The sequence below is a fragment of the Drosophila simulans genome, chromosome X, assembly GCF_016746395.2.
Source record: "Drosophila simulans strain w501 chromosome X, Prin_Dsim_3.1, whole genome shotgun sequence".
Lineage (NCBI taxonomy): Eukaryota > Metazoa > Arthropoda > Insecta > Diptera > Drosophilidae > Drosophila > Drosophila simulans.
This window is the reverse complement of record NC_052525.2, coordinates 4,433,486-4,699,559: the sequence shown is the minus strand read 5'-3', so window position 1 is coordinate 4,699,559 and position 266,074 is coordinate 4,433,486. Positions and strand designations below refer to the sequence as shown.

At 42.6% G+C, this 266,074-nt stretch overlaps 17 protein-coding genes and 4 long non-coding RNA genes across 64 annotated transcripts; 9 read left to right on the top strand and 12 right to left on the bottom strand.

Moving 5' to 3' along the window:
- Positions 1-37,504: 37,504 nt before the first annotated feature.
- Positions 37,505-38,507, bottom strand: LOC6725141. Its single transcript, XM_002106131.4, has one exon. It carries the CDS (start codon positions 38,357-38,359, stop codon positions 37,712-37,714), a length of 648 nt encoding a protein of 215 aa, XP_002106167.2. The 5' UTR covers positions 38,360-38,507; the 3' UTR covers positions 37,505-37,711.
- An 8,001-nt stretch (positions 38,508-46,508) lies between these two features.
- LOC123327371 lies at positions 46,509-47,980 on the bottom strand. 4 transcript variants are annotated; one of them, XR_006542108.1, is made up of 5 exons: positions 47,525-47,980; positions 47,307-47,462; positions 47,158-47,235; positions 46,851-47,106; positions 46,509-46,647 (listed from the first exon to the last, which is right to left on the bottom strand). It is a non-coding gene; the product is annotated as an uncharacterized LOC123327371 (long non-coding RNA). The 4 variants fall into 4 exon arrangements; XR_006542106.1 differs by having other exon boundaries at positions 47,158-47,260; positions 47,307-47,980; XR_006542105.1 differs by having other exon boundaries at positions 47,307-47,980.
- A 15,296-nt stretch (positions 47,981-63,276) lies between these two features.
- LOC123327372 lies at positions 63,277-66,541 on the top strand. Its single transcript, XR_006542109.1, has 3 exons — positions 63,277-63,435; positions 63,689-63,768; positions 63,820-66,541. It is a non-coding gene; the product is annotated as an uncharacterized LOC123327372 (long non-coding RNA).
- A 342-nt stretch (positions 66,542-66,883) lies between these two features.
- Positions 66,884-68,088, top strand: LOC27207079. Its single transcript, XM_016182832.3, has one exon. The coding sequence runs from the start codon at positions 66,969-66,971 to the stop codon at positions 67,989-67,991; it is 1,023 nt and encodes a 340-aa protein (XP_016038124.1). The 5' UTR covers positions 66,884-66,968; the 3' UTR covers positions 67,992-68,088.
- Positions 68,089-72,590: 4,502 nt separating this feature from the next.
- On the bottom strand, positions 72,591-89,145 carry LOC6725140 (tyrosine-protein phosphatase 10D). Of its 6 annotated transcripts, none has more exons than XM_016173433.3 (12): positions 89,015-89,145; positions 87,303-87,743; positions 80,066-80,312; positions 79,716-79,994; positions 78,263-78,941; positions 77,745-78,193; positions 76,985-77,413; positions 74,777-76,920; positions 74,463-74,721; positions 74,273-74,401; positions 73,301-73,787; positions 72,591-72,955 (listed from the first exon to the last, which is right to left on the bottom strand). In XM_016173433.3, the coding sequence occupies exons 2-11, from the start codon at positions 87,516-87,518 to the stop codon at positions 73,321-73,323; spliced, it is 5,298 nt and encodes a 1,765-aa protein (XP_016038114.1). In that variant the 5' UTR covers positions 87,519-87,743; positions 89,015-89,145; the 3' UTR covers positions 72,591-72,955; positions 73,301-73,320. The 6 variants fall into 6 exon arrangements, with proteins under 6 accessions (XP_016038114.1, XP_016038113.1, XP_016038111.1 ...); XM_016173432.3 differs by having other exon boundaries at positions 73,301-73,769; XM_016173430.3 differs by having other exon boundaries at positions 88,935-89,140.
- A 968-nt stretch (positions 89,146-90,113) lies between these two features.
- Positions 90,114-105,261, top strand: LOC27208067. Of its 6 annotated transcripts, none has more exons than XM_002106129.4 (4): positions 90,114-90,285; positions 99,902-100,590; positions 100,661-101,779; positions 101,860-105,261. In XM_002106129.4, the coding sequence occupies exons 2-4, from the start codon at positions 100,363-100,365 to the stop codon at positions 102,397-102,399; spliced, it is 1,887 nt and encodes a 628-aa protein (XP_002106165.1). In that variant the 5' UTR covers positions 90,114-90,285; positions 99,902-100,362; the 3' UTR covers positions 102,400-105,261. The 6 variants fall into 6 exon arrangements, with proteins under 6 accessions (XP_002106165.1, XP_039153320.1, XP_039153323.1 ...); XM_039297386.2 differs by having other exon boundaries at positions 101,857-105,261; XM_039297389.2 differs by lacking the exon at positions 90,114-90,285 and adding an exon at positions 92,237-92,325 and having other exon boundaries at positions 101,857-105,261.
- LOC27207727 lies at positions 91,687-98,798 on the bottom strand. 2 transcript variants are annotated; one of them, XR_006542088.1, is made up of 13 exons: positions 98,663-98,798; positions 98,057-98,238; positions 97,450-97,631; positions 96,839-97,020; positions 96,236-96,417; positions 95,629-95,810; positions 95,016-95,197; positions 94,413-94,594; positions 93,879-94,060; positions 93,272-93,453; positions 92,665-92,846; positions 92,065-92,243; positions 91,687-91,988 (listed from the first exon to the last, which is right to left on the bottom strand). It is a non-coding gene; the product is annotated as an uncharacterized LOC27207727 (long non-coding RNA). The 2 variants fall into 2 exon arrangements; XR_006542089.1 differs by lacking the exons at positions 92,065-92,243; positions 92,665-92,846.
- Positions 105,262-105,367: 106 nt separating the features above from the next.
- On the bottom strand, positions 105,368-108,154 carry LOC6725138 (heparan-alpha-glucosaminide N-acetyltransferase). The gene is made up of 6 exons (XM_016173429.2): positions 107,695-108,154; positions 107,446-107,585; positions 107,019-107,140; positions 106,771-106,945; positions 106,022-106,683; positions 105,368-105,964 (listed from the first exon to the last, which is right to left on the bottom strand). The coding sequence occupies exons 1-6, from the start codon at positions 107,836-107,838 to the stop codon at positions 105,477-105,479; spliced, it is 1,731 nt and encodes a 576-aa protein (XP_016038109.1). The 5' UTR covers positions 107,839-108,154; the 3' UTR covers positions 105,368-105,476.
- A 309-nt stretch (positions 108,155-108,463) lies between these two features.
- LOC6725137 (TBC domain-containing protein kinase-like protein) lies at positions 108,464-111,729 on the top strand. Its single transcript, XM_002106127.4, has 6 exons — positions 108,464-108,883; positions 109,081-110,457; positions 110,511-110,717; positions 110,784-111,055; positions 111,118-111,414; positions 111,479-111,729. Exons 1-6 carry the CDS (start codon positions 108,682-108,684, stop codon positions 111,581-111,583), a joined length of 2,460 nt encoding a protein of 819 aa, XP_002106163.1. The 5' UTR covers positions 108,464-108,681; the 3' UTR covers positions 111,584-111,729.
- A 99-nt stretch (positions 111,730-111,828) lies between these two features.
- LOC6725136 (gastrula zinc finger protein XlCGF8.2DB) lies at positions 111,829-117,867 on the bottom strand. 2 transcript variants are annotated; one of them, XM_016173427.3, is made up of 6 exons: positions 117,117-117,867; positions 115,739-116,068; positions 114,053-114,185; positions 113,785-113,969; positions 113,139-113,718; positions 111,829-113,076 (listed from the first exon to the last, which is right to left on the bottom strand). In XM_016173427.3, the coding sequence occupies exons 1-6, from the start codon at positions 117,153-117,155 to the stop codon at positions 112,775-112,777; spliced, it is 1,569 nt and encodes a 522-aa protein (XP_016038107.1). In that variant the 5' UTR covers positions 117,156-117,867; the 3' UTR covers positions 111,829-112,774. The 2 variants fall into 2 exon arrangements, with proteins under 2 accessions (XP_016038107.1, XP_016038108.1); XM_016173428.3 differs by lacking the exons at positions 115,739-116,068; positions 117,117-117,867 and adding an exon at positions 114,420-114,591.
- Positions 117,868-118,091: 224 nt separating this feature from the next.
- On the bottom strand, positions 118,092-120,037 carry LOC6725135 (pH-sensitive chloride channel 2). The gene is made up of 2 exons (XM_002106125.4): positions 119,520-120,037; positions 118,092-119,464 (listed from the first exon to the last, which is right to left on the bottom strand). Exons 1-2 carry the CDS (start codon positions 119,944-119,946, stop codon positions 118,317-118,319), a joined length of 1,575 nt encoding a protein of 524 aa, XP_002106161.1. The 5' UTR covers positions 119,947-120,037; the 3' UTR covers positions 118,092-118,316.
- A 1,785-nt stretch (positions 120,038-121,822) lies between these two features.
- Positions 121,823-185,163, bottom strand: LOC6725133. Its single transcript, XM_039297385.1, has 8 exons — positions 184,570-185,163; positions 157,204-157,262; positions 131,700-132,142; positions 130,958-131,576; positions 127,922-128,399; positions 127,388-127,704; positions 122,116-123,045; positions 121,823-121,964 (listed from the first exon to the last, which is right to left on the bottom strand). The coding sequence occupies exons 3-7, from the start codon at positions 132,069-132,071 to the stop codon at positions 122,177-122,179; spliced, it is 2,655 nt and encodes an 884-aa protein (XP_039153319.1). The 5' UTR covers positions 132,072-132,142; positions 157,204-157,262; positions 184,570-185,163; the 3' UTR covers positions 121,823-121,964; positions 122,116-122,176.
- Positions 149,316-151,262, bottom strand: LOC6725132. The gene has a single exon (XM_002106122.4). The coding sequence runs from the start codon at positions 151,114-151,116 to the stop codon at positions 149,515-149,517; it is 1,602 nt and encodes a 533-aa protein (XP_002106158.3). The 5' UTR covers positions 151,117-151,262; the 3' UTR covers positions 149,316-149,514.
- LOC27207514 (protein piccolo) lies at positions 173,158-222,598 on the top strand. 27 transcript variants are annotated; one of them, XM_044923664.1, is made up of 25 exons: positions 173,158-173,228; positions 173,308-173,474; positions 173,549-173,713; positions 211,767-212,644; positions 212,699-212,762; positions 212,812-213,107; positions 213,971-214,087; positions 214,163-214,354; positions 214,428-215,466; positions 215,752-217,139; positions 217,366-217,890; positions 217,948-218,067; positions 218,125-218,244; positions 218,301-218,420; positions 218,477-218,596; positions 218,654-218,773; positions 218,834-218,950; positions 219,008-219,127; positions 219,185-219,304; positions 219,361-219,480; positions 219,541-219,657; positions 219,713-221,311; positions 221,371-221,934; positions 222,007-222,246; positions 222,309-222,597. In XM_044923664.1, exons 6-25 carry the CDS (start codon positions 213,015-213,017, stop codon positions 222,528-222,530), a joined length of 7,173 nt encoding a protein of 2,390 aa, XP_044779599.1. In that variant the 5' UTR covers positions 173,158-173,228; positions 173,308-173,474; positions 173,549-173,713; positions 211,767-212,644; positions 212,699-212,762; positions 212,812-213,014; the 3' UTR covers positions 222,531-222,597. The 27 variants fall into 27 exon arrangements, with proteins under 27 accessions (XP_044779599.1, XP_039153304.1, XP_044779594.1 ...); XM_039297370.2 differs by lacking the exons at positions 173,158-173,228; positions 173,308-173,474; positions 173,549-173,713; ... (4 more) ...; positions 214,163-214,354; positions 214,428-215,466 and having other exon boundaries at positions 215,597-217,139; positions 219,713-220,514; positions 220,578-221,311; XM_044923659.1 differs by lacking the exons at positions 173,158-173,228; positions 173,308-173,474; positions 173,549-173,713; ... (4 more) ...; positions 214,163-214,354; positions 214,428-215,466 and having other exon boundaries at positions 215,597-217,139; positions 217,951-218,067; positions 218,128-218,244; positions 222,309-222,598.
- Positions 191,867-192,738, bottom strand: LOC6725131. Its single transcript, XM_002106121.4, has one exon. The coding sequence runs from the start codon at positions 192,670-192,672 to the stop codon at positions 191,983-191,985; it is 690 nt and encodes a 229-aa protein (XP_002106157.1). The 5' UTR covers positions 192,673-192,738; the 3' UTR covers positions 191,867-191,982.
- On the bottom strand, positions 211,012-211,810 carry LOC27208630. The gene is made up of 3 exons (XR_001600970.3): positions 211,517-211,810; positions 211,233-211,441; positions 211,012-211,174 (listed from the first exon to the last, which is right to left on the bottom strand). It is a non-coding gene; the product is annotated as an uncharacterized LOC27208630 (long non-coding RNA).
- Positions 222,599-233,654: 11,056 nt separating the features above from the next.
- On the bottom strand, positions 233,655-235,401 carry LOC6725130 (putative inorganic phosphate cotransporter). Its single transcript, XM_002106120.4, has one exon. The coding sequence runs from the start codon at positions 235,279-235,281 to the stop codon at positions 233,842-233,844; it is 1,440 nt and encodes a 479-aa protein (XP_002106156.2). The 5' UTR covers positions 235,282-235,401; the 3' UTR covers positions 233,655-233,841.
- A 1,215-nt stretch (positions 235,402-236,616) lies between these two features.
- On the top strand, positions 236,617-237,183 carry LOC6725129 (lysM and putative peptidoglycan-binding domain-containing protein 1). Its single transcript, XM_016172977.3, has 2 exons — positions 236,617-236,648; positions 236,712-237,183. The coding sequence occupies exon 2, from the start codon at positions 236,723-236,725 to the stop codon at positions 237,122-237,124; it is 402 nt and encodes a 133-aa protein (XP_016038103.1). The 5' UTR covers positions 236,617-236,648; positions 236,712-236,722; the 3' UTR covers positions 237,125-237,183.
- Positions 237,184-243,121: 5,938 nt separating this feature from the next.
- LOC27206363 lies at positions 243,122-245,172 on the top strand. 3 transcript variants are annotated; one of them, XM_039297215.2, is made up of 2 exons: positions 243,122-244,177; positions 244,673-245,172. In XM_039297215.2, exons 1-2 carry the CDS (start codon positions 243,270-243,272, stop codon positions 245,007-245,009), a joined length of 1,245 nt encoding a protein of 414 aa, XP_039153149.1. In that variant the 5' UTR covers positions 243,122-243,269; the 3' UTR covers positions 245,010-245,172. The 3 variants fall into 3 exon arrangements, with proteins under 3 accessions (XP_039153149.1, XP_044779586.1, XP_039153146.1); XM_044923651.1 differs by having other exon boundaries at positions 243,122-244,531; positions 244,667-245,172; XM_039297212.2 differs by having other exon boundaries at positions 243,122-245,171.
- A 4,439-nt stretch (positions 245,173-249,611) lies between these two features.
- On the top strand, positions 249,612-250,717 carry LOC6725127 (Krueppel-like factor 6). Its single transcript, XM_002106117.4, has one exon. It carries the CDS (start codon positions 249,669-249,671, stop codon positions 250,602-250,604), a length of 936 nt encoding a protein of 311 aa, XP_002106153.1. The 5' UTR covers positions 249,612-249,668; the 3' UTR covers positions 250,605-250,717.
- Positions 250,718-250,997: 280 nt separating this feature from the next.
- On the top strand, positions 250,998-252,366 carry LOC6725126. Its single transcript, XM_002106116.4, has one exon. It carries the CDS (start codon positions 251,094-251,096, stop codon positions 251,916-251,918), a length of 825 nt encoding a protein of 274 aa, XP_002106152.2. The 5' UTR covers positions 250,998-251,093; the 3' UTR covers positions 251,919-252,366.
- The last annotated feature ends 13,708 nt before the right edge of the window (positions 252,367-266,074 follow it).

Here is a 266,074-nt window from a genome sequence, read left to right as displayed (position 1 = left end):
TGTTTCTGATAAGACGGCGGATAGCCAATGCATCGTTGCTTTTGTGTTCGTTGCCCGGTATGGTTGGCTTATTGCTGTTCTGATTGTTGTATAATTCTCTTTATACAGTCCAGCGGACTGTCCATCAAACGGCACCGTCACCGGCAATTAGATGAATTGCTACCATTGCAGAAAGTGGTCAAAGTCAGAGTCGAAGAGTCGAAGAGTCCAAGTCGCAGACTGAAACGCGAGTGTGGAATCAGTATTATTGCTTTGGCTTACATAAAAGGCCATAAATTAGTCACTTAACCGCTCCAACTGATGCGGCTGCTGCTCCTGTTTGATATAAGTATGGCCAGAAATGGCATATGGCCGAATGCCAATACAGTTCTTCTATTCTGGCAAGCCAATCTCGCAATTCTTTAACAATTCAACAATCTATCACTGCCACTCAAAATGCTTTCTATCCTTTTTGTTGTCTCTAATGATCTCTCTAGCGCTTTTGCTCTAATTGACTGACAGTTCGAGAGAGATGGCTACACTGCGCTCGAAAGAGATGGCGCGGTGGGCGGCTGAGTGAGAGGGTGAGATCTCTGGATCGTTCGCAATTTCTGCAACAATTAGTCCAAAGATCGTTTTTGGCTTCGACAGCAATTAGCTCGTTATGTTTGGCCCGCCTCCTCCCACTCTCTCTCTCTACATTAACTAAAAATGTAGCGATGAGTTCGTGATTTTATCGAATAATCGAATAACAACAACAATCGAAAATATACTCAACTCAGCGGAAATTTCGCTTTTTTCAATGCGATTGTGTGGGTAACTGTAATTTTGCCATAGAAATATCACAATTTTATCTCGAACAAAAACAATTTGTTAATCAACATTTGTGTTTATTGCAATTATAAAACATTCTAACCTTCGAAAGGAGATAAATCCATTTGAAATGTTCGGCTAAAATGAACTTTTAAATCACTAGAAAGAGAGAGAGAGAGTGTATGTTAGTTTTAACACCTCTTCACCCACTTAATTTTCTTTCTAGACGGTTTTATTCCACCTGAGTGGATGATTTACTTTCTTGATTTATTTATAGACGAACACTTCAACCCATTCGATTGATCTATTTATAGTGCACCTTTCTTTTGCGCGAAAACGAGGAGAACTGTTATTAGTGGCGAACATTTGTACAAATTCCTATGCGTTGCGTATTTATAAATATACCCGTATAATTTTGAGCGTTTTATTTTTTGCGCAAATTATTGTTATTTCGATGTCTGCATTCATTCACAAAAATCGGTTAGGAGCCACGCAACAAATGATTAAGTCGAAAGATTTTTCGACGGTTGCTTGTGGATCGATCTTAAGCAGCTTAAATTCGGGGATCGCCCCGAGCTGGCCGTTTAAATTATATTGATGAGCTACAGCCCGAAAATGTTGGTTGGCTGATCTAAAAACACGATATAAATGCAGCCATTAATATATATATTTTTGTGCATTTAACATATTTATTCGCCCAGAATCGTTCAGCTCGTGTGTAAATGATTTGGATTTTTATTTGATTTGGTTTATGACAGCGCAGGTTGTCTTTGTTTTTAGAAATTTAGAAATGACAGCAGGAATATTTAAACATCTAATCAGAAATTGTATCTTTTGAATCAAGCTCATTATGTTTACGACGGTAGTTTATGTGTCTAAAAACTATTCAGAACTTTAGAAATGGCATTTAGAAATGTTTGAAAGACACGTAAATGTTGGCCAACAAACAACATTTTTAAAATTAAGTTTAAGAACCTATAGCTCATTTACTCAGTCCATCTCACCGAAGTTTTTTGCACAGATTATTTGTATTTATCTTGTTTTTTTTTTGCTTTTGGCTGGCCTGCAGATTTTTGCAGTTCATTGGACTGAGTCAAAAACCAAGTCGCCAGTGTCTGCTGACTAAGTGAATGAGTCGCCATTGTTGTTGTTATTATTATTATTATTATTATTATTATTTTTCTTCTCGACGTTGTTGTTTCTGCGGCGCATCAGCCGCGAGAAGAAAGAAATGTGGCCCAACAGAGCAAAAATACAAATAAAATACAGGAAAAAAAGCGAGACAAGACGAAAGGCTTTACTTATAAGAGATAAATTAGCGCGATTTCCGAGATGCTTGGCTTGGCTCACACGCAACAAGTCGAAAGTCATAATGACTAATGATTTCAATGTGGCCAGAAATTGTTTAGCTCACTGATTAAAAAATAAACCACATTTTGGCATCTCCATGCCGCCTATGTATCAATTTAAAAACTAACATTTATTTTAATTCCACTTTGATTGCTAAATTCCGCCTCAATTATATGGCATTAATCAAAATGTGAAGCATATTTTATGGCAAGCGTTAAACAGTTAACTAGCCAAAGTATGCAAATCATTTGATTGCAATTCAAATCGCCTGTTAATTAAATATTTGCGATTTCCTTGACGCAGGCTGGGCTATTTTAGTTGATTTGATCGATGGTGATTAGTTTTAGCATTAATTGAATTGGTTAACTTGGTTAGAAAAATATGTAATGTAACTAAACAACAAGCACAATACTTCTATTTCTTTGTCTGCATCGTTCTCTGCATAAGTTGTGAATTTATGTTTGCTTACAGATATTTTCCATCCGGAATCTCTGTTTTTGGATCAAATTTGATTTGTGGTTGAATTGATTGAGAATGAAACCTTCCTGTGTTGTTCATTTCCGATGGCATTCGAATACCGCTGAACTCTTTAGTATCTCGAGCGGCAATTAGCATCCAAAAGATTGCTCTGCGCTGATCTCGTTAGATGATATTCAAGTTTAATTTCAGTTTCGGTTTCGTGCGGGACGTGAGGCACGCACAAAACGGCAACTCCAAAACAAATTGTAGGCTCAACTACACTTATTTTCCTCACTTTTTGTGTTTGGTATACATATTTTTTTTTTTTGGTAGTTGGAGCGGCTTAGAAAATAACGAAGCAAACGATTGTCTGTCGACCGGCCTTTTTGGCCTTGGCCTTGACGTCGGTTATTGGCAGCCATAAACTAAAATTAAGCGAAACGTTTTCAACAAAAAATGCCTCACATACAACTAAGAAAAAAACAGAAAAAAAACACATCTCTGCAAATTGCGTAAAGAGTTTTTTAATTGCCCCCCGCACTGAAAAGCTCAGATCTCGAAATTAAACAAAGCCCAAAACGAACAAACTATATGTATACACACATATATAAAAAAAGTGTGAGACCCCCTGTGCATATATGAATATAGATTTATAGACAGCCAAAAATGTTTTCCCCGGATGTACCTGTTGCTGCAGGAAATTCACACGTGAAATGTTTAATTAATGAACAAGAAAATGAACAAAAATCCGAAATCGAAATCTCGATGACAAAATTCAAAGGAAATCATTTCGGGGGGCTAAGATACTTTTCTAACGGTAACTGGTTGTTCGCCACTTTATTGTTCAATTGGCTATCAAACTGTATTTGAAGCAGATACTTTAAGATGCTTTCTTATTTAATGAAGATATTTGCGCAAAAACATGAAGAGATGACAATAAATAGCTAGCGGTATAGTTAAGATACTTAACGGTTGAAATGGCAATGTCAAGGCAATTAAAATCATTCGATTGGTAAAACTTATGAAATTCCACAAACGATCAGTAAATAAAGCTGTGAGGGAGCAATGGACACCAGTTGTCAGCAATTCATCGTCATCGCGAAATGATGAAATTAATTGTAGAGCATAGGGATTATTTATTTATTTATTTTTTTTTTGAAGGCAACTATCTGTAGGGTATAATGAATGAGAGAAAATAAGAGCTAATCTAGAAAGAACCGACTTAAGATTCGCAATTCTCGAAAATATACAACGGAAACGACGGCGCCCAATCGAAAATAAACATTAATTATTGCCATCAAAAACCATTTCCCTTCGTTTTCAAACAACATACATACATATGTACAATATCTGAAACTCAAAGTAACCGCAAGAGAAGATTATGATTTGTGCGACTTGAAACAGAAAACTTTGCCAGATGGTCGGCGCTTTAATTAGATGGTGTAAGAATAAGCATACATCAAATATGTATGTGTGGGTCTTTTCATATGTACTGTGTGTTATATAAACTACCGCACAACATGCGAAATTCTCACGCAACAGAGCAAGACGCTGAAAAAAAAAATAAATAAAAAGCAGGAGGGAAATAGACAAATAATAAACGAGTTAAAAGAGCGCAGAGAAGCAGAAATTCTGGCCAATAAATTTCAATGTCACTTACACTTGATTTATAAACCAACAGCAAAGTGGATAAAGACGGCAGCAAAATGGAGGGGAATGGGAATGGGAATATCCAGAACTGTAAATGAAGAAAAGAAGAGTTAATCTAATTACTTCCTCATTGATTTCAAGTGCATTTGAGCGTGCTGAAATTAACTTCGTGGCCAGGAAAAAGTGCAATCAAAACAGAAAACACTCATTATGATGAATTCATTATGCGGCAAGCTGGAATTAACTAACTGCTTGCTAATGCTGCAATGAATATTAAATTAAATTCTCATAAATAACTTCAAATAAATAAATCTGATAATCCGATGAAAAGTAAGCAAAGTATTTGAAGAATCCCCTGGAGAATCGCTTTATGATCCTTTAATGGGCTAAATTAAAGTGCTGTTCTTTCTCTGTTTTTCGTTCTGGTAACGATGCACACAGCTACTAAAAAAAAAAAGTTAGGCATTGTAACATTTTAATGGAGCAACATTTTGTGGCCAAAAATGGACTGCAGTTGTTGTTTTTGAGGCTTGAGGCCAATGAAAAGCACTTGTTGCCAACTTGTGGTTCCTCTGATTCGAATTCAGATTCAGATTTAGATGCCTCTTTGCCACAATGAGCTTTCATTGTAATAACAAAACAGAAAAAAAGAGAGAAAAAAATTAAACAATGGGCAAAGATTCTCGATGTTCTTCTTGTTGTTGTTGTTTTTGTTGCCCCTGACTTTGTGGCATGGTAATGATGTTGTTGGTTACTGCAAAAAAAAGCAACAACAGAGCGATTCACACGAACTTCAACACTCGAGGCAGCAACAACAATCATGGCAGGCAAAGTGTTTGCCTTTGTTGTGATACTCTAACGCAAGGGTATTTGGATTTTGATGTCTTTTGATAATTCTCGGTAAATTGTGTTTTAATTTGGAATTAACCAATACGGAATTAGCATTAATAATATTATACATATGCATTTATTTTATGAAAATAAGGGGAATAGAATATTCGACTTACCGAACTGACTCTTATTTTTGTTGCAAATCACACAATGGACTTGACAGCAACAACAAGCCTACAAAGTAGCAGCAATGCTGCAAAAATCTATTTCCATTTCAATAAGAAACGAAAAATGTTGTATTTGGTTTTAATGTTTTTTTTTCGCAGTAGTTCTGTTGTGTTATTTTTATTGTAGCTGCTACTTTTGCTGCTGCTCATTGTTTGTTCTTGTCACGCTGCTCTGCACAAAACAGCACGGAAAGGGGGGAGCGCGGGGGGTGGGCGTTGGTAGGCGGCTTGCGGGGGGCGTGGCATTGTGTGTTTGTTAGAATTCGCAATCATAGAATTTGTGCTAAGTACACACAAACACACAATGAATTTGAGTTTGTTCTGGTCAGTTGATGTGTAATTTGGTATTTAAATTCTTTTGTGGGTTTCCCAAAAAGCAAAAAAAAGGCTGCCACTTTATCTACGCCCTTTTTTCTCGCACACCTCACTTTATGGTTTGTAAGTCGAGCAAAAAAGGTGAATTTTTTTATACTAAAAACTTGTACTCCCTGTTTATACTTATTTTATGAAATAAATCCCAGGCATTTAAGTTTGCTGTAGTGACAAATTTCAAGTTCGTTGCCTAAGTCTTTCGTTTTCGTGCCACAAAAAAAAAAAAAAAAACAAAGAAGCACGGTTCACTTCAGTTCATTTCATTTCATTTCATTTCGTTCGACTACAGTTAGCCAAGTCAAGTTCGCCCCTTTGCCCGGCTTCTGACCAAGTACAAGTTCTAATGAAATTTGTCAATATAAATTCGCAGAATTCCAACGAGCGAAACAAAAAAAAAAAAAAGAAGTGGCCAAAACAGGGATCATAAAAATAAAACGAGTCAACAAGCAAAAGCGTTTGGTGTTGTTACGTGCCAGTATGAATCAAATTTACTTTTTTACCGTTTTAAGCGAAAGGAGAAGATGGCAAATATATGTACGCTCAAATTTGTTAAGTCAACAAAAAAAAAAAAAAGAAAAAAACAACTGAACGCCGAAATACGAAGTATGTGACACTGAGAAAATATTTAATTTATATCGAGAAGATATAATAAGAAGAATACAATAAGTACAACGCGTAAATCCACATTTATTACGACCAAATGTATTTCTTTTTAAAAGCTAATTTTTTTTAATATTTAAACTGCGTTTTAAAGTTTGCAATTTTGTTCAATGTAAATGTGATGAATTGTACGTGAGTACATATGTATGTATGTACATAAGTGGAACAGTCGAGAGTCCAGTGGAGCTTGAGTTCGCTTCAGTCATTGTCATTCTCGAAGAATTTTGTGATTTTTTCGGGATGTATAGAGAGGAGCCACCTTAAAATACGGATTTTGCTGCGTATACGAAAAAAAAAAACAAAAAACTGGTCAGACATGCGAAACAAAGTGTGGGCGTGCTACATTTCGTCCGCTGATTTTTGGTGATTCTCGGCACAAGGTCGTCAGAGAAATTTCGGGAACGAGAAGGTTCTCTAGAAACTCTTTAATACATATACATATATTTACTTATGGCATTATTACCGAATATAATATTGTTCCCGCAAGCAAATTGTCAGCTTTTAATGAAATATATATTCTCTGTAACCAAACAAATTGCTCTCTTATCTTGCTGCATTCATCTGTACATTCTTGAGTGATTAGTGGTGCTGGAAAATTGAACTTACGAGACTGATGTGGAACAGCCTAGCCTATAAAGCGACTGCCTTAAATTAGATATGCACTTAACGCGATGAAAACATTAAAAATGCATCGCATCGCAGCCGACGTGGCTGCCGACTCAGCTCCTGAGCTCCTCAGCTCCCACGACATTGGCTCGGCAAAATATATACACATACTATATATATATAGTGTAGATGTTGTAGGGAGAGAATACCCCACTCGGAAGGTGCCACACCACCAGGCCACTGCAGCAAAATAATAATAAAAAAAACCGAGAGAAAAAACAATTGCTCACCCACCGACGCCACCGCAATGAACTCATGGAATAATTATCCTATGAATGAGCAGTTTGCATGATCATTGCCAAAGCTTCCGCTTTTGTTTTCTTCTCTTTCCATTTTTCCCTTTTGTTGTTCTTGGTGTTGTTTGTTTTTATTTTTAATGTTTTTTTTGTGTTGTTGTAGTTCTTTGCAATTACCGCATGAAAATGTTGCATTTAAGAGGCATTTTCGAGGCATTTTCCTATGTCATAGACACGAGAATTACTCACAGAATATATACGAACTAATTCAGCGCCTTTTTCCCATCAGTATACATACATACATCTTTTACCTATGTTTATATGTATATAGTGAGTAGAATTTGCCTTTTATGAATTCCGCTCATGGTAAAAGAAGTTCGACTAAGTGATGCGCATATAAATGTCGAGCACTCGACGCTGATCCACTCCGAAAGTCTTGAGTTCTTGAGTTCTGTTGGTGTTCGGGTAACGAGTGGTACATTCCACGTTCTGCAATAAAACTATGCAAAATTATGTGTAGCATTCGCTGATAGAATTCTCCCATGATGTTAGGCCACCGAAACTTGCACAAATTTTAAAAGCCAAAGACCTGCAATGATGAAATATGCCCAGACATTCCTTATGGCCATCTAAATATATTTATTCGAGCCGGTTGTATACATGGCCAATTATTATGCCCAGAATGCAATGTGCGCTATGCTGCAGTTCAATATGTTGCATCGCAAGCAACTGAAAGAAGTCGACAAAATATGAACCCAAGCTAATCATAAATGCCAAGCATTATCCTCTTTTTCGGCAGAGATCGTAAATAATTTATTTATTAACTTTGAAGTTCTTCTGTTCTTCTAGCGTTCGTTCTTGGGCTAAAAATACTTTTGTAACATTGGAGCTTCTAAGCTTTAATAAAGCTGTGTTGGAAAACACCGAAAATACGATCTCGGACTTCGAACCCTGCTTTTTTTTTTTAAATGTAAGAATCAGTTTTCAACCTTAATCCCCTTCAGTTTATTTTGCACATTGACTGTCATATATCAGAGCTCGATTTTAATTGGCTTCCTATGGTTTTTTTTCTTTTTGTGTGTGACTTACTTTTGCTGGGTTTTCGGTTTCCAAATGATTCAGTGGCTGCATTCTGCCACCCCACCCACTCTCCATTTCTCAATATCGGGCTGGATGTGGGTCTGTGTCTGGATTTCGGGACCGTTGTCAAATTCGACTCGCAATATGCATAAATTTTCGAAAAAAGAAAAACGAATTGCTGCGATGCGCGAAGCGAGTGAACAAAGAAAAACGTTTGTCATATGATTAATGAGCAACACCCCCTCGCTTTGTTGCTGTTTTTTTAAGCTTTTAACATATTGCCCATATAATATTGAGCACAGATGTTAAGCCGTTGCAAAAGTAGCATAATTATAAAGTATTTTGTTGGCCCGCTCGACACATTTTGTTGCAACAAGGTTAATGTATTCAATATGATTTTTAAACAATAAAGAGCTTTGCTGGTCATTGTCCTTATCCTCATAAGATCCTGGATCAAATTGATGGGTGTTACAAGGATTAAAAGTCGTACGCTTGCGAGCAAACCGCAAGAGGGGCGGCACCGCAATGGGCGTGTCCTTGTCTGCTCAATTGAACGTAATTAATTTGCGGTCACTGTGTGGAATGGAGAATGAATGCGAAAAAAAGGAAAACACCATCATAATTTAGCACAAAGCTCAAACAAGTGTTCTCATTAATAGAACAAATGTAATCAATTAATATACCATGCAGCGCTATTTTATAAAATATATTTTATGATACACTTTTAGCGCAGTCTTGAAATTTATCTGAATATTTACATTTTGTACTCAGGCATGACCACAAAGTATTTCTTTGTGTGCACTGATTATATTTTTTGGAGTGGCTTTTGTCGCATGGGCGTTGTCACAATTTGTCGAAAGTCGGTTCAACGAATTTCTTGGCCGGGCGCTTCAGCCTGACCTTGAAATGATTTCCTCCCCCCCTCCGCTCCATGATTTTGCACCAGATCCCAAATCGCAGCGGTTGCAGCTGTTGTTACTGACTTTCATTTGTCAGACCGTTTTCAATTTGTATTTGCCGCAATTTACTTTATTTGGCTTACGTGTGGTTTGTTAACAACAAAAACAACATCGCTGCATTTTGGCATCGTCTTCGTCATCGTCGTCGTCGGTCGAGTCAACGTCATCTTCTACCGGAACCCCATACCCCGACCCACCAATCCCCAATCTCGAATTCCCAATCCCAACTTATCATCCTCAAGCTGCTTCGCCATGTGGGTTGGATTCAGCTATCAGAGTTCGCTGGAGTTCGTGATACCCTTAATTACGCAAAATTTGAAACATTTTATAGTTTGAAATTCAGAAACTGGCTTTCTTTAGGTAAATACTTCAAGATATTTACCTAGATATAAGTACTATTTAGTCAAGCTGTGCACAGGAAAGAATATCCAAACGTCGATTTGCAGAAGCATAATCATCAACCCCATGAAAATACCCTCTATACTTCCAACTCACAAAGTGCCCGAAAAAATCCGGAAAAAAAAAGTACGAAGAAAAATGGCCAAAAATGTTCTGCGTTTTAATTTGAAAGCCGCGCACACACAAAAATTGTAACAATCAGCGCCGCACGAGCAAAAAATAAAAAAAAAAGCCAGAATAAAATAATGTACCGAATAAAAAAGCAGAGCCAAGTGCAGAAATAATGCCGAAAGAGGAGGAAAATGTGCGGACAACAATTTGTGGCGAGCGCACAGCTGCCTGCCTCCAGTGGCTCTCATGTTGCACCTTGCAACTGCAGTGGTGCAGTGGTGCGGTGGTGCAGTGGTGCAGGCCAACAACGCCCCACAAACAATCACTTACAAGCTGCTAAATTGCATAATCACCCAAAAAGGAATCAACGGCCGCAAGGAGTTGAAATCGTTTTGCACTGCAAGAAAAAATCGAGACAATTCTTTGATATACAATCGTGCGAACAATCATTATAGTTCTTTATTTTTAAGCAATATTTATTTATATTTATATGCCTTACAATTAGCTTTCATTAGAATTGTTTTTGAGGCTTCTCTTTTTAGAGAAGATAACTATTTGAATTGAAAGCGTTTTTGTGAGTGAAAAAAGAGGAGTCCCCGATATTCTGGGTTGGCTGCATTTGCCGGAATAATTGTTGCCATTATTTGCTCAAGGAATGACACACACAAACGCGCGCAGATGCAGATGCAGGAGCAGCTGCTCCGATTAACCACAGATAAGATATCATAAAGCAGCGATACTCCGCCGCCCCGTTCCCCTTGAGAGCACCCCCCTCCCCTTTTTGGCCAGAATTTGCACTGATTATCTCGCCGGCGCACTTGAGCGCAATTTGCAAAGCAAACAAAGGCCAAAACGAGTCAAAATCTCTTGGCCAAGTTATTCTTTCTTTTTTTGTTTCACTGCCACAAATGAAATGCAATCAAAATGCCGCCGCATCTTCGCCGTCTCTTTCGCCTTATCGTTTGCCGTCTCACTCGCGCGGTGATCAGTGCTTTTGTTTTGCGGCTGCTCTTTAATTTATTTACACTGGCCAAAATGCCACACCCCATTAACATTAGCTGCGGACGTAAGTGCATTTGGAGGAGCACCCTGGAAATGTGATTTGCCATTTGAGAGAGTATATTGGCTGGCTGAATTATAAGCTTAACTAGTTGAAAGGGCTAAATGAGCTCATAGAGGTAATATGTTTTCCTTAACACCTCAATACATTCTATAAATCAAAATCCTTGGAAAGGATATGCATGCAGTCGAGTTGAATTTCGCCGAGTGCAGCTGTTGCAGGTCCACATTAGGGCAAAAGCCTTTTATTAAATTTATGTTTGATCAACTTGCGGCGTAAAATCATTTTGTGAGATTTTTTTATATATTTTTTTTTTATATTTTTCTCCGTCCATTCGATCCTTGTGTTTGTTATTTTCTGGCCAAATGGCATGAAAGCGAAAATTTGATTGCAGACTTGGTAACAGATTGCAGGCACTAAAAGGCAGCTGGATGAGATAGTGGGCATCCTCCTGCGTGGATGGGGGGCACACCAGATTTAAGATGGGGTATGTGGTGTAGTGGGGGGCTGGAAGTCTGTCTTCTGTTAGCCATATTGACGATACTCCAAGTAACGGTGCCGCGCAGCCAAAGCCAAACTATAAAATCATTTAAAATGCATAAAAACTAATTTCGCTGATTAATTGCCACCTTGTGTGATGCTGGTGCTGATGCTGCTGTCGCTCGTGGCTTTTGATGGAACTGGTGTGTAAAAACGTCGATCGGGTGGATCGAACCCCCATCCAAAGTCATTGATTTTATTTTCTCCCATTCAATATCCTTAGTCCAGTGGCAGTCCATAAATTGTTCGGGTATCTTGGCTACGATCCAATGTTTAATGAGCTTTGGAACGAAACAGTTGGGGTTTTTTTCTCTTGGGGAAAATTAATTTTTCTGCCAAAGTGGCATTGTTTTTATTAGCTAACTAAAAATGTAATTAAGTAATACTACTGCTTTTCATGCATCATTTGTATGTTCTAGTCTTTAAAAATTATAAACAAATATGGAAATGTGGTAATAATATTTTTAAATTTGTCAAAATACGTCGCACAACTAAAAGAATGACTGTTTTGAGCAGCTAAGTACCAATGCTAATGAAACGCAATACTTTTTGTCCGAGTTTGAAAAATCCATTTTTTTAACGTTTTCAAATTTTTTAAAAAACTGTAAAAATTTCGAAAAAAATTAAAAATTTTTGTTTTTCAAAATTTAAATGCAAATTGATTAGGATTTCATTTACGAGCTGAACGAGGTATGACAATCCATATTTGGAGCATTATTTCAAATTTATGATGAGAAAAACTGATTTATTTCGGATGAAAATTCGGAAATGGGAGTTTTGGCGATTTAGCTTGGGTTTTTCTAATCATAACTTGCATTTATTTTTAAAGTTTTAAAGAGTATCTCAAGTAACTCAGGAAATTTGTTTGAGCTTTTCGCGCTATCTCGTGTTGCGGTATCATCGGCTTCTCCAGATCTGGTTGCCTCATATGTAATGCAAATCGAGTTGATTGAAAATTAATGTAAACACGTATGAGACACTCCACTTTGCTGTCGCTACTGGCGCAAACGTTTGATTTTCCATTAAAAACTAAATAAAGATGACGGGTAGGCGGGACGGGGGGTGGTGGCTTTGAATTTTCCTCAGTAGTCAACTTGATTTTTAAACATCATATCAGCCCTTTTGTTAAACGACGATGAGAAAAATACGCTTTTAAATACTTTCGATGTCTCGAATGTGTTGATAACACCTCCCGAAAATGTCGGCGCTTTGTCCACGCATATTAACCTATCACGAGAAACAAAGGAAAAGCTACCAACTAACTAACGGCTATTCTCTTGTCCACTGCACTAATCTAGCATTTTCATTTTTCTTTCGGCCTAATGAGTTTGAAGCGTTTAATTTTTCTGTGAGACCAGTTTAACATACTTAAATAATGGACTTAATTAATATTTATAAATGCAGCTGCAACGAAGTTGGTGGAATCCTTAAGTTGGACTAAACCAAATGGATTTTCATTGCCGATTTATTTAAATTATTTGCTAGTGCCTGTGATATTTTCTGATATATTAACAAATGATTAATTATTTTATGATTTCAAATAATACAGCATGATTTTTCTTTTTTGAAATAGCTAAGGCATTAGTTTTGGCTTGTTTTAAAATGGTTTCTTATTCACAAAGTGTGAACAAACTTGTATCTTGATTTGCATTAGCATAATACTATTAACCCCCCCACTCTACCTCCATCGCATTTTGGTGTAATTAAAGTATCATTCACACCGTGTGTTCGCACAATCTAACGGTATTTTGCTAAAATAATAATGAAAAAAAAAACATACAAAAAGGAAGAACAAAACACAGCACAAAACAATGCCAAAAAAAGAGTTGTCGTTCGTTGCTTCCGTTGAGTTCGTCCAACTGGAAGAAGAAGCAGTCACGGCTCCCCTTCAATGAGTCAACATAAACAAAAAAAAAAAATGAAGGAAAAACATTTATTAACAATTTCATATTAATAGTTCCTAACTTTATTTATAAAGAAGTCATATGCCAGCACAAAAATATAATTGTTTTATATTTTATTACAGCTTCTAAGCTTTTTAAAACAAATAATAAATAAGCTCTACGTAAAATTCAAAACTTAAATTTTTTAAATATTTTCCTGTTTTTTCTTTCTCTATGTGTCTTTTTCTGGTGGCCGCTGCTCATTCGCTCTGTCGACCTGTCCACGGTTGACAATTCTCTTAGTCTTTGACCTTTGGGGGTTCACAATTGTATGGCCCTGTCTCTTTCTGGCCCCCCATTTTCAGCGCTCTCTTTCCCTCTGGGACAATTAACATGAACTTTTAGCTTTGCTTAATTACTCGACGCTGACGTTGTCGTTGTTCTAAAAGTGACGCAAAAAAAAAAAAAAATGAAGAAAAAAATACACAAAACCAAAGAGCCGAAAAAATGCCAAGAAATAAGGAAACTTGAGGTTAATTACATTTTGAAGAGCACAGCAAAAACAAATTGAAATGTTGCCTGCTCTTTTTTTTGTTTTTTTTTTTAATGGCTCAGAAAAAACAACAATGCAAGAAGTACACAAAATCAGTGTGACAATTATGTAAATGGACGCACTTGGAGCTGTGTGAACTTCTTTTATTTTCTTGTTGTTGCTGCTAAAAGCTTTGCTAAGTGAATTTGTTGTTGTTGTTGTTGCTGAAGGTCACACGAATCACGTTGACGTAGAAGTTACCGTTAAGTGTTTCGGGTCAAATGCATCGCGTTTGTGTCGCAAGTCATTCGTTTGCCAGCAGGGCGGTTAGCAATACTATCTGAAAGGAAATGAATACACTTTAGTATTATTAGTGCTTTATATGTAACATTCTATTCTCGATGGTCTCATTTGCAATATTTCGTATATTGAGTAACTAAACGACATAACTAAGCACAAGTAACCTTTTAGACTTTAACAAGACTTGCCAATCTGTTGTTAAACTCTTTCTAAGAATCTTTCATTTAGCGCCCAGTCCAGTCACTTCCCTTCAATGGCCCATTGAAATGACCCTCACCCAAATGGCTATTCACTCAGCCCTGGGGCACGCAAACTATAATTATAAAATATATGTTACATAAAGCAAGAGCCGAAAGAAATTAAACCAAAGTTGAGAAGCACTTGAGCGCTCAGCTGTATTTTACACACATATATATATATATATATTTATAAATATGCGGTGAGCTGGTAAGCACGAGAATTTCGCATAAAATTATCCAACTGCGGAGGATGGGAAAGACGAGCGATCTGATCCGCTGACTTCAATATGAAGTTAATGCGCTCATAGGAAGATCACACAAAAAGTATATATAAGATGTATGAAAAAGCCACTTTGTGGGAATAACAGCAAACGTAGTAAGCTGCAAGAACTTGAAAGGCGGAAGAACGACGGAAGCAGGCGACAAAACATGAATAAATATGGATACACTTAGGCAAATATTTGGTTTTCTATGCTATATATAAATATAAATATAAATATAATAAAATAGTATATAACTATAGGAAGGCGTACTACGAACTTTACAACATAAGCTGCTGCTGCTTTATACGTTTACTTCGATCATAGTCGTATTTTCTCGCAGTGCACTGGGTAAGCCGCGAACAGCAGTAGGTAGTCCGCGTAATAAAGAAGAACAAACAAGCAGCTCAGGAATTATGAACTCCACCAACTTGGGCGGCCGTCCACTTTAAAAGCAATAAAAAAACCTCTCAATCGAACTTCCGAACTTTCGACAAGTTTTGATCGCCTTTTTTGTCAAAGTTTTGTCCAATGACCAAAAACTACAAATTATGTGCATGCCAGCGCGGCTTAAAGTCCCATTTTTATCGGGTCAACAAATCAGCAACTAAACGATCGCACCGGATGAAAAAAAAATAAAGAAAAAAAGAGATCGCATTGGGGAGCCCACACGTCTGGAAGTTCTTGTTTAGATGCGTAGGATAAAGATCGTCGATCGGAATGGAAGTTGCTTCTTTCACATCGTTTTGTTGTCTTGGGCTGAAAGAAGGATTTTCGGAACCAGATCTTTAGAACATTATTGGGAGATCAGCATAATTTGTCTTCGATCTGTTGTTTGTGCCTATGTGCTCCTACGTGGGGCCAACTTCCTGTGGGCAGTGAAAAAGCCTAAACTCAAAGGCTTAACATAGTTTTCAATATGCATTACCACATGGACCAAATCCGTTCAAGATCTGTGCCCGATTCGGGCTCCAAAATGTGTTGCAAATGAAAACGCCACCGCCCAAAGGCCATAAAGCGATTCAAAAGCGAAATAGTTCACATAATTCCATTTTATGGACCAAGAAACAAGACGTGCGGAGAGATCGTGTCTGGGGATTTCAGCGCAGGATGTTTAGCATTGGTAAATGTGCGTTTATAAATTTAAAAACCTATAATAAAGTCATTTGCTGCGGTCGGCCATTTGGCCACTTGGCCACTTGGCCAGCAGCAATGCGCTCGAAAAGTTGGCAGCAAGGGGAGTGAGTCTCGGACGACGCAGTCTTTTGGCCAAGATCGTTACGCATGCGTCGAAAGAGGGAGAAGGCAGCTAAAGCTCCGCCAGCGAACACGGCAGACAGAACAGACAGCAAAGTGAGTAAAACAGACACACGGACACAAAAACAGCAAACAGAAAACAGAAAAACCGTCGACAGGCGACAAGTGCCTTGGCAACAACAAATGGCCAAGCAAAAATAGTTCCTGGAGTCAAAATCAGCTCGAATGGACAAGAAGGACAAGTCGAATAGTCTGGTGATCTGGTGATATGCATCTAATCCAAAATGTAAATAATGATATATTAGTTGATTGAATATTTAAATATTATTAATATTTTTTTAAAATTTTTTTTTATATTTTTTTTTATTTCTTTTTTATAGAGTCATGCTTATATTCGAGTGGGGTATCTTCGTCGTCGGCTAGAATCGTGTGTTTGCAATGAAATCTCTTGCTTTACACTCCCTGCAGATATAGACAACGACGGCAACAACATGTCACACTGATTATTGTGTTCAATTTTAATTTGTGCAACATTTTGCGATGTTTGCAGCACGATGCCATTGCCATTGCCATGGCCATGGCCATTGCGATGTGGTTGTGTTGTCTGTCTTGCACTCGTTTCATTTGATGGCCCCAAATGTTTTGGGTTCGCAGCTGACGATTGCCAGAGGATATCGGCGATCGGAGGGGCAACCAGCTATAGCTATAGCTATCGAGTTTGGAGTTTCGGACCTGGACCGATGCAATCTACTCTGGCCAGTTATCGACTTTCTTTTAACCGTTCGAACAATGTCAAGAACTTTGCCACTTGTTTTGTTTGTTTCGGTTTCGCCTTTTGTTGTTAGCCCGCTCAATTGACGATTCGCAATTGATTATTTCAAGTTTTTAATCCCATGCGACACCCACCGATAAAGCAAAGTGAGTAAATGGATTCGAATCGAATCGAATCGATCAAATCGCAATGCAAATGACAAAAGACCCGTGTACTTAGACATTGTTTTGTGGTGTTTCTGCTTTTTGTTTGCCTTTTTCATTCCATTTGATCTGGCTTTGTTGTCCGGCTGCCGTTGATATATTTTCTCACAATTAAGCGGACAAACGAGCGCGCAGGCGAACCGGCCATCAGTAATCAGCATCAGTGGACAGTGGGGCAAATGCGAGATGTACAGTGGTAGCCGCCACACATTCGCACACCAGAATACAACATTTATCGAGAAGAAAATGCACAAATTCATAAATTAAATTCACATTTTACATTTCGAACTGTAACTTAATAGTACAAAACAAACTCGAGCAGTTCTCCCTTTTAGACCATTTATGTATTTAAGTAAGCCAGAAAATTGTTGTACACAAGGGCGTATCAAATACGTTTCGCATATGGCGCCTTAGATCGCCCATTGTTTGCGTTTTTTTTATTTATTTTTTTTATTGTTTTTATCGTTGGTGGTGCAGCTGCTGCCCAAGAAACTTGGAGAGCCACCAAAATGGCAATCGGCAGTCAAGTCAAGTTGAGTTTGAGTTGAGTCGGGCCGCAAGTCAAGTTGGCTGAAAGTCGCTAGAGGATAGAGGGGAGGGGGGCACAAAGCGAGAAGAATGACCAAAGTGATTTTTAATTGTCAGCCTCAAGTGCTGTTCGAATGTGTGAACTTAATAAATCTCTGCGAATACGAGTATCTCGCTTTGATTTCTCTTCACATACACACAGGAAAAGTCTATGCGATATTGCAGCCTCGTATGAGAAATTTTTAAAGTATTTTAAGTATTTCAGCTTAAAAGCAAAATTTATAATTTCATTTTGTTTTAAAAGTCATTGAATCAAGACTTTTTCATGGTGTAACAATTGACAATTGCTGGAGTTATTTTCATAATGCCTTAATTGAAACGCGACAAAAAAAAACCGAATAATGATTATGCATATCAATTATGCTCTCCAACATGCGGGGGCGTTACTTGGATGATGGATGGCTGATGGTTGGATTGTGGATAGTGGACTGGGTTGCGATGGTGGATCGGCGGATCGCCCTTGGCTATCAATTGGTTGAACAGGTGCTCGAGCTTCACTCAACTCCCGCTGAGATCTCAATTCAAATCCACTTGCGGCCCGATTGAAATGGTTCCTTTCCGTCCCGATTGGATTGCAAGTGGTTTCTTTTTTGGTTTCGTACAACAGTTGATTGACGGTCTGGCAATTAGCCATGATAAGTTTTAAATTGAGCAGAAAACAGAGTGACTTTTAAGGCGGAAGATAAAAAGTAAGCTTCTTTGTAGAGCTATGCACGTTTATTACCGAATAATGTTTGCAACATTCAATTACAGCTCCTGTCTCGTATATTTTGTAATTATTGCCCTAACTTATTGCATTTATGTGGTGTTTAAGTGCCTATGTACACCAATGCCAGTTGCCAGTTGTCCATTAAAGCACTGAAATCCGAAACAGAGAACATCTAAATCTGGCTAAGAATTACCGGGTTTACCTGTTAAAAAATTGGCTCGCGATTTATTCAAACTGCTGGCTGTGTTGTGGTAATTCCAATCCGCATTCTGGCGACAAAGTTGCCGCTAAAATGCGAATACTTGGCAAATTATAATTTGTGCAGCGATCGAACAGTTGGCCGTTAGCATCAGTTGGCCAATTGGAGCAGCAACCGGGCCATCGGGCATATAAACAATGGTTAATTGTGGCAGACTGTGGACATAAGTTGCTGAATTATTGGGCTTATCGATTGCCGCCTCTGCCTGTCAGCCGATATCAAGCCAATATGTTCAGGAATTTACTGCGTGCAAATGGATACTGGATACTGGTGGCTCTCAACCAGCCAACCTTCTTCTTTTTGGGCTCTTTTTTTCTTTTGAAATTTCGTTGGAGGTTCTGGCTGCTTGATTTCTTCAACTTTGTGCGTCTGGCTAATAGAATCATTTGGCAAAGTTGCCAGCCCGGTTGTGCAGCATTTTGACTAATTAACTGCAAAGTTTTATTGCAGCCAGCGAAGAAAAGATAGAAATGCTGCAGATGGAAGTTGCTCGCTTCGCAAGCGCAATTTGCACAGGAAGAAAAATGAATGCATTTTAGCAAGCTCGAAAAAGGAAATATACAAAATTCTTCTACCAAAAGCCACAATTTATGTTGGATTGCTTTAATCGATTTCACACGATAGCTAGTTATCGAACTGCAGTTCTTCTATCTGTTTTCATTAAATGTCATCTTTCTGACATTGCGAATAGCATTTTATGGAAATTTAATTGGATGAAATTCTTGTAAAGTGGTTGCATTTTTTCCGCGTGTTTTTGCTTCTGGCCCGGCCAGCATTTCCTGTCCATAATGTGGAGGCTCCTCTCGATGGGTTTTCCTCGTTTCTCATCCCCTCCAACCCCGGAAACCAAGCGTTCTGAGCGGGGCGACGACAATCATAATCGGCATTGACAAACGCACATTGCGTATACTTATCGAGTGTAGCGCGCATATGCATTTCTACGAGTATTTTCAACTGGTATTACATGGATTGGATGGTCTTTGCGACGAAGGAAGGTGGCGGACGGAGGGGGGATGGCTTTCAAAACATTCCCAAAGGTGTCAAGATTATGTGCATAAATAATGAGATTTTCAGACAGCACTGAGTGGGCTAATTAATTGATTTTGGCCAAAGGTTACCGCTGGACAAATACGACTAGGAAATGGAAAAGACCTCTTGTTCATTTCAAAATTTACTTAAAACTCCAAATGCGTGTAAATCACACATTCTGTTTGCTCATTAATGTTGTCCGATATTTAACTCTCTTTTTATTGATGCCAAAACTCCGAGTGTTTTGTATTTATTTATTTTTTTTTTTGATCCTGTTTTCAGCTCTCAGATCCACTTCAAGTGCGACTTTTAATTTACATGTTCGTGTCCGTAATGGAAAATCGCAATTTTTCAACAACTTCAAGGAGTTGCGAATGAACTGGAATGAAATGTTTATCAATTAGCGTGCAAAAATGGTAAATATTTGGATCGATTAGTGGAGCTCCAGTTTGCTCGATCGTTTTGACCATTACAAAAGTGGTAATCGAAACGAGTTCTGCCGTCTTGGCACGAAGAGTTTTCGTTTTAATATTAGTTTGGTCAATAAAGCATTAGTTCTCGGGGGAAATTAAATATTTCAAACCGCTTAGCGCTTAAATTCAATTTGATTTAATTACAGTATGCGATTATAAACAATTTATTTCGTTTGTCTCTTGTCAGATGTGTGAATAGATAGATATCTTAATTTAAGCTACAACTTTTTTATCTAGTGCTCCATTTTCGAATCCTACTTCTGCTCGTCTTTTTGCTGTTGGCAATTTCGTAGTGCAAATTTTAACATAAAATTGATAGCACAAACATGGACAAGCGACAAGGAAAATCCGCAGACAATAAGCTAGGCAGCAATTGCAATTGTCAGCGGCACGTTATCAGCCAGGGGAGAATCGGAATAGGAGGGGAAGACTCTTGGGGAAATGCTTCTTAACAAAAAAGAAGGGGAAATAAGGGGAGACTCTGCGACGATAAAGCCCAAGTGTTTACGAGCTGTTTAGTGTTTGATGATCGTCGCTACGCGGAGCGGGACGAAAAAAAAAGTAAAGAAAAATCTCTGTCCTGACTCCCCGGCCCGCCTTTTCCGCCGCCCATCCCTCCTTTCCATTTCCCCCGCTTATTTTTCCCGATCTGGAAAAACTTGTAACCTTGCAGCCTTGTCATTGTCATCATGCAGACAGCATAAAAGAGCTGGGAGCTGGGAGCTGGAGCTCTGGCCACTGCCAAAGCCAAGATCCCAAGCCAGAGGTTGGCAGGCGGATCGTGCAAATCTTGTTAGCATTTTTCAGCCATTTCCTTTTTACATACAAACCCCCCAGAAGAGTGGGGGCAATATATATATATATATATATATGTAAAATCTATAAGCTATAAGCTTGCAGGTAGAACAGCCACGAATAAAAGCGGTAATGCTGTCTTTTTAATATTTCGACTCGCTGGCTACCCGTTATGGTTAATAGAAGATTTGAAATTCGAAAATAATTCGAAACTGAGCTATTGGATAGAATTTTAGTGCAATACTTAAACTTATTGGATTAACTGCGATATCTTTTATGTTCAAATTTATTTGGAAATATATTTCATATACCCCACAGTCGAATGCGCGCCGTTTTGCGAGGTATAAAAAATATGTTTAAAAGAAAAACAAAAAATTATGTTCGATATCAATTTCGCGTGGACACATGCCAAGAGACACGCAACGCCACCAAACACGCGCACCACATTTTTCCCCTTTTTTTTCTCTTTGATCGGTGGTAATTGAAAATCCCCAAAGAGAGAGAGACCAACCAAAAAAAAAACCCGATGTTGTTTGCCTCTACTGCCCTCCATTGGAGAATGCAGATGCGAAGCAGGATGGAGGATGGGATTTGTGGATGGGTAGGAAGTAATTACGTCTGCCAGCGGATGGAATAGTTGTATACACCGGGGGAAAATAAACAATTAAACAGCTAATACTTCAATTGTCAAATAACAACGGCTGCTAAAGACAGTGTTTCATATTTCGAATGCTTAGCACATTTACTGCGAACTTGTGCATTTCAATTATATTGAAATAATACGTTTTCTTCTCTGTATAGTATGGGCGATCGAAGATCTTGAAAGTCGAGCAGGCAGCAGGCAGAAATTTGAATTAGCCGCCCGTCCGTGGGTAAATACATGCAAGATTTGTGCGTGTTATAGGCTGGAAAAACTGTTTTTCTCGCCCCCTTCCCAGCAAAAAAAAAAAAAAATAATAAAGTAAATAAAAAGCAAGAATTCACAAAAAATAAAAATAAATGAGCGCCAAGCTCAGCCCATCGTGGTTTTTATTTCGCTGGCCCGAGGATGTGGGCGTGTTGGATCGCTTGGCGAGTGGGCTTAGCCGCGCAGATTGTTGGCTCAAACATTGGCTGTCCAACAGTTGTTGCCTTCTTGTAAATGACCGTTTAATGGAATTGTCATAAAATTCGATTACTAAAACCGATGCCGGTGCGTAGTCTTTATGCTGCGACTCTGGGAGCAGCGCAATGATTTGCTGTGTGGGTCGTTTTGACTTTATCTGGATGCTTGGTTTTATTTGATGGCTTTGGATCACCTTAGAACCGGTGAAAAAAGAGATTATCCATTAATAGAGCCAGCTGAATGTGCAGTTGTATTGCTCTCTTTTTTTGTGCCCAGGGTGTTTAGTACGATTTTTATATGCACTTGCATGGGGGATTACACATTACCATCTTTCATAACACCTTTTATTGTTTCGAAAACATGCAGTTTTCTTTCTCTATATATTTTTGTATGATTAACTTAGTTTTTTGCGAACCTAAGCCAAAAAAAAAGAGAACATTGCTTGCAGTTGTTCTGCTTGGTAGGAGTGTTCCGTTAAAAGCTAGAAACTACTCATTATTCCAAAACATTTCACCCACTTTTGGTGTATTACGACGCCGCTACTCCTCCCACTGTTCTGTATGGACATGGACATTATGACCAAACGATTTTACATAATTCCCGCTTGGCAAAAAGTCTGCAAATGTGGACCACTCGTGCCACGCCCCCTTTTAGAGAAGGCAGGCGGCAAACAAAGGAATAATCAAGAGCGTTCCCATTTCGAAAGAAAAAAAAAAGAAGCATATGAGGCGTTGTTGTAAGCAGCTCGCCTAATAAAGTGATCGAAAAAAAAAAAACTTAAGCACTGGGATGAGCACAGATTTGATGGTGTCCAGGCTGAGCTGGCTGAGCGTGCGTGCAGCACATGCATAAAACATCATTCCATAAGTTGCAGACTCTAGAATCCACAATCCAGACTCCAGAATCGAGAGCCGAGAGCCGAGAGCCGAGAATGGGGAATCATCGGATCCGTGATGAGAGTGCGGCAATCCGGGCATTTTTGCTTTTATCTCGGGCTCTGATATCTGTGGCTAATGCATAAAATCTTATAATTTGCGCACGTGTTAATCAGACATTATGATGCACACACAACACACGGCGCACAGCACAGCTGCAAGACACAAACAGTTTGAAACTGTTGCCAGTCACACTGCGAGAAATGAGATATAGAAAGTTTTATTTGGGCGTTTTTGATTGCTCTTGGACGCACTAAACTCCATTAATTATGAAGAGTAGACCTACTTTTTTATTACAGCAATGTTTCGCAATATCCTTTCAGTTTTTAATTTACCTTCGTAGGAAACGTTTTTGTACCAGATTTATTCGTTTTTCTCCGTGCAGGCCCAGCTTAGAAGAAAATCCGTCGGGCAAGGCGTCTGCTGGCCATGACCAAGTCGGCAAACTAACAATTTTAGGCTAATGATGTGCTCATATTTAAGTTAGTTGAAACGCTTTTAGTGCAAGGCATAACTCAAGTTGAGACGGCGAATCTGGAAGTATCTCCTAAGCCAGGTGCCAGAAAAATGGAGAAGCTGAGCACGGGGGGATTGGAGACGGGGGGAACCAGTGGAGACACTGAGACTGGGGAATCGGGACCGCATGCTGTTGCATTTAATGATTGCACGCCTTGACTTTGGCAATAAAACAAATTTGTGGCCATAATTTTCGAAATTCAAATAACAAATGCTGAGGCGGCAGCCGCTGCCGGACTTGGTTTGCTTTTGGCCAGGATGGCCTGGCCGTCGCTTGGCCAAGTCGCCTCTCTTACCAACTTGTTTGCATTGAAAATTTATTGTTACGCAGCCACGAGCGGAACTTCTGGGGAAAACGAGGGGAATCGCGTCTTCGAATGCTTGTCCAACGATTTATGGCATTGCTGCAATTGTTGCCAACTGTAAATGCTGCGGCAAACAAGTCAATTGAATTTATTTCGTTTATAAATTGCCAACAGCAGCTGGCCGCGGGGCGGGGCCCAATCTCAAGTGTCAATTGGCCAGCGGGAAGGCAGGAGTGCGACTTCTTCCAATCCCAATCCGAGCGCGAATCCGAATCCGAATCCGCATCGCCATCGAGACTACCGATTGGAGACAAATCACTGCCCGATTTGACAACGCTGCAACGTTCACTCGCGATAAACAGCAATGCTCTAGAGATGCGTTCCTGCTTCCCGGGATTATGCAAGCACAATAATCGCAACTGGCAAATCCATAAAGAGTGCCAGGACCTAATGGTAGCAGACCGCCTAGCAATTTGACACGCGTCTACACTGAATTCCTTATAAAGCTGCTTGCCAGTCTATCGATACTTGTATATATGAATGCAAGTTAACAAAAAATTTAACTAAAATACAATTAAATATAAAAACCAAAACCGCTAGAAGGCTATTTGAATTAATTTTAAATTGAAAACTGATTACTTTAGAAGACTTGATGACTTGCTTAAGTAGAAAGGAGGCACTATATGCACTCCATTAAATCATCTCATCCTTTTTTAATCGATTCGCCTGAATTTCGTGTCACCACAATCACGCTGCCATCTCCGTAGAATTCAATGATTTGCAACGAATTCTAAGCGTGGCTTTTGAGAATGGTCGATGGGGTTGTGGCTCGGAAACGCGGGCCGAAACTCGCAGGATGGCGATGATGTTGCCAGTGTGGTGCAGCTGCACTTCTGTGATTTACAATTTTTTCCGTTTGCCCATTTTCTTTCCCGCCAGCCAACTGTCTCTTTGGCTATTTGCTTTTCTATCTTCTGTTTTTTTTTTCCTCTTGTGTTTAGAAGCAGCGAATTTGCATACGATCTACGGACTTCCTTTCACAACAACGACCAACAACTCATGGTCTAATATAAAGAGTCGAAAAATCTTTAAATACTTTCGAAATGCGAGCAGAGCACAACGAAATTATCAATATAAATACAAAGTGATTTATTGGCATATGGACAAGAAGAAGCAGAAGAAGAAGCAGAAGAAAAGGCCGTTTCCTTGCTGACCAAACAAAAGACTTAGGCAACGAACTTGCTTTCACAAGTTCGAAGCTAGCGCCTCTTAACAAATTATTGATTTATTGCCCTCAACACACACACACACACAACGCACGCATATTCGTATGCTTGCTGGCAATCGGCGCTTGACAAAGAATGGTAGATCATAAAATATATTTTTATATCGAGTTATAAATATCAGTATATATTTTACCCGATTGATGGCTCACTAAAATAGATTTTTGAGTGCCTCACAATTAGTCAGGTCTATTTGTCATAAAGCATAAAAACATCCGAAAGCCATACGAGAAATCATTATTATTTTTTGTTTGTTTTTGAACGGGAGAGTTAATAAAATTGCCTTCCCAATCATGGATCTTATGGGAGGGCTTTTTTTATCACTACTCGAAAAGTAGGCTATAAAAATTTACAGCTTTTGATTAATTATTTTATGTTCGTATGCGGTGGGTGGTCTTACCTTCAAATCCCAAAAATCAAAAATTAGTATTTAACAAGACTAAACGGTGATATTGGATTTCTAAATGCAAATTATAATGTCATGTGCACTGTGTTCATATTCAGCATTTCCGATATATCTTGAATATACATATGCTCCTTACTTTTATTGTGTATACTTTGTATTTTGGTTTTTGAGTTCCACGAGTTCTTTGACCTTCTTAATCTCAACCCAACCACTGAGTGCGACAAATAAATAATAGATGAAACAAGTCCGTTTGGGCGGCTGGAGATCGATCTATCTGAGAATGTGGTACTAGTTATGTAATGTCAACAGATCTTACAGCCGGCGAACTGGGAGCTGCGAACCAAAAGCACACTTTAAGCAGCTTTATGATGTGTTAAAACTGTTGCAGCAACAACCGCCGCCATGACAAGAAAAAAAAGATAAAAAAAAGGATGACGACCACGATGACTGGCCAACGTCATCGTCATTGTCGTTGTCGTTGTCATTGTCATTGTCGTCATCGTGGAAATGTTGAGCGGACGGAGCACGGACGGTTTCGCTTTGGCCGGGATCAAGTGTTCAAGTTCTCGGCCATTTGTGCACAGAAAATCGAATGCTTTTCAATGGGAGCAATCAATAAATTTCCGAAATAATAAAATTGAAGAAAATCAAAATGAATAAATGGCAAAGTAAACAAAAATGCAAGTAGTTAGTGTTGATTAAATAATTATTAAAGGAAATTCTGTGTTAGAGCACCAACTTTCTTGCGGTGCATTTTCAAATCAAGAGCAGGCCAGCTTCTTCACTCTAGTCTTCATCTTTCGCCGATAATTGATCATCATCAGTCGGTTTTAATTGATCGCTTTTGCCATGCCCCGCCGCTCCTTGCATTTCATTGTATTACATTTAGTTGGATCTGCGATCGCTGGATCGCTGCATCGATTGTAATCAATCACTTTCGTGGAATTGTGCCCGCTGAATGAAATGAACTGTGCTACAGCCGCCGTTCCGTCGGTGGCCCAATAATCCGACCCATAAGCTGCAGCTCCAGTTCTCCTTAGTACGAAGGCGTTGTCAACGGGCCACGGCTTTGACTTTGGCATTTTCCTTCCAATCATCAGCCACAATTGCGTACGTGAGCTGCACTCCAACTGGCGATCCCCATTCGATTCGATTCGATCGATTCGCCGATCGACGGTCCAAGATGCCCAGTTTCAGTTGCAGGTTGCCTTTGCCACATGCTGCGTCAATAAGTCACTCGTTGGCATTTGTGAAATGCATTAGATCAGAGCACATATCGGAATAAAGCGATCGATGAAAAACCAATCGCAGCAGCACAAATTCCTATGCAAATTGTTGTGAGAATTTTTTTTATTTGCTGTTAATGTGGACCTCCCAAGGTAATACATATGTATGCACAGATTAGGTGCAGGTCATTGCTTCCTTTCAACTTAGTATCATTGTATTATAGAATAAAGTATGAAATACTAATACATTTCTCTTATCACTGCAATTAGCCGTGGCATTTCCCTGAGAATTTTCGGCTTCAATTTGGAATTCGGCTTGGATTGGATTCTTCCATTAGAGCCGCTGTCAATTAGAGCGGGATGTCTGCGATGTCAGCCAGATATATGGGGCCCAAACGGAATGCACTCGATCTTTGGATATATGCAGCTCGCCTTCTCTTCGATTCCCCGAGATGTCTAATTAGCATTCGTTTTAGTGGAGCCCAAGGCCAGCTAGCGACCCCCTCCCACTTTTCGTCCAACTGAAAACTGCAAGCGCCGAAATGGGGAAATGGTGAAATAAAAGCAGAACCCACCCATTTGAACATTGAACCAAATCGAACCGAATCGAACAGGAACCGAAGCCAATAAACAAAGACATCAATGGCCCAGAGGCTATAGCTGCCCGATTCTTCAGCGATTGGTGCTTCTTCTGCGTCTTCTGAATTAGATGCAGTCCCATAAATAATAATTCGACAGCGAATGCAAAGTGGAAAAGCAAATACTTGCCATGGCGACAAATGCTTAGCGCAGCGGCAGTGGGCGAACGAAAGAGAGGGGTCTATTGGCGAAGAAAGAGAGAGAGAGAGGTAGGTAGAGCCACTGCTTGGCACACGTTTGCCCAGAGACCCAGAGCAATCAATAATCCGAAGCGTAGAGCCAGCGGGGAAACGCGGGGATCAAACTTAGATCGCAATGAATCCGCACTGGAAGAGTTCAGTGCGAAGAACCGCGGCGAAGAGAGGTCCGAAGACTGTTGAATAGAGCCACAGGAGGAAGGCGGCTGCAAGAGAGGTCCCAAGAATGGTGGGTTGCAGGGTTTAGAACCTGTTCAACCAACGGGCCGCACATTAGGAGGTAGTTGAGAAGTAAGGCAGATTCTTCTGTCTTTTTTTCCTGCTGGTATCCTTTTGGGTTCGGAAGCTGCAGATAATGCGCCAGAAAGGGGGGATTCAACATACAAACTACCCTGTATGCTGATTTCTTACTTATTTTTCACTCTAATATAATCAGTATTTTGTGCACAACGAAGAAAATAATTGTCCAAATATGGTGTCATACACCGTTAAATTTGTTATAAAATTTGCAATAAAGTGGCATTCCAGCCTAGAAATGTAAAATTTTGACAAATTTTCGCAAAAATGTATGATTACCAAAAATGAGAAAATTTTGGATTATTTTTTTTTTTTTTGGAATCAGTATAAAAGTGACACGGATAGTTAGAGTTGGTAATTAGCGACATAAAACAATTATTTGTTTAGTTCTGCTATCATTTTTAGACAAGCTATAACAAAAATCGGAAATAAAATATTCATAATTTTCCAATTTTCAACCCAAAAATAATCAGTCTTTTGATCACAACAATTAGAATAATTGTCCATATATAGAGTGTCATACATGCTTGAATTCGCTATAAAATTTCCAATAAAGTGTCATTTAAGCCTTGAAATTTTAAATTTTTTCAGTTAGTCGCAAAAGTCGATGTTAATTAGCTGCATATTCATGTTTTTAAAATACATATCATCAAGTTGTAATCTAATCATAATTTGATCAATCTAAGTGGAAAACCCGGAATTTCAAAAGAAAAAACAGAGTTGCTCATACCATTATCTTATTTGTATCCATATAATTCAGCTAATGTTTTGTTAGCCAGCCGTGCCGTGCCATAATCTCTTATCGCGCTAGTCATCGATCCCTGTTCGGCCCCCAATGAGTATACCCCATTATTGCCCAGTTATTTCGATCTTGCTGATTATAAAAATAGCAAACGAGTCACGGCCAGATCGACAAGCAGCGCCAGTTCAAGGAGACAACAAACAGCACACAGAAACTTAAAAAAAAAAAAGAAGAGAGTCGGGGAAGACCGGAGAATTGACCAATCGAGAATCGAGCAGGAGAAGAACCCAGAAGAACGTAGGTATATCGTATCGTATCGTCTTTAAATGTTCTTTCGGTCGCGGATTCCTGTTTGATATGCCCATCTCGTTTGCTCTCGGCTTTTTCGGCATTAGAAGAGCCTCACATCCTCCGAAGAATCTGCTGCAAAGAAGGAGAAAAATTATTATAATAAAAATAATAGCAAACCGGAATTTCCTGATCCTGTTTGTCTGCCTGCCTATCAACCGACCAACGAAACAACCGACCATCTAAGCAAACTACCAACTGTGATTCCTTTTTGCATGTAAAGTTCGCTTGCCGCAGATGTTTTTTTTGGATTTTTTTCTTCCTTTACATAGTTTGTCCCGCGAATCGCTTGGATTGCCTATGTAAGGCATTGGGTTTGTCCCGAGATTTCAAAAAAAAAATAAAAAAAAAAATGGGGGGATAACTGGCAGTCGGGATTACCCTTTGCCATCGTTTCGCTTTCGTTTGCAGTTGTGGGCTTAGACTAGATACTAGTATCTTAAAGTTGCTCCTTTGGCTTTGATTTGGTATCTAATAGTTTCCACACTCGACTATAGAATTAACTCTAGCTTATTCTCATCTAAAAGTGCCCAAATTAGTTGAGTTACCATGAAATGCCTTTAAATACTATTAATTCTACGTAATTTTATAGCCTTCACATCTCATCGTTATATTTATGATAATAGGTCTTCGAGCGAACATTGTTGTGTTTATTTACGCACACAGCCATTGAAATTTAATGCGATAGTAACAGCTGTTCATTTTTGCATTTTGATTGCTTTTTGCATTCTATTTGAAACCAGGTTTGGGAGAGGATCCCATTTTGCTATTGCATCTGCCACCTGATCAGCTGCATCTTCGGTGTTAGCTTTAGCTTTGGACACCGAATCCCCTCCACAACACAAAAAACTGGCCGAGAAGAAGTCAGACGGCTTTAAACTTGGCAGCAATATTTATGAGTGGCTCCACGGTGCCGGCAATTAATACGATTATCGGGCAGATTAATTGGCAGTACGAGTGCAATTAATACTTGGCTGGATCCGCACTTGTCCACCATAGGGTATAATATGTCCAAAAGACTTCATTCTTAATGCCAAAATCTTTACGAATTTTTCCGCCTTTCCAATCATCTTGGGTGTTCAAATTGTTAGTATTTAATCTGTACTCTCTTTATGACAAAGTGGGTTTGAACCATTTAATTTTCTTAAATATTTGACAACCAATATTATTCATTATTTGCACGCTTATCCGTGCAATATTCTTAATATTTATTCAACGGTTCTTCAAAACGAAAGCGAAGGCAAATATAAAGCGTAATTTTAAGAATATGTGAGCTAAATTCAATCGGGTTTCTTATTCCAATTTTGGATTTTTTTTTTCTTTCAGCCATCAAGTGCAATATGCTGATAAGGCTGGAGAATCCGAAGGAGGCAGGAGAACGAAGAGCCAGACGGATTTTATGGCCAAAATAAATGACGAACAGCGAAAACGGCAAATGGCATCGAAAGGAACTGGCTAATAAAAAGCCATTAAAGCCAAGTTCAGGCAGGTCATGTGAGTCAGTTCGTTTGTTTTGTTTTGGGGCCTTTCGGGAATTCGCAGATGCCGATATTTTTTATTTTTGGGTGGGTCCCCGTGTGTCTCTCACTGCCGTTTCCATAAATCAGAGGAATTAGAAAAAATTAAAAAACAAATAAAAATAAATTGCAAAAATAAGAGGAAAAGCAATGCGAGAAGCGTAAGACAAATGAGGGAAATACATTTTAAAAAGTCTTCGAAAAGAAGAAGGGCCTTTTTGGGGAACCAGCCTCCTCAGACTTCTTGGACTGCGCATTGGCCAGCCTTCTTCGGAGGCGTTCTTCCTTAACCCTTTCCCATCGGGTTTCTCTTCTTGAAAAGCAACTGTATTTGAAAAGGAAAAGGGAGAAACCAGTTTCAGTTTTCTTCTGCCTCGTTACTGACTTCCAATTTCCTTTTGCGGGGAAATTAGCGCTTAATAAATGTGTTCTTTTGCTAATCATTACGAGAAGAATGCGATTTTATTTTACAAATCTCCAAACAATAAGCAAATCTACGATTATTTAATGCTTTCCTAAAAAGAACAATCGTTTGCATTTGAAATGCAATTTTTGGGGATTTTTTTTTTTGTGAGTTCCTTGCGGCTTTATTTTTATTTCTGTTTTAATCACGATGACATCAGTGAATGCAAATTCCAGTCGAGACAATGCGCAGACGAACAAAAAAGACAGTCGAAGAACAATGAAATAACAATGAAAGCCACTGGACAAAAGTCTGGAAAATCGTATCTCTTTTTGCCGTGGCTGAAAATTCCTAAGATCTTCCAAGAGCGAGAATAAAACTCATAATATTTGCATAACAAATTGGGTCAAATGAGCGAGCAGCGCACACGTAATGCTAAACAAATCAAAACACAAATCAATATATGTATCTATCTATATATATATATACTTTGATATGTACAAAGATATAGATTTATATGCAGATGTACGACTCCTCCCTCCATGTGTATGCTAATCAAATGAGCGTGTCCATATGGAAATGAATGAACACCAAAAAAAAAAAAAAAAAAAAAAAAAAAAAACTGTAAACGTTGTACAATAATCTAAAGTCGGTGGTAATTCGAGGGGGCCTTAGTCTTTGGGGGGTGCTATACACATATATATAATTATATATACGCATAAGTATCTATCCAGAGAGGGAGAGACAATGCACAATTGAACATTAGCATAATGATGCCATAAAGTGCGATTGATTGGATGGCTTTTGGGCGGTAGTTGACCAAAAGAATGCGCTGAATGCCAAACGGAATGTGAACAGGCCAAAGGCAGTGCTTATCAACGGGCCCATAGACACCTCATCAATGTGTATATATTTGTTTAAATATGTATATGTTTATATAAATTCCTTCTTGTACATATACACATATGTGTGTATGCTTATTGCTCTACGCATCGTTTCGTTTTATGACAATTAACACCGCTCAAGAAGGCAAACAAACAGCGACATCGTCTGCTTGCCTCCGCTTTATGGACAGGTTAGCCGACTTGTGCCGAGTTGCCAAGTTGCAAGTGGCTTTCGGTAATGTTTGTTTGCAAATATGGCGCAATAAAGCGCAGTGTATGCAACCAAGAAGATACTTCCTAGTAATAGCAGACGCGGCTATTGGGGTTCTCGCCACTCACAGTACTGTTAAATTGGTTGTATATATGGTTCTCTGACTTTTTATCCATCGTCAATGATGTTTTACAACAGTCTGGTACTCAAATGCTTAATTAAGTTGCAGGCTAGTTGTAGTTCTAGTAATACCTATACTAGTTAACGAACATAATATATGTAATATATGTTACAATGTTCTTTGTCACTTTGGCACTATCTGCCCCACTAGCTTGTTGTATCTTACCGTCGGCTGTCTATCAATCAATTTTCCAGCTTCAATCTGTTAACATATCGCAGATATATCTGATGCTAATGCATCTGTGTGCGTGTCTGTTATCGCCGGCAACAAAGTGGCTGGCAACATGTTGCATATTGCATATTGCATGTTGCATGTTGCCGGGTGTCACAACTATAAGAAAGGAACGATCAGGAATAGAATATGGAGTATAGCGCGTGTCTTGGCCGGCCGGTTCGACTTGACTCAATTCGTCATTTAAATGATAGACCGCAGAGCCTCCCCCTCCCCGCAGAATCCGATGCCCCCTGCCACGCCCCTGGGGCAATGGCAGCACTTAGCGCAACATCAACTTAAATTGCAGAAGCTGAATAAAAAAAAAAAAAATGGGAAAAAGCACAACTGGAAGCAGACGAAACCGGAGCTACGATCCACGCCACTACCGGGGAACGTGCCAGGCAAAATTAATTGCTTCGTTAGATCGAAGAGGAGGATGGCTTATGGATGGGGCAAAACTTGGGGCACGGGGGGGTTGGATGTGGCTCGCTTCTGCCCCAGAAGAACCGCTTTGGCCAATTTTTTAGCTCTCCCACTTCCGCTGCAGCGGAAAAAGGGGGTAACACGAGTGCTACTGCTACCACTGCCCAACAACGATTGACAAATTTCCAAATGCCATTAAGCAGGCGTTGCATGCAACTAGCCCCAAACCCCAAGCGCCAAACGCCGAGCGGCAAGCCCCAACCTCCAAACCCCAGAGACAAAGAGGCGAACAAGAGGTTCGATGCAGAGGATGATGGCTAATGGATGACAAAACAGGTGGCCAACAACAGCGGTAGCCACGAATCTGGACCGAAGAGGTTGCCACTGCACTGGAAAAAAAAAACAGATCAAGCTGCAAAAATTTGAATATATCAGCTTACAACTTAGTTCAGTAAAGATACTTTCAAGCTGCTTGCACTTTTTATTATAATTATTATTACATTCCTATTTTTTTCTTTTTTCTTTTTTGAAGTGCACGTTGTTTTGCTGTTGCAAAACGCCCCGCTGGCGTTTGCAATTACCGTGTGGATGCCACCACACAACCATTAAATCACATTGCTGAAATATTTCATCTGTTTGCAAATTTTCGACAATCAACTTAATCGGAAATGCTCCGTTTTTTATAACTTTATCATCGGCCCGGATTGTGGATTCTCGGACAGGCCAGGCTCTAGATTTAGCCGCGATGCTATGTGTTGATGTTGCAGGCTGCAGGTGGCAGGCTCCTCCATCGCAGTTGCCGGTGATAAGAATCTTGTTGCGGCAATCTCTCCTGGGCATCTATGAATGTCTTTGCCCGCCCGGATTCCCGGATCCCCAGATCCCCGAGATTCACGCTTTCGTTCTATAGCTTCATTTTTTCCAACCATCTAGCGCGAGTCCATTTTGAGGCATGTTTGCTGCCATTTGTTGCTTAATTAATGCTGCAGGTGACGCTGCTAACGAGATGGAAGCCACGCCCAAATATAGATGTACACAAATGTAGGCTCGCATTCGAGGCAGGCAATTCAAATAAATCATATTCAGCCAGCAATTTCTGAATGCGCCGTTAAAATAAGGATGATGATAGGCATCTCAACGTTTTTCTAATTGGGTTGCTAAATTACAAATATTTAATAACTATATTACACATATATAGCTAATTTTGCCCAAAATGCTGGCCAATCAGACTGGCCAATCCCAAACCAAAAGGGCCAAGAAAGGGTGGTGAGGTGGTAAAGGGGCGGAGATAAGTAGATATATTTAGTATAGATAAACAAAAAAGAAAAAAAGACCAGAGTCCAGTCACCTTCACGCACTTTGCATAAGACGAAAGTCGCGGACAAAGGGGCCAAAAATAGATTGCAAAAAATAAGGAGACAACAAATACATGCAAATACATTGAAATCGTCAAAGAAAGGTTAAACCAATTTTCTATTAGTTAAATATACACTGGCTACGAAGGAAACAAAGCCACAGCCCTTTCAAGATGATATAATCCGAAGATGAAAAAAATAAAATACAAAATATTAACAAATAATCCGCAACACAATGCGTCTGCGAATGTGTCGATATTGTTAAAAATAAATAAACAGCACTTGTGCCATCGAAATAGAAAAGGGGGCGTTGCAATACCGATTGCGATGGACAGGCGGGGCTGTTAATCGCATCGAATCGATTTATTTGTTGTTTTTTTTTTTTTTTTTCTATATTCCCAACGATGGTGACAAAAGTCAACGAACAGCGAAACGAAGCGAACAAAAGGTTCGATCAAGATTTCAAATTGTCTATTGTTGCCACAAATCGTTGCGGTGACAATGGGCCCAGAAGAGTAGCACCCCAAAGTAGCCAAAAAAAGATCCGAAAAGCTGCTGAGGAAGATGCCTCCCCGCCCAACGGTACTTTCATCGAACCCGCCGTCCACATTTTTTTTTTTTTTTTTTCGGTGGCCATTCTTTTTACTCTCGCTCGTGTTCCATTAATAGTCAAAGTTCAGGTGTCAGGGACGTCGGAAAACGAAATCGATTGGCGGTCAAAGATCTTCATCGATCGACAGGGAAGCCAGCCTTTGTCCTACAATTCTTTTATATATTATTAAAATTTAAATATAGCTAGATATATGGAATATTATATATTATGATTTTGATTCAGTAGTGAACTCAAAATTTTTCCAAATAATTATTTATTTTATATTCAGACAATATATTGTAATGCTCTCATATAATTAGCACTTCTATATATGTTAATGGTTTTTCAGAATCATACCATTTTCAAGCGCTTCTAGCGAGGCTTGACTGTAAATTTGTCTATCTCAATATGAGAGCTCTTAGGGCTCTTTGACAAACTTTATTTATGTTTTTCTTCACGCTTGACCGTTAAGTTAACTGCATATTCGCTTTGTTTGGCTTATTGGTCGCTTATTGTTTTAACGCCACGATGTCCGATCTCTGGGCATGAATTGTTTTCCTTCGTCAGCATCAAAGAGAATGTTTTAATTATTTCCCAGACCAACAGACTGACTTATCAATTGATTAATGTTCCTTTTTAGTAGGCCTTCTCTAAATTTAGATATCATACCGGCCGCAGTCTTCTTAGCCGATTTGCCACGCCCATCGATCTCGCTCGTTGACGTCCAAATGAATAACTATAGGATTCCACTTAATAGCCGTCTAGCTAATTGCTGTCACTAAGTAGGCGTGTCCGAATCGCCAAAGAATACCACTTTGATTGCCGCCGCCGCGAAGTTTGAGCGGCACGTGTGGGAAGATACTGAATATTGAATAATGTAGAATATTATTCAAATAAGTAGTAAACCATTGAATTAAAACCAAATGCAAGGGGCCAAGTCGAATGGTATATGGTATACAATTTTCGCTTACGTAAAGCATTAGGGAAATCAAATAGCTAAATACATTTAATGAGCGACAGCAACATTCCGCGAAACTTGGAAACGAATCGAAACGAAACTCATTTGTGGGGAATCTGTTCGGTAGCCGGTCACAATGTTCCCAAAGCCCCCGGAGATGTCCGTCTTTGGTGACTACTGTTTCTGCTGCCTGATTTGTTCTGAAAAACTCCGTCTATGGTAGATTCTCTCCATCGTGCTCCCATCCTGTCCGTTCGCCCCTCACAGGTGTGCTGCTCAAATAGTTGACTAATTAATTTATAATGCAATTTCACTGCCATTGCAGCCAGAGGAGGATGTGGTTGTGGTGCAGGAGGGAGGCGGATGATCGCTACCATTTGCAACATGGAAACCGTTTTAATACACACCACGACTAGCACCACTAGCACCACCAGAACCACCAGCAGCCGCCTAATCATTGTTTATGACATGGTTAGCCACTGGCCAACCATTCGGCTGCACAGAGAGAAGAGGTGTGTTTAGCATATTTTACTTTGCCAAAAATTATCTTTTTATTCCTACGAATTTATTTTAAAAAATCCTCAACTTTTCACTTCACTAAATTCCATTGTAAGGCAAGTACAAAAACAGAAAGCCATGTTTCAAGTGAAACAAAAATATGTAAAGATTCTTTCTCGTGTGGAGGATGAAGTCAGGTCTCTGTGTTCTCTCCCCTAGGAGTCCCAGTTTGTGTGGTCGCTCCCCTGCTCGCAAAGTCTTCGGCTTCGCAAGGGAAATTTATGCAAATGGCCGGACAGATCTTTCCAAAGCCTTTTGCGCAATTATCCCCGTAAAGCACAAAGTGCGAGGAGGAGTCGGGGAAAGACCCCACCTGCTGCAGCATTTGGCATTTGATTGAACTCAAGTGTGCCAGATGCGTAATGAGTTGATGGGGCAAGGGATCCTGCTGTGGACCGCATGGGGGCTGTGCGGAGAAGGGGGCGTGGACAAATGCAACGAGGGAGGGAGGTGGCTGGCCAACACGTGACAACGCGCGGTGCGGTGCGGTGCGGTCAATAGAAACTGAAAATCAATTGGAAATTCCTATGAATACCAGAAGAAAATTCAAAACAACCGAAACCACGGCAAGTAGAAGAAAAACCACTTGCATGTGGGTGCTTTTCTTGTGGCACAGTGGATGGTGTGTGGTAAATATCTATTCTAAAGTAAAGCTTCAGAAGACTACCATTTTTGCATAATATTTCAAGTCAAGATGTTGCATACATTCAGACACTTTGTTTAATAATTTCCCATTTGTTTCTTGAATACTTTCATTGCCAATTGCGACCACTGTGCGGACAACGGCATTTGTGCAACAAAACACAACTGTTGCTAAAACCCATGATTCTCCTTAACCCGGGCCAATGCCCAAAATGCAAATCGCTTCAGTGCGATCGAACTGGAGTAATCGATATATACATACGTATATATATATATATATCTGATGCCGATGTTGATGTTCTGCATTCAGATCGCCGCATTGACAATTTGGTCGATGGTCGCGCCAAGGCTTTTCCTTGCAGTCGGGGGAAACCGCTAGACGCGACTACAAACGACCGGATGAATGGGGATTAGAGGACCGAGACTTGGAGATTTGGATATGTGAATACGGACCGGCGGACCGGCGGCGATCGCGAATTAGGTTTTGCAATGTGGATGGAAATTTGGCGAGTACGCACGCCAGGCAGCCGCAGGTGACCGATCTCTTTGGATCACGAACTGCAACGTGACGTGGCCAGATATCGAAGTTATCCATACATGTGCAATCAACCAGAAGGGTGGAAGGGAAAATGTATTTTCCTAATTAGACAGCATCTACAGACATGGTTAGCACTTAATTTGCTCATCATGTTTAAGAACTATTAAAAGGAAAATCAGAAAACTAATCAGCAAGCGTTATGAAGACATAACGAGATCGTTTGCTCTCGAATTCCCGAGAAGCGGAAGAGGTTAACGCTTGCCTGCTGAGGCTTCTAGCCATGGGAACCCAGAAGTCTGCTCCGCTCTGCCCGCTCCGCCATCCAATGAAAACAAACAATGCGTTAATATAGTTTCATTCGTTTTGCCATAAAATAAAAAATACACAACAAGGGCCGGTGGCGCGAAGGAGATGGTTAGGAGCAAGGCCACCGATAAGACTGGCAATTCATATACATATATATTTACTCAGCTTTAGCGTTTTTTGTTTTTGTTTTTAAGCAATTTTTACTTAATGCCATCCTCTTTTGGCTTAACCGATCAATCTTTATGGCAGCTCGCATAAAAATTTACGACTCATCATCGATGGCAGGAGATGGGGCACGAGGAGCAGGAGATTCGGCCACAAATATCCACAATCGAGCCGATGGCCGCGACTAGAGCCAAAGGTATAGTGGATGATGCCGCGTCGTGTGCGGAGGATATCGTTCAGAAAGCCATCGGTCATCTGATTCTCCATGAGGCACTCCTGCATCAGATCATCCGGCAGCTGGATGTGAAATGGGAAGCAATACATGTGGGCCACGTCCAGTTTGATCGTCTCATTGCTGCTATCGTCCAGGCAAAAGAACGTGTTCGTATCGCCCACTTGAATACGCGCACAGCTCTGCAATGCCGAGTCCTTCATCAGCAGCATCACATAATCCAAGGAGCTCGGCATGTACAGGGCATACGGCTCGCCTGTCTTTACGAATGTATCCCGATATTTGGTGAAGGCCATTAGTGGATAGGTGCCGCCACATTTTCGCTCGAACACCTGAGCATCCTCCAACAAATACTTGCATCTCTCCGGCAGTTTGTACTTGAACTGTTCGCATTCCTTGCATTTTGTGTGATCGATGTTGGCCAGGATACAGCTGAAATGGAGCAGGAGGAGCCACAAGCTGGTCCCGAACCTAATCCCTGCCAGCTCCATCCACGAACCGCTTGTCCTTTTCGATTCGCCAATACAATCTGCTCGTGTCTATCGCTGTGCGTCAGTGTGTGTCTCGAAATCGATTCATTTCGAAATGCGGCAAATACAAAAAATAATTACAGACTAATGTAGACAGATGGCCAGCAGTTTGCTGGGGTCGAATGACTCACTCATCTGGGTCGTGACTGGAATTCGAAGCGATCTGAATGTGTGGATTCCATTAGCTCCCTAATAGGATTGGGGAATTTATGTATTTGGGATTTAACAAATGTAATCGTTAATTGATATGAAATAATTTTGTAAACTTATATTATCTCTAATCTATACAAGTTTTCCAACTCCTATATCCAATATTTTGCGCTGAGCGCAAGAAGATTCAAGCATTCTGATAACAGAGAATACCGAAAGATGCTTTTGTTAACTAATTTTTTAATTTAAAATATTAATATTATATTAATATAACTCGTTGTATTGTGCTTACTTTATAAAGACGCCACTCATAGCTCCCCTTCAGTGGTATTATTCATTCGCTGGCGTTGATTTGATCTGCCGATTTAATTGATTCAATTACGGGCGGCATTATTTCAATTAGGCAATACAAAGAGGGGCGATCGCAGATCGGGGGGCTTGACATGACACGTTGGAGTCGAGTTGAGTTGAGTTGAGTTGAGTCCGAGCAGCTATCATCGATAATTATGACGAGTGCGATGGATCGGTTCTGATTTGCCTGCATTGCATTGGGTGATTAATGCAACGGCAGTCTGCAGACTCTGCCAACTGTTTGGCTTCCTTCAATCGTCGATTGAGTGATGGACTGATTGACTTTTCCGGAAGAAAACGCTCGGCAGATTGTGTGATTGCGTAATCCGTTCGAATGCAGCAGCAGTGGTTTTTATTTAATTGATTTTTAGCCAGAGTCAAATGTAATTAATTGAAAGAAGCCAGATGGATGAAAGGATTCAATGAAGTGGTAAAGTTCTTTTTCACATTTTTCATTTTTAGATGGGGAAATGGGGTTACCATTTATTCAATCGCAGAAGATTAAACACCAACTTCTCTTCAATATTGTATTTTGATCTCAAGTCTTTAATCTTCTCAGTCCTTTCAATCGCCGAACAAAGTTGTTGAATTGCATTGTCCAAGCTTTGGTTTCTGTTGTTTGGATCACTATTTGATTTATCTGACAAATCAATTTCATTCTCGATCGCCTCCTCTCCCGTTGAGTTTCCATTTAATTATTTGGTTTTCTGTCCCCTGGACAAGTTAGTGGAGAATTTGGAGGGTCTTTAATTTAATATTGTATTTAAAGCGCTGATTTAACGGCATTCTGTCTGGCTGTATATCTTCTCGATTTGTTGATTTTACATTTGTGATGTCTGCCTTCGATGGAATTATGAATTTATTGATTTTGTCATTAATGGGATTTCCTTTCGGCGCAGCAGGTGGCAATTGTCATGCTGCCAGTGTTGTCAACATACGCTCATGTGATTTATGGTTTGGGCTCTTCTTCTCGCCGGCTTTTTCGAATTGTTCATATGGACGTACTTGTGATCGGAAGTTGGCACACCATTTGCGGCAAGTGCTGTCGTTCTCCATATTAATCGGCGGGCCACGAAGTCTGATACTTCCGTCGCCCCTCGCTCCTTTGATACGAAATTGTGTCACGGAGAATCGGAGAACTGGAGAATCCGACATGTAGAATCGGAAGCAAAAAGAGAGGCGTTCAATATGCGAAGACTGTGCCAGATTCTATGACTGCACAGTAGTAGAGGGTGCGAATCAGTGCTATATTCCTGGAAATTCTCTATGATAACAATTTAGGCTTAAGTTTGTTCTAATCTGAAATATCTCCTTGTGGAGAGCCAACTAGTAAGTGGAATCTTAGAAAATCTTTAAAAATTTACAGGGTATTTCGGAAGTAGATACAACATCTTCAACGAGTATTTCGTGTCCAGCCTGAACATGTATTGTTTTTTTTTTTTTTGCATTTTTCTTCGATAGTTATATTCAATTTGGGATTCCATCAGTTTATGGTTTATTGCACTTGATATTGCTCTTTGTTTTAGCTTTATTTTTGTACCCATATATTGGAAGTATAGGATATATATGTGTATGTATAAATTTTCATGACGACGGCGACCTTCCGATTGCCAATGGATTGGAGTTCGTTGGCCATTTGGCTGCCGGCGATTTTCGTGTTAATTTTGTTGTAAGCTTTTTGGATTGTTTCGTTTTTCATTTGGTTTTGTTTTTTATTTCTTGGCTTTTGTTGCTGTTGGGTTTCTTGCGTTGATTGGTGGCTGGGAGAACCGTTAAACTTTTGCCCCTTGCCCTGACACCTGACACTTGACACATGACACCTGACACAGGCGACGACAGCAGAGCGGCTACACTAGAAAAAAAAGAAGCCGATTGCCCTGGGCGCCTCCAAACTGGGCATTGGATTTGGGGGGAACGGATGATCGGGGGATTGGGGATTCTTGCTTCATTAATCGCTCGCAATTAAGCGCCACTTTATATCCAACTTCACACTCTGTTGTGTTTATTTTCTTATTTATTTACTTTCGCAGATAGATTCCCCTTTCTTAAGTTTCGTTTGGGTTTCGGTTTCGGCTGCATTCAATCAGCGCAATTGATTGATGTCTCTCGCCGGCTTATGTGGCTCACTTGGCACGTGTCGCGATATTTTGGCTCTTTTTTTGTTCAGGGTTTCACATTCCAAGCTGCTAACGGATATGGAAAACGTATTCAGAGGCATCTTCGTGTTGGCCAAGATTGATTGGCTTTGGCCCTTAAGCTAGAGAGGCGAGAAGAGGCCAACAAAAGGCCTACAAAATTGGTTCAATTCAGCTGGATTAAATATTGGATTAATCAAATGGGAGAAGGGATTAAAATTGGTCAATAAATGTAATGTTATTCTGCCAATTTAAGCCTTTAAAATTCAACCTATTGCACCTTTGAATAAATCATAAAACCCATTAATTCCGGGAAAAGTAACATTAAAAGTAAAACCCACTCAGCTTGGCGCATTTTTTAATTGAAAGAATCATTTTCAATTGCCGGAAGACGGATCCGATCTTTCACCACAGATGACTGACTTAACAACAGCAAGTAGCTATGGAATAAATAGATATATATATACGTATATATCTGTATATATGTGTGCACTTTAATCTGGTTCTGCGCACTGAGCGCATTAATTATGCGTTCCAAAGCGATGTCTGGAATATATATACGACCATACGGCTACATAGATATATATATGTATGTTCTTTTTTGGTTTGCTGCTCATCTCCTTCGGTATGAAATTCTTGGCACGAGTTGGTTAATTAATTTAATTAATGTTTTACCAAAGAGACGCCGGCGCTGGCGAAGCGTTGACTTTGACGCCGCCCCCTTTTTCCCCTTCCACCCCCTTTCCACGAATTTTCCACAGCACTCTGCGCTGTTGATTCTAACGGTAGCACGAATATTAAAACAACCGACAAAAAATCAACTTTTATACCACACACATGCACACTCACACACACTCAGGGAGCGAAAGAGAGGCCAGTAAAAAGTCATGCACTGAGGCAAAAATCTTGTTTATATATAGCTTTAGTAAACTCTTAAAGTGGTTAAAAAAATAAAACACAACAATAGTTTGTTGTATTTAAAAATACATACCAATTAATACAATATATTCAGCGCAATGTTTCTTAATATCTTAAACCAAATTTCTTTAAGTGTACTTGTAGCGAAGAAGATGCATTAATTTAACAGATGTAGATATAGTCTTCTTTACGGTGATACCCTTTGTTTGCCTCTTTTTCCACGCCACTTCGATGCTCCATAAGAAAGAAGAAGAAAAAACAGTGTTTCATCAAAAATTATTTAAATTTCATTTCAATAATTCCAGCTCTTTGGGGTTTTTATTTTCAATTAAAGCCAGATTTTATATCAACGAGGGTCATAAAGTCTCTTATCATTTAGCTGCTGCCGCGTGCATTTCTAATGAAAATTTATGGAACCCACCTCCACCGATCAACCTGTGTGCATTTTTTTGATTTTTGGTTTTGGAATTCTTCTATTTTGCCCTGCGATGGCATTTTAAACTTGTTCACTGATTCTTATCGGCAGTTTGGTGGAAGAAAGTTTCATTTGCCACAAGATTCCCAGTCGTAAAAATTGCAATTTGTTGTTTTTGAAACCGAAACCGAATAGCCATTATATATCATTAGCTTCTCTACGCTTCTGAACGGCTGGAATCGTTATCAAATCTAAATGTTTATATACATTCTTGGTTAAGTTTAATGAATGATAAACTATGTGGCAAAGTGCGTAGAAGGAACGAAATTATGCTGCCTTCCGCTAACTGAAATTTATGAAAGTTTGATAGCTATTTTATCTAGCCTCCACCAAATTATTCCTTATCTGTCAGGACGGGAAAATTTCGCTGCATTTTCCAAGCTTTTCGTGGTTCTCCTTCGGCAGTTGTTGTTGTTGTTGCTGCCGTTCAGTTGTAATTGTTGTTGGCTGCGCTGCTGCTGCTGCTTCTCGTTCTTCCTCTTCTTTGAGCGGCTGCACTTTTATTGATTTATGCGAATGCGGCGACCATCAAAGCGAAATTCAAGGCATGACTGCAACTACAACGGCGACCACAACTACGATTACAATTTGGCCAGCGACCGTGGGTTGCACGGCTCAAATGTGGAATTGAAAATTAAAAAAAAAAAAATAAAAAAAAGGAAAAGGAAAAGGAAAAAAAGAAAAAACAAAGAAAAAAACGATGGTCAAAAACCTGCAGTGCTCCCTGTTTTATTCAGTCTAATTACCATGCTAAGATTGCTAGCATCTTGGCCACAACTGTAAGTGTGCATAGTGGCCTGCGTTCTGCGGCACTTGCAGATTATCAATTTTCTTTGATTTTTAAAATTATAGCATAAAAATGCCTTTTGGGCAGTCAAACACACACACACAAACACACACACACTCACTGTTGCAAACGCAAGGCGCATACGCGGCGTATACGTAATGTGCTCAAGATAGGGACCACAGCGACTTTAGCAAGTGGGATTCTTGAGTTTTGCACAAGAAAACAGAAGAACAAAACAACAAAAAAATAAAATAAATGCTGAAAAGAAGAGGCATTGGCAGTGCAGAGTGAGCTATTCGGAATCAGAAGCAGTGTATTAACGCAAATTCACCGCTACAGAGCATTGACATCAGGCATCATTATCATTATCAGCAATGGAATGGGCCATATCTTATATAGACGACTGACTGCCAGCTGTCGGCGACTGACTATTGACAGCGGCAGTTAACAAGAGCTTTGCCAGAATTTATCTTTCAAGCATCATAAATCATAAGCACAACGCCAACGAAAATGAACTGAGCCGAGCACTTTCGAAGTCCAAAAGTATAAGACCATCAAATATCCTAGATATCAGCCAAGTTTGCTGACAATCTTATCTTTCTTATCTTCTTGTAGAGCCTCACAGTTTTTTTAGTTTCCAAGTCTGAGTTATTCGTTCGTTGCCCAACACACCCCCACTTTACAGGGTATGCAGCCGACTTGAGTTATATAATATGCTTCTGACTAGCTACCACTGCAAGGGCAGAGCACTTGCCATGCTCACTGCCTCCCAACTAACTCATATATGTATATGTATACAATATAATATAGCAATAATTACTCCATAGAACGGTGTACTCCTCATCTTCTTCCTCATCAAAATCATCATCATCATCAGCTGCTGCTGCTGCTTCTTCTTCGTCGTCTTGATCATCTTTTGCGTTTTTTTGACTGATTAAGAAAAAATGAAAACGCAGCCAAGCGTCGAAAAGTGTGGCTGATAAAAACAAAAGGCACATGCACAACAAAATTTCGTGTGCAGTCAATGAAAAGTAAGCGAATTTATCCCAGTAACAACAACACTATTCGCATATATACAAGAGCAACTTCCATGCAGCTTAATTATGAATTTGTCTCAATGTTTTTTTAGTTCACAATTTTTAACTTTGGCACAAGATAGTGGAATTCTGTTGGCTAAACACCAACTAATTCCTGTCCAATTATTTGTGGCAACTTAAGGTGGCCACAGGCCATCGCATTTGTCCATTACTCATTCATTGTGAATTGTTTTATTGCCCCATAATTTGATGCAACAAAAGGCAACCCACCCTGCACCAAAAAAACCCCATCTCATATATAGCATTTGTGTGCATATATATATGACTGTCGTCTAATCATAATTCAGGGTCTTATCGCAGTGCTGGGCATCTGCAGTTTCGTTTCGTTTCGTTTCGATTCGGTTCGGTTCCTTGGGATTGGGTTTGGGATTGCCATTGGTACTGGTACTGGGATGGTCATAACGATGATGATGACGATGCTCCTGCTGCGGGGAATTACCTCATCTTCGAGTAGTTGCATTTGTTGCCTGTCGTCGACCGTAAACTTGCGACAAAATGTCGCGTGCTCTAAACTGCAGTTATGTAACTTTACTATGCCTGACAACTAGCTGGCAACTCGCTCATAAAATCATTGGCTTTATCGCAATAAAGGAGTAGAGGCCCCACCCCATATCCTGGGCCCCCCTTGGGTTCCTCCGGCTGCCCCCCAATCCCACAATCTCTATGGCCTCCGTTCGATCGTTAATTCTTGATTGACAAATTATTGGCCAAATTGTTTGCTCTCTGCTCTGCTTCCGCCTTTCGTGTGGCAAATGTGAGAGCTACACTGTGAAAAAAGCGAATGTGAAAAGGGAATATCTGCATATTGATGACTTAGAATGGCTAAAACAAATGTTAAAAACATCAGACAGCCGACATCATCTGAAGTGCTGCAAACATAATGGCAAACTATGTGTTTTTTTCGCAGTATCTAACGGGAGAGCCGAAGCAATTAAAACCAATTTTGCCGCAGTGAAGTGTGCAGCGCGCAACAAAATGATTGAAAAGCGACGACACCTGATAATAAACGTTGCCACATGCTAAATTCAAATTCAGGCCAGTGGCGCTGGGCTGGCAGATTGCACGGGGGATCGGGAATCGGGCATCGCGGGAATCGAGCTGCCTGACAGGCTGGCGTGGGTGTTAAATTACAGTGGCCAGGGGCAAACTGCACCAATCTGCGCCTGACAGACGGGACTCAAATTCAGGTCCCAGCTTCGCGTTCCGAGCTCCAATCTTCAGATGGATGGCTTCGCTTGGCGCGCGTCAATGTCATCCGCATTACGCCCGCGGTTGTTGAGCCAAAACAACAAAAAAAACACCCATGTATCGCATCTTGTAGCCGTATCCTAAATGGAATGGAAAACAACACTCGGCGAGGGTCTCATTGGCTATGCCATACGTTTGGCGTAGGCCATTTGTTTAGATTGCTGTTCCATGTTCCATGGCGACAATGTTGCTCTCCTCGTGCGGCTCAAGTTGCTCCTAAGCAAACAATAAGCCGCACTGAGGAGTTTCCACGACTTTAAATACCCTCTAAATACGATTATTTGCTATTTTAGCTCTTCCTTAGAAATTGTAGATTGAGTAAAGCTCTAAAATGCAAGGAATTTTGAAAGTATTCCTATTGCAGCAGGGCAACTTGTTTCGTCTTCTATGCTACCCGAAGCTAGGGTAGCTAGGAAAGTTAATAATTGTTATTTGCCACACTTGTGGGCTGCAGTGGGCGTGGCAGCGACAGTGGCACTGGCAGCTATCCCCGTTGCCTTGGCTTTGACACTTTGCGGTTAATTGCATGGCGGAGCACTTGGCCTTAGAGCGCTTCAATTCAATTCGTCTCGTCTCACGTGTCGTATACGTAATGTGGGGAATTTGGTGACTTTGGCCAGCTTGTGGCATCTCGCATCTCCATAGAGACGATCATTAAGGCCCGGCCACATAATTTGACCAAATGCAGAGCCACAGTCGCGCTCAAAGAACGAGTCAGTCGAACTGAAAACTCCAACTGAAAGACAAAGTCAAAGTCAATAAAAATGCTAGAGTCGGCAAAGATGAGACAGCCGATCAGTGGGTAACAAAAAAAAAGAAAAAGAAAAAAAGCGCTGCAAATAAATGCAGGCAAACTTCGATCGCAAAAGATCGAAAGAGCGACCAAGAAGCTGGCTAAATTAGTTGTCATGGGAATTTATTGTGCTCAAGTGTGAGACGTAGTAGAGCCCGGCTCCAGGAATCGGGAATCGGGAATCCGAGAATCGAATATCGGGAATCGGGGGGAGTGCCGTGCTGAGCTGTGCTGTGCCGGTGGTAACCCTAATGTGCCCACATGCATCCATCCCAAAGATCATGCGCATGATTAGCTGGCAAAAAAAGAAAAAAAATGAAAAAAAAAAAGAATTGCAGAGCTTTTGGTTCTCAGCCTAGAGATGGTACGAATTTGCTCAAAACCAACATAAAGTAACAAAAATGTATGGACTAACATATACTATGTATCATCTCATATAGCTATTTAATTTACCAACCAATTTAATGTTCAATATATTTATATTTATACCAGTAGTACCTATCCCTCCATGTAACCATCTCTAATGTCCAGATCCCCGTGTAAAAGTGTCCAAGTGAATGTGTGGCCGTTCAAGCGCAAATTGCTGGAGTTGCCAATTTGTATTAAAGTTGAATTATGCAAATAATGCCGAGACTTTGCGATGAACTCGCAACTCCCAGTCAATTTCAGTCGCCGGCTCTTCTCGTCTCTGTCCGGCTCTTTCTGCGTGGCGAGAAGAAGACGCTCTTCTGCAGCTTCTTCTCCTAACTGTCAACTGTCACACGGACACTTAAAATAAAGGGGGGATGGGGCGGGGGGTAAATACCGAAGAGTCTGCGAAATTTGTTTAGTGGCAAACATCATTTGTCTCAGGGCATCTCTGTGGCAGCTTCGTCTTAATCTACTGTTGTCGTCGCCAGCGTCGTAATCTATTATTAAAATGCCATTAGAGCGGTGAACAGTCTACCCTCTCACCTCAGCCGTCCAACTTTCCGACTTTCCACCGCCCAAACAGCTTCGAATCTCCGGCTCCAGGTGGCAGCTGTCGTCCGTCTCCACGGCCAACGGCAAATGTAATTATTGATGAAAACATATTTCAATACATTTTCCAAATATCTGACTTCACTGTCTCTGGAGTTTGGTTCACTCACTCATTTTGCGGGGTATCATGATTTTTATGAAATTGAACTTACTTAAATAAATAATAAATATAAGAAGTTATTCAAATGCAGCTTAAGCCTTAAGCTTAATAATTGTGTTTTTGCGCATTGTAGGGTATCTCGTTAGTCGTACATCTGATAAGCGCCCATTTCCGCGGGCCTTTCGTAAATGTTGTCAAATTTGGCGCGAGCAAATCGCACGCGTTTCCTCGGGGCGAAAGCCATCGACTCAGATTGTTGGTTTTCGCGGTGTGGAAATTAATTAGGGATAAGTTCGAGACCTTTGCATAATCAAGTGTTAGAAATAGGTAAGAGCTTAACCCATTAACTGCAATTAACGGCGGCCAGTGTTGGAGGTCTCTGGGCAATTAACAGTTCATTAGCTAAAGTTTTGGCAAATATTTTTTTAACTTTGTCGCCTATCGGTGTGGAGTTTCAAATGCCCGGGGATAAATTTGTGTATTTAAGCGGCCGAAAATCATTTTGGGAAGCTGACAAAAAAAAAAAAGATATATATATCAAAAGCCGTTAGATAAATTTAAAAGCCATGTGGCATCCACCTTTTCCCAATTTACCATGCCCTTGGGTTCTGTGAAACTGACCCCCAGAGGTCGAGGATGAATTTCAAATGTCAAACTCGGCAGCTCTCGTGGGGTTTTTACCAAGCATTTGATATATAATATATATAAACTATTGTTTTCTGCTCCCGTTATAATTGTTTGCCTCCTTTTTCCATATTCCCCCATATTGAATTCAAACTCTTCAAATTGATCTTCTTTTTATGGCCCGATGGATGGATGATTCAATTGGTTTTGCCAAACGATAGCAGCTATAGAATCGAACAAATTGAGTGTGTATAATTGATAGCTCATCACTGTTCACTCATTAAATTCGCATTAAATTGGCATGGAAATCGGGAACACAATCTGCCTGAGTTGATCGTGAATTTCGAATCTTGGTTTTGCGGCCCCAATAGCCTAGCGATGATGATCAACAAAAGAGCCATGAGACAAAGTCCAAATCGATCGAATTCAGTTCGGGGGGTCGTTAAAAAAAACATAATAGCAATAGAAAACATTTCCATTGTCTTTAAAGACCATCAAAACATTTCGAATTAATTTAATAATCTATTTGTTTCTTTTCCCCAAAATACCTACCACAAAGTGTTTGCACAGGGGAAAAAGAAATACAAATTTGTTGGGTTTTGTAATTAAGTTAGAAACTAAAACTAGCTCGAATTGCATATGTTCGGTTTGAAGAGGACTTTGGAGTTTTTGGTCGGGGGTATCTAGGTCTAGCTCTCCTTCTGCCTAATTGGCATGCGTAAGGCGGCCAGTTTGGAGTTCGATACTGAATCCGAATCCCAATCCCAATCCGAGCTCGAATCCGAGTCCCAGTCGACGCCTGTCACCCCAGGAATTTTGTGCGCCCAAATTGGCAGCTATTGTTTTATTTTCATTGTTTTTGCCGCCGAGTGACCCACTTTGGCGCCAAGGCAGAGGCGCTTTTTTCTTCTCTTTGTGCCATTGGCTTTTGGCTAAAATCCAAAAAGAGTCGGCCAACGAGACAGGCGAACAACGTTCAGCAAATTGCAGTTGAATGCAATGCCCAATGCCCCGGCCACCGTTTTGGCCAGCTTCTTTTGTTTATTGTTTATTCTGCGGCGGGTTTTTTGCCATGTTGCGCTGATGTCCGGACTGACAAATTATAATGCGTATGATATGCAACAGACAGGGGCGTCGTAAAAGGATAAATAAATAAATCATGGCTTATAGCTTGGGCTGCAAAGTAGTTTTACTCCAAATTAAACTGTTGTTGGGTGGGAAATTTGACAAGATGTGCAATTAAATCTAAAGAAAACATTATCCATCAAATAGAGCCACAAATGGTACAGTACTCATACGCTATACAGTACACATCGCCCAGCATGTCTACCGTTCGTCAATCCCAAAATGGGCACAACTTGTGGGTATTAAAATGTTGGGTTTTTTTGCCTTCTCATTTCTTTTGTGCTCTTAAGCTTTATTTTTCATTTCGATTGCTCTTGTCGCCGTGTTTAACTTATAATTGATTGATTTATTGTTTTATTGTTTGCAAAATAAGTCATCTCGCAGCAAAGGAGCACAAGAATTTAGCGCTGTGGCGCTCCATAAAATCGACATTAAATAAAGATCAACGCAAAAACCCGAAATAAATGTAAAATAAATACGACGAAGGACAGAAACCGCAAAAATATAAAAACGAAAAGAACTGAATGCCGACTGACAGGCAAAATATAAAAATAAAAAACAACGAAACCTTGCTAATCAATTGACAAGAAACTGGAGAATCTTTTTTGTTCGCCCGTTTTAAAACAACTTTTTAAATTTTGATTTTCCTTAAGCAATTTTAAGAAGTCAATGCTTACTTTTGAGCTTACATAACTCCAACATACCTACGTATAAATAGTAACCTATATTGGCCTCTTCCAGCATTTAGTTGCATAACTATAAACGCAAATTTGCAGCCAAGACAAGTTCCGTTTATCAACCAATTAGTCGCAGCATAAGTTGAAGGTGCCATTTGACACATTTTGCCGCAGTTTTCCCTCGCCGCTGCAGATGATTTGATTTTCCGTTAATTGTGGGCTAACAACTTCGATTAGTTCCATCCCATGCTTGTTCCAACCAACGACGAACGGCGGATGAGGAGCTTTAACTTGGAACTTGCAACTTGGGTTGGAGTGTCAAGTGGTGTGTCGCCCATGGGATTTAGCATGGTTCGATAAACAGTAAATGCATTTAGCTAGCGATTGATTCGCCAACCACCGGGTGCATAAATAAATAATTGCACTCAAATGCAAACAATTTTAATCGCCGCGCCGCAATCGCTTTCAATCGATTGTGCACTCTGGCAGGGAATTGTGGAATCCAAGGCGATGGCAGTCGGTGGGCTCCATGGTCCATGGTGGCCGGAACCGAGCTCATAATCATGCAAATGTGTCGCCAAATGAGATGCGGCGGATGTCGGCAGCTGGAGCGCCGTAATCTCGAAGCTATCCACTTTATTTATCGCATTCAATGCGATCCGATGTCGTCGATCAATGTCAATTTTATGTAATGCAGAGCTAAATGTTTCACTGGTACACACGGAGAAATTTCATAACCCCATGGCATTGTGACTTTAAATGGCTTTAGATGGCTTTAAATTCACTACAATTTGGTTGTTTTATTTTCTTAAAATATATTATGCACCATTAACGTTTGATTATTAATTTATAAAACGTATATCTCCTGGCATTCCCACATAATAATAACTGAACGTATTTATTTCAAAATTACATTGACATAGCTGCATTTTTCCAGTGCTGTTAAGTGCTTATTACGCGACTCTTTAATTTGCAGACGATTTGAGGCTAATTTCTAGCTAATTTAAAGCCATCATCAAGACCTTTCCAGCACAGCATCCTCTTTTATTATGCGGAAACGGAAGTGCGAGGCAAAATGCGACACAAAGTCGCAGAGTTGTAAAATCAAATCAAAAACATTTATAATTATCGCCTGAGCGATGCAAATAAATGATAAAAAGCGCCCGGTTCTTCCTCTTTCGCCAATATTAGTTCATATATTTTCGGTTTATTCAATTTTTTTTTTACGTCGCCTTGTTGTTGTTAAGCTTGTGTAAACAAGTATTTTAATAACTCAATCAAAACAAATGAGCCAAAGGAGGCAAACAGAATGAACAACCTGCACAGGCTGAGGCGTAAGGGGCGTGGCTAACTGTTTGTTAGTTGGCTGGTTGGTTGGTTGGTTAGTTGGTTGGTTAGATAGTTAGTTTGTCGGTTGGTCAGCGAAAGGCCGTTGCTGACCGACTGTCAAACGCATGCCAACAACAGTTTAGTGGCAACAATTAGCAACGCATTTTGCCAAAGCGCCACAAAAGTTAAGGAGACAGCTGGGAAAAATCTGGCGACAATCTCAGCAGCACTGAGATAAAGTTGGGAATTTTTAGAGCCATTGAGTAGTCAATTCTGAAATAAAAATAAAAATTATACTTTATTATTTATTATAATGTTGAGCTGGGACACATATACTTGTTAAACTCTTTGTTGCAACATAACATAATAATAGCTTTTCTCTCACTGATGAGTCAACATATAACATATCTGGCTGAAATTGTTCTTAATCAAGCGTTAATTTGCCGGCCAACAACGGCAGCGTTGAAAATCGGAAGGCAAAGTGAATATCTTGTACACTCTGGAATGGGATGGAACGGATCGGATTGGATGGGATTAGTTTGAATCGGATTAATTCGGATGCGATTAGATGGCAATCCTTTTATCAGTATGCCCCAGACACCAGACCCGAGCCACGATTCTCGCAAAGCCCATCGAATGGGCCTCTCTCTTTGCAAAGAGGGTTCAATAACCCAATCAATCGACTGATAGATTCACGACTGATAGATTCAACAAAACCAACAATTTATTAATAAAAACAGAACCTGATGATAACAATGAAATCAAATTTTGTATGCAATGACATATTTTGTTGTTGCAGCTTCTGCTTCCTATTTGCAAAACAGATCGGCTGAAAAGAGAAAAAAAATAAACAAACAAACAAACCAACAGGTAGAGAGAGATGGATAGACGCCACTTTAAACTAAAGACAAAACTACGGTAAAATATAATAAAAATTTATGGCGCTCCATTGTTCAATTTTATTGTTATTATTTCGCTGACTTTTTCGTCTTTTTCCCCATCCACATCTGTCTTGTGTTCTTAGTTGAGACAATAAAAATTTCAGGACTATTGTGTGGCAATCTAAATCAATACACAAAAGATACGCATTTTTTTCGAGATATTGTTGGTGGTGCATAAAGGTTACAAATCGAAACCGTTAACAAAATAGTTGAAATATTTTGTAATTAGTTGAGATTCAAGCGAGTATTTGAGCAAATTCGTACGATGAAATTCATTATTGCCCGCAAATCGTTCGCATAAATCGTTGGCTGTCTTTATGTTCTGCCCCATTAACTTTGCATAATTCCGAAATGCCATCAAATGCCTAATTTATTTAACATCTCCTGGGCACAAGGGAGCCCAACATCATCATCATCGACGCCGTGGTTCGTGTTGACAATCTCTTTTTATTTATCACGTTTATTTATTTATTTCGTCTCAGCGCTGTTTTTTTCATGCTGCCTAAATGCGAAGCGTGAAGCTTTATCAATTTCGGCAAACACCTGGCTACCTGGGCGCAAAAAAAAAAAAAAGATAGATGAATTCAAAACCGATTGGAAATATTGATCAATAGAATGGCAGCAGCAGCGAATCAAGACGAAAGGTTTAGCCAAGGCGATAACAATCGAAAGAAAGAACCAATAAACATCATCATTAGCATCAGCGATCAAGTGTGAATCGTATTAGAAGAGCAGCTCTCCAAGAATGTTAACGAGAGGCATCGAGACCGGCTGTAAAATATAAATGGTTTAACTTAAAAAAAAATCATAGTATTGTGCTTAAAAAATGTTATTTTTTAACTCTTCGATCGGAAAAACACTTGAGTGAGTTCACACGTAAACATCGAAAGTAATAACACCCAAAATGCGGAAGAGAACCGAAACCTTTTAATATCGATTTCCAAAATGACATGCGACCGTTCACTTTTCGAATATCGAAAGCCCCAATGATCAGTCATAAATATCAATGAGGCAAAAAGATGTGCACAATGTACATAAAACTCGAGCAGAGATCGTGAGAAATGCCTGGAAATAACGAGAGCAAACAGCTCTCTAAACTCTCGATTGAAGGTTACATAAATCGTTAGCTTTTCCGGCGAAAGAATATAGTTATTCGATCAACAAAAATTTACATACACCGCGAAGACTTTGATTAAGTTGTTAGTATTTCCACTTCTTTTGAAGACCAAACCCCATCCTCAAAAGTCCAAGTTCCTCGGGAAAGGTGTGAAATATTACAGCTTTTCTTCTTCTCCCTGGGCAGCGGGAAATGTTTTGATTTCGAACAAAACAAACGCCACGGGTGGAACGAAAAGGAAAGAGAGAGAGAGAGAGGAGGAGGGCCTTTCAAAAATATTCAAATCATTTTGAAATACGAGTCTGTATTTATTAGCGATTAGGTTTGAGATGGGCAGCCGTGGGGACATCGAGATTATTGGAGATTTGGAATTTACTGTGAACATATGCAAATCGCCGCTAACAAATTTTCGAAAGTGTCAAAAAGGCTGGAGATGTCCAAGAACTGGCCCCTTAGAACAGGTGCCTCCACTCCGTGCTGCGTCCATTGAAAACTGATATCTTTATCGGCCTTTCCTTCGATATTCTTGTTAGCATCGTTCTTGAATTTATTCAGGCAGTGGAAGGTGTTAAAAATCGGAGAGGGCTATGGGATCACAGGGGAGCTTGGCGCACGCTAAAGTTCAGCACTCGTGTGGGTCACCGCCGATCAATTGAAATGCTAATGCCGCCGACAGCCGACAAGCAACAGCCTTAAGTTGAAGTATTTAAATACAAAGTGACAAATCGATGAATTATGAATCGAAATCTCAAGTTGCTGAGAGAACAAATGGAGTGAAATAAATAGATTCCAAACATTACTACATTCGAAAAATTGGGCATTTTTGTGACCTTAAATGTGTGTAACTTTTTTTTTAATTCCACTTGGTGTCTCACGCATATGCCCGCAATATTCCTGGGTAGCATCTTTGTATCTCATTTGATTTCAATATAGATTTCAAGATGCCCCCCATTCCGCGTTTTTAATATGAATTAATACGATTCGAATGCTTTTGAGTCGCTTGCTCGTTTTTTGTTCTATTTAACAACAATTTATTGAACCATTCGGCCAGTCAGAATGGAGAAAGGAACGTTGTGAATATCGTTGGTTTGGGTTATGAATAACGATATATATTTCGATTTAAACTGTTGAAATATGAGAGCGGCTACAAAAAAAAAGATACAAGAAATCAGAACTCAACAAATTCACTTAAGATAAGTTTATTACCATGCCTTGCAGTTGTGTGTTGCACATGGCACGACAACTGCTGCCACTTTTGCCATGAAAGCCATGAAACTGCGAACGAGGCACGTTGTGCCAGCTGAAGTCGGAAAGTCGGAAAGTCGGGAAATCGGGAGGAGAACTCGGGGTCTTCGAGTCACTCAGTTAGCAGCCGTGCGGCAAATGAAAATATTTATATACAGACTCGCACATTGAATCCTCCTTGGCTAACGGTAAGTGCACTCTATGCAAACATCAGCGGTACGAGTACGAGTACCAGGGTACTTGCAACATGATGATGAGCCGTCTGCTTTTTCACCGCCGTCTTAGGCTTAGCCCAACTTAAGCTTAATCCCTATACTGATTGTTCCCTGACACCGCACACGTGGCGTATGCGTAATCTGGCGCTAATTTTAATTAGGCCCCAAGGTGAACAGAAGTCAAGAACAACGGCGGGGCAATCACTAGGCGTCTGCTTAATTAATTTATTACTACTGCTGTTGCAGGCATGCTTGCCGCAGTTGATATTGTTGATGTTGCAGAGATGTTGCCGCTGTTTTTGCTGCCGGCCAAAGCATTAATTGCTGTTTTAGTGGCGCAAGTTATGGCCATAGTCCGATGTCCTGGTTCTTTCCAGTTGCCGCCAGTTTTTGTATGCTAATAAATTCTATTATAGTTGGTACATAGTGATGAAACATATAACTTTCAGTAGTATTTTTTACTAAAAATGCCTAATTTCTGTATTCGTTCTAACAGTGTCTTGTTTGCGAATCTATTTGTGGCTCTTACCCCAGAGCTGCCTTGATCACCTGTTTGATAAACCATTAAATGCCGGCCAGAGAGAACAACCTTCACCAATCGAGATTTTCAGAGGTTGCTGCTGTTGCTGTTGGCAGCCTGTTGCTGATAATCTATCGTCGTCTATCAGCATGCATCATGTTGCAAGTGCAGCAACTGTTTGGGCCAAATGTTGCAAATACAACAACTTATGCTACTCGGTCGGCCGTCTGCAGTGATGCAGCTGCAAGCAGCAGCAGCAGCAGCAGCACATGCAGTCTGGTCTGCAGAGCCGAGATTTCCCGGCAATCATTCACTTTTAGCCATAGCATAATAACAATATTTCAACTAGTCGCAGTCGCCTGGCACGCGATCCATCTTTTCCAGACGCGCGGGGATTATATTTTCCATCTTTTTTCCATTCCATTTTCGAGACGCAGAAGGAGGAGCGGTCGGTCAATGGCGCATAGAATTTCGATTTAATCGCGTTCGTTGCTGCCGCTGCTGCTGATGCTGCTGCTCTGGCTGCAATTGCTGCTTTTGATCTGATCTAAGTTGCATTTAATAATCGTAGTCGTCTGAAGCAGCAGCAGCAGCAGCAAGAAAACAGGCAAAACAGGCTGCGAATGCTGCAGATGCATTTGCTGCATGTTGCTGCTGCTGCTGCTGTTGCTGCTGCTGCCGCCGCTGTCAACGTCAAAGTCAAGGCATTTGTTGCTGCTGCGCCTACATTCATATTTCAGCAATTAAAAATCTAATTGACAAATACTCGAGAGACAACGTGAAGGCAGCCGCAATCGCGACCAGACGAGTTCGAGTTCACAGTTGTTGCAGCTGCTCCACATGCAACATTCACTGTGCACTGTGTCTCCTTAATAGAGATGTGTAGCATGTGGGCCTCGTGCGTGTTGCGTGTTGTCCCCTTAATTGAATTAAATATGTTACACGTACATAAATGTGTTGCAATTATGCTGGCTACGAGGGAAGGTCCTTATATTTTAATATATTTTTGCATTTCGAATTTCATTTGCCATTTCAAGATGATAAATTAAACTGCAGAGATGTACATATAGTTGGATCTACGCTCACGCGAACAGCATCAGTCACAGCATCACTCTGCAATAATATTTGCAACCAGTTTTAATAACTTCATGCTCTCGTAGCAAATCCATGTGATTTTTCGATTATTTCCCCTTATGACACTGCCTGATTAGATGATCATGCACATAGTTGTCACTGTACGAAGAGGGGGAGTTTCGAAAAAAAAAGTACAGTTGAGCCCAGCTTAACGGCCGGCTGACTGCCATGATTGACCACCCCAAGCGTGCTCCATGCCCGATCTCCGAAAGAAAACGCCACTTGGAACAAAAGGCGCTCAGCAGAGGATGGTGGGTCTCTCTAGACATGTGGGTGGGGTTTTGGATGGGCACGCGACCAAGACGAACGCAGGTCAGCACGTGGCCCACTAAGGAAAATACACAGATAGCCATAGCCCCTTTTGCATACATCAAACGCTAGTTGTGGCTTTTTAGACTGCGACTTTAATGCACATTAATTATGCCGGAGAGCAACAGACCAACTTGTCATTAGCCATCGAGTGGGCAGCGTTGGTTAGGAAAGTGGGTCTACCTTGACCCACCACCACCCATTTGCACGGAGAACAAATAGTAGTAATATTCATCAAATACTCTACACATATCATAATGAATTCAAATGGTAGCTTCATCCAAGATTTCTGCCAGTGCGCGCTTTTGTTTCGAGCTCAAGGAAAACCAACTGCTTAATTAGGGAATAAAGCCATGAAAATGCTTTCAACACTTGAACTTCTTGGAACATCGGCAGCTGTTTAGTTCGGGCGGTTATGGAAAATTGCTCAGCCATGTAATGGCTTGGCAAAACAAAAATTACCATAATTTCATTTTAGTTGCTCACTGCGAGGGGGTGCAGGCTATTTTGTTCTACTCACTGAGCTCATTAAGATAAGCGAGGTGAAAGTGAAAGTGGGTCAAGGAAAAAGAAAAAAAGGACCCTGATTGAAATGCAATTTTTGGCAAGAATAGGGCTAAAGTGTTCTATCTGGCTGTCTGAATCTCTTTCGAAATCATTTCTTCTCCACTCAAAACTACCTGCTCAACATTTGGGTTCTACCTGAAAAGAGGCGTGAATGGGAAATCGAGACGCGAGATCCTTTTCTGCGGGACTGCTCCTTTTGCTCTCCTCGCTTCCCTGCTATCGTGAGAAACTCCATCGCTGACAGGATGTTTTCGTTGAGCTCTGCGCATATCCCATGCAATATTCCTATCAGTTTACCCCCCTGCCAAATGAAAAAAGGAAAATAGAAAAACCAAAACGCTGATATATCACACACCTGCACATGCGGCTGGTTTTCCGCTTTTCTTTGGGCCATTTGCATATACTTATGAGTAAGTATATCTCCGTGCATTTGAGCCGCGGACGCATGTAACCGTGAAAACCCATTTTTCTTGTTCATTGACCAAAAAGCAACAACGAAAACATTTTTGCCATTGAGTTGTGGCCACAAAGTGCAGCCTGGACTCGGTCTTTTTGACTTGCTCATGGACTTTTGGCTCTTTCACTTGGCCACTTGACTCGAGCTTACACTGAGCAAAAAAATGGCATCATAGCACAGTTTACAAAACATAAGTTATAAGGCTAAGTTATAGGGAAATCACGTAATGCTCTAATTCTAATTGTTCTCGATCTTAAGACTTGATGTTAAATTGTTGTTCCTTCTAAGTATTGACCGATTTTCCAGCGTACTTTTTTGTCTGTGATTCACGTTGACTTCAAACCCATCCACAGCCATAGCCACATCCACATCCACAGTCACATCCATTTCCCGCAGCCTCTTCTTGGCCGTCTGGTGTAGTCAGTCACGAGTTATGACCAACTTGTTGATATTGCTGCCATTGTCAGTATGGTTGTTGTTACTGGAGGTACGCGTGCTGTCGGCTCAATGACAGACAAGAAAGCAATCGCAGTTCTTTGGTGGAGATCGAGCAGGTCGCTGGGAATACACTATTTTATGAGCTGCAAAATAGTGTTGAAATATGGCAAATGCATCGCGGGTTCTATGGAACAGTGTTTTATCATAGTTTATGTAGCAGCAGGAAACAAACAAACAAGTTCGTTGGGTCACCAAAACAACATACTTGTATTTAAGTCATTTATTTATAGTTAAAATCGAATCAAGTCACTTAGTGTATAATACTCGATTGTACAATTACTGAACTCCACACCGAATTGTTGTACCATGTTCACCTTTGGCAATACGTATGTCTGCGCATTCGAGTGAGGGTATGGCAAACGGTAATCATAGTTTAGTTGGCAAACAAACAGGTGCCCTAATGTCAATAATGTTGCAGATGTTGCTGCTTTGCTGCTGCTGTTCGTTGTCGGTTGTTGGGCTTAACTCGGCTCGGTTGTCATATGATGTTGACAAATTGCTTACACATTTTGGCCACATTTCGTTTTGGCCGATACTTGTTGAACAACGTTTTCTTGTTAAGCATGCGCCATGACAAAAGTCAGTGGTAACATTCTATAGGGTATCATTATGTCAATGGGCATAACAGATTTGTTTTTAAATTTTTAAAATAATTTAAACTCATCTAGAGATTAACTTCTTGCTTAAAACTAGCAAATATCACTTCAAATGCAAAGATTTTTATGGTTTATTTATTTTTTTTTGCACAAGAGTATTTCAAGTTTCGAATCCATTTATGAAAGATTTAGGAATAAAGAGATTGCGTTTGGCAATTCTTAGTTGCCAAGGGTTTGCTGCTTCTGTTCATTGTTGCTGTTGTTAGATTGCCTGCTTTTTAGCTACTGTTTTTTAGCTTCCTATACTCTTTCCATTTCTCTTCCGATGGCATTGATGTTTCGGGACAAGAAATCGTGATTTTCGTGTGATCGTGATTTGTTGATTTGTCCGACTGTCATCATTGCGGTTGTCGTTTTGTCCAGCTTCTGTTTCATCAAATCATTTTTGTTAATTGCCAGATCTTTGATTCTTTTCTAAATCCCATTGACCACACAAGACCGAATGCTGATGCAGTGGAGCGGGGGGAAAACCTAAAGGAAATCCCCTTTAGGAAAAATTATCCAACGCACACGCCCGTCTATGAAGAAATTCTCACAAAACAAATCGGATTAAGCAAATATTTGCAACAATGTTTGAGGGAAATATGAGCAAAAGTATTGAATTTCATATGGGCCATTTGGAAACAGCACCTGTGAGGATTTCCCACGACTCCCACGAATGGGAAATGGATGTTGAAAATCTGGCGAGGGTGCCAGCGAAATGCGAATCAAATTGTGTATGATCGATATGTGAGAACCGGAGCGCATTTCTTTTTGCATCCGCATACGAAGGGGCAGGTAGCATTAGTCAAATATTCACCTATTCCAGGATATCAACCCTCTACTATTTTATTTCCCATTTACCTGTGACAGATCCTCAGCTAGACAACAGATGATGATGATGATCGAGGGTGCGCAGAAGGGTTGATGGAACTGGATCTATGGGAATGAATAGATGCTGCTCCCCCTATAAAACCATATACACATGTTCCACCAACTTATTCAGTAAGTTAACGGACATGGGAATTTCCGTGGAAAGGTGGAGCAGGGGCGGGCACCGAAATTTTGGGTTAGAAAATGGCCCAAGTTATTCGTCTTTTTAATGGGTTAACTTCCGCAGAGCGGAATCGCGATCCTGAGAAGCGGAAATCCTAGAATGTTCTATCAAAAAATATGACAAAGACCACAACACGAAAAAAGGTATATAAATATTGATTATTTCAATAAGAAATAGCCTAATACTACTAACGATTCATTAAACCCTAATATCGATCTATACAAAGAATGTTCAAAAAACACCGAAACTTAGGCCTCATTTCTCAGTCCCTTTATTATGCAAAGCTAATCGTTGCCAAAATGAGATGTTTAGCAGCAGCGGTGAGAAATGGTTAGAAGTTGTGTTCCCCCATTTTTTATGTAGACAAAATCAAGTCGATGGGACGGAACGGCCCCATAAAACTAAGAAAACCAGAAAGAAATGTTTGCTTTATTTTTGAAACTCGAAGCTTTGTGTTTTCCATTTTGAGGGCGACCTTGCTCACCTTTCCCCACCTGCCACCACCACCTATCGATTCAATCGATTGCAACTCTCGATGACTTGACATTTCCCCGCAGCCGGCGGGCCTCCCAATTAGAAACACATAAAAATCAGAGAGCCAACAATGGCCGGTGCGTGGATTTGGAATTGCATTCATTAAAAGCCAATAAAACGAAATAAACCCATTGGCTTTCTATAGAAAATCCTAATTGGGCAACAAAACCAAAGGGGGACAATTAAAAAATGAAACGAAACAAAGCCAGGCGAAATGAAAAGAATAATGAAATGAGTCGCATCGGATCGGATCGGATCGAAGAAAAAGAAAATAAACCAAAATAAATAAATAAATAAATACGCATATAAATTCATTCGGGTTCCTTAATGCATAGAAGAGCGGACAGTGCGCGCCGGCAATGTAAGGCACTAAGGCAAGTCCATAAAACTTTAATGCGAGAACTAGTGGAAGTCCATGAAGCCGATGAATCTGCATTATCAATTTACATTTTTTTTTTTTTTTGTTTTCCAATGATTCTTTCAACAGGGAAAAACTCTTAGTTCTCTAGCTCTCTGCATTAATTCAAATGGAAATCAAGGGAAACTGCGGAAAAACAAGGGAAATGAGCACGGAAAAAAGGAATAATTTCCATACTATTAACTTTAATTAAACTAGTTAAACTGAAATAAATTTGGAATTAAGCTTGCAAGATTTCTGTTGCAGCTGGAATAACACAAAAATATTTTACTTCAAATTAGGTCAATATTTCCACTTTATTTATAGTAATTGACATTTTCTGTATTGACTGATAAATGCAGGAAAATTGGGGGTAAACTGCCAAGCAAATCGACTGAGTTCAATACCATTCACTTTAATTTCAATTAAAGTAAAAATAAGATGAACTGCTTCGATGATTTATTTGGCGAAAGAAAAGCCGCACAAATGGCACTGGAAAATGGGAAATGAAATGGGGGGTGGGGGGACCAACGTTGACGGCAATGAATGGAAATTCGCCTCGGACTCTGGCTCAAAAGCTGGCTAATTGAGCCTGAGAACAATCCCAAGTGGGCCAACGCTGAACGGTAAACGATGGCTAGGCTAGGAATATAAGTATATGATAAATCAATTGATGCCGGGGACCCTCGGGCCTCAGTCTTTTGCATTAGCTTTGAGTATCAGGTGTATGCTTATGCCTAAATCCCATCTCGACGCGGGAATGCTCTAAAACATCCTGCTGCAAATTCTCAACTAATATGATTTCCAAGTGAATGCATTCAGGATTCAAAGCCATATTGCAAGCCCAGTTGTGAGGGTACAAGGCGAAACGAAATGGCCTTTGCAGCGATCTTTCCACGGAACTTTCAGTACGGATCGCAGATCACATTGATGGGGGGAGGTCCAAAGAGATGCACATATTTAAGCGCAAATACGACAGTTATTATTGTTGGCCAAGCAATTGCGGAGAATGCAATCAATTAATTGACAAACTGCGATGATCGGCGCACAAGTAAGTGAGATCGGGGAGAAGTTGAGAAAAAAACTAAAGGAAAGATATGTGGCTAAGCAGCGACGATCAACTTTTTATTGGCTTTGCAACGAACTCCGATCGTTTGCCGATACATGCACTGCGAGAAAATCCAGGCTGAAAGTAAATTATACGAAATGAAATGTATGGCGAGCGACTAAAATACGTAACAAAACCATGTTAATAAATCTTTAGTACAGCTCTAAATTTATTTATTTTTTACATATATATAATGCTTACTTTTTGAGTAGCATCTCATTTTTAGTGTGCACACTTCAGCTTACTTTGTGGCTATCCATGTGTGTGTGTGTGTGTTGGCTTTGTCTCGCTTCGAACACGTCGTAATTGAAAAATAAAGAAAATGTGCGAAAATCGCTAACGCATTTACTAGAAGACCCTCTCTTTGATTTTTTTTGTCTTATTTCGATTTGTTTTTTTCTTTATATTTTTTTTTTTACCCTAGAGCGAAGCGTGCGAACAATTTGCTGTCCATTCGATCCGCCTTTTCCTTGAGGCAACCACAAGGGGCTAAGGGGGAGGGGTGCATCCCGGAGGGGGTGAGCGGGAAAACTCGGGTCTGGGATTTCGCATTTGCATTCGTAATTTGTATGCGTGCAACGGCTGCGGGCACGAAATGAAAAACGTTGCGAGCTTTTGGCGCCTTTCGACTTGGACGTCGTCGACATGGACACTTTGCCACCTGAGTCTGGACGACGAAACCCCCACCATCCCCCACCACCATCACCACCGCGGTTGCCTGATAAAATTTCCTTATTAAATAACGGTCACAATCGATCGCTTGCCAAAATGCGAATTCTCTCATGACCAACTGAGGGGTTGGAAAAGCAGCTGGGAATATCATTAGAAATCATGGCACCAGCGATAAGCAATCTATCCACAAATTTCGCACAAAAATCCCCATTTTTCGCCCAAAATAATCAGTATTTTGTTTATTACAATAAGAGTATTGGTGCATATTGGCGTACATCGTTGAGTTTGTTAGAAAATTTCCAATAAAGTGGCATTCCAGCCTAGAAATGTTAAATTTTGACCATTTTTTGTCACAGAAAATGAAAAATTTTACGAAAAAAAATTTTCTTTTAAATCTTTTTTCGGGATTGTTTTCGTTGCCAATAAGTTGCACAAAATAGTAATTTTTTGAGTTCTGTGATCATTTTTATGCGAGTTGTGACAAAACTCATCAAAAAGGTATTAATATTTTTGACAAAGATTTGTATCCCAATTTTCCGCCCAAAACTAATCAGTTTTTTGACTACAACTACGAAAATAATCAAAGCAATCAAGCCTTAAAATGTAAAATTTTGTCAATTTTTCGTAAAAATAAATGATGTTACCCCTTACCAAAAATGCGAAAATTGACAAAAAAAAATTTTTTTTAAATCGGTAAAAAAGTGATACGTATAGTTTGCGTTGCCAAAAAGCTGAACAAAACAGTAATTCTTTAAGTTCTGCGATCGTTTTTAGGCGAGTTATGACAAAAATCGTCAACAAGGTATTTAATTTTTGACAAATATTTGTATCCCCAATTTTCCACCCAAAATAGTCAGTTTTTTTACCATAACTAAGTAAATAGTTGTGCAAATGTAGAATGCCATATATCGTTGAATTCGTCAGAAAATTTCCTATCCAGGTGCTTTCAAGCCTTAAAATATAAAATTTTGTCCATTTTTCGCAAAAATTAATGATGTTACACCCCTTACCAAAAATGGAAAATTGACAAAAAAAATTGTTTTTTTTTAATTCAGTAGAAAATTGATGGGAATCATTAGAGTTGGTTATCAGCTGCACAGAACAGTCATTCTTTTCTATCTTCGATCTTTTTTCGGTAAGCTATGAAAAAAATGGCTGGTATAATATTTATACTTTTTATTTACAGAAAACTCATACAAAAGTTCAACAAATTGATTTACCTGCTTTTCGCTATGTCGTTCCTTGATTGAGCACTTTTCAAATGGCAGAGGTTTAAAGAAGCGGCTTAAAACGCCGGCAGATAGACAACTTCATTAGAAAACGCGGGGTATATTTGCATGGGAAATGTCCAAAGGAAGGGGGTGGATCATCCACAAGGGAAGGGGGCAGCTGGTGGTGGTGGCAATCAAGCTGGTAGTCAGGGGCATCAAAAGCCCGCATCGATCACGAAACCACTTTTTGGACCAGTGCCAATGGCGACTGCGGAGTCACTAGTCACTCGTCACCAAGTGAATTTGCGGCGCCTCTTTTTCCAGCGATTTTCCAGCTTAGTGCCCCTTGCCCCTTGCCCCTCCCCCTTGCACTCACCCGGCGACTGGCCACCCGCCCATGTGGACGTCTAGGTAACAGTAATTTGGTGTCTTTCTTGTTCTTGCGCGCCGGCAATCACACCTATGGGAATGTCTCTAACACATGTCCAAACGTCTATACCATGATCATTACCAGCTGGCAATGATCATGATCAGCACAACGCAGTGGGATTCCAGCATGCACTTTGGACAACATATTAGAGATCCCATACCATCCCCAGCAACCTCAAGTTCTCTGGCCCGTCGCATCATTAAAAATTTATCAGTTGATTGGAAAATTATAATTCTTTGCCTTTACGCTTTAGCAGCGCTATGATTTTTACAAGTCCACCTCTTTTGCCATCTCATCTTCCATCTTTCCTTATTTTTTTTATTATTTTTTAGTATTTTCTTCTGCCGCACACAACAATCCCATTCGCAATTCGCAATTGTGCCCGCTGTTATGTAATAACTCCCCGTAACTGCCCTCTTATCGTCCGCCTGTGTCTGGTGTTGTTTCTATTTCTTATGGTCACATTTAATAACTGACTAACTGACTGACTGACTGACTATCTGGCTGACTGACTGACTCATGGCGCTGCTCTGATGGATGCACTGCACCAATCCGATCCGATGCCATCCTATCCAATCTGATCCTAGACCCCACTGGTTCCCCACTCCCCCAACGCACAGCGCATCGGAAAATCGCTTTCTTTGCTTTGCTTTTGATCGGTGTGCTGCTTAATATTGCAACCTGAAGGGTATATGCGACTAGATGGTAACTTTAGTTTGGGAAATTGCTCTTACTTCAAAGTCAAGCAATAATGAAAAAAATCCAAATAAAGACAAGACAAAACCACATGGCTGGCTCATAGGGGAAATCGACGATTACAGGATATCACCAGGTCGATCCAGTCGGAGTTTGGCATTATTTTTTATGCGCTGGCTTCTCCACTTAGTTCCAGATGCGGAAATAAATGCACTTGAATTCCTCAACTTGTTACATAAATCGTAATTTTCTATAGACTTGTTCTATATCTAATGTATATTGCATTATTCGCTACTCGTTTTCTCCCAGTTGTTTCTCTTTCTGTTTCTGCGTTGTTTTTCTTTTTATTATTATTATTATTATTTTATGATCGCTTATCTTCTTCGGAGTCTTCTGCTGGTGCTGCTGATTTTCGCTACCGAAGCTCCGGAGCCGCGAAGATTTGACCGCGCCAGGTTGAGTCAAGTCAACTTGGGGCAACTCAAGTCGGAATATATGAATGTCTGGATGTCTGGATCGGAGTCCCCCCCTTTCCCCTGTTCGCATACCCATTCTCGCGCACTTGAACTTCCTGCATGACCAAGGCCTCCGGGAGATCAGCAGATCATGTGAACTTTTATGGCCATCATCGGTCATCGCTCGTCTTGGATGTAATTAGGCATCTTAGCGGTACAGTTCTCGGCTCCGCCAGGCCTCTTAATTCATTCGCTTTTTTGCACCCATGAAATGCAAATAAAATAAGGCACATTATTAAGTATATAAGTTGTGGGAATTATTTTGGCCTCATCGCATTCTCATTTCTTGCAGCTATGTGCAGCTAGTTCTGTGCATATTGTTTTTTTTTTTAAATGCCTGCCCAGGCTCCACCAAATATTGGTTTAACCTGACCCCATTCTTGGGCCGTCGTATCCTATCCGCAGCTCACATGCCTAAACGTTTCTTAGAGACCTGCGAAATTCCACATGTGACAATTCAGCATTCAGCAGATGCCGCGATGGCGAGATGGCTCCAAATGGAATAGCAAAGTTGACTAAAAGCCTGTCAATCGCTGATGTTGCGTGGAAAGAAACACTGAACGCAATATTCTGATATTTCTCTCAAAAAATAACTCAGCTATTGTTCGTTTATATAATAACGCAAAACTATAGAGCCTTACTAACCAATTTCTTATCGAATTTCAATTTCCTAAACACTAGAAGATTCGCTACCTCTTTTTTGTTCACTGTTTCGAATGGGTTTTGGGATGATGTCCTAAGTAGAGGCCCGAATCTCTGGCAAGCAATTAGCAAGGCAGGGCCCAGAAGAAAGATCACCGCAAGACCGCGATCGGGGGCACCAATTGCAATTGGAGAAAAGGGGGAGCATGGAATAGGAGCCCAGAAGAAAGCGGCGAACAGGGGTGACTGAGTGGAAGACAGACAGAAGCGGGATTTATCAGAGACAGAAGACTGAGCTTGTGAGAGATGGAGATGGAGAAAAGCAATTCTGCGGCTGACGGTTTTCGCAGAAAATTACAACTTGCGGGTAAACAAAGTCAACTGCCGGCAGTTGATGGTGGCGGAATGGATGGCGGCTGGCGGGGAAGCGGGGGAAGAAAGGGGGCGAGGGCTGACTAGAAGAATTGCCGATGAAGCCACACGCCAAAAGCCAGCCCACAAGCCTCTGCCCCACAGCTCTCAGCTTTTCTTTTGTTTCTTTCTTACTCATCGTTGTTTTTCGTTTTCTGCTGCCGGACTCCATGTGGAGTGGAGTGGATGTTTCTGCGGATTTGGATGTGGGTGCGCAATTATGCCGCCAGAGCAACTGAGCAGCCATAAATTTTCTTATCAGCGCCAGGCCAAAAAGACAGGAGCGGTTTGGAGTGGATTCAAAACGGACAACCACTAGGAGCTTGAAAAACCCAAGTTAAGTGGGCTATGCTTTTGTTTTAACACACACATATTGCACACACATCTACTCAGACTTACATCTACAATTTGTTAAAAATAAAAAACCAAAATGGATAAGGTGAAGATGATACTTTCCAATGACGGCGAACCAAGGGATTATCCACTCGACGAGGATTTCCATCTGCTGCGCAACCTGGGCGACTGTCACAAGGCCAATCTGGCGGACATAGATGTCATAGCGCGAACGACCACCAAATGTCAGCTTGCAGGAGATCCGATTATTTCGACGGGCTATCAGAGGATAGTCACTTCCTTGGATCGGGCACCAGTTGAAGAGGAAACCGACTCACAGGAGGAGGAGATGGAACTACTGCCATGCGGAATGGGCGAGGAGGGCATAACAACCGACGAGGAGACGAAAACCCTGGTTGCCATTCAGGGTCTGGACGAGATACTGAAAAGAATCGATATACTGCGTAGTCAGCTCCGCAGGAATCAGCAATTGGAGGATATGAGCCAACCATCGGAAGCGCCGGAGGATCCGATCTCCTGCAGTGGCCTGAGTGCGAAGCAATCGGAGATACGCTGCATCCAACGTGCCCAGCATCACATCCAGTGCCAACTAACCGAACTCCTGTGCCGCTACGATGCGCTCCGGAATATGTTGCGCAGTTTGGGCGAAACGTGGACGTGTCTGGAGCGACGGATTGCCGATATTCGGGGCCAGAATCTCATCCACTTGGCCTGGACTGAGGAGTGCGCCAACGATCTTAGCAACTGCCAGCGGAGACATCGCTCCTTGGCCGCCGTCAAGCTCACCAAAAAGATGGCCCTGCTCGTGACCAAGACGAACATGTCCAGTGGCTTTCGCTATAGCCGTCGATATCTGCGTCACGCCCTGATCGCCCGACATATCAACGACTTTCGCTACGAGATCGCCGAGTTGAAGGTTTTAAGCGAGGAAATCTTCTCCGAAATCGATGGGCGACTGGACCAGATCAAGATGAAGGCTGAGCGATTCGGAGTCGTATTCTCAACCACGCCGCGACAATCGAATCTAATCGCCGAGGGAACTGAGCTAACTGATGCCACTGAAGCGTTCACCGTTCCAAGGAGCGCTAATCCAAAGTAACAAGTTGAAGGGCACATAAAGGACGCACATAATATTGATTAGGAAAGAAAATAGGAAAATCATTAAGTTATAATAAAACCAAAGAAAATAAATACAAAAATGTAAAAAGTGCGCTCCTGTGCTGGAATAAAGAAAAAAAATAGTGCTAGTGGGAGGCAGCAGGCTGGCGGAGTGGAAAATGGGCAATGAAAGAGACGAAGAATGAAGAAAAGAAAAACAAAATGAGCCACCAGCAGCACATGGGTAGTACATCATTTCGGACTTTATCAGCAAAACAGGCAGCCGAGCAGCGCGCGCGTGGGCAGCTCCAGAGTGGAATTCCGATGCCGCCAACGCTTCCCCGGCAGCAACAAAGCAGCAGCAACATCAGTCGCAGCAGCGGCAGCAACAACAGCAGCAACAACTGCAATTGCAACTTAATTGAGGCTTGTCTATGCAGTCTTAGCCAAAAGTAACTGCGGTTGCTGCTCGCTCTATCTTTTCGCTCTTGTATAGATGGCTTATACACACACGTGTGTGTGTGTGTGTGTGTGTGTGTTAGCCATCTCATGTCGCCCATTGCGAACTTGATGCCTCGCTGCCCCAGTGCCTTGATGCTCCACAGACGACCAGACAGCAGCAGCGGCAGCACATATACATACCATACGAACATACATACCCACTATATAATAGCGTACTGAGGGCGTTGAGGCAGCAACATGCAACATCCAGGGGCAGAGGGAAGTGGCCGGGATGAGGGGGCGATGGGCTGATGGTTTGCAGAATCAGCAAGCGAAGCCATCATCATGGCCACCACCAAAACCGACCGAAAATCAACTACCCTGCAGCTATGGAACAGTGGGCACTACATAAGACTAATAGGATAAGAAATATTTTAAATATATTATGATAAAATTTATGTGCCTAGTTGCATACTACTAAGTAGTAGTACTAGATTTAATAACTTATGAACTGATGCTGGATTTTAGTCCAGCAAATTAAGTATTGGGCCCACCGTGGCTGGGACAATTTAAGCTCATTCACTTGCCGCTGATTGCTGCTGGCAGTTGTTGCTGCTGTTGGAGCTGCCAGTGGTGGCTGCTGCTTCTCCTGGCTTTTGGCTTGTTGTTGTCTAGCAAATTCACAAGTTCAAGACCAAGAGCGCGGCAAAGTTGCTGGGTCTGCTGTTGCATGTTGCTGCTGTTGCGGCAATACATGCAACCAAATTGCATGCAATGCACAATGCACTTATCTAAGATGTGGCAAATGCAGTGGGTGATGTCTGAGCTGGCGAGGATTGGACGGGGCATTCGAGAGCTGGAAAAAAAGGAAGGGAACGGAACGGAATGGGAAATGAGGGGGCGGAATGAAGCGTGTGGCAATTGCCAGTGCAATTTGCATTTTGCATTTCGCACCGGGCGTTGTCAAATGGCCATCCTCGCAAAATGGGGAATGGCTTTTTAATGGCCACAATGTGGGTTAAGTCCAGCTCGGGAAGAGCTCTAATAGATCGAGCTCCAGCCGCCAGCCAAGGGTAGACAATAATCCATTGGATTGAACGCTGGCGACGCAACGCGGAACCACCACTACACCCAAAGGCCGCCAGGCGTTGAGGGTGGGCAGCACAGCCTCATTTGCCAGCCAGAAATTTATGGCCCGGCCAAAACTGCCAGCTTGCATGTCAATAGAACATCACTCTTTGGCATGGGAACTAAAAGAGTTATGGAGACGGAATGGTCCCAAAGTCGGATTAGCTCCTACATAGTTGTAGTCAGCTCGATGAACTTCAACGCGTGGATTGGGGGGCAAATGGCAAAAGTTATCAGGGATTGGGATTCCGGGATTGCAATTGTATATTTTAGGTAATTTGTAAATTGCTTGATGCACTGCGTCGTCTTTCCATTTAGGTTGTGCAGGCGAGGCTTCACTGTGGCGTTTCCTAGTACCTACATGTGTACCCAAGTTGGCAACCTGGAAATTCCCTTTCGATGCGGCTGCATTCCTGGCTGAATTTGATTTTGGCTCTCGCATGATTTATTATGGTTACATCTAATTAAAACGGTTCTGCAGTGCGATGATGGCCAAGGCATGGCAAACATGGCCCGACGTAATGAAGCTAAATGTTCCGCACTACGGCCAATTGGTATTGACCATAAGGCAAGGAAGGAGAAGAGCTGATGATGAGACCAAAACTCCGACTAAGACTTTTAGCTTAGGCTTTGGCCAAAGTGGCTGCACCGAGAGAAAAATGTATTTAGAAGCTAAGGAAATGCCATAAATAATATATCAGCATGATTTACATATATTTCTTGACATTGAATTGCCTTTATTCCAGTAGAAGAATTTGGAATTTCGAAAGGCATTACTTGCTTTTTGGGAATGGAATATATCATACCCTATAAGTTTTCTAAAAATGTTATACAATTTTCATATTATGTAATTTTTTTTCCTTGTGCTTGCTTTCTCTGCTTGTCCATCGGCTTGTTTTTGTATTTCGCTGCAGCTACGATGATGGCCAAGAAGAAGTCAATTAAGCCAAACGCTAAAAGGCCACGAAAGATAAATGACAAATGACGTGTCTTAAACTGTGCTCAGGTACCCATCTTTAACCAAAGAGCGCGCAGATCGCAACTCTTTCGTATTCGTATTCCATCCACTGTGGGGCCGTGTGTAATTTCCAGCAAAGAAATATCGCACAACAAGTGCAAATGCAATTAGTCGCGGGCTTTATTTGTTTAAAACGAATGCCGACGAGTCGCAGTGACATACATATGTACATATAGCGATCACGATGATCTATCTAGCTATTCCGATCCTCGTCTTCCTCTTCCTGGAACTTGTTGCATTCGGATCAGAAGCATGTTGCAACTGCTACTCCGCTTCGTCATTGGACCAACATTTAGATGCCTTATAATTGCTCCAATGATTTTCGCTCTATTTGGCCTGCTCAGCCCATTAAGATGGCTCAAATGCCCGCGGCTGTCTGTCTCCTGTTTCCATTGCTCCATTGCAATGGTGCTGGGAAATTTCAAAATCCCATCGAAATCGGATCACAATTAAAAAAGTATTTTATTTATTTACTATCCATCTGGTTAAGGAGAAAGCTCGTTTTTGCGCTTAAAAGGCAGATCTTATAAGAACAGCATCAGTGATCCATAATCATTGATTAACATTGTAGAATTCATTATAACATATTTATTTTATAATTTGCATTTTAATTTATAGACTTTCAACTAATTCTTTCTGTATTTTTCAGGTGCTGCAACCCGGTTGGCTAGCTGAAATTCACAAATTGATCTATACCTAATACCACACGTTATTATATTTATAATTATTTATAAAAAGATATATTATATTAAGCTTAACATAAATATTAAGAAATATTTTAATAAACACTTGCAAGCAATGTGTGAAATAAAGAATTCAATAAAATCAAAAGAATTAGTTTTCATTTGAGCTTTGAGTTGTCTTGAAAGCTTTTTTCCAACAGTTTTGTTACACTTTTTAAGCTCTCCTCTCTCTCTCTCTCTCTCTCATTCTCTCCAAAAAGCTACTTTCATGTCGTCTTCTTTAATCGCTAAAAAGCATTGCATACTTTTGGGCTGCGACATTAATGGCCGTCAGCTTTTTGGAAAACAACCGTTAGGAGACCAACGCAACTGATCGCTGGTCACCTGCTGACATTTCTGTTCGCCTGGTACTTGCAATGGAAAAATCACCAATTTGCTTCATATTTGAACGCCGCAACCAATTTTTTCGGCCAAAACTGCCAGTTTTGCCGACGCTAAATACCAGGCAAACAGAAACGGTAGATGGTGCCCGTCGATAAATTTAAACTGCAACGCCTAGAGATGGCAAATCTCGCTGTTTCTCCGGTCGTGTCACGAACTTTGTCCGTTAGGCACGAAAGCTCCTGGCACTTATTTGAATCGCCCATCCCTAGCGTTCTCCACCTGCTGATCGATTCTGTTCGCCTGGTATCCGAAAATCAGAAATCTCGCCATTCGCCAGGTTTTCGCCCCGCTGGAAAAGAAAAAACAACAACAACCCGCCCACGTAAATGAAACGAGGTTTGTTTTTTGTTCATGTTCTCAATATAAATTTATTGATCTTGTGTAGATGCACATCTAAAAAAATACAATACAATACAATATCATATAATAAAATATAGTAAAATAAATGCTAATAACTTTAACTGCAGTGTACTGTACTGTACTAATGCTGCTTCGGACAGATCCGATGGAATCGCTTGGTTATTTCGAGACTTGATGGCCAACGGAAAGTTCAAATGGAAAGCTGCATGCAGTTAGAGCCAACATTTCGCTGACTAATCGTGGTCTAAAGTCTATCGATAAAACGTAACTAGGCTATATAAACTATATAATAAAATAATACACAATCGTTTAGAGTAATAGTCATAGTGGTAATGGTAAACATAGTATGGTCATAATATCGATCGACGCGCACACTAAGTGGTAACAAATGTACAAATCTATACACAACACGACAGAGCAAAGGGTAATATGTTTTTTTTTAGGTAGTTATATATAGTAGGTACAGGGATACAGGACAGATACAAAAATAGGTAGCAGATTGTTAAACCTGAAGCTTAAGTTTACGCTCTTGTTGGTTTGGTCTAGTTTGGCGGCATTACATTAAATAAGCGGGCTAGCTAGCTTAGCTCTATGGCAAACAGGCGGTGCGGCGTACTCGCACACATGGCACAGGCCAAGAAGCGCGTCCATTATCCCCCGGATGGATCCACCGACGATCGACCGACGATCCTCCGCAGAATAAGGGCAACAAACTCAACTCATTTGACAGCAACTCCGAGTGCCACTTCGTAGACAAATCACATCCAGCACATCACAGGCAGATTTTACGTATAGTATAGTAAAAAAAATAACTATAGGTACTATATATCATATGTAGATGTTCCCGCAGCAAGCATCCTCAGATTCCCGTCTCAGCTATGCCTTCGTCATCTGGAAAAGTGCAAGGATCGATTAGAAATCGTGCTGTGACACCACCGATGTTCGGATGCGAGAACATAACACATGGACTGAAACAGGCTAGTGGGGATTTTAAATTTGTCTCTCTTTTGGTCTTTCGATGCAATATCTAATGTTTTGTTTGTCTTTCAACCCATAACCGTGTTGATGTGTCAATGTTAGTTAGTTCACTTTCCAGTGTGCGGTTAGAATTTTGCGTTTGTTTTTTTTTTTTTTGTTTAGTCGGGGGCAAAAGCGAGTTAAAGCAGTAATTTTGGATATGGAACATACAGTTTTGGGTCTGTGTTGTTTTGTGTTGTTGTTTTTGTGGGTACAAACCTAAAAAGTCGACTTTTCTATCAATACCACCAGCCATCCTCATCGGCGACAGCCCCATCCTTGGCCACCTTCCCATCCCCATCCTCATCATCGTCATCTGAGTCCGTGGTCTCAGATTCGGTATCTGCATGGGACTGTTCCTGCTCTTGCTTGGGGTGTTCTATCGCCTCCTGGAGAACCACATGCACGTCATGGGTGCTGCTGCTGCAGCTGGCCGATGACAAGGTGGCCGTCGTTTCATTGTTCAACGGCTGCTGGTCATCGTCTTCGTCTTCGTCGTCGTCGTCGTCATCGTCTTCTTCATCGTCATTGCTACCCTTTGGCTTTTCTTCCGTGGCTAGCTGCAGTTGCTGCTGCTCCTGATCCTCAACCTCATCCTTGTTGGTCATTAAATCCGCGTCCAGTTTCTCGGCCATGGCCAGAGAAGCTCGTATGGGCAAGGTTCCCATTTTCGTTTGTGGCTGGCGCTCTAAGTAAATTTTAGTCACTTTTTTTGTGGTTTTTTTCGGTGTTTTTGATCGGATTCGAGTTTTTCAATTTCAATTCGTTTGCAGGAGTAGAAGCATATGAAAATGTGTAGGTTAGGCGATTTTTGTGTGATTTACAATCGTGTTTTAGTTGTGTGATGGGTGTTTGTGAATGATTGTGAAAAGAAAGAAGAAAATAAATTATTTAACATTTTTGGTTAGTTACAATCTCAGATAAATTAATGTAGAACCTCTAGGTGAACCGCAGCCACAGAAACTCAATATCAAATTAAAAATAAGAAGCACCACCAAATTACAAATTATTATATAGCCCGTATCCAGATTGTGTGTTCAAATAGTTACAGATTAAGATTAATCAATCAGCAAGTAATATTTATAAAACTTGATCCGCAAAGAGAGTGAAAATAGAGAAAAATCAGATAAAAATGAGGGAGAATAGAACAGTTCTGAGTCTGGCCAAAAAAAGAACAATCCTACAACTCACCTTCGTAGCCATCGTTGGCGTGCAGCTCGAGCGAATCGGCCAGCAGGTGCTCCTTGCCCTCCAGCACCGCCAGCAGACACTGATGGATGCACACGTACTGCTGCTCCGTTTGCACCATGAAAACGCGCTCTAAAATCATGAAAAATCATTATGTCAAGGCGAAAAGATCAAAATATCAGTAATATCGCACCTTTTCGCATGGCAAACACGATGCCAAAGATGTCCACGTAGTCTGACTTGTGAATGTGCTGCAGGATGCGATCGAGGGCTATAAATGTGCCCGATCTGCCCACTCCGGCGCTGCAATGGACGATGATGGGACGCATATCCGTGCCGATGACATCGCGGAAGGCGCGCACGAAGCGCACCAGCGACTGCGGCGGCTCTGGAACCCCAAAGTCCGGCCATGTGGTGAAGTGGAAGTGACGCATTATACGCGACTCGCAGTTCTGCAAAACAAAAGTATGAAAAATGGACATGCAATGTCAATGGTAAACAACTCACCCTTGAGACCATAAACTCTGATATGCTCCAGTCGTGGTAGTGCGTGTCGATAATCAACTGCACCTTGATGTCCCCGTAGAACATGGCCACCCGATCCACGGGCCAGTACTGATCGCACTTCTCGCGACCCTTCTCGAAGCAGCGCGTCAGCATGACAATCGCCCTGGAGTTGCTCTCCCAGCACATCCGCCAGAATTCCTCGCGCGTCGAGTGCAACGGTCCCTGGGTGACGATAAACTCGCGCGGCGAATTGTGTCCCGGCATGTAGTTCGCATTAATGTAATCCGAACCATCGTCATCGTCCACTGGCTGGAGCTTAAAGCGGGAATGGTCGTAGGGCAGGATATTGGTAAACCGGTTCTTGGGCCGATTGCAGGGCAGATTGGCGAAGCTGCAGGCCTGATCGCGGCCCACATGCTTCAGCTCCTCGAACTCCTCGCTGAAACGAAAGTCCGAATCGGCCGACATGATCCTGTAGTGCTCTGAGAAGTCTTTCACATGGACAGGTCGGTTGGGCGTGATATAGCCCTCGGGCAGGGCGGCCAGCTCGTCCTGCATGCGGGCCAACTTGGAGGCGCGACGAATCAGTTGGCAGCGGTGCTGACAGTAGACCACCGCAAGCACCATTGCCACCAGCAGCACAGCCGAAACGGTAGCCGCCACTATGACGGTATCACTGCGTTCGGTGGTTATCGGCGAACTGTACACCGTGTCCGTGAACTTGTCCTCATCCGTAAAGGCGCGAATCTTAATCCTATAGGTGGTTCCAGCCCGCAGCGGACCATTGCAGTAGCCCGCCTGATGTTTCTCGCAGTTGGCCGTTCCTATCGTAAAGTGCTCTGCCTCCAGACTGTTCTTTCTGCTGCCGTTGCTGGTCAGGAATGGGTTGTATGGCTCTATTGCCTGGTAAGGCAGCCACACGGTGTATGCCTGCACATCCTGCCAGCTGGGCATCTCCAGTCCGGAAGCATTTTTGCCCACATCCTCGGCTATGATTATCGTATAGGATCTTACCATGCCATGTGCGTTGGAGAAGTAACCCTGGCGGAAACTAATCTCGATGGTGCTACTGGTCCTGCTCACTTCCAGTGGGGTTACACTCGGCTCCGGAACCGGAGGTGCTAGTATGGGCATTGTTTGGATGTGCTCCCTTTCGGCACCGTAGCCCAAAGCCGACTTGGCTTGTATTCGGAATATGTAATGGTTGCCGGGTACCAAGCCATCAATCTTCCCCTGGGTAGCATTCACCGGGAATTCGTAGCTTGACACATCCGCTGCATCGTCGGCATTTTGGCATATAATGCGGAAGTAATCGATGGGTCCATGCTGTTCGGCGGGTTCCAGACTCCACTCGAAGGTAACCTCACCAGGCTGCACATCACTGGGCTGGAAGTATTCGACTTTTCCGGGCGGAGCAGTCAGTGTTTGGTAGCTGGCCGAGATGGGAGCACTGCTGCGCATCAGGGTGCTGACGGAAACTTCGGCGGAATCCGCGCCCTGGATGGAGCCCGATCGCACCACCACGGTGAATGTGTAATTGTGATACGGGCGCAAGCCCTGCAGCGTGATCTCTGTATTCTTGGTCACATTCTGAAGCAGTTGTGGTGACTCCTCATCTGCACTAAGGTATTGCAGTTCAAAATCAGTATATTCCCCAGCAGGTGCTGTCCAATGTAGCGTTATCTCTCGAGCAGCCACCTGGATGGCCTTCAAATCACTGATGGGCAGCGGATGCAGGCGATATAGCCGTTGAACCGGCAAACTGGCCACTCCGCCACTCACTGTCCACACGGTCACGTTGTACAGCTTGCCAGGCGTCAGTCCCGAGAAGCTCAGCTTGCGTTCCGTATCGTTGGCCAGTTTTTCCTTATCCTTGATCGTCGGATCGCCCATCGAAAAGCGGTAGATATCGAAGCGAGTGCTGTCCGCCGGAGTGGGTGTGTAACTAAGGGTAATGGTCTCATCCTGACCCTGTTCGTGCCCCGCATTGGCGATGAACACATCGGATTGGATCAGTGGCATGGTGCGAGTGGACAGATGGGTAGTCCCGGAACGAATGCCATTGGAACTGGCTTGAACCTCGAAGCGATACTGGCGACCTGGCGACAGATCTTCAATGGGTATCCGAACGCTGGGAGAGCTCACTGAAAAATGTAGATGCGATTAGATTAGATGGAAAACTGAGCGCATAGGGTGGTATCTACTCACAATCCTCCAACTGGGTAACATTCTTGAACTCCACACGGTCCTCCTCATCGGTGGGCCACCACTTGAGCGTGTAGAAATCCACATGGCCATCGGGTCTCGGCCACTCCAGGGTGAGATTACGCGAATCTACCAATGGCACCACATTCGACACCGGCTGCGGTGGCATCGTCACATTCAGCTCGAGCGGATGGGGACTCTCGACGCCAAAGCTCACGGTGTTCACCTGCACCAGGTACCGTTCGCCATAGTGCATGTCCTTGATCCTCGCCTCGTTCTCGTGCAATCCGGATATCCGCTGCCAGGGCGAGGCATCCGTGCGGTAGCGCACCACATACTCACTGAAGTCGCTGCCCTCCGGCGGCTGCCAGTGAAGCACCACTAGATTCGTATGCACTGTCTGCAGGGTGAGATTCTGAGGCGGCTTGGGAACTATCGAGGTATAGAGCAAATATTTTATTGGTCACGCGGTGTTTTCAAATACATTAAAGTATACATTGTAAACTAAACACCTCTATAACTGGCAGTTAATCTTGGGAAACACAAAATCAAGGGGTTATGCCACAACCCGTTTGACCGTCCACTAATTAGCGGCCATAAAGCTCAATAGAAGACTTAAATTCACATTTAATGGGGGACATATATCAATATAGCTGTCAAGTTCAATCAAATTCTAGCACTGCAACAAAGTATGGGAACCCGATATCAGATTGCTAAAGTGGAACTTTCCGTAATCCCTGTTTTAAAGAAGTTAAATACTTACAAACTGCTTGAAAGTAGGAGTGCGGTTCGCTTCGCACTCCGTGGCTGATGGCGTGCACCTTCACCTCATAGCCGGATCCCGGGTGCAGGTAGTGTATCGTCAGACTTGTCTCATTAGTGGCCATAGTACGCTCCTCGCGCGTTCCATTGCGCTGGTAGTGCACCTCGTAGCGATCCTGGCGAGAGTTCACATCGCTCCGCCAGCTGAGCATGAGGCCCTGATCGATGCTCCTCAGTTCCTGGATAAGTGGCGCCGCCGGACGTGTGTAGCGCGTTATGTCGCTGGCATTGGAGGCCACACCCTTGGACAGGGCCTGCACGGCGATCAGATAGCGGCGTCCTGCCAGCAGCGAGTCCAGTGTGTACTCCGTGAGATTCGTTGTGATTTGGGATTCGGCGGCAACCGGAAACGGTGCCGGCACCTCGCTGGCGTTCGTCTGCTCATGGTAGCTAACGTAGGTAAGATGTGTTATTTGTTATTAGGTATTTAGTGTAACTAATCTTTTCAGTATTACTCACCTAATTCGATACGAGTCCTGTCGTCCCGTTTCCGCCGGCTCCCACGATATGTGCAGAGCATTGCTGCGATCGTCGAGGAATCCGCCCAGACTGCGCACTGGCCGTGGACGCAGAGTGACCTCTCCGCTGGCTGGCCACGAATTCACATTGTCCGCAATCGTCTTGACCACCACCTCGTAGGTGCGACCTGGCTCCAAGACATCCGGATAGTCGAAGTACACCGAATCGCTGTCCGCTGCGCGTGGCACATTAAATATCCTACGCGACGTGGAGAGCATCACCTGGTAGGCATCGAATTCGCTGTAGGTTCGCGGCGGCTCCCATCTCACGCGAAAGGAACTCGATGTGGTATAGGCCTCGTCGAAGGTGACATTCAGCACGCGCTCCGGTACCGTTAGATATCTGGCTGTCGTTGGAACCGACGATGTTTCATCCTCGGAAACCGTCTGCACCGAGATATTGTACTCCCTGCCGGGAACGAGACCTTTGAAGGCCGCCTGTGCCGGTCCCGGCGGTTCACCCTCCCGTTCCACGTACAGCACACTCTGGATGGCGTCGTCCGGCGTTATGGATACCCTGTAGTGGGTGTAGATTCCAGCCGGAAACGGCGGCTGCCACAGCACCAGGAGGGTCGTCTCATTCCGGAACCACACAATGAACTTCCCGGGCGTGTTGGGCTCTGCGCGTTTAAGGAAGATGCAGCGGGCAGAGAGGGATTTCGAGATGCAATGAGTCTTGGGTAAATGGGTAACTAAACTAACAGCTAAGGTGAGTCGATTAATAGGTGTGTGTTTGGGTTAGTCTACAATACATTTAAGCCAAAAAAAAAAGATCAAAAAACAAAAAAGTAACATGAAAAGTTAAATAATTAAACGATATACTATGTAAAGGCTATGTACAGATTTCAAATAAATAAATAAAATTATATACAAGAAGGAACAAATACTTTTTCGAATTTCGACGACAAAACATTGGGAGAAATAAAGACGCAATACGCCCGGCACAGTGGTCCCCAAATCCTGAACCAATGGCGAGGAACAATCTACTAATCTCCGATCTATCCAATCATTACAATTTTCACATCGAATTGGGCGCCACTGCTTAAAAGCGCTTCGAATGAAATACTAATTAACTGGCATCGCAACCTTTTATTAACGCAAAACAAACTAGTAAAACGCTTGGGAAATTAGGGATTTAGTTGGGTGCGTAAAGAGAGGGTTACCTTCGGGCTGCTCAGACTTTCAGATTCCCGGCGACTTGAGAGCATTATTATGGATACAAGGTGAGACAAGTGGAATTAAACATATGTTAGTTAGTCATGGCCCATCACCGGATTACGGCTTGCAGTTATTGCCAGCATATTCGATTAACCGGATATTTGCGTATGCGCTGGTGCACTAGAAGTTGCACCTGCGGTGCGGACTACGCGTTCCTGTCCTCTGTCCCGACTTACTTGTGGTGAAGTTGCGGCTCGTGTAGGCCACCGATTCCTTGCCCTGGTAGACGGAGTACGCCTGGACCTGGTAGCTGCCCCCGGGTGTCAGTTCCTTGGCCGATAGCTGCAGCGTTTCGTTGCCTTCCAGCGAGTAGCTGCGCTCGAACGGCAGATCCGTGAGGCCCAGCACCCGGATCCGGAATCCCGAGTAACGACCCGATCCCGGCGGTCGCCACGTTATGAACGCACTCTTGCTGGACCGCAGCTGCACGCTCAGATTGGCCGGCGGATCGGGAGCTGTCCGCCGAAAGCGAAACATTATCAATTAGTTAGTTGCATTCAAATCCAACAAATCCAATGACACCCACCTGTCGTTATGTTCACCGTCCAGGTAAGCTGCTCCCGATGCGTGGAGTTCGTGTAGTACAGCCAAAAGTTGTACTCCGTGCCCGGCAGAGCCCTCGAGAACTTGATGTCCTTGCCAATATCGCTGGCCGGGATCGTGGTGTTCGGCTCCGGGAAGCCAAAGGGCGGACTGTAGTCGATTCTGTAGAAGGCGTTGGCGTTGCTGCTCGCATTTGGAACATTTATCACTAGATCAGCGGCATTTGCGTGCTAAAAATAAAAAGAACGGAGAGTAAATTACAATTTGTCAACCCATTTTTCTCCTATATTTATATAGTATATATTAGGTAAAAAGTTGGAAATCACATACAGATACAAGCCATAAAAGACCAAGCAACACAAAAACAAAAAGCTCCCCAGTTGCGGTTAATAGCGTCTATAAATAATCTTAAAAACAGTTTAATTAGAACTGAACAAATAAATCAAGTGCTAACCGCAGCAATTACGCCCAGCGAAGGTTTTTTGCTTGACACAAAGTAAACGTAAATCTCAATACTTAAGTGAAACAAATCACGGACTGCCGATGAATAAGCCAATAGTTCTAGTCCAAGTCCTACATTATTTGGCACTGTGTGCGATGATTACAGCTGCAGTGAATTGAGGCATGCAATTGAGTCTGCCCGTGAATCCACCACAAGGGTATATCAATCGTCATTCAGTCCAGTCCAGACATCCCCAGCGCCCACCTCCAAACTGACCTACATCCTAACATCGGTGCAATTCCGCATTAATCAGCGAGATAACGCACTCCGGCCTATTGGCATATCAATAAGCGTATTGAGCGATAAGAGCGTGAAATCAACCAGTTCATCATCATCACCAGATCATGAGTGTATCACCACACTTGGCACAATGCCAGCGAAAGTGATTCACGAGGGTTCCGTTTGGCTGCCATTGAGTGAGTGCATCTCGTGCTGTGTGCAGCTATTGAAATTGGCATTGCATAAGGCTAGCCAGCGAGTCCACGAACCCACATGGATCACCATGTGTGCCCGGCCCCGACATCCAGTTATCTTCAATGAGCGGCCTCCGCAATCCCAGAGTGGCCATCACTGTGATGATGGGTTTTTCCACCGCCCCGGGACGACCTCGTGCGTTGTTGTTTCCAGCGAAATGCAGCAGGAAAAACACACACACATTGGCTACTCCTCGCATTTCTGTACCCTTTTGCGTTCAGTTCGGGTTACGGGTTAGGTATGCGTATGCAAAAGGAAAATTCTATACACAAATATCTGTTTACCATACTTCGGGATTGGCATTTCTTTGGCGGAAATCGTAGCACTTCGATCGCATTTCCTGTCTGACCATCGAAAAACTGCGAACCTGATCGATTTCTTGGTGCCTTCGGGAATGTCCAGTGTTGGATTACCCATTCCGTAATCGTAGCGTTTCGCAATCCTATTTCAGTGGATAAATGTTTAGATCTACTACTTGTGAGTGGGTGGAGTGGTGTTTATGCAAAATTGCTTAAATCTGGTGATTTATTCCGAAGAGCGTCCAATTAAGATGCTATAAGTGCGCAGTTAACATCTATGGTGGCTGATAATTAGCCACATAAAGTGCAGTTTGGCCATAAAAAATATAATGCAAAAATCAAATTAGCCGCTGGCGATCTATTTGTTGCTTATTATATTTTTTTTATTGTTTTTTGTCTCTGCCCGCAACTTGTTAATTTCCGATGGTCCGATCATCTGACGGCTGATATATAGTATAGCATATCCACATATATGAATGATAATGACGCTGATCACGTTTGCAACGTTATTCGGACATTAGGCAAATGCTGACGTCAGCAGCGCAACGGATACGAGATATCGAATTTCTGGGTCTACCCGAAAAAGTAGTAGATTATAATAAAAAAAAAAAATAAAAAAAATTTTTTTAAATGTGCAGGGAGTTGTAGATTCCGATCATGCTGGAAAACATCCGGAATCCGGAAAATGGACTGAAAATTGAATGGGCAGCAGTGCTGAATGGTAGGAAAAACAGATTTTCCTACGCTCGAAGTGCATATGCAATTTGAATATGATTTCTTAATTCGATTCCAGCAGTGCTGGGGCTGCTATTGCATGTCACATGCAATTTCCAACTTAAAAAAAAAAAAAAAAAAAAAAAAAAACGAGCAATAACAATGGCAAATTGCATGTGAAAACGGAAGTTAAAGTGGTTTTTAGGCAAATCGAGCCAAAAGCGATCAGCCGCCCATTTTTCACATTAATGGCCCCCCTTTTATCAGCGACACCTCTGATCACGCCCCCCAACCGCTTTTTGTCCTTCAATTCGGCAAATGAATATGACCTTTAAGCCTAAATGATCATACTAATGGTCATAATTAGGATGATGGGCATGATTATGACAGTGATGGGACGGAAGCCAAAGAGTAATCGTCATCATATGAACTGAAACGATTTAGCTAATGTATGTAAGGTGTGTAGAAAAAAAGCAAAAACTATTTTTGGAATGCAAATTAAATAATAAGTTTAATTACTTGGTAGAGTGCTCCATTTTAACATTGTTTTCTAATCGAAATACAAATATTTTACACTGCAAACCATCGATAATTGTAGATTAATTTTGTAACATGTTATCGATTTGAAATCATAAGATAATAGCATAGCTTGCATAAAATTAAATGACACCGACTAAATACTTCCTTTGTACATCGATTAGTCTTTGCTTTGGTGCAATCGATTATTTCGATTTATTTGCACACACGATCGTTTCTTTAATCGACACTTACTTACATTTGGGTTAAGCCAATTTGATTGACAATTTAAGTTGGATTTGGTTTCATGTTGTTATTCGGACCTGCCTTTCACTTTTATTTTTTTGCTAAGCCTCAGATATTTTTTTTTTTTTTGGGAAAGTTGGGGATTAAAGTATATGTAATTTAGAGTGCGTAATGAATTATCGATAGACAGCGTGTTCTAGTCTCGCCGCCCACAGGAATATTCCATTGAACTTTAAGTGAACAAAGTGCCACTTTGTTGAATCCTCATAATTGCTTAAATAAATTAAGCTCGCTTGTAATAGTTTTCCACTAAACTATTTGAACGAATGAATATGAAGCCAGTGCGAAAATATCGCATAAATCGAAATGAAACCGGGCGGCATAAAAAATAAACGCAACGCAAATTGAAATCGCAAACGTGGAATGCGTGAGATCGAATTTAAGGCTTGTTTTTCTTGTGAATGTGCGATTTTTCGTCTTATTTTTTATTTATTTTTCCTTTGCCCCAAGTATAAAACGCTGTAGGTTGTTTGCTAATTATTTTTATGTGCGTGCAAGAGAGATGGAGAGCTCGCAGGCAAAAAAGTCCAAATAAAATACAAATCCAATTCAAAACCAAAATCAAAAACCAGTTAGGTGAGCCAAAAGCTTCTCTCGAATTTTGCTTCAATTTTTGTCGTGCGTTGTGTCTCCTTTTTTTAAACATTTATTTTTTACCTTTTTGTCGTACCCATATTTTTGTGTTCAATAAACAAATTGTCGTTTTATGTGGAAACCCCCCTCCCCCTCCACAATCCACCTGTAACTTTAACTTATTTTGGCCAAGCAAATCTTTTTTTCCAGCTAGCTGGTTATTTGTTGCTATTTGTTGCTATTTTGTTGTTGGCCTTTCTGTTCGGGTCGAGTTGGCCCAGTTTTTTGTGTTGGCCCCGCAATTAATATCAATTAATTAGTAGTAGTTGCTTTGTCAGAACACAGAGAGAAAGAGAGAATTCGGTACAGCGATTAACGAACGAAAATAATTGGAGATCAGCAAATCAGCACAAAAATTAGCTAGAAGTCATGGCGTCGCAAATGTGGCATGTACATATGTATATATGTAAAGCCCCACTCCGCGGATCAGAAAAGTGTTTAACAAAACAATAATTATATTGATAAATGGGCACTTAACCAGCGCCAGCGATGCAGCAACAAATTGTTATAGGTTTATATAAGTCAGTCAGTCAGTCAAACCAGCGCGAAGTGAAACCGGATAGGGCAAAGATAGCACTAAACTGGGGAAGAGTCATGCTACAGCTGGAGTTTTGATCATATGCAAATTATAGAGTATAGAGTATAGAATATAGAGTATAGAGTATAGAGTATAGAGTATAGAGTATAGAGTATAGAGTATAGAGTATAGAGTATAGAGTATAGAGTATAGAGTATAGAGTATAGAGTATAGAGTATAGAGTATAGAGTATAGAGTATAGAGTATAGAGTATAGAGTATAGAGTATAGAAAGATATAGAGTATAGAGTATAGAGTATAGAGTATAGAGTATAGAGTATAGAGTATAGAGTATAGAGTATAGAGTATAGAGTATAGAGTATAGAGTATAGAGTATAGAGTATAGAGTATAGAGTATAGAGTATAGAGTATAGAGTATAGAGTATAGAGTATAGAGTATAGAGTATAGAGTATAGAGTATAGAATAGAGTATAGAGTATAGAGTATAGAGTATAGAGTATAGAGTATAGAGTATAGAGTATAGAGTGTAGAGTATAGAGTATAGAGTATAGAGTATAGAGTATAGAGTATAGAGTGTAGAGTATAGAGTATAGAGTATAGAGTATTGAGTGTAGAGTATAGAGTGTGTTTCCAAAAAGCGACTGCTTTCGATTGCCAAACGGGCTAAGAGTTCATCTGCCTCCAGTGGATAAATAATGATGTGGGACCCCAAGCATGTGATGTGGCTATTTTAAGAAGCCGCCACCTCCACCCCCCTACAACCCCCTCCATTACCCCCCCTCACCATAACATACCCCGCCACCAACACTTCAATTGATGGGGTCTATAGTCAAGTGCAAATAGAGATTAACAAGCCATAAATGGATATGCATATATATAGTATATGTATGCATATATGTTTACTCTCCTCACCGATTCTCTGTTTTGAGTTGTCACTTGGCATGCGAAATTCGCTTCCTGTCTTATTTTATTTTCAATCTCCTGTCTTCGGCGCGGAGAAAGCAGCAGATTTGCAGATTCTTCTACGAAAGTTCACTGGACAGGTGAGGCGGTGCCTATGGCCACGTGAAATTCCAGCATTCCAATGGGTGTGTGCTCCACTTGGCCCAACTCCACCCGCATGCCAATTAGTTGTAAGTACTCCAAACTGATTCTACTGCTGCTCCTCTGCAGCTGCCACATAAACAATGGCCAATAGGCACAAAACCATAAAGTGAACGGCAAACGGAGTGGAGGTGCCAACAACCAGGCACCAAAGAATAAAAAAAACCCAATAAAAAGAAGCACCCACAAGAAAGTGGACGAGACAGTGGCATCTCGAGAGAATCCAGCAAGGAAAACTGAACAAACTAAACAAGTGGAAAAGAACGCACAATTTCCATTAATTGAGCGCAAGTTAATTTTACATCGATCCTAGCAATTGTAAACAAAGAAATTGTATAGTTTTCCGACTCTAATTTCGTTATTCTCGATGGTGCTTTGCTTAATTTCCCTCAACACATCACCACACCCCCAAATGGAAAACCACTTGACACAATTCCAATATTATGTGGATACAAAAGGGTGGCTTAATTGCCGGCACTTTGTACTCCATCTGCTCGATTCTAATTGAGTTTACTCACTTCAGGCTGCCTTGGAACAACAAAGGATTTAGGTATTAAATGCTTTCATTAGGCCCAAAGAAGTGCAAACGATTTGAGGACAATTAAATGCAAAAACAGAGCCCAATCAAATCAAATGGGAATTTTCGAAACAAACCATTTTTCAGTCGAAATCAGTCAAATTTACACATTTTGTGGTTACGCCCCGCTCTCTTTTGGCCCGTAGTAAATAAAGTGATCACGAAAACCTGGCTGATGTCATCGCCACTCTTCTTCGCTGGCATTTTTTTTTTGTTTTTTTTTTTTTATAAACATTTTCGCATTTGTATGTTTGGGACGCTTAGTAATACGAATACTTTCGGCCAAGTTCCAAGTTGGGGCGATAAGCCGGCACGTAATGACCCGCGATCCGCAATCGCGGCATTGCCCAGATAAAATGAAAGCCAAAGTCACAGATACACGTGAGTAGTTATGAATATGAAGCATGTGGAAAAAACTAACACAGCAGTAGTGCACATTGAAGTTGTTGTGGCCAAAGAAACTGCCAAATCAGGGACAACTTTGTTGTGCATCTGAGATACAAAGATACAAAGAAACTGCAGCAGCAAAGATACAAGTTTGCCATCTCTAGTTTTTTTGTTTTATTTTAAGCATAGAAACAGTTTACGAATCGGAATCGCTCGAAAAGCGTATTGAAATTTTTTCTGAGTGAGGAAGTTGCGATGACAGCGTCATCAGAACCAACCTTGAGTTTAACTTGCGTTCGCTTTTTAGTGTTTTCATCTGTTTTTTTTTTTTAACTTTTTACTTGTTGCGTTGCGGTGGTTGGGATTTTGTTTTTATTGTCTTTCGTTTGCGTTGAAACAATGCGACAACAATGCAAAACGAAACGAAATGAAACGAGTTTTGTGAACGAGGTAAAAAAAAAAGTCAGGCAATAAAACAAGGAATAATCACTGGAATAGGCCCACAAATCACCCATCAAAATAAAATTTAATCAGCGCATTTTAAATTTAGAAATACAGTGCGCTTCTAATTTGTTTTTAAAGATTTCGAGCTCTGCAAGCGGCGTTTTAATCAAACTATTGCTACCGAAATTTAATCAGATAACAAGTAAACCAGGTTTGGAGCATTAAACACATTAAATATTTATATGAAACTGATCGGTTTTATATGAAATCTGGATTTATCGTGATTTTAGTTCAATTTTAGTGAGCGGTTGAGCGAGTTCATATTAAAATAACATAACACCCAGCCAAAATCCCAACTAGAACCGGCCAAACGAGTTCCTAAAACGCACTCAGCGAATCAAAAACCCAGTTAAGACATTTTCTGCCACTAAAACTTGGAAAATAGTTGGCTTGTAATTTTCGAAAAAAATAAAAACAGAAAAAAAACATTCCAAGATAGTTAGCAAATTGCCTGTGTTGTTGGCAACTCTATGAAATCTGCATTGTAATTAGTGGAAATATGCATATTTTTTACAACACTGCACCATCATTAGGAGTCCTCAGAATTTTCCCAACGAATTTCCCCCAAAATCATAAAGGTAACTAACTTTGTGGGTTTACCTGTCGCTTTATCTTTATCACTATGTTTTGTTGTTGTTTCTTTTCCTTCATTTTTTTTCTCACTCACCTGAGCCAAAAAAATTGTCAAAATGCCAACAACAAGCCACACGAAATGTTTTTGTTGTTGTTGTTGATTGTGGTGGTAGTAGTGGTGGTGGTTGTGGTGTTGTTTTTGTAATTGCCGCCGCTTTCGTCCATATGTTTGTCGTTGTATTTGTATTTGTATTTGTTGCTGCTGATGATGTGCCCGTAATTGTTGTTGTTTTCGCGTGGCACAGTCCATTTTCAAGTACAGTAAAACCCAATGATGGTCGAAGGTTTCGCAGATTGCTGGTTTTACTTTTCGAGCGGGGATGGGCGGTGTTTTGCGCTTATTGTTTTACACATGTATATATTTTTGTATTGCATATACATTTCTGTTGGCCGTTACATGGTCATTTGTTTGTATTGCACACGCATATTACGTTTCCTCTATTACTTAATTAATATTGCACTTGTATTGCACTCTCTGTAACGGGAAACGGGAGAGCAATGATGAGCGCGATCGAGAGCGAGAGCGGCAGATGTGGGCCCATTGTAATTGTTGTTTTCTAATACGATTTCCATTAACAATCGCCGGCGAATGCACGAAAAATTGATTGATTTATGCCCAAGCGAATTTGTAACGGCACATGCGTGCATGTGTATGCGCGCACCGACGGTAGGAGAGGGAGAAGAAGCAGAAGCGAAAGCTGCAGGTGATGAGCAACAATGAGCGTGGAGGGGGAAGCGGCTGGCTATGGAAATGTGAGCCACGCACAAGTACAAGTGCGTGTGCATGAGCGCTGCAAGTGTGTGATTTAATGCAGACACACACACACATATATATATAAAATCACACTCACACGCATTTGTGGCTGTAACGGCGCTTCACTACAAGTACAGTGGGCGCTCCCTGCTATTGAACACGCAAGCAATTAATGCAAATCTATCGAGATTTAGAAGTTAAAATATGAAATGTAAATTCAATGCAAACAAATAACTAATTTGGTTAATATGACCAACGATTCGATTAGCGAGGCTCCACTGTGGCATTACGGTTTGCTACCGTTGTTATTGTTGCTGCATTACGAAATATCCAGCAATTAACAGACAATTGTTGTTGCCGCCGCTTTTTGCACTTCATATTTGCACTACCACTAGCTGAGCAGGTGTCTGTGTGTAGGTGTATGTGTAAAGTAAAGGTACTAGGGTAATATAAATTACAATAGTGGGCGGTTAATGGTGATTGCATTAAATGCTAATTGCACGCATTTACTTTTACTCCGCCCTTGCTCTCCCACTCGCTCTCTCTCCCACACACACACTCGCACACACTGATGCAATGACTAAATGCGGCGGCGCAACGGCGTCGACGTCGGCAGCGACGGCATGGACGAAAAAAAAAACTAATTCACTTGACTGTTGCTCTTTTTCTTCTGCTTCCTCTCCTCTCCGCCCTCTTCTTCAGCTTCTTCTTGTTTTCGTTGCACACCAATTTAAAACAAACTAGTCACGTTTCGTTTTAAGGGGAAAACATAAAAACAGAATATAAACTTCTGGCGCGTCGGCGCACTTAATATAAAAAAAATAAATCACAGACAAAAAAATTAGGCTTTAGTAGCCTTTATTATGCGGAAAATAAACTGGCACTTTTATTGACCGACAACTTGTTACTGACATCTTAAGAAAAAAAAATAAGAAAAATTGGCTGCGAAAAGGAATTAGCCACGATAAATAGAAGCGAATGACTCCACGCACTTTTCACCACTGTTCATCAACGAATTTCCACATTTTCTGCCTTTTTGGACGAGCGTCGTTTAACGAATGAATATAAATACAATACAAAGGCGTGACCGTCGCGCAGTGTTGCCGAAAAACCACAAAAAATATCCAAAAATACTGAATAAATACTACATATCTTACACAACACAGGGCCACTCATAATTTATTTAAAATTAGTCAATTTGTTCATAAATATATTGTTAATATTATATGAGATGTTTTGTTCGTGTTTGCCCAAATTTGATGTTTAGTTGTTTCTGAAAGCGAAATTGAATTTATGGATTTGGTATTCAACAAGTATTCGTGCAATCACACTAATAGTATTTTATATGAAATTACCTGCTTTTCAATTTCAAAAATTGCAATTTTGTAATTATTTTAAACTTGTTATTACAACTTTGTTATTTTTAATATAAGTCTTCTAATAGAAAATACAATTTATTTTATATTTTAATATATTAAGAAAATATATAAATATTTTGAGCACTTATTATAAATGTATCCATGTTTTCATAATAAACAGAAACCCTTTATAATTTGGGTAGAAAACATTAACACGAACGATTTTGAAAATATATTCAAATGGTTTATATCTGCAGAGAAAGAATCACCAGGTAATAAGTGAATCAAACTACTTTTACTGAACTTCAAACAAATATTTTATTATTACTTATTTATTTTTTCAGATACGCAATATGAAAATTATATCAAGCAAACTTAAGAAAGTTATATGAACACCAGCACTCAAGGCCCACAGCTCGTAGAATTAGTAGCTATCCTATGGTATTAATATATACAGGTTTATTTTTATTTGGTTTTAATGTATATTCTCTATACACACAACAATTTTATTTTTTCGTGGAACCTCAAAATAATCTCTAAGTGGTTTTGTGTGGGGTTAGCTAAGACGTGTTGAGACCAAATAATTTGTCAAATCATATATCAACAAATTTTAAATTAAACGTATTCGTAAATTAAATAAAATGTAAAACAGGAGAATGACCAGCTAGCTGTATTCAGTATTTTTTAAAATCTAATATATTTCAATAATTCTGTTAATCAGCTGTAGCGTTAACAGCATTAATCGATAGATTGCTAAAGCTGTTAGCCGTTAACATGCAGTCACTAGCAGCACGTCAATTCGATGTCAGTAGCAATCAAAAGTAAAAAGGAAGCGATAAAGTGCAGTATATAGTGAAAATAAAGCGTGATAAATAATAGTTGTAAAATCGAGCGGCTCTACAAAGGTAAAGATTGCAAGTAATATTTGATATGCACAAGTAACATATTTAAGGAGCAACAAGACAACAAGCAACGGCGGTGAATGTATCTGTGTAAATATTGCGTTCGTGTGCGTGCAGTCGGCTTCATTTTGTTTTGCTGTTGACCTTCGCAAATCGAAAATGAGTTTAAATCGAATTCGTAAAACAAAAGCCGCTTGAACTCTTCCAATGTCAAAAGCGCTCAGAAACTGCGGCAATTGTGCGGAAAATACCAGAAAATAGCGACATCAATAAGTAGCACACAATACATGTAAATGTGTTTTATTTCTTGTATCTTTTGCGCGCGCTTTCTCTGCAAACCTATTACTTAACAGTCACTCTCTACGTCTCCATCTCTCTCTCTCTTTCTCGGTCAAGAAATATAAACTAAACATTTTCTGCCTTATTACTTTCTTTTTCCGGCTTTTTCTTGTTTTTGCCTTGCTATTACGCCTCATCTGTGTGTGTATGTATGCAGATACCGTTATGAGAGCGAAACCTGTTTCACATTCTTATGAGAATTCCAATCAAAGTCTTTCACTTTCCGTTGCTTGTTAGGCTCAAATGAAAACAAGGTCAGCCGCTGTTAAATACGCATGTTTACATACAATATCTATCTTTGCGTTTCCTCTGTTTTCACGCTCAATTTCGCTCGTTGTTGTTTGGCAAGTCGAAGAAGAGGAAGCGGCAGGCGTCCCTTGCACGCATACAAGCACACTCGCTTACAATTCCATTTACACACATTAGCGGCTTGCATATTTTTTTTTGATAGCAATAACAACAACGAGCAGCGACCTAGTTTATTCAGGGGCCTTTTATGTTGCTTTAATTCGGCACGTAGACCGCCTTACGCACACACTTGTGTGCATCTGTAAATGTAAAACATGGTGGGGCCTCTTTTTTTCGGCAACTTTCGCCGAATGATAACGTAAAAGAAGAAAAATGCAAGCGAAACATCAACCACATCGAGCAGAACACTTAGTGTTGTTAAGCACTGTGCAGCAGTGTTACCACTTCCCATGTTATGCGTGCCTAGTCACGTATGAGATGGAAATAGTAGTAATGGGGGATGAAGAAGAGCGAAACAAAAGCGTGTGGGTGCTGTGCTGCAATAAAAACGCTATAAATAGATATGAGAAGCCGCAACAGCTGCGCGGCACGTTTTCAGCTTTATCTTTATCAGTCGCAGTGCAAACAAAGAATATCAACAAAAGAGCGTGTTATAATTGTTGCGCTTATTATTTGCAAATCATATGTATTGCTTAATTCGCATTCATTTAAAGTTGCAGTCAGGTGGCAACCCTGCCGGCAGCGAACTTCTGCTTCTGTTATAAACAGTGGCGTATTACGATTTTATATTCAGGGGATTTAACAATATATGCAATCTACCGTTTTGCTATTTATTTGTCTACATTGGCACAACCCTTTTCTAACGCCCCTGGTTGTAACAAACGCTTTTTTCTTTCTCCCTTTTTCACAACCGGAATTTTTCGCTGTTGCCTTTGCTGTGCGCTTTCTCACGTACACACGCACCGCACGCGTGCGAGCGAGACGGCAATGCTCAGCTGCTCGCGTTATCACTGCATTCTCCTTGTACACCATTTCGTACATGCGTTGATTTTAGAGATGTTTGCATCGATGTTTCTCCACCATGTTCTCCATGTCTTTCACGACGCCAGCCAACACCACTAACAAGTCCCAATAAATTTGCAATGTGCTATTAATAATTGTATTAGAAAATATGATAAATTAATTTGTACTTACAATTTATACGATGATTGCTCGAAAAACACCGATGTTTGTGATTCTTCGAAAATATCGATGTTTGACATCGATATTGACATCAATTTTTTTCCACCTCTAGTCGATTTTCGTCAGTTTCGCCAGTTGGCCCTTGGGGTTTCTAGCGTGCGCACGTGTTTTAGTTTTTCTCCTCCGTTTTCCTTCAAATTCAAAAATATAAAAAAACAAAGTGAAATAAATTGTTGCTAATAAAATAGCAATAAAAATGTCTGTTCATTTAAGGTAAATATAATTAAATTCATGCCATAACGTGTTAATATTAGAAAAGAAGCAGAAGTTAGACGCATTTGCACTTCATTTCATATGTATATATATATGAACATACAGCCGGTGCACACACACACACTTGCAAATGCAACGAAAGTGACTTAGCAAATTTTAAAAGAAATCAGTGTCCCCTCAAACGAAGTAAAGAAATACGATTTTATACGCACGTGGAATGTTCGGGAGTTTATCCACGTGTTCCACGACGCCACCCAACACCACAAGCAAGTCACAATAAATTTGCAATGTGCTAATAATAATTGTATTAGAAGATATGCAAAATTAATTTGTACTTACAAATTATACGATGATTCCTCGAAAAAACAAACCGATGTTTGTGATTCTTCGAAAATATCGATGTTTGACATCGATATTGACATCAATTTTTCTCCACCTCTAGTCGATTTTCGTCAGTTTCGCCAGTTGGCCCTTGGGGTTTCTAGCGTGCGCACGTGTTTTAGTTTTTCTCCTCCGTTTTCCTTCAAATCCAAAAATATCAAAAAACAAAGTGAAATAAATTGTTGCTAATAAAATAGCAATAAAAGTGTCTGTTCATTTAAGGTAAATATAATTAAATTCATGCCATAACGTGTTAATATTAGAAAAGAAGCAGAATTTAGACGCATTTGCACTTCATTTCATATATATATATATATATATAAACATACAGCCGGTGCACACACACACACTTGCAAATGCAACGAAAGTGACTTAGCAAATTTTAAAAGAAATCAGTGTCCCCTCAAACGAAGTAAAGAAATACGATTTTATACGCACGTGGAATGTTCGGGAGTTTATCCACGTGTTCCACGACGCCAGCCAACACCACTAACAAGTCCCAATAAATTTGCAATGTGCTATTAATAATTTTATTAGAAAATATGATAAATTAATTTGTACTTACAATTTATACGATGATTCCTCGAAAAAACAAACCGATGTTTGTGATTCTTCGAAAATATCGATGTTTGACATCGATGTTGGCATCAATTTTTCTCCACCTCTAGTCGATTTTCGTCAGTTTCGCCAGTTGGCCCTTGGGGTTTCTAGCGTGCGCACGTGTTTTAGTTTTTCTCCTCCGTTTTCCTTCAAATTCAAAAATATCAAAAAACAAAGTGAAATAAATTGTTGCTAATAAAATAGCAATAAAAGTGTCTGTTCATTTAAGGTAAATATAATTAAATTCATGCCATAACGTGTTAATATTAGAAAAGAAGCAGAATTTAGACGCATTTGCACTTCATTTCATATATATATATATATATATGAACATACAGCCGGTGCACACACACACACTTGCAAATGCAACGAAAGTGACTTAGCAAATTTTAAAAGAAATCAGTGTCCCCTCAAACGAAGTAAAGAAATACGATTTTATACGCACGTGGAATGTTCGGGAGTTTATCCACGTGTTCCACGACGCCACCCAACACCACAAGCAAGTCACAATAAATTTGCAATGTGCTAATAATAATTGTATTAGAAGATATGCAAAATTAATTTGTACTTACAAATTATACGATGATTCCTCGAAAAAACAAACCGATGTTTGTGATTCTTCGAAAATATCGATGTTTGACATCGATGTTGGCATCAATTTTTCTCCACCTCTAGTCGATTTTCGTCAGTTTCGCCAGTTGGCCCTTGGGGTTTCTAGCGTGCGCACGTGTTTTAGTTTTTCTCCTCCGTTTTCCTTCAAATTCAAAAATATCAAAATATCGATGATGCCATAACGTGTTAATATTAGAAAAGAAGCAGAAGTTAGACGCATTTGCACTTCATTTCATATGTATATATATATGAACATACAGCCGGTGCACACACACACACTTGCAAATGCAACGAAAGTGACTTAGCAAATTTTAAAAGAAATCAGTGTCCCCTCAAACGAAGTAAAGAAATACGATTTTATACGCACGTGGAATGTTCGGGAGTTTATCCACGTGTTCCACGACGCCACCCAACACCACAAGCAAGTCACAATAAATTTGCAATGTGCTAATAATAATTGTATTAGAAGATATGCAAAATTAATTTGTACTTACAAATTATACGATGATTCCTCGAAAAAACAAACCGATGTTTGTGATTCTTCGAAAATATCGATGTTTGACATCGATATTGACATCAATTTTTCTCCACCTCTAGTCGATTTTCGTCAGTTTCGCCAGTTGGCCCTTGGGGTTTCTAGCGTGCGCACGTGTTTTAGTTTTTCTCCTCCGTTTTCCTTCAAATCCAAAAATATCAAAAAACAAAGTGAAATAAATTGTTGCTAATAAAATAGCAATAAAAGTGTCTGTTCATTTAAGGTAAATATAATTAAATTCATGCCATAACGTGTTAATATTAGAAAAGAAGCAGAAGTTAGACGCATTTGCACTTCATTTCATATGTATATATATATGAACATACAGCCGGTGCACACACACACACTTGCAAATGCAACGAAAGTGACTTAGCAAATTTTAAAAGAAATCAGTGTCCCCTCAAACGAAGTAAAGAAATACGATTTTATACGCACGTGGAATGTTCGGGAGTTTATCCACGTGTTCCACGACGCCACCCAACACCACAAGCAAGTCACAATAAATTTGCAATGTGCTAATAATAATTGTATTAGAAGATATGCAAAATTAATTTGTACTTACAATTTATACGATGATTCCTCGAAAAAACAAACCGATGTTTGTGATTCTTCGAAAATATCGATGTTTGACATCGATGTTGGCATCAATTTTTCTCCACCTCTAGTCGATTTTCGTCAGTTTCGCCAGTTGGCCCTTGGGGTTTCTAGCGTGCGCACGTGTTTTAGTTTTTCTCCTCCGTTTTCCTTCAAATTCAAAAATATCAAAAAACAAAGTGAAATAAATTGTTGCTAATAAAATAGCAATAAAAGTGTCTGTTCATTTAAGGTAAATATAATTAAATTCATGCCATAACGTGTTAATATTAGAAAAGAAGCAGAATTTAGACGCATTTGCACTTCATTTCATATATATATATATATATATATATATAAACATACAGCCGGTGCACACACACACACTTGCAAATGCAACGAAAGTGACTTAGCAAATTTTAAAAGAAATCAGTGTCCCCTCAAACGAAGTAAAGAAATACGATTTTATACGCACGTGGAATGTTCGGGAGTTTATCCACGTGTTCCACGACGCCACCCAACACCACAAGCTAGTCACAATAAATTTGCAATGTGCTAATAATAATTGTATTAGAAGATATGCAAAATTAATTTGTTCTTACAATTTATACGATGATTCCTCGAAAAAACAAACCGATGTTTGTGATTCTTCGAAAATATCGATGTTTGACATCGATGTTGGCATCAATTTTTCTCCACCTCTAGTCGATTTTCGTCAGTTTCGCCAGTTGGCCCTTGGGGTTTCTAGCGTGCGCACGTGTTTTAGTTTTTCTCCTCCGTTTTCCTTTAAATTCAAAAATATCAAAAAACAAAGTGAAATAAATTGTTGCTAATAAAATAGCAATAAAAGTGTCTGTTCATTTAAGGTAAATATAATTAAATTCATGCCATAACGTGTTAATATTAGAAAAGAAGCAGAATTTAGACGCATTTGCACTTCATTTCATATATATATATATATATATAAACATACAGCCGGTGCACACACACACACTTGCAAATGCAACGAAAGTGACTTAGCAAATTTTAAAAGAAATCAGTGTCCCCTCAAACGAAGTAAAGAAATACGATTTTATACGCACGTGGAATGTTCGGGAGTTTATCCACGTGTTCCACGACGCCACCCAACACCACAAGCAAGTCACAATAAATTTGCAATGTGCTAATAATAATTGTATTAGAAGATATGCAAAATTAATTTGTACTTACAATTTATACGATGATTCCTCGAAAAAACAAACCGATGTTTGTGATTCTTCGAAAATATCGATGTTTGACATCGATGTTGGCATCAATTTTTCTCCACCTCTAGTCGATTTTCGTCAGTTTCGCCAGTTGGCCCTTGGGGTTTCTAGCGTGCGCACGTGTTTTAGTTTTTCTCCTCCGTTTTCCTTCAAATTCAAAAATATCAAAAAACAAAGTGAAATAAATTGTTGCTAATAAAATAGCAATAAAAGTGTCTGTTCATTTAAGGTAAATATAATTAAATTCATGCCATAACGTGTTAATATTAGAAAAGAAGCAGAAGTTAGACGCATTTGCACTTCATTTCATATGTATATATATATGAACATACAGCCGGTGCACACACACACACTTGCAAATGCAACGAAAGTGACTTAGCAAATTTTAAAAGAAATCAGTGTCCCCTCAAACGAAGTAAAGAAATACGATTTTATACGCACGTGGAATGTTCGGGAGTTTATCCACGTGTTCCACGACGCCACCCAACACCACAAGCAAGTCACAATAAATTTGCAATGTGCTAATAATAATTGTATTAGAAGATATGCAAAATTAATTTGTACTTACAATTTATACGATGATTCCTCGAAAAAACAAACCGATGTTTGTGATTCTTCGAAAATATCGATGTTTGACATCGATGTTGGCATCAATTTTTCTCCACCTCTAGTCGATTTTCGTCAGTTTCGCCAGTTGGCCCTTGGGGTTTCTAGCGTGCGCACGTGTTTTAGTTTTTCTCCTCCGTTTTCCTTTAAATTCAAAAATATCAAAAAACAAAGTGAAATAAATTGTTGCTAATAAAATAGCAATAAAAGTGTCTGTTCATTTAAGGTAAATATAATTAAATTCATGCCATAACGTGTTAATATTAGAAAAGAAGCAGAATTTAGACGCATTTGCACTTCATTTCATATATATATATATATATATATATAAACATACAGCCGGTGCACACACACACACTTGCAAATGCAACGAAAGTGACTTAGCAAATTTTAAAAGAAATCAGTGTCCCCTCAAACGAAGTAAAGAAATACGATTTTATACGCACGTGGAATGTTCGGGAGTTTATCCACGTGTTCCACGACGCCACCCAACACCAAAAGCTAGTCACAATAAATTTGCAATGTGCTAATAATAATTGTATTAGAAGATATGCAAAATTAATTTGTACTTACAATTTATACGATGATTCCTCGAAAAAACAAACCGATGTTTGTGATTCTTCGAAAATATCGATGTTTGACATCGATGTTGGCATCAATTTTTCTCCACCTCTAGTCGATTTTCGTCAGTTTCGCCAGTTGGCCCTTGGGGTTTCTAGCGTGCGCACGTGTTTTAGTTTTTCTCCTCCGTTTTCCTTTAAATTCAAAAATATCAAAAAACAAAGTGAAATAAATTGTTGCTAATAAAATAGCAATAAAAGTGTCTGTTCATTTAAGGTAAATATAATTAAATTCATGCCATAACGTGTTAATATTAGAAAAGAAGCAGAATTTAGACGCATTTGCACTTCATTTCATATATATATATATATATATAAACATACAGCCGGTGCACACACACACACTTGCAAATGCAACGAAAGTGACTTAGCAAATTTTAAAAGAAATCAGTGTCCCCTCAAACGAAGTAAAGAAATACGATTTTATACGCACGTGGAATGTTCGGGAGTTTATCCACGTGTTCCACGACGCCACCCAACACCACAAGCAAGTCACAATAAATTTGCAATGTGCTAATAATAATTGTATTAGAAGATATGCAAAATTAATTTGTACTTACAATTTATACGATGATTCCTCGAAAAAACAAACCGATGTTTGTGATTCTTCGAAAATATCGATGTTTGACATCGATGTTGGCATCAATTTTTCTCCACCTCTAGTCGATTTTCGTCAGATTCGCCAGTTGGCCCTTGGGGTTTCTAGCGTGCGCACGTGTTTTAGTTTTTCTCCTCCGTTTTCCTTCAAATTCAAAAATATCAAAAAACAAAGTGAAATAAATTGTTGCTAATAAAATAGCAATAAAAGTGTCTGTTCATTTAAGGTAAATATAATTAAATTCATGCCATAACGTGTTAATATTAGAAAAGAAGCAGAATTTAGACGCATTTGCACTTCATTTCATATATATATATATATATATAAACATACAGCCGGTGCACACACACACACTTGCAAATGCAACGAAAGTGACTTAGCAAATTTTAAAAGAAATCAGTGTCCCCTCAAACGAAGTAAAGAAATACGAATTTATACGCACGTGGAATGTTCGGGAGTTTATCCACGTGTTCCACGACGCCACCCAACACCACAAGCAAGTCACAAAAAATTGCAATGTGCTAATAATAATTGTATTAGAAGATATGCAAAATTAATTTGTACTTACAATTTATACGATGATTGCTCGAAAAAAAACCGATGTTTGTGATTCTTCGAAAATATCGATGTTTGACATCGATGTTGGCATCGCTGTTTTCCCACCTCTAGTTGATTTTCGTCAGTTTCGTCATTTTGCCTTTGTGTTCATAGCGTCCGGACGTGTTGTTGTTCTTCTTCTCTGTTTCCTTTAAATTTGAAAAATATAAAAAAAAAAGTGATTTAAATTGTTGCTAATAAAAGTGTCTGTTCATTTAAGGTAAATTTAAATGAATTCGTGGCATAACGTGTTAATATTAGAAAAGACGCATTATTGAGACGCATTTGCACTTCATTTTAAAATAAATTATCTAGTGAATTGCGTGCGTGTATATTTAAACATACGTCCTGTGCATGAAACACACACACACACTCCCAAAGGCAACGAAAGTGACCTTTCAAATTTTAAAAGAAATCAGTGTCCCCAAAAAATGCAAGCAATCGAAATAAAGAAATACAAATATAAACGCATCTGGAAGAAGAAGAAGCAGTTGTAGCGGCAGAAAGAGCGGCTCTCGTTTTCTTCTTCTTGCGCGTGGTGTGTGAGAGGGGGAGTAGTAGTAAGACGCATACTTCTGCAAATGCAGCGAAAGAGCGCATAGCACTTTGTTTATCGAGTGTCTCCTTCCACCAGAAAAACAGCCAAAAAATTGCACTCGCATCCTCACGCACACATGCATATGCGCGTGTTTGTGTGTATGCTCGTATATGGAAGTGTTGCCGGCAACACGAAATATGTTGCGTTTGTGTGTGTTGGGAGCGCGCGCGTGGCTTAGCTAGCTATCTCGCTCGCACACCTCTCATTGGTCCGCCGTTGTTGATATGTTTTTTTTTTTTTTTTTTTTTGAACTCTAAACATGTTTGTTAAATTTAATTAGCACTGCCCTGGAAATAAACCCAAACCACTTGCTACGTTCAGCTGATAAGATATGTGAGCATTACCATTTGTTGTCGCTCCGCCGCGCTTAATGTGGTGAATATTTAAAATGATTAAACGTTTTGCTGTCATTTTGGTTTGTGAACTTGAAGCATACATGTGCATATATGCATAAATGCAATAACATGTTGTCAGTTTGAGCGCATTTCAACACTGTTCCAACAGCTGTTCAGCACTTGTTAAATTTGTAATACCGCGTATTGCCGACGTTAGTCAACACTTGACGTTTGAAAATTACCCAACATTCGCTAATTTTGCTTTTTTACTTTTCAGCACAAATGCAGCCAGCTACAGTGAAGCCTGGACAATGGATGTTGGCAATGCACGCGCTCAGAACAACGGGGGAAAACGGAAAAAGCGAGCACAAATAACACTAGCACAACTTTAGTGAACACCGCCGCAGCACACACCAAACACAGAAACCCAAATCTGCCACTCAAAACACTTTCCAATACAAAGAACAAACATCAAGCAAGGAAAGCAAAAAACACTAAAAGCGTCAAACAAAAAAAAAAAAAAGAAAACATTGAAAGCGTCAAAAAAAAAGGAAAAACATAAAAAGCGTCAAAAAAAAAGGAAAAACATAAAAAGCGTCAAAAAAGAAAAAGAAAAAGAATCAAAAGGGTAAAAAAAGAAGAAAGAAGAGGAAAATAACGTCATCGTAAATTGTGAAATCTCCACGGAAAATTGAAAACCCAAATATCAGAACCAGAAACATAGTCCAATAACAAGCCATGTTCAATTTTCATAAGCCACGCGTCTACCGCTCTGCGGATGGATGTTGCATTTGCCGGGCCAAGTCGAGCAGCTCGCGGTTCACCGCTTCCCGGAAGTACGAAAAGGAGTCGATGCAATGCTTCAATCTTAATGAGCCGCGAAATGGCGAAATCTGCAACGCCTGCGTCCTTTTGGTCAAGCGCTACAAGCGACTACCCATAGGTAGTAAGCGTCACTGGGGTCATGTAAGTATTAATGCCTATGTAAAACAAAAAAAATACTAACCCGCTTTCTCTCGCTTTGCGCACATTGCAGGTGGTGGATGCCCGTGCTGGACCCGGCACCAAGTCCATGGCCAAACAGAAGAAGCGCGACAACGCAGACGCGAAGAGCAGGGCCGCCAATGGCAGTGGCAACTCATTCCTGCCCGAGAAGTTCGCCAAGATCTTCAAGAAGAACCGCAAGAGTAAGGAGAGAGCGGCGACTGAAGCAGCAGCAAGATCATCATCAAAATCAACATCATCGTTATCATCATCATTATCACCATCATCATCATTATCATTATCAACTAGTACTGTCAATCGACCTAGCAGCACTTCACCCACCTCGGATCATCAGCAGAGCGATTCGAACGAGAGCTACGATGATGAACATATGCTGCCGGCAAATGCACCATATCAAACGCGCAAGCGAACAGCGGCTGCCGCACTGGCCACTGCCAACGAATCGAAGGAGCACAACAACAAACGCTCGAAGTTAACCGGCAGCTACCGACGTCGTCAGCTGGCGCCACAAAAGAATCGTCGGGCCGTCGACAATATCCCCTTCTTCGAGGAAAGTGATCTCGTTCGCCTGGAGGTCTGTTGCGGTGTGGTCTTCCAGAGCTTATCCCTCGGCAGCATTCACTACATCATCGATCCGGAGCTGTACAAACCGTGTGCGAAGCACCAGCGCATACGCCACCAGCAGATGCAACTTCAGCTGCAACAGCAGCAGGCGGAGGCGGTAAATGCAACTCCAACCCCCACGACCAACTCATCGCCACTCACCACTCAAGTTCAAAGCAAGGTGCCAACGATTGGGCCACTTAAGAAGCATCATTTATTCTGCAAGCGACAATCGGGGTCATTTCCGCAAGGTGAAATCCATAGCATAAGTCCAATTCCAATGAGCAAGACTGAAACGATCGGCCAACCACTGTCGCCGAAGCCACATTCCACTCTGTCCCTGATCCTCAAGCCCACCGTCCATATGCAACCACAGTCGCAGGCCCAGGGCCAAGTGGTCTCTGTGGGCGCTGCCTCGCCCTCGTCGCTGTCCTCCTTGTCCAACTGCTCCACCTCGTCCTCGGTGGCCACCAAGTTCAACGACAATTCCTCGGATTCGGGATTCGATGAGCATGTGCTAGAGCGCAAGTCGGTCAGCCCACCAACGGTACGTGTTTCTTATTTGCATGATATATGCAGAGCATTTGACTAATTCCTATATTTTTTTTCGTTAAATATATTCAGCAGGACGAGTGCAAACTGCGTGGAACCACGGGTGGCAGGGTGCAGCTAATCCTAGTCAGCGGCCTGCCTCTGGCTGGACAGTCTCAGAATCTGATGCTGGCGGGCAACGAGTTTACGGCACGAATTGTGCAGCAACGAGAAGCCGGAATCGCAGCCGCAACCGGAGCCGGAGCCGGTGCTCCATCGATAGGAGCAACCCCACTCAAAATCAACGTACTTGGCGGATCTCAGGGCAACAGCAATAAAATGCGTGCTATATTCAATAGCACCAGCAGCATTCAGCATGAGAACGGAGTGACCACCATTGTGCCAGCCTCCTCGTTGGCAGCCAGCAATCAAACAGCTGCCATGAACGCAATTGCGCCCAGCACGGTGACTATAACGCCGTCATCGGTGGGCAAAAAGGTAACGGTGCCAAATCCCAAGATTATCCTGCTGAAGCCAGCCAAATTTGTGGGACCAGCGTCGTCAAACGAGGTGAATACCGCGACTCTGACTCAGGAGCCACCTGCTCCTCCCCCTCCACAAGCCAAAATCGTATAGGCGATTAAACACGAAAGAGAGAGAGATAGATAGGAGATGTCTAGCGTCTCGCAGGGAATTTAATAACCACCCTGTTACGTTTGTTATACACTAAGCTATTTAACGGCGCCCGAAAGCCAAGCTCCCTTCCTTAGCCGCGGTCCCATATCATTCAAGAGTAATATTTAACATTTCAAGGAACACCTTAGCCTAAACGTTACTTTAGCCTAGACTAGGACACTGAACTACAGAATGGGCGAATGAGTCCACGCAAAACACACTCCCAAATACACACACACAGAACCACACAAATTGTAACCATTATTTTGTGTCCAACTACAGGCCACTGGGACCCTTCAAAACAGAATTCGCTCATTCTTCTGAGTCCACGCAAAACACACCCACTCACACAGAACCTTACAAATTGTATCCATTATTGTAGTGTTAATAGTTGAATGAGGCGCCCTGGTAGCCTGTAGTTTGACTCCAACAAGCTCGCTCCTTCCGCTTCACCGGCGCTGGAGTTTCTTAACCGCCGGAAGCTACTTCCGCCGGCTTCGATGCTCCGGCTTCGGTCGAGCAGAAGGGAGGGACTTGTTGGAGTCCAACTACAGGACGCTGGGGCCCTTGAGAACAGAATGAGCGAATGAGTCCACGCAAAACACACCCACTCACACAGAACCTTTCAAATTGTATCCATTATTGTAGTGTTAATAGTTGAATGAGGCGCCCTGGTAGCCTGTAGTTTGACTCCAACAAGCTCGCTCCTTCCGCTTCACCGGCGCTGGAGTTTCTTAACCGCCGGAAGCTACTTCCGCCGGCTTCGATGCTCCGGCTTCGGTCGAGCAGAAGGGAGGGACTTGTTGGAGTCCAACTACAGGACGCTGGGGCCCTTGAGAACAGAATGAGCGAATGAGTCCACGCAAAACACACCCACTCACACAGAACCTTTCAAATTGTATCCATTATTGTAGTGTTAATAGTTGAATGAGGCGCCCTGGTAGCCTGTAGTTTGACTCCAACAAGCTCGCTCCTTCCGCTTCACCGGCGCTGGAGTTTCTTAACCGCCGGAAGCTACTTCCGCCGGCTTCGATGCTCCGGCTTCGGTCGAGCAGAAGGGAGGGACTTGTTGGAGTCCAACTACAGGACGCTGGGGCCCTTGAGAACAGAATGAGCGAATGAGTCCACGCAAAACACACCCACTCACACAGAACCTTTCAAATTGTATCCATTATTGTAGTGTTAATAGTTGAATGAGGCGCCCTGGTAGCCTGTAGTTTGACTCCAACAAGCTCGCTCCTTCCGCTTCACCGGCGCTGGAGTTTCTTAACCGCCGGAAGCTACTTCCGCCGGCTTCGATGCTCCGGTTTCGGTCGAGCAGAAGGGAGGGACTTGTTGGAGTCCAACTACAGGACACTGGGGCCCTTGAGAACAGAATGAGCGAATGAGTCCACGCAAAACACACCCACTCACACAGAACCTTACAAATTGTATCCATTATTGTAGTGTTAATAGTTGAATGAGGCGCCCTGGTAGCCTGTAGTTTGACTCCAACAAGCTCGCTCCTTCCGCTTCACCGGCGCTGGAGTTTCTTAACCGCCGGAAGCTCCTTCCGCCGGCTTCGATGCTCCGGCTTCGGTCGAGCAGAAGGGAGGGACTTGTTGGAGTCCAACTACAGGACGCTGGGGCCCTTGAGAACAGAATGAGCGAATGAGTCCACGCAAAACACACCCACTCACACAGAACCTTTCAAATTGTATCCATTATTGTAGTGTTAATAGTTGAATGAGGCGCCCTGGTAGCCTGTAGTTTGACTCCAACAAGCTCGCTCCTTCCGCTTCACCGGCGCTGGAGTTTCTTAACCGCCGGAAGCTACTTCCGCCGGCTTCGATGCTCCGGCTTCGGTCGAGCAGAAGGGAGGGACTTGTTGGAGTCCAACTACAGGACACTGGGGCCCTTGAGAACAGAATGAGCGAATGAGTCAATGAGTCCAAGCAAAACACACCCACTCACACAGAACCTTACAAATTGTATCCATTATTGTAGTGTTAATAGTTGAATGAGGCGCCCTGGTAGCCTGTAGTTTGACTCCAACAAGCTCGCTCCTTCCGCTTCACCGGCGCTGGAGTTTCTTAACCGCCGGAAGCTACTTCCGCCGGCTTCGATGCTCCGGTTTCTGTCGAGCAGAAGGGAGGGACTTGTTGGAGTCCAACTACAGGACACTGGGGCCCTTGAGAACAGAATGAGCGAATGAGTCCACGCAAAACACACCCACTCACACAGAACCTTTCAAATTGTATCCATTATTGTAGTGTTAATAGTTGAATGAGGCGCCCTGGTAGCCTGTAGTTTGACTCCAACAAGCTCGCTCCTTCCGCTTCACCGGCGCTGGAGTTTCTTAACCGCCGGAAGCTCCTTCCGCCGGCTTCGATGCTCCGGCTTCGGTCGAGCAGAAGGGAGGGACTTGTTGGAGTCCAACTACAGGACACTGGGGCCCTTGAGAACAGAATGAGCGAATGAGTCAATGAGTCCAAGCAAAACACACCCACTCACACAGAACCTTACAAATTGTATCCATTATTGTAGTGTTAATAGTTGAATGAGGCGCCCTGGTAGCCTGTAGTTTGACTCCAACAAGCTCGCTCCTTCCGCTTCACCGGCGCTGGAGTTTCTTAACCGCCGGAAGCTACTTCCGCCGGCTTCGATGCTCCGGCTTCGGTCGAGCAGAAGGGAGGGACTTGTTGGAGTCCAACTACAGGACACTGGGGCCCTTGAGAACAGAATGAGCGAATGAGAACCTTACAAATTGTATCCATTATTAATAGTGTTAATAGTTAAATGAAGCGCCCAGGTAGCCTGTAGTTTGACACACACACACACACAGAACCATACAAATTGTAGCCTTACAAAAGAATCCATTATTTATGTATTAAGAGAAGATGTTTTTGTAAAGACTAATGAATAAATTTGAAAAAAAAGCCGCAGTGTGTTTATCTTTGTCTGATTTATAATTACTTTTGTTGATATTGGTTTGCGTTGGTACAGCGATAGTGTCTAATTTATTTGGCAATTGAATGGATTGTGCATTCTCGTGTGGCCTATACACTGTAGTAGAACTCCTGCGCGTCCAGATACAGCGCGATGCCCACCCAGACCAGGGTGTTCCACGTGGCTTCCAGCAGGAGCATGAAGTGCGTGTTCATCTCGCCGATCCGCCAGTGCCAGGGCAGCATCTTGTGCAGCACGGAGTGGCCCACGTACATCACGATGGCATTCATGCCGCATTCGGTGAAGGGATAGCCCGACCAGCTCCACGTCTCCCGCACGTCGATGAAGTAGTACATCAGCGAGAGGATTACCAGGGCCAAGCTGACGGTGACGCACACGAAGGACAGCGACCAGAGGTTCTTGTTCACGGGTATGGCGCCGCCCTCACGCGAGAATCCACACAGAGCGCCGCCAATGAGGCCCAGCAGAATGGCGAGTAGTGTCCAGCGACGGATCCTCGACTGATAGTTGGGATGCACCAACAGAGTTACGCCCGCAAAGGCGCCGAGCAGCACCTGCACAACGCTCAGAATGCAGCCTGCAATTGGTTCGATATTAGACTAGATCAGGTCGCGCATTCAATTCAAAAACTGACCGAATATACCCTCTGGATCGAAGGCTGTGGAATCGTAGACGTACTTGGCCGTCGGATGCTGGTAGATGTGCGCATTGCCCAGCACCTGAAGGTCCGCATAGCCCGCCGCGCCACCAATGCACTTGGGATGGGCATTGTAGTCGTGTTTGCCGCCCGGGCCCAGATAGCCGCGCGGACAGCCAGGCACGCGTAGGCCGAAGGTCAGGCCCAAATAGGTGGCCACCAGGGCCAACAGCACAGCCAACTCTCCGCTAAACAGGCACACATCGTGGACGGCGCGCTGCCAGGATCTTTGCGGACTGATGGGCTCCCTGCGACAGCACAACGTATGAAGAACCCCAACTACCAGGTAGGCCACTCCGAATCGCTGCAGCACACCCATGACACGCAGCTGCTCCAGATTCGGCCCGCTCATCGAGTTGAGGCACAGGCCGATGACGAACAGCTTTATCGATCGCACCAGTATGCGAAGGCAAATCCTCGCCTTGCTGCTGCCTCGCGACAATTGCGATTTGACGGAGAGCGGTATGCACACGCCCATGATCCAGAGGAACGAGGGGAAGACGATGTCGGCCAAGTGCAGTCCGTTCCAGGCCGCATGCTCGATCCAGGCGTAACCGCCGCCACCGCTGTTCACGAAGATCATCAGAACAATCGAAAGGCTGTGTGGCGATCGATGGGAAAGCGTTGTTAGTTTTCAAATACAAGGACAATACGCTTAGGACTTGGCCAGGCGGAACGACAGTTACCCGCGAAAGGTGTCCAGGCTGCGGAGGCGCTTCCTCTGCGTAGCCTTGGTAGCGGCTTCGCCGATGCTGTCGGCGGCGGCGGTGGCCTCGTCATAGCGATAGTAACGCCAGGCGCAGCTCACTAGCTTCAGGGCGATTAGCAGGGCGGCAACCAGCACGAAAACGGCGATGAAAGCTGCGGGGATCATAGTATGAGCGATAAGTAATATGTATCTGGAGTGGCACTTGCGGATTAACGCGGCACTCACCGTAATTAATTGGTACGCCCGGCTTGTCCACGGCAAAGGCACAAGTGCCATTCGCTTGCAGGGTCAGGTTGTAGACGCCGAATTCCTGCAGATCGCTGCGACGTAGCCAGCAGAGCGACGAGCTGCGGGAAAATTGAATTGATTTAAGACAAACTGCTGGTCACACAAACTTGGAGGAGAACAGGTGCAATTGCATATTGCTAAGCAGTTGCGCTTAAACTAGTTACATGTACATGTATGCTAATCACAAGATGAACAGTGGCCATCGCCTACAGCCCACATGGTCACAATAAACCATTGTAATCATTAGTGAAGTATGTAGCTTTACTCAAAGAAGTGCTAGCGTTCGACCTCAGCGGGTGACCACTGTACCTTGTGATCCGCGCCATTCTACGCGAGTGCCCACTGTACGTACAGTGATACTCACACATTGTCGTAGGCATAGTGACCCTGATCGTGTTCGAATATTTTGAAATTCAACGAATACGCCGAACTCAAACGTAACGGTTCAGCGACGCCGGCAGCGTCGTCGGCAGCGGGCAGAGCTTTCACTTTGGTGTACGGACACTGCGAATCGAAAACGGCAAAGAATACAATTAAAATCGAATCAGTGGGCCAGCCAATTGAAAGGGAAACCGATTGCGCGATGTGATTACATGGGCCATCAATTTATTACCGTGTAGCATTCGTCGGACAGTGAGTACAGATGGGTCTGGCTGCTGAACTCCGAGCGCAGGTACAGGTAAAATTCGTCAACGGACAGCGCGCGCATATCCAGGTGGCGCCACTTGGGCTCCGTATATTCCACAAAAAGCGACATTTCTCAGTGATTTGCGTTCTAGCCGCGCTTCTCATTCACAAAGTTGCAGCTTGCAAAGTTGCAACTGCAATTGCCAAATAGCCAAATTGCATTCAACAGTTACCTACGACACGCACACACAAACACACTTGCATTTGAACGCAACGAGCGACTAACTTGGACTAAACTAAATTTTGCACCATCTGAAGAGCGTTTCTCGAATCGTATCGCCAGCAAATAACAAAACAATTTCGAGTGCGCAATAAAAACAAACTCGCTATGCCAATAGCAACAACAAGCGGAGGCAACAACAAGGCGACAACAAAACAAAAAACAAACGATAGGCGATAACTAGCGATTGGTGTTGCAAATCGAGCGAAGAAGCTTCCCACTGCCGTTGGCGCAGAGCTGCCAGATATGTCGTTTTTTGCTTTCTAGTAATTAATTTGAAAAAATTAAAAAAAAAAGAGATATATAAAAACATTGCCTACGTAATTAATGTTAACACGATTGAAAAAATTCCCAATAAAAGTTCATCAGCTGATGTAAATTCTGGCAGCGCCTCGCGGCTAAGCGCACTCAACTGTTGCTCTATTTATGGAAAAGAACTATAAACTTTAGCTTATAGATGGCGTATGAGTGCAACCCCAATTGAGGATTTACATTCGTATATCTCTTAAAATTATGCGCTTTTGCTAGCACCAGCCAACAAATTGAGGGCGTTGCACTCGCCGAAGTCTGGCAACGTGAACAGCTGTTTTTGCATTCCGCTCGCAAAAAAAAAAAAGAAAAAAAATTAAATTGTTGCTGATGCTGGCGTGGAGTCCAGGGAAATCGCTGTGATTTGCAAATCGCATCGAGATCATGGGCACGCGGGAGCGCGAAAGGGAGTGCCGCCTGTGCGCGGTCACCTTCTTCGCGAAACTGCATCCCGGCGACGTGTGCGGCAGCAACGGCCTGCCCCTCACGCCCAACTCGATTGCGATCCTGGGGCGTGCCCAGAAACTGAAGGAGCTGCAGGACGAGCACCTGTGCCAGTACCTGGATGTGATCCGCGGCAAGCACGGTGGGTAGCCAGCGCCCAGGAAGCCACTCATCCGGTCTAATCCGGCGTGAATCCCGGAAACACCCACTATTACATCTCGTGTCCCCACAAAACTCCCACTAATTCCACACGTGCCAAGATCACAGAATCATCTACGGATAACACTCACTAATTCCAGTGCCACGACTCACTTCTAACGCGAAACCCCTTCCTTTCAGAGCGCACCATTGTGGTTTCGGAGTATCTGGGACTCTCACTGGAGGACTACGCCATGCGTCATCCACCGCTGGCCATTGCCCAGATCCTGAGAATCTTCTACCAGGTGGCGTGCGGCATCAACGTGCTGAGTCGGCACCATCTGGTGGCCCACAACGTGGAGCCCAAGCACATTCTACTCTCCAGCGACGGGCAGCGGGTGAAGCTCTTCAACTACGGGCTGCATCACATGACCAAGGGCGGTGCCTATGTGCCCTTTCCCATTGGCAACATTCGCTACATGGCGCCCGAACGACTGCTCGGTCTGAATGGCAATGTGAAGAGCGACGTTTGGTCGCTGGCCCTGGTGATGGTGGAGCTAATATTGCAGATCGAGCTGTGGCCGAAGCTCAAGCTCTCGAATGTGGTCAGGAAGATCCTGGCCTTCGGCAAGAGCAACGGGGCGCTGGAGAAGATCGCGCGAGAGCACCAGTGCCACGAGCGCTATGTGCAGATGGACCAGCGCCTGCGACAGCTGCTGGAGAGCTGTTTGAGTGTACTGCCCAAGAGGAGACCACTGCCAGGGGAGCTCTTGGAACATCCCATTTTCGAGGAAGTCCTATTGGATTTGAAGAAACAGAAGATGGAGCCCCTGAGCCTAGAAACCGATCATTTACCGCTGCTGCTGCGATGTCCCTTGTCGCAGATCTACCACCTGTGGCAACTGGCCGGCGGAGATGTGCAGGCGGAGCTGAAAAAGGAGGGTCTCATCCGGAGTGAGGCGCCCATTTTGGGCCTGCCACAAATCGTTCGCCTGAGCGGCGCCAGCGTTTGTCCCGGACGAAGCCAGGCGCAGCTGATGGACGATCGCGTGGTGCCGCTGCGCCTGAAGGCGCTGCTCCAGCGACTAAGTGGCCTGCCGGCCGCAGTCTACTTTCCCCTGCTCCACTCGCCGCGTTTTCCCGCCCACTTTGCTCGCGAACTGCAGGAACTGCCGCTGGTTATCCGCGAAAAGGACATCGAGTATCAGTTTCAGCGCGTGCGACTGTTTACGCGCCTGCTCCAGGGCTATCCGCATACGGCGGAGCAGCTGCAGCGCGAGGCAGCCGTGGATGTGCCTCCGCTACTAAGGGGTCCCATTTGGGCCGCCCTGCTGGAGGTCGTGCCCAATGGCAGTTACGCGAAGATCGACAAGTTTACGTCTACGAGCACGGATCGGCAGATCGAGGTGGACATACCGCGCTGCCATCAGTACGATGAGCTGCTCTCCTCGCCGGATGGCCACCGCAAGCTGAGGCGGCTGCTCAAGGCCTGGGTCACCGCCCATCCGCAGTACGTCTACTGGCAGGGACTGGACTCACTGACGGCACCGTTTCTCTATCTCAACTTCAACAATGAAGGTGAGCAAGGATTTGCAAAGGTTTCTCTGTTGTAACGCTTTACCCGCCCATAGAGTTGGCCTTCCTCAGCTTGTTCAAGTTCATTCCAAAGTATCTGCAGTGGTTCTTTCTCAAGGATAATTCGGCGGTGATCAAGGAGTACCTGAGCAAGTTCTCCCAGCTGACTGCCTTCCATGAGCCGCTCCTCGCTCAGCATTTGGCCAGCATTAGCTTTATACCCGAGTTGTTTGCCATTCCCTGGTTCCTCACCATGTTCTCGCGTAAGTTGCTGTCTGCACCACTGATAGCTTGAATAGATTGAATACCCACTCTCTCCTTTCTTGCAGATGTATTCCCGCTGCACAAGATCCTGCATTTGTGGGATAAACTCATGCTGGGCGACAGTTCGTATCCGCTGTTCATAGGCATCGCCATATTGCGCCAGCTGAGGAGCACGCTGCTCACCTCCGGTTTCAACGAGTGCATCCTGCTCTTCTCGGACCTGCCCGATATCGTGATGGATGGCTGTGTGCTGGAGTCCCAGAAGATGTACGAGGCCACACCGAAGAGTATTACTCACCGCCAGCACGCGTTGCGCCTCCAGCCGCCACAGGCGTTGGTGAGTCTCGAGCAAAACCATGGCACGTTCTATATCACAGATCGTTTCTCCTCCCCCCCCAGGACATTGGCGTGGCGGATGTCGAGCTGAAGCACCTGCAACAGGAGCAGTGCCCCCGGATCAGCGCCAAGGATGTGCAATTCCTGCTGGACAACTCGCCTGCGGAGCTGGCCCTCGTCGATCTGCGCAGTGTGGTGGAGTTCGGACGCGTCCATGTGCCGCATAGCATCAACATACCGTTCGCCACCGTCCAGTTGGGTGAACAGCGACTGGAGGCCCTGCAGGTGCCCCAATTGGAGGCGCAGCTCCGCGGCAAGATCGTCGTCTGCGTGAGCAACATCCATCAGCACTCCGTGGAGGTGGGGTCATCCACTGGCGCGATTGAAGCTTCTTTGCAAACTAAAGTCATTCCCTATTTCGCAGTTCTCGCACTTTCTGGTGGCCGGCGGCGTCCAGCGCACCTGCATCCTCCACAAGGGATTCAACGTCCTGCACTCCATCGAGCCAAATATACTCATCTCGAATTGAGCGCCCGACTTGCTGATCCTTTCTCGTTGGCCTCAACGCTTCTGCTCGTCTAGCCTAAGCTCAATGTACATTTATTATCTATCTTTTTTAAACGGATTGCATTTGCAAATAAACTATATATACATATGTGTATTATATAAAACTGATCGCCTGTGCCACTTCTGAATTTCTATACATATATTCAAGATATATAACAAATTTCACCCATTTAGAAGAAAACTTTCGCTGTAATGAACATTTGCTCGTTTTCGTTTCTTAATGTTGATTTTTTGTAATGGTTTATTAAAAAAAAAATAAAAACACTTAAGCTAATGCCTAACATAAATACATACCGAATTTAATCGAATTGTTTCTTCACTTCTTGTTTTCGTTACTTTTCTCTATGCATAATTACTATCAATTGTAGGTAATTTGTATTTGCTTTCTGCTTTTTTTCTTTCCAACATTATATTTTCCGTTTCGCTGTGCCTTTGCATTACAATAAAATTTTAATTCGATTTAAGTTTTACAGATTTCTCAACCCGATCTCATGTTTATATAATATAATGTATATATAGATGTGGGTGTTATGTGCATAATTTTATAAGTCAGTTGTGTTTTTGTCTGTCCATCTGGTGCTGCTGCATTTTCTCCTTTTCTCTTTCGATGTCATGCATTGCTGCTATTTTCTTGGAAATCTATTCAGGGGCATTTGGTTCCTCTATTGCTTTGGCTGCTGAATTCAAAACAGGAAGTGGGAGACAGACACCAAACTGAACCAGCAGCTTGCCGCCGACTCTAAATTCGGGATGTTCTGGAAGTCCGCTCGCCGATTCCGAGATATGTGGGTTCTGATACCCAAAAAGTTGATGTGAAAGTAGGACAAGCTAGGCGCGAGATCATGTCTAGGTCATTCTGATTCAGAATTCACGGACGGAAACGCTTCCTACTCCTACCTTTGCACCAATCCAGCATACGCTTTGCTCCACGGGTTACGCGTATAAAGGATGACTGCTTCATCAACTTCAGACACCCAAAAGTATTTCGAGATCTGCAGAGACTCCAAAACATCCGCGCCATATCTATCATATTTTGCGTGTGTATGTGCTGAATGTGATGCTACTTTGGCTATGGCTATGCTAATCAGGGACTTTAGCAGCTGATCGTTCGGGGCTTAAGCTAAAAGAGACCTTCTTTCCATCCTTAACTAGCCTACTTAGTGGGTATGAAACGCGCCTTGACCGCCTGTCCCATCGGCAAGTGCAGCAGTTGCTGCTGCTGCGCCGCCTGCTGCTGCTGTTGCGCCGCTTGCTGCTGCGCCTGCTGCTGTGCCGCCTGCTGCTGCGCCTGCTGCTGTGCCGCCTGCTGCTGCATGTGCTGGTTGATCTGCTGCTGGATGGACAGGCCGCTGACATTGCTGATATGCTGGCTGTGGAGCGATTCGTTGATCTCGATCTTGATGGCCGTGGCGGCCAGCGTTGTCGCCTTGTTCTTGTTCTTCGGCGGACGTCCACCTGGATATGCAACGAAAGGCCTAGTGAGATTGAAAGTGAAAGAGTGAATGGTGAGCACTTACGTTGCCCTGTCGTGTGCTGCAGGGACAACGGCTGGCCGATCATCGCCAGCGGCTGTTGCGACGTCTGCAGCGTGCCCGCCTTCTTGGATCGCTTCGGAGGCGGCAGCTCGTGGTGGGCGTGGTTGGTGAGCAGGTGCTTGGAGAGGTGCTGGCGCACCGCAAAGGACTCGGCACAATTGGCCACCGGACAGGAGAGGTAGCGACCCTCGACATGGCGCTGCACGTGCTTCTTCAGCAGCGACTCCTGGTTGAAGCTGCTCGGGCAGATGTCGCACTTGAACTTGAACTCGTCGTGCATCTTGAGGTGCTGGTCGAGATGGGCCTGCTGCAGGAACTTCTCGTCGCACTTGTCGCACTCGTACGGAAAGGCCAGGCCGTGGGTCTTCATGTGCGTGTGCAGCTGCGACTGCAGCTTGAAGTTCTTCTCCGGACAACGCGGACAGTAGTAGCCGGTGACCCCGGCGTGCGCCTGCAGGTGCTGGTTCAGCGAGGTCACCTGCGTGAACTTCTTGTTGCACACGTTGCAGCAGTACTGCTGCACCTTGTGGTGCGACTTCATGTGGTTGTTCAGGTTCGTCACCTGCAATGCGAGAACATATCGAGTCGTTAATCATAAATCCTCTGCAGCTGGATGTCTGGCACTGACCTGGGCGAAGCTGCGACCGCACTCCGGTTCATTGCAGACGAAGGGCCGTTCGCCGGTGTGCAGCCGGCGGTGATTGTTCAGATTGGTGATCTGCGTGAAGGTCTTGCCGCAGTCCACGCACTGGTATGGCCGATCGTTCGTGTGGATGCGTTCGTGGTTCCGCAAGTTGGCCGCCTGCGTGAAGCCTGCAAGTGCAAGAGGTACCACGGATTGTCCATGGATTGTCGTCAACAACCAGATGATGTGTGCGAACAGCATATAGACTCACCTTTTTGGCAGTAGGTGCACACAAACTTACGCTCCGCCGAGTGATTTCGTATGTGCGTCATGAGCGAGGATTTGCGCGAGAAAGTTTTGTTGCATAGCGGGCAGGAGCCCTCCTCGTTGAATATCAGATCCACCTGGAAGAAACAAATGGAGCATCAGTTGGAAAGGGCTTGCCATCCCCACCACGGGTTACCTTTCATCAGAAAGTTATGTTTTATATGATATGCCATATTACTTTAATACAAACTACTATAAATTTATAGGAAAAACCTTTTTCTAAGCTGTACATCATATATACATATAGTTCTAACGATTAAGTAGCCAAGTGGACATCACTGTGCCACTATCGCCCTCCCACTCCCACTCACGCTCAACAAGCTGGCGGCCAAAAGAACGGATTGCAAATTCCCGTGCGAATTCAGTTTGTTTATTGGGGAATCACTTGAGTTACATTTAATAATTTTCACGATTTTTTTATTTATTATAATTATTTGATTTATTTTCTGCGTGCCACGCACACCCACACACCAAAAGCGCCAACTGAAAATGAATTTTTTCCGCTTTACACAGCGCACAAAAACGACGAGCTGCGTCGACTTCTACGTCGACGTCGACTGAGCAGATATTAATGGAAAAAGAAGCACAAAATATATGTGTATATACATATATCTATATATATATATATATAAATATAAAGGAAAACAAGAAAATGAGCAGTGCGAAATGTAGCAAGTGGAATAGAAAATACCCTCACGCCCAACACTTTTCTAACCCGTTTGTAATGCATATCTGTTTTGCCCACCGTTTTTAATCTTCTATAAGAACTTCCCAACACTACTCCGTCGACTGTGTGATGGAATGAGACTGTACTGAAGTCTATCTTTTGAAATTGGTGTAAATATCAGCAATGGTAGTAAATAGTATCTAAACATGTCTGAAATAGAGCATTCCCAAGTCGTCACAACGAAATTTTACATTTATTTATACATTTTTTTTTTTGCAATTCTCTGTTGCATGATGGAAAAAGAAAGGCAACAAGAACATGCAAAGAAACGGCGAAATAAGAAGCGAAGAAGAAAAGCAGCGGCTATGAATGTGCAGTGTGTCCGTATGTATTTATGTATATGTATATGTAAGCCTTTTGTGAGCGGGGGAGTAGTGAAATGTAAGAAAATGAAGAGAAAATAGCACAACAATAATAAACAAGTGCAGCAAAAGGAGCAGGAGTCGAACTCCCTGGGGAGTAAAGCCCACTTCTAGTTGATGGGGGTCTTCAAACCCCCATAATTCCAATCGCAATGCATCTACTGGGAATTGCAGTGAACTCTGTAATTAGGTTTAAATTGGTCATTTTTTTGAATCATTTATAGTTTGATGGGCAATTGCATTGATTGATTCAAAAATCATTGAACACTTTTCGTGGGCTATTAAAAAATACGGTTTAAATTTAAGTTATATACAAGTTATATGTACATATACGTTTATATTCGAGTTGCAAATAACAACGACCTTCAGTTATTTTTCCAACTTTATTTACATATCTCCCTTAGTAAGCCCTTTGCAGCACTGTATTCGCTGCCACTTCTGTGCCATGCCCCTTGCAACACTGCACGTAGTGCAAACCACTCACTATGCCCTTTGCAACACTCTCCCTGCTTTGGTGTCCCAATCCCTGAAAAGGACTTACGTCTTCGGAGTCGTCCTGCGACTGTAGGTTCTCGGAAGAACTGGATGATTGCATTTGCTGCTGCTGCTGTTGTTGTTGCTGTTGCGAGTTCTGATGCTGCTGCTGCTGCGGATTCTGGTGCTGCTGCTGCTGCGCGATGGCGTCGCTGTCGCTGGAGGAGGCCGTCGACGAGGAGGTAGCCGCCGCTGCTGCGGAGGCGGCAACTGCGGCCGAGGCAGAGGCAGCGACGGCTGCAGCGGCCGCCGCCGACTGATGGAAGTTGGAATTATTTGTCAACTGCTCCGAGCAGCGGACGCACGTGGGTATGCTATAGCCGGGCACCTGGAACAACTGTAGGGCGGGGAATAGAATAGAACAGAACAGGACACGTGAATTAGAGAGTGCTTCCAATTGGAAAAAAACCCAATAATGCTCTTTATTTATTGTGGCAACTCAATCTTATTCCACACATACCCTCCCCCTCCCAAGCCAACTAGCCCTTTCTCTTTTCCGCCAACTAGAAATAAGAGCCAAGAAGATAAACACACACACACACACATGGAGAGCGAAAAAGAAAGAAAAGAAACTACAATAACAACAGCACCAGCAGCTCGTTGCTTTGTTGTTGTTGTTTTCATTTCATGTTATTTTTTTCTTCGGTACAACGTTTTGTTATTCTTTCGCTTTTTGTTTTGCTTTGCCGCCGCTCTGCCAGCGGCGGCGGCAGAGGCGTCGCCCACATAAAAGGGGTAACTAGTAATTGTTTAAATAATGAACTAAAAACCAAGCAGAGTTAGATCTCTTTTGTTCATTCGATTAACCGCTTAACTTTAAATCTTTCGCATGTCGATCATAGCTTAGATGCCCAATAGTAACCCCCACTCACTAAATCAACGCGCAGCCACTGCGGATTTGGCTGCCTTGGCGCAATTTCTGTCATTTTGTTTTATTATGTATTTCTTTTTGTGCGGTTCATGGGCGGCGGGAGGGGGTGAAGGAGGGGGGCCTGTTCGGGGGAATAGGTTGAAAAGGAGTCAAAGTGAAAAGCGAGTGGCGAGCGTAAGCAAAATGTAAAAATAATATTTTTTCAAGTTGTCGGCTTGAACAACTTTTCGGGCTGAGTTGGCTAAAAATAAAAATTGTTCAGCAATAGTTTGGGGTCGCATGTGTGTGTGTGTATTTCCTATTTCTGTGTGTGTGCGTTTGCATGTGTGTGGGGAAAGGGGGGCAATGCGCGCGCTTTTCAACCCCTGCCCCCCTGCACCAACAACCCGCCCGCACAATAACAGTAGCGCGAATTCAATTGTTTAAACTCCACCAAAAGAAAAAAATCAATAGAAATAACAAAGTGTATATACCTAAATCATATGTGTGTATATCTTTTTTTTTGTTAACATACCGTTGCCGTTTGGAAGCACAATCTACAGATGGTGTCCATTATAACAGTAAATAAGGAAGAGGATGGGGAGCAGGAGAAGGAGGATGCACTTTGTTGCTGACTTTTGCCCCCTCTGCGGTCGTTGTTGTTGTTGTTGTTGTCGTCCTTCTCCCTCGCAATTTACCGCTATCTTTACCGGTTAACATTCAGCGCCGTTTTTGTTTTTCGTTTATTATTATTTGGTTCGTTTTTTTTCTATCTTTTTCCTTTTCCTTCCTAATATAAGTTTGTGAACACGATCCAAACGATGTGTGGTTGTATTTGAAACTAACTTTTTGGAGTTTGATTTGCCTTTGGATTTCGGTGATCGCTTTATGGCATATTATGATGGCAAAAACAAAAAAAAAACTATAAAAATGATATAGAAATTTGATTTATACGATATTTTCGTGGTACACACACACACGCGCGTTGTTTATGTTTGCCTTGCACTTGCACATACAAGCAAATATGCGGCGCTGTTGTTGTTGCTGCTGCGAAGTTCTGCTTCTTTTTTTTGCTTAATTCCTTTGCCCTTTTTTTGGCGTAGTTACACGTGAAAAAAAAACAAACCAGCGCGTTCGAATGCGATTTTTTTTTGTATTTTACAATTCACGACGAAGTTTTTGTCCGTCGTCTTTTTTTCCCTTTTTTTGGGGCCCGATGTTATTGTTGCGCTGTATGCGTGTGTCGTGTGTGTGTATGTGTGGGGGAAAAAACGAATACGATAAGAATTCGCGGCGATATAGTCGCGCTGCTCTAACCCACAGGTTGGCTTGGCCGGTGCTCCTTGGCCTGGCCTATCGATATTTCTATCGATTTCCGTAATCGAAAACGAGGCGGCTAATGGAATCGTTGTTAAAAACAAGTTTTGTAATATTTATTTAATATTTAATTGCAACTGCGAAAGATTTATTTTACTTATCATAGGCTATTTTATTTAAAAATTTAACGGTGTTTCTTTAGGCATACATGAAATCATGAGCTTTATTTTTCAACATAATAAATATAAAATCATTTTACAGAACAAAGTGAAACAAACAAAATACAAAACTTTCACAATAATTAACCAAACTATGCTAAACGATTGGTACAAATAATAAACACTTTAAATTGCATACTGTTCACAATATTAAATCTACTGTGTAATCTAATAATAAAATAAAGTGGACCCTTTTTTTTTTAAATACAGTAGACAAATGTCCAGAAAAATAGATTAAATACGAGAAAGGAGAGCGGAAAAACGAATCTGGCTCGACTATCAATCCACATGGCTATTTCCTGGGGCGTTAGCGTGGTCCAGCCACTCAGATCGATCTCCTCCTGGTGCCCCGCACTCTCCGTTCGGTTATTGTTGGTCAAAGTTTGGCTGCTGCTGGCAGCACTGATCGCTCCAGTGGACTGGGCAGACCCCATGGATCCAAAGGCACTCTCCACAAAGTTAACATCCATCTTTTGGACGCCGCGGCTGGTCCTCTGCTGATCCAGAACTTGGCCCTCCTTAATCGTGGTGATGGGCAGATTGATGGTTAGGTAATTGTTGAAACCGGTACCGCCCAGCGAGCCAGTATCCGCTGTCTTATGCAGAGCCGTGCCCGAAAAGGATCTGGATCTGGCGTGACTGCGTCGTCTGAGCAGATGCGGCGATAGAGTTGACTTCAGGATGTGTTTGCTGTTCAGTTTCTTGACGGGCACACTCTTCTTACGACGCCAAATCGTGTTGACAAAGGCGAACTCCACCATGCTGCCAAATATGAAGATGGTGCAGCCCAGGAACCACACCTCCGACACCTTGATGTAGCTAACCTTTGGCAGGGTCTTTCCCTGTGCCGAGGCCAGGGTAATGAATGTCAGCAGGGTGCTGGTGCCCAGTGTAATGCGTGGCGGCGCTTGATCCGCCTGCAGCCAGAACGATACCCAGGATATGGCCACAATCAGCATGGAAGGCAGAAAGTAATCCATCAGGTAAAAGCCAACCACTCGCGTCAGGTGAACCGTGAAGCTGAGGGAGCTGTAGTTGCCGGCAAAGGCTCCGTGCCGCAGGTCACTTAAATCGGCATTGATCACCGTCTCGTTCGACCAGGAACGCTGCAGCACAAACTCGGTGAGATGCAGTGCCCCATCGTAGGTTATCGGACGCTTCTGCTCCCAGTGGAGTACCAGTTCCGACGTATTGTACATCCAGCTCTCCAGCACCGTCGAGCAGTGCTGCTCGTCGAATGGGAACTTCTTGAGGTTGAGCCAGCAATAGAGTGTGGCCTTGATGCGATTCGAAACGATCACAGTGCCATCGGGCGATATCGAGGTGAGGATGTCCTTCTCCGTAAGGCCTGCCAATTAGTTGCAATCAAGTACGAGTCTACTCCAGACTCCACCGTTACTCACCCAAAATGCTGGAGTCGCGCTCATTGGCGAGGAATATGTGGGGCATCCAGAGCGAGTTCCTCAGATGCTCCTCGCCCAAAATCGGCTGCCTGCGCTTGGGACTCACGTTGCGAAAGTTGAGACGCGGATCGAGGTATCGCATTTGGAGGAGCGCATAGATCTTGAACTGCAGATCGTGTGCCTCCAGGTTCTGCATGAAGTAGATGTAGGCGCGCATATAGACGTCCACCGGTAGCCGCTGGCCAGTTTCCGAATAAGTTATGGGTCGTTCCAAGCGATCGTAGCGGCAGCCATGGGTTAAGCGGTCCAGCAGCTGTGTTTGCGACAAACTATCTCCATCGTCCAAGGTGGGGCAATCCTCGTCGAGCGCGGCGGCTCCGGCGTAGAGGCAGTTGAGCAGAATCGATATGATGAGCGACCAGTCCATTATATTAAACTACGCTATAAACTTAAAAATAAAGCCACGCCAATAAAATCCTAACGGTTATTTCAATATGGCGGAACAGTGCTGTCACTGTTAGCACTGCTAACTTAGCAGACATGTTACACTACACTCAAAATATAGTTGTGCACTTTAATCAATAAAAAAATGCATGCAGTTTAAACCTAGAAGCAAAAATAAAATTAATTAATACATTGATAGACAATATCTTAAGTATATTGAATATCTTGATTAATGCCCTCTTTCAAAATCATTTCAGTGTATCGTTCGCCCAACAGCACAATGTTAAATTGGACAGCACCAAACGTCATGTTAGCAGCATGTTACGCCTAACAGCTGCTGGCGAACATTATGTTAGTGTGCGCGCCAAATTCGAAATTCTTTTCCAGTCAAACACGAAACTCCTTAACGTCTTTACTCATTTAAGTTTTTATTGATTTTATTTCACTGCTGCACTTGTCATAAATATACAATCGGGTATATTTCAACATTTACAAAGTTACGCAAGTTTGGTTTGGGTTTTTTTTCGTAGTTTTCTCTTGTAGTTTAAACATTTATTTAAATTTATGAATTCGAATTCATTGATAATATGTATGCATAGTTTAATACTCCACTCATCCATTTTATGCTTATTACAATTACAAAAAAAAACAATTACCTAGATGTAGTTTCATATATATATTTAAATATATATAGTTTTATGTGTAGCATATTTATTTCGTATTAAGTACATATTTTGTAATTGTTCTAAGCTTGATTTACGTATAAAATGTGTCTTGATTAGGTATGGGTATTGTGGATTATGTAGTTGCGTTCTGGAGCTCCCTGCTTGCACACATTAAAAAGGGGAATTTCTCTATTTAGTCGTACGTTAAGAAAATGTAGTTTGAAAGTGAAGGCTCAGATTTCTTTAAATCGAAATGCAGTTGTCTGAACTATTAAAACGTCAACTCTTGGCGGTGATCCACCCAGAAGTTGTGTACAAATTCCAAATTGGCGAACAACTTAAGTGAATACGTTAGGTAAATGTAAATTGGCAATATCACTTACGAATACCTCTAGGGATTTCAAATAATCGGAAAAGGACTCAGGAGTATGCAATAATAAATGTTCAAATTTATCACAGCATAGTAATAAAGCCCACATTGAAAGCTTTCCAAATCCCTAGAGTTTAAATTAATACATACGATCAGCGAACTCCAACCAATCGGTTGCTGTTCTATATGCATTCTTTACTTAAATCCGGGTCGCATCTCTTACTACATTGACTAGTTGTTTCCTCGTTCCTTTGGGGCCTCTGTTTACAATCGGTCGATCTGCTTAGGTGCTATGGAAATGTATCTTCGCAATATATAGTATGTACAGTGATAGTTTGCCTTATGCTACGATCTTTTTGCTGGTCCAACGGGACATATTTGTTTTTTATTGAGGGGGGGAAAAACTCCCCCATTATACATACACACACACGCACACTTATTACTCTTCTTATGGCATATGCACCCGCACAATATTTTTGGGGGGCAGGTCGAAAAAAAAAAACAAAAAAATAGTCATTACACTTTACAGACTATACCGATTCGATCTAGGGTTTTAGGACTATGTCTAAGGCTAACCGCTAACTAATACTGATCCGTCGAGTAAATACTTTCGTCGTTGGCGTTTTTAGATGCGCTCCCTGTCCACCTGCGTCTCCTGCAGCTCCAGTTCCGTTTCCTCAGCGAGCGTGTAGACCCCGGAGGCATTCGCTCCCGTTGGCGTGTTCAGGACATCGAGGAGCGGACTGCTCAGCGAGGAGTAGCCCAGGCCCGGGTCGCTGCCGTGGGCAATGCAGCTGTTGCCGGGAGTGGTCACTTCGCCGGAACCGGGCATTCCCGTCGAAGTGTTGGCGGGCGTGTAGGCGGGGGCGGGGGTGGGTGCCAGGCGGGCGCCATTGGGGTCCATTGTTAGGATGGGCACCAGCTCGTGGTTAACGTAGTCCTTCAGCACCAGCGATGTGGGTGTGTCTGCAAGAGGAAATATCCACATGCATTAGCAATACATACAAAAAAAAAAGGAAAGAGTTCCTTCGAGCCGGATTAAGAAGACAATTCGGCTGGGAGGACCATGCATTGAAACCAAATTGTTAATTTGGTACATTTCAGCAGAAGCGCTCACCTGTCACCAGGGTCTCTTCGGTGGGGTTGCGCTGGTAGAGATGACCTCGCTTCTCGTAGTGTCAAGACGCCGGCACATAATACTGGCTACCCTCCTCGTGCGCCACGTCCATCATCGATCCACCAGCACCACCTGCACCACCCGACACACTGCCGCCGCCGATCAAACCGCCTCCCGAGTTGGCTGCACTCGTCTTCTTGAACTCCACCACAATGCGAATGCGATGGACGATCTCCTCGTGTATGACATTGAAGCACATGGCCGTTAGGGTCATGCCCGACATTATGTAAACCGAACAAAACCAGGTGGTGGCGTTCGATTCCCGGCGCAGTCCCGGCAGCATATCGCCAAAACCGATGGTGGACAGGCTCATGAAGCAGAAGTATATGCCATCCAGAATGGGCCAGTTCTCCAGGCGATATAAGACGGCAGCACCGAAAACGATGTAGATGATCATCATGGAGAAGCAGAGCAGGATGGGCGCCAAGATACTCAGGCCGTGCATGGAGCCCCTGGACTCGCTGGCGCTGAGCGAATCGATGTCCCCCAAGCCACCAACCGATCCACCCGGACCGCCGGCATTCGGCGGCGGTGCTCCAGCTCCGGCATCCTTTTCGGGCGTGGCATGAAAGACATCCCTCACGTAATACGGCTCCTGCATGACCGCCTGCTGCTTGCGTAGCTCCTCCTGCTGCCTCTTGCGCCGCATCCGGCGCTCCTTTTCCGCCATCCGCTTCTCGTCGTAGCAGCAATAGCCACAATTCGAGCAGAGACAACAGCACAGGGCCTTCGAGAAGACCTCGCGGGCCACTCTGGCCAAAATGCTGCCCGTACTGCTCAGGTAGACCAGGGTCAATGGGATGCCAAAGAAGGCGTACGCCAGGGTCACGATCCTTCCGAGCGTCGTTCGCGGCGCCACGTTTCCATAGCCTGATTTGTGAAAAAAGAAGTAAACTGGTTAATACTCTTTAATTCCTAGAGACTTCGGGGAAAGAAAATAAATAATCCGGATCGAAGGACCATGTTAAAATGTAAAGTCACCGCGTTATATATTTCCTTTAATTAACTTTCCCACTTTTTGTATGGTTATTAAGAGATTTCCCTTTGCAACAAAATTTCCGTTAACAATTTTCGTTTTTGTTATTTCGTTGCTGTTGTTGTTTTTCACATTAATTTGCCAGAAGTCAATTTGTGCGACTCCCTCGAGAGATCCGACTTATTGACATTACCCAAATGAGCCGTAACTTCACATATAAGCCCGGTAAGCCCCCAACTCCCGACTTTCCGTCTTTTCGCCATTTTTGCCCACGTTGTAAAGGGCACCAAAAATAATTAAGCTGGCAGAGGCAATAAAAATGCTTAACAAGCTTAAGGCCGGAAATTCCCTAAGGAAGGTAGAAAAAAGGAAAACAGGGGGCGGGGGGAAACAATTGAGCAGGTGGGCGTGGAACACACACGCACACACAGGTGTGTCATGCATAAATTTGAAAATTTCTTAATTTTATTGTTTTCTTTTTTCTCTCATTTCGCAGTCGGCGGTTTTGCGATATATGTTTCTTATTTATACGTGGGCGTGGTTTATTGGTTGCCGCGTCTTCTATTTTTTTTATGGCACAAATGTTGCCCCCGGAGGAAGTGAGTCATTTGAGATTCGAAGGAAGCTGTGGGAGAAAACGAATCGAATCAATATGGGGCTATCACATGTGGCAGGGCTCAAGTGCCTCCGGCAGTCGGTCTAGTGGAAACGGAGCACTTTTTGGGGGATGCACAGCGAGAAATAAAGTTTTATTCTGCACGCTTCTATAATGGATCTACAGTCATAGTCCTGCTGTTTTTCTCTGTGCACGGTGGTGTTGTTCCCTCGAAATCAGCAACAGTGACTGAAACAGGAAGCGGATTTCCAATACCTTGGTAACCATGTAATTGCGTTGACAGCAAATTTAAATGAAATCCCCCTCTACGCAGGACCAAAATGTCAATGTGTCACAAAGCAGACGACAGCTCAGCATCCCCCGAAAGTGCCACTCCCCCCCATCGATATATCTATATCTATATCCCTTTGGCCGATCCCCATCCCAGCACAGTGGGCCACTGCTGTGCATGGGGGGCATAAATCAATCTGGTTGCAAGATTTTCGGCAACACTTTGCTGATTTATTTGCACCACTGTGCCCGGCATCCAGCCACAGATCCATCCCACCACTCCCCTGGTTAGGTTACTCCATCCCACCACCCATGGCTAATAATATTGCCATTGACCCGACTCGAGGGGGCTGTAAAACTCAGCTGTCGCGCTGTCAATTTGCTGGGATATCACGGAGTATCACGGATAACGTAAGGAGTGGCGGGGGGTATTCGGTGGCATCTACATATTTTATTGAAAGATATTGAAAGATTTCAATATTGAGTAGGATTGGCGTACTGAATGCTGGCTTATAAACGAAAGTAATAATAATTATTAGTATTACTAGAGCAAATCACCTTAATGACTTTGAACGCCACAGAGTTGCTTTGCGATAGATACTTATCGAATATGCAAATAAATCGCTCCTGGTGTTTATGGGCTGTACTTAGCGATGGGGCACTAAGCCGATAGGCGAGTGAATTATTTATCGAATATGCGTGTGTGGCCAAGCAAATACAATTACCCGCTCCCAGCCAAAGCACACACTCCAGCCATAAACAACTAGACCTAATCTGCCTCCGACTTGGACTTGGACTTGGGCTCATCCAATCCAAACCCCCTACCCCCCCGCGCTCATTGAGGCCCATTTGTACATCGATGGTCCTTCGGTTATGCACACACATAACACAAAATGGTGGAGCATAAAACGGAATCGCTGGGCCCCAAAGATGCGCAATTGATGATAGTGGATGTGGAAATGGAGCCTCAGTCCCATTCTCATTGGCTCGCTGTGTGTGTGTGTGTGCAAATGGAAAATGAAATTTAAAATTATTTTGCAACTAAATTACTTGTCTTATTGCCGTCCAGGGGATTGGCCGATCCCGATCCGGGGTCCTATTTATTGTGCCAGCGACAGCAGAAGGCATCTCGAGGAGCGAAAGGAGCGCCAGTAGCAGGCCGACTATAAATTCGCATTTATGCCCAAGACAATCATAGAACTCACGCCGGCAACACGGATATTGCCAGCTAAATAGGGCTCAACTAACTGATACTCTCGAAAAATGGTAATGTATCCAAACCGAACGTTCGCATAATACAATATAGTTGTTCGCTTAAATTAATTTTAAGCCTGAATTGTATATGTAATTATGACTATTTCTTTTTTTTTTGGCCCCTAAAGGAACCTAGCCAATTTTAAGGCCAAAATGACTGCGAACATGGCGCTGCATTCAAGTGCTCGAGTGGCTTAGTCCTTTGGCCAGAAGCACGGGCCAATAATCATAATCATATTGTTCGGGCTGCCCGGCCAAGAACAATGAAGACCTGCTGGCCCGCTTGCTCTGGCCAAAAAGTAAAACAAAAAAAAATAAATAAAAATAAACACAACCCACAAAAACAATAATAATAATAATAATAAGCAGGGACAAGGACAAGGAGTGGGTGTTGGTGGTGGAATGGCAGGATGTCATGTTAATATAAATGTCCCGGCAGTCCTGCTGACTAACGCAATTGCAAACTGCCCCGCCCCCTCACCACTGCCGCCCCTTTCTTTATGCACACTTGCAGGGTCGGGTGTGTGTGAGGGGGTCGGTTTTCTGGCCCTATATTTGCTTTCTGGCCTTTTGGCATTGGCATCAACTGCCAAGATCAGCAGAAAATTTTTGCAAATTTTATTTTATAGCATTTTCACAAGTGGAAAGTCGTGTCGATGTATCCCTGCATATATGTATATGTAGGGCGGATATAAAACCGAAGAATGCGAGTGTGTGTGTGTTGGCCATTCGGGCTAAGCAAATAGCTTCGTTTGTTGTTTTGCTCTATCAATATTTGACTTTCGGCTTGGTTTTTTGTCTCCACTCGCTTTTTTTTTTCTTTTTTTTGTTGGGCCTACGAAATTACCATCCAAGTGAGAGGGAAAAACGTACACGGCATTTTACTGGGAAATCCGGCAAGTGGCTCTGTGGCAGCCCAGGAAAAATCGAAGGAAAAGGTGCGGGCAAGCACCCTGCTGATGGATGAATGTTTTGGGGCTTAAAAGTTTAGGCCCTCCACAAGCCAATATTTAAAATTGGCCAGAGTTTCGTGCCGCTTGCTGCTGACAAATGCCAATTGAGAAATCCTCGACAGAGTCAGCAATCGAAGACTTATCGAATTAGTTTCGGTAATTGAAAGGACGAGCTGGAAATCCATTACGCAAAATCTATTGAACGTACGACGTTGGAAAAATGCTAAATTATATATTTTAAAGAGCTGATATCCATTATCTTCGCTTATCCGATAGCCAGATGCAATCCCGGCGATAAATAATCGATGTCTGGCAGCGATAACCCTTTAAGCCCGCACATCAATCAATTACCACTGCAGTTCTTATGGCCCAAATTACTCTGGCTCCGTTGTGGAAGCTCCATGCACCATGGATGTGACCATGGGATCGCATCATCATCAAGTTCCCCTCGTCGCTACTCGAACCCGGAGGTTACTTTTGGCCACCGCTTGCACACCGTTTTCAGCCCGTTTACATACCCCCATACTTTTGGACCCCCTTTTGACCACTCCGCTATTCTCCTTGGTTGCCATCAACAACAGCAGTTGCTGCGGCCCCAAATGCACTCATGCGATGGTGTCAAAAGGTGTACGGGTCATGCCCGTAGCCCCCATAGCCCCATAGCCCCATAGACCCCCATCGCCCCAATCCATTTTGCCATTTTTATACACCGCCAAAAATGACACTCAATATATTATAAATATGCTACCCAGTGAAATGCGTTCAACTAACTGCATTATATCATAAAATAAATCGCAAATTTCAAGCTTATATGAAACATTTTTGAAATAGACATTGATAGGAAACCGCAATTTGTTTGCACTTGAATTTTTGTAAATTTCGAATCATATTCTAGGGCATTTTTTGCAGTGTGCTAGCCCCTTTCAGCCGCTTTTGCCTTTGGTATCCTGCAAACACGAGCGCACTCGCCATTCAAGTAAAACAAATTTCCGTTGCTGGAACATCAAATTTATGGCCCACAGCCATGGATAGAGTGGGGGTCATTGTTTCCATCTCCATTGTGGGGTCGGGGGTATCCAAAGTCCTCCCCTCCAGCCCCGCCCCTCTTTGTGTCTGTGAAGGCAGAAGGCCACTGGCACTTACCAATTGTGGTCAAAACGGTCAGCGAATACAAAAACGCTTTGGCAAAATTCCACTCATGCGGCGGCCCTCCGCCCACTGCCACGCCCCCAACGCCTCCGGCACGATGATGGTGATAGTGTGTGTGAAGGAGCACGGCTTCCGTGGCCGGATTGTTGCTACCCGGAACACCAGAGGCGCCCGACGAGGACGACGACGACGACGACGAGGAGGAGGAGGGGGCGTTGGCCACATCGTCGTGCGATAATTGCAGCATAACATCCTCGTTCAGTCTCTTGATTAATTGGTCTTGAAACTTGGCTATTTCAAGTGCGGCTAATCTGTGAGGGAGATAGCGATACAGAAAGAGAAAGAGAGGGAGTATGAGTGGGTCACGTCGGTGAAGCATACATGAAATCAAGTATACGCCCAGTTTGCTTGCATCAAGTATACGCACGGGGTAACCAGATTAAGTAGATCAAGTCTACACTGCTATGTTATCTTAAATACTTGTTTTAACTTATTTGCCTAAAATTGTTATTACTTAAAAGCACTCACTTTGTCCAGTTCTCCTTGTAGAGAATGTTGAGCGAGACGGTGATGTCCCAGATATTCTCGATGGTCCGCTGTCGCACATCGTAGGTGTCCGGCGAGAGGGCGAACTGGGGCATTCCGCCCGCCTCCAGATCGGTGGCCTCCATGCCGTCCAGGCCGTAAACAAAGTCGCCACTGGATGCGGGCTGGCCAAATGGATTGAGGCCGCCGGCACTGGCGCTTCCGGGCAACATTCCCTGCGCGGCGACAGCTGCGGCTGCAGCGGCCATCGTGTCATTGTCGGCATGACGTCCCTGTACCGCCTGATGCTGCTGCTGCTGCTGCTGATGTGGTGTCCTTTGCTGCTGCTGATAGATACTACTCCCGATTCCCGCTGCACCGATCCCGAGGCCAGCCAAATTGCGCTTGGTGCTGGCCAGCGTGTGCTGCTGATGCAGCAAAGCCGAGTCCTCGTTCTCGATGGTCAGGAAGATGAAGGAGCCTGCAACGAGGTGGCGAACAAAAGCCAAACATCATCAACACTGCCAGAAACTGAATAGTTGGAACTCTTAAGAGCCACACAAAGTAAGCTAAAACTGGTTCATCAGGATTTGGAACCTTCTAGCTTAACAGCAAGTTAGTAACACATATTATAATTTATTATATTATAATAATAGACTATAGATAGTTAGATTTTCCTTGCCGTGCACGTCGTGTGGCAAAATCCCCAGCCGAATATGAACTCAACGCTAACTCATTTGTTTCCTATATGGCCGAAAAAGGATGCAGGTGGCGAGGAGATAGGGCTCGGGCCATAAAGCATCTTGAAGGTGTTGCAATCGTTGTGAGCCAAGTTAAGAGCATCCTCTTTCAACCACACCGTTGAATGGCAGGATTCTCGGCCATGTTACGGCCAATTTATGGGGCATTCTAAAGTGAAATGCTCTGGGAAGTGCAAACTCCATTTAATCTACTCGTAACTAAAATAGTTTAGTATGTTTACATACTGAAACTTGTAGCCCTTGTTTTTGGGTCTCCTATTTTTGCAGCAAATCGATAGAATTTCCACAGGCCTCGTTTCTTTTGGGGCACGTCAGTGTTGATTCCTGTCACTCATTTAATGTTAATGCTCGCCAACTAATACACACGCTCGCCTGTCACACATTTTGTCAAGTTTTTGAAAAGTTTTTCGCCTGCCTACAACAAAGTTGCCATTTATTTTTCCATTCACGCCCCTGGAATGTGTGTGTGAAATGAGCAGTTGATGTCCTTGCCAAAAGCCAACACATGTCAAAGTTGAGAATAATACATGGATGGATGGTGGAAAATCGGATCGGATCGCAGTAAAATGCCAAGATGATGGGCACTGAAATGTGGTAGTATTATTGCCAAGGAAATCGCTCTGGAAAATCCGACATGGAACTTTATTGAGCGGAAAATGAAAATGTATAGGTAATTATGTATTTTTCGATAGAAATTGTTTATATTTTCTATCACTAGCAGTAAGTTTTTGAACTTGAAATGAGTAAATGGTTTCATATTGGCGGCTTTTCCAACTGCAAAGGCTTCAATTTAAATGGGCTTGTAACTTTGGCTTGAACAAAAATGTGCGGGGGTAAAAGTCATCTGTCATGTGTGTGTGCGTGTGTGTAAAGTGACGTCACCGGTCTCACGCACGGCCTAGCGAAAGTTAAATAATTGTTTGTGTCATTTTGATGATTTCCTCCTAACAAGGGACAACTTTTTCGCCCAGCTGTCGCACGCACACACACACACACACACACGCACACACAAGTGCGAATTTTTCGATTTGTTTAAAGTATTTTCACATGTGTGTTGTGTTTTTCCATGTCGCCGCTGTACTGATGTTGCTGATGTTGTTGCTGTTGTGTCTCCCACCATCGCTTGTCAAAGCAGCCGTCACCGTCAGAGAATCGGAGATTCGGAGAAAGGGGCGGAGAGTCGGAGAAAGCGGCTGAGATTCGGAGCAGGATTTCCGGTGGCGGGGAATTGGGAGGGCGGAGTCCGCGTCAAGTGTCGCCTTTTGGTTTCCTAATACCCGCTCATAAACATGACTGCGCTATACTTTCATGCCAATCTCTGCCCGAAATGCTGCTGAAGTTCACTTCGCACAGTGGTTGTTTTTGCACAAATTCCCAATCTTAATTTTTTTTTTCAATATTATCTTTTCAATAAGCAGTAAGTAGCTGCATGGGAAATTGATGAAGAAAAGCTTTCATTCGGAAAAATTTGGCGGTAGTGTTGGGATGAACATATGCTAGTGTCCACTGTACCGGAAATACACGCATTTCCATGAGAGTGCGAGTGAAACATAAGTTTTGGCGCTGCGGCCGCCATTTTGACGTTTGTTTTTTGGGCGGCTGGAGGGGAGGATAGGGGGCGGTATGGCAGCGAATGATTAATTAAATTTATCACGTTGTCGTGCGGCGGCTTGGGCGGCTTGGGCGGCGTTCCCGCCCCATTTCTGTTGTTGGTTAATTTAAACGTCGAAGCCTGTGACAAGATACATTAAGCATCCTTGCAAACAGTAACGCCATCCACTAGTGTAAGCCCATCCGCATTCGCATTCGCATCCGCGTTTGTATCCGAAAATGTATCTCTAGATCTGTATATGACACACGCGCCGCAAAAAGGAGCAAATGAGCTGGGCGCGTGGCCGAAAGAAGATGCCGCGTTAATTAGGGTGGCCGCAACAATGAAATGCCAACTGGCACAAACAGACAGCGGATACAAATGATATGTGAGTGCCTGTCACGCACAGTGCCGCCAACTTGGCTAGTGGGGCAGCTGCTTCGGGCCAAGAAACTATAGCCAAACATACTATATATATGTCATTCAAAAACACCAGCAAGTATTTCCCTTAATTACGCTATGTATCTAAATTTGTAGCTTCGATTCAATTGATGTATCTTGAAATGATCGATTTCCAGTTCCTAAGCACAAGTGGTTGAAATGGCAACTCTGCCTAATTAATTAAATTAAATTCGCTCGCTAATTTATTGAATTAATTAGTCCAACTTAATTCGGATTCGCGCTTACCCAGAAGTGTGTAGGCGAGCAGCAGCATGCAGATGCCCAGGTTTGTCAGCAGGGCGGACCACACCGTTTGCGAGGTGGCCTTGCGGCTCTTCTTCTTCTCCTTGCTTCCGTATCCGGGTGGCGTCTTTCCGGTCTCACCAGCACCAACACCACCGCCGGCGGGGCCACCACCTGGCCCCGAACTGAAGCAGGAGCACCAGCCCTGCCGCTTGCGCTGCCGTTGCTGCTGCTGTTGCTGCTGCTGCTGCTGCTGGTGTTGCTGCTGCAGCTGGTGTTGCACCTGCGCCTGGGCCTGAATCGAGGCCGCCTGCGGATGGGCGGGTGTCAGCGGCTCCTTGCGGCTGGGGGGCGTGGCCATCAGTTGGAGCGGCAACAGTTTCGCATTGCTTTTGAGCGTGCCGCAGTTGCTGTTGCTGCTGCTCATGTTGCTGCCGCTGATGTTGCTGTTGTTGCTGCCGGCGGTGCTGCCAGCAATGGAGGTCAGCGGCGGATGGGGCAGCGACATGGAGAGCGGCAGGCTGGGCGGCGGTGCCATCATGTCGCTCACATAGCCACCCGCCGTGGGGTACTTCAAAATGCCCGGCGGCGCCATCGAAGTTTGGGCCAAGGACACGACCACCTGCAAAAGTTCACAGATGTCAAAAAAAGTGCGCAATTATACAGAGATGTCGTATTTTGAAAAGCTAATACTTTTATCGAGAATACGGTTTAAATGGAATTAGTTTCGATGTGGACTACTCACTTGACCGCTCTGGCCGCCCGTCTGGTTGGCCACCTCAATGTCCTCGAGCGTGGGCATGGGCAGCAGGGGCGTGGTCTTGAAGGTCGTCGTCGCTGGCGGCGGAGCGGGCAGGAGGAGCGGGGGCAGCTGGGCGGGCGACATGCTGGGCAGGATGCCGATGGACACATAGTTGCCGGCCGTGCCGCCGGCGGACGAAGTGGGCGGAATGCCCCCACCCATTCCGCTGCCGTAGTGCAGGGCTGTGGGGGCGGCCATGGAGCCGGTGGGCGGGGCAGCGGTGACGGAGGACGCGGCGATTGTGTGGGCGGTCAGCTGCGAGGGGGGCGGAGGCGGCGCCCCGTTTTGCATTGACATCGGTTGATCCGGGTTCATCTTGCATTTGGTCGCTGTTTTGCCCGGTCCTTGCCTCGCGGTTCAATCAATCAATCAGACGATCAATCAAGCTGCGGATTGAAGAAGGACAAGCCAAACTTAATGGTTGGGATAATGGATTGATCTTGTGTCTTAAATGTTTCTAAAAAGGGGATGCATTCAACTTGAGTTGCATCGAAAATGTTATAAATAATTTAATTGCATTCCCATTTGCGGTTTTGAATAAACATTTGACATCCAATTGGCTTGCTGCCATTTTTGTTTTGAGCTACACACACACTGGCTAAACTCTAAGCCATTTAGCTCGGCATTTCGAATTGCTTGACATAATTTTCTGCTAAAATAGGCAAATAGATACGATAAACCGATTTGGTATTCCGCCCCGATGGCCAAGGCAATCGCTTACAATTCCGTCCAAAATCCGCAAGTGCCGCAGATGAAAATCGCATTTGGGTATTGGGAATACCCGGAACTTTGGGCCTTTTGCAGGTGGAAGCTGAATCAGTTGAGTGCGGTTCATCAAAGCAATAATTAACAGGCACTAAAACACACACAAATCAGAATGCTGAAGACATTCCCATTAATTTGCACAATTGAATGCTTTTCATTAAGTTGCAATTACTCGAAATTAATCGCTTTTGCCAAAATGCCCAAAAACTGACGGTTCGCAGGGCGTGGCTCACTGGGTTGATTCGATGGGTGTTTCCATGGGCAAAGCCTAAGCAGCTTACGCTCCCAATCATCAACTCTGCCATCGACGATTGAAGTTCGCTTTGATTGAGAGGCAGGGGAGCGTGGAATTTGTTTAGTTTTCACTTCGAATGGCCAAAACTTGCTACCAACTATTGAGGTGAAGAACATTATTAGCCTGGAATTTCAAATACAACTAGCTTACTAAATTGCTAAAATTCCTTAACTTAAGACCATGTACTATGCAGCATTTTAAGGATATGCGCAACAAATCGCCCGAAGGCGAGCAGGCAAACGAAGGTGCGGCAATTAAGGACGCGCCCAAGGACACAAGGACAGCATATTTGACTTGGCCCTTGAGTTGTTTTCTGTGCAACACAACAAACACGGCCCACCAACACGTTCCCGAGGCTTTTCCAACGCTTTCCTCGCTATTTTCCATGCGAAAGGAAGGCGGTCAAAAGGGCGTCAAGTGGCTAAGACAAGCGGCGGCAAAACAAAAGGTGGGAAAAACAACAACACGAAGCGCAGGGAATTCAGCTCAAGTGCAGCCAATGTGTTGCGCATTTCGTATGCAGGGCGGACTTGGCAGGGGGCGTGGCCCTACTCGGACACCTTCACTTTGGGCGAGGTGAGAATCTCGGCCAAGGGGCAAACTGCAGCATGGGAAACACAAAAATCTTGAATCAAAGTCACAAGTGGCCAAGGTGAGAAAACCAGCATACACATGTACATATATGCGAAAAATGCGAAAGTTGTGTGGCAATCAAGTTGATTCGATTGGGAATACTTGAAAACTAGTACAAAATAGTCGAGAAAAGAAAATCATTTAATAGAAATTTATATATTATATTAAATATAATATATGCTATGAAAAAAAGAAAAAATTAAACAATTTAAAGGCAACTATTAAGTTCCCTTTGTTAACTATTGTTATTTTCAATTTCAATCTGCTGCAAACAGTGGCAGTGCAAATTTGTTGCGACTTTAATTCCATTACACATGATTTGCCATGCAGCAGCAAAACCGTTTTGCGGAAAAACCAACCCCGCTCCCCGCCAAAAGTTTCGCGATCGTAGATGGTTTTTGGGTGGAAAATCGCGGGGATTAAGACTCATTTTCTGGCGCAGTTTGCCAGCCCGCGAAGGCTGAACATTAAATGCTCGCTCAAATGAGATGAAAACTGGTTGCGAAGAACCGACGGGCAGCGAAATCACTGCCCGCTGGCCAAGTTGACCGCAAAAATGGGGCGGCACGGCATTGGTGGGGGAGGGGGCGGCGGGGAAAGGCAGGAGAAAAGCCCGGCGGCGGAAAATCCAGGGCTGCGACTTTCGGTCCCAATATTTCAAACACGCGTCGAACGCATTTCCTGTGCGGAAAACGGTTACAGCGGAAATGCAACTTTGCTCGTTGTTCGAGCGTAACTGTTGTTTATGTTTGCCCACACACACACACACGCACACAAACACACGCACACGCACACTAGTGCAACACTGTGGCCTCAGCTATCAAACAAGGGAAGTGAGAGAAAGCGGTAGAAAGCGGCGCAGACCCGTATAAATTGCTTTTTGGGGCAACACTTTTTTGCAACGTGTTCCGTTTGGTTGCGCCTCTCTACCTTGTTGCACTGAAGAATATGCATGGCAGTGGCAACATTGCGTATACGTATTGAAATCAAGTATACGATCTTAAAAGAATTAAGTGCGGCATATGGTGTCTTCTGTTAATGAGTATAAATAATCAGTAAGCGGAAGTTCATGTGCGGTAAGTGGCTTAAATGCAGTACACTGCAACTTTAACCAGACGATTGTAACCATGGAATTGTTGTGATACAAATTCGATGGCACCTAATGACTGTTGTTAGTCCGCTGGCCCCACTACTCAGCTCGCTGCCCCCAGCTCCAGTTTTCCCCATTTTCTTTTTTCCATTCGGGCTCGGCATTGCCATGGCTGGCATTCATTTTCTCGCCGTGCGTTGACAAAAGTCTCACGCAGTAAATTGAGATGGATGGATGGAGGCATGGACAGTGGGAAGTGGAAGGTGGGGGCATCTCGGGGATCTCGAGGATCTGGGGAAATACCATCGTGCCGGCTCCAACTGAGCCAATAAGCTGGCCATGGGCAACATCCTGGTCGGAATGGGCAAACTGATTCGCTCAGTCGTCATTCCACTTTGCCCACTCGCATTTCTCTTTGCTTACTTCATCAGCCTACCCCACTTCCTTCTTTTGTGTCCTTCGCCTTAATTGGTTTGTCGTCCTGAGTGCTGCCTTTGCTTGGACTTCAGAATTCAACGCTTTGTTGGCGGAACTTGAAGATAATTTGGGGTATATTTTTTTGAAACGCCTCTCTCGATTTTTAAATTCGATTTCGATATGGATTACTTTTGGTACTTTGGTAATGCTTTAAGCATTTTGTTTGCCTCATTATCGGTTGAAAGCATTTCGCATTTAATTCGCACTCGCAATCAAAATTCGCATGTCAATTGGCGCTGGAAAATCCCTGGCATTTGACTTCGGTACTGTTTCATATATTTAATGCGCCTTTATCTCCGTCGCTGTCTCTTTTGCTCGCTGAGATATTTCAATTAATTTTATATTCAGCACTTTTGCTCATTTTTATGCTGATTATTTGAGGCTCGAAAATTTGCAGGCGTCATTAAATGCCATTTTTATTGGCCCTGCAAATGTTTCGCTTCTGCTTTCGCATTCTCGTCCTTATTTTAATGCATTAATTGTGCTGTCTTTTTTACTTTGGCTTATTCTTTTTTTTTTTTTGTGAGCCAGTCGCAGTGGGCGTGGCCTCGACTATCATTTGTTATATGCCCCGTTTTATGAGCGCAATGATTCAGTTGCTTGTGGAAACGCTAGCGGCATTAAAATCGTATAAAAGCTGCGCGTCGTTAACTCAACAAAAAAAAAAAAAAAAAATTAAGATAACATGCAGGCAAAAAATTGAAGAGATAAATCCGTTTGGTCCTTCGCAAAGGATCCTGAAAAAATCACATAATTAAATGTGAATTTATGCGACTTAACTAGAGTAAATTATCAATTGATTTGCGACTTTGCTGCAATTGTTCATTGCCAAATTTGTTGTATAGTTTTAACATTTTCTTGCTTTTAAACTTATTTAGAACATTTTCTTCTTAATTTTATTTTTATTTTATTTTATTTTATTTTTCCATATCATTTATTTGGGAATTGTTATAGCAAAACAAGTGCGTGAAAATACCAAGTTCAACACATCCTTCTGTGGCCTTGGTAACGCCTTCTGATTTGCTTTTGTTGCGGCTCTGTTTTGCGCCCAAGGGGCTGTGTGGGCGTGCGGGGGGCGTGGCCCCGCCTGGAAAAGTGGGCGTGTCTGCGTAGGTAACGCTGGCGGGCGACACAAAAATATTTGCTTAATGAAATTGTATGCGCGCGAGAATTTTTGTGTGAGTAAAATTAATTTCAAACATGGATAACACGACCGTGGGCGAAAAAAGGGGGGTGGCACTTTCCCTGGGAAAAGAAGAAAGGACATTTCCTTCATCCGGGGAGGGGGAGGTGTGCTGGGTGGTGTGTGTTGTGTGACAACGGGTGTCAACGAGTTTATGCCTCGAGATTAAGATGCCGGGCTTATGAAATGAAATGTCAGTGAGTGCGCGAGTGTGTTTGCTTGTCTTTTGCTTTCGCATTTGCTTTAGCTTTTATGGCCACATTGTCGTCTTTATGTGCTCTCTATATATATACATACATATATATTTTGGCCATTTCACAGCGTTTGCTTTGGCATTAGATCTGTTATTAGCCCGGGAATCATTGCCTAACCGGTATTATGACAAATCTTGATGTCTCTCCCATTGATATTTATGATGTATATTCGTTTATGTATGAATTGCGTTTATTGCCCGCTCACTGGATTTATGGTGTTTACTTTTGAGTGCCTGTCATTGCACATGGGAAAAATGCGTTATCAAATATTTATTATTCATAAAACTAAGTGTTAAATTCCCATACAAGTTATACACGCTGACCCAATTTGGTTCTCTATTGGCTATTCATTTAATGACTTTTCACATTTTACTACAAAGTGGAGTTTTTGGTTGAGTGTCATAGAGGCATAACCGCAGGACACTCCATTCATCATTTGTTTTTGGCATTTACTTGGACTTTGATTTTAAATTGGTTTACGTGCAAATCGCAAATAGTTTTAGTAAATTAATTGCTTTGGCAAAAAAGACCACTGAACCTGAAGTTTCCGCTGCTGAGTTTGGCAACTTTTGTTGTTTGCCAGCACTGCCACCCATCAATGCCACTCCCCTTTCCGTGCCACCCATTTTTGCGCCCACTTTTCACCTGCGGCCCTTGGCCACAACAATCGAAACACATCGAACACAGATTGCCAGCACTAAATAAGCATTTGTTGTTGCACGTAATGTTGTTGCAGCTGTCGATGTTGCGGTTGCCCGTGGGTAGGGGCGTGGTCTGATTTAGCGGCAAGGGGCGAGCTGTTGTTGCCATCGGGCTAGTTTATTATTATTTACTCTGATTTGGCTTTGTTGAGAAAGTAAACGGTCAGACCGCCGTGTTGATTTTTAGCTGGAAAACGAGGAAGTCCGTTTAAGGGACATTCGCAAGGAGCAGGCAATTATCTGAACTGCAATTGTTGCCAAAGTTACAAATTTTACAAATTGTTTGAACCGAAAATAGTGTAACTTTGTTTGATGACAGAATGTGTTGTGATTCACCCATAGGATTGCCAATTGATCTTTGTGCAGAGAGCTGCTATTAAAGTTAAACACTTGCTTTGGCCAAAAATCTGGCCTGTTTAATATTTATTGCGAAAGTTAACGCAAATCTGTTGTGCACTTTCCAAAATATCTGAGCAACAAAATGAGTTTTGCGTTGCACATTGTAAGCTTTTTATCATCATTTTTTACCTTAGTGCAGCTGTGTAAATGCCGGAAGTAAAAATTACTTTTTAAATTAGTTTCGCACTCACATGTGTGGGTGGATAAGCTATGTTCGCCCTCTCATTCTAACCCCATTTAGATCTCTCGCTCTCTCTCTTTCTGACGCCGTATAGCCGTCTCTTTCGCTGAGTGCTGGTGCTCAAGTGTTGCAAAGCGGCAAAAGTTTGCCACTAACAGAGTCTGTCTGCATTTCCCACTTTTCTTTTATTTCTTCTACACAATTTGCTCTGTGCTCGTGTTGCTGTCCCTGTCTCCGCACCTCGCCCCCTCGCACTCGCACCTCTTCAGTTTTTTGTCCTCTTCCATTGTTGCAACAACACTCACGTGTGTTGCACTCACATGAAGGCCAAATTGAAAGTGAGCATGCCACTAAAGTTGCCAAAGGGGCCAGCAAAAAAGGAATAAAAGTGCAAAAATGGTTAGACAAATGTGTTTATAATTGTATTTGGGCCTCTGTTTTAGTTTTTCTACATTTTTTTGGCTGAAAAAAAAAGAACGGCCAACACAAGTTGAGAATTAACCTTCGAGGGCTTTTAAGTCTGCAAAAGTTTTCCTTTCCGTGTTAGCCATTCGTTTGGTCTGGCTGTCTAGTTGTTTTAATTTATACTTAATGAAATTGCCGAGCACTTTGTTTTAAAATTTAAATTCCTTTGTGCAACACGGGAATAAACTTTGTCTAATGGAGAATGGAATTTCGAAAGTTTTTTTCTTGGATTTGTGTGCTAATATTTCCACACTTAACTATTAACTGCTGGCTTATCTTTTACTTAGTGTTATTTTAAAATTCCCCTTTTTGCCCACTTAATGCTTTTTGTTCAATTTCTGCAATCTCTTTGACTCATACCATCGATTTCAATTGTTTCTCATCGTTGGCGGCCAAGTTAATTCCGCCATAAGCATTTGTGTAACTATGATTAGCTGCGGATGGCTAACATCCTCTTTCGGTCGACCAGTCTCTCTAAAGTTTCGACCCCCTTCTCCCTCTGTTTCTCACCCTTCGGCTGTCTGTCTGCCATTTGGCTACTTAATTACAAACCAAAAGTGTTGCAAATGTCGCTGCTCCTGCAACGGCTCACCTACCACTGCCACGCCCCCTCTCCGAGCAGACGCCCCTGGATCTGGCCATATCCGGTCCGACGGTCTCCGGCCAGACCACAATTATTTCCGTTTTAATGCTCGCTCTTTTCTCTCTCGCCAGTGTCGACCCCCTCCGGCCATTGCGAGTACACTGAGCAAAATATACGAAACTTTCGAAAATTCTAATGAAACCTTTCGTTTGCCAGCGATCTTTGCTTTGTAAACCAATGTAATCGTTGACTTTATTGTCATGAGCAGCTGTTTTTCTCACAGTGCACGCAGTCTTGGTGCTTTTTCTTTGGCTGGCTACTTTTTTCTCACTTTGCATTTGGGCGTGGGCGGATGCTTTTAGCGTTTTAATTAAATTTGATGTTGATTGAACTTATGACTGCCGCGAAAGAGTTTTCACAAGTTTCGGAGAATCTGCTGCTGAATCCGCGGCTGCTTCATTAAACCGAAAAGCATGCTTTGCGGTGGCAACAAGGCGCTGCTATTAGTGGTCTGCCACGCCTCCATAAACGCCCACAAATCCTTTTTCGTTTCGTTTTGCCTTTCGGGCGTTTATCTTGAGTTTAATAAGCGCCGCAAAGTATGCAGCGAATTTGAATTTTATTCGCAATCCCATTCGCGCAGTCGACTCTTGAAAAGATGCTTCAAATGGCAGCCACAGTTGAGATTTATGTGCTCCGGAGACCGCACAGGTAAGAAAGTCACGAAGGACTTCAGGACATAAGGACACCAGGACATCAAGACATCAGGACTCATGCGGTGTGTGCAGCCAGCAGGTAAAAGCAACACAGCAGCAAGCGCAGAAATGAGGTTGGAAGAATCGCAAAACGATAGAGTGATGGAAGAGTTGGGCTCTGCAAGTTAAGGACCTATAAATGTCCTGTTTCTACAAATATATCTTTTTAGCAAAGAATCTCAAATCTTTAAAAATAGAGTTCTATGTAAAAGGAACTAGCTTATTTCTCATTGTAAATCACACTTCCGCTTTTAAAATATATTGTATCACACTTCTCTATACCTTAGCATAGATTCAACTTGGCATTTGGAGTTTTTTGAATTCAAAGATTGGAGTAGATATCCTAGTCGCCGTTGCTACCACGCATCCGTGTGTGCGGAATATTTGCCATCCCATCAGCTTCGTCAATATGTGCAGCCAAAGGTTGCACATTTCCTTCGACTTCTTCTGGTCCGTTGGTGTTCTTTTTAATTTCCAAATGCTGCCATCGCCGTGGAGAAAGTGGGAAAAAGTGCTAGAGATTGGAGGAAGGGGGTGCTGTGGTGCGGGGGGCGGAAAGCCCCTGACGCTGCACTTTCACCCGGCGCTGACACGACGCCTCTGTGTCTGAGGTTCCGAGGTTCCGTGCCTGCCTAGCCCCATTTCTGTGGCATGCACTTTTTTTGCCGGTGTCAAGTCAGTGGAATTAGTAGAGCAGCTGCTGGCCCCCAACTGAACCGAATCCAACAGCTTTCGAGCTTTCGAGCTCTCGAGATCTCAGCACTCAGTCGGCCAACTCGTCCTGGTCGGCGGCTCTTCTAATGAATTTGCATTTTTTATAAATCCCCATTGATGTGCTCCAGTTTGGGTCCAGGCGTGGTCGTGCGATTGCACAGTGCATACCCTGGCATGTGGCCATTGTGCAGGGTATGCTGCATTTCACTATATATCTATTCTACCATTTTAACATTAAACTTTATTTTAAATTTTTTTTTCACTTAGCAAGCATATGTAATGCAGCTTAGCATATATATGGCATTTATTACTAGTAGTAGTGGGTATTTGGTGTGCTATCAATGCGCAGAACGGCTTTCCAGCTGGCTTAGTTTTTGGCGCTGTCCTGGTTGCCAGCTTGTTGCACTTGCCGTGTGCGTCAAATGGGCGTGGCATGTGAACACGCCTAGTCAGGGTATTACGGACTGTCCAAAACCCCTCAACCCCCCCTATGCAAAGACCCCCCCTTTTCGGCGGCTGGAAAACCACTTCAAAACCGGAACAACCTCGATGTTACGCAGCGGACATCGAGTGCAGTTGAATGTTTGGACAGGCTGAGAAATGGTACATTTTGTGCTCAATCAAATCAAAGTCAGCCACACCTCAGAATCAGAACTGATCACTGAGAGAAACTTGTTGCCGCATTGCAGAAGAAAAAAAAATAAAAACACTTTCATGTGTTATTAATGCATTGTGACTTCTTTAATCCTTTAATATATATTCTTACAATACGAGCATACAACATTTATAGATTGATTCTGATTTTTTGTTCAGCGTAGCATAAAGACACCCAACATTGCATGCGTAATACATTTGGGCCCCTGAAAAGGCAACCGTTTGAAGGACTCATGAGTTCCCTGGTCTCCGCATTGATTTCTGTGTTGGCCCCAATGGGCAGCTCTGTATAATGAAGAAGTGAGTGAGTGGTCTTATGTTCCCAGTTAATTGGATGCACTGGTCGAATTTGTTTTTCCTTCGGCTGCCAACCTTGGACCATCGACCGTCGATGGTGAATTTCCCCAAAGGCGTCATTAGGCTGGCCCAAAAGCCTTAAACTCGAATTAAAAAGGGTTGTATTATCTCGATCTCTCGCTGGCCCTTCTTTTCTTTCGGCTTGGGAAATCCCAGGACTTCTTAGCTTGACGGCATTAACTACAAGTCGTTATTATTGTCTAGGGCTTTTATTGGTCGTGAGTAAGGCAACTAATTCTAAGAATCAAATGTATATCCCTCTATCTCTCTGTCCGAAATTCCAATTTGTATCTGGATTTTGGACGACGACGATGACGACAATGTGGATTTTGGGGACTCAGTCAAGTGTGATTGCCAAACAGAGTGGCTCACTTTAATATTCAGTTTGTTAGCAATGACGGATGTGGGAGATAAATACAATTTTGCCAGTTAAACCCCTTACTTACTAATATCAATGCCTATTTTAACACTTTTCTTCTTCGCTTCTAACCAAATTTGTAACCTCTGCGAATTAGCTGTCTTTGGGCTGGCATAAAATTTCCAAAAAAGAGCTGAAGAAAATCCCCCAGATAACCGGAACCACGACTATTCAGCGGAAACGGAAATGCACAAACACACACGCACACTCATGCATACATGTTCGCCACACATGGTCGTGTGTATATGTGTCTGCATGTATGTATATTTCTCTGATTGTGTACGACACGAACCACAGGGGAAATTAAAGATACATTAAATGCCCGCAAGCAAAACCGAACAGCATTTCTGTGGAGTAGCCGTGTGGAGTGCCACGCCCATCTACTTACGCCCAACGCCCCTCAGGCCGCTTTCAAGCCTTATGGGCAATTTGCTGTCTGCTGTTCGCCACTCTGGCATTTATTGTCCAGCCATTGTGTGTCCGGCTAGGAAATTCTACTAATTAAATTATCGACAAGTTTTGTCGCATAAAAACAAACTGTTGCCCCAGAGAAAAGTGTATACTCGTATAGGAACGGGAGAAAAAAAAAATGGAAGAAATAATAGCGGCCGGCAAGTTTAATCAAAGTTTGCCTGCTCGATTTTAATGAGCAACTTTTGCACATAAATAGAACTTAATTTTCTATTACCAAAGGCAGCGAAAGCAACAACAAAAGCCCGCTGTCATGCTGCTGCCCAAACTGGGTGGCTTTCGAGGCGATTTTCGGGTGCTCAAGTGCCCCAAGGCCTGGCCGAAATTCTGTCGCCAACGCACCACCGAAAATATTGCTCGACAAACTTTTATGTTTTAATATTTAATTAAAATTTTGTGTAACGTTTTGTTAATGAATTCCTATTTGACGCGCCCGTTGCACGTGTCGCGTCCCAGCCGCAGGCTCTCAAAGCCCATCCGGTTCTTTGACCCACCCATCTACCCAACCACCCAACCACCGAAAAACCACACCCAATAGCCCAGCCACCCCCAAAACACATTCCCATCAACACCTAAGTAAACCGTTCTTACATTGAAAGCCCAGTGTTTGCTGGCTGGGTGAAAATATTTGATGGCTGAAATGCCAGTGTTGGTCAGTGGAAAGAGATGCAAACATTAAAGGTGCAATTTAAATACTTCATAATTTATTACCTTATACGCGTCATCTGGTCACATCATTTTTCGTGCAGTGCTGTGAAACGCCGAAATAGGGGCCCATTTCTAGTCTAGTAATTTCACTTTCAATGCCACTTTCTGGGAATTTTCCTGCTTATGTTTGCTGTGCACCCGAAGAAATGGCAAATTTATGAAATGATTTTAATTAGCTCAGCGCTCCTTGTTGCTAGCCAACCCAACAGAAATAAAGTCCAGCAAAATATGTTTGAACCACCTAAGGGTCTTCGGTGTTTGACCATGCTTATACTGTTTTAATTTGGGCCTAGAGAAAAGTTTCGGTTTTCGGGAAATCTGCCATTGGAAGGCATCAAACAAACACAACACAAAACAACAGCAAAAAAATGAATGGAAGTGGGGAAAAAATAATAAAATCAACTAAAAAGTTTCATTGTGGCGAGCTGTAAAGCTGCAAAATGTCGAGAAAGGCAAGCGGTTGCGTTTTTAGGCGTGGGCGTGGGCATGGGCATGGTCGTGGGCGTGCCACATGCCAGCGTAATGAGCAATTATAACAGCAACAACAAGTAGCGCAGTAAAAGTTATGACTGCGACGCTTGTCAAAAAAGGTTTGCTGGAAAAGCGGCAGAGCCCCCACTCCCGCCGCCTTATCATTTCCACCATTTTCCACCAGCCGTTCCCATTCGCAAAAGTTTTCCCCCATTTTCCCCGTTGTTTGCGATATTAACTGCGCCCCACGGAGGATCATTAACTATGGATATGTTCTGCGGAATGTCCAACAAATTGAGTTGTAAACTTTTCCTGGCTGTCGCAGCAAGCAGCTTTTCGTCATCGTACATCGGTGGCAGTTGGCTCCAATAAATTATAGTATATTTTTGAATAGCATCATAGTCTTTTACTTTTAAGACAAATACTTCATTGTTCGCCTTGTTTCGAATCGCATTAATTATATGCGAGATTTGTTGCAACTTTAAGGCGATGCCAAAGTTTAAAACGAGTTAACCTAACGTTTTTTGGAAAGTTTTTAATCAAGCGATGTAAAGTTGTGCAGCATTTCACCTGGCTCCAATTTCGGAATAGTTTTGCAGCTGTCAGCCACTGACCTGCCTAGCATTATGGCCCGAGTCGTTCATTTTGATATCAGCAAAGTTTGCACGCTCTCCATTTCGCTATAATATATATATATATATATACATATATGCGGCCAGTTGCACGGAGTGCTTTGGACAACAGTTGAGGGCATTAAAAAGTTAGCACATTTTTGCGAGTAACGAAAGTGAAATGTGTAAAACCGCAGTAGCCGGGTCTGAGGCTTGGGCCTCGACTCGATGTTTCTCCACTCCAGCTGCTCCTCTGCTGGCTAATTGCAACTAAAAGTTGCTCATTAAGCCAACCAACTACCACCCCCACCCCCCCTTTAAAGGCCCCCGCAATTTATACCCGCTTTACGTCCGGATCCCTGATCCCCAACTGGTGCTAAATACAATCAAATTAGTTGTTTCCGCTTTGGAATTATGCGACTTCCGGTCCGACAAAATGCTTCCACGTGTGCCAAAAAGCCCCTCGACCCCGCAGTGTTTCGCTTTTGCTCTGCCATTTATGGGCTCCCTTTTTTATTTTTATTTTCATTCTCATTTTTAGTGCCTTTTGCCACACTTCCTCGGGGCTTTTGGGGAGACATCAGCGAATTGTCAATGATTTCCAGCTGGGGAATACTCAGAAACAGAGACCCACAGCCGTGGAACCTTTGATCCTGGCGAATCTCCGGGGACTGGATGGGGATGACTATCACTGAAATTAGGTCAGTTTGGATCGAAGCAATTTTATGGTATGTTTTCTTTTTTTGCCAGATCTTATAAATGTCATATTTAGTATTTAAATACTATATACTATCTCTGGTCTTTAATAGGATCATTCTAATGCTGCTTTTAATGGCTGCAAATTTAAATTTAATTTACTTTCCGAGGACAGAATCCAGTTCACTTCCCAGCGGAGCTCAAAAAGTGGGCTACATTAAAATCGTATTAATCTGGAGATGCGAGTGTTTACTCGCAAATGGGCAAAAGTCATGGCGTAGACCACGCACTCTGCTGTCCAACGATTTGTAAGCGAATTTTCCGGAGTTTTCTTTTTTTCCCTGCCTGTCCGTTGGTTTCACTTTTTTTTTTGTAGGTGTAGGTGGGCATATTTTGCATACATATGTGTGCGAGTAGTTTTTTGGCCATCTCTCAGCCGGCAAACGAGGCGGGAAAATGGGTGGAAAATCGGTGGGTGGTGAGGAGGTGGTGGCACCTAGAGAGAAAAAAAATGGAAACTTTGGAGCGGTGCTAAAGACGAACGTGCCTGTTGTTTAGTGTTGCATGTACTTGCGACTGGGCTGGGCTGGCATTTGGGGATTTATTTGCATTTCACTTTTGCTGCGCTGCAAATAGTTTGCCGCAATCTGTGTCCCCCTGTGTGCTGCGTCTCTTTCACCCTTTCTCTTTCTCTTTCTCCCTTTTGCTGGTTTTCCCAGCTCGCATGGTGTTTGAAAATTTATGAACTTTTCCATATAGATATTTTAATTTTTTTGTTGTATGCAGTTCCTTACCAAGCATTTGTACCTGTCTCTCGCCTTCTCATTCATGCCCTATGTGTGGCTCTCTTTCGCGCCACCCATATCTCCGTCTCTCTCTCTCTCTCTCTCTGCCATGATGCATGACTATGTAAATAGACACTTTTACACTATGAACACAGTTTTGGCATATTACGGAGTCAGATTTTATTTTCCCTTAGCTTGTCGTGCAAATTTGTTTGTGCCCTGTCCCTTTATTTTTTATTTGAATTTTTTCTCGTTGACGTTTGCATAATTTTATTTGTTAACTTTCTGAATTGCCCCTCCATTCCCATTCCCTTGGCCCATTATTGTCGCTCTCTATCTCCCTCCCTTTCTGCATACTTGATGAACAATAAAAAAATATGCCGCTCGGCCATTTGCTAGCACAAATTGTGTATCATTTTAGTTGACAATTTGGTCCGGAAATATTTGAACAAAGTCAAAAGGGACATCCTAATTATTTTTGCTAAGCTGGTAATGGAATTCATGTTGTGGGCGAAAAAGTTTCAGGTAGCTTGGCTTCAAATAAAAAGTTATTAAATATTTTGCACATAAAACAAAAATATCTGCTTTATTCTGTTGGTTTGATATGGGTTTCGTTTTGCTTGCAGCTATGAAAAACTAGAAATCGATTACGCAAATACATGCTCGCGGATATGCATTTATATTTGCTTTCGGGGTGTACTAACAAAGATCCACCTGCCACATCCTGTCAAATGAATCTGGCAAATGCTCGTGCTGATATATTCATGAGTATTTTGGAATGCGTTTTGACATCAACAAAACGCGTTGGGTAGCTATATAAACAGGTGGGTGGGTTTGGTTGCTGGGTGACTCGGATAATGGCTGCTATTTGCGGCTGACCACATTATTATGCAATTGCCGCACTATAATGAAATGTGATTTCGGACTAAACATATTTAATTTCGGTTTCGCTTCATGTAAATTTTAACGCGGCAATTGGTTAATCATATTGAAAGCGACGACCAAGGCCTGTCATCAATTATGGACAAAGCATCTGGTGTTTTATCATTACTAACACAAATCGGACACTGTTTAAACGTGCTCTATTCATTTACTTTTAGCTGCCTCATACAACGTTGCTCAACACTATAAGATAATTGATTTCATAGGCAACTACTCGTATAGCAGGTAAGTAAGTATTTTCGCGTAACGCTCAAGCAAGATGCATTCACAAAGTGCTTTATCGTCGTTGACATAACTCAGACACCGTTATCCAACACTGCAAAATATTTATTTTAATAAATTAAATGCAGTTTGGCGCATACAAACGAGCGCATCAGCATGCATATTTCATATATCACAAAAAGGATGAGCCGGCAGCGGTAGTTGGTTGGCTGGTTGGTGTACCATACATTTTTATAAACTACCCAGCTGAAGTGAGTGGCCCGAACTCATGCATATAGAAATGATATGGAAAAAGGCGAACATAAATTACTTTTATATTTTGTCGCTATTTTTATATTGCCAACACTTGCGCGGAAATTGCGCGATGAAACGACGCTGCCCAGGAGCGGAATAAAATGGAAATGGCTGGGCGCTGCGGTGGGGATCCGCAAGAAAATTGCCAGCCCCAGTGCAGTTTGTAGCTTGTAGCCAACGTTAATGCGCCCATCGCCACCCACTTTGCCTGAATAAGCACAGGCACATGTGAATGCTGCGATATTTACGCGAGATATGCAGCAGCGAAAGCGCCATATTTCAGTTAACAAAAAGCCTCCGAAAAAAAAACAAAGCGCAACAAGAGAGCTAGCACTTACATATAGACCAAAAGGGCTAATTTATAAATAATTTAAAAAAAAACTATAGTACAAGGTGAAGGAAAAACAAAGGCATGATACCGAAGTATCCACTATCAAAGCTTATAGTTTGAAAGATTTGGAAGATTTTCGTCACCGAAGTGAATACTTTCTTTTGTGTTTCCGGTTATATTAGCTGCATTTCAGCTGCGTCTGTTTGAGACAGGAAATTTGCTTTTTGTTGGCTCACTTTTGACACATTTGCCAGATACAAAGGAGCTAAGTCTGGGCATTGAAATGGTGGCTTAAAATGCTAATTAATAACAGGATTTTAATAAAATATATTACTAAATTAAAGCTTCTTTAAGTTGGAAATACTCAAAGTACAATTACGTTTAAATGTTTGATGTTTTGTGTTTCATTTTAATGGAAAACACAAAACCATATAACCTACAGTATTTATCAAAAAAGTTGGCCGAACAGGGAAAGCGCATTAAAATAACACGGTGTACACTCATATTTTCAACGTAGAATAAAAAATGTCCTAGGACCATACACAAAAAATTTAATTAAATTGAAATGTAAAACAATTTTCCAATGAAAACCTCGCTCTCCATTTGTTTTCCCTTTGCAGTTTGGCAACCGCCTTTTTTTTTTTGGGTAGAATTTAGGAATACACATACAAAAAATATAAAGTTATAATCGTTAAAATCATTAAATGTTATTTTATAATTTTCTGCAATTTTATTATCATTAAGTTGGGTATTGTTATCCCAGAGAGAAACTCTTACTCTCGTATTCATATGATGTTATTGTTGATTTATTATCTCGTTTAAAATAAAACAATTACCGCATAACATGTGTTGAGTTGGCCAGAATAATGTACAAAGTACGGCTTGGTTGGTACCCTACAAGTGAGTTTCGTTTTCAGTGAAACACATTTTCCGGGAGTTATGTGTGTGCCTATATAAATGTATATATGTATATGTATATGTTCTCCTGTATGGGGAGTTACCTGCGCATTTAGCATTCCTAGCAGGCAAATGAACTCACTTGAATAATCGCCACTCTGGGAGTTATCTCGCACTTTAAATACGTTGGCGAATTTTAATGAAAACGTCCTTTCAACGCAAGATAAATTATTCAAAAGTTTTCCACTGCCGCAGAGCAGAAGATTTCCACCGTTGATGTCGTTGTTGTTGTACTTTTGTTGTTCTTGTCGCCCAGCATTTTCGCATTTTATTTGTGTTGCCGGCCATTCTTATTTTTTACCTTTCCGAGTCTGGTGCTATTTTTTGTGTGTTCATTTTTTTTAATTTTTTGCATTGTTCGTCGGACATTTCAGTTGCAGGCAACTCTGGACGGGCCGCGCTGCCCTTTCACCCTTTCCCCCTTTTTCCGCCCACTTCCTGGTGTCCTTGTTTTGTTTGCCGGCCGCTTTCAAGTGCGAAAACTCTCGGATGAGATTCATTCAGTGATTTTCTCACCTCGATCTATCCTTCTCGTTCTTGGCGGCTATCGCGCCCTCTTTCTCTCCTTTCAGCCGACTGTCAGTTTGACAGAAATCGCCTGCAGTTTGGCGGTACTGTACTTTTATCTTCTCGTTTGACGTCCTGTATTTTTATATTTTTTTTTGTCTGCATCCTTCGTTGCGCACATCTGAATTAAAGACCTTAATTGTTTTTGGCCACTTTTTGATACCAACGTTTGCATTGAATAAAATTTTAAATTTGCACTCAGGTTTTGTTTCGAGTGTAAAGCCTGCAGCAGCTTAAATAAATGTCGGACTGAACTATTAGTGCATTATTTAATCGCTTTGGCACACACCTTCACCTGCTATCCGTGCACCGCATTTGCAAGCTTTTTAAATTCAAATCTTTATATTTTAAATAACTGGAATGGAATGAAATCTCCTGCTGAGTGCAACGTGCGTTGATAACCGCAATGGTTTGGTGGCCTCACTAAAAGCCCTCCGCAAACTCCCCCTTTATCGCACACACAGACTTTCCACAGGATTTGACCATTTTTATGTGGCGACTATGAAACGAAACTGGAATTTAAATAATGGCAATGAAAACAACGAAAGCATTTTCGCTCTTATAAAAATCTTATTCGGTATGCAAGCTGAATTCGGGTCATTTATTGTACTGAAAGACTTACAATTTGTTACGTGAAATTTTTGGTAAGAAAAATGAATATGGTTGAAGGAACATTACGATTTTTTCAATTAGAATTTCGTAGTCGGACGAAAATAAATGTGTTATACTGCTGGAATTTTGGTGGAACTTTAGTTTTAGTTATAGCTTCCGTTTCCGCTTTAGCTTGTCGGCTTCGCGGCTTCATTTCCGGTTTTCGTCTCTAGTTCTGGTTGTAGTTCCAATTCAGAATCTATGTGTAGCATGGTTATCGTCTCTTCAGCCACCTTTCGTACTGCGACCTTGATCCAATCAAACACTTCATCCTTAATAGTTTGCTCTACTCGATTGTTGATTGGTTTTACCAAGTTAAATATCTCAGAGCTTTTTTGTGAACCTTCTTGACTCAATTCGGCCTTTTCGTGTGATCCTGACTGCATTTCTGAGGACTCGTTATGCTTTTTTTGGTCATCACCAACTTCATTTCTTTCATTGACTGATTGCTGGTTGAAGTCCTTGTCGCCCAAAGATCTCTCCTCAGCGACATCCTTGGGAGCATTTTTGATCTCATTTGAAGAAGCTTCTGGACAGCCTTCCATGCTTTTCAGTAGCTGCCGACACTTGTCTTCTCCCTGATCGGCTGCGTGCCTTTCCAATTCATCTTGCGGGTGCGGAGCCGTGACTACGGGACCAATCTCGAGTGGCGTTGCTTGCTCTGCGTCCTCGACTTGTTCTTGCGTTCCCTGGTCCTCAGGTATCGTCACTGAGTACAGATATATGAGGAGCCCTTTTTTTACGTCACTATCTTCATCGTCAGAGATGACATTTGATTCTTCCGCGGCCTTAGTGTCTGCCTTAACTCCTTCCCTGGACATCCTTGTGACCTGTTCGAGTTGCTGTTCCGTCATCATTCTAGGGAGCGGAAAATCAACCGCCTTATTTGACAATGGGAATTTTCGCACTTTATCTGACATCATTGGTTTCGGAAGCAATTGTGTGGGTAACGAAACCAGACTAGGCTCCACGTGCACAAATAGTTCCAGCTTAATGTACGGTGTCTGATACAGTTCGTCGCCCTCGCCTCTCATTAAATCCATTGCCTCCTCATGACGAAGCATCAGGTAATCATTCTCGTTATAAAGAAAGTCCTTCGGACGCTGCGATAGAAAGAAATTCCTTGTTTTCCGGATAACACTGCGCGATTGTATGTAGCTGCGATCGAATGCAGTCAGCGTATAAAACATTCGACTCGTGGTCTCCGGGCCAATCACCCAGATAACATATATGGTGTTCTCCGGCGTATTACGCATTTTCTTCAGCTTCCCGACGGGCAGCATGGAGGAACAAGACGTCTTGCAAATCATTAGGATCATCATTAAATGATGCTCGTACTGACGGAAAATATGAGGGAGATCGTAATTGGAAAAACTCAAAAACCTGCGAGCTGGTCGAGTTTGCGGCTTGCCCTCGGTGCCAGCATACAGGAGTATATTCAACGCCTGCGGTTCGTCGTATTTCAACCTATTTAGATTGAAGTCTTTACGGAGTCCTTGGTCGTCATAGATGATCGCCAAGTCGGTATTCGGACTATTGTTGTGCTTGTGGATCATGTGAAGCAGCATGCTCGATGGGAACACCAATTGATTACACAAGGCACATTTTCCGGGTGCCCGCGATATATGACGCAAGACATGTTTACGTTCACGATTTTTCTTTTTTTCGTACTCATCCATTGGCGTCGCCTCGATTTTTCTACTTCTTTTCTTAGCCCTCGGAAAAGCCATTTTAAACGCAAAATTCCCGTACCTACTGCAGTGGATATATATACATAACAAATATATTAAATACTTAGAAAATTTTTAGACGTTCTGTGCTGATGTTTTGTCGAAACGAAACCCAACTGGACTGCTTCAAAGTGTTCGATCTGAATCGCTTGACGACTGACAGCGTTTACACGGCCCACTTGGCCACATACTGGGCTCCCAATCGATGATGAAAACAAGGAAAGTCGGAAAACTATCTCCACGGAGTTGAGCTAACGAGCAGCACACATACACGGACGGCCAACCAAGTTTTCCCTTACATTTTCCGATGGTAAAAGTGTCGGAAAAACAGGGTGTTACTGCACGTCATATATCCGAGTATTTTTGATTAAGCATTCCCCAGATACGAATTAAATCAATAACTTTTGGCTGCCCAAAAACAAATTGAATTCAAAAGTTCGAGGCCATAAAACAAAGCCACAAACTTTGAAGGCACTCGCATTTGCTGCTCGACGTGGAGTTACCCAATAAAAAGATTTATATATACAAATACAACCAATTGGTTACAAGAAATATGCAAAAGAAAAAAAATGGGAAAATGTTACAAAAAAAAAAAAACATAATAAATATTTGCTCAATTTATTTAGAGTTCTTTGGCAAGTGGTAATTTCAGTGCGAGTCTCCCCGACTTTCGGGATCACCTGCCGTCCGTAAAAAGGTTTGCTTGCTGAAGCCCCCCTCAATAAGCGTAATGAAACGTAATTTGAATGGCTCTTAAGTGGCTTTCGGGTCAGGTGAGTGGGCTTGCAGGTAGGAATAAATATATATATATATATATATATATATATGTAGGTTGGGCTGAAGGGATATGGTTTAATACGGATGTGAGCCGGGGCCAATCGTGTGAAAATTGAGCTGCCCGGTGGCCAAAATTAACTGCTCCACCGCATCCGCATCCACGGAGAACCCAGGGGCGTCCAGCAGTGGGTGTGGGCGTGGCCAAGTCTTTCTTGTCCGATTTATGGCCCGGATAATGCAGGCGACTTACGAACGTTAAAATTATGCAGCCACTGCATTAAAAAGCGCTGAAAGTGTTGCACGACAAATGGCCCGGGAGCTGGCCAAAAACCCAAAGGCATTAAACGTCGAACAGATGGCATCAATTTGTACCGAAAAATCGAGCAAACCGTATGAAGAAGCTGCGGAAAATGCTCGCAAGGCGAAAGAAAGGAAAGCCACAGGGCGGAAAAGTGTGCGGAAAAAAAGGCTTTAAACGGGAAACCAGTAGTTCGTTGTCAGGAAAAGAATGTTATGTTTAATAAATGTGAAATAGGATTGGTTGTATTAATGTGAATATTAGATTTACATTTATTTACTAATCCTTGAAAAAATGCCATGTTAAATCAGTGCTTTTGCGGACTGAATGGCGGATATTCTGTGGCCCGTAAGCTCACATCAGACAATTACTTAGTGGACAGCCAGTAGCGTAGCATTCATTCCACTCGAATCAACTGGCCATGAATAAGCCGAGCACTCAAACACTCACTTGACACTCACGCTCGCACTCGAATAGAAATGGGCAAACAGCGAGTGGCCGAAATGCGAGTCGGAAAAGCCACTGGCTGTCCCGCTCTCTCATTTTCCAGAACAAGGATGCGAATGCGGATACGGATACGGACATGGACACGGACACGGACATGGACATGGACTCCGGATCGACCGGACCCATTCCGGCCATGTTGTAATGTAATGTAATGCGCGTGCTGCCAGCCGAAATAAAGAAAATGAAGCGTTACTCGCTACGGGGTCGCAGGGGGTCAAAGTTGAGTTCGCTTAAGAGGCTGCCGGCAAGGGGGCTAAGGGGGCGTGGCAGGGTCAGACAGGATGTTGGCAACAAAAGCCAAAAGTGCCACCGCGTAAAAATAAAACAACAGGACGGCCCTTCAGCGGAACATTCGCAGCCCAAGAATCGAAGGCATCGATGGGTTGGTAATGTTGGCGAGGTCAGTGCGTTTTCCCTCCCATCGACTCTTCCACTTTTCCACCCCACGTCTGTGTGCAAGAGCGTACAAGTGCAGCAGTGTGAGTGGCCGTGCACTTGTGTGTGTGTGTGTGTGCTCAACACGTTCAATATTTTATGGTGTCGCTTACAGGCAAAATGGGAGCCAAGCAAACAGATATCGAGAATCGAAAAGAGCATAAGTAGTACACGGAGAAAAAAAACTGCATTTAGTATGGCGTACTAGGGAATATATACCTAATAACTAACTAATAAATAACTAATAAATTCTCCATGTGCAGTTGCACACAGAGATGGCAAATGAGTGAGCTGGATAATAAAGCTCAAATTACGAAAAATTTGAAATTAATATGGAAAACTGTTAACTATGGAAACTAAAGCCAGGCTAAGTAAGTAACTAATTAAATATTTAATATGAGTGTGAAAATAATGAGGGTTAATATCTATAGTTTCTAGATTTTCAATATTCCTACGAGTTATATTCAATTTTTTTTGAAAATGGTGAAGGATTGAAACAAGGCATTATGGAGAATCGGTGGGTTTACGAACTGACCTGACCTTTGGTCAATTGAAACGGTTCAAAGGGCGTTTGGCCTGCGGTCTTTAGCCCGCACTTCTTTTTTTTAGCCTTTATCCGCTTCCATTTCGCTTGCACTCTTCTTAAACACGTTCCTCTTTCGCCTTTTTTCTCTTTTTTATCGACGCCGCCATATAAATATCACTCTGGCAAATGGTTTTTATTGGCAGCCAGAGCCTCCAACTCAAGCTCAAAAAGGTTAAATTTGGAAAATTGGTACGTGATTGGATTCAAAGCGCAAAATAAGTGCGTCAGTGGGTTTTCGGCCGCCCTTCGGCCTCTTTTCACTTATGGGAATGAAAACATACTTTTTTCTTTCCCTATTTTTTGTTTTTTTTTGCGTGTTTTTTTTTTATTTTGCTTTTGGCACACCACTCGCCACGATTTGTAATAAGAATGTGTTTTTTATATGTTTTGTGGTCGAGTTGTGCTGTGAAAAATTGGAACTTCTGCCAAGCCACGATGATGATGATGGCAGGCATCCAATACTCGTATATGTGCATACATATGGCGGCGATATCTGGCTTCTGGCATATACAGACATCCATAAGTTTAAGTATTTGTGGTCTTGTGTTTGATTGCCGGCCATAAAACGGTCATTTGTTTGTTGGCCAGTTTGGTACTGAAACAAAACCAAAACCGAAGCCGAAACCAATACCAATGCCAATACCAATACTAAAACCAAAATCGAACCGAAGTGAAGCGTACTGAACTGGACTGCCAGCTAATAACTGGCCATTGCTTTTTGTTCACTCCGCACAACATGGCGTATGAGTAATATTTGAATAGCTCCCTCGAAAGTGGGAAATGCGGTGTGTCAGCAACAGATGGAAAGGGCTTCGCTTGCTGATACCGAATCTCCAAACTAAGCTTATCACTTTTAAGTTTCGGTTTTAAAAAATCAAATGAAACTAAAAATGTTTTTATTCAGACTATAGAGGAATCCAGAATGGTAAAGCAATCGACTTTTCGCATCGTACCTATATTTAAAACACCTTCTGTTCGGTTTTAGACAAAAGTTAAAAAGTGGGACTCCATTTTTTAGATAAATATGAATATATTAAATGAGCTTTGTGCCATAACGGGACCAAAAAGAATCGTAGAACTCAAAGATTGACTGTTTTGTGTAGCTAATTACCGCGGCTAACAATCCTTATCATTTTTTTTTTCAAATTTTCACAAAAAAAATTTTCGCCGTTTTTCACATTTTCGGAAAGGGGTAACATCATTAAATTTTGCGAAAAATGGTCAAAATTTGATATTTCAAGATTGGAATGCCTATTTGTTGGAAATTTTGTGACGAATTCAACGATGTATGGCATTCTAAAATTGGACAAGAATTATAAAAGTTGTAGGAAAAAAACTGATTATTTTTGCGCTAAAAATTGGGCTGCAAATTTTAGGCAAAAATATGAATATTTAATTTGCCATTTTGGTCATAACTAGCCCAAAAAAGATCGCATTACTAAAAGAATGGCCATTTTGTGCTGGTAATTACCAACACCAACTAGCCTAATCATTTTTTTTTTGTTTTCCAAAAAAAAAAAAATTCTCAATTTTTTACATTTTCGGTAAGGGGTAACATCATTAAATTTTGCGAAAAATTCTCAAAATTTTACATTTCTAGGCTGGAATGCCACTTTGTTGGAAATTTTGTGACGAATTCAACGATGTATAACATTCTACATTTGGACAAGAAATATAAAATTCGTAGAAAATTAACTGATTATTTTTGGGTGGGAAATAGGGCTTCGATTTTTGGCAAAAGCCAGTACAGTTCAATACAGATATGTTTGCAAATTACAAAAGCTTTTGCTGCAGAATATTAAATTATGTCTGTAGGCTTGCCTTAATAGAATCGTTTTACTTGCATAATTAAGGGCTTTGTTCAACACGGAAACTGATAGTTTTAAATTTCTCCAGAAGTCCTTTAAGCTGGCCAAAATATTTGCCAAACTGCTGGCAGTTCATCAATTGGGGGATAAGCTGGAAATCCGTTCGAAAAATGACCATGGCCATTATAGCGAAATATATACACGCACTGATATGAACCGATAATCGGACTTACGTTGGCTTTGGCCGAAGCCATTTGTCCGGAATTGATAAACACCGTAAAAAGCGCAAAAAAAGAGAAACTCGGCAGCCGATGATTCATTTCACTAACCAATCAATATAATACGACAAACAATTTTATTGTTTTTAATTAAAAAGTCATCGCAATATTGTTGCTGGTGGCACGGCACATCCATAAACTTATTTATCCCCCCGAAAGATATAAACACGCAAACGCACAAATGCGCACCGCTTGTGGCACATGACAATTTACAGATTTATCTGTCACAATTTCCCCTGCCTTTATTTTGTTACTGTTGTTGTCATAATTAATTGGCATTTATAATGCGGCCAAATAAAATGGGGCTACGCCTGAATTGTATGGCAACTTCGATCTGGCCCATTCCCATCGAGTTTGATGGCTTTTAATCACTTAATTGAAGCTAATTAGAACCGCAAATTCAATGTGCGCCGCTGACAATATCGGTTGCCGGTTTTCAAATCAATTCGAGCGCGGCTTAATTAAGGACTCGGGGCTCCATTTGGATGGATACGCCACTCGGATGGCTCAAATGAATCATATTCTCAAGTGCCAGGAGCCACTTACCCCGGGCACATCATTAAATCACCGCAAAAGTTTAGAAATGCATTTCATTTGAAAATCATGAACCATTCAGCAGCAACAACAACCACTACCTGGCACTCTCGACATTACAAATTACAAGCTGCTGGCTGTCAGAGCGAACCGTCGACGGTATGGGTCAGGGGTCAGGGGTCAGGGGTCAGATGTTGGGCTTCAGCAGAAGGAAAGAAAAAAAAAAAATAGCATGAAAAACTTTGACGAGCGAAGTTGGCGCGCAAACGAAAGGTATTTGACTTGGCCAACTCATCTCATGGACACTTAGTACATGCATAAATATATATATACACAAAATATGTTAAAAATAAAAGAAATTTCACTAATTTTGAAACAAGATGCTATTTATGGTATATTTTGACTCGGTGGCTTAGATTTATAAGGTTTTTACCCATCCATCTACTAATACAGCTCAAAAGCAGGGTATATTTTAAACTGCAAAAGTAACTGGGGTTTTTCAGTCGGGTGTCGGCTAGTGGGCGGCCTTGGGATTAGTGGGCGTGGCTCTGTAAAGAAGGCGGAATCTCAACGATTGCAATCTGCGGCGCTTCAACGACGCTTAATGTTGCCTACAATCCACAATGTCAGCCATTTATCATTCGCCTGAGCTCGGCTCAGTTTACTGGCCAACCAACTGACTGACTGACTGACTGACTGACTGAGTAACTGACAGCTGAAAGAGGGTGCACGGCAAACCGAAATTGGCGTTATGAACTCTCTGCGAACTAAGTGAGTGGAGCTGGGAGCCAAGGGGCTGCAAACTATCTGGCAAAATCCGCTCAAGTGGGTCAGGTGGGTTCTGAAAAAATAAGTCTTACTTACCCAAAGTGAGTCGACCGAAATCGTTACTTTCTGCGGTTCGAAGTTGAATGGTATGCGTTCTGCAAAGATAAATGGTTGATAAATGAGTGTATATATACAACATATATATTTAAATGATAATGCGGTTTGTACATAAGACCCTTTTAGCAGGCATTAAATCTGAATACCATTTCTTGTTGGCCAGATAAAAACATTATCCCTTTTATGACCGCATCTTAGCACTTGCTTTGTCCTTGTCTTATTCGCGTTAATACTTTTTAAGCTTTGCGTAAATTTGCCTCCTTTTTCTCCCCGTTTTAATTGCACTTCATTCTCGCGCTTTTCGGTGGCGATTTAAAATTTTATTTTCCGCCTGTGGATGGCCTATTCCCTTTTGTCGGCCCGCCTGCCATTCGCTGATTAATTTAAGCGCCCTAGTAATGCATAAATTAATGTTAAATAACGACTGGCGAGCTGGCCAGCTGGCCAAAAGCAGCTGACACCGTTCGCACACTGAGAGAAACGGGTGGCAAGGGAAGGGCAATGGGGTAGGGCAAAATTGCAACCGAATCAGATCGAATCAGTTTGCTTGTAAACTCACCAACAGCATCTGCTGCTGGCCTAACACACTTATACTGCGAGAAATCGACAGTATTAAGAAACGGTTTATGAAACATATCTAGATTTGATCAAGTACCTTTACCAACACTATCACTTTACTTTTTCGCTCAGTGCAACATCAATTATAATTTACTGGACGATGGATGCGAGTCTGTTTTTTCCGCTTCATATGCTTGGGGGGTCAATTTGGTGGATGCATTCGGCCATTGGGCTCATTACGGCCCCTGTAAAATGCATTTCGATCCCCACCCCCCGTTCGACAAATTGACATTGTGTTGTGCCCCAAACTGGGGCACATTTTACATGTGAGCTCGTGCAAATTTCCTAGCCCAAATTTGTAATGGAATGTGCAAGGAAATCGCTTGAAATTAATGCCCTGCGTTGAGCCCCCTACACTTGTCTTTTGTGAACCAATCGAGCAAAGGTTTCCTCATTGCCCGATACAATTGCCGGTTTCCATTTTGGCCATGGAGAGAATTTCATCTTTGTTGCGGCCGAGCTGCCACTTTCAGCCCGTTTTAGATGGCTTTTGTGGCTCTTAGTCTGCTAATTAACTGCAAATTGCTTTTGCCTGCAACCTATTTCCTTGCCACCTTCAGCCTTTCACTCCAAGTCCCAAAAAAAAATTGGAAACACCATAGTGTTCAGTTTCCTTTTGACCTCAGCTCGTTTTCAGTGCCTTCTCTAATCGGTTGCCATGAAAATATCGAATTAAAAGCAACATTTTGTGGCACAACCTATTTGTAATAAAAAAAAAAACAGTATGCCTGTTGCGGATCAATTAATTCGAATGACATGCATTTGCTGCTGCCTGTGTTTTTATATTGTTCTAATTGCTCAGAATTGGCCGGAAATCGTAGGACATAGCCATCGATTGCATACGTTTTGTTGCTTTTGCTTTGACATTTACAAGACATTTTACTTTGTTCATTCAACTAATGACAGTTGATGCCGGAATATGTAATCATTTAAAATTCCTTGCTGTTGCTAACGCTTTGCAAATGGCTCTCTAACTTTTCTTGGCCCCCAAAATGCCGTTTAATGCCGCCTAATTAATAACCCAAACTTTTGTTGCTTTCGCCATTTTGAATTTCGCAGAGCAGATTTTTTTTTGCCACTACCATTTGTTTTGCAATCTAATTGCATTTGCTGGGGCCATTAAAGTCTTAAGAGATTAAATAAATAAATAACTGAGAAGGTTTGCAATTCCATTACCTCGAATGGAGCGAATGCCAAAAGGGAATGGAATGCGAATGTGAGTGGTATTTGAAAGGCTGTGCATGTGCGTGTGTGTGTGTGCACATTGTGCTTACATAACTCAAATAGAAATTCAAAACTCGGCCCGAAGTCGAAAACTGAGAAATTTGCATACAAAAGTATCTGATGCTGAGGAAATTCTTTGACTTCAGCATCCTTTGGCCACTGAATGCATGCCAAGCAAATGCTGGGTAGAAAAAAGAGTTGCATAAAACTGGAAAATATACTAAACGACATCGTTTTATTTTATTTTTATTTATTTTTTATGCTCCTAATACCTCACCCCCTCTCCACCCCAACCCACTTACAATTGCAGCTGGCAGAAGTTGAAGGCGAGTGTGGAATACTATTAAATACACAAGGGAGGCTACTTTTAACCCAAATCTGCGGGCATAAAAGCCAGCCCGGCCAGGGTATGGGTTAAGGGTTACGGGCTACAGACTCCAGACTCCAGACTATGGGTTAAGAGCAGACGATGGCTTCAGCGGAACAGGCCACACATGAGCGCAAATAATGCACCGCTGGCGACCACGTGGAGCCTTGCCAAAGGGGCAATCGTGGGTTAACTCTGTGCTGTGTGTGTGTGTGGTGGGTTAAGGCGAGGGGTGTGCCGTTAAGGGTTAAAGGCAGAGGGGCACACTGGCAGCGACACTTTGCAGACAGTGGCAGCCAAACAGGCGTCGCCCGAGCTGCGCATTGATATGCATGTAACGCACTGTAGTTCACAAAGTGAGAAAAACTTTCTGGAAAATTATTGCATAGCTAAAGTATCCGATGATGCTGAAGTATGGCAAAAATAAATGATTAACATTGGAATTTAAATATTAAAATTAAATTCATGCGCATTAGTTGCATTTGAATCGCTGGCCCCACTGTGCAGCTAGCAACTGGATTTTGAGGCACTTTGTCAGTTGGCTTGCGGCATTTGCCTCAGTTGCAGATGCAGATTGCATATCGCAGATTGCTCGTGTTGCAGCGTCGTGATTAAGTCGCAATTTTTACACAATATTCGTGGGGGCGTGGCCGGGTGAAAGGGGGGCGGTCGGGTGTGTCGTTTTGGCCACATAATGACATTCGCTTTGCGCTGGTCGTATAATGCAGATATTACAATATGCGGATTATTAGGCATTATGCATATGTCCCCTTTTCGCCGCCTCTGTCTTTCGTTCACTCGTTTCACGCTCCGTCTGCCGCTTATTGTGTGCTAACAATTTCTATTCATAAAAGAGTGTGCTTGCCTGTGTGCTAGTGTGCGTGAGTGAGTGTGTGCATACATACTCCTATACGAATGTGCATGTGGCATGCAAATTTATTGTGTACTTTTGCCGCCAAGTTGCGGCATGTCAATTCCCCTGCATGCAACCCCCGTCACAAAAACCGAAGTGAGCTTTTGATTTCGGATTTGCATTTGTGAGCAGCAGAATGGCGGTAGCCATTGGCGGGGGCGGCGGCATTCAGATACGGATTCGGATTTGGGTGCCAAGGTCTGCGAATGTGTCATTAGCATCGCATTCAGTGCAAGCATAATCGCCATCAAGAGCAAAGCATCGTGGATTAATCTTCACTTTGCCATGGATTGCCACACAGAGCAGAGTCACCAGCTGATATCGTAGATTCTGAATGCTTGTGAATCACTGAACATTTGTATCATTTGAAACTCATGCAGTTGAATTTATAAAATCCTGTAATATCTGCAGGAATTTCCCCATTTTTTGTCCATTTTTCATGGGTAAAACCCATGCTCAATCCTTAAGCTAATGATTGGCTGTTGCCACGCCCACGTTATTTTTTTGCTGCCTTGGTTATTTTTTCTTATTTTTTGGTTATTTTTATTTAATTTGCTTTGGCGGCCACGCTGCGTATACGCAATGCGAGCACTCACTTTGTTTCAATATGCATGAAGCCTCACTTCCTCTCTTACACGCATTTCTCTACCACACACACACACACGAGCAGACAGTGGCACACACACACACGCACATGTACACATATGAGCAGCTTGCAAAGTCACTTAACCAAATAAATTTTTTGCAAAACGAGAAAAAAAGTACGCGAGAAACGAGTGGAGGGCGTTGGACGGCGGGGGGCGTGGCTGCCGCCTTCGCTGCGCTGTCCTTGTTGTTGCTCAAGTATTTATTTTGCTTGAGTGCGCTACAGTTTTTAAGTTTGTTTGCACTGAAAACTCAAGGCACAACTTGCAAATATTCATTACAAACAAACAAGCAAACACAGTGGCGGTGTGCAAGAGGGGTCTGTCTGAGGGGGGGGGGGGGGGGGGGGGGGGGGGATTGGGGGGGAAAGGTACTGAAGCCAGAAGGAAGTAGTCTCGCCCTGCTTTCTCTCGACAGCGCGAACTTAATGTGATTAAAATTGTATGGCTGTCGTTGGCTGCTTGTGTTGGCATGGGAAAAAGCTCAGAAACGGAGCTCCTGTCTGCCGCTTCATCCTTGCCCCCTTGCCCCCCGCGCACTTCCTCCCTTTTGGCAGGGAATTTTTAAGAGATCTATGGGTAGCAGTTCGACGTGCCGATACCCCAGACACTTCACCATGCTCCACTTGGCTGCCTTCAACATTCGCTGCCCGTAAGTATGCAACAATGTTTGCAAAGAACCTTTTCTTCGAAAACTGAAGAATTCGCGGAGTTTTCCCTATAAGTCTGGTAGTTCCTATACACCGTGTTGTATCCTTCTTTATAAATACGAACTAAAGCATTACCTTAATTTTTTACATATTTTTATATTGTAGCTTGGTACAGTCAGTCATCACCTTTAACCCGCAAGCTGTCCGATTGCGGGGTGAAAACAATGGAGAATCGTTAAAAGCAAGCACGTGCAATAAAAACAAAGTGTGACCCCATCGTCGCCGTCAAAATAGTGACTCCCTCACCGGCAGGAGAGCACTCACACTTGCGTGCGAAACACTCAGACCAACAAACATTCAAACACCCAAACACAAACACTCACAAATGGGCCGCAATCTTAAAGCGTGGAATTTATTCGGCCCCGCCTGATTTTATATGGCGTTTATTTTGCGATCGCACTCCCCTTAATGGATGCTTAAATAAAATTTTAAAGCATTTCAAATTTAGTGTCGAGCTTTAGTGTTTGTCATTAGTGTTTTGGCAGGCGTTAAATATTTAATGGCCGAGACAGCGTTGGAAATTTTTGCAACAAAGTGTTTGCGTTGTGTGGATAATTAATATGGCCCAAGTCTTCTTGGGCTTTTTGGGTGGTTCGTCGGTTCGGTGGATCGTTGGTTCGATGGTTTTGGTGTTGCAAAGTGGTTGTCGGGCGGCTCCAAATGTTTGCTAACACTACCCAATGTTTACATTCGCCGAAAGCTTTCGCCAACTTTTCGCCAGCGATGGCGGGCCGAAGTTACTCGAAAGCCAATTATTGGTTGATAGGGTTCTTGAGTGGTGGATGCCATAAAATAGTAATGGATATTGGCCGAAAAGGGGGAGGAAATTAGCCATAGCGCAAGGTTATTATAATGCTTCATTTTGTGGGGGAGGGCAGATGCCGGGTGGAAGTTTTGGGTTCTGTTTCGGGTTTCTGTTTCACTATGCCACAATAACAAACTTTATTACTATAACACCCAACTTGCTGCAGATTGTGGACTTAACTTGTTGTATATTGTAGATTTAAGCCTAAATACATACATCAATTAACTGATTTGTATGTTTGCATTATTCATTGGCTTCGATTCAATTTTAGAATTCTGTGTCGTCAATTCCCAGTCATCAAGGACAACAAATCCTAATCGAGAACAGCAGTTGGCACATCAGGAGCCTTTTATCCCCGTCTCTGTCCAATGTCGCCTGCCATCTCTTTCTTTGCCGCGAATCCCCTTTTAAATTAAAATAAATTTGCTGTGGGCTTTGGCGCTAATTCACACGTGGGAGTCAGGCAATTTGCCTGCCTATTGGAAATGTGGGAGATTTACTTGTGAAAGTACACAGCAAATCAATAATCGACTAGCAGCTACCGCTTACGTGCAAATAAAGTCGTGCTTAAGCTAATGCCAAGTGGATTACGAGTACCCCTGCTTTCGGTTGGCCAAAGTGCTGATCCAGCCATTCGGAAACACTGAATACCCTGTTCAAGGACCTTGTCTAGCAACAGCAGCTGTCACTTGTTCTTTTCGTGGACGAAACTTAATTTTCCAAGCAACTTCATCGCCTAAGATGGGACATTTTTCAATGTTTACCCTCATTCATTTCCCCGCCGCCGCCGCCCCCTCCTCCCCTTTGCCCCATTTTGAGCATCACTGATTAGCATTTGAAATACGTGTTTTTGTTGCCTTGGTGGCTGGGGCTGGGCCACTAATTAGAATAAATCTAAATTGCCCGTTCTGCGGCAGTCGACGTAATGACTTTTATGCGCATGCTTAAGCTCGCAATTATCCACAGCAGCCAAAGATTAAATCGCGACAACAACAACAGTCACCGAGGAGCAGAAAAATGGGCAAAATTGTGGGCGGCAGGCGGTGGGTGTAGTGCTTTTCAACCCGAAAAAGGCTGGCCCCAAAAGAAATCCCCTTTATTGATACGCTTTCTTTATTTTTAAACTTGCGGCCCTGGAAAAGGCTTAAAAACCGCAAAAATTACAAAGCACTCAATATGCCTTGAAAGGGTTGCGGGTTGCGGAAAAGCAGCTGCGGTGGCTTAAGTGAGGCATAAGAAAATAATTAAAAGCACAACAGAAAGCGATTTCAGGCGGAGATAGTCGAATGATAAATGCCCTGCGATTAAAGGAGCTTAGCCCGTGGTTCTACTTGCCCAAAAAATAAATAGTTAGTCAAAATGCAGGGGGTGTGAAGTGCTGAAGTGTTGTAAAGTGTGAAGTAAAGTGTTGTGCATTAATTGAACATCATTTCGATTAGTGGTTTAACCCAAGTGTTTGCTTTAATGTCGAAACTATCGAAACTATGTGCCAGTTTCTATAACTATCGATGCTTACGCAGCCCTAAGCACTTGTGAGTGCCAGCTAGATTGAATAGAATTGAAGAGCTTACGAGGGGTGCGGATATTTGGGGTTGTCTTGCCTTGCCATCCTCTCAACGCAGCCCGCAGCCCCTTAAAAAGAGCCCTTGCCGAATTTCGACCCCAATACGAAAAAATAACGTATACGCCACCACGTACGCAGGGACAGTGGCGAAGAACGTGTTCGGCTTTCAGGTCCTTTGTGCGCGCATCCTTGGCAAGGACTGCAAAATCGCTGGCAAAAGGGTATTCCTGGCGCTATTCCGCCTTTGTCGGCGGCAAACAAGACGAGCCAAAGCGAATATGTTTGTCAGTCAGTCAGTCAGTCGCTGGACAAAAAAGGATTGCTAAATAAAATGCGAAATATGAAAAGGCAAACGGCAAACGGCAAGGCGAGCGCCAAAAGTGAAATGTCAAGCGAGAGGAGACGGGATAGCAAAAGAAGCCCAAGTCCAAGTGAAAAGGCCAAAAGATGCTCATGCTGCTGCTGCCGGCTGCCTGATTTTCAAAGTCACTCGGAAAATCATAAATTTCCACAAGCACACACAAACACACACACACACACACACACAATGGGCATGAGTGGACCGAAAGTCGAAAGGCCACCGCAAAAACGGAAGCCTCCCAGTCAAATCATTTTTCCACTGCATTAGATGAGGCCCATCTAGCACGAAAGTTGACCTTACAATTGCCATACTTATTCTTCCGGCAGGACACAAATGTTTGAGGATACGGCTCAGGATTAGCCACATATGCAGGACCGTAACGATATCAAGCACAGAGAGAAATTTATGGCAAAAAAGTTGTAAATTTATGGGGGATACAGTTGCTTAAAATATGACACAGCTAGTAATACCTTCACTGATTTCTTGCCGTGTAGCTGGCCATTTTATTGGACTGACACTTTCCCAGGAAGCGCAACCGAAACCGAATCCGAAACAGTCTGACCCTCAATGGGCAGATGACAATGGACACGCTACTGAAGCCCATGGCGATGATGAGGTTACTGAAGATGCCTATCGCCCATTGTCTCGCATTTGTGTGCCGGATATCTGGACTGGCGGCCGTTTTCGGAGAAACTAAGCCAAGCCCACTTCTTGCCTGTTAGCCGCAAACAAAAAAAGAATAATAAAGAAAGGGGCAACGGAATCATGTTAGGAAACTGCTTTTTTCTCATCAAGTGCTGCCACTTCAGCTGCTTAAAGTTGCAACATCTCATCCATTGTCCCAAAATAGAAACTTGTCCCGAATTTTCACAGCTCATCGTTTTCTTGAACAAGATGAGCTTGAAAACTATCCACTTACCACTTATCCTTAGACAAACTAAACTAAATTAAATTGAATTAAATTTATGTTGCTTACTTCCATAATTTGCTAAGCTAATAAAGTTTAAACTTTAATTAAAATACTAAGAATTCCCGCTGCCTCATTCAGTCTTCGTAAATCAGAGCATACGTATATGAGCCTCGTCAAAGGATCTGGAGTCCCGTGAAGCCATTGAAATAAAACAAAGAAGATCTTTATCGGCGTTTCGAAGCGGTCATCATTGGGTTTCCATCGCGCTCCTCGATTGATTGGATGGTTGAGTGGTTCGCTGGGTGTTTGGGTGTTGGGCTGTTGGGCTGTTTGCCCGTTCGAATGGCTGGATGATTCGATGGACCACAAATATTGAAAGCCGCATGGCAGCGCGAGCAAATAAGTGATGCATTTTACATGGCAAAAACGGGCGAATGGGAGCAGGCAAGCCCAGCGGGTGGTTCGATGGGTGGTTCCGTGGTTCAGTGGATCGCCATTCCAGCGACAATCTGTCTATGCAAGACATGTCCTCCGTGTGCGGGTCGAAATGCAGGAAAATTATTTGCTATAACGTAATTAACATGATTTATAGACGAGCACACAACAAACAGCCAAAGGCGAACCATCCGGATACACTTGACAGCCGCTTGTCTGTGTGAGTATCTGTGTGAGTGCTCGCCATATATGTGTGCGTATCTGTGTCCGCTGTGTTTGTGCAATCGTCTGTCATGGCAACGACAACTCCAATTGACAGCTGAGCTGCACCGTTTGATGGCTCTCCTCCTTGTTCGTCCTTTCGCAAGGATCGCAAATGTTATTGCTCTGCGGCACACACACATGTGTGTGTGTGTGAGTGTATGTGTGTGTCTGTAATTGATTAATTTATATAGTGCGAAGTGGGCGTGGCCGGAGGCCGTCTCTGTCGCCTGCCAATTGACAAATGCCGACGGCCTCTTCTGTGGCCAACTAGTCAAGCCAACTTTTGATGGAACGTTTTAATATGTGGCCCATGTTTGCCAAGTCTAAGTGATGCTGATGGACGTTAATAAAATCCGGTTAAGAAAATATTATTTTGATGAATAGAGTCGCTCGGGCAGCAAGTGCAATATAGATTAAGTATACGCAGCGTTGTGCAAGCGTGTAAATGAAAAAACGCGTAAATGAGTTGCAACCTGAATTGTGCAAATAACACATTTAATTCGAGTGCACTCCGCCCGAGCAATCGGTTAGATCTGAATAATTTTCGATTCAATTGTTTCGAATGTTGTTCCCAATGAACAATGCGAACGGCAGACAGCAGGGCAATATTGACAGAATCGGGTATGAAATGAATTTTAATTTCATTTGATTCAAGCACATTTATGTGTAATCAAACTGAATATTGAATACGGAACACCCGAGGCGCAGCGAGCCTTTGCCGTAATTTTCGCGATTGACGTAATTGTGTGCCACTGGCGATGGCGTCGATGTGCGATTGTCGATTGGGCTGGCTGGCCACCTTGATGTTTTCATTTGGCGCCAACTATTACGTATTTGCACAACGTATGCCGCTGCAAATACACTGCCTGCTGATGTACATATACATATATATATATACATATTCGAGTAGCATTCATGAAAGTGTACATTTATTTGAAGGGCGGCGCACAGTCCATATGCCACATGTGTTTGCAATTCATTAAACATGCAGCGACTTCAATAAACATGCCATTTAATATGGCATACAGGTATGGTGCAGGTACAGTAAACATCCTTTTCGTCAACAATTGGGACTTTCAAATTGCACGCTAATTGATGAGTGCCTGCTCAATCGAAGTGACTGCAAGGCTATAAACTAGAGATAACATTGCGTATACGCAGTGTTGCACAGAGACAAAAAAAAAAAGAGAAAATCTCTATTAATCCCATATATGCCCAGATGCTCGTGCTCTGGCTGTCGTGTCTTGTCATTTTTCGGGGCAATGCATCTGTGTAATGCCATTCATGGTGGTGGCATCTTGCCCCGGAGCAAGTGAATCCACCACGCAAATCTTCCTGCCCCAGAGCCATTTAACACTCGTCCATCTATCATTCACAGGGTGCCCCGCCCCCCCCCAGTGCCACGCCCATCATCATGTCAACATGTCTGCATATATCTCACTCGGACTGGCTCCGTTTGGGCCCCGATTTGCCGTTTTTGTGTTGTTTGGCTCGGTTCTGCTTTGTTTTGGCCAGAAACTAGTCCCTGCCTAGTTAATTGTTTAACTTTGGCTACCAAAAACTGAACCTTGCCTCTGATTCCTGCCTTTTCTTCCTCCTTTTTTATGGCTCTCTCTTTTGCTCGGTTTTTCTTCTTTTTTTTTTTTTGTTATATTTTGCAAACCACTGCAATTAATTTCGAAACAAAAATTTGTAGTTGTTGCTGCTGCCGGCGGCTATTTGTTTCCTTGCTTTTTGTTTTATTTCCGTGCTTTGTTTTTTTTTTTCGCCTTTTTTGGCTCATACTTTTTTTGCGATTTTCCTTTTTTTTAAATTTTTTTTTTTGCCTTTTACGTTTCTGCTCGGCTTGGCCCAATTTGAAAGCAATTTTTTTTCAATATGACACCCCCGAGCGTCATGTGATGCGAAAACTAAAAACTAATGCCGAAGCTTTCTATATATGCGAGTCCTGTGCACATACTTTTAGCACGTACTGTGCGCGGCACACCGAGAGAAAAGCGAGGGTATAAGTGTGTAAAAAAAAAAAAAAAAAATGTAAAATATGTGCGGCTAACAACTTTCGTTCAAAACGAAATAAACAAATAAATCAAAAGAACACAAACACAAATACCAAGCTGTATTGATGTTTCTCGCTGTGTAGGTTTGTTATTGCTGCACAAATTGCTTAAGCCACATTGTGGCACTCGGTGGGAAGGGGCGGCTGGAAGGGGGGGCGGTGGGCGGAAAAGCGGGAAAGTTCCTTGGCGCTGGGCGCCCTGCGGTATGCTAAGATTTATAGCTGCAACTGGTGCAGTCTGGCTGAGTTTGATGTTGCCGCTACTTCGTTGTTGTCGTTAGCAAAACAATTTCAGCGAAAGTTTGAGTCATGCGAGGGAAATGCTTTCTCCCGCTGCCAGTGTGTGTGTGTGTGTGTGTGTGTAGGTAAAGAAAATTAAAATTATCCACGTGCTAGCGAGTTAGTTTTTGTCAAATGCAAGAAATTCGCTGCAATCCCAGAGTCTTTCACTCACTTCTCCAACCGTTTTCCTTTTTTTTACCCCTTTTTTTCTTGCATGCATTGTTGTGTGACATTAATTAAATATAATTCAATTAGTTTTGCGTGCGCACAAAATGTGTGACAACAATCTGCTGCATGTGTGTGTGTGTGCTTTTTGTTTTTTGTGCTGGCTTCGATGTAAATGTTAATTTAATTGCAACTTTGTCACTCCGACATTTTTGCGCCACATCAACAGGCTTTTTAATCAATTATTTAACCTACTCTCCTGCACTAATGGAAATTGTTTGGTCACTTTTTTTCTTTTTTTGCTCTGCAAAAGTGATTTTTAAAAGTTTTCTCGAGTGGCGCTTGTGGCCTGTCGGCCAAATTGTTTTCGAATGGATTGCTCAGTACGAAAATTGGTATTAATGTCATTCGAACACACGACTCATTTAAAAAATGGTCCGCAGCTAAATCTCAATCATTTTAAGCCAGAAGCAACGAGGCGGGCTTAAATATTGGTATAAATCTAAAGGCGGCACTAATCCACTAATCTCTGTACAGTTAACTATAGTAATTATTGCAAGTTGAGTTGATTAAGAATCGGCCACAAGCAGCTCATAATCCTGGCAAAACTTTACAAATTGCTACAGTACACCAAGCCAATTAGCGAAAAACTGATCGGGATAAATAGGTTGGCAAGGGGTGAGGGCTGGGGGGGGGAGGGGGAATTCGCCGAAGGCCGCAATTTAAAACTATTTAAGCCTGATCAATGAGCAGGCCGCCCATCAATCTCCATGCGATACTTTGTTCGCAAGTGCTCCGCAGGCAGCAAGTTAGTGCCATCGATATGCAAAGCAAGTCAGGTAAATCTATGGAAGAAGGGGGGAAAATGGGGGAAAATCGCGGGGAAAGCGTATTCGGAAAAGTCAATCTGCGGAAAAGGGGCTAAAGCGGGCGCTGCTCATTTTGAAGTGTAACCAGAGTATTAAGATGCTCGCTTTTCCAGCCGGCGCGCCAAAGTAAGACTCTTGCTGCCTCGGCTAAAATGCATTAATCTTGCCCTCAAAGGGGGCGTGGCACGCGGTGGCAGAGGAAGAGACAAAAAGGACTGGCAGGCGATATCGATGTGAGGGGCTTAATGTCGATGTCGCTGTCGCTGTCGCGGATATTGCAATTTGATGGACTCCAAGCTGGGGTGCACTGAGAAAAATAAACGTGGAAGTACATATAATGGCAAAGGAATTTGCTAGTAAGCTAATTCAATCGATGCATTTCCGATTCTCTCAGTGCACTCGCAGCACTCGTGTGTTACGGCGGCAGCAACCGCAGTTTCTTGCTCGAGATGCAACAGGATGGCTGGCAGGGGCGTCGCAAAGGGGGCTCGCTTTCCCATGATGTGTAAACAAAAACCCCATGCACTTCAGACTTCCCCTCAGCACCCCTTTCGCGTTCAAGTTAACTCTTATTATTTCTTTTATTTTTCTCGTGCCGTATTTTACATCTTCTGCGGCTCTTCGGCAGCGGCTTTCATTGGAAAGGGGGAAAGGGGTTGGGGATGCTGAGGGTTGGCCTGAGTGGTTTTGTGGGGTTTTAGGGCTCCACCAACCAATGAGCCACCCAGTCAGCCACCCGAAAAGCAGGCAGCATTGTGCAAATAGTTAGAGCGCAGCGCGGATGCCTCAAGATAAATGCGCAACAAATGCAGTTTGTTGAAGTCAATTATTGTTCAAGTAGCTTAATTCGTAACTCACGGCCGTGGAATGGTGAATGGAGCGGCGTAACGGATACGTAATTGAATTACGACTGGGCGGTCTTAACTTACGTAATCCGATGGCATCGCAATCATTGATCGAAAGGGGAAGTTTGCTTCTAATTCAATTAGGAAAAGTTGCGATCGGGCGTAGGATAGGCATTTCAATATGTTTATATTGCTTTTCAAGGAATTATATTATATACCCTAGTAACTACAGTGAAGTGTGCAATATGCCCGTAAATCTCTCATCCAATCTTCGTACTTAAAGAAGTTAGCACAAGTGTTTATAGCCTCTATGAAAGCCGCACAAAGTTAAACGTGGTATTCACCTGGAAAGGTGAGGCGCTTGAAAGTCGTGTTGGAAATATTTGATTTTCTCGGCCTTTGTTTGGCCATTCTTTCGCGAAAATCTCTTTCTTTCGCGCCACTTTGTGAGCTCTCTTCAAAAAAAGAAAGAAAAAAGGAACAGAGAAGGAGTGAAATGGTGGAAGTAGAAATGCACTTTAAGTAAAAGTACTTTGTCAGTCACCGCACAAACGCCACTTTTCTAGTCTGTGGCTCGTGATCTCAGTTCTTCGGTTAGTTTTTGTTAGCTAAAAGCAACTCGAGATTGGCAAGAAAAGCCGGCAAACTACTTAAGACTTGGCTCCATTCCGGAATACCTACATACACATACATACATATATGACTGGCGAACGTGCAACAAAAGTCGGCGATAAGTTGTTGCAGCTTTAAGTTGAAAGCTTATTAGCAAAGAAGTTGAAGTTGAATGGTGGAGGGAGCGTGCATAAGAACTATTGATAAAGCCAACAAATTAATTCAAATGTTCCTTGGCCGGCATAAATTACCACAAACACACACACACACACAGACAATCACGAAACGAGTGCGGCAATAAATCTATTTATTTATATAGGCCAATTTACCTGGCCTCGCCCCAACTTTTCCTGCCCCATCATCCATCCAGTTTGTCTGACTGCCTTCGATGATATATTACAGTTCATATGGCGTGCATTTCATTTGCTCGTAATAACGCCGCACAAAAGAAAGATATAAAGATATACAGATACAAGTTGTGCTATAAATTTGGCCAAATCATCGGGATGAGCGCGTGACTATCGATTGGCATCGAATTTGTCAATCTCTGGGATTCTTTTTTCTGAGCTTGGAATATCTGCTAGATGTGCCTTTTCTCTTGCAATCTCAAAATTTGTACGTTTAACGTTATGATTTTGAATTATGAATGCATCTATTTATTGTTTCAGATATCGCTTCCAGTCACGATAGCAAAAACCGCGGTCATCTCCATTTCCCAGCTCAGGTGATGTCCAAATATGCACATACTAGTATTTATAGAGAAGTTATGCACATATACAGTTCGGTTCAGTTATATTTCAATTCAGATTTACTTCTATAATTCATCAAGTCGGCAGCTTTCTGCTCTCGTTTGTTTAGTCTTCTCTTTTTTTCTCTCTCTCTTTTTAGGCTATCGCTATCGCTTTTTCGCCGCTTTTGGTTTTTTGGTTTTATTTGTTTCGTTGGGTTTGGTTTGAATTATTGATAGGGCTAAAAGTATTTCCGAGTGTGTGTGGGGCCATGAATGTCTTGCATAATTCATTATGTATGAGTGTGTGTGTGTGTGTTAGTGTCTGGCACACCCACACCCACGCACACACTGGCATTTTGTTTAGGCAGGAAAAAAAAAAACGAAAAAAAGATGCGAAAACATAATAAATTCGTGCTCAATTTTCGTTAGTGGATTATGCCATATAACACACTTTAGCTCCACAGTTTTTAGCATAATAAAGCAGTCGACTGGAAAAAGGGTGAGTTGGGGCTGGGATTTCGGGATTTCGGCTGGTAAGGGAATGTTTTGTGGCGCTTTATGCATCATCGTAGATAAAAACTGACGCTGAAATGTTTCGCTGCTCCGCCGCGCCGTGTGTGGCAGATAAAGATATATGGTGTACTCGCTTGCATATGTATAAAGCTGAATATATGTGCATACATATTTCGATTCCAATGGGATTTGCAGTGGCGCAGATGGGCTAATATGATATATATCCGCACTGGAATCCGTGGGGCTTTCGCCATTCGCGTTGATAGATGCTGGCAGGAGAAGAAAACGCTCGAGGTTATGGCCAAATTGAAGGGGATTGCCTTAACTTGGCTGCCTGTACCATTGTTATGTACATATGTACATGATCGTTTTCATACTATTACTTAGACTTATAATGTGCATAAACTTGAATCAGTATTGTTATGTACATAACTAATTGCTGCCTTGTTCTGCTAACAAAGTCACTGATCCTGGCTTCAATTTGGCCAAACACCCCGTCATTTTAACTTCCCTGTGGCCTTCGTCGGCTGTCCAACAACTGTCACAAACAGTGATAATCGTGACCACAAAAGTGGGCATGTAAACAGTCCTTGGGGGCAGGTGGGGTGTGGCGGCTGCTCTTGGTCGGAGCAAAAGGACAGCCCGCTGGGCCATAAATCCTAATTGGCTCAAGTGGCTCGGCAGGCCTGCAATTGGGATTCCTTGCCACTGCCCCCCGCTGCCTCACTGCTCCTGTCGCCGTTCCCATTTCGCTGCACAAAGAAACTTGTTTACGCAAAAATGTTGCACGCGCTCACCATGCCAAGTGGGCGGCATTAAGGGGGCGGGTATGCACAGGGAAAAATATGCACTGGCTCAATCGGCTATCTTTTTTGTTTGGAGCTATGGCTATAAACTATTTTAGCAGTACGCTTACAGCGAAGTTCACTGTACTTAAAAATACCAGCTGTTAACTTAACATTTGCGCCTCTCTCTCATGCTATTCACTTAACAGAAGAGATCGAATGTTAGGCTGAGCGAACGTAACAGCGAGAGAGAGAGAGAAAAATGGCGCCATTCTGAGATTTGCGATTGTAGGACGCGGATGCAAAGTGCATAGTAAATAATAAAGTTAATGGTAAAAACGGTAAACCGCGTGTATTTCAACTGTTTCACTAAGTATGTTTCCAATAAACTAATACTTTTTATCTTTAAAGTGCCAAAAACATAAGTGCTCAAGTGGAAATATGAAGTTCAGTTGGCGCGCGTCTGATGCAACAAAACGGAGAGACAAAGAGAGCCAACAAGAAGGAAGCGAAGCGACGCGTAAAGTTAACGGTTATAACCACAAACCGCGTGCTTGCTTGTTTACCTTTTCACGCATGTATTTATGTTGCAAATTAGCTTTTATTTTGTCCCAAAATTGGTAGTTACTATGTTTTAACTCTTTTCTTTCAGTGCCGCAAGTGGGAGATGCAAAAGAGTCGGGAAATGGAGACGTTGGACGCGAGTCCAAATCAAAAGCAAATCTTGTTACGACAAATTTCAACTACTGTGCGACCGGGTGAAACAAAGGCCATCGTCAGCGATGTCGAGACGAAGGAAGCGTCCAGCGGGATCGGGGTAAGTGAAGTGGGTGAATGTTTTTGGTGATGGGTTGATGCTGGAGAAGGGGTAGAAGTAGGGGTAGGGGTACGTCTCGCTGCACAAAAAGAAATGCGCCTGGATAAACACAATGGGCGATGCAGGGGCGCCGAAAAGGGGGTCACTAATTTACTTAAAGGCAGCCGCACCGAAACGGCAAACAAATGACATTTAAAGTGCAGCGAAAAGTCGCTAACTAGCACGGCGAAAACAGAGCGACGAAGGAGGCGGAAGGACTCGGCCAGGACACGACCAGAAAATGAAATGCAAATACTATTTACAAAAGCCAGAAATAAGTGCCGAACAATGCAGTGGCATTCACGCAGCTGGGCCCAAAGGAAAGCCACAAGGAGAGCGGCTGCACTGGGCGAAATTCGAATGCGAAACATGTTAAAAGTCACATTATTTGTTGAATTTACAAGAGGGGTAGTTATATTGTTGTCATTTATTTTTCTTTAATTATTTCATTATATGATTCTGTATGAACGATTGATTTCCATTTAAATGCATATAGAGCGAGGCTTTCTCTCAGTGCATTAGCCAGCAGCCAGAGGCCAGCAAAAGCCACTAACAAAATTTGCTTTGTTGCCGCCTGTCGCTTGTCGAGTGTTTTTGGCTGCTGCCGCCTGTTTCTGCTGTTGACGCAAAGTCTTTTGGCCTGGCCAAAAAGTAAAGCACACAAACTTGCAATCAAATGCCCATCCTGCCATCCTTAACCCACCTCCGGCCCACTCCCTCACGGCTTAACCCCCCAGTGGCCCAGGGGGGCTGCAAGGAGCGAAGTTTCGCCACAAAGACTGTGAGCCACAAAATGCGTGCATTCAACTGCATGCCGACGACGAGTTTTTCTTTCTCCTTTCTTCGAAAGGTTTTCTTCGCCGATTCCGTAGTAGTATTTCTTTTTTTTTTTTTTTTTTTTTTTTGATGTTGTGTGGCGTTCTTGAGGCTTTCGGTTTTCGGCTTTCTTGTTGCCTGTGGCCTTGATGCTTGTTTTGGTTCCCGTTTGCCATGAAAATTCCATGGCAATTGAGTCAATTTCCGTGAATGCGATTGGAGGAATTCACTGTCAGTTGGCTTTCTCTAAGCTGCTAACTAATCAAAAAGAAATCAGAAATATAAACTGATTTCGCATTGAATCACATTTCATTTCTTTTCTTTTATTTATTTTTTTTTGTTTTGGTTCTTCCAAAAATCCAATTGACTGGGTCAACTATTTCGGCTGAAAAAAAAGAAGCAAATTTGAGACATTTTTTTGAGGCATGAACAAAGTTCGTATGTGCGCCTGGCATTTAATATCCTTTAGCGTGGATGGCGTTTTTATTTCTTCATCTTTTCGTCAGGTTTCTCTTTTTTTTTATTTCTTTCGAGAGGAGGGTTTTTATTTTGTCGCTTCAACTTTTTAATGATCTCTCAAATTGCTTATTTCCTACACAGCAATTACGTCAAAGCATGTGTCATGTACTTGTGTGGGTGGCTTTTCCTTCTTTTTAGCCACTTCTACACAATGTAATGATGAAGTTTCCCGGCCCGCAGCTTTTCTTTGGCACTTCCTTGCCGCTTATTTATATTGACATGTGCAGGAAGATTTCTTCTAGTATCGCCCAAAAACGGAAAATGTATGCCCTTTTGCACAGCCGCCTGTCTCTTTCACATTTTGCACACCCGTCTCTTTCTCCCTCTGGTTGTGTATGTGCCGTTTGTCAAAAGGCAGCAAAACTGTTGACATAACAATGATTATACGCCTCATTAGTTACATTTCATTGTATGGAAATGGCAAAGGACTTGCGATAATAAGCTGAAACAAGACCAGGAAAAGGGGATGCAGAAGTACCAGAACGTGTCAACATTCAAATCAGCCCAGAAGTATGTCCTATTTGTACCATGCGGAAGTGAATCAGACAGGAAAATGCATCTCCTGGGTGGGTGGGGGAGTAGAATATGTACCTATAAATAGGATAAGTGGGTAACGTTCTACTTGTCTGTGTCGTTGGAAATGCGGTGTTATCCTAGGGAAATCGGGTCATTTATCATAGTGAGCATGAGAATTGATCATTAAATGTCTCCTTGAAGGAATCACATAATGCGTGGAAAAACATATTGTATAAATAGCAAATTTACTTGCTGTGCATATTTGTAAAGCTAATGACCTGTTTATCGAAAGATAAGAAAGAGTGGAAATTTATGAAAAATCTGGCTGTTTTTTTTTGCGCACCTTATATTTGCATTTGCCTGTTATTATTTTAAAAGCAATTTGCCTGCCATCTGATATGGACTTGATTTGTTGCTCGCAACGCTAAGGTTATTGACAAAAGTGGGCGTGGCAGGCAGGCAGGCAATTTTCTGCGCTTGAATTCATTTAATAATGTGCGACACACATAAAAAGCAGTTGCCGAAATGATTGTGGTGGGTGGTAATGGGTGGTGGGCTGGCAAACGGAGGCTGCGACAAAGGCAAAGACAAAAGAAGGCCCTAAGTGAAGGTGTGCTTGTGAAACGCGTGAGTGTGTGCGTTTATCTCTGTATGTGTGTGTGTTGCCATTGAAACATATTATGCTCGTAAAAATTGAATTTTAGTGGCGTATACATTGTTTGTAAGTGAGTGTGGGTGTGCGGGTTGTGTGTGTGTGTGTGTGTTTTGGGCGTACAGTCGCACACTTTATTGTTGTCTGTATGTGTGCGTGTGTAAAATTTAATAATAACGACCCTCTTAAACCAACAGACCTTCACCGTCTTCAGTGAACCTGCTCTATCCACCCATATCTTTCTTCCTCTCTCATTTCGCTTTCTTCATTGACACGGCGAAAAATTAAATAGTTACTTAACAATATTATGTGAAAGAACCTAAAAAGGTGGTTAAATAAGAGCAGGCAACTATACCGGTGGCGCTAAAAAACTAAATTGTATAAATTTTGTAACATTATGCACACCACTGGAAGTTACTTCCGAGATTTCTGTAAGCTTAAACCTTACACATATTTCTCTCACTGTAGCCTGGCATGTGTGTTAGTGCTCCTCCACTTTTACAGCGTTCTTCCTCGCTTTTGCGTTGACATTTAATGTAATAATTTTTACGATGATGCTCGACGGCATTAAAACGAGATTAAACACAAACAAACGAGAGACATAGTGGTTGCAATAAGGGGCCAAAAGCTGGGCGGCTCGTCGGCCCTGGGGGCGTGGCAATATTCCGTTTGATACACTTGACAATAAAAAAAAAGCAAAAAGATTAAGAGGAAGCGGCAAAGAAAATGATGCATGGCCCCCTTGTTGTTTGAGCCCCCATAAAAGATGATGTAGCACATAATTACACACACACACACACGCTCAAGGGCCAGGACACTCACCCACACATGGCCATCTATTTACATGTGCGTGTGTAAGTAGGTAATACCCATTGAGATGATCTGCGGATAAGTTGCTCTTGCTGCTCGAGATTCATTGAGTGGGGGAATTATCCGTGCCTCGTTAAGTGATCAAGTGTGAGCGAATAAAATGCCCAAGTGTATGTATTATAAGCATCTATAAATATTCGCCAATTGTTCGCATTTTTATTGTGCCCAATGCCTTTCGGTTCCCTTGCACTGGTAGGTTAATAATGTGCCGTACTTATTTCCATTTGATTGCTGTCATATCGACAGAGAGCGATTGTTCAACTATTGTTGAGTTGTTGACTTGAGTTCTCGCTGCTTTTACTACAATTGGAACAAGTGAATGGGGTACCTGTTGTGTAAACACTTCATGGGTAGACCAGCAATTTGAGGTGAAAGGGTTTGAGTACTCGAAATAATTGCCAAACTATTGGGAGATGGGATTTATGGTTGTTGTTGTTGAGTTGGAGGGTCGCTTTGACGAACACCTCGAGTTGATTTAATTTTCAAAGGCATTGGAGTTAAATAATAACTTGGTTTTAGCCTGGCTTATTTCGTTGATATTCAAACTTCTTGCTTATTCTCCTTTTTCTTGGTTAAGCACATGATGAACTAAATGCCACTTTAAAAGTTTTTCATTTAATTATAAAGCTTACAATTTCATATGTATGTACGCATGTATTTGTTTGGTAATTCGATTTGGTTCTGGGCGTCTCTTCCAGACTTCAACGATTTTGGTGCAGAATTCTGTAACCACAAAACCAGCGACCTTTCTCCAGGGCCCTTGTGCAATCGGTTGGGCTTAGAGTATCGCATATCGCATATCGTATATCGCATTTCCATTGCCATTTTCATTTCCATTTCCATCGGCGAGCGGGGATGGGCCCCTGCCCATTTATCAATTACATCTTCATGAGAGATAATTCCATCCGCAAAGTTGCTCTTCCACTCGAGTTCATCTCAAAGGAGGCAATTCCCAGGCAATTCTTGGGGCTAAATCATTTTCAAGGAGCCGTGCTGGGATATCGAATATCCGCTCGCTTTTTATTCCTATTTTTCGTTAATTCAATTCCATTCTTTTCTATTTACGGCCCAATTTGTGTTTCCGTTGATTTTTTTTCTTTCTATTTTCTATGCATGTCAATGGTGAAAAGTTTCGCTTTTCTATATTTGATTTTCACTATGTAGTTCTGCGGCCAAAGTTAACCGAATAAACTTATTTGTGTCACTGTGTGTGCGTAATTTGCTTGACTTGCTCCGCTTATTGTTGTTACGAGTAGTTTATTTATTCTTCAGCGGCAGACAATGCGATGTCTCTCGGTTTTGTCTGTTCCTGAAGCGCTGTTTCATGCATGACTGGCCAGGAAAGACCAGCGCACCCAGAAAGGGAAAAGCCAGTGAATCCGGGCCAAAAGGCCCGCCCGCGCCCATTGCACAATCGGAATGAAAATGAAACTGAGGAATTGACTTGGAAATGTGCCTCGCGTTTTTCGTTTTTCGTTTCGCGGGCCTGAAAAGGGCTGTAAAAAGGGATAAAATCATAAGCCCAAATTTATCGCACTCGACAGTCGAGGCAAATTGTGTGTGCCTATATCTTGGCAGGCCATGTCTCATGGCCTTTTACCCCGTGCTCCGTGCAATGGATCAAGTTTATTTATAAGTCGATGCTCTCCATGGGCCTTGGCTTTCGCTTCGGCTTCACTTGGCCGAAACATGAAAGCGAACAATATTACGCATACGCAGCGTCGACATGATGAAGTGTTATTTAAATATAAATATATTATCTATCGATAAACAGAGCCCGCAAAGAGCGGCAGACCCAGCGGAGCAAAATAGGATGAACAGCATTTTTGCCGCATTGAATCCTCAAATTTGATGGCCATTACTCTGTGTGCTTTCTTTTTTATGGCCATGTGGATATATGGCTAATAAAGTGATTGTGCTCGGCGTGGTCTCAGTTCGTTTCAGATGTAGCTGATTGAATTATGCGGGTTTTTTTTTCTTTTTTGCACAACAAAGGACTAGAAGTATTTTTCAATTGTGGCGAAAACGTTGCGGTATTCCGGTTAATTTCCAGGAAATTGTTTGGGGACTCTTGGCTATGTAGATTTCATTGTTAAAGGATTGCACGCACACTTCTGGATGAACTCTTGTGTGGCCCTCAGGTATTTCTCATTTGAACTGAAAAGCTCTCTTACATTTTCGTGTTATCCTTGAGCTTTAAATTTGCACTTATTCCCTGCAAATACTACGAGCTCTGAATATTTATAATTTAACATAGCCTAAGGAAATTTAATTATCTGGAAGCTAAAACCCAATTAAAAGCGGGTAGTATATTCCTCGATCATGGTATTAGTGTAATTAAATGCACTAGCTCAACAAATAATTGCCAAACCGTTGCAGCAGTGAGTTCGTATTTAAGTATGCATTCGCATTGTTGCTTAATTACTTAGGGCAGTTGAAATAATAAGGATTGAAATTGAAAGTCCAACCGTAGGCTGAATGAATAATGCATTGAGAGTATTTCCGGAAGCCTTAACATCCATCCAGTGCCCTTTGTTCCCGAATTATGCGTGTTAAATGCGGCCCGGTTATTTAGCTTATTAAATTTACAATTCCTTTTCGGGGATCTCAGTGCATCAGCGCATCCGATAGTAATTGCGTAAATTCAGTGCAATTGTCCAGCTGTGCAAGCCGGTTGTGCCGAAAGCTTCTGGCCAGCATATGCAAATGGCCTGACGAAATTCAATTATTGATCCGGCGAAATGTGGAGAGGTGGAAAAAGGCTTCTTGTTTTCGGCTTTTCGGCCAGCAAACATCTGCAGACGAGACTTGTTTTTGCTTTGCGCCCAGCGTGCAGCTTTTTGCGGATCTTGTTTTGGCTCTAGGATTTTTTTGCTTTGTGCATTGCCAGCTCCCAGCTCCTGTGCATTTGGCAAAGGAGCGCCGGCAATGAGAAGCTTGCTAAGAAAATATTTTGAAATGGAAAGTTTTAGCTCATACGCTGGTGCCGTAGTCCTTTTCGTCCTGTGTGGCCGGAGATATGAGAAAATGAAAACATATTTGCCTGTGCGAGGGCTGTTTGCTTAGTTTTTTTTCTGCCCTCCACCCATCGCTGTTTTCCTTTTGCTTCCCTCCCACTCCCGCCCGCTTTTTGTGCTATGATAAGAATCTGGAAACTTTCACGGGACAACGTGTCGTATGCGCAATGTCCTGGCCAAAGTTTTAACGATCTATGGATTTTCGAGGCAGAGCTAAAGTCTTACCCGATTCAATATTGAAACAAGTTACTTGCGATTCGCAAATGAGTATTTGAATGTGTTTCACTTGGAAAAGAACACCTATATCTAAATTATACTATTGACAAAAAGGATATTTTTATGCGAAATTGAATATCAATTTGTGTGACCTCATAGAAAATTCAGTTGTGATAGGAAATACAATTCTTATTATATATTTTTTTAAGCCAACCAAAAATGAATTTGCATACAAATGTTGCGAGAATTTTATACAAATAAAGTCTTTCGATAGTTGTAACACTTTGATTACATGTAGATTTCCACTGATTATTATTTTTTCATTCAGTCCTCTGGTTCTGCATATATATTTCACTATATATATGTATACTAGTCATTTTTTTTGGGTATATGGATTTTATGGCTTGGCTTCGTTTCGCTTTTCGTGTTCGTTGAAATGCAAATTAAAATATTTATGCAAATGCGTAAGGCGGGCAAATACAATAAATTTATGCCAACAAACGAGGGAGCAGAAGACCGAAAACAGACAACAAATGAAGCAAAAATGAAGTAGAAAATAGGCACACAGCCTATTGTCTTTATAAAAAAAAAGGAAAAACTGAGAAAGAAACGTATAAGAAAAACAATTACCTGTTGTCATGGGTTTTTTGGTCATAAATGTTAACGTCTGTCAGAATTATTCTTGGTATTTTTCCACAGGCGAGTGTGTAAAACTAACGATTGAAATCGTAATCCGACTAGGATACATCGGTCGGGATTAGTATAGCTTAAATGGTAAATCCGGGAGGAACTTCTCTCCACTGATTAGGCCAATAGCACCTGCCGCTTCTGACTCCGTTCGCACTACGCATACGCCTCGTTAGCCGTGGCACTTCAGAGCATTTACCAATTAGCCACCCTTACGCTGCTTCGTCCTTTCTATCCTGCATTAACAATAGCTGCAGACTCGACACCTTTTAACACCTGAAAGAATTTAATTAATGCAGGTCGTCCTCGCTAAAGCAACCAGAGATGCTGCTCGGCAAAAGGAAGTCCTTCGTCCTCGCCCGGGCAAATTAAAAACGTTGAAATGAGTAAGCAACTAAGCCAAAAAGAAAAAAATATATTAAGCGCAATAAGGGAATATAAAGTAAAACAGCAGCTGCATTTCAAATTTGTATTCCTAAAGTCCGTGAATTTGCAATTTAATCGTTTAAAAGTATACCTAAAGATGAAAACAAATGGCCAAATAACGAAACCAAAAACATAAAAATGCGTTGAAATTAGCAAAGTCTAAATTAAATTTAGATAAATGAGAGCTCCTGCCTGTTTTGGCCAACTTTCGCCCCCCGCCTACCGGAAAATCCGGCCAGAAACATTGCGGATTTTATGAACGGGTGTGAGAACGCGGAGGTGTCTCAGAAATCCTGCAGGATCCGCTTAGCAGCAATTATCTTCATTACGCGACGAGCGCACAAAAGTATGCAAGGACCAAACAAGCTGAGGCCAAAGCAAAGTCCTGACAATTAGGAGCTTTCTCTCTGGATACAAAATGAGGAGGTGGGAAAGAAGTAAAAAGAAAACACCTTTAACCTTTTGCCTCGCATATAAATACGCTGTTGATGGATGTGTTTTGAGTGGCGCCCGAAACGCTGGGGATTCGGGGTCAAAGGGCATGGGAACGGGAGTGGCTTCCTGTTTTTCGGGCTTCTTTTGACTCGAGTTGTCGCCACCGCTCCGCCGTTGTTGTTATCCAGGGGGTGGAAAATCGCGGCGGGCAGGTGGGCTGGTTAAACGATTTATAAAAGCCAAGGCAACCAAGGAATGGAGCGGGGTTGAATGGCACAAAAAGTGTTGCAAGCAATTTGCGCAATGGTAGCGAGCGCTGCCTTTGCCTCTGACTTTGGCAAATCCCCGCCAGTAACCTTTCACCCCGGGCACACGAAAGCAGGTGAGCCAACTCACCCACCACCCACCACCCATCGCCCCCTTTTAACCTCTCTTAACCCATGCGTGGGCCAAAAACTTGCTGCCATTTTGCACGTAACTGACATCAGCGCGCTTATAAATCAACTTGCAAATGTCTCTCTGTGTGTTGGCTTTATTTTTGTGCCCACACTTTCTTTTTTTAAGGGGCCACCATTTTTGAGTTCATGATTTTTGGCACACAGACAGAGCAACTCATATGATTAGATTAATGCGTTGTCTAATGGCCTTGGATCCCCAACGCCCGCCATGTCCCCCCTCCAACTTCCCTTTCACACACATTGTGCGTGCCATCTTGTGGGTTAGGCAAATCGTAATATCATTTTTATAAACATCTTGTTAACCCAGGGCCATACATTTTGCGAAGAGAGGAAGGGGCTGCCCATAAATCCACGGCCGGAAAATATGATTTGCGGGTCAAGGGGCTGGCATGGAGTGATTACCTGGGCTGGCAAATGGGATGTATGGTTTGGAGTCACTCGAAAGTTAATGGAAACAATAAAGCATGGGTTCTACATATATCTCCTGTCCATAATCATTTCAAAATAATAAGCTTTTAGTTTCGATAAAAGTTAATAATTTAGTATACCCACTGCTGGCACTTTAAAATTGATTACGCGGCTTGAAAATGACAGCAAAGTTTTAATAATTTGCAAAACATGTTTAACTTTTTAATGAAATTTTCATGTTTCTGTTTCGTGCACATATGAAAGTGTTTAAAATATAATATATTTATTTTTTGAGACTGTTGAAGCAATCATGTTGGCTCTCATGAGTGTGGCAAAATGAGATTGTGAAACTGAATACATATTTTGTACGTGTTTTTATTGTTTTGAATTAGGTTGAACTTCGAGCATGGGACTTTCCCTCGAAACTCGAGCTGCTGTGTAAATTGAAATAATCTGTGGTGATGGAGGGACTCTGAAACTCGTGTGTAATCCTCTTGGGATGGAATGCGAGTAACTCATCACGCCCTTGCGATAATCGGTTGGCAGTGTTGCACAATGATGAACAGCCAGCCGGCGGCTAAGCGCAGTGTCTGTCAAAATGTTGCCCAAATTGGTTGACTTTTGACATTTGACCTGGACACGTAACGCGCCACGCCCCCCACACCCGCCTACCACCTCCCGCCCCCAGCGAATGTCACTTTCTGTAGTTGTAGTTGGGCAGAACGTGTGATTTATGATGCTTTCGCTGGCGCTGTGTTGGTAAATTACTTTCCCCCACACACGCACACGCAAAGTGTGCGAATATTTTTGCCATTTTTTTTTGTTTATCATTTTTTGGAGGAGTATTTGCTCCCCCTCCACCAGTGAAGGAATTTCAATCGCCGGCCAAACTTTAAGCGGTTTTCGCATTTAAACAATATGGCAAGGAGTTGGCCATAAAGAGCCCTCTTTTCGCATTCTTCCTTGGAAAACCGCCGCGTTGACCTTCAAGGCCGTCGTGTGCCACTCTTCCTTATAATATATACACATTTGCTCGCTCAACGCTGTGCGTGGGTCATTTAAATGCTACATTATGTTGAATATTCAATTTAATGTGCCTTATAAATCATGTAGGTCCTTGTCCTGTCGTGGCCCCTGCTTTGTCACACTTTCCGGCGTAGGAGGATAAGGGAGAATAGGGATAGTTTTCACTGCCTGATGGAGTCACTTATTTTCCACAATTCCATATTTATGAAGCCCTGATTTACAACTGCTTATCGCTGGGTTCTGGTGCCGGAATTGATTAGCCTCCATCCCCCGGAAAATGAACTGTCATCGTTTGGGTTGTCTAGATAAGGGTCCTCCTGAGCCTGGACCAACACTTGTCCGTGCAGAATTTATCATCAGAAGAGAAAAAGCATTGACAGTTTGCAAATAAGTTTGCTTCACATTTTGGATAAGTGTTATCCAATATTTACTTTGATTTCGAAATTGTCCATCTTATATATGTTTTTTATTAGAACTCTGTTTGGAACAACTGTATTTACTTACTAACCAAACATAGTTAATTGTTATTCGTTATGAAAAAAATATCAATGCAAATATAAACTCATTCATAGTCATAAACAACGTTTAGCGCCCCTCTCGGCGATTATCAAAGTGTCTAGCTGATCTCGTGGATTAAGTGGGTAGATGGGGATAAATTGGTAGGAAACACACTCGTATTGGCCTTTTTCGGTTCGCTTCTAAGAAAATAGTCCCCAATTCCAGGCAAACACAGGAAAAAGCCACGAAAACAAACAATTTGTGTTTACTAACCGTTCTCGGAGCACTTTGGCCCTCAGCTTATTTGGTTGATTGGGTTTTCTGGCTTCGCCTCGTTCGCTCGCTGATTATCTCAGTTTTATCTGATTTTTACTTTTCGGTTTTTCACACTTGTGTGGACAAATTTTTCATTTCATGCGCATTTGTTGCATTCACTTGTTATTCGATTTTCATCACCATCATTATCACTCTCTGTGTGTGTGTGTGCGTGGTCTGGTGCCGGCAAAACAAAACAAAAACAAAAAAAAAGTTGGGAAAATAATGGAAAATCGCGCACAGAGATCAGCGAACTTTTCCAGTGTTTATTTATTTTTCTTTCGTACGAAACACGGAGCACAAACAATTATCGTCACGCGATCACAGGACACCATAAGGACCTGAGGTCTCTGGTTTCTGGGTTTCTGGTCTCAAACAACACGTCGCGAATTGTCGTGGTCGTGGTCCTTTGTCCTTCGGCTGGCTGAGTGGCTCAGAGTTGGCTCAGCCAAATCGGTTGGCTTCTGTGTGTCCTGGGGGTTAATTCACCAGCCGGCTGACAACAAACAGCAGCAGAGTTCAACGTGAGACTGAATGCCGTACGGAAAAGGCTCGTGCGATGCCCTCGTCGCCTCGGAAAATCCTCGTTCGGCGTGGTGAGTTTTCCCCAACGGTTTTTCCCCGCACTAAAGAGCGGCCGCCCGGCGAACGACCTTGGCTCGCTCTTCGCCAGCTGTTGATTTTTCTCTTTCGGCTACCCAAAATCGCTTATGGCCATCGTAGCGGTCCTAATTGCCAAGAATGGTGGTGGGAATCACTATGCCAGTGGTACTGGCATACTGACAATCTGGATTTCCAACAATGCCCCAGTATTGCGCGTCGGGAAAATATTAAAAACATATTAATAACTTGATTAAAAGTAAGAATATGCTCAAGGTGGGACTGTCCTAGATGCTTGAGATACAACCGTCACACACACACATAATACCACCTAGATCCCAATGATTAATTGTTGTGCTGGAATATCTGAAATAATTACATTTCATTCTTTAATGAGCGAGTCCATCTGAGCGGAAAATGCCATCCAGACGAGGAGAAGTTTCCGTAACTATTTAATGGGAACCTAAGTGAATTCCGGGCATCCGGCAATTTAGATGTGTCGTAGATACTTTCGTATCCGAATTACGTATCTGTTGCATCGGGGCCGAAGCTGAGACAAGAAATTATGCTAATTGGACAACACAAGTTTTGACAAGCTACAACTGACACTTTAACTTAACCCCCATGCCCCGAAAAACCCAATTCGCCACCCATCATCGGCCCGCTTAACCCATGGCAACCCGGTCAGAGTCGACAGGAATGGAGCACGGAGCGGAGGCGGTGAAGTGGGTAAGTCATGTGTTATACATCACTTGATTAGGCATTAAATAAATGCTCTGACAAGTTTACACTCAATTACATGAGTTGGCTCCCCCCGGGCTGCGAAATGGAAACTTCACAGCTCCAAATTACTGAGCTGAGCGAATTTAATTGCATGTGAGCAACATTTCGCAGGGAATCGTTCGTTTAGGGATCATCGAGGGTCAGCTTAGGGAGTGAAAACTGTATAAGGTCCTTCGCATATTTAGATATTTTGAAGCAGTTTCTATATGCTTCCAAAACACCTATGAACGTGAATACCTTCGGAGTTAGGAGTTCAATAAACTATTAATTCATTCCATTTCCAATAACTATTTCCTCTACCCAATTAGTTGACATAAACAAAAACAGGCGTTCAAGTTATGTGAGCGCTTGTATTGACTGCAATTTTTCTCAATTTTTCCATATTTCTTTCTGTCGATTCACTTTGCCTATCCCGGCTAGCTTTTATTTGGCCTTCTGTACACTACTACACTTCTCCCATTGCAATTCCTGCGCTTGGAGCTTCTTGGCTTGCAGGCTTAATTGAGAAAGAGATTTGATTAATTTGCATGCCATAAACAATTTGCAATTTGTTTATGCTCTCAAAGTCGGGGCAGCCGTAATTAAAGCAAAGCCCTGCCAAGCTAAGCAACTTTTCCAGCGATTTTCCATTTTCCTGGCTGGCTTGAATGCGGGGCGGGGCGACAGTGGAGTGTGAAAAGAAATGTCACCGAGGCAAGGTAAGCAGATTAAGGCCTTCTTTGACTTGGCAATGCAATTCAAGTCTTTTGCACCGGCATGCAAATGATGATGGCTCAGCTTGGCTGAGCTGGCAGGATGCAGCCGAGGAGAAGGCGGGTAGAAAGCCGGTTGAAAAACGGGTGAAAATCGTAGGAAAATCGGGGGGAAAATCGAGGAAAACGTGATGAGTCCGGGCATAGAGGCGAGGAAAACCGGTGGAATGCTGAATGTGTTTGCAAATATTTACTCAATGTATTCATGTGCAAACAATTACGCGTTCATTTGTGCGACTTTCGAGTGGCGAACAACAATGACGATGTAGATGAAGATGACGCTGCAGACGGCTGATGGTGACAATGACAGCCAAAATGAGGGACTCCTTGCTGCACCACCCACGCAGCCCACAGCCCACAGCCCAACCACTCGCACAAACCACCCACCCAGGCAACCACCCTCTTTGTTTCGTTTTGCCTACTCACATATGCATAATATCCTTGACCTGTTTGCCTTGCTTGCGCTTTTGTGCGTGTCCTCCGCTGTGAAGGATTCATTCACTCGGCTGGAGTGCTGCGGAAAATGCGGAAAATGGGAATGGGAAAGGCGGAAGGGCTGGCGGGAAACTCCGTTTGGCCATTTGATATGCAAAAATAATCTATGCTGCTAATGGCCTGCATAAAAATATTGGTCTAACACACACACACACTCATTCTTCATTCTCTTTGCTGAAAAAAAAGCAGAGAGAACTAGGGAAAAAATGGGGAAATCACGTAAATCAGTTTTTCAAACTTTACCGCTTTGTCAAGCATTTAAATATATAGTTAACTTTCTAAATTTTATAAAAAAAAACAAATATGGTATTATGAGATGTATAATGTTGGAACTTCGAAATATCTGTGATTGCTTTAATGAAACTCATAAGACTACTTGACATTCTTTCACAAGACAGTTTCTCTCTAAATTCGCCATGGTCCCAGTCTTCATTTTGGACAATTTCAAGGATCTGGTCGAATGGCTTTCCAAGGACCTACGGTTAGGAATCAAAATCGGACTCATCTTTGCTCGTTTTGTGTGAATTTAACGCTCTGTTGTTGTGCGTTTGACCGAAACAATGACAGAATCCCCACTTATCTTGCCCCCCCTCCCCGCACTTTTGCAGCATTTCCCAACTTTCCCATGCCCATCATCCATAAGGTTTCCATCTGTCTTGCCCAAAGTCTGGTTTTCGTTTACTTGCATATCGAATTTCCCCGAGCTTTCTTCCATTTCCTTTAATCGTCTGTCCAAGTGTCAGTTCGTTTTGTTTGATTGATTTTTACACCCTTGGCCGACGGTTAGTTCGCTGGATGCCGAAGCGTAGGAAAATTTAATTTGGAAATGGAGAAAAGTCCATGAGAACGATATATCTGTTGGCTTTGGCTCATGGGAAAAACTGGGTGAACTGGTCTGTAAGTTGTTGCGGAATATTGTATGAATTGCAGTCCTCCATTCTCAACTTTACAACCGCTTACAACTATTGCTAAAAATTGCAGCTTCTTTGTTCACACCGAAAAAATGGTTTATAGTACGAGATTTGTAGAATAAGAAAAAAAAAAACAATTATACTCGTAGCTCTAAAACTTAAGGACTTTCGAGTATTACGGAAATTTGCGTTGGATTTCTTGCCTGAAATTTAAATTTGCCCCCGGGGAAGTTTGTTAAGCTTAGTGGATTTTCTTCGCAATACATTTGGACTCTTCCTGTGAGTTCTCCACCCGTTCCCTGATTTGCCTCACCCACTTCGTCGTTGTGATGTCATCGACACGCCGAGGTGAAAGACAAACAACTTTATGCCAAGTTGTTAACAAAGTGAGCCGCCGACGACCTCAACGACCCGGAAAAGGAGGCGGGGCCACGCCCCTGCCACAAGGCAAGTGCAAACATAAATATACAGCTGCAGAAATGTGCTGGCTGTCTCCAGTTTTTCCTCTCTATTTGCCGGAGCTTTCCCTACTCTTTCGCTTGACAAGACAATTGACTGGAAAATGTTGTTAATGAACTTTGTGCGACATTTTGATTAGCTGGCAGGTGGGTTGGGCGTACGGGGGGTTACCTCAGCCACCCAATTTGCACCTATATTTTCGCCCCACCTCAGAGCTTTCACTTCGGCATCCTGTTTGTGTCGTGTTGCAAACAAAGGTCAACAAGTGCCACAGATGCCAAATGATGGATGTCAAAGTTGCTTTTGGTAACACTTGACATATATTTCCAGAGATGGAGAAATTGAGAAAGTCAGAGATAAGGAGAAGCGGAGAAATGGAGAAATGGGGAAGCGAAGATTCCAATTCCGGGTTGACAATGCCATTTTGTCACACTGTGATAGAACAGCGAAAATAACAGTGACTGTGCCAGCGAAGCGGGCGAAATAAAAATAAAAAAGTTTCTGCGGAAAAGTTGTAAACTTAATTTATAGTTTTTAAGCAGCACCGCCCAATGTGGGTGGGTTATTCAGGGCGGTTTTCCGCAAGGTTAGAAAAATGTGGGTTGTGCATGTGTGCGTGGGTGAAAATTTCACATTTCATTCTCGCCTCGTCGCTAGGAATTTCCAAATGAAATATTTGACTTTTAGTCTAAAAAGTCAGCAGAAAAGTTGGCCAAACAGACTGCGACCAAGAGCCAGCATTTAAATGTGCATTAAGTTCAAAGTTCAGATGGGCTGGGCGAATATCGCCTTAACAGCCCACCATCGTCGTCGAGTCTAACCTTGGAGCACCCACTTTTAATGAGCCCACTCCGCCCAAGTGGACCCACCTAAGTGATTCCTGTCCTGCAATTATGCCAGCCATCGATGACGAACTCCCTCAATGCTGGTCACTATTTTTGGTGCACAGAAAAATATTCTCTATGCTTTTATATTTTATATTAATATAATATAATATTCAACACAGAACTTTATGACAAATTCCGTTTGTCTAACACTATACATATATTATATATTATAGATTATATTAAAAATATAAAATGTAGCATAATATATGCCCTTGGTTTATTAGTAACCCAAGGTGTACAAAGATGCTTCATCCAGTTGGCAATTATCTGTTATTCCCATTCCCCCTATGCCAATGGAAACCATGTCCAAGAGCAGTCATTTTCCGAGGAAAACCCACCGCTTTCCCCGCGCACACTCTTGCATTGCTGTTGTGGCTCGCAGGCACAACCTTGAAGCTCTCTCATTTGGTTGGAACAACCTTTTAGGGCAGCTGCCCACTTGCCAATTCCCGCGCCCGCTCTCCAAATGTCTGTCGTTTGTTTTGTCCCTTTGTTGGAGCCTCGGGGGCAGGACGGCGCATCTTTATCTCGGTCAGAGTTGTCCAGAAATTGCGATCCTGTTTTCCAAACATCTCCACATTTGGCACAACCGAAGTCATGAAATTTTTGGCTTTAAACGGATAAGCCTTGAAATACATTGTGAACCATATTTTCAATAGAAAACTTGAAGGCTAGTTTGATGAAATACTATCCAAGAATGTTCGTTCTATCAGATACTTTTAAACGGATTTGCATCAGCTTCAAATCTTATTTATTTAGAGATTATGCAAAGTTTGAGTAAAAGGTATCATATGGGACCATTGGGCCTGAACTCCCGCAATCGCAGCATTGCTGGATGGTTGAACAGCATCAGAATAGAAACAAAAACTTTTGACAGGCAGCACGACTCGCCCTGATGGCTCCCACTCACTGGGCCAAAAGCACACGTTTCGGCCTTCGTGTTAACACGTTCTGGGTGGCAGCCAGGCGATGTGGCAAACGGATTCCGTTTGAGATTGAGATGGGACATATCCAAATACCGGTACTCCCACTCCCAAAGTTCCTTTGCGAGGCGTAATTATACACTTGTAGGACGCAATTGAATGGTTATATCCATTGAGTTTTCCAATTCAATAGGCTCCGGTGGCTGCCAGATATACGTGTAGTATTTTTAGAAGCTTGGAGGTGGGATAAATGACTTGAGTGTTTGTCCATTGGCCAGGCAATGTCTTCCATGGCGCACATTCAAGCTCAATTTAGCCTTTATGTGTCCTCATCGTTGTCCATGTTGCCCCACCCAAGGGATGTTTCTCGATTTTGGAGCACGCACACGTATGAAGACGAACGGACGGAACTACAGATGGACGGACATACGGACGGACAGAATTGCGGACAAACGGACGGACAGCCAGAGGTTTTAGTGAATGAATGGAATGAGAATTTCAAATCCTTGCGCCGACTTTACTGATTTTTTTGTGTTGTTTCCCTCATTCTTTTTTATCCAGCCCGGCTGCTCGATGAAAATGCCAATATCTGAGCATACATAGGATAAGGTGGTAGGTGTAGGGAAGTTAGGGCTGTTATGTCCAGATACAAATGCATCGTAAACATGTCGTCGCGTTATATTGGGATCTCAAGTAGCCCACATCCCTGGCAGTTGCCATTGTCTACTCTTTGTTCCCTCACTACGTTTTATTTGCTGTATTTTTTCTGCAGTTACCACCAACCACCCTCCTTGGCTTCCTAAAAGCAGGGTAAAAAATTCTAGACATTTCCCCATTTCTACTTACCTCCACTTACCTTGCTTCACTGGTTCCTTTGGTTGTCCGGCAACTATTGTTGCTGGATATTTAGCATTAGCTGGTGTCCGATTTCTACTTTTTAACGATTTGAACTAGCAAGTTTCAGAGGAATTTAACACATTCCACACTTGAAAAGTTTGGGACTTAACTTCTAGTTGAGATAGCCTCAGAACGACAGGGAAAATCACTTAAAACTCCCAATCGATCGGATCTGATTTGATCTGCCCGCTGCGGCCGTCCTGTCGACTGACTGCCAGGACATAAAAACATAAGGACAACAATTTATGGCACATTTGCAGCTCCGAGGAATCCGGTGTATCTGTTCGGGCCATAAAAACAGTGATGCCCCAGAAAAGGCAGAAAAAAGGGGCAATAAAGTTGGCAAAGCGGAATCAATAATGTGAGCCTGGCCATAAACCGTTGCCAAATTTGTGTGCCAAGGTGCCAAAGTGTGCCACGCCCCAATCCAGATTGATTTCAACATATTAACCAACTTTGGAACGCTGAAGGCCCCGAAACACTCGACAAGTTGTTAATAACTTTTTCCCAGTTTTGCAATAAATTGCATTAATTCGCAAATATTGAAACAAACATAAAATCATTGTGGTCACTTGAGATTTTATTTTGTTTCTATAATGTTCGCATGCCCAATTGTGTAAATAATAATAGAATTAAGAATGATATTTATAGGGTTAAGTTAAGTCTATGGCATCACGCCCTCGATTATAACCTCCAAGTAGACGGAGTACTGGTTGCCACCGCCATTGCCACACAGCTCGTCGAGCTGATCCTCGTTGAGGCTGACAAAGTATGGATCTAGCCCGTTTATGAACTGTCTAATAGGCATCCGGCTGGCAAAGTTGCGGATACGCCGGCGATTCCGCCGGAAGACGCTCTGCAACGGGCCATTCTGTAGGGCTAGATTTGCATAAATGGGACGCCGCGTAAAGGGTGAAAGGAGCCAAAACAGATAGACAACGCCCCATTCCGCGCTTACGTCCCTGGTTTCTTGCACGTCCTTTTCATCGTTCTGCTTCAAGAGGGACTTCCATGTGGTCCTGCAGACCATTACCAAAATGGGCAGGTGATTGGTCAATCCTTGGTGGCAGGGCGGTAGGTCCAACTGCGGTGCCGTAAGGTCGCTCCCAGTAAGGCACTCGGAGCTCCAGTTCAGCACGGCCAAGCATTGATCGTGGTCCAGGATCAGCTGGCGATAGGGGAGCATCAGCAGAGTGCGCTGACCTGTCGACACTTCGCGCAGGCGCAGTTGAAAGGGCAAAGTTCGCGCCCGCGGATCCAAATGCTTGGAGATCATGTGGCGCAGCAAGTGGGTGTGCTCCACCACGGTCTGACAATCGGGTAACGGGCAAATGGCCGGCTTGCTGTCCTCCATATTTCAATTATTTGAAGTCCACAAATTATGACAAACAAGTTACAAATATTGAGGGAAAATAAACGGGCCACTTAGCATTTTAGGAAGTTTGAACAAGCCTTCGACAATCAACTATCACAGAGTGCTAGTTAAAGTACATTCCCGATGAGAAGAGCTCTTGAATCTAACATAGGGGAAGTTTTTTTTGGAAATCCCAGATAAAATTAATTTCGGACTGATTTGGAGTGTATCGCTGCTTTATCTGGGGACCGTAAGCCCCAGTTTTTGAATGTTTCGCCATCATTAGCATTTCATCTTATTTCACTCAGGTGCGCGACCGTGCGTGCAACATTTCCACAGACCAAATGGCAACAACGACAACGTCAGACACTCGCATTTTCCCCGGCTACCGAGCTCTTTGGGGGTGGAAAGTGGGTGGATTTTCCACCTGCATTTCCACAGTCCGTCCGTGCGTGTCCGGCGGCCAGGCACAAAAAAAAAGACCCAAGTGAGGCGGCCAGGCCAACGTGACGTGCCCATGATGATGCACAGGGAAAAAGGACAATAATTTTAAGACAATAATGCCTAATTTTGCTATCGAGTTTAGTTAAATAACACGTTGCTCTAACTAATAAACAATGTTTAGGTATTCAGCTTTGAATTCAGCTGAAAACCAAAAGTCAGCCGTCGAGTCGAAGTTTTTCCCTGTGTGCCCATGGCTATGACTATGACTATGACTCTAACTATGACTATGACGATGAGTATGATGCTGCCCAGCTATGCTCTCTCCCTTTCTAACCCTGCCACCCGTCCCTGCCGTTCTGCTCTACGAAGCTGTTGATGGCGTATTAATGACCGGAATGCGGAATGTAACAGAAAATTTCGACCCACTCTCGTATAGTTCTTATTTTCCTGCAGTTTCCAGTGCACTGCAGCAGGTTCAAAAGTGGGTTTGGGGGTCTCCGAGTAGATCCAGGGGCGGGGGAAATGGGGATGCACTGCAGCATCCATGGTCATGCTGCCGGAATGCATAATTGAAATACGAATCGAGCGAATGCCCCGACAAGCAGATAAGAAAACGACAGCGTCGCTCTGGCCTCCGGTTCAAATGCAGGGATGTGGAAAGGGAGTCTTCCACTTAGCTGATGTGCATGACCTTAAGACCTTTAAGCTTTAGCGAAAGTGATTATCAGGGTTCTAAGCCAGAGAGTAGAGAGTCGCAGCAAAAAGCAGACTCCATCAAAGTCTGTTGTTCCCAGTGATATAATTTCATATTCATTGTGAACATCTCTTCGATTTAGAAGGATAGGTTAGTGATGGTAATTCGTTGCACAAAACAGTCATTTTTTTTAGTTCTGCGTTCTTTTTTAACCCAAATATGAAACAAAACAGAAATAAAATATTCATACTTTTACCAAAAATTCATATACAAATTTTTTGCCTAAAAATAATCCGTTTTTTGTTTACAACAAAGACAATAGTTGTCCAAGCATAGAATGCCATACATCGTTGAATTCGTCACAAAATTTCCAACAAAGTGGCATTCCAGCCTTGAAATGTAAAATTTTGACCATTTTTCGCAAAATTTAATGATGTTACCCCTTTCCAAAAATGTGAAAAATGTCGAAATTTTTTTTTGTGAAAATTTGAGCAAAAATGATGAGGATAGTTAACCTCCGGTAATTAGTTATACAAAACAGTCATTCTTTGAGTTCTACGATTCTTTTTGGGCATGTTATGGCACAAACCGACCGATGTGTACTTAATTAATCTTTAAATACAATGTTCAGTCGAGTACAATTCCAGCCAAAGAATTATAATTTGTACATTTTTATCATTAAAGAGGTAATGTTTTAAATGAAATATAAGTTCTTCCATATCCCTCCTTGGAAGTTCACAATCATCTTTTCCATCGATTGCTGATTAGTTCGCATATAGAGCACGTCATTCACGTCTGCCATCCGTCCGTCAGCCATTCGTTCAGTCAGTTAGCTCATCGACTAAGCATATTACTCATACGCCGCGTGTGCTGCGAAGGGGAATAGCGAATGGCGATCTCAGCAGACGATATGAAGCCGCAACAGCTGCCATTTTGCATGTGTATGTGTGTGTACTGCTGTGGTTGTGTGAGTGCTAGCTCACTGATGTATATGTTTATATAATTCCCACTTACCGACGCAGCTACACAAGTTTATTGTTGTTCCCGCAGCCTGTTCTTTCCCCTTTCCCATCGGCACCTTGTTGCCTGTTTCTTGGTTATGTTTGGCTTTTATGTGCCTTAGTCGGGCACTGAAAGAAAATCAGAGTAATCAGTGAATCATACAAAAGACTTTGTAACCCGAGAAAGTATGGCAAAGTTAAATAGCGCTTTGCTAAAGCATTAAGCACTAATTATCGGTAATAATATTGAAATGAGTAAATGTTAGTTAAAATCATATGATTATTATTCATTGTGCTTTCTCGGTTGGTTCGATGCCATTGGGTGGTGGTGGGGCTCCGAAAATGGGGCAAACCAAACCCAAAACGCTGGCAAAATGAAAATTATGCTCTCTTTGGCATTAAGTTTATGAATAACGAGCATATGTAAGTCGGACTCGCAGTCTCCGAGTCTTTTGCTCTGCATGTGTGTGGGCGTTATGTGCACAAGTGTGTGTGTGTGTGCCCTTCAGTAAAGCTTACAGGAATTTATTTTGTGCCATAACTACACAAACACTGGCAGTCGCACTCACACTCACACTCACACTACGACACTCCCGCAGGTCGTTTGCTGTCTGCCGATCAAAAGGTGTTAAATTCTGTTGTTACTAAGCGCACAAAGCACCACAAAGACATGCACCAGCAGCCGAAATGGGCGGTGGGCGTGGCGGTGTTTGCATGAATAAAATGGCATAATAATACCGCGAGTGTGTGGACCTTTACGCACCCTTGGATCGATTTTTTTCTCGATCTTTAGAGCTCATTTTAACTACTATCAGTTATGAACGTTTCCCAGAAACAAACATGCTGTTTTTTTCATTACGTTCATGAAATCTACAAAAAGGTTACAAAGTGCCAAAACCATTTATTTTACTACATTACCCTATTTTCGTTCATCATTTAAACTGCTCTTTAGACAATATACCCTGGAGCGAAGTGGTTTACTTTTATTTTTCGCCAACAACACTTGTTGATACATTTTTTTTGCTGTATGTTCAGGCTTTTTTCGAGTTGGAGAAATGCAGGTCGCTGTCTGATAACATTTTGCGGGATTAACTATTATATTGTACCCCCCACCGAACCGAGCACCTTTCAATTTTGCTCAACCTTTTGCCTCTACTTAGTAGTACACCCATCATTTGCTCTTGGTTTTTCTCCTTTTGGATTTTCCTTTAATTTTGAAGCTGCAGCTGTCGTCTTGCAATTGTTTGACTCAATATTTCAGCTGCTTGGCAGCTTTATTTAAAATAAATAAAGTCAGCTTTGGTGTGAGTATTTCGGTGTGTGTGTAGGGTGCCTCAAGTTACAAATAAAACGCAACCGAAATGAGCTTAAGAGCTTAAGGAACGCTAAACAAACAGCGCAGCACACAAAGCCGCGATGCCACACACACACACACAAGCACACCCAGGCACTCGCTCACACACACACACACTTACACTTCAGTGGCTTACAGATGACTAACTTGGGGGGCCAGATCCTTAGTCTTTAGTCCTTGCTTACCAGCACACAAAAAAAATATTATCAATAAAGCCCAAATGAATGTTAATTTATATAGTTGACACTTTTATGGGCATAATTAACAAAAAATCATTGAATATTTCTAAAAAATATTTAGCAACTTTTATAAATGAAAGAGGAAGGGTATGATGCTTTGTTTGCAGTGTGGATCCGTATTGCTTTGGCTAGCTTGAAAGTGATTCGCTTTTGCCTTTTATGACTAAGTCAAATATGAAAGTAAGTTGCCAACAGCTCGCTGACTGACTGCCACGCCCCCTGCCCGCGAACCGGAGGCCGACGCCGCCCCATCTGAAGGCCCTCTTAAGAGCGCAGGCAGGCAGCTTCGCAGCTTCCCAGAGGGCAGAGAACAGGACAATTTGATTTATTGCCACTTAAAAGGCAACATTCAGCTTTCCTTCTCCATTTTATTTTTTCCTCGCTTCAGATGGAGCAGGGGAAAATAAATAACACGTTTACACATCCAAATGAAGCAGCCACAAAGGGGCGGGGATGGGAACCCGAAAAAAAGGGGGCTCTGTGTGGCATGGGTGGATGGGTGGTGGGCGAGTTCCAAAGTTGTTGAGAGTCAGAATGGCGACGAGATTGTTAATAAGAATGCATATATTATGCCAACACCGACACGTCACATGTGCGCCGAAAGTAGGGGGCAGTGGGGGCAAGGATATCCCCCGGCCGAGCACCCTTCTTAACCCCCTACTGCCAGTCAGAAACTTGCTATGCGCATAATTAATCGCTCGCCCTTCTGAAGCTGACGTCGCCCTTCATTTTTTGGCCCCACTCAAATGAGGCGTGAATCGAGCAGCGATTGGACTGGGAAATAGGAGGGGGAATCGAGTGCAATCGAGACTATCAGAAAGTCATCGATTAGACGAGTGCACTATTTGCCAATCGATTAGCTAGGCTTTAAGTTCGAGTACTTGAGAAAACAGAAAACTTGAATCTGATGGGACAGAAAAGTAATGTAAATATACTGAACAACAGTCGATTACGCTCGACTATGAAGTACACCATTTTCGAATCGATTAAAGAGATTTAATGCCCCTATCTCGCCATTTATTTGTTATTATGAACTTATTTTCGCATCGATTTTCGTAGAATAGACGTGAACAAAGCTAATATAAATCATATGGCAGCAAAACCTAACCACTGCTTGTCATAATAAATTGTATTTAATAAATATATAGTTGAGCTGGAACCTATTTATTATATAGCCTACTTCAGTGCCTTAAATCATCGTCAAATCTAGATAGAGGAACCGTTTGTAAAGCTCTTTTCACTTTTGATTATTTATTCATCGCATACGGATTAAGTCCCATACTCCTATTAAAATTTATTCAATGCAAACAGCGACCATTTTTAACGAACACGGAGCACGGAGGAATAGCAAGTGTAAATTTGTGCATACATATATTTATAATTTGCCATAAATTATTTTTATATGTTTCAGTTTTAAAACTAGAACAGCAGACGCAAGGCTCACGAAAAACATGGCACATAATTTTCGTACGCTTTAAAAACGCATTAAACTGCAATGGCAGCAAAAGTAGCGGAGAACATAAACATGGACATAAACACGGACAGGACATGGACACATACAAGCACACACATACACATTACATACATGGACAGGACAACGTGAACCGGAAACGGAAATGGCTGCCCCACCCCCGCCGAACCGCTCATCAGGCATGCTTGATTTCATTTGGAGCACAAACACATGGATACATGCTGTTAACGTGGCCGAAATTGCCCAAAATTTATGACCGCTGACCAATTTTTAAATAGCCAAACGCGCACCTGGGTCACACCTGCGCATAATGCGGTTAGCAGAGAGCAATTGTTTAGGGCAACCAAGGGGTAGCAGTTGCATTGCGAGTGCCCTGGTTTACAGGCTCGTTTAAATGTATTGAAAAGTATATCTAGATTAAAAGATATATTTAAATCTCATCGCATTGTTTTATGGGGCAAACTTAGCTTGAAACGGAGTTAGAAACAGTAATTTGCAGCATGAATCCACAGTACTTAGCAGTCGCAACGCTATTTTGAAAAAACAACTTCCGCTGAAATACTTTGAAAATTTTTAATTAAAAAACATAAACTTCATTTGGTGTGTGCGGGAGATTTGTTGCTGTGCGTGTTGATTTACTTATGCCACGCCCCCATAAATAACCCCCATCTTTTGTTTTAAGTTTTATTATTCGCCATGGAAATTTAATTGAATTAGCCATTTAGCGTTTTTGGCTAATTTGCATGTTGTGTCCAAATAAAACATTTGATGATGCAGCATGTGCGTTGCGGAGTGCAAATAAACGAGCACTTTTTGCTTAGCCCAGTTTAGTTGTATTCCGTTCAGTTCGGTTTAGTTTAGTTTCGGTTCACTTTAGCTTAGTTTAGTTTAGTTTAGTTTGGGCTTAATAGTCCGTTCAGCGACCGGTTTAATGTTCCAATTAAGCGAGTGCGGTAAATTCGCCAACAATAAATGGCATACGCGAATTTCCCTTTTTCCCCTTCAATCGAGGCGAACTACAAAAGCGTTTTGCCATTTTCCGATGCGAGTATTTTTATCGCATAATTATAAACGCCGCCGCAGGGGCAACTCATTAAAATGCAGACAAATCAAATTTCCATTTCCAGCTAGCTACCCATCCGCTTTTCCCTATTTTCCTCCGCCGGCCATGTGGCAGTGGGGCGAAAAAAAGAAAAATATATAGGCAAACCGGAAAGTTACATTTAACGAAATTATAATTTGTGCATGGAGTCGGTTTTAATTACACATTTCCTATAGCATCGGGGCACCGCGCAAATTGATTCCCTTTGATTGGCCAAATCCCGAGGGAATCGCTGCGTTTTAAATGAAACTTTGCCTCTGTAAAAAGATGAATTAAATTTGTTGCCGCCGTTCAAATGCTCGGCATTTACACACCAAAAAGGAAACTGCATGCAATTGGATTACCCGAAAACAAGTTCCCTTCAACTGCAATTGCAAATGGGTTTTTGTTTTTTTGAAAATCTTAGCGCCAACACTCGTCGAATTTAATGGCAAAATAATGCAAAATGAAACCTGCATTATTTTTGCTCAATCAAAGAGTGTGAATTACATTTACCAGCTGCTCGGGCTACGAAGAAAAAAAAGGTTGGATGTGTACTTGTTTTTTTTTTCTTGTTTATGAGGTGGAACTGCAAATTCAAACTCAAGGAATATTCCCATGGTATTCTTTTTTCACTTTACCCTTTTGATGTACTTTTCTTGCTGTTTATTTTAACACAAATTCGCTGAAAAGGATTTTCCCAGATGGGAAAAGTGTACTTTATTTAAAGTGGTTCCCTTTTGCTGCATGAAGCGTCCTAAAGTACTTTATAGAAAGCTTTTCCCATTCACGCGAACTTAGAATCGAGGTTTTCCCCATAATTGTAAACAGCTAACTTGTCAAATATGACATATGAACTTAAGGTGATTCCGTGGACTCGTCGTGTGAGGTAAAAAATCATATTGCATTCCTTTTTGTTTTCCATGGCCATTTGGTGAATTACGGGCATTTCCTAAGCCGGAGGCAATTAATCTGGGCAACAGCTGGTTGGGCTGTAATTACTTTTGTAGTCCCACCTCCGAGCACCTGGAGCCGTCAACACTTTGTTTTTGCTTCAGTGAGCTGAAAAATTATGCATAGGACCCATTCCCATTCGCATTTCTTCGCATTCCTAGCCCCATTTTACTGGGGCTCGCCTAATGACGAGCCGTTGATTTGTTATGTTCATTATTCGGCAATGAACTGGCCCCATTCCAGGGTTGGCTTGGAAAGGCCTTCGGGGTTCTGGCGAACAGTAAGCTGATGAACTCTGGAAAACTAATTAAAACACGTGGAAAGCACACAAGCGGTGTCCGAGAATTGCACATGAATAAATGAGGAGCCCGGCTGCAAACCATAAAACCATCGCCCCCCGGCGACAATGACCTCAAAACTAAAACTATTTTAAAATAGGTAGAAGCCTTGGGTTAATACATAATGAGCATACAATACAATTCTTTACCTGAAACCATAAGTAACTTAATTTGTTGTTATTCTTCTTATAAACTAACTACCTTTTAGTTTAACTTCTTCTTTTGATGAAAACTCCCATGGCTTTTCGATATGAACTCCTTTTTCATAGGGCCGCCTAATTGCCCTGTGGCACTTCCCGTTTGCATTGAATGTCCAGCCGGATTGGCAGTAATTAATGTGCCTCTTTGTTCGACTCCAGTTCTCCTGCTCCTGCTCCTGCTGCTGTTCCTCCTCCTCCGACGCCCTGCCACCCGCGAGTTGTGCAACTTTCAATGGAGTTTCAATTTACTTGCCACCTGTCAGATTGATGGAGTCGGCTGCTGATGACAGTGGACTGATACGACTCCTGATCGAGGATTCCGGGGGCTGGATGCAGGGCGCGGGTGCAGGTTGCTGGTGGCATGGGTTGTGGCAGTCCTGACAAATGACGGGCGCTTTGTTCGCTGGCCGGAAATGCAAAGTGCAAGGCGGAAGTCGCTCATATCACGCCGCATTGAAGCAAAAATCGAGCGGAAAAATGAAAACAAAACTCAGTTTCCGCTGCGGGCATTCCATCCGCTAACTGTGTGCAACCCCCACCGCCCATTTATGTGTCAATTAAAACTAAGGTCGCGGTACCTCGAAAAACTCTCAAATCCAGAGAGGCAAACAAATAAAATTACGAAATATTGCACATAAAGGAGGGGCAAAAACTGCAGTCACCCGCCAATTCGGTGGGTCCACTCACTAACCAACCGAAACACGACCAATTCGAGAAATGTAACCAACTCGCCCTGGTCTCAACATATGTCCAACGGTTTTCAACTAGGTCCTTAAAGCGACCTCGAAATGCTCTTCTGTATAAAAGAGTTTCAACTGAATTAATTCAATCTTCCTAATTCAAGTCTGTAAACGATTTTTGTCTGTGGTTCTCTTTCTGTATATTTTTTTTAGCTTCACCTATGCTCTTAACTGATCCGGCCATTTTCTTAGCTTTTCCATTATCCTTCAGTGTTTCTTCCTGCACTTTTAGCTCCATTTGGCGTACACTTTCCGTTCGGCACGCTTTTTTCGAACGCTTTTGAAAACCTTTCGGTCTAAGAGCATTACTCTGCCGCACTTTGGTTCGCGTTTTCAATAGCCTTGATTTCTATCAGTAAGTTGGCCCCGCTGACCACCACCCACTTTTGAGAACACAAAAACACCGCCCACCATCAACCCATCAGCCAGCCCTTCACCCCACAACCCCATAACCCCAGTGTGACCGCAGCGACCAGTGTGACCGCGGCGCGCGGTGCATTAAAACGGAAGCGGAAACTAAAAGCAGTTATATTTCTGTGCACTTACATGCGAGCTCCTGTCCCTTTTTGTTGCACTCTATTTTCGAGTTTTTCTTCGACGATTGGTGGGCGGAAAATGTGGGCGGGGGGCGTTTAGTTTGGGGCTTTTTCCAGGGACAGTTTTGTTTGGCTTGCCTTGTCTCAATGTAAGTGTGTGGGTGTGTGGTTGTTGTTTTGGATTTACGTGTTGTTGGGCTTCCCCTTCTTTTTTGCCGCGTCGAATTTTGTTTGTTTGGCAATTTGTGCAACTAAAAAGCATTCACTTTTGAACTTTATCAGTGGCAGAGGTGGCGATTCCCGATTAAACGAGGGAGTTCATAACACACCACGTGTGTTTGTCTTATCTTTTTTAGCCCGTTTTTACACTTTCCTTTCGCCCATTTCGTTTTAATTCAGTTTTTGAGCTTTTATTTTGGTTCCTTTTTTTTTGTATTCTGTCACTTGTAAATTACGTTTTAACACCGTTTTTGTTAGTAGCAAAATTGTAATTAAACTTTGATGGACATTCGATGGAGAGTCAATCTGTTTCACCGCTCCCTGTGAAACTTGGTTATCATGGATGTGAAAGGACATCTCAGACAATTGTTTAAACTGTACAATTTTTAAACATCTGCGTTAAGAAATTGGGTTTTTTTTTTGTTCTTATTAAATTTCTTAATTTTATCGATTTTTATTGTCCACTCCTTACACGCTGATAGCTCTTTCTTCCTCTCTTTTTCGCTTAATTGGTTTGCACGACGGCCATTTTGGTTTTTAGGCCGCCATATTGAACACTGACAGCGCCATCTAGCGAGCAATTAATGTGATTTACGATCGCACTTCATTATATAATAAAACTTTGGCTCGTCGCTGCGTGTTTCGAAATTTAAAGAATTTTCCGGCCACCTCTTACCTACACACACACACACTCGCACATTTTCCGTCACTCACACACATGCAGGCTGCGTTTCTGCTGTGTAAACATGCGATTAATAATGAAGGAAATAAAAATAAAGTATGCACAAAATGAATTTTAACAAGAAGTAGAGATTTGGTGGGCGAATCGATATTTTAAATACCCTGGACTGAAATTTGGAGTCCAACTGGAGTTTGATTTCTCCGGATTTCATAATTTAAACTTTTCTTGCTAGTTCGAGATTTGCTACTCAATAGTTATTTGTACATTCACCACAAAATGCATGTGAATTCTTTTTGAATTGCGCTAACTTATGGTTCGAAATATAATACCCTCTGTTGATGCATAAAAACAGCGACAAAGCGAACAGCAACGAAAAATTAAAAAAAAAAAAAACACCAACAAAGCAAAAAATAAAAAAAAGGAGTCCAAAGCCAGGAGGCTATGAAAAATCCTTTCGTGACAGGACCAAGGGGTCGGGGGGAATTAAATATGCGTCTCATGTAGACGCTTTTCCCGTATTTTCTTTTTTTTTCGCTCCCCCCGTATTTATTTATTTTATGTGCGCGGCTGTGCGTGCATTGCTGGTCGAAAAGGGGGTGCGAGAAGGGGTTTCGGGTTGAGATATTTGAAGAAATTAAAAAAGGGGTGAAAAAATGAATTAAATGCGTATTGCATACATTTCTGGGTCATTTAGGGATATCCCCAGAGGAAACAGTGGCTCCATGCCAGGCTACCAACGGAAAGGGACTCGATTCGGGCGGCCTTGGGTTGCCATTTTTTGTTCGCCATATTCCCCAGCATTTCGAAGCCCATCAATCAGTGAGTTAGGTGCTCTTCAGCTTGTTAAGTAAACGTATAATATATATATTTGATTTTTTTGAAATTTAATATCTTGAAATGTGAAAACAGCGAGGTTAGCAATTGGAAAGCAAAGTTTTTCCCGCCTGGTTCAGTGATTTGAGTTGAGCTGAGTCCGGAGTATTGTAGTTTTCAAATTCCTTGCGCTTCGATTTCAGCTCTAACAATACTCATAAGTCCCCAGGCAAAATAAATTTTTAACTCGGAGAAGCTTTTAATTTGCATTGTTCCCGGGTAAATAAACATTCGTGTGCTCTGGTGATCCCTCGACTCTGGCCAATTGAAATTCCAAGAAAATTCACTTCACCTTAACCGCAACTATTTAAGGTAATGCGATAACAATGCATATTTGTACAGAAAACATAAACTCGCAAATATATATATATATATATATATATATATATATATATATATATATATATTATGTGTGCGCTGTGCCAACAGCAAAACAAGTTTAAGAAGAACATCAACAACAAATTGAAGAATGAAAATGAAAATAAAAATAAAAATACAAATACAAATAAAATGAAATGCCAAGCAAAAGGAAAATAACAAAACGGGAAAAAATTCGAAAAAGAGAAAACTTGTCGTGGGTTAATGAAGGTGGGTGGTTTGGTTGCTTGCTTGGTTGGTTGGGGTGGTGAAAAGAGGGGGCAGGTGCACGCGTATGTGGGCGGAGGTCGTTCACTCAGGTGTGAAATTTTATTGAGTCGAAATACGAAATATATGCAAATTGCGAAATAATTTAATGACGCGTTTAATTGGGTTTTTAGCGAGCGAAAGAGAGAAGCTCACGAACTTTTTAGCCGGCTGCTGTTGCCTCAAGAAGGATTGTTTTGGGATTGGGCCTGTTCCTGTTCCTGGGCCTTGGCTGATTGGAAAAGTTTTTTCTTTGGCTTCTTCTGTGCGGCGAATCAATTGAAATTGAGCGCTAATAAGAATTTGATGGGCCGCGGGTGAGTGGGCGTCACTGTGATTTTCTTCCAATCCAGTCAAAAGTTTTATCATTATCGCGGCTACGTGGAAATCATGTGGAGCGAAGCAGGCAATAAAGGCCGTAGTAGGAGTCCTTCAAATGAAATATAAGTTACATATGTACTATGTACATACGTATAATTGGCAACAGTTCGTTTCGCATTTCATTTGCATGTGATATGTGCCATTTAATTAACACTGAGTGAGCCGAGAAGTCTGTTTCATTACCGCAAAGTACAGTTGCTGCCAAAAACTGCTGCTGTCATATTCATAAGCTAAACGCAAAAAACCGCACAGCGTGCAAACTTTTGCCGCTTTCGGGAGCAAATGAAGGCGTTGGGGGCGTGGCAGTTGTAACACAACGGTGTAGCAGGTGACGCACGCATCAACGGTACCGAAACACCATCTCCTGCCACCGGAAACCAGCATGTAACTCCGCTCGCCATTGAACCAAAGTAACATTTTACTTCGGAACTTTTTATTTGTCAGTGATACAGGTGGTACAGTGATCAGTGCGAAAGTGCATATCATAAATTTCTAGTCAAACAATCGCTATTTAAGGTTTCATATGCAAAAGGTTATGAAAAGATTATGAACAGATTTTAGGAATATCTGAAGCAGCTAGGAACAAAGAGTCCGCCAACTAAACTATAACAGGGTAGCAATGAATATTTTGCGAAAAAATATGCAGTTTATGGTTCCAGCAGCCACTGTAAAATGGGAGAACCGTTCGAGGAGCCGGTGGCAGGTGGCAGGTGTCTTAGACACTTGTTTGCCCCAGCTGAGCCACATCAATCGCCGGGAAAGCAGTTGTCCTCAATGGTCGATGCGGAGCTGAAAGTCGGAGTCGAGGCTCCTGCCGCTCGACTTTTTATGACACGCGGCCACGGCCATTATAAATTATTATTCATGAGCGGATGCGGATATTGAAAAGTTTCACTTTGCTCCGCTCGCCCTCTATCTCGCTCGCTCGCGTCTATCTCCATTTCAATTTTCCCATCGTCGTCGTTGTAGTTGTTGTTGTTGTTGCCATACCCTAGGAAAAATATTTGGAAATTTGAAACAGGTACCACCGACTAAAGTCGTCTTGATTTATGTATTTTTAATTCGTTGGGGTTTTCATCTGCAGCTTAGAAAAAGGATAATCGTGTGTCTGGAAAAGTGTTATATTTTACTGCAAACAGCGTTGTTTAAATAATTTAATAATATTTTAGAATGGTACATGTATACAAATACAACAATTTGATTTGATTTTTAATAATTTCCATACATAACTAGGGTATTATAAGTTTCCCGGTCGTCTCAGCCTTTCATCATTTGTTTTTGCTGTTGTTTTATTTTTTTCTGGCTTTCTACATTTCAGTTTTCCCCGCTGTTTTCCCTACTCTGTCTGCTTTCTTCTCTTTCATTTTTTGTTTGGCTCTGCGCGTGTTGTTTGGAAATTAGATTTGTGCACGTTTCTTGTTTTGTATTTCCGTTTATCGGCATTTTTCCAGCTTCATCTTGGGCGAGGCTCTTCCCTTTTTTTTCATTTTTATTTTTTTGGCCAGTGTTTGTGTGGGTTACTTTCGTTAGCCATCTTTTTTGGTCCTTGGCCATGTCCCTCGCTCTCTGTCCGACACAAAGATTTGTTGTTCCCGAGTCTTTGATTCCCCTCGCTGGAGTTTCCGGAAAAGCGGTCCTGCCGTAGAAGGTTCTTGGCCAGTTATGATCCAATATTGGTGGCTATAATTGAATTAGATGAGAGGCAAATAACAACGCCACTGCTTGCAGCTACATTCAAATTGGTAGCCGACAGGGATTTCAAATGGAACGACGACCACGTGCCCAGCAGAAGGATGCGGAAAAATCCCAAAAAGAAGCAGAGTAAAGCTCTGGGGATCGATTTATAATATAAGAAAGCATTATGCAGTCTGTATTTGTGTATTGTCACTATTCAATAGAATGTACGGTGACTATTTTTCACACTTATGTATGTTACTATTAATGTAAACAAATATCTCACCATCTAGCTATTTTTGTATGAACACAATGACAATGCGAACGGCTTACATCTTGGCCAACTGTACAAGTCCCCGAATGCAGCAATCTCCCCCTGGATTCGCAGCCCACTCCGCGTGCAAAATCCCCTTTTTTGCCAGCCATGTGTTGTTGTTCGTTTCTACCAGCTTGCATTTCGATTCCGGTTTTGACTTGGGCTTAGAGTCAAGTTATTGTCATAGACCTGAATACATGGACACATATGTATGCACAATGCAGCGTGGAGTGATGAGGCCATCCCTGCGGGATTCTTATTTATTCAGGGCACCCCTTTGGAATGAGCCAGTGGCCATGGATCCAACAGCCTGTGTCCCGCTTTCCACTTCCCGCATCCCGCAACCGTATCCATATCCGTATCTGTGTCTATTATCTGTATCCGCATCCGCATCCGAGTTCTGGCTGCTTTAAAATTGATATTCCATTGACGTTTTGGCGGCCTTTGCTTTTCCTCCAGAATCCACAGCCTCTGGCTGAACTCAAGTTATTTATGTGCTCGTTTACAACTTTGCTCCTAGAATTTGTAGCTATATATATACGTAGATGTATCTATATATACATATATATCCGCCAACCGCATTGATTGAAACAAACTTTCGTTCCGTAGCCCCAATTCTCTCCCCTTCGCTTTGATTAGCGTCATTGAGTGACGTGCGAACTTTTTAATCAAACTTCTGGATGTCAGCCAGGAACTGAAGCAATTAAGACATTTTCAGCCGGTCAACGTCTTGGCCGCCTTTCCACCCACTTTTCCGTGACCTTCGGCGGCTGTTGGCTAAGAGACCATCGCCTGCTGGATCTGATCTAATTTAAATGAGAGCTCGGCACATTTAAGCCTCATACGGCAACCGGATGTTTCCTTTTTTAAGGCGGCAAAGGAACGCTTCAAAGCCCCTTGAAACGCTCACCTTTTCCAAACAAGAAGTACATTGAAATAAAATTAAGCAAAAAAATGATATTGTACCGAAGGATTCAACTCACTAACTTGCTCAAATCTAATCTGTTCTAAACCTATATTATGAAATTTAGTAACTATTTTTCTTAGTGCATTCGAATTTACAACATTGAAATGGCAAAAGCACCGCAAAAGCGAACTGCAAAATTGAAATATTTTGATGTGGCCCAAGACCTAATGTGGATTCGTATTCATATGACCCCCTACCCCCCCCCCCCCCCCCCCCCCCCCCAGAATTCACTATTTTACAACCCCCCCACCCTGCGAAAGCCCCAACACACACGCACACACATTCGTGTTGAATTATAATAAACCAGAAATGAGGCTCCGCAAATGCCGGAAATCGCTAGTCGGGCCCCAAAATCCTGGCCAGGTCTGGAACTGGAACTGAAAAACCCGGAGTCCGGAGACCGGGGCACGTAAAATATACGAGCTCACGTACGAATACGGCCGGAGAGCTGGATCACCCGGATTGGAAATGGGCGGAATAGGGGAATGGAGGGATGGAGGGATGCGATGGCCCTAACTTGTATTAATATCCATTAGATTTATGTTTGGCAAATGTAACCACAGAAATTACACTTTAAAGTCTGTTTTAGTGTACCTGTCTCGCAAAATGGCCGGCAATTTTTCGTCGATATCGAAATGGGAAAACCGCCGGACAAGGTCGTTTTTTGGATGGTGTTGGGTTAAGTTGGGTGGCTAGGTTTTGATACCTGAACCGAAACACCCACCCTCCCCCCGCATTAGATATGGCCAGAGAGTTGTTTTAATAGCCCGGGTCGGGCTCATAATTAAAGTCCCTTCCTTCGCAAGTCTTTCGTCTCAACCCCTTTTCTTCGTGGCCATTCAAAAGGGATTGGGCGACACGTACTCCGTCCATACATTACGGCCATTTCCACCGGCCAACTTATGGGCCACATGGACTTTAACACTTTGGTGCCACATTAAGGCTGCAAATTGTTAAACGTGGCCATCCGCCACAGCCGCCTACACCACCTCTCCCTGCCCCTTGCCCGCCACCAAGAACATGTACTATATGCAGGGACACCTGAGCTGGAAGGTGGTGAGGGGCCACGAGGTCACCACGGGGCAGGCGACTTATTACCCAAGTTCATTAGCATTTCGAGTCCTGGGCGCCACATCGAATGTCAGACAGTTGACACTTGACACGCCACTGGAGTGGCCGTGGTGGGCAGGGACAAGGGTGGTGGCTGTGGAGCAGACTTCTTCAATGAAAATCACCCAAGAAATATCTATAGACTTTAAGGCCACTGGGAGCATTATTTTCGAAGGGGCTGCTCGTATTTTGTGTGTCTGCTAGTAAGAAACTTAATTTATGTAGCAGCACTTAAATGAAGATGGCCAACATTATTTTAGCTTAAGTTATATTTTAAGCTATTAACTTATTTTCACTTTTTCATATGGCTTGTGTATTTTTGGTGTTATTGCTTTATATTCTTTCGAATCGTATGGCTTATGGATTTTTTCAAAAGTCATCAGCTATTTCTCCGCCGCTTGGCAAAGATTCGCGCTCGATCTCAACCTGTTGCCCTCGGAAAAAGTTACTTGGTAAAGTTAACGGCATACGGCATGATACTGACGGATTTCGGCCATAGTAATTAAACTTTTACTTGGGTAGAAAGATTACAAAAAAAAAAAAAAGAAAAACGGCAAAAAATTGAGGAAAATCAACAGCCAGCCAGCTGGCATAATGAAAGAGCTGCGAAAAACCAGCGACAGCTTGTTGACAATGTAAATAATGTGACAAAAAGGGGTGCGGTGGGGGGAATGGAGCATGTGAAATTGGTTAGTGGCGAAAGTAACGTAACGTGGATGGGCTCAAGTGCATGTGTTTGCCATGACGTTGATAAGCCGCAAAAGTGTCATAAAAAATATGCAACTACCAAGGCGGCGAAAAACTAACGCTACCCACAATTTAACCACCCAATCCCACAGCACCCACCGCCCTACCAACAGCACTACTTTCATTCGGGCTTATTGCCGCTGGCGTCAGCGTTTTGTTTTGGCCAGTTCCTGGTTTTTCCTGGGTTTTTCCTGGTTTTCCTGGCTTTTCCCACCATCATCTGCTCTCGAAAAGAAGCTCGCAGCGGGCGTGAAAGTTGCGAGAATTTATAAAATTCACATTGACGCCGCAAATGTCATTTATCAACGTGTCACGGCCAGAAAGAGAAAGGGAGTTGGCACAGAGAAAGTGCGGGGGAAGTGCAGCGAGAGGCGTTAGAAAAGTATGCCAAAAATATAGTGCTCATATGCATTTTTCAAGGATTGAGCATATTTTAGAGTTGCAAAATAAAGAATAAAGCAATATACTTTTAGGTCTTGAAATCCGTGTGATAGAACTTTAGGAACTACCCTCGAGTCGAACGGAATGGGAATTTGCTAGCTCCATAAAATCCTTGCTTCCCCTGCAGCTTCTTCTTCTTCTACAGTTGGTGGAACTTTTCGCACTTGGCACTAAATTTTCAGCTGCTTTTGTGTTATGACAATTATAATTGTGCTTTTGCATATGTGTGTGTGTGTGCGTGTGTGTGTGGGAGAGCGTTTCTTGGCAGGAAGTATTTACGTGGGAAATTGTAACAAATGTTTTGTGTGGTCCTTCGATGTGTGTCTGTCTGTGTGTTGGTGTGTGTGTGTGTATAGCCTTGTTGCACTTTTCCGCCAACAAAGTAACTGCAAACTGAAAACCAGCAGCAGCCAAAGTAAAATAGTAAAATTAAATTACATGTGAATCTATATGAGCACCTACAGCTCGGCTCAAAATGCTAGCATTCATCATTATAATATAATATATAAAATATTTTATATTGCCTATTATTTATTGTCATTACCGTATAGGTTTTCTTCTTATTGTTGCTTAGATTGTGCGTTTCTTAGTTCTTGGTTCATTACAATTTTGACCGCTGCTGTGTGTGGTTGTGTGTGTGCTTATGTGGTTGTTTTAAATAGTCATAGACTGTTAGACAACAAACAATGCGCTGCCTCTTCTTCTCTCGGCTTCTTCTTTTTGACCGCTTTTTGGGGAAAAGTTTTTTCGGGCTAAGGAAACGGGGGCGGGGTCCATGCGTGGTGGGCGTGTCTTGGAAAAGTTGCAGCCGAAATGAAATATGCTCGGTGGCACGGCGAGAAATCTCAACTGAAACGAGAAAGAGAGGGGGCTTATGGTGTGGGAAAGAGACGGTTGGACGGCGGAGACAAAAAGCCTTGGCAGGAAGTTTTGGCTACGGAAATTTATAAGATTTATGTTTAATTGTTGTTTTTGGCTTTTGCGGCAGCTGCCGCGTGCCTTCAGCATCCCCACGCCCCTTCATTTCATCCTTTTGGTGTGTGTGTTTTGGAGAAAAACAAATTAATTAGTGAAATTAAATGGCAGTCGACGGCAAATGACAAGTTCAAGCAATTTAAAAAAATATATGGCTCACACTCGAGTGCGCAAGATGGTCTAAAGCTGAGCCATCGCAAATCACACATCTACTGTAATTTGAGTTTGTCTTAAGACCCAAAATGGTTTTAAATAATACACCCCTAAGATTTGTATCTTTTTAGTAAAATACATCCTCCTCTGGGCTTGCTGCACTTTAGTTATTTATCAATAATATTCAGATTAAATGTACATATATAAGCGATAGTTTGGTAGTCGATAGCTTTTGGCCAACCACAGGACGGCAGTGCAGTTTGGAATTTGCCTGTTAAATCAGAGTTCCTAATAAGAGATATGTATGTAAGCTCGTTAAGACAACAAGGAAAATGTCGTAAATTACCAATTACAAACTGCACGGAAGACGATGACGATGGCACATTGGATTTTATCTGCGGCCAGCAATTATAAATGCATTTGTCAAATATTGAAATAAAATGAAATACTCTCGAAGGAGGAATGTGGTGCGGTTTTTGCTGGCTGAGCAATTAATGCCAATAATGCAATGAATACTTGGCTAATCCAAAGTGTGCGGCTGCACTGAGCGCAAATCTGGCGAGCAGATAAATCAATTTGTTGACCCGTCCAAATGGGCTGCATGCAACTGAAATTGATGACCTCGCTTACCTAAATCAATTGTGGACATTGCCACAAATTGGCTAACGCTTCAAATTGGGGTATTTGTCAACCCAGAAGTTGTTCCGTATTGCCATCATTAGTGCCTGTTAAGGTTGTTGCAACAAAATCCAGGGTTATGCATTTTATTGACCAACACTAAAATATACTGAAGCATGAAGGGATTCATGCGATTTAAATGCCATATGCCATGCAGCGATTTGCAAGAAACAACCTTTTAATTTTCCATTATATATTTCAGAAACGAACATATCTGACATTATTTCCAAATCAACGAGGGATGGAAATTAAGCCGAAAAAAGAGAAAACCCTGGGGAAGTTGTTTCTTGGACCAATTGAAACAGGATTTTCCGTAAGACGCTGTCGCAGGACTTCACTCGATTTCCGTTGCGTGCACTTTTGCGGCCGGCTTTTCCATTTTGCGCATGGTAATGGAGCTGGCCAGGATAGCTGAAATCCAGGCCGCAGAAGCCATGACCGCACTTTTAATCAAAGTGAAAACTATGAAAATTTATAAAATAATTCTCGTAAACGAGCTGGGGGAAAAGAAGGCGACCTAAGCATGCAAAAACCGAATTTGTGCAAGGACCTGTCACTGCAGCCCTCAAAAAAGGCCAGCCACACCCCAGAAACCAAACATGCTCTGATACAAGGACCTCGATCTCCTTACCTCCTACTCCACCCACCGCCCCCCATCCTCTTCCCACCCATCAGACCTCACCCTCGAGCTCCTGCTGCAGCTTGTGTTTGTGTTTGTGTTTGGATTTTCGGTTGCTCGGGGGTTTTTGGCGAACTGCGAGCTGGGAGCTGAGAACTGGGAAACGGGAATTGGGGGGACTGGTTACCGCCCCCTTTGTGTGTGGATATTTGCATGATATATGCAGTTATAATAAACCACAAGAGCTGCTAAAGCAACAGCAGCCACAGCCAACTGGACGAGGACGAGGATGAGGATGAGGAACAAGGCACAGGAGGTCCTGGCCAGGACCTGGCAAACAAATGCCCAGGCTCAACGGTGCGTATGAAGGCAAATGGCAAACAGGAGCCACCATAACACTAGCCAGCCAAAGGACCACCAAACTGCAACTGCCGATCGCATTTTGGACATACATAAATTACGTAAGCATATTATTTGGCCGAATTGAAATTCGCATTAATAAACAGAACATTTAGCCCGCCAGGTGGAATATCTTTGGAATGGCATTGAAACTTGCTGGCAGGGATGGATGCATCTTTGGTATGATTACCACCGTTCTAAGCTAATTTTCTATTTTAACTTTTAGTAGTTTTCAGTACTGCAAACGGTTTTCTTTTTTGCCGAATTATTTTATCAATCTAGGAAGCACTGACATATACAGCAACGAGTTTAGTTTGGGTCTGTCAACGGAGGGGGAATTATTCTCAGTTACAATAGGTCAACGAGCCGAGCAACATCTGTGCTGTGTAAAGAAAAAAAAAAAAAAGTTAATAATTTAAACTTCTAACAATAATGAGTTCTTCGGAAAACGACAAAACCGCGAGTGCTACTAATAGTCTCACAGATAATGGGACTGAAGACAACATGCAGAGCTCCAATTCGCTGGTGAGTTGTTTTAGTAAAGGTTCTTGTACATACATACATACATATAAATACATTTGCATGCATGTACATACATATATTCTTACACTGTGCCACCAGAGTTATAGGCCAATGCGAGCCCCAACCTTCGTTAATTCGAGCAGCATAAGTTCTTTGCCATGCAAAAACTTTTCAGCACACGAAATTTTCAATACTACTACAGATTGCAAAGATTACCCAAGTCATCATTTTTTACGTATTTCCAACAACAACAACGCTGCTGTAGCTGTCAAAGTTTTTGCCTTCTGCATTGTGATTATAACTTAATGGTAATTCTCTTGTTCTTTCTTTGAGATAACGCAGGGTTCATATTAATAGTGGTTATAGGATGACTTGTCATATTTCTTATTTTTAAGGCCCCATTTGGCAAAAAAAAATTTGACACTTCCAAATGTGCGACGGCCACTCTTTCGAAAAAATGTTCGATTTTTCTTCGTTTTATTTTTTTTGTCTAGCCAATTTCTACCGACCGACTAAAAAGACTTTCGTCACGCCTCTTCTAACGCCTTCAAACCAAAAATTTTAGAATTTCGCGATCGCGCCCACAGCGTTCTCTCTTGTTGTTATTATCGAATTTATATATATACATTATTAAATTATTTTGATTAAGATGCGATGGAATGGACAGTAGGTATTGCTTAAACAATCAAGGCTCCTAAAGGTTTTTCAGAAAATTTGGTAATTTGAGTGTGTGCCCGTTCAGTGTTCATGAATATTTTTGCCTTGAAGGCTTATAGAAAAAAAATCAGCATAGGTGGCTTTGACTTTTCATTTCTTATTATCGACTTCAACAATCCGTCTGAATTCATTTCGTCTCTGGCTTTCAGGTCGTTCGGAGCAGACCAGTTTCATTATTGAGCAATATGGATCACGAACTTATAGAATTCCTCCAGCGGCATGCAAGCCATATTGATATCAGTGCCGAAACCAGTATGCTACATCAGGTAGGTTTCCCGTATTAGCGTTTATCAATTTTAATTTCGCTAACACAACTCGAAACATTGACTAATTAATGACAGGGTCCGATACCCAACTACAACTTTGATTGGAGCTCCATTGGATTGGACGAACAGGAGGATACCGTTCGTTGGCCAATTGCCGAAGAACCAACATCGCAGGAGAATCCGAATAACTTTTTGCAAATTAAAATGGAACCATATAACGAGGATGGAGAGGGAAACGAAAATTTTGCTGCGGATCAGGTACAAGACGTACGTGTACAGAAATACTTTTTAATGTCATATTGGTAAGGCGATTAAAATGATCTATTTACTTTTTCCACAGCCAGGGGTAATTTTGCCAATGCCAACGGCTAATTCATGCACTCCATTCATGAATATAAGACAGGAACCGGTTCTGGCAATTAAAATGGAGATAGATTCAAAAGACAATGAACTACCAACTGATGTAGAATCTAAACCGAATACCAATTTTTCAATTTTTGATATTCCCAATAATTTGTCACATTTTCCAAATAAGTCTGGCGATCAAGGAACTCAGTCCACTGCTACACAATCTGAAATAGATGCTAATTTAGTTTGTAAAATAGAAAACGATACAACCATGGTTGAATTACCAACTACGTCCAATAATATAGTTTGTAAAAAAGAAAACGATACAACCATGGTTGAATTACCAACTACGTCCAATAATATAAACGACGAGCAGCCAAATAACACAGATTCTGATACGGTTATTAATTCAATTTATGATTTAATTGATGATTTAAATTTGGATTATGATGAACTACCAACTACATCTGGTGGCACAGAAACCCATCCAGTGGACACACAATCAAATATGTATGATAATATGCCATATGATTTGATAAGTGACATAAATATGGACTTCGTCACTCCAGCTAACAGAACATATACGGCAGCTGCAAAGCCAACACGAGGAACCGTCTACAAGGTTAGAAAGCCACGGCCGGTCAAGAGCACCAATACGGCGCCATCAAATTCCAGCATTGCCAAGATGTTGAGGGAAGCAGCCAAGAAGGAAAATGCATCTGCGGCACCGCAGAGACCGAAGAAGCCCAATGCGACGGCAACATCTTCAGTTCCAAATTTTCCAAACGCCCATAATTGGCCTGCATGCCCACCGCTGCAGGTCGGCACTATACCAACAGATGAAACCAATGACTCAATGACGATTCCGCAGATTCCAACAGTGCCTGCTGCTCAAAATCTTCCAATACAATCAATCGGAAAGGTGATTCAGCCCCGTGTCAAACGGACTTACACGAAGAAAGCCAATAAGACCAATAATACAAATAATACAAATAATACAAATAATGCAAATAATACAAATAATACAAATAATACAAATAATGCAAATAATACAAATATTACAAATAATACAAATAATACAAATAATACAAATACAAATAATACAAATAATACAAATAATACAAATAATACAAACAATACAAATAATACAAATAATACAAATAATACAAATAATACAAATAATACAAATAATACAAATAATACAAATAAGACAAATAATACAAATAATACAAATAATACAAGTAACACAAATAATACAAATACGAATATACTTGATGAACATCAATATGTGGCCATGGAGACTTGCGGAGGAGAACTTACAATACCAAATGGACTGGTGGAGCATACCGGAATTAATATTGTGATGCCACCGGATCCGCTGATATCAATGGTGTCTGTTCCTCGCAATCCAATACAATCCATCGGTAAAGTAATTGAGCCTCCTCCCAAGCGAACTTACAAGAAGAGAGTCAATAAGGCCATGGCTACAAATCAGTCCTCCGGAACTGAAATTGAGATTCCTCAAACCTCTTCCCAGGCACCTATACCTCGTGTCAAGCGGACTTACACGAAGAGAGCCAATAAGACCAATAATACAAATATACTTAATGACAATAGTTCCGGGGTCATGGAGTCTAATGGTGGAGAACCTACAATACCAAATAGTCAGCAGATTCCAAACGCTGATGTTGTTCCGAATTTACCAATACAACCGACCGACAAGCCCAAAGCTCCCAGAAAACCACGTGCTAAAAAAGTGATCAACCAGCAACCGGGGACGGATATGCCCTCTGAGGTATCGGCGCAGGGAGAAACGGCTCAAACCAAGCCGAATGCTAAGCCAAAAGCCCCTAGGGTGCCCAAAGAACCTAAGGCGCCAAAAGTACCAAAGCCACCTAAAGAACCAAAGCCACCAAAGGAGCCAAAGCCACCTAAGGAGCCAAAGCCACCAAAGGAGCCAAAGCCACCAAAGGAGCCAAAGCCACCAAAGGAGCCAAAGCCACCTAAGGAGCCAAAGCCACCTAAGGAGCCAAAGCCACCTAAGGAGCCAAAGCCACCTAAGGAGCCAAAGACACCTAAGGAGCCAAAGCCACCTAAGGAGCCAAAGACACCTAAGGAGCCAAAGCCACCTAAGGAGCCAAAGACACCTAAGGAGCCAAAGACACCTAAGGAGCCAAAGACACCCAAACAACCAAAGGCACCTAGGGTACCGAAGGAACCTAAGACGCCAAAGGTACCCAAGGAACCTAAAGCGCCTAGGGCACCCAAGGTACCAAAAACGCCAAAGGAACCTAAAGTACCCAAGACTCCGAAGAATCCCAAGGCACCGAAAGCACCAATTCAACCGAAAGCATCAACGAATCAGACACCAAACAGCGTACAGGTACCGCTACCCATTGAGCCCGTACCTCTAGAAACACCCACTCGCACGAATTCTATACTATCAATCGTTGCCGAAATACTCCAACAGGGGCCGATTACACCAATATCGCCAATTAAATCCCCAGAACTCCTTCATCATGCTGATCATACCGTAGCGAACTTCAATATGCCACAATCTTCGGGGCCAACCAACTCAAGCGAGTCCAGTGTAAACGCCATTCCACGACTTCCAACAACGGAAGGGAAACATCCGTCGAAGGAAAGCGCAGAAAGCACAGAAATATCAGGTCCTTGCACAAACAGTACAGTTCGAAACACTACGGTAAGTGTGAAATATATTTCATGTTAACTTAACGTCTTAAACTAAAGTACATTGTTATCATATTATATCTACATAATTATATTATATTATTTTTATTTTATATTTATTTATATATATATATTATATTTATATATATATTATATTTATATATATATATTATATTTATATATATATTATATTTATATATATATATTATATTTATATCTTTAAATATTACTAATTTTAGAAGTCAGATGAACAGATTAAGCAAGGTCGCGTGTCAAAGCATTCATCTCGTTTTTCGCCTTCATTACGCTGTGTAGTACGCTCTTTATCCAGCTCATCCTCCAGTTCATCATCCTCGTCATCCTGTTCGACCTGCTCCACCTGCTCGAGCTGCTCGAGCAGCTCGAGCAGCTCGAACTCTTCACGATCTTCACGAGCACGTAACCGGAAACGTCGATCTCCAAAGGTTCCACTTCTCCACAAGCCAATTAAATCAAATGGGGAAATAAATTTTCAGTTGGGCCAACCAACCCGTCTTGAATCACCATCCCCTCCACTACCGGACATGCCCGTGAATACTAGTGCCACCTTTGAAGAGCATTTGGAAAATGTGGCATCGGAGCATAATCATACTAGATTGCCGATAAGAAACCCCACATATGATTTCGGGTTCAACTTGCCAGAGCCCAAATTGTCCGAGGAGTCATCCAGTTCTTCTGATGATGAAACCAATGAGAACGGTCAGATGACACCGAATTCTCAAGATGTTAGTATAGACTTTTTAAAAGTTATGGTTTGTTACAATTCCAATGTTTTATTTCAGCAGTTTGAGAAAAATCGTCAAAGCGCTCTAATGTTGTTCGGTGAGTCACGCAGTTCTTCTCCGTCGGAGAGCCGTGATGAAACCAATGTGAACAGTCAGATGACACCGAATTCTCAAAATGTTAGTATAAACTTTTGAAAAGTTATGGTTTGTTACAATTCCAATGTTTTATTTCAGCAGTTTGAGAAAAATCGTCAAAGCGCTCTAATGTTGTTCGGTGAGTCACGCAGTTCTTCTCCGTCGGAGAGCCGTGATGAAACCAATGTGAACAGTCAGATGATACAGAATTCTCAAGATGTTAGTATAAACTTTTTAAAAGTTATGGTTTTTACAATTCCAATGTTTTATTTCAGCAGTTTGAGAAAAATCGTCAAAGCGCTCTTATGTTGTTCGGTGAGTCACGCAGTTCTTCTCCGTCGGAGAGCCGTGATGAAACCAATGTGAACAGTCAGATGACACCGAATTCTCAAGATGTAAGTATAAACTTTTTAAAAGTTATGGTTTTTACAATTGCAATCTTTTTTTTCAGCAGTTCGAGAAAAATCTTCAAAGCGCTCCAATGCTGTTCGATATGTCATCCAGTTCTTCTTCGTCGGAGAGCCATGATGAAACCAATGAGAACGGTCAGATGACACCGAATTCTCAAGATGTTAGTATAAACTTCTTAAAAGGTATGGTTTTTAACAATTGCAATGTTTTATTTCAGCAGTTTGAGAAAAATCGTCAAAGCGCTCTAATGTTGTTCGGTGCGTCACGCAGTTCTTCTTCGTCGGAGAGCCATGATGAAACCAATGAGAACGGTCAGATGACACCGAATTTGCAAGATGTTAGTATAAACTTTTTAAAAGTTATGGCTTTTTACAATTGCAATCTTTTATTTCAACAGTTCGAGGAAAATCATCGAAGCGCTCTAATGTTGTTCGATGAGTTACCCAGTTCCTCTTCGTCGGAGAGCCATGATGAAACCAATGAAAACTGTCAGATGACACCGAATTCTCAAAATGTTAGTATAAACTTTTGAAAAGTTATGGTTTGTTACAATTCCAATGTTTTATTTCAGCAGTTTGAGAAAAATCGTCAAAGCGCTCTAATGTTGTTCGGTGAGTCACGCAGTTTTTCTCCGTCGGAGAGCCGTGATGAAACCAATGTGAACAGTCAGATGACACCGAATTCTCAAAATGTTAGTATAAACTTTTGAAAAGTTATGGTTTGTTACAATTCCAATGTTTTATTTCAGCAGTTTGAGAAAAATCGTCAAAGCGCTCTAATGTTGTTCGGTGAGTCACGCAGTTCTTCTCCGTCGGAGAGCCGTGATGAAACCAATGTGAACAGTCAGATGACACCGAATTCTCAAGATGTAAGTGTAAACTTTTTAAAAGTTATGGTTTTTACAATTGCAATCTTTTTTTTCAGCAGTTCGAGAAAAATCTTCAAAGCGCTCCAATGCTGTTCGATATGTCATCCAGTTCTTCTTCGTCGGAGAGCCATGATGAAACCAATGAGAACGGTCAGATGACACCGAATTTGCAAGATGTTAGTATAAACTTTTTAAAAGTTATGGCTTTTTACAATTGCAATCTTTTATTTCAACAGTTCGAGGAAAATCATCGAAGCGCTCTAATGTTGTTCGATGAGTTACCCAGTTCCTCTTCGTCGGAGAGCCATGATGAAACCAATGAAAACTGTCAGATTGCACCGAAATCCCAAGATGTTAGTTTACACTTCTTAAAAGTTATGGTTTTTTACAATGACAATGTTATTTCAGCATTTCGAGAAAGAACTTCAAAGCGCTCCCATCAGAGAGCCCAGACCAGATCAACCCCTAGCAGCAGCTCCCAGATCATCCAATGGTGGCACAATTGAGCCTTGTAACCTAAAAGCTTTTAAGCGTGATTTAATGAATACTGGATATTCTGCAGATGTGAAGCACGATAGTGCAGAGATCCATGAAGCGAAGATGGCTGGTACTAAGTGTTACAATAAGGAGGTTTCGCCTGACCCAAGTCAAATAAATTTGAAGAAATGTGCCACTAAAGTATACACTGCAATGGATAGAAATTCTGGGGCTGAATTGCCTATTCAGAGTCGCTATATAGTGCCCAATTCTAAGCCATCAGAAAGTAAGATTACTGTTAAACCAGTGCTGCCAAAGCACAAGCCATCAAGGATCCCAATAAGAACCAAAAAAACAGGAAATGATAGAATGGATTACCAGAGGCAGTCTTTACTGGATCCATTTAAAAAATCTTTGAATAATTCTTATGCTGTTACTAGCACTTCAGCATACGATCAAAATGACCAGGTAGAAAAAAATCCTGGGGCTCAATTGACAGAACTGCCGAGAGCTCTGAATTCAATGAAAAAACCAGAGGATAATGGATGTAAACCAAAAAATATCCTAAAGCCGAGTGCCCATATATTTTCGAATGCAGACGTGAACCCCCGCAGCTCTACAGATTATGGGCCAGCTAAGAAGGATGTCAAAAAGTCTTGGGCACCACGTTACCAAGAACAAGAATCGCAGGAGTTCAAGGAAAATTCATTGAATGGATTCTTTAATGCCAAGGGTAACTTACCTGATATTCCTAAGAAGTCATTCAAAGATTCCGACTCAAATGTTTCCAAAGCAGATGCTGAGCGACGTTGCGCCAAAACATTTGAACCTTTACGCAAGGACATTGTAGGAAAATTGAGATACAATAAAGTAGTCAATAAAAGCCAGAATAGAAATGCAAAGAAGCAGGGCAAGGTTAAGCTAGAGCCTAAAGAAAATACTATCGAAGAAGATGCAAACGATCAGGTGGTAAAGCAATTTCAGTTCGAGATGCCATCTAATCCTGACATCGTTGAACCAACTGTAAAACCTACAAAACCTGAAACAGCCGTGCGCGCCAGCAGTTCCAAGGCTTGCATTTCAGACTTAAATGCAAATATTCATAAAACTAAATCTTCCAAAAAGCTCAAAAAATCTTCAAAGCTCTTTGAATTCAATCGTTCTGAATCACAAGTAAAAAAAGGTGAAAACGAAGAAGAAGATGTCAAGATCGACAATCCGAAAATAACTGAACCAGTTAAACATAAACGGGCTTCAAGACCCAAAACATCCGGACGAAACATTTCTGAGCTAGATATGCAGCCTAGTACTTCTAAAGCTGCTGAGACAAAAACTTCTCAACCAAAAGGTGATCAACCAAAAACTGCTCAATTAAAGGAAATGCCCTCCAAAGCAGTGAACAAAAAGGTGAAAAAATCAAAGGCAAAAAAACGTAAAAATGATGATGCAAATAAGGATCCAAAGAGTACTGAAATGCATCAGTATAAAATTCCCAAGCTTTCCGCAAATAAGCCACATGTAAAAAAACAGGTAAGATATCAACGGCATGTTTTATTCTATGTGCTACAGTTATATGAGATATTTTTCAGAATACATCGACTACAACCGCTGCCGAATCAAAGAGGACGATAAGACCTAACCATTCGGCACCGACAAGCGGATTCTCACGATTACCGGAGATGTACGAGGAGCTAAACTATCCGAATGCTCCACATCCCTACTCAACAAGGGGCTATTATCCCTATCATAGGGCCTATCCAGGGCCTATGCATCACCCGGGCAGTCAGTATCATGTGAACCAACCCCCACCAATGAGATTGCATCATTCCATGTACGTTGATGCGGAACCGTCTTATCAGAGTTTTTATCAAGGGTCACGATACCAACCATATGACATTAGCCCGTCAATGAGACACCATTACTCCTATCCAGGGGAGCCATCTCCCAGAACATATCCGATGGGTATTCCCTATCATTACAATAACACGCTCTACCCCCCGATGAGAAATGATTTCTACTACCCAAGGGGCCGTCCGCACTTTCCTGTACGCACTTTACCACCGATGAGTTCTCAAGGGACTTATCCACCGAATTATCCATCTTCTCGTCAATTTTTGCATTCAATGCCCCCTCCTGCTGATACACATGAACAGGTATAAATAAAAACTTTTAAATGAACACTCTTAAAAGAGCACCTGTACTTTTTGTTTTTTTTTTTTAATTAGATCGCATTGCGTTCGATCGAAATCGTTGGTGGTTTTATTCAAATGGCCTATGCAGGTCGGAAATACAGGACTCTTAAGGATCTCAGGGAGCGAACAAAGTTATCGAAAGACTGTTTGCGTAAGATTTTAAAGCACATGTGCAAAATTAAGCGTCCCAAGTGGCGTATCAGCAAGTTTTATTTGTACGCATTCTGGTCTGAAATTTCGGGGGTTCCCCAAAGTTCTAAATTTGGCAAACCGGTAGGCTTGGAAACTATTTCATAATAGATAGAAAATACTTATAGCATTCCTTACTCTCCTAGTTGAAACTAAACGCTTCCTATCGCAAGGTAATTAGTTGCTTTGCGGAAAGCAAGTTTCTACGCATGGAGACTTTAATGGAGAAAACTGGGTTTCGGAAAGGCAAACTTAAGCGAGTTCTAAAGATGATCGGAAGAAAGCGATCCACGAAATGGCGTCTGCTCGATTATAAGAAGCCACTTATTCACTTGCACCGCAGTCAAGAGAAGAAGTCTTCTATATAAAACCTTTTACACTACAAGCTTATGAAGAATCTACATTTACACATACAATCGCCAGACTTAATAACAATTGCAAGATCCTCAATAAATAATACAGATATATGTATAAAAAGGTGGTTGACTAGTTTTTAATAAAAACAAGAGAGATCTGTATAGTTGAGTACCCCGACTATCATATACCCCTTGCTCAGCTAGTATGAACGCGAAATTTCATCATTTTTCTGGGATATATATCGGTTGATATTGGGCGTGGCAAAAAGTTTTTTTGCAAATCGATAGAAGTTAGACGACTAATAAAGTTATGAAAAAATATCCAACAATTTTTCAAAGATGGCATCAAAGTGGATGGGGCGTTCCAGCCAAGAAATGTTTAATTTTGACAGTTATTCGCCAAAATTAATGATGTTACCTATTAAATACACCTAGCTTTAATATTTAACGAACTAGTGGTGGGCATGCGTGTTGAGAATCAAATGTTGATCTGACAATGCCCTTTGTTTACAGCTGTTACTAATTTACCGAACATATATATTTTAAGCTATGCAATCGTTTTTGGGCAATGATCTGGATGCAAATGAAAATAATTTTAGTTCATTGTCAAATTTAAAATTTGTTATATATGTAGTTGATTTTGAATTTCATTATACTTTCGGTTATTTAGCAAGTGCAATTTTCTTCTCTCGCTGATATTATTTCTATGGGTTGTTTCAGATGTTGCAGCCATTGCGAGCGTGTGGGTATTTTGATGTATTCTATGCGCTAGCAATTAATTGCTTTCAAATCCTTTTATCCAACAGATTTGGTCAATTTATTTTGAACGGTTTTTTGCTGTTTGTATGTAGGTGTGTGTGTATGTGTGTGCTTCGGTATTTACCACACATGTGTACACATATGTGTGCTCTTGTTTGGTCTGAATTTATTACATGTTTAGTTTATTGTTTTTTAATGGCGCTTAGTTTCAATTTGTGCACAGCAATAAATTACACATTACTGACTGCCCCAAGTCCTTGTCTCGTCCTTTTTCCCTGTGTCTCTGTGAGGGTGAGCCAGTCGGTGTCTGTGCCTGCGTGCGTGTGTGTGTAAGTGAGGGTAAACTCTTTAATAAGTCGATCCGACATTTGATACCATATTGATGCCAGCCGCAGACAGTTGACCTTTCAGGAGAGTTCAACTTGAAGAAAAAGTGGCATCAGCTAGCGGCACACAACGTTCCATTCCACACATTCCACATTCTACCTACTTTACGATATATTTCTTATATTTCCTAGATTTATGTAGTATTTCAATTCCTATTTTATGCGGGCGTACTAAGGCATTTGATTTTTTGGCCGCCGTTTCATCATTTATTTTGAGCTAATTTTGATAAGAAGTTCGCCCCTGGAAGTACGCAGCGGAATTTTGAAGGCGAAACTGCAGTGCAAAATGAAAACTGCAGACTGTTATAATTTGCGCAACAAAGGGCGCACCTCAACTTGACAGCAGCGGAAGTTGTCCCCACTTAGCCGGGGATGCCCCTTAACCCCGTAACCCCCGGCTGCCGCTTGTCCGAGAGCCTTAACCCTCGTACACCGTTTTGCTCCAGAGCAAACACAAAATGAATGGCCCGCAAATTCACGGCAAATTAAATGAAATGCGCAAATTAAACGCAAAAGCAGCGCAACAAAAAAAAAGTGAAGCATGGCCGGGACAAAGTGAAACAAATATTGCATAATATTATTGCAAGTTCTTTTTTTTTGGGGACGGGTGGTTTTTGGGGGCATGGTCGCCACTTGAGCAGCGCTTAAAGCGAACGAAAATGCGGAAGCAATTCACTTTCGGCTTTCAGCTTTTGCCTGCTGCTCACTTTTTTCGCTCGCTGTCCTGTGCTTTTTTCTATGTTTTAATATTTATATCAGGACAGCAGCTTTGGTCCTTCCTCGTCGTTGTCAACGTCATCATCCACATTCGCATCCAGTGGACAGACTTGCAGCTGCTGCTCCAGCTTAAAGTCCTGCCAATACACTGAAAGCAAACCTTCTTAACTTCTTAAGCTGCACTAATTAAGACTTTTTTTAATTCCCTAAATAACAGTGGCCCAAAAAACAAGAAGACGAGAGAAGAAAAATGAGAGATGTGTGTAAATTTAAAGTTTCCGAGCGTGAAGTGCATCCTCATTTCTTTCTGTGCATTGGGTCAGTAATTTTGCATGCTTAGCTTTCAGCTCGCTCGCTCCCAAGAGTCCTGCGTCCTTCCGACCCATTGCCGCCCCGTTCTTCTTCTTCTTGGTCTCCTGCCTTCCCTTCCGTTTCGTTCTGTTCTGTTCCGTTCCATTCCGTTTGGTTTTGCCTCTTTGGCGCGGCTTGGCCATTTTTTTGTGTGTGCTAATTACCATAATTAAGCAAAGGTCAGGCTTTAGTCGCCTTTTGTGGCCGAGCTTGGCGAAATAATAATGAGAGAAAGCCAGGAGAGAGTAGCGAAGAAAGGGGAAGAAAGCAAGCAATGGGGGTGTGGATAAAATGGCTGACCAGCGTACAAATTCTCCCCTCTGTTCTGTTATGCATTATCTTTATGATTATGTTGATTATGACGTTTTAATGGGTTTAGTGAGGCGACGACGGGGTGGACCCCCCTGGTCCACTGAGAGGTTAAAGGGGCGATGGACATTGGACGGTGGGCGGTGGGCGGTATCAGCTTAAGCTGACAACAAAAGGCAACAAGAAAAACAAAGACTTGACAAGCTGTTGGGGCACATTAAGGAATGAATGCAGTTTCCCTTCAATTCTTTTTCGTGCCCATCATAATACCCTGCAAAAGCGCAGAAACTTGGAATGGCACATATCGTTCAATTAGGTCGTAAAATACAAGTATTTTGCGGGACACACAAAATCTGGCACTGTGTGTTTTTTATGGCTCGCGATATAAGAGCATAAAAATATTGCAATAGAATGAGGCGTTGGTAACAGGGTAATACCCCCGTCGACTATAAGTGGCGTTTAGCTTAATCTCAATATTTCATTTTTTATTGCCGGCACTCAAAACATTACTTTGAACTTGGTCAAATTACTTGGGGCTTGTCTGTCAACGCTTCCTCCTACACTTCCTTCGCCTTCTGCATTTTTTGCACCGCCCCCCGCTTTTCCAGCCATAAATATTTTTGGTACTCGCCGAGGGAAAATGAAAATTCCATAGGAACTTAACTTGAAAACTGCAATGTCATGACAAATATACAGAAGGACCAGGGACGATGACGTGGGTGAGTTTCGAGATGGGATCCTGCAGGATGGCACGCACTTCCCTCGCCGGGGGAGCGCCTTAACCCTTAGGCGCCGGCTTAACCCCCTGGCGGTGATTAACGATCGCAGCACACGGCGGAAAAGATGAAAGTCAAATGGGAGATATGCGGGAGCTGGGGAAACGCAACTATTATTTTAACATGGCGGGGAGCAGCATCACCGACTTTCTTCTAGTTCTTCTCGCCCTGCAGGCCCAGCATTCCTAGGCAAGAAAAACATTTTCATTCCAAGGCGTTTTCCGGAGGGGCAATGGAATCGAGGATGGGTGTTCTGGAGGTGGAGCGGGTGGGGGAGAAACGGCAGTTGTTTGAACTTATCTAAATTGTTTTGCCATATTGTTTTCTTATGCCATGTGTGTCGCATCGTTCCATACTTGGGCGTACTTCCTGCCCTTTTCCTCTGAATATTCCCTAATGCAGGCAGAAAAAAAAATATATATATATTTGACACAAAGTGAGCGTGGGAATTATTTGAGTTATGGCACTTCAACATTAACTACATCTCCATAAGCTGGTAGTTCTTATAGATTTATCAAACATGTTGCTGTAAAAATGTATGTATTTAAATGAATTAAAAGAGTATGTAGGTGCGATTTCTTTCGGTGTATCCACTTCTTCTTCCTCCCCCCTTCACTCCTCTCGAAAGTCCCATTGTCTTTAGCAAATTTGCTTTACTTGCACTGGCTGCTTATTCATTGACTTTTGTGTTTTGTGCCATTTTCAAATGCCTTCATTTCCTCGCCGCACACAGCCCGCATACGTCCGTCTCTGTCGCACACCAGATGGCCGCCGTCCCACTCGCACGGCTCTTGCCGTACGTGTCTATTATTGGTATTTGCTGAATGAATGGATTGTACGTGCCCAGAGGCATTTCGAATAACTTTTTTCCAGGCTCCCGAGCATCCACGTTGTGCTTCCGCTGCTTTTTGCCTTATTTCTGGATCTGGCTCCTCGTGGATTGCAATTCTCCGTTCCGCTTCCGTTCCGCCTTTCTCTTGTTGTTCGCCCATCCCTTTCACGCCCCACTCCGCTTGCCCCTCTCTTTCTGCGGTTGAAATCTAAGCGATTTTACATTGTTATTGTTATTATTGCTACACGCGCGCGCACACACACACACACACCCACACATGGTCTTTATTTGTACATGCATTTATATTTGTTGATGGCGTATTTTTGTTTATTTATGTATTCATATGCAATGTCGAAAATAATCGTTAATATGCTGATAAAACACGCCCCCTCAACAATGTGGGCATGTCGTGTGTCGACTGCGTATAGTGGGGTCTCTTTCTACCTACCCCCCTCTCGCTCTCGCTCTGTCAACACTTGGCTTCATTTTTCATCCGATCCCATTGAATTGCCGGCAAATATGGTATGCTAATGAAATCCCATAATGCATTGGCTAATAAACAAACAGCGCCCGAATGTAGGCAACACATTTTTCGACCAGCAAAATGGGCAAAAAGTTTCCGTCCTCTTAAATTCGAATGCAAATATATTCGAATGCGTACTGAGATTTCACTGCCCACGGGAATTCCACAAAATCACGGCCTAAGCCTCTTAAATAATTTTCAAGTTCTTTTTTTTTTTAAAGGCGAGATTATTTATACATTCCCATTGGCTAAGCGGATAAAGCTGGTAATTTGTACATTTAATACATATTTAGGGAATTAAATGATCTATTAATTGTTTATTGTAACTATGTATCTTTGAGTTCGGAACTCCTTTATGCATGTGGCTCATTTTCATGTTATTTTAGCTAAGGAACTTTTGACACAATGAAGGCAGTGCCGAATTGCACATACGCACCGTTGCCACTGCCCACAAATTTATGTATGTATATATATATTTATGAGACCACAAACAATTTGATGTGTATTCAAAGAAATGGAATACATAATCTTTCATCATTTATTGGCTGCACATTAAAAGGCTGAGAGAGTAAAAAAGAAGAACTCCTCTATCGTGCGTGAAATATCCTCTTATATTGCAAAACCGAAATTGAAATCATAAACTGCTTTTTTTTAGTTATATTTTTTATTGTACAGTTTAGTTGTGTGCTCCCTCTGCACGAATCGCATTCAATGTTAATATACCTACAGTTGAATTCGATTCTCTAGTTGAGCAGAATCGAAATCATAAACTTCATTGGGGTTTTGTTTTGGATACAGTTTACTTTTGTCATCACTTTATTCACTTTGTTGCTGTTGCCAGATTACTGTAGATTACACCCACCGTATTCATTGCTGTTGTTGTTGGTGAGCATCCCGTCCAACAAATTCTACCCCCCGCCGCCAACGCCCATCGCCCATCGCCCGACCTTGTCATGTAGTTAGATATATTTAAAGTTGGGCGTTGGGAAAGTAAAATAAAATGGAATAAAATGCAGATTGAATTTGAGGGCGACAACTTTGCTGACGTTGGCGACGACAACAGAGTAATATTACTCACACACACCCACACAGATACACGGGTAACAAAAAAAAAAAAAAAAAAAACGGGGAAACGAAGAAGAAGAGCTCACACACACACAAACACTCGCACATTCACATGCACACTGGGACCGTAAAAAATAAGCAAGTAATGCGCAAAATACAAAACCCACATTGCCTTCGAAAAAGGGGGGCATGGATCGGCGGGCGGGGGGAGGGTGTGTTTCTGGCGATGTAGGGATAAGGAGGACCAAAAGCCCGGCTATATACTATAAGTACGATATGTAGTTTGACGTTATCCAACACTAACAACACCACCAGCACTGAGGACAAATGCGAGCTCTGAAGGGATAAACGTGAGGAAAATGGGCGTGGGTGTTAAGTAAGGCGATGCACCATAAAAAATTAGTAGATCTTCTATTTCATATGTGTACATGGCTCTAGAAATGTTCCAATGATCTAAAACATTCACCTTCACCACCTCTTCGTTCGCTAGCTTTTGAAACTATCAACAAGGGTGACAAAAGGTGGTTTACATTTTAAAACACTAAATATATGGTCGCTTCCGTTTATGATTAATTTTTTAACCGTGTGGGAAAGCCGTGGGGTAAGGAATGGAGCGGGGGGTCCGGAAAGTCGACGTGATCGTATGCGAATGCGATTGTGCGGGTGTATTATGTATTTGGTGCATTTTAAATCGGATTACTTAAGGCAACAACAACCATGTGCGGCTTTGGCTTTTGTTGTCCTTCCGTGCCTTCCTTCGAAGTGGGTGGTGGTGGGCTGTGGGTGCGGCCGTGGGTGGTTCTCCTCATGGGCGGCTGGGTGCTGATGACTCTCAAGTCGCACATGCACAGTATGCGTGTGTGTGTGTGTCAGTTTAGTTCTCATTGTTGCCATCATCGGGATATCGTTGTCAACGCCGCGCCTATAAACCGTTTATTATTATTTACAATTTTCGCCTCGACGCTGGCAAATATTTTCAAATCGCATGGCGACACATCGCTAGACACGTGGCATTTTCCAGCATTTTCCCACCCTGCGCCATCGTACATCACCCACTTTTCACCCATCAGGCTTGGCAAATGTGTTGGCAACGTGTCGGCACTCGATGGAAAACTGAATGAAAAACTCCGCTTCGCTGGCTGGCTGAATGGCCAACTGTCAATCGTTTGGTTTATCAATCCATCAATCGAATGGCTCAGCGGAACTCCGACTGGAATCTTAATCGAGCAAAGCAAGTTTAAGAAGTGGAAACATTTCATAACACTACTCCTAGAATCAGACTTGCAGTTGCGTTAAAGCAGTATGCAAAATGCACAAAAATGTAGCAAAATTAAATAACCAATAATTTGAATTTAGACCCCGGGAATGCGCAGTTAATTACGCTACAGATTTGGGTCAACAGTGAGTTGGGCAATCAATCAAGTGCATTACACGCTTATTCAATTGGAACTGGCACACTTTCAATTAACCAGCCTATAAATAAGCCGTGCCATCAATCATGGGATTTAATGGAACTGTATATCGCATCACAACTGGCCAGCAAAATCAGCGATTGTTGTTGCCGAGTAACTAATCATCAAGCAAGGTTTTATTAGCATTTAATTGGCAAATAGTGCAGCTGCAGGCCAGACGCGAAGAATTAGCAATTGTTGATCTATCGATTGAAACGAATTATGGGCAAATTAGGGGGTAGTTACTAGTTGGCGATCGGTAGTTTGGCATTCGGTTTTGGGGGCGAGTTCTGTGGGTGAACTTTGACCTCCGGCTGCCATCAATCTTTATCGCCAAACGGCAAACTGCGAACTGAAACAGCAGCGGAAATAGAAGTGCGCGGCATAAGTGCACTTCCGGTGGCGCAGTTGTTGCATTTTCAGTGGCAGCCGTCACATCCACGATTCCCCCGCATTTGCATCTGTATGCGTGTGCGTGTGTGTGTGTGTGTGCACTCGCCTGCGGTTGAGTATCATTTTCACTAACGAGATTTCCCAGAAAATGAGAAAATAGCGAGCGAGGGCCGCCTTTAAATTCGAATTTCCCCCAAAAATGCATTGCATTTGCCATTTTTCACTCTGCGCTATCTATAGCCATTTGCAATAAAATAATGTTAGTCTTTGCAACAATTTTGTACAATTTTTCGGCATTTCGGCGCACTTGTCTCGTTTCAATTCCATTTCGCTGCATACAGTCAGCTCTTTATTGCGTAAATCCATTGGTGAAATATTTAATGCCTAAACGAAATCGAAACTAGCACATAACTCCTTGAATTTATTTATTAAATACATGTTATACCGCATATATACATTTGCATATTTGCATTGGGAACTAATATCTTTTCGCCCTGCTGAGATTGCAGCAGTGGCCATATTTATGTGTTTCACCTGCTAAATGCATCCATTTATGCGGCAAGCATTGACATCTGTCACGCGCAACTGAAATTGGACAGCGGGGAGTCGTTTGGTTTCGCATTGGAGAACTACTGCAAATTGCGGCTTTCAGCTTCCAGTTACCCTCTGACCCCCGCTGCACCTCACCCACCCCACGCCTAAACCATTAACCAAATCATTGGCTAAGCTATTGCCTCAGGTTACACGGCTTCGAGGCTGGAAGTTCAAAGTCTGCGGTTGCCATGCCAAGCGATGCGTTTTTTTCGGGGTTAGTTAGTGGGACTTACTAGCTCTTCGGCATGGAAAAATGGTCATTTTTTATGGATGATTTGGCCGGGCAATTGACCATTGGCCTCGCCACATTGTTATCCCATATCCAATTTCGCCCGGGCATTTAAATAAAACACCCAAAACTATATATGTGTATCTACCATACGGATAGGTATTTGGGTCGCGAGTTGAGTGTTTCGTTTTGGTTTTTTCCCGCCATGCCCTATTTTTGATTTTCAAACAAGGAGCATAGGAAAAATTCCGACTAAACCATATATAAGTAAAACAAACAAAATGGTAAAATCAATAAACGAACTCTGGACATGTGGGGGAGGGACTAAATATGCAAGTGGAGTGCTCCAAGAATGGAAATAAAAATGATTTATAAATTGCTTATTTGTCAAAAGCACAGACACACAAGAGCTGCAGACTGCGAGAAAAACTGTGGTCAGGCGAATGAAAACAATACGATTGAATGGGTATTATATATATTATACAACCAGTAGTCTTGACTCTCAATGAGCTCAAAAGGCTCTTCTGGAAATATGTTTTTTTTCAAATACGCACAAATATTCACCTTTTTCCCTCTCTGCAGTCATAACGAGCAGCATCTGAATCTGAGACCAGGGTGCGGCCACGCCCACTTAGCCCACTCAGCCCACTTGAGCTGGCTGCACTCGAGAGCCACAAATCGAAGACAAAGATCGAAGTCATGGTAGCCCAGTCACATTATCGTAACTTTTCAATATCGAAGCATAAACATCGGATTCGCATAAAAGCTGGTTCTTCGCAGGGTTCTGTTTCTGATGTGAATGCCGTTCAAATTGCTCGGAAGTGAGTGTGCACTCAAAAAATACAAAGGCAAATACAAAAAGCGATGGACATTTTCAGAGGCTTAGCCAGCAGGTATGCACTACTATTACTACTATTACTATTACTATTACTTTTGCTAGTTTGGAATTAGCGTGCGGCAAACGCACTGCAAACTGGCCAAAGGCCGCTTACAAAATGCTGGAATTATGACATTTAATTAGCCAAATGAATCTTTTTTAAGCTCCGGCTTGCGTTGCATTCGGCGGTTCTACCAATATGCCAAGGGGCATGGAATTAGCGACGGTATTTGGGAATCGACGCCTAATTAGCGCATTGTTGCACCGAAAATAATGGCGTTCAGCAAAGCAAATGCCAAAAACCGATTACAGTCGCCATTCAGCTGGGGATATAGACATGTTTATACCGATATGCGATATGCATTGGCATATATGTATGTACATATATGTATATTTATGTGAAAGCCAAATAATGAAAACATTCAATCCGCGGCCGGGGATTTGCACAGCTGAACAACAGCGCAACGGATTTCCGGTTACAGTAGACCCTCAATATTTAATAACTGCTCAAAAATACTCACATAAAATATGTGATTTCAGTTCCAAAATGATTTGTATCACGAAATTCTATTGAATACATTTTTCTGAACTATATGCACATTGGTACCCCATGGGAAAGGGTTTCGATTTCTCCCAGCGAACGTAAGTCGTCCGAGATGACAATTCCTGGGCTTTAGCTTTAGATTTAGCCTTAGCTTTATGCTGTGTTGCCAGTTTTCACCGTCACCTGAATCGTGGGTGCATCCGAGTCGAAATCCGAATCCGAATCGCAGTTGGAGTCGGTATCCAAAATCCAAATCCGAATAGAAATCGGGGGAGCGGCAAAAAAAAAAGGAACAGGAGCTGCAGCTGGGAAATAGACGAGGAAACTTGCGGTGCACTTTGACATTTTGGCGCATGTTGAATCAAGTGAAAACCCAATTACATGTCCCGCCCTATCTAGTCGCTTCACTGGCGACAAAACGAAACGTGCAGACAAGTTAACATTCTGGCCAACTTTGGCAGCAGTCAGGAGCTGGAATCGCACCCGTTCGAACGCCCAGCCGCCCACATATCCACCCACTCGGTGTCCTTGTGCCTGTGTGCTAGCTGGTTATTACAAGAGTGGCGAACATTCTGTGGCCAGGTGTCTGTGGGCGTGCCGGTGAGTATCTGTGGGCCTGGACGCACACCTGTGTCCATATGTACATATGTATGTGTGCACCCGTATAGCTCTAGCTGCTGCTATCGCACGCAAATTATTGTTGCAATGAAACTTAAGCTGCTTAAACTTGCCGGAACGCTTTGGCCCCAGCCTCCTCCTCCTCCTTGGCAGCTCCTCATCCCCATTTGGTAAACGGATGATGGAGACATCAGCGCCCGTGTTTAACCTGATTTGGGCAAGGGTAGCTAGCTGCCAGGGGGCGAAATTGAAAAGCTTAATGGATTACGAGTCACAGATTAACTGGGCCAGTTTAAAAAGGTCCACGGAAATCGAAGCAGATGCGCACATAATCTCGTTTGAATCCGCTTGAATCCCTTTAACAACGACGGCTATGTCAAAGGGCAAACACGTTTATCTCTATGTCGATCAGAAGTACAAAGAATTATAGGAAAATGTATCTGCAATAAATTAGTAACATTTGAAAATGGATTTTAAGTAAGCCATTCGATGTTCCTGCCAAACACGAGGCGAAAATGTTCGAGTTGCGCTGGCAGACGACAAGTTCGAATAAATCATTGTTAATTTACAAACGCCCTGTTGATGGCCTGACAATTTTCGGTTGCCGGCGAATGTTTGGCCAAAACCATGACGAGGACAAGTGGCCATCCGATCCCTGCTAATTAGGCCCAGAAATGTGCCATAAAATAAATGGCACAAATGCGAAATTAAATGGCCCGACCAGGCCAAAGGACATGCGGCCATTTGATTGATGTCCTGATGGCCGCCGTTCGGTTTTAGTTTCAGTTTCAGTTGCTATGTCGGCGGCCATTCCGCAACAGATTGTCTGTGTTAGTTACCATTATTACAACTGACTTTTTGCGCAACTCTTCGTTTTCTTCATATTATTATTAACGAGTTTACCATTGCTGCTTGCCGCTGGCAAATACGTTATAAAAACTGGCGGTGAAAATAAAAATAGCAGCAGCAATATTAAACACAATCCTCCAGTTATCCACGCTGGGCTTGGGGTCGATCACATAACCGGCCACCATGGGCGCCATCAGACCCACCAAGTTGGCCACGCAATTGGTTATGGAGATTAGCAGGCCGGCGAAGCGCGGCGACAGGTCGAGGTGATTGATCTTGAAGCCGCAGTAGATGGCACCGTTGAGTCCCATGCCCAGGATGAAAATCACGCTGGTCAGCCAGAGGCTGTGGTGCACAAAGCCCACGGAGATTAGGGCCAGGGCGGGTCCGTACTGGCCCAGGCTGTTCATCAACTTGCGGACTACGGTGATGGAACAGTTCCGCCGGATGAGGCAATCCGCCAGGATGCCAAACACAATGGCCAGAATCCACATGGCCAGGTAGGGCAGCGAGGATATTATGCCGTTTGTGCGGATGTTCACATTGAGAACTCTGTACATATAGGTGGGCAGCATGGTCATCAGCGTTTCATAGCCATAATTGTGCCCGGCATGGGCCACCAGAATGGCATAGAAGGGTGGCGATTTGGCAATGCCCACAAAGGGTATCCTGCCCCTTTCCTCCGGCTGCGCCTGCCAAATGGCCTCCATGATGTGCCGCCTCTCCGCCTCCGAGATGCGTGTGCTTACGGCCGGACTCTCCTGCACCAGGCAGATGAAGATTACACACCAGATGGTGCTGACCAGGCCGAAGACGTAGAAGATCGATGGCCAGCCGCCATCGAAACCGTAGTGGGCCAGTAGGCCACTCAATGGCATCGATACTATGGTACCGAACTGGGCACCCGCGTAGACCGCTGCTCCGGCCAGTGATCTCTCGTCCGGAGGAACCCACTGGGCCAGGAGGGAGTGGGAGCAGGGCACAATGGGTCCCTCGCCCAGGCCCTGGATGAAACGCACCACACACAGACCGACGACGCCACCCGATCTCGCCGAGATCGGAATGAAGAAGGCGGCCAACGAGTTGATCATCATGCCCCAGCCGAGAAAATGCCGAGCGCCGTAGTACTTGATCATCAGGCCAAAGGGTATCTGGGTTATCACATAGCCGTAGAAGAAGCTAGAGAGGATGTAGCCCTGCAGCTTATAGCTCCACTCGAAGTCACCATCCCGTTCCTTCGATTGAGCCGACGATTTGGTATGCGAGATTGCCGTGTGGTTGACCATGGCCACAATCGCCACGGACATATTTGTGCGCATCACATAGGCATTGGCCATTCCCGAGAAGAGCATCAGGACGACGAAGAATCGGGTCTTTCGGCACCTGGGAATCTGCCCATCGGATTCGTAGCGCTCCATCTTCGCCTCCTGGTCACTGCGATTCCGATTAGTAACTCCCTTGGAGTCCTGCACTCCAGCGGCGTCGGCCATTTCCAGATTGCTCGCCTTCGTTTTGGATGGGTTATTCTCTCTCGAGTAGGCAGGAAAATGGTATTTGTTATTCCCACATTTTTAAATGATTTATTCATGCTCAACGATTCGATTTTTTGAATGGTGTTAGCTCATTTGATTTCTAAACGAATGCTAATAGGATCCGAATTGAATTTTGAACTCAATTATGTTTCATAACTATTTTAAAGCTAACAACAAATATATTTTATTTGTTTTTCTTTGCAATTATGGGAAAACTGACACCCAGCTTCGTTTAAACCCATATTAAATTCATGCAGTCAAACGACTTCACACTAGATTACCCCCAAACGCAAGCAATCCGATACTTGGAAGCCCAACCAGCAAATGGGGGCGAATCCTTACCCTTGCCCGCTCGATTTTGTCATTCATATCAATTTCGCATATCTTACGGCAGCCAAATGAAGCCATTGACAAACGAATGAATATGGCTGGAATCACGGGGGATTGTGTATATATAATATAAAATACAAGGGGTTACTTTTTTTTTTGCGTAGGCTGTTTGCCGAAATCAAATTGGGCCTCATCCAATGCAAAGTAACGTAAACAAATCCAATTGGATGCGGAAGTGAGGACAGATTCAACCAGGGGTGACTGTATTCTTCTCCAATTTATGAGTTAAGTATTTTCAGGAACTGCCATGAGTATGAAGAAAAGGGTATAGTTACTTCAAGCAGTTTTCACCTCAAATACAATTGCTTTCCTTTTCAATTTCATCTGTTAAAGTCCGTGCATTGTTATAAATATAAGAATCACCGCAACAAACATGCGTAAACAACTCTGCAGTGGTCCACTCAGCAGCGATTCGCTGGGCGCATTAACCAAGTCCATGACTAATCCGTAAATTATTCCCAATTTTCGCCGAGTACACGGCATTATCCCGGCAGGAATTGCGTGAAACACGGCTGGCGCAGAAGGGATTATAAGCAAGGCGGCTTAAGTAGAACAAAAAAAAAAAAAGGAAAAAAGGGAAAATAAAAGCGAAAATACCCCAATGCTGACGAAGATGACGACACCTTTGCGGCTGACCCGGACGGAGAGCAGCATCCTTTTCCGTCCATTTCCCATTCTTTCCCTGCCAACGGGGCGTATTATGCGCTCACACACGACGCGTCGGCCGAGTTGATTACGTATACGCAACGATGGCCCATGAGTTGATTACGACGCACTGGCGGCGATATGTATGGCAAGTAATTTGCATAAACCGCGAATCGGACGCCCGCCGACAGACATTCGTTGACACAGATGATCGGCATCAAAGGAGGTGCGAATATGCAGCCGAGTATGCCAATATAATGAAGGCTGGTAGGCATTGCCATAGTGCTCAAGTATGAAAACCTACGTATTGGTAAACAAACACAATTGCTTATCGTTTTTTCCCCTCCCCCTAGAAACCGAAGCTATGGCCAGCCTGGCGGAAGATCGGGGTCCCAATATCTGCAGCTGTAGTCGATTGCGATCCGAGCGCTGGACAAGACATTCGATCACCGCCGAGGACACGATGACTCGTCTGGCTTTAAAGTACGACACCAGCATTGGGCGCATCTGCAGGGCGAATCGAATGCACAGCCAGGATGTCCTGCAGGCACGCCGTCACGTTTGGGTGCCCGTACCAAGCAGTCGGTTCCAGATGGGGTGTCCACAGAAATCAGAGTCCGACGAAAATCCGGAGACACCTACCAGAAAAGTTACGCCGAACTTGCCGTCACATTTTTATCGCCAAAGTGATCCAAATCCAAATCCTTTTGCCGACGATGATGATCCCCTGCTGTTCATCACAGTTATGAAGGAAGTTCTTCAATGAGCTCCACGGCAATGCACATCGATAACAACTGAAATAAATTGTTCGTTTGTAATTTGGTATACGCATTTCATAAAATTAATATTTTAATACAAATAAGTTCTATCTAAGTTCTTGGAACATTTGACTCTCCCATTGCCATTTTATCCTTTATCCTTCAGATGCAGCAGCTAAGAGAAAGACCAACGCAGCTGGCACCATTTTGGCCTTTTTGAGCTCGGGAATCTGGCATTTAAGTAGCGCCGTGGCGGAAACAAAGCAGAGATGCGATGCCGAAAAAGCGAATGCAGGCGACATTGGCCGACAACCGCGACAACCTCCTGTCGCGCTGATTAGGCAACCCCTTGGGGCTGCTAGCTCTGAAATTGGCTCTTAATTGTGGCAGAAGTGAATTTGCCAGCAGCAGGATGCAATTAAGACATGCTGCGATTTTCGCCCACTTAGCTGGACTTTTTGAGAAGCGCATAGAGCAGCGCCAAGCGACATCCAGTTGGGGGGAAGTCCGTGTGCTCCGGTCCAGATAAGCGCCTGCTCATATTCAAATGCGAATATTAACTAATCTGGACGAATGTGAGCCGCCGTGAGGTGGCGGACTGGGGGGTGGCCACCCATCCGGATGGCTCCTGGCAAAAAAGGACAACGGGGAATATGCGTACGTGCTCGTGTGATAAATTCACATTTTCCGGCTGACAAGCGGATTGTGCGAGGACAATCGCCCGGGCATTGATAGACACGATGGGCGACGAGGTCGTGCGACGTGGTAGCCAGGTGAAATGGCAGCCGTGAAACGTAGCGGAACGCCGGTGTCAAAAAGGAAGTGCCAACAAAAAAGCCACCAAAAAAATGCCGCCACCCCGAAGTAGTGGTGGTGCAGAAATCAGTATGGAGGCAAGTATGGAATGGAAGGCCACATTTTCTGCCTTTCTGACAGACGCAACTTTGAAATTGCTCTGATTATGCGGCGGCTAGGGCGAAGGACTTCGAGATTGGGGAATCGAGAATCGGGAAACGGGACTTGGGGTTCGGTGTTCGGTGCTCGGGTTTCGAGACTCGGCACTCAACGGCATGTTGACAATGATAACGAAGTTGGTCACGGCCCTTTGGGTACACTGCAAGAAAAAGCCAAAGGCGGGGCTAAGAACATTAAGTATCTACAATTTAAACAGAAAGTACTCAAAATTCATATTACTAGTAAAGTTTTGCAATTTCAAAAACCAATATTTTTCTGTAAAATATCTTTATGTGGCTAACTATTTTTTCTAAGTGTGCAATTCAATGTCTAGCGATGGGGCACAAAAACAAAAGCGCACATCGCCAAATATCAAATGTCGCATGCCGGCATTAATATTTCATGAGAAATCATAGTTTGCTGATGCGTATAATTCAAAGGAATTGCAATCTGAATTAATTTTTGAATGCCAAGCAGCCAGGTGGCATTTATATTGATTCGCTTTAGAATTTACATGGCTTGCCGCCCAATCGATTGATTGATGAGTGGGTCAGACAGTTCGATTTGCTGATGGTGATGGTGGTGGTGATGGCGATGGTGGTGCTTGGGTTGTCACTGCATTGGTACTCCCATATTTGCGGATCGATGGCCAGAAGTTGCACAAAGAACAAAGTTTTGCGAGCGAAACTCATTTATTTGTTTTCCGCCGTGACAGTTGAACCATGTAATTATACACAGACAGCAGGAGCTCCACTCTACCCATTCAGATATTCCCATTCCCGTTGGCTTCAGTTTCAGTTTCAGCCGGAGCTTGAGCTTCAGTTTCTGCTTCGGTTGGGTTTGGTTTGGTTGGGTTTGGTTGGGCTTGGTTTGGGTTGGGTTTTCGGGCGACTTATGAATTATGACAGTTTTGCACACCACGCACAACTTTGGCCGGGCTTTCAAATAGAAATTATTAGAAAGTTTGCAGCGAAAGCGAAAAGGGGGGACAGCTGCATGGCATGAGATTAGTGCAATTGCGAATGGGGCTATGGATTGGATCTCTTTGAGAAATGAGAAATGGCTGGGGGCCACAATCCAAGGCATTCTCATATTGAACGTTTGAAGGTTTTCGTTGAGTTTTTGATTTATGTCTGTTTGCCAGGGGGGCAGCCGAGTGGGTTGGACGATGTGGCAAAGGGGATTATGTTCATAAATGGCACACATGCAGCATATGGGACAGATGCAGCTATGCGACAATTGTCATCCGAACGTATTTGCCAATGCTGGAGTTTGTCCAATAACTAGATTATACGGTCTTCCAAGCTCAACGCTTGCACATCCATAACATTTTCACACCATCTTTAAAGCAATAAGCTTGGCTCTGCATTTGAATTTCAAGGAGCATATTTATATTTTCGCATATAGTACGAGTATGTTTTCGTATTGAAAACTTATTTAAGGGATCGAATTTCAAGGCATTCGCACATTCGCTGTGCCAATTATTAATTGCAAATTTCGAGGCGCTCTGGCATCGCATGAAAAACAATCAACAATCATCATGGACAACTGGCCAGATGAAGGTTATTGAATTACGTTAATGACAGACGGTGCGGGATTGGCCAAATGGGAGGTCCTGGGCGAAATCCTTTAAATGGAGGAGTGGGAACAACGTCTTGAGTCGCACAGTCGGATTCACACTTGTACCGCCATCATCATCGTCATCAGCAGCGGGACAATCATCATTCATTCGTGCAATGTGGCATTCATTTATGCATTCGCACCAGAGAACTGCAAGGGTGGCACTTTTTTACCACTCGACTCACACCCTACAATTTTGTGTGCGGGTGCTACCCGCCACGCACATCGCGGGTACTTACAAACACACAGTATAAATCTGAACATGTAGACAAGACACCCCGTTGTGCGCGCACCCGAATCAATACGGTGCTCCGCGTCGCGGGTGCCGATCACACACTGCCTAAAAAGGGATGAGTGAGAAAAACACTTGTGGGTATACCGTTAAACACATGGGTGTTTCCAAAAATACTCGGGTGTTTCCAAAAATACTCGAGTGGTCTCGTAGGTAATCGAGTCACAGACAAGATGCGTAACTCCATGCGTTTTACACTCCATACGTTTACACACTATTCTTTCGGCGTGACTCTAGACTTTGTCGAATACTTTGTAAAATATGCCCTTCATCTTATTATTATATATTATTATAATTATATATATTATATTATATTTTATTATATTATATATTATTAATATAATATATATATATATATATATATTATATTATATATTATTATATATTATATTATATATTATTATATATTATATATATTATTTACGTTATTATTATTTAAATATAGATTATAGTCATAATGTCACAAAATTCATTTCAAAAATAACTTTATATAAGAATATTTGTCATTAGAGTATTCAGGTAGCGACGTGTGAAAAATTAATAACGGAATGATTCGAAACGGGTGGCACCCATTGAGTCCATCAAAGACGTGAGCACGAAATTTTTCTTGGGTATTCCCTTTTACCCTTCATTTCTTATACCCGTCACGCTTCCTCCCATACAAATTTTAGGCGTACAAAAAATGACCAGAGAACTGCAGCCCGCATACAAAAAATGACGTGCGGCCGATCGTTGACTGTGCGTCCACTCACCCAAATAGTTATTGCGCAGCAGGCCTCGGGTGGTTTTTTTACTCGTAACAAAAACACAACGTCGGTAAAACACTCGAGTATTTTGTGTTGCCGCAAGTAGGGTGTCAAAAAAAACGGGGTGCCTAGAGTACCGAGTGTTTATCGGGTGGACGTAGAGTGCGAGTGGCGGGCTGCAGTTCTCTGATTCGCACTACCTTTCTATGTCTCTCTCTCTTTCCACCGCCGCAATACCCGTCTCTTTCGCGCCGTCTCAGTCGCATCTTCGTTTATTCGCTCATTTAAGCATTCGTGTTGTCGTTTCAGTTTCAATTTGCCTTGGCAACATTTTCGCAAATGTCTTTTTAATTGATTCGCAGCGATGCGAATGCGAGCAAGCGACGAAAGAGACGCCTACACTTGATGAGAAAGAGATGACGACAGAAAGAGACAGGAGAACATGGAGCGCGAAAGAGCGCGAAAGAGAGAGAGAGAGTGGCTGTAAGATCTACCTACCCGGCTGCCGAGTGTAATTATAAATTGAATTAAAAGGCGCACATTTCGTCTTTTAATTCTGCTTGCTGCTTGAGCTTAATTAAAATTTCATTATGTCTCTCATATATATATATGTTTTCCCTTCGCTGAAGGATGACTGCGAAATATGGAGGGGGACCTGCGAAAACTACAGTCTACTACGATATATGCACAAAATATATTTGACAAGCAGCTTTACGAGCGAGCAGTAAAAATACTTGTTCTCCATTAATGTTCGCCTAATGCATGCATAGAGTGCCGCTACTTCGCCAGCCCCCACATTATTATGCAAAAAAAAAAAAAAAGAAACAAAAACCAAATAAATAAAAATATAATAAAAGTACCAGAAAATACTGCCAACAAAAAGGGGTAGCAAACAAAAAACACATAACAAAAAAGGGAGAGTGAAATGCCAGCGCAACTTGTCGACATGAAATGTTGTTGTCATTCTGTCTGGCAATTGCCCTTATTGTTGTTGCTGCTGTAGTTTATCGTCTTCGGTCCGTGTATATGTATTTACCCACACATCTACGCTTTTTTGCTAGTGGTGTTGGTGTAGTTGTGCGGCTGTTGTTGTACAATTGTTGTACTGTTGTTGAGTTTATGCATTGCAGCATTGCATTGTAGTAACAAAGCATAGCATAGTTTTTAGCGCAAATCAAAATGATTGATGATGATGGCTGCTCTAGATCTTGCACCCCTAGTACAAAATGCCCCGCCCACCATGTCATGTCCCCTTGCTACAACAACAACAGCAGCAATAACACCTACACCAGCAACAAAAACAAAAACAATAGCTACACTCACTTGACAGTTATGGCTGCTGATATGCTGCAAATAAACTAAATAAATCCTCTTTTGTGTAATGTCATTTTTGTGCCACTTTGTTTTCAAGGCAAGCACCATGTTTTGTAAATTTTCCAAGAGAGAGAGACTCGTGCCTCTGTCGCATTGTCTATTTCAATTTCAATATTAAATTGACACAGCTTCCAGCATTAGGTTTTTGAACAAGAACTAAATGGAGATATCATTTAATATATCCCCAATATCACTATCAAAAGTCTGACAGTTTGAACAACCCTATTAGAAAGTGGAGAGCAAATCTTAGCGGATTTGGAAAAACACTTCGGTTCACCACATAGCACTTCATTAACATGGGTTAGGCAGCACAAAACACAAACACATGCACGCAAATTGGCCAATCGCTTGAGTGAAGGATTATTTGCCCTCCGCCCTTTTGGCGGAAACACCAGCTAGCACCAGCCACAGCCCCCCCTCGATCCACCCACACATTCACATGACCCCCATTTCCATCCTTATTAAACATACTTGCACATGCAGCTGCTTGTGGTAATGAGTGGGTGGCGGCCGGGCGGATTTTGACTGCGGCTGCCCCTGAGGTCGTTGCGAGCAGCTGCACCAAAACCCCAAATTGTTTAGCATATGCAAGATGGGGCGACCACCGGCCACCCGATCCGCCTCCTCCACCACCACCTCCACCTCCTCCTCCTCCACGAAAGCCACCACCACACACCGCCACCCACATTTCGCTGCCCAGACTCCTTTGGAGCATACAGCAATTTGGACATGTTAATAATGTTGACTTCTTGGCCAAGTTTAATTAATCCATTTAAGCGGTTATAAATTGAAAGCTGTTTAATCTCTTAATTATTGCTTCAGATATGCACTTAACTGACTTTAAATAAGAGCTGCTATTATCTAACTCGAATTGACCAAAAAATATCTGTATTCATAAAGTCTATTATTCTTAGTAGGCTGTGGACTTAAATTCAATTGTCATTTGATGTCACTTCAACAGAAAGTTACTCATTTCATTCGTTTTCTTACAGTCAAGCCAGCAACTTCTAAAAAGCACTTTAAATATATTCCTGAAAATCAGAAAGTTGAAAATTTTCAATATGCTTCTTACACTTCTTTATGTTCTAGGCCCCGTGGCTATAATCTTCGCGTACATTATGTATAGCCTGTCGATGATAAGGGCGGACTTAAAGGAGTTAGAGTGGAATGACGAAGTGGCTCGCCGTAGAGGATGGTTTGCAGAGGATGATGAAGGCCGCCCGAGAGCTGCATCCAAAAGGCAAATCCGTGAAGAAGTCAGGAAGGAACTTGAATATGGATGCGATGAATCAATTTCCCGTGAGTTCAAAAGGTTTGACGAAGCTGCTCGTCGTAGACGATGGTTTGCAGAGGATGATGAAGGCCGCCCGAGAGCTACATCCAAATGGCAAAGCCGTGAAGAAACTAGGGGGAAACTTGAGATTCGATACATTGAATCAGAGTCCAGTGAGTTCGAGTGGAATGACGAAGTTGCTCGTCGTAGAGTATGGTTTGCAGAGGATGATCAAGACGGCTCGAGGTCTACATCCAAATGGCAAATCCGTGAAGAAGTCAGGGAGGAACTTGAATATGGATGCGATGAATCAATTTCCCGTGAGTTCAAAAGGTTTGACGAAGCTGCTCGTTGTAGAGGATGGTTTTCAGAGGATGAACAAGACGGCCCGAGGTCTACATCCAAAAGACAAAGCCGTGAAGAAACTAGGGAGGAACTTAAGATTGGATACATTGAATCAGATTCCAGTGAGTTCGAGTGGAATGACGAAGCTGCTCGTCGTAGAGGATGGTTTTCAGAGGATGATCAAGACGGCCCGAGGTCTACATCCAAGAGGCAAAGCCGTGAAGAAACTAGGGAGGAACTTAAGATTGGATACATTGAATCAGATTCCAGTGAGTTCGAGTGGAATGACGAAGCTGCTCGTCGTAGAGGATGGTTTTCAGAGGATGATCAAGACGGCCCGAGGTCTACATCCAAAAGACAAATCTGTGAAGAAGATAGGGAGGAACTTGAGATTGGATGCAATGAATCAAATTCCCGTGAGTTTAAAAGCTGTGAAGAAGCTAGGGAGGAACTTGAGATTGGATGCATTGAATCAGATTCCAGTGAGTTCGAGTGGAATGACGAAGCTGCTCGTCGTAGAGGATGGTTTTCAGAGGATGATCAAGACGGCCCGAGGTCTACATCCAAAAGACAAAGCCGTGAAGAAGCTAGGGAGGAACTTGAGATTGGATGCATTGAATCAGATTCCAGTGAGTTCGAGTGGAATGACGAAACTGCTCGTCGTAGAGGATCGGTTGGAGAGGATGATCAAGGCGGCCCGAGGTCTACATCCAAAAGACAAATCTGTGAAGAAGATAGGGAGGAACTTGAGATTGGATGCAATGAATCAAATTCCCGTGAGTTTAAAAGCTGTGAAGAAGCTAGGGAGGAACTTGAGATTGGATGCAATGAATCAAATTCCCGTGAGTTCAAAAGGTTTGACAAAGCTGCTCGTCGGAGAGGATCGGTTGGAGAAGATGATCAAGGCGGCCCCAAAAGACAAAGCTGTAAAGAAGCTAGGGAGGAACTTGAGATTGGATGCAATGAATCAAATTCCCGTGAGTTCAAAAGGTTTGACAAAGCTGCTCGTCGGAGAGGATCGGTTGGAGAAGATGATCAAGGCGGCCCCAAAAGACAAAGCTGTAAAGAAGCTAGGGAGGAATTTGAGATTGGATGCAATGAATCAAATTCCCGTGAGTTTAAAAGCTGTGAAGAAGCTAGGGAGGAACTTGAGATTGGATGCAATGAATCAAATTCCCGTGAGTTCAAAAGGTTTGACGAAGCTGCTCGTCGTAGAGGATCGGTTGGAGAAGATGATCAAGGCGGCCCGAGGGCTACAATTGAATCAAATTCAATGTGCTCTAGAGTAATCCCCGACAACGCCTTCGCAATTCGGTATTGTTATGTTTATCCTGAACCACACTAAGGGATGCGTCCCAAGTAGACAGCTGGAAAGTTATGCCTGGAGTGCATCTCGGACAGCATGACAAGGACCCGACATTCCGAGGTAGCACCCGCCGTTCCAGCTGCTTGCATTTGCAATTAAAAAAAAAAAGAACAGAACAAAAATATCATATAATGGTTTCTACAATACAGCAAGGGGGATGGAAAAGGGTTGTGGAAAAAAGTTCATCATTTTCGCTGGCCACTTAATCACCGTGAGCTGTCGCACTTGTCGTAATACCCACTGTAATACAAGCCGAGCTATTTGGGGGAAAAACCCGTTTTCTGCGTGGCACTCTGTAGGCACTTTGCACTAAACATAAATTTCGCAGCAGTTTGACACGACACGGAGGGAACTCAAATTATATGCGAGTACATGGATTGGGCGTGTTTGGCTGTATGGGTGTGCACACCCACTGACAGCTGTGCATGTGTGCGTGTGTGTAGAACAAGCCTTCAAATTGCCCCGGGGACTTTGGCAGAGTGCAATGTCTGTCAACACTAATTGTTGGCTCCTGCTCAGCCGCCCGACTGCTGTCTTTCGCAACAATAATGTCGTGTGTTCCCGTGGATGTATTCCTGTGTTGGGCTCCTCAAATACCGCCTGTTCCAGTGGCCCCTGCTCCTGTTCACAGCCTGGTGTGCTAAGCCAGCTTACTAGTCCGTACACTTAGGGAAACCACACACACACACTGGCAACTGCTCCAAGTAACTCGGACACAGAGCGATATTAGCTGCACATGGAGTGACGTTTAATCCTCTAAAGATTTGGGCATCCAATAGGCTTATTAGCAAATGTTTTAAATCAGCAATAGATTCTTAGAATGCCAATGCATGTTGGCTAACCAAGGCTGGGCGCATTTTTCTCCATGTAGAAGCCGAGACATGCGAGGTCCTGGCATCGGCATTAGCCTCGCTTTTGGCATACATCCTGGCAGGCATCAGAATAGCTCAATTTTGGTGGCGAGGACAAGACAAATACTAGGGGATGTACTACATAACACTAATACTAATACTAATGCCACCTCGGGCCGGGTGTCTAATTAAATTGGGTCAAACCAGTTAACTCGCTTGTCTTTGGATTACGTTTGCATCTGACTTAATCTCGGTGGCGTCCTGCGTCCAATATGTGTCCTTTCACCGGTTCGCCCCGCCTCATTCGATTTCGAAAAATGGGTTTCCCCTCAAGACACAACAAATTGCTTTCAGGCTGTGCCGCTGCTGGCCTCAAAATCAAATTATTGTCCTGGTCTCGTCCTTCGGTTAGCGCCACGGACACAGGGAAAATATTGTCTTTGGTGAGTTTATTAAAACTTTCCACTCTGCACCACCACCGACCAAAATCGAGACTGGGACCAGGACTTCGCTCGGCCGGATGGATGGAAACTTTTGACCTGTTGCAGGCAACTGACTTTGAGGAACTGCAACTGGAAGCCCAGCTCCTCCGGGCTGGAGCTGGGTCTCCACCCACGTCGTCTCGTCCTGGCAGAAAGTTGTCGGCCAAGTTTGCAGCGCTTCTTGGCTAAATTGTGTAATTAATTGGGAATGCCAAGCTGAGCAGGACAATGCTGAACCTTGGGCGGTTGGCGTTATAAATGGCATCAATTAAATTTCTCTCAACTTGCTTGCAACTTGCCTCTCAAATGACCAGTTTTCCCTTGTCCTGACTCCTTGAACAATTTATATAATTAGCACTATCGATAGTATCGATGTTTTATCTATTGGAAGGAGGGAATGCGCTTTTATTTCTACTTCACTTTCTTGTCTAGCCTAATAAAGCTAATCAACTCCTTCGCAATCAAAGTTGAATTTCGCACAGAGTCCTTTTGCCACCGCCATTGATTCAAATAGTCCACACATTTGCCGAAAGTAACTAACTAGGTCACTTAACTGCAATCCGCTTTGCTTAAAGAAATAAATAAATCTTGGCCGGCACAAATCGATAGTAAGCAGTGGGATTATAAATTTGACATGTGCTATTCTGTGCAGAGACATTCGCTTGCCGAATGGCAAAATTAAATGGCCATAATCACAGCACACAAACAGAAGATACAAGTTTCAGATACAAATACAGATACAGATACCGATTTAATTTGCCACAACAGTAAGCCGCATACACAACGTTCTTCTTTCTTTGAGTAACTAGGCACTGGGAACTGGGAGCTCGGAACTCGGAACTCGGATGCGGATTCGGATTCACAACTGGAAGGCAAAGCAAACTTGCCTAATCCAATGAAAACAAGCAGCTCAGCTGCGATTGATAAGGGCAAGTCGGACTTACTAGGCAACCGAAGTGACCCTTCCGTATGCCCCTTCTATATGGACGTACATATATACTCCTGCAAGCCGAACTTACTTGTATATCCTGACAACCGCTTAGCTCATTTGACTGCTGCCAGGACAACGAGGACACTTTGGTAATAATATCGTCCGGTTGTCGGCTTTAAGTCCTCGGATTTGCTTCGTAAATACTTGCAAACGGCTTCAAAATGTCCGGTTTAAATGAGTGGGAGTTTGGAGTTCTGGGCGCTTTGATTAAACTGAGGTGACAACATTTTGCCGAGTGCAATTTACAGTAAAATTGTATGCATAATTTCCGTTATGACACTTGCGGTGCACACACACGCACACATTTGAACGGAGAAATTTATTTGCAGATAGATGGATAGATAGATGTGGTTACACATTCCCAAAACACTGCAGGAAAATTCCTTTCGCAATTGATGGCGGGCTGACCTCATCTAGAAACCACTCGATTCGAAATATTTCGGAATTTAATTAATATGCTGCAAAATGGTTTCAAAGGCGAACACTATTTACAATCGAAGTCAAATATGTATCTTTTTATGTCCTGCTACCTGTTTCCACCAGTGCATGTTTATATTGGCCTACGAATCTGTAAGTAAGTGGACCAGGCACTACGGCTAAATACCAGAACTGCCTGCAGGCAGCATTCTAATTTATGTTATCCTTGCCACTCCACTGAGGCCACACAAAGGACGATGCTGCGATACATACACAGAAATCAGAGTCGCAATACCCTGCTGTAATTACAAAGTGCCGGAGTCGAACTCACAGCCAGATCCCACAATTGAGAATACAGAGTACAGAATCCGGTATCCGGAATCCGGAGTCCCGAGTCCCGAGTCCCGAGTCCCGAATCCCAGACCCCAGACCAGTTGATATCCTTTAAATCCCTTTAATGCCGGCGCGCAGCCTTTGATTTTTGCAATATCAATTAGCGTAAAACGCGTAGGCCGCCAAAAACTGGTGGTGATTGGGGGGTTGGGGCATTCCAGCCCATGAGGATTTACAGCTGCTGATTATTTCATTAGGCGAAAGTAAATTTAAACGCCAGCCGCACGTTAAATTTATGTTAATTTCCAAAGGGCTGCCAGCCAAAAAGGATGCGGAAATGGCATAGACAAGGAGCAAAAGCCGGGGAAACTGGAAACTGGCACAGACAGCCGAGGAAAATGAGACGTTCGAGGCGGTGGGTGGGCAAATGGGTGGCAAACTATATTACAGCGCATGCAGGGTCACATTTTAATGCTGCATTCCTGCGCATTACAATGCACTTTAAGTGAATGGCACACAACTGTCTTATTAAATATGAACGAAATGAGTTGTCAGCTGCCAACGCAGATTTTGTACAAATATTAAACCAAAAGTCATCTCAAACAGTCCAAAAACGAGTAGTATCTATCAACCTTTTCCCACTGACCATATGGTGCAAATGGACCGTTGCCAAGCCAAATGACAATATTTTCGAACAGATAACTTTCCGTGAATTTAAAACCATATCTGCGGCTCCACTTGACACACATAGAAAACGCACTTGTTTTGCTTGGAACCACTGATGATCGACCGGGAATATCCATATCCATCCCCCGGGCATATCTAGTTCGCCAGTAATAATCATTAATTAATAACAAATTTGTGTTGATTGTCCGGCGACCAAAACAAAAACAGAAGAGTGAGATGGCGCACAGAAAGCGGGAGATCAGGTGCCGTCGGCTATATATACTATATAGCCAGCCGATCTGTGGCCTGACACTGCTTGGCACTCGGCATCCGTCAGCGATTCCGATAGCACTGCGGATTCCCGGACCCGGCCACCAAAAACCCGGCACATGTGTCGCCGATCACTGCGCAACATCTGGTACGTATCCATCTGTATGTGCATGTACGTACGGATGGATGTATCTTTATCTCGGTCTCGGACTAATGAAGCCGGCAGCGCGTTAGATACGTTGCTCGCCGGCTAATTATTCCCCAAGGGATCCTGGCCACGAATCACTGGAAGCAATCGAGCCACGATCGCAGTGAGTGCATCTCTTGATACCCATTGTGCTACGGAGATCGCAGGGTATGCTATATCATTGTACTCGTAAAAGAAACAATCAAAGTAAACACTCTTTTCATGGCATATCAATATAATTTTTTATACATAGGGTATATGCCCTGCGATTCCCGACCAGATCCAATGGCTCTCATCAACTTTTCCGAAGCCTGTCACTCACCCGGATTGTCCGTGGATATTATAAATATTTGGACACTCGGCCGGAGTCCGCTCATTTGCGATCATGGACTTCTTTGCGACGGGTGGATTCCAGCAGCTTTACCACGACTTGGAAGAGGAGCCACTGGCCGGCGGCGATGCGCTGCTAAATATAGTCAGTGTTGGGGAATTGGATAGCTCCTATGTGGATACTAGCTTTCCCGGCGGCAACTATAATCAGCTGGAATTCCAGGAGTCGGATTACTATGGCATCATCACCTTAGACAGCAATAATAATACAAATCCTGGTGGGAATGTTCAGGTGGCTCTGCCCTATGGGGAGGATCCTTCATTGTTCATCGACTTCAATGACCTGACCGTATGTCCGCCGGACTTGAGTGATTGGGAGCAGCGGCTACTGGATAACTACGTGGAGATTCCCGACCTGGTGGACTTTCTGCCCGAACGAACTCCCCTGTGCACGGATAACTGTGCGGACTTTCTGGAGGAGAGCAACAGCAATCTGCGGCTGTCGGGGCCACCACCTTCAGAGATTTTCGATCCCGATCGATCGTCTTCCTCGCCCGGCAGTAGTGATCCCGCCAGTCCTGCGGACGTTGCTGCCCCACCTCCTGCCCTCCAGATGAGTGAAAATGCCGCCGGCGAACGGGGTTACCTGTGCACCTTCGGCAACTGCGAAAAGATCTACGCCAAGCCCGCGCATCTGAAGGCCCATTTGCGGAGGCATCTGGGCGAGAAGCCCTACGTCTGCAGTTGGCCAGATTGCGTCTGGCGGTTCTCACGATCCGATGAACTGGCCCGCCACAAGCGCTCCCATTCCGGCGTGAAGCCGTACAAATGTGACTACTGTTCCAAGTGCTTCGCCAGGTCGGATCACCTCACCAAGCACCGCAAGGTGCACGAAAGACGTCTTCTGGCCGCCTCCAGAGCTGGCAGATCCCTGGTCTCCGACGATCTGTATGCCGTGCGACCAGGTCGAAAGCGAAAGAACCAGTTATGACCACATTCCAAGGACACGATGGATGAGTTAGTCTTAATTGTTTATTTTTTTTATTACATAAGATTAGTTTGCATAGGAAACATATCCATAAAATAGATCGGAAGTATTCCTTCTTTTGTTAAGAAAATTATCAAGAGTTTTATTTCGAGTGGGAATACTGAGGGTAATAATAACTTGCTGCTCTCTTTTTGCAGATTTAATTACGAAAATCATAAACCGTTGATAAACTCATTTAACGGAGTAAAAGAGCATATGATTTAATAATAAAAAAGGTTACTAGCATGAGGTTAATTCATTACAGAAGTTAAATCGAATTTATCAATATAATGAAAAAGGATAATTTCACGCGGCAGAGCAATTATATCCACAAAATAATAAGTGCTGTTTTAAAGAGCAGTAGGCCGTTTACATAGCTTCACAAATTCATTACAGTAAATTAGCTAGTGTGTGCATATATATACTTAAAACATCCAACACAATTCGAGAACTATGGACAGAAACAAGCCACTCAGACTTATTGGTCTCTCCAGTATCAAGCCCGAAAAAAACCCGAAACTTACACTGAGCCGTCTATATCAACTGCCAGGACTATGTCCCATAGAAAAATGCATTGCCACGGTTTCCAAGGAAGATATGCTCCAACACTTGGCCCAATACCATTTCCAATCAAACGTGAAGAAGCATATGCAAGTGGCCTTCAACGGAGAACGCTGCACCCTGGTCTTTGATGTTTCTCAGCTGATTGGAGCGCAGACCATATGCCTGGGAGTTCTTCTTTACGGCGGCGCGCGTGGGAAGAATAACGAATTACCCGGAGAACGGCAATTCTGTTATCGGAATATATTGAAGCCGGGTTCGGAGCTGGAATCCATGACGGCCCATCTGCCCATCATGGTGCTGGTGAAGAGGATTACTTTCCTCTCGTGGGCATTTGTGGACAGGAATACCGAATCGGACGTAGATCTTGGTGGTCAAATTGTCCACAGTGGCCAAGAAATTAACGATCAAGAGAAGACCGTTAAAGCCGAGCAGGAAGAGATTCTGGACTCAGATCTGTTGATAATTTGGACCCAAAGTGCACCCTGCATCCGGCCACTCCACGTTGCCATGACCGCATTCAACCGCACTTTGACTGTTGGCCGGAGCGCCATGCTTTCTGTGGCCAATTCGGGCCGAATGTATACCGAACTCCGTGGCAAGGATCTGCCCAAGGACCGGCATGCCCTATTGCTAACTGAGGCGGATTTGAAGGAGATATGTGGCGCAGAACATCACCTCCATCTCGAACTGATCCTGAATGAGGCTTCGGAATAACCAGCAGCCTGAGATTTCGTTAATTTTACCTTATATACATATTATATTTGTTAAAGCGGAGTGGCAAAGGAATAAGAATGTCATGCGGTGGGCAGGAGGAAAGGGGACACTTCGGATAAAGGACTCTGCCGCCAAGAAGGATCCTCTCCAGCAAGTCTCGCATCCTTTATGCACTGTCATATCGCATACTTTACGGCTTTCAGGGCGAGTGCTTTTGTACATTTGAAGTGAATTTACAGCGCAACTTGCTTGTATAATGGCATTTACTTTATGCAAACACTGGCGAGGCACAGGAGTCCTCAAGGAGTCGTCCCGCAGCAGGATTCAGCGACAACAACAACAACAACTACAATTATTGCCCCACTCATTAAGGCAAGCTGCACTGCTCTGCACAGGACCTCCTGCTTATTCGAAAGTAATTAGCATAAAAATAAATACCACTCATTAAGTCATGTTGTTTTTATCTATTTACTGTTTGATATTGCCGTCGTCAGAGTCGTTGTTTCTGTTTTTGTTTTTCTTCGTGTTCGTGTTGCTGTTGCTGTTGGTGTTGATGTCCTGGCCCCCATTTGCAGTCTCCCCAGAAATGCCGAAGGGGGGGAGTCCTGGTGGCAGGACCTCCATTGAGACGACAAGAGGGCAACTGGGGTTATTTGCATAGATGCAGCCACTGCGGAACTGGTTCAATTAGCCCGAGTCGCTCGGTTTGCTGAAGGGGAAGCTGAAACATTAAGCACACATCGATATTGAACAGCAACTTAATTTTATATATTTTTCAAAGAAACTTAAAGTATTTCCGTTTTACAAGCACTGTTAAGTATCTAAAAAACAAATGTATAAAAATAAATATCTGCTAATCCTTTTTTCAACTCTTTCCCAATGCAGAGGAAAAGAAATCCCCAGTGGTGTTAACACAGGTAATCCCACACCTAAATCCTTTGATAAACTGCTGCGAATGAATCGCCACGAAAAACAGAGCCACTTTTTGTGCCATGGACATCCGACAAGTTGCCTTCAGCATCCACTTTCTATAGATAGATGTACGTACGTACGTACATAGATACACTCGTATATCTGCAAGTAGCTTGCCGCTGGCTTATGGATAAATTTGCTTTTTGTCGCAGCTCGAGCTGGAAAATTCCGATTGCAATTTTAATTAGATGCCATACACACATATCCAGCCAAGAAGGGGAAAAGCGAAAGGCAATGCGAAGAAAGCAGTGAAAGCATAACTTCTTGTGCGCTCTGTGGGATACATCTACGGCAAAGGAGGTGCAGATACATCTGTACATCCCACATATCGGATAGCAGATACGTCAATGGTGTGGGCGAAAGACAAAGCGCGGCGCTGTAAGAGAATTCAATTAAATGTTCATCAAAAACTACAAGAAAAAGTGTTGAGTATCTGTAGCTGTATGTATTTCAGTCTGTGGGCTGAGCGATCCAGAACAAAGGATATGTACAAGGACAGTGGCGGAGTTGCGTGGACAGAGGAGGTCAGGGCAGTGAAGGAGTAGAAATCAGGACCTTGATGACGCGGCGGCAACGCCTGTAACTGTGGCTCTCTGACTTCATCTCTAAATGCAAGCAGTGGCGCAGGCAGGGAATTCCGGTTGTTGGGTACCCCAAAAAAAAAATGTTATCACTGAAATACAATGTAAACACTATGAAATACAATGCAGCGCTATCGCTAAGTTAAAGTATTTGGAATACCCCCTGTCTTTAATTTCCCACTCGCCCCTGAAAGTATCTGTGTGTCTGCCGCCTGCCTGTGTCTGTGTGCGTGCGCTGCTATCTGTGTGTGTCTGTGACTTGGCTGCTGTAATCAGCAGAAGAAGATGGAGACGATGCTGGAGATGTGGGTGGGTGGCGCGGAGGTGCGGAGGTAAGGCAGCAGGAAGAGCACAAAAGTTATAAAATACCAGATAGATAGTAATTGCAACAGTTCTGTCTTCCCTCTGTCTCCCTCTCTCCCACACCGCCCTCTCTTTCTGGCGCTCTCTGTGTGCCTGTGTGTGTGTGGCTGGTGAAAATAAGCAGGAAACTGGAAATTACAAATGATACGGAAATAATGCGATATCATGAATCATTTTTACGAGAATCGAGACTTTGATTCTCAGGGGCAAACGATTGGCAAGGGGATCGGCGATGAGCTTCCATATACAGTAAATGTAATATATATATATTATGTGTACTATATAACGATGGCGGATAGGTACATACATATACATATTATATCCCCTGGAAGTGCAGGCTTCTTGTGGCCTCAGCTTGAGTCTGTGTCAACAAATTTGCATTGCATTGGGCGACCAACTGGCGGCGACCACACAAATAATGTCAACAGCATTTCCACTCATCAATAAGTGAAATATATAAAAAAAAAAAAAACAAGAATGGCAAAATGAAAAGGGACAGTTGGGAAAATTCAGGGCGCATCGGGTTCCGTTCCGGCTCCTTTTGGCGTCCATTTCCCAAGGAGTGCGGAAAAGCTGAAGCCTGGCATATTTATTTTCTACCCGCCTTTTCTTTTGTGCGGCTGTCGCATTCTTGATTTAGCAAATTGACTGCCATGAAAATGCGAAAAACTTGCGGAAAAGTTGCCGGACGCTTTAAGCGTACAGGAATTCGACTCAAGTTCTTCGTCCAGGTATTTTCACGGAATGTCAAAGATTGAGTCAAAAATTATTTTAATCAAATATGGGTCGTTACTTTCACCAAACATTTCCGTAGAAGTTCAGGAATCTCTTCGGAAAATATGTTCAGCATTTGTCCTTGTTGGGCCTCATCCTTCTTTCAAATGATTAACAAGAAAAAATTATTTAAAATCATAACAAAGACCAGTTATAAATGCAGAAAAACTACACAAACCTGAGATCTCAGTGGCCATAACTTGGTCAAATGGATTCCAAATCTAGGTTGGCATACCTTAAAATGCTTGTGGAAGTATTCTTAAAAAATCTGCATTTAAATTTGAGTTTCCTAATTTCGATCGATTTTTCGTAAATTTTGATGATGTTACCCCTTGCCAAATTTTCAAAAAAATGATCAAAAATAGTGTGCCGTACCTGGGATGCCAAAAGTTTGAGGGCTTCTTCCTGAGTCTCGCAAGGTACTGCATTCCATGATCTGACTATTTTTTACCGATTTATGATGTACAGAAAGTGGGTTAGGTGGCCAAAACCGGAAGAAGTACATATACCTGAGATCCCAGACGCCATAACTTGGCCAAATGGATTCTGATTCTAGAGTGGCATACCTTAAAATGCTTGTGGGAGTATTCTTAAAAAATCTGCATTTAAATTTAAGTTTCGTAATTTTGATCGATTTTTCGTAAATTTTGATGATGTTACCCCTTGCCAAATTTTAAAAAAAATGATGAAAAATGGTGTGCCCTACTTGGGATGCCAAAAGTTTGAGGGCATCTTCCTGAGTCTCGCAAGGTACTGCATTCCATGATCTGACTATTTTTAACCGATTTATGATGTACAAAACGTGGATTAGGGGGCCACAACCTCAAAATTTGAATCAAAACATAGAAAATTATGAAAAACCACTAATTTGATAGGGAAACAGTAGAGGAAGCGATTTAGCAGCCACCCCTTGTTGAAACTCAAATCAGCCCAAATCGCAGCATAAAACTTGGTCAAAAACTTAAGCCATGCTCGGTGGCAAAAATGGGGGAAAGCCCAACAAAAAATAGGAAAACCAAGAACTCTCGTCTCAACTCAACCGAACTGAACTCTACTGAACAAAATCTGCAGCTCGGGTCCGGAGATAAAGTCAAATACTTGACAAGTCACAGGTAACAAGTATGAACTTATGAAGCCATCAAGTGTGTGTGTGTGTGTGTGGGTAGAACTAGGGGTGTGTGTGAGTGTATGTTGGTCTTTTGCAAAAGTGCTGCAAAGTTTTCAAATTATTTTTGGTTACATAATTGGAATTGATAACTTTGCCAGTCGGCAGAGCAAGGGAATCATTCGGGACATACCTCTCATTCCCTCGCTCTTTGCACAACACACACTCTACCCGTCTCTTTCTCATACAACTCGTTCCATCTCTGTCGCCCACGCAGTTCTGCACTTGTATTTGTCAATAACAAGCAATTTAACAATTTTGTACACAGACACAGAAAAAGCGAAAAACTCTTGTAAAGTTATCATTCAAACTTGAAAATCAATAAAACTTTTGACACAACTCCATACAGTTAGAAAAAAAGGAGTGCACAAAGCGCGCGCGAGTGAGGGAGAGGGAGGGCAGAGGTGTGCGAAAGCGAGAGGTATGTATGCCCACCTCTGACATAACCTTTCATCCTATGACATTTTTCCTTTGTAGCTTAACAGCACACATTTTTCACCCAAAAAATAAATCCCAGCAACTTCCTCTATCCCCTTTTTGGAGTTTTCTCATCTTTTTTTGTTAATATTCTTGCTTCATCTGCCCACCGAACACCACCCACCACCCACCACCCCCTGCTATCTGCCGTCGACGCCGTTCAAGAAAGTTAATTAAGAAAGTTTGATTTCTTATGGCTAAATAACGCTCCAAAGTTTCACTGACTGACAAATATCGAGCAATAATCAAAAAAAAGAAAGGGGGAATAAAATACAACAAAAAAAATATGAAATTCCTTACCCACAAAATATTTCCTGTTCCCCCCTTCGGAGATTGATAAGATGGGGTGCCCAAATTTTCGGGGGCGGTGGGGCAATAAAAAGTTTTTTACCCTGCCCCCTTTTTGTCTGACTTGGTTACAAGCAAATCAACAAATATTTGTTACTTCTCTAGGCAATGTTCCTGAATTTTCCAATATCCAAGGGCATATACACTTTGATTTGGAGAATGTTACAGCCTCAATCTTTAGTTATGTAATATAAAATACGAACTTGTAGTACGCATTTTAAAGTCATTTCTCTGCCTTCCTTTATTTACTGATATTTATTTTAGTTAGAGCATTTGGCCATTCAACTCGCTCATCTCTGACTTATATTTTTATGCATTTTATTTTACAATTACAATATTTATTAAGTGTGACGGCCTTTGGCTTTACGAGCTGTTAAGTGGCCACCAAGACGAACGGGAATTGGGTTGAGGGTCATAAAGCAATGACTTATGGGCTGTTAACTGGTCCAGACAAAAGAGGATCCGAGTCATACATTACGGCCATTTACAAGGGTTATTGATATGGCTACCTATCTACCCTGGAGCAATCGCCTATGAATCGACCGGGCTAATTGGCCAAGTGAAAATGGCCAAAACCAGGCCAATTTTCGCAGGCAAATTGCTGGGCAAAACCAAAAAATGGACCGGCATTCATGTCACATGCGCCGGATGTGGAAAAGAATATTAAAGAAGCTGCCACTGCGAGCTAAACAACTTAATGACTTCCTGCTAGTTAGGCCTCCATGCACAGCCGCAAAACAGCAACAGCAGCCAGTGAAAGTACACTGGGAGAAATCTCTACTTGCTTATCGCATAGTTCATATCAAACTATTTTCAAAGCAATGTAAAAACTTTAGGCAAAACATACAGTTTTTTTGCCTGGCAAATAAAGTAGAGTTCTTAGTTAACTCGTAGGTATGTAGTATTTTGCTTTTTCCGGTGCAACACAAACACCAAACAACGTACTCAAAACTGTCAGCAACAACAACAACGAGGACAAGGACAACAACTAAAGACATCTGTGCGAATGGATGTTTCCTTGGGGCTTCTAAGGCCGCCAACGACCGCAGAGAGCGGCCATTATAAAGCTCCGAAATGGGGAGGCGTGCTTGTGCACTGGAAAAAATGTCTGTTGTTTTCAAAAAATAAAACTAGCAAATCATTTCTAATTTTGAATAAACAATAAAGGATTATACATTTCAATTACCAATGGCATTTGCATTCGATGTATCTTTTCATTGCATTTCCATGACTAATAATATGAATAAACTAAATTTTTCTCAGTGCACAAAAGCTGGTGGGGGCTCAAATTTATGTCGCACTTGCGACGCTTTATCTCCGCGGCGAGAGACAAAAAAAGAGAGAGTACATAAATTTTTAATGCAAATTTCCTTTCTATAATTGTTCATACTTGGACACATTTGCATTTATTAAGCCCGAGCCTAAGGAGCCACGCCCACCGCCCCTCCGACCGCTGGTGAGCCACTTAGTTTGCGTTTATTGTACACTTTTTATGGGAGCATCCCCCCCCCCCTCTCACCCGCGAAGGGGAGATATTGCTATTTTGTTAAATTATGTTGAGCATTTTTATGGCAAGATTTGTTTTTTATGGCATCGAGAGTTGCGCTTCCGCAGCCGCACTTCTGGCACTCCGCTCTTATTTTTTTTTTTACTCTTAGTGCTTATTTTTATTGTATTACGAAGAGCGCGCGGGTGGTTCAAGAAGATTTTTGGAGCTTAAGAACAGCGCAGCACTTAATGTGTTTCTAAGTAGAAGAGCTGCGGTACATATATAGATTAATATGTATTATTGAAATATTAAGAAGATTACTGGACTGGAATCGAATATTCATATTTATATGCTTTAAAGCTCAGAACTGAGCAATCCACCCTCGCTGATTTACATTTGTCACACATACCGAAAGCTTGCGGAAGAAGGAGAGCAGAAGAACTCTGGCTGTCTCTGTTTTGACGGCATTTCATTTAATATAATAAAATGAAACGCAAACGACAGACATCTGGTGAAGTGCAGAGAAGAAGGAGCTGCTGGGTGGCTAAATGGTTGGCTATGTTTGCGAAGGACACCAACAATTTTGGGATAAAGGTTGGCTTTATAAGAACTTAAGATAAAAAATTGTGGGTCAATTGAAGTTTTCAAAATTCAAATAAACTTCAAAAAGCTAATGCAGCAATTTAGCTATTTAAAATAACTCGGATTTTTTTGCTTGTGTAGAGTTGGCGGAAATGACACTCAAGTGATGAACCAAATCAGCAGCACTTTTCTGTTATTAGAAGTTGTAAAAAGAACAAATAGCAATTCAGTAAAGGAACTGGGGGCGTGACAGCTCAAATAGGCCCCGAACAATTGGCAATAGCGGCGGGAAATAAGGGCGCAAATCGGCAGGAAAATCGGCGGAAAGGCAATGGAAAATCCAAAGGAAAATCATTTGAAAAGGGCGAAGACAATAAGAAGTCCTGCGATGACAGGACAATGTTTGACAGGCGCAACATGTGATGGACGTGCCCGAAAAAGGACAAGTATTCAATATATATGCACTTGAATATTTCCATGGTATAAAACATATACCATATAGCATATACCATATATATGGACCGATATTCGATACGCTGACAGGTCCTGGCATCAAATTATCAAATTATCCAACTGTCAAACACGTCGCGGCTGCCATCAGCCGAGAGCCAAGTGAACTGCAGCCAATTTGAATTAATTAAATTGTAGCGTAAACATATTTGATGTAATTAGCCCAACAAATTACAAATTACTTTGCCGGCGCATAAATAACCCAACGCGTCAACGCGGCCGCAATGAATATACATACATATTTATGTATGTATGAATGGGTGGGATTGCCTGAAATTAAATAAAAATAACTAAACATATAAATACCAATTTGCAAAGGTTGGGCTAGACGGCACATAAATTAAGTGCGGACCGCCTTTCCGCAGAGGAACATGATTTGTGGGGCAGCACAAAGTTGCATGCAACTTGCCGGGGGGCTCTCCTACCCACCACCACCAGCAGCACTATGGTTCAGTTCTATAATATCGAGCAACATATGTTGGCAATAACGTGCACCATGGGCCCATCCATTCGGCCGGGCCACCGGCCATCCAGCCTTGAACCACATGGCCACCCCCTATTATTGCATAAAGTTTTACTTTTATCAGCTTGCACTCTACTCGCTCGCACACACACAAAAAAAATATATATATATAAAAACAATCTGCAAAGAAGCAGCGTAAAGTTCTTAACCAAAAGTACTGGACCAAAAAAATCGAATGCGAATGTGGCTCAGAGGAGCACAACAAACTTACACCACTTGCGCAGCTTGTGGCCCGTTTACCAGCCATTTTCGGCCACGTTTCTCCGCCAGCTCATGTCCTTCGGGAAAAGTTTTCGCCGGCCAGTGTGGCCAGAGCTTAAGTTTTTCGGTCTAAGCGACCCTCGTCGTGTGACCATATAAAGTGTTTAACAAACTTTGATCCGTAACGGTGAGGCGTTTGCCGAAGTGGCAGATCGACTGGATAGAAATAAATTGGCCAGCTTGCAGTAAATGCAACTAATCAAAGTCTGCGACAGCACTGAGGAAAATCGAATGTAGAAGAAAACACATAACATAATATATTTTAGATCTAATATTGATTAGTATCCTAATGCTTTATTTGCACCGTTATTTTGTGCCCCCCAGTTAAACGCGAAAGTCTTTTCTACCATTCAGCTGTATGCCAGGCCACTGGCCACATCCACATCTTTTCATTTTCCAGCTCTTGTCACGCGGCTTTCGGTGGCTTATGGCCAACTGATTCTGCTGGCTCTTTGTCCCGCTTTTCCTCCGGCAATGGCAATCGGCGGGATCAGACTCCTTCACAGCAGGCGTTCTCCTAAGCTCCAGCAACTTCCCTCTTATTTTCCTCAGCTCGGCGCCACAAAGAAAAACTTTACACAAAGATTATTTAGTTACAAGCTGTGTGTGTGGGCAAAATAAAAAGAGGAAAATATCAACAGCAAGTTGGGATTTCAGCTGGGGGGCAGGACCCACAATCCATGTGATACCCCTGCCATTAGCCAGATGAAATAGCAGTAGCGATCCTAGAGTCCTGCTGCTTATTAAACTCATCAGGGATAAGGGAGTGCAGTTCAGTGAATACAAAAGATTACATTTAAAAATAGTAGCGCTATTAGGACTAGGCGTGGACTATATAATTCTTAAAAAATCAGAGATAAATTTGAATTTACAGAGAGCTTTGATAACTAAGAGTAATATGTACGAAAGTACTTCGTTTCCGTTTATTCAGCCACGTAATTTGCCCGCTCGCTTTGCTATATTGGTGTCAAAGTGCAAGCTGAATTGTTCATTGCCCTCTTTTGCGCCATTCATAGCCTCCCCCCCATAACCCCCTTTGAAAAAGTGCAAACCAGAGACTCTGACACTGAAGACATTCCACAATTTGTATGACATTCGCAATGACACACTTGGCAGGAACTGGAAAAAAAAAGTAGAAAACTGAGGGGGAGTTCTTCGATGAGATGCGAGTCAATTGCACATGGGTTTCCATTCAGAGCGATTGTGCTGACGTTTCTTCAATGGCCTGAAATGAATGCCGGGTATCGAGACGCCCCCTAAAACCCCATCGCAAAAGCTGAAAGCTCAAATCCCTGAAACAAAAGGCCAAATGCGCTCGCTTTCAGTTGGCCTGTGATGCGGGATCTGCTTATGGCCAAGTTGAGCGAGTCCTATTCCTATTCCGATACCGATTCCGACGCCGAGTCATAGTCCGAGCGGGTCCGATCCGATGTCATTGTTACAGGCCAACTGGCGGACAAGTGAGTCTGGCTTTTTTTTCTCGCACCACGTTGTATTGGTAATGATATATCCAAGGGGACACTTGCTCTGCAATTCCCTTACGCTCACGGGGCGTATACTTAATATGCACTCGCTTGCAGCAGAACTTCGGTGCAGAACATAAAGGGTATAACTTACGTGACATTCAGCCATTTATACTCCCTTTACTTTTTATGTATTTCCCGGATTTTTTGCCTTGTTTTGCCGCTCTACCCTTTGTTTTTGCTTTTTCAGCTTTCTTTCGCACGATTTGCTTTGCTGCTGATGCTGCTGCTTTGATGGTTGGTCCGCTCAATTGGCTGCAAGTGCAATATTTTGATTTACAATTGTTTCGCAGGGACAGCAACACGCTCTTTTTTGCAGCGCCTTAATTGGGCGGGATTTTTCTGTATTTTGACCAAATAGTTTCTTAGAGCGCGGAAGTACTCAGTACTCAGTACTCAGTAGGGACAGGAGTACAGGACAGGACATTTGTATGCATTGCGGACGGGACAAAAACCGAAACTAATTTCCATTGTGCAAATAATCTGCGACCCAACATAATTTTTCCTGCAGTTGCGGCAGCATGTTGCTGCAGTTGCTGCAACTGCAATTGCAGCTGCAGTTGCTGCTTGCGCGTCCCAAAGGGTTGCCAGATTGCCCGACTTTTGCCAGGGATTCCCACTGTTTGCCCATGCACAATGCATACAAATTGCATTACAATCAGCCAGGGCAAACATGGAAATATATTTAAGGAGCGACAACAACCGAATGGAAGAAATGCTTGAAAATCGTTAAAAGAAAACGAACAAAGCATGGCAAATATTTATATACAAATATTTTTGCTCTAAGCCCAAACAACGGACGAGTGAAAGGGACGGAAGGCAGAAATGCAAAATTTTAAATGTAATTTGGAAAATTGCAGAGGAAAAGGGATCCATGGCAAGCCAAAAACAAAGTGGCCGGGCTGCGAATGGAGTCACATCACGTCCTTGATTCCCACAGAGAAGTATTCGCATTAATTGGCAGCTCTCACTCAAAAGTATCTTTGCATCCGAAAGATGCAAGCCCAACATGAGCACCCTGGACATGAAGTTACGGGATTAAGCTGCAGCTGCCTGCAACAAAGGATGGATATTTTTATATTTCGTAATACATACACATACATATCCATGACTTGCAAATTGCATACTTTCACAAGTGATTTCAAAGGCCATGATGATGGGTTAGCCAATTCGGGCAAAAGTTTCCCTTCGCTGCCATTATACTCCTACAGCTGAATATGCAGACATATTTTTTAATTTTCGTCTTTTTGACTGACAAGAAAGGAAATACTTTATTGTTTGCATTTATAATTTATACGATATATCTTCTGCTGATCCTTTTTGGCCCCGTCTTCGTTCGTTGTCCTTTGAGGCGCTTGTCATTTCATTTCATTACATCGCATTGTTGTCCCTTTTGGCTTTTGTGCTTTTCTCAAATATTTACATGTACCTTTTTTTCTCCGCTCATTTCTTCATCTCCTCGAAGGACTTCACCTCGTCGCCCAGCTCGATGTTCACGCTTCGCCTCGAGGATATTCTCCCCGCAGGAAAATCGCCTGCTGCGCCAGTTTTCCGAATGCCTGCTGGGCTGTAATGGCATTTATTAATTGCTATGTAAATAACTTGAAGTCAATTTTAATGGGAATTGTGTTGGCGCAATCCAAACGAGCCAATTTGCAGGCTCATTTCAATGCCTTCCGCCATTCAAGGATATCCATGGAAATAAGTCATTCACTTATGACCAATTAGATCGAACATAAATTGAAGACTTCCGCAGGCTTTGATTCTTATTTCCGTTAATTATGTTCTTTCACAAATGGTATATCAGATTCTTTATACAAGGCATATTGTTTTAGATCTTGTGAATTTTTTGGGCTTCAAAAGTGACTACCCAGAATCTGGCCAGAAAACTGAGCCCAAATAAACCGAATTTCGAAAACCAAATTGCAGCATATGAAGTGTAGTCGTATGAAGGAGTATTTTAGGTATTCCAAGTGAAGGCAAACATAATGCGCATAATGCCAGCAGTGGTTGGCAAAAATGCTGCCATTTAAATGCTGGCCAACATTTGTCAAGCCTCCGCTCGTTCCGTCTCTTTCCGCTGCACTATTGTCGTCTCTCTCTCTGTGTGTGTGTGTGTGTGTGCGGAACTATTGCCGTCTCTCTATTTTGGCTCGGTGAGCTACTGTTGCGACACTTTTGTGAGGCGAGCTGCTTGTAAATCTCTTTTTAATTGCATTTAACCGCAAACAAATTCCAAAACCCGGCAACACTGGAGTAGTGGTAGAAAATTCCAGCCACCCACTCACTGCTTGGCAATCCCACTTGGCCGAAAACCAGGCTGAAACTAAAAACCGCACGTGGCAGACGAAACTAAAATGCAGGACACATGCACAATGAAAGGCCAGTTGGGTGGGAGTGCGGACGGGGTGTCCCCGAACATGGCCGCACAAATTGTTTAAACATATACCAACCCAAATACAATCCAAATCGAAAAGGCGCCTAGGCAGACGAGGCAGCCGAGGCAGCAGAAAAGCAGTTGCAGTTGCAGTCACAGTCACAGTCACAGTCACAGTCAATTATACAAATTGCATTTGTGTTGCTCTCTTGCAGGGCCGCATTTGCATACTACCCACCACCACAGGACCTCCCCCCATTTGGCACCCTGGTACTTTAGGATTTGGCCCTTTTGGATTTAGCCACACGTCGCATGTTGGCCACGAAAAAGTCAACCAAAACTGCAGCTAGCCCTTATAGTAAGCCCATTTTAAGCGGATTTCAAAGCGGCTCTTTTAATCGGCATTATGCGGAAATAAATATTCGACGTTTGTATAATGTTCGACGTTTGTATTATATTCAACGTTTGTATAATATTCGACGTTTGTATAATAATCGTGTTGTGGTGTAAATGTGCAATAAGATTACATTGTAATATAAGATGGACGGTGCAAGCGGCTGGAAATGCGGATGCTACTTCAAATTCTGATCAGGCATAACTTTCCACGCTAACTACTTGAGATTTAGTCTTGAGTGTGTGGTCCAGAAGAAACGTATTGCGGCGGAGTTGTCCAGGTTTACTCAAGAGCAGATTGAAGTATCTCATTCACATACAATCTGAAGTTCTCCAAGAGGTTGCGTCCCAGCTCCATCACCCCTTTGTCAGATGGAAGTATATCATTCACATACAATCTGAAGTTCGCCAAGAGGTTGCGTCCCAGCTCCATCACCCCTTTTTCTTTTGGACGTTGCACTTCGACAGTCTTGATCATCGTCACCACCTTATGCTCCAGGACGACCGTCTCCATTATATATTTGAACTCACGGGGCTTCACCCTAACCGACAGCAGGTTAAGAATATAATACACAATTGCTGCGATCACGAAAACGATAATCGAGAAAATCGTCATATTTAATGTTTTTTAGAAGCTGCCGGCTTGACTGTGCGAAGTCGAATGAAATGTGTAACTTTCTGTTGAAGTGACATCAAATGGCAATTGAATTAAAATCATCAGCCTACTAAGAATAATAGATTTTATGAGCACAGATACTAAGCAGATATTTTTCAGCTCGGAAAAGATAGCTCGAAGATCAGTATAAAAGGTATGAAAAGCCCATTTTTATCACATGCAAAATGAAGCAATTTTGTATTTTTATATTTTGTATTCATCCAAACAAAAATTACGCTTTATATTTTATAAAACTTGTTGTCACCTCGATGGTGTTAGATGCCATTAAATATAAGTTTTTCTACGGGTTAACAGGTTGCATAAGCAGTTAACCTCGAAGATACTGCCGCCGCTTTGTGTTACACCCAATATACTTCGTATACTTCGCTTTAGTTTTATCCAAGGTATCTTGTATCTTTTATTTTTGTATCTTTTGTTAGCCTGCCCAGTTCATCTTTTAATTAATTCACAAGCAGCGTAAAAGTTTTGTAGCCACTTTGGGCCTAGACCACCAGCAGTTTTTCCTCCTCCTCCACCAACGAAAAAAAAAATATATATATATATAAAATATATATGTGTATATATAGAGAAAAAAAGGGGATTGCGAAAAAAAGGCAGGAAGCACTTGCAACACAACGCAAGAAAACTTTTCTTATACAAAATTATGGAAAACTTTTATTTCCATGCATAACACACATACGCCCTGTTGGCCGTGTGCGTTTGTGTTTGGGTGTGCGTGTGTGTCTGTGTGTGTGTGCGTGTTTATTGCTTTACTTTTTGCACTCTTAAATAAAACTTGCATGCATGAGTGTGCGTGGGTGTCTGCGCACATTTATTTATTTAGTTTCGCTGCCTCTCGGCGCAAGTTTTTTATACATACGTACGCGCATATAAATTTGTATTTTTCTTGCCCCTTTCTGGATTTCGTCGTTCGTCTCGTTTCATTTTTTTGGGCATAAAATTGGCACATCAAAAAGCGGAAAATTTAAGTTGCAACAACGGCAGCGGCAAGTGTAAACAGCTCAAAAAAAAAACGAGAAAAACGGGTGGCAAGAGGCGGGACAAAGCTGTCACATCAGCAATTGCCCATGGGCTTCCAAGACCAGCAGCACCACAGTGATTTATAAATTTTTAACTTTTATTCTGCGGTTATAAGCCCGGCC

Excerpts from the sequence above, each read along its gene's own strand:
- LOC6725141 (XM_002106131.4), bottom strand. The coding sequence starts at position 38,359 with ATGGAGCTGGCAGGGATTAGGTTCGGGACCAGCTTGTGGCTCCTCCTG.
- LOC27207079 (XM_016182832.3), top strand. The coding sequence starts at position 66,969 with ATGGATAAGGTGAAGATGATACTTTCCAATGACGGCGAACCAAGGGAT.
- LOC6725140 (XM_016173433.3), bottom strand. The coding sequence starts at position 87,518 with ATGGACTGTGCCACGCGAAAACAACAACAATTACGGGCACATCATCAG. Across the intron at positions 80,313-87,302 it reads TGACAATTTTTTTGGCTCAG|CACGCAAATGCCGCTGATCT; the intron begins GTGAGTGAGAAA and ends TTTTATTTTTAG. Across the intron at positions 76,921-76,984 it reads TGTTACCCAGTTGGAGGATT|TGAGCTCTCCCAGCGTTCGG; the intron begins GTGAGTAGATAC and ends TACATTTTTCAG.
- LOC27208067 (XM_039297386.2), top strand. The coding sequence starts at position 100,363 with ATGTTCAATTTTCATAAGCCACGCGTCTACCGCTCTGCGGATGGATGT. Across the intron at positions 100,591-100,660 it reads GTAAGCGTCACTGGGGTCAT|GTGGTGGATGCCCGTGCTGG; the intron begins GTAAGTATTAAT and ends CGCACATTGCAG. Across the intron at positions 101,780-101,856 it reads AGTCGGTCAGCCCACCAACG|CAGGACGAGTGCAAACTGCG; the intron begins GTACGTGTTTCT and ends AAATATATTCAG.
- LOC6725138 (XM_016173429.2), bottom strand. The coding sequence starts at position 107,838 with ATGTCGCTTTTTGTGGAATATACGGAGCCCAAGTGGCGCCACCTGGAT. Across the intron at positions 106,946-107,018 it reads GGGCGTACCAATTAATTACG|CTTTCATCGCCGTTTTCGTG; the intron begins GTGAGTGCCGCG and ends TGATCCCCGCAG. Across the intron at positions 106,684-106,770 it reads AGCCTGGACACCTTTCGCGG|CCTTTCGATTGTTCTGATGA; the intron begins GTAACTGTCGTT and ends ATCGCCACACAG.
- LOC6725137 (XM_002106127.4), top strand. The coding sequence starts at position 108,682 with ATGGGCACGCGGGAGCGCGAAAGGGAGTGCCGCCTGTGCGCGGTCACC. Across the intron at positions 108,884-109,080 it reads TGTGATCCGCGGCAAGCACG|AGCGCACCATTGTGGTTTCG; the intron begins GTGGGTAGCCAG and ends CCTTCCTTTCAG. Across the intron at positions 110,458-110,510 it reads TCTCAACTTCAACAATGAAG|AGTTGGCCTTCCTCAGCTTG; the intron begins GTGAGCAAGGAT and ends ACCCGCCCATAG.
- LOC6725136 (XM_016173427.3), bottom strand. The coding sequence starts at position 117,155 with ATGGACACCATCTGTAGATTGTGCTTCCAAACGGCAACG. Across the intron at positions 116,069-117,116 it reads TGTGCTTCCAAACGGCAACG|TTGTTCCAGGTGCCCGGCTA; the intron begins GTATGTTAACAA and ends CCCGCCCTACAG. Across the intron at positions 114,186-115,738 it reads CGCAGGACGACTCCGAAGAC|GTGGATCTGATATTCAACGA; the intron begins GTAAGTCCTTTT and ends TGTTTCTTCCAG.
- LOC6725135 (XM_002106125.4), bottom strand. The coding sequence starts at position 119,946 with ATGGACTGGTCGCTCATCATATCGATTCTGCTCAACTGCCTCTACGCC. Across the intron at positions 119,465-119,519 it reads GCGCGACTCCAGCATTTTGG|GCCTTACGGAGAAGGACATC; the intron begins GTGAGTAACGGT and ends ACTAATTGGCAG.
- LOC6725133 (XM_039297385.1), bottom strand. The coding sequence starts at position 132,071 with ATGAACCCGGATCAACCGATGTCAATGCAAAACGGGGCGCCGCCTCCG. Across the intron at positions 128,400-130,957 it reads GCTCGCCTACACACTTCTGG|GCTCCTTCATCTTCCTGACC; the intron begins GTAAGCGCGAAT and ends ACCTCGTTGCAG. Across the intron at positions 123,046-127,387 it reads GACCGTTTTGACCACAATTG|GCTATGGAAACGTGGCGCCG; the intron begins GTAAGTGCCAGT and ends TTCACAAATCAG.
- LOC6725132 (XM_002106122.4), bottom strand. The coding sequence starts at position 151,116 with ATGGCTTTTCCGAGGGCTAAGAAAAGAAGTAGAAAAATCGAGGCGACG.
- LOC6725131 (XM_002106121.4), bottom strand. The coding sequence starts at position 192,672 with ATGGAGGACAGCAAGCCGGCCATTTGCCCGTTACCCGATTGTCAGACC.
- LOC27207514 (XM_044923664.1), top strand. The coding sequence starts at position 213,015 with ATGAGTTCTTCGGAAAACGACAAAACCGCGAGTGCTACTAATAGTCTC. Across the intron at positions 218,951-219,007 it reads TGACACCGAATTCTCAAAAT|CAGTTTGAGAAAAATCGTCA; the intron begins GTTAGTATAAAC and ends GTTTTATTTCAG. Across the intron at positions 221,312-221,370 it reads AGCCACATGTAAAAAAACAG|AATACATCGACTACAACCGC; the intron begins GTAAGATATCAA and ends GATATTTTTCAG.
- LOC6725130 (XM_002106120.4), bottom strand. The coding sequence starts at position 235,281 with ATGGCCGACGCCGCTGGAGTGCAGGACTCCAAGGGAGTTACTAATCGG.
- LOC6725129 (XM_016172977.3), top strand. The coding sequence starts at position 236,723 with ATGGCCAGCCTGGCGGAAGATCGGGGTCCCAATATCTGCAGCTGTAGT.
- LOC27206363 (XM_039297212.2), top strand. The coding sequence starts at position 243,270 with ATGACGAAGTGGCTCGCCGTAGAGGATGGTTTGCAGAGGATGATGAAG.
- LOC6725127 (XM_002106117.4), top strand. The coding sequence starts at position 249,669 with ATGGACTTCTTTGCGACGGGTGGATTCCAGCAGCTTTACCACGACTTG.
- LOC6725126 (XM_002106116.4), top strand. The coding sequence starts at position 251,094 with ATGGACAGAAACAAGCCACTCAGACTTATTGGTCTCTCCAGTATCAAG.